The 288,358-nt window shown below is 39.3% G+C and overlaps 2 long non-coding RNA genes and 1 pseudogene across 3 annotated transcripts, besides 5 other annotated features; 2 read left to right on the forward strand and 1 right to left on the reverse strand.

Moving 5' to 3' along the window:
- Nucleotides 494-1,267, forward strand: LOC100422241 (transforming acidic coiled-coil containing protein 3 pseudogene; annotated as a pseudogene).
- Nucleotides 7,102-169,113, forward strand: LOC107984326 (uncharacterized). Of its 2 annotated transcripts, none has more exons than XR_001748187.1 (4): nt 7,102-7,465; nt 13,691-13,802; nt 14,885-14,984; nt 169,015-169,113. It is a non-coding gene; the product is annotated as an uncharacterized LOC107984326 (long non-coding RNA). The 2 variants fall into 2 exon arrangements; XR_001748188.1 differs by lacking the exon at nt 169,015-169,113 and adding an exon at nt 27,017-27,681.
- LOC105376631 (uncharacterized) lies at nt 13,226-15,167 on the reverse strand. The gene is made up of 3 exons (XR_931199.3): nt 15,116-15,167; nt 14,866-14,969; nt 13,226-13,285 (listed from the first exon to the last, which is right to left on the reverse strand). It is a non-coding gene; the product is annotated as an uncharacterized LOC105376631 (long non-coding RNA).
- Nucleotides 29,142-29,241: an enhancer, noted in NCBI's record as "active region_4635". NCBI's record gives its function as "activates an Ori minimal core promoter by ATAC-STARR-seq in GM12878 lymphoblastoid cells {active_cell/tissue: GM12878}" and the evidence as "EXISTENCE:reporter gene assay evidence [ECO:0000049][PMID:35858748]".
- Nucleotides 29,252-29,391: an enhancer, noted in NCBI's record as "active region_4636". NCBI's record gives its function as "activates an Ori minimal core promoter by ATAC-STARR-seq in GM12878 lymphoblastoid cells {active_cell/tissue: GM12878}" and the evidence as "EXISTENCE:reporter gene assay evidence [ECO:0000049][PMID:35858748]".
- Nucleotides 29,412-29,461: an enhancer, noted in NCBI's record as "active region_4637". NCBI's record gives its function as "activates an Ori minimal core promoter by ATAC-STARR-seq in GM12878 lymphoblastoid cells {active_cell/tissue: GM12878}" and the evidence as "EXISTENCE:reporter gene assay evidence [ECO:0000049][PMID:35858748]".
- Nucleotides 47,302-47,481: an enhancer, noted in NCBI's record as "active region_4638". NCBI's record gives its function as "activates an Ori minimal core promoter by ATAC-STARR-seq in GM12878 lymphoblastoid cells {active_cell/tissue: GM12878}" and the evidence as "EXISTENCE:reporter gene assay evidence [ECO:0000049][PMID:35858748]".
- Nucleotides 54,501-55,071: an enhancer, noted in NCBI's record as "OCT4-NANOG hESC enhancer chr11:36771874-36772444 (GRCh37/hg19 assembly coordinates)". NCBI's record gives its function as "activates a minimal SCP1, AML or CMV promoter by ChIP-STARR-seq in primed H9 embryonic stem cells {active_cell/tissue: H9 hESC(primed)}" and the evidence as "EXISTENCE:reporter gene assay evidence [ECO:0000049][PMID:30033119]".
- Nucleotides 169,114-288,358: the final 119,245 nt, after the last annotated feature.

Consider the following 288,358-nt stretch of genomic DNA (forward strand, 5'->3'; position numbering starts at 1 on the left):
CATTTGTTATAGGCAGTTCGTTCTAAAATCACCTGGAATTTCGGGGTGATCATCCGCATTTGATAATAGCCTTTATCCAAGGGAAAAACGAAATTCCCACCTCTTTATGATAGGAGGGAGACTTGCAATTTGGATCCAGGCATCAATTGAAGTTAGGTTCCTACCCTGCCCAGGAAACTGAGAGATAGGAGCCTTAACTTCCTTAATGATTATATTTCAAAGAGATGGTTCCCAGGTTCTTGTGGAAACATTCCTGGGTTGTAAAATTGGTAAGAGCCTTCTTTAGCTTTTAAAAATATTTATATACATTTCAAAGTAGCAGAGTAAGAGCTTACACTTACTAGTTTTCTAAGGTAAATGCCCAAAGAAGAGGGCAAGGGGGAAGGTCTCTTTCCTTTTTCTTTGCAACAAAAAGAATTGGCTTTTTTTTTTTTTTTTTTTTTTTTTTTTTGTCTGATTTGTATTTGCCCTTCCATGCATAGTGTCAGCATCTCCGTGATCCCAGCAGGGCCCAGAGCCTGCCACGGGCCTCAAAGAGGAGAGCTGCAGAGATTGAGCAGATATTCTAGGCACAGGGAATGAGGTAAATTATTTGTAGTACTTTGTAACTTTTCTGTTGAAGAAGTCTGTCCTGAGAAAAGAGTTTTTCTCCCTTAAATTTGACCCTTTCTTAGAAGACAGCCCTAAGAAACTGAGTCCTATGGCTAATGAGACTAACAGCATTTGTGATGCACACAGCCTTGCTCTGGAAGTCTGTCTAAAGCAAAGCCAGTGGAATTTGATGTCTTAGCCCTAATTGTTCCTGTGGGGGACCATTCCTGACCTGTTGAGGGCCATGAGCTCATCTCTGCTCATTGTGATGCCCCGACAAGGACAAGTCTGCAGGACACCCAGGAGGACCCGATGCTGTGGTTAAAGCCTCGTAAAGGGAGAGCCTGGAATAGAAAAGCAAGTAGGAGGGGCTCCCAGTGAAAAGTCTGGAGATGGGGAAAATCACGGTTGGGTTTGAAGGGATCATAATCCAGATGACTGGGGAGGCTCAGGAACAGAAGGAGCTCGATAGAGCTGAGGCCGGCAATACCTGGAGGGCCTTTTGAAAGAAAAATATCAACTTGGTACAGACTTGCACTCCATGGACAAATCCGTCTCTGATCTTTTCAAGAAATTTGAGAAACAGAAGGTGACTAAAGGCCGTGGAGAGCTTGAAGAATCACTGAGGCTGTGTGTTGAGGATTACAGAGCGAGAATCAGAAAGGCAGGCTGGAGATGCTGTTGGAAACCAGACTATGCCGCCCCCAGATACACTTCTTTGGCATATTTTGAGCCGGTTATTCAGAAAAACTGCAGACACAGAAATAGCACTGAAAAGCTATCATCTTATAGAGGAAATTTGCATCTATCCACATTGGTAAAGCAAACAGGGGATGCTGGCAGAGGTTTTCTCTGAGGTCCCCTATTCTAGGTCTAGGAAAGATGATCTCACAGGCAAAGGAGACTGAAGGTCAGTCACTTTTGAAGGTCTGGCAGAGGAACTTAATCACAAGCTCCCATCTCTTCTTTCTGAGGGCTGCTCCCTGAGATAATTCAGCATAATAAGACAGGTTGTGCTTATCCATGGCTTCCTCCCCTTATCCCCCCAGAATCTGTCACCACCTTCCCCCAGGAGCCCTAGCCTCTAGTTTTTTGTACAGTTATAAAAATTTCAGTCGTCAGTCCTTCTTCGGGTCTTCTATTTCATGTGGCTTCCATGTGCATGCACACATAATAAATTTGCATACCTTTTCTCCTGTTAATCTACTATCATTTTGTTTTATAGCCTCGAATGATCCAACCTTCAAGGAGAAAGAGAATTATCTTTGTCTCTATGCTATTAAGTACTGAAGGTTTGTACAAGAGAGAAATACGATTTAGCATGTGAGTTAATCGTGCAGGTCTAGAGGGAAGGCCCACATGGAGGCCATGGCTTTTCAGGCCAGTCTGATGGAGCAGATGTAGATCCATTCACTGAGGAAGGCCGTGGAGCAGGAGACTAAAGAAAACAATGAGAATCTGTGATCTGATTTCAGAGGCGGAAAAACGTGTCAGTGACAGGTGACTTTCTCTCTTTCCTCCTGTCTGTCCATCTGTCTGCCTGACCCTGTCCACAAGCAGTTCTCCTGGACTCTCTTCTTGTGTTTTCCTTTTGGCAGAAATCTGAGTGATTCTCAAATGAGATACCTACAGAAAACTAAGTATAGGAAATTTTGACTTCTGGATGTTACACTTCGTGCTCTATTTGGCTTATTAAATGTTGATGCTAATCTTTTTTTAAAAGCAAAGAAAAACACACAATCCAGAATAACATTGGAAACATTTAGTTCTGCATCCTCTAAGTCTCTATGTAAGTGGACTCTTTCTTTTTTTAAATTATTTTTTAATTTTTTTATTTTACTTTAAGTTCTGGGATACATGTGTAGAACATGCAGGTTTGTTACATGTGTATACATGTGCCATGGTGGTTTGCTGCACCCATCAACCCACCTAGGTTTTAAGCATCGCATGCATTAGGTATTTGTCCTAATGCTCTCCCTCCCCTTGCCCCCCACCCCCCGACAGGCCCCGGTGTGTGATGTTCCCCTCCGTGTGTCCATGTGTTCTCATTGTTCAACTCCCACTTATGAGTGAGAACATGCGGTGTTTGGTTTTCTGCTCCTGTTTTAGTTTGCTGAGAATGATGGCTTCCAGCTTCATCCATGCCCCTGCAAAGGACATGAACTCATTCTTTTTTATGGCTACAAAGACTTGGAACCAACCCAATGCCCATCAGTGATAGACTGGATAAAGAAAATGTGGCACACATACAAAATGGACTTTCTTTTCTTTTCTTTTTTTTTTTTTTTGAGATGGAGTCTCGCTCTTTCACCCAGTCCGGACTGCAGTGGTGCTATCTGGGTTCACTGCAAGCTGCACCTCCTGGGTTCATGCCATTCTCCTGCCTCAGCCTCCCGAGTAGCTGGGACTACAGGCACCTGCCACCGCGCCCAGCTAATTTTTTTGTATTTTTAGTAGAGACGAGGTTTCACCGTGTTAGCCAGGATGGTCTCGATCTCCTGACCTCGTGATCTGCCCACTTCGGCCTCAAAATAGACTTTCTTAAATTACATCTACCACTCTCTTAAAGGGTCTTAATGAAACCAGTGCAGACATGTTTGATTTGATATAAGATTTTTTGGTAGCATGTACTTCACATATAGAAGCCTGCACAGAACAAGACATTTTGCATAATAATATTTAATTAGTGGATGTTTGCTTCGAAAAGCCTTATGTGACCCGTGAAGCAATCAAAATAATTATGGGCACAAATTGCATATGCAAAATTGAGACCCTGTAGGTGTCCTCATCCACTCTGCTTATACCTCAGGGAATTGTTGGATCCTGGAAAAAGGGCTGTCTGCAGCCATGGGCGTGCAGTGGTGGCTTGCTTTCTCTTTGCTTCAGTGCTTTCCCTTTAAGCAGCAGGGAGATTAAAAAATAAAAATAAAGAACTTCACAATAGCAGAGGAGGAAGAGGAATGAGAAGTCTGCAGAGTGCCTTTTGAACTACCAGCTCTAGCATTTATTGCCTTCGCCGCTCATTTGTGCAAGTCTGATCTTGCCCTTTATTATCCAAGAGTAGAGTCCTTCTTCCTGTTAGATTGAGGTTCCTCGAAGCCACAAACCATGTCGTATCCTCTGTGCTGCCTGTAGTACTCTAATGGTGAAGATGTAGTGGATACTCAGTAAGGATCTGGAGAATTGAACTGACGAGCCGTGATAGAGTACAATAGGATGGTATTTTTGAGATTTCTTTTTCTTTTGCACTTACCTACACATAATCTCTGTAGTTTACTGGAGCATCCTCCTACCTCTTAGAATGGTTACAAGAGGGATACAAAAAGTTAGTATTCCAATTTTGATATTTAAAGTAGTATTTTTTGGTTCTGCAGTAAAACAAAATTTTAGATGCTTTAAACTCCTTTTACTCCTTCCCCTGGCTTTTTGTTTGTTTGTTTTTACCAGATCAAGAAGTAGGCCGCAGGTGATTAAAGCGTTAAGATTTTCCAAGTGTAGAGGCTACTCCCCTTGCCTGACAGCAGGCAGGGCACAGGATTTAATGCCCCAAAGGAGAACAATTGTCAGAAGAAGCAAAAACTCAAGTCTACCTATTCTTACATGGCATTGTCAAAAGAGGGGGCGCAGGGAATGAGGAAGGGGTGAACACACAGGTTTTGATTTTTTTTTTCCTGGGCCTGAACCCAGAAGATGGGAAGTGCATGCATGTGTGTGTGTGTACCACCAGCGTGCTTGTTATTCTAGGAGTGGATTTGTTTCACAGGTTGCCCCTGTAGCATTCTGTGGGCAGCTTCATTAAAGGACGCTTGTCAGCATAGCCTGGTTAGGCTGAGGAGAACCTGGGTTTGGCTTTCCTGAATCTCTCTTAACTTTCAAATGACTGAATGTTCCTCATGCCCTAGGGCTAGCTGCTGAATTCTGTAGACCCTGACTGGGGAATATGGCAGGAAGGGGTTGCTTTCATGGACAAAGGAGCCACATTGCTGAGGACAGCAGGGCAGGGCTTCCTGGCCAGGCCTTGGGTGTGTCCACCCTGCAAGCAAGAGCTGAGTCTGGCATCCTGAGGTATAACAGCCATAGACTTTACAGAGAGGCCCCAGCAGAATGCCCAGGGCACAAGGTCATGCCTCAGTAGTCTCCAGGGGCCAGCCCAGCCTAGGCCCTCTGCAGCAGATACCAACCTACCTCTCTAGGACTCCAGCCGGCTCCCTCCCTTCTGCCTCCTCAAGGTTGCATGAGCCACATCCTTTCTCCCATATCCAAGATGCATCGTAGGAGGAGCAAGGGAAGGGAGCTCAGTCTCTAAAACCCTGAGCATTTACCCAGGTCATTCAAGCAGAGATGTGATGATGCCCAGGAAGTCTAAATTACTAGGTCAGACAAATATCTATTTCTGTTGCCATCAACTGGGTGAAAGCCTGTGAAGAAGACCAGATCAATTACAGAAGAATAAAAAGGCTATTTATTTTTGTACTTCGGAGTGCAGTATAAGTGAATATTGATCCTGCTACAGTGTGTGGGTTTTTTCATGTTTCTTAAAATTCTTTTAGAAATGAACATTTCCTAGCCTTCTCTGTAAACTCCAAAGTTAGACTCCAGTTTATAAAGGCATCAGCAGGAAGCAGTGCCTCCCAAGGTGGAGGAAATATGGAAAAAAAGATCTTTCCTGGCCGATTCAGAAGAGCTGAGAGTGAGCATGAGAGAATTAGCATGAGTTTGACCAGAGCTGCTAGCAAGCAGATTCAAGCAAACAGATATACATATTCTTTTAAATCTCCTACTGTGCCTTCAAATGGTCATCCCAAATGTTTCATTTTACATTAAGTGCCAGCTTGCCTCTAGGGATGAGGATAAAAGACATTTTGAATTTAACTTCTTAATTAGGAAACACCAAAGCTGTCATTCATACTAGGAGAAAGAAGGAGACTTCATCTCCCACTGCAGATAATGAGACTTTCCAGATATTAATTGTATGTGTGTTTAGCTTTGAAATGTAGTATTTAAAGTTTCGAGAATTAGAAATAGCATAGATATAGAGGACCTGGCCAGGCCCTGTCATGCAGTAGGGTCATTAATAAATGGGGATAACCCTTAAAAAATAGAGTAATCAGATTTTTTGGGGGGGGGATAATAAATTCACTCTTCAGTCTTTAAGTACCACACACCAGCTCTAAGGTGAAGTTGTGAAGAAGTTACTAAGTGACTTATCAGAAGCATCCTGGTTGAAATGAGAGGGAAAGTTGCTACCATTTATTCTGTGCCAGGAACTTGAACATCTTTTCATGCAATACCACATTTAATCCTCTTGCTATTCTCATAAAGTAGAGAAATATGTATTGATTCTGGTTATAAGAAAACTGAGGCTCCAAGAGTTAAACTGACCTGTCCACATTACCAGCTGATGAGTGTGAGGGTTGGAATACAAACCTAGATCTGAGACCCATGCTCTTTGTGTAATACCACCCTGCTGCCTCATGGGAAAGGTGAGAAGATCTCACAAAGGGATTCCACAATTGTACTTTGTACTTCTCCTCCTTGGTAAAAACTGATATCCATGATAGATTTTTAAAAATGAAATATGTCCTCCCTCTTAGATGGCCAGCAACATGTTTGCTGGGGCCAGGTCTGTTTTATTACTTATCCAAAACACATGGCCCAATGCTTGGTACATTGTACGTGGTCAAGTTTTTCACTGACTGATTATAAGTGAGCATATGCTATTGGAATCTAGAAAGTAAACTAATGCAAATTTGGGGGAGATTGTTTTTTGCAGATACATAAGTTTACTGATATGTCTTTGATTCATTTCGAAAATTCTTTCCCTAAAGGTATCGATGGATTGTCAGACTCCTTGATATTTACACTAATCATAACTCCTACATGATTAATAAACAAGTAAAAAATGTTGAAGATCAGGCAGGTGAACTGCTGGAGTGATCACTGTTAGAGTTTCTGAGTTTCTGTTCTTTTCCAGGATAAGATTTGGTTCCTAATGGTTGGGCGTGGGCTCTGAAACTTGGAGAATCAGAAAGGGAATAGAACCTGTGATTTAGATTGCTGAGCCACACTTAAATGGCTGTCAGCTGAGATTCAGGAATGGCAGAGGCTGATTCAGCTGGAGTCATACAGCAGCTACTATTAATAACAAGACGAGCAGAGTGGGGAGAGAACTCAATGAATCGAACAAGAGGGGACAATGGGAGCTCAGGAGGGTAAACCCGATTACCCAGTTACTACTGTGTCTTGTGTCCATCTGGAAATAGGCCTTGTCTCTTCCCTACCAGCTGAATTCTCAGCTGAAAATGCAAAGGTCAAACACTTAGAGAAGCCTGTTTTAATGGGGGTGGATATTATTTCTGCCTCAGCCATTTTCAGCTGGAAACCACAAGATGGCAATGTTGCATCATTCCTTGCAAGACCTTTACCCATGGCTGTCCTGACTCCAGGTGAATTCAATCGCTAAGCAATAAATTGGGAGATGCAGGATCTTGTTGGTTTAACCAGCTAACATTATACTTGTATTTGGTACTACTGATTGTGTTTTCCTTGATAAAATGTAGCATACTCCAGGAAAAGTAATACATTTTCACCCCTTGTTAGAACACTCATGTAATTCAAGCAAATAACACAAACACAGTCTGAATTTCAGTCTTCTAGACCCGGTTTTCCCCAACATCAGACTAATTAGTTTTATTCCATCTAGCCAACACCTGCTTGAGAAGAACATTTAGTGTCATAAAACAAACCACCCACCAAGAAATAAGGAAACTGAGAAAAGCCCACACACCAACGTCATGTTGCCAAGCTCAGCTCTAAAACAAAGCCTTACAACACACCCTGGTGGATTCTCTTGGAGGAAACTCCATTTTCTAATGTAAGTTTCTGCATGAAAAAACTCTGTTCAGAGTCGTGAAATGCTCTTATGCAAATGATATTGTTGGAATCTTTTTCGTTTCTTTAGAAGTCAATTTCTGAGGACATGTTCAGGTTTAATTCTTTCAGCAGACCCTTGAGTCCTCTGTTTTTTAATTGTGTTTGAGAAAGAGACTAAAATGAAATTTTGGTGGTGTGATCAAACACCAAGGGATTTGGTGCCTTCCCGAGTATTACGGGCATAGATCAAATACTGAGTACCTTTCGATGGTTATTAAGGTGAGGTTACAAGTGTTATAATTGTTTGCCCTAGAAAAGGTTCAGGTGTGAATGAGTTGCTTTCATGGAGGAGATTAAGGGAAAGGATGCTGCTAGATCAGTGGTTCTCAAATTTTAGCAGGCATCAGGATCACTTGGATGACATATCAAACTACAGATTACTGGACTTCACCTCTAGAGTTTCTGATTCTATAGGTCTAGGGTAGGGCCCGGGGATTTGTGTTTCTGACAAGTTCACAGGTAATGGGGATGCAGCTGGTCTAGAAGTCATGCTTTTAGAACCCTGATGCTGGACCTGTTTTCTCTAAAGGACAGGTAACTGGGTGATTTTCATTTAGGTGCTTTGCAGAGAATGTTGAGAAATACTGACTCAATAGAATGAATGCTTGCTTTAGGATCTAGAGATGTGAATTCAAATATAGGCCCTATAACTTAGTTGCTAGATATGTGAGGCCAATGACTTAACTTCCCATAATCTCCATCTGTTGTCTAGAAAATAGGATTGTACTCAGATATCAGGATTTGAGTCCTGGCTTTGCTAATTACTATATGACTTTGTTCAAATTACTTAGCCACTCTGAGTCTGATTCCTTATGGGTAAGAATAGTACTTCTGAGTTGTTTTAGAAGTGAAATATTTGATATAAGGGCACCACACAAAGGATTTGTTGCTTCTTTCCTTTTCTTTGCTAGATTGATATATGCATGCATCTGAAATCACTTCATAAAATACAGAACACCATAGAAATGTTGGTTAATGTTTCACAGAGAAATTGCTTTACGAAAAAACCTTCCTAGATCCTTTAGATTGTCTGTTTTCCTTAACCAGCTTAGCCTGTTTGCATAAATTGGCTATTTTTAGCCAATTGTGAGTTTCTTCTTATAATTGTTTGAAATCACTGGACAAACCTGAAGTTTGCCTAATATATTCCAGGCTGCAGGAGGAAGCACTGATAACGCCTGGAATTTTTTCCAGATTGGGTTGGTCAATTTTGCTTTCCCACTTTTAAAGACAAAAATAAAGAGCCAAGAGTTGAATGGCAAAATGCAGTTTGGCTTAGAGAATGGGGGTCAGCTGTGTGATGAGATCCTTCTGGATCCCTTTTCATGTCCCAGGGGAAGCTGGTACCCAAGCAGAATTGACCAGCTGGCTTTCACATTATGGGAAGTGTCTACTTGATGTCAGTATGATTTGTTATATAGTGAAAAAGTGATTGGTCATATAACTTGGTTTGGAGATGTTAAAGGCCTAATTCTCTTTCTGCCATTGAAAGGTATTTGATATTTCACCTAAACCCATTGTTCTTGGGAAGGCATTAAACCCGAGTTGTGCAACCTTGGGTTAGTCATTTCGCTTTACTGAGCCTCAGTTTCCCTATTACAACATGAGGGATTTGCATAAGATCAGACTTCTTATATAGCAGTCTGTAGATGGGATCCATGGACCGTTCAAAATGCCAAATCTTTTGATTGTGCAGTTTTATGTCGAGTGGATCTATAGCTTTCATCAGATTCTGAAAGGGGTCTGTTGCACTAAAAATATTTAACCTCAGGTGTTATTAAAGATCGTAGTCAAGTCTAAGCTTGCATCTCTGCCAGTGATGCTAAATAATTTCAACTGAGTTTTCACTGACCAGGTAAAATAGATCCTGTAGCTCATTTGGTATCTTATAGATACTGCTTTTTAAGTAATACCATTAAAGGAAATCAAATTTTAAACAGTGGTGAAAAGTTTGGGGAAAGATCAATGTCCAAGGAAAGGATAAAGCCATAGAACAGCTTACACGTATCACACAGCAGCAGTTTTGTGAATGTACCACTGTTCATGTGGTACAGATATTGGGCCTTATCAGCATACTCACAATTGATCAGGTTTAAGGTGATGGATACTCACTAAAGCAGTCCACATGAGACTGATGAATAAACTGGAATGCCAATGTGATTATTTACAGTGAGGGATGACTTCTCTCTGTGCCTGGATGGCTCCTTTTGCAGGACTTGAGCTACATTATTAATCAGTAGATTGTTAAGGATTTAGAGCAAAAGGATGCAAATAGTTTTGAAAAATGTTCCTTTTGGGTCAGGGTGAGGTCCCCAAATCACTGATTATGTTTCAGTAAAGAATCCAGTAGGCTTTCTGTTTCCTCCTGTTCAGTGTTGACTTATCTGTCAGTGGGGCTCCTTGTTTCCAAGTTCTTTGGGGATATGATTCACTTGGTCCCCAGACACCACCTAAAAAAGCCATGTTTTTTTTTTTTTTTTTTTCAGAGAAAATATTCTTAACCATTATTTTGTGCAAGCCAAGTTAAGTTGATGAGATACAAGACATAGTTTTCTAGTCACAACACCCATTAGATTGTTAATCCATGTTGAAAGCAACTTGAGTGGCTAACTTCATATAACACAATGATCATACCGTCATTATTCTTAACTTTCTTTTAACAATATTGGTGAAACTGAGGCTTTTGTTCAAATATATTTTTATCAGTTGTTCTCACTCTAAAAGCCAACTCTCTTTTCTAGTTCCTGGGGTCTCTTCTATTTTCCATGAAAGGAGATTGATTTCTTGTTCCTCTACTAACTTATCAGACAAACAAATCTCTTACCAGTTTGGGGATGATAATGTTTACCCTGTGTATCTCATGTAGGCTTAATGATATCATCAGGATGTTCCTGCAGAATCTTGCTCACCTGAGCAGGCATTTTCTAAATTAAATCAGTAGTGTTATAGAGTTCTAAACGTTCAGAGAAAGAGAGAGAGAGAGAGAAAGAAACAGAGAACATACAATGTAGGTGTGCCTCTTGGCAAGCAAGCCTGATTTATAATTGCATGCATTTATACAAAAGAGTCAAGACATTTTTACTATTCAAGAGGATCTCCTCACCAATTCTCACTTGGCAAACCTATGTTATGATTTGATTTATAAAAATTATTTACCCCTAACTTGTCAGAAATATGCACACTGTATAAAGTGAAACGCTGAGTTGGAATTCATGCTGCTTCATTCTTGGGATGCTAGTGATGCAGAGGAAGAAAATTTCAGTAACTCAATCCTGCAAAATAGGATGCTAGATAAAGACTCCTTGACCTCTTAGATCCATGCAATTTTCCGCAATTTTATCAAAGTCAAGCAGGAAGTACAGATATAAAACAGGTGAGGTTTCCTTTCTCAGACCCTCATTCCTCTTTTGCCCCTTTTATTTCTACCCTTGACAGTGCACGTGCCTCAACCACTCAGGTTATTGCCTCCAGTAGTCTTTCAATTCCCTGTAAACATCAGGGCCCTGGAAAAATGGCTAAATTTGCCAAATGTAAGGCATACGCGTTAACCATGGTTTAATATATGATCCATCCTATATGTTATTTGCATTTTAACAGAAAAAAAGATCAAAGGAGTACATTTCTGGTTCTAGAATTTCAGACCATGGTAAAATGGTAGGTCAAATTTTGAGGGAGAGGTATTGGGGGTGGATGGAAGGATATGCTATTTCTGTCCTATTAAATCAGATGTTATCTCACATTAAGGGGCCTGAAATCTCTGCATTTGATTCTAACTATGCAATTGATATAAATAACAAAATGGTTACTGCCACTACTTCGAGATTAAAGCATGCATTAACCTGTGGGGTTATTTTATAGTAATTAAGTGACAAAATCTCTCTGACTTTGGTGTGTATATTGAAGGCTTTTGTAGTTGATTAGCAGAGGAGTGATGCTGAGGAGCTTAATCAACCACTCAAGTTGTTAGTTTCAACTTTATTCCATCACCATGTTTGCTTTGCTGTATTAGAGGAAGGCAGGAAGGAAAACTTCATCCATTGACATGTTGCACATGTGCTCTCAGTCTCGCTGAAGGTTGAAGAAGATTGCTCTTACATTTCTCAGTCCCAAGCTACGCCAAGCTATGCTGCACGCTGACCTTATGGTAAGGCCAAGGATCAGCTGGGGAGTGAGTGATACTGATGAGGAGGTCAAGGTCAGGATTTCCATTTGGGTACAGCCAGTTGGTTTTGTCCCTGCACAGAGTCTGTTTAATGCCTTCAGCCATGCTGGAATCATTGATCCCAGGGTAAAAAGGATGATGGAATGGCAATGTATCCATGTAAACCCTCCCAATGTTGGAAAACATATACAAAGGTATAATCTATTGATGGGATAGTAGTGGTATCACCTTTGTATATAAAGAATAGCACCTTCTCCCTCCCTCCCTCCCTCCCTCACTCATCAGATATTTATTATAGCTCATACTCTATTCTGGATACCGGGTTTCATGCTGAAGAAATGCTAAGATTCATAAGAAATGTTCCCTGACCTCAAGGATATTACAGTAAAGTGAGAAATAGACTGGCAAATATTTAGAGTACTTTGTCATGTATATTGTGTTAAGTGAATAGAGAAGGTGTAATTGATCATTTCAGAAGGGAATCATAGAAGGTTTCTGAAGGAATTGTCTTTTGAGTTGGGTCTTGAAAAATGGGTAGAAGTTAACCAGGTTAACTGGTTAAGGGGTGGATGATGGAGATGTTTCACTTACAAGAAATGACTCACTGCACAGAAACCCTGGACCAGTATACCAATGGCCTGTGGTTTTCCGTGGCTAGAGTGCAGGCTGATGGGTAAGTGGAGTGGTAGGAGATGAGACTGTAAAGGAGGTAGAGGCCAAAGGGGGCTCCTGGGACATGTGAGAATTTAAAAAATATACCTGTTGGGCAATAGGGATCCTTCGAATATTTTTTCTGGAAGAGAGTGTGGTTTGTGATCTAATTAAATTTTTAGAGCCGGCCGTGGTGGCTCACGCCTGTAATCCCAGCACTTTGAGAGGCTGAGGCGGGTAGATCACAGGGTCAGGAATTGGAGACCAGCCTGGCCAACATGGTGAAACCCCGTCTCTACTAAAAATACAAAAATTAGCTGGGCGTGGTAGCGGGCGCCTGTAATCCCAGCTACTCCGGAGGCTAAGGCAAGATAATCACTTAAGCCTGGGAGGTGGAGGTTGCAGTGAGCCAACATCACGCCACTGTGCTCCAGCCTGGGTGACAGAGCAAGACTCTGTCTTGGAAAAAAAAAATTTTTATTTTAGAAAGAGTTGGGTGAGTGGATTGGAGAAAGAATTTGTCATGTGACCAAAAAGGGAGGCTGATGTCAATGTCCAGGTGAGAGTAAGGGGACCCAAACTGAGATAATTGTAGTGAGTCTAGAAGGTAAAGGACAGCTTTAGGAGATACTTAGTATAATTGGCATGACCAATTGTATAGATGGCTGTAGACAGGGATGGGTGGGAGTTATGGCACAAAAAGTAGAAAAAACTTGTAAGACAGTGAACAGAAGATATTGAGGGTATTTTTCTCAGAGAGAAATGCATGTAAATAAAGGACTTGTATTAAGTGTTCTAGATTGTTTTCTCACCTCTGAACTCCTATGATATTTTGATAATTTGATTTGGAACCATGCCACTTACCATTGAACTATAATTTCTATTCTCCTGGATAGTGGGAATACAAAGATGAATAGACAGAATCCTTCATCTCCAGAAGCTCATAATCTATTGGGGGGGGGGATGGCAATGATAAGTAAATAAATAAGTGCAAATGAGTATGATGGGTTTTCACCCAGGTATGTGTGAAGGACAGGGATGGCAGTATGCATTTAGGACATTGCATTAAGGGTCTGGTGTAGAAGAGTGACATGATTAGATTTTGAGTTTTAGAAAGATTATGGAAGTGTCAAAGGTGGATTAAAGTGAGGCCAATCAAGAGCTGGAAGACCAATGAGGAGGCAGATGCTCAGTTGAAAAAGCAGCTACAAGCAACTTTGAGCTACAAGGCTGGCCCTGTGGCACTGTGGAAAGGAACTGTGCCTTCTGAGTTCTGGAGCTCTCGATAAGTTCTAGCATTGCCTCAGGGATCAATCTCATTATTTAACCTTGGTTTTGCCTTTGGTCATTTAGGGATCCTGAGGAGTTCTGTCTTCTTTTTTACTCCTACTGGTGATGACAGTGTGCATTGGTGATAAGGACTGGACATTGACCTTGTGATGAGAAAACAGAATGGGGAATGAAGGTAAGGGAAGGGTAAAAGACAAGATCTAGAGAGTGCTGTTACCATAGGAGTGAGATCTGGGTGTGTGCTGCTGGTAGGGGAAATTTGCATGAGGCTCCCAAATGCTTGAATGGTAGGAGAATGCAATAAAAGGAGGCAGGATGGCCCTGAATAGTAAGAGGAGAGGAACTTCCCTACATTTTGCCATAGTCCAACCCTTAGTGGTTCTTCAGGTAAGATTTTATATTATAGCTGTAGCAATAAAAATAACAATAAATTGGGCGCAGTGGCTCAATGCCTGTAATCCCAGCACTTTGGGAGGCTGAGGCGGGCAGATCACTTGAGGTCAGGGGTTTGAGATTGGCCTGGCCAACATGGCGAAACCCTGTCTCTACTAAAAATACCAAAATTGGCCGAGGGTAGTGGTGCACACCTGTAATGCCAGTTACTCAGGAGGCTGAGACATGAGAATTGCTTGAACCTGGGAGGCAGAGGTTGCAGTGAGCTGGGATCATGCTGCTGCACTCCAGCTTGGGCAACAGGGTGAGACTCTGTCTCAAAAATAAAATGAAGTTAAAAAAATACCCAAATAACAATAAATTACATAGTTCTAAGCATTTTACGTATATTATCTCATTTAATCATTTTAGCCACTCTGAGAAAACTGAAGAAGCACAGAGAGGTTAATCACATGCTGAAGGTAGAGCTAGAAAGTGACAGAGCTGGACTTTCAGCCTAGGTAGCCTCGCTCCTGGATCCATGTGCTTAATCACTGAGCTGTCTCCCAAACTCTTTTGTCAAGGGAAGACATGAGCCCATAAGTCCCTGGATGATGTCTGTTTCTTTATCTTAGCCATTCTAAAGTAAGTCACTCCAATGCTATGTTTGGTTTAAAATAGGGGATGAGAGGAAAGGATATTTTCCTTGTGTCTGTGAATTCCAGGTGACAGTGAATAGACAAGGAGGAAATCAACAGGAACTGAAGGATTCCAGGATGCCTATGATGCTGGCTGGACCTTTGAGGATGAGCTAACTGCATTTGAGGGAATACTGTCTTATTAGATCTAAAGGTGATGTTACTGACCTGTGTCTTTCCTCATTAGCCTGTCCCTGGAAATGCTGGACAGCTGAAGCCACGATGACAAAGGAGAAGATTAGAGGCAACTGAGACCTAACCAAGTCACGGACCTGGAAGATGAAAAGGTGAGTCTTGTTTGAAATTGCACCTCCTGGGCCCACTTCAATGCCCGAGCTTTCAGGCAGAATTGTGGTGCACACACTTTTCTTTATTTTTAAAGGTAAAACATTGATTGTTCTGGAGACAAGAAACTCACCTTAGCTGTGAACTAATGCCTCAGTCGAATGTAGGGTTCAGTGTCTCCATGGCTTTCTAACCCCTGGGCAATGTTTTATAGCAATTACCTGTACAACCAGTTGCTATAGTTACCTATTGTCTATGCTTCAAGAAGAGAAATATCTAGCTAAGCTAGTTAGCAGAAGAAATAGGTGCTGAAGTCTAACAAGAAAGAATGGGACATGCAGAAAAAAAATATTTTTACCCACATAGTGACAAGTTTAGAGCATCTAGCCTACTTACAGGCCAGTGATCATAGATCTGTATCTCCTTTTCCAAGTGAATCATCCCAATTCACAAAGATGAGCCCAAAGCAGCCATGTTTAAAATAGGTGGCCACAGTGCCACCTAGTTGTAACTGATTGGATCAGGGTGAACACCTAACCCAGGCTGGGGCAATCCGATTCTGTTGCCTGGAAATCAGGACTGAAGTCTTTCCAGTCTGTCTGGATAAATGGCAGGGCCTGTTCTATGCAAGCTCGAAAGAGTGGGGACCATTTTCTATCTTATGGAATGAGGAAAAAAAGAAAGCATACCTGTGGAGGGAGAATAAGCCTATTTGCAGAGGAAGCAGTGAGAGGAAATGTAGCTTAGGAGTTTTTTTTAGTTCCTGTCCCTTTCTGAAGCAGGGTTGCATTTCTGCCTTAGAGCATTTTCTTTCTTTCTTGTATTCATTATTATTATTACTCATTTTTCGTTCTTACTGGCATGAATTAGTTTCCATCACTTCTCACTAAAACTTACATGGTGCTCCAGTGTAAGTTATGCTCAAGGCACCTGTGATGGGTTGAATTGTGTCCTCTTATAATTATATGTTGAAGTCCTAACTCCTAGTGCCCCAGAATGTTACTGTATCTAAGGCCAGGGTCTTTAAAGGGGTAACTAAAGTGAGGTTATTAGGGTGGGCCTTAATCTACAATGACTGTTGAATTTATAAGAAGAGATTAGGACACAGGCATGCATGGAGGAAGACCTTGTGAACATACTCATCTACAAGCCAAGGACAGAGGCCTCGGAAGAAATCAACCCAGCCCACACCTTAATCTCAGACTTCTAGCCTCCAGCATTGTGAGAAAATAAGCTTCTGTTATTCAAGCTATCCAGTCTGTGGGACTTTGTTAGGTCAGCCCAAGCAAACGAATGCAACTGCTATGTACGACATGAGACTATAATTCCTCCTCCCTCTGCCCGCACCAAAGGAAACTTGATAATCAACTAACTGCTATTCTTTTCTTAATAGTGATCCATAAAAACAATAGCAGAAAGATTTTTTACTTTGGCTAAAAAGCCAATAACTGGCATTCAAGGCCCCTGATGGAGTATAGCTCTAAAGGAATACATCTTCTTAATGCTCTTGTTTGGCTTAAATTAAAAGTGTTCAGCTTCATGCCTTCGCAAGGAAAGGTGCCTGCTAAAGCTTTAATTTTACATGGGAAAATGATTGCTTTTTCACTAATTGGAATGAATGGGAACCCTTTCTTCAATTCATTTAAACTCAGGTGAAAACAAAGTGAGTCACTTTGCAGAAAGAAGTACAGGAACTTGCAGATTCCTCCCTACCACCCTTGAGTTCTGAGATCAGTGTACAAAAAGTCACTTCCATCAGTTATCCTCACATTAGAGAATTAGGCAGAGAAAAGCATCCAGGTTTCTCTCACTTTTAATCAGGACAAGGTATAGGAAAATGCTGTTGACATTTCAAAAAAAGTTGAGAGAAGTGAAGGTCAAGAGTGAATAGAAAAAGATGTTGATTTAACTGAACTACGGTGGCACTTAAGAGGTCGCTGAGCAGAGACAAGGTGCAAAGGAAATAGGAATAGCTTATAGACTGGTAACACAATATGTGCCAATAGAAGCAGCCACCGAAAGGATTCTGTCATTTGTGTGTGTGCCCCAAGGCAGTTTTGGTTTTTTTGAAAGGAGGAAAGGAGGATTTTATTTGGAACATGTGGTGTTCACATGTTCCTGCAAAGGAGAATAGACATGGCAAATAAGTTTCAACTCATGTGCAGCTCTGAATATGTGGATTATTATCTCCCTGGAGAATTGTGTTGGGATGCATTCTGAGGAAGGAGCATCAGTTAAGGAGAATTAATGAATTAATATGAATGTGAATGTTGTGCACGTGCATTGGTGGGACCAAAAGTCAATCACTGATGGCCCTGGGTCCAAGCGGGCTCTGTGAGAGGTTTTTAAAAATTTTTGGCCGGGCGCGGTGGCTCACGCCTGTAATCCCCAGTGCTTTGGGAGGCTGAGGCAGGCGGATCACAAGGTCAGGAGATTGAGACCATCCTGACTAACATGGTGAAACCCTGTCTCTACTAAAAATACAAAAAATTAGCTGGGCATGGTGGCGGGCACCTGTAGTCCCAGCTACTTGGGAGGCTGAGGCAGGAGAATGGCGTGAACCTGGGAGGTGGAGCTTGCAGTGAGCCGAGATCATGCCACTGCATTTCAGCCTGGGAGACAGCGAGACTCCGTCTAAAAAAAAAAAAAATTATTTCAATAGTTTTTGGGGAACAGGCGGTTTTTGGTTACATGGATCAGTTATTTAGTGATGATTTGAAATTTTGGTGCATCTGTCACCTGAGCAGTGTACATTGTACCCAATATATAGTTTTGTTTGGCCCAGCTGGTCTTTTAAAAAGATTTGAACTAAACATTTAAGAGTAGAGATATTTCATTTTTTTTTTTTTTGCCCCCTACCCCTACCCTTCCACATTTTCAGTTTCTTTTATAAACTCCAGCAATACTGGGTATTTCTGCATGACAATGGCAGGATGGAGCTAGGTAGTAGCTCAGTTTAAGCATGGCCCCTGTGGACACTGGGCTGTGTGATCCCAGGCCCTAGGCTAATTATACCTTCTGGGCTCAGGGTTCATGTGGCTGTGGATTGAGGATGTGGCTAGCAGATGGCCTCAAAAGTCAGGAAGTGCTGAAATTTTAAGACTATTCCGGCCTAAAAAGCAGAATAAAGGGTTGGCAAGTATGGCCAAAGCAGATGTCTTTTAGTAGTGTGAACAAGACCAAGACCACAGACCGTAGTGTTCCCAAAATACATGCTGACTGCAGTCTTTTCTGGAGGGGATGGGCAGTCCAAAGTTCTGTGAGGAGAAAGCTGTGACCTATACAGTCTAGATTCTGGAGAAGTCCTCTTTGCTCTATTTATGTTACTTCTGGGCATCATCTTTAATGGGTGCAAAAGTGACACATCCCATCAATCTACCATTTTTATTCTTCGATAAAAAAATGGAATTAGTAGTATAGATTAAGCCACTTCTTCGAACTCTAGATCCACATGTCCAACTGTCTATTTCCTATCCTTGCTGTTTTTGTCATATAATTCAAGCATTAAGTGTCCAAAATGAAACTCATTCTTCCCTTCCTTCCCCACGAGATCTGGTTCTTTCTGGTGTTTTTATCTCAAGGAATAGGACTTCCTCCATTCAGCTATAAAAACCAGGAAGCTCTTGCTCTTTATCTGCTATCCCCTCACCCTTTATCCAAACATGAATCCCAGTCAATTTTGCCCTAAGTACCTGTTGAATCTTCCCACTCCTCTCTGGCTTTCCTGCCATCAGTCCTCTGGCCTCCCTCCAAAAGTTTTTTCACATGGCAGTCATGGGCACCTTTATGAAACCCCAAACTGGTCATGTCTTTTTCCTGCCTCAACACGGTTCAATAGCTTTCTATTGCTCTCAAGATCCAAGCCCCACATTCTTTGCCCACACTTACATCCTCACAAAGGCTTGGCATTTGCCCTTTACACACCTTGCAAAGTTTGCCACCTTCCCTCGTATCTTAATAAATCCATTTTTATAGGAAAGCAAATCACTCCAGTTCCCAGCCCAAAGCATGATTAAATGAGATGTTTCTGTAAGAGAAAAAAAGAGACAAATTATTTTGCTTTTCTTTGGGTGATACTTGATTTTTAATTTATTCTTTCAGTACTTGCTGTGATTGCAGCAGTTAATTCCAATTTTTTTTTTCCTGCTGCTTAAATGTCAGCAGCCCATCTTTACTTAGAACTGATAGAAGTAATTGTTTCAGGTACTTGAACTGAATAGTGATTAAGTGGCCTAGGACCAATTTGAGGGTTAGCCTTCCAGTCCTTTCAGAAGCAAATTTTAGAAACATCTGGTTTGGGACTAAAGTTCTATAGATCATCTTGCCTTCAGAGGGCCAGCATCCTTTGAGTTTACTTTCTTTTTTTTTTTTTTTTTTTTTTGAGACTGCGTCTCGCTCTGTCGCCAGGCTGGAGTGCAGTGGCATGATCCCAGCTCACTGCAACCTCCGCCTCCTGGGTTCAAGCGGTTCTCTTGCCAGCCTTCTGAGTAGCTGGGACTACAAGTGCGCACCACCACACCTGGCTAATTTTTTGTATTTTTAGTAGAGACGGGGTTTCACCATATTGGCCAGGCTGGTCTTGGACTCCTGACCTTGAGATCCACCCGCCTCGGGCTCCCAAAGTCCTGGGATTACAGGCATGAGCCACCGTGCCCGGCCGAGTTTACTTTCTTGGTTGTTTTGGGAGGTCAAGTCTTAAACTCTGAGTGACCATTTTGTGCCAATTATTAATAAAAGAAGGAGATGATAGTCTATAGAGTTGTGCTGTCCAATAAGGTAGTCAGTAGCTATATATGGCTATTTAAATTTGTTAAAGTTAAATAAAATTAAAAACGTAGTTTCTCAGTTTGAGTAAGTATATTTCAAAAGCGCAATATGCACATGGCTAGTGGCTACCATATTGGACAGTAAAGATGTAGAATACCATCACAGAAAGTTCTGTTGGATGGCTTCCCTCAGCAGAGATCTTTGCTTGACATATAATATATCTATAGTAACACATATTCATTAAGTTAGTAATCAATCTCTTATTTTCCATAATAGTTGCTGTTATTTGTTTTTAGTAAAATCATAAGAAAGGTAAATCCATGTGGTTTGGAGGGAAGGAAATAGGCCAAATGATAAAACGTGGAAGGTAGTGGAATCTGAAGAGGGAGTCCCTTCTAAGGGTCCTTGGGGTATAGAGTGGAGTAGGCTGGGTTTGGGTGGTTTTGTCCTGTACCATGCTGGCTCCCATGTGGACACAGACAGGATTATCATGTGATTTATGTCTATAGAAAATCCCAATCTAGGGCCCTTTTCACTTTTCCATAGGATTGGGTCAATTATTAATGTGAAAAATGAGCCACCCTCACATGGGGAGTTGGACAACTACATGCAAGTGATGTGCACCTTCCAAAAAATTCCTGCCTTCTGCCACAACACTGCTGCCCATTATCTGAAGCATCTGCTACTTGTAAAGTGCCTGCATAGCTACACTCTCAGTTTGCTGCCACTTGATTTTCTCTTTGTTTGCTTTCTGAGGCTGTAGAAAAGTGGACAATTCTACTTTGGTACCTGGTGTAGGTAGGTGATTTGATTTTATTATAGTTCAGCTGAGTGATTGCCATTGTTCTCCTATATAATAATAATGATAATAATAACAACCAGTGTTTATTAAAGACTGACTCTGTTTCAGCCTTTGTGCTGAAGACTGCATGTTCTTGATCTCATTTAATACTTATAAAAATCTCTGAGGTGGTTTATATAGTGGTTAGGAGTACAGGTCCCCATCCTGGCCCTACCATTTGCTAGTTGTGCCTCTGTCTCCTCGTTAAAGGCAGTTCATGGTACTTTCTTTACTTTTTGTTAGGATTAAATGAATTACATGGAAACTACTTAGAATAGTATTCGCATGTAGGAAACTTTCAATAATTATTCTTACTATTGTTATTCCTTTTTTTTTTTTTTTTCGAGACTGAGTTTCACTCTTGTTGCACAGGCTGGAGTGCAATGGCATGATCTCGGCTCACCGCAACCTCTGCCTCCTAGGTTCAAGCGATTCTCCTGCCTCAGCCTCCCTAGTAGCTGGGATTACAGGCATGCATTACCACGCCCGGGTAATTTTTGTATTTTTTTAATAGAGACGGGGTTTCTCCATGTTTGTCAGGCTGGTCTCAAACTCTCAACCTCAGGTGATCCTCCTGCCTTGGCCTCCCAAAGTGCTGGGATTACAGGTGTGAGCCACTGCACCCAGCCTGTTATTCCTATTTTTACTAGTGTGAAAACGTGGGTTTAAGGAGGCTTAAGGAGGTTGAGTAATGTTTCCAAGGCCATATTTTCATACATGGAGGAGCTAGGGCAGGAACCCTCACCATTCTGATGCCAGTCAGATCCTTAACTCCAACCGACTCCTTCTAAGACATGACTATATCCAGCTATGTCGATGTGTTAACAAGTAAGATAATGTATATGGGAGTGGTTTAGAAATTATGTCAAGGTAGGATTATCATTGTCACCAATAAGAAGGACTATGTTAATTGAATTTTTCTCTGATTTATAACACCAGCAGTTTTTTTTTCCCCCAAAGAAGTAAATTTGCTTTCTCTAGTTCCTTAAAAAGGGAGGTTTTCATGCCTATGACTTTGATCAGAGCTGCTGGAGAGTTTCCAAATTAGACTAAAATAACATATGCAGGGATTAGTCCTGAGGAACAGAAACCTAACCTTCATGGAAGTGAAGGTGCCAATTAGCATTTCAGAATACTAAACATCCTAGGTACTGGTTGGCAATTATTCTCAACAAAGATTTATGGATGTTGATATGTCAGAAACTGAATTGGGTAACAGGTGTATAAAAATAATTTAGACATGGTTCCTACCTTAAGGGGCACAGAATTTGGTGGAGGAGGAGAATATATAAGCAATGTTTTCTAAGTTGTCTGGGGAATTTGTGTTCATAGAAGCAATGACATTTAATCTAGATCTTGATGGATGGTCTGAGAAAAGCAGAAAATTTCTAAATGGAAAGAGAAAGAACAAATCACAGGGACCTACTGAGTTAAGTTATTTCTTGATTAAATAAAGTTGTTTGAGAGGGTTAGAGCTTAGAACACACAGGGACAGGTTTAAAGATAAACTTGGGCAGTTGGAGAAAAACTTGGGCAGTTAGGCTGTGCTGAGAATCATACTAAGAAATTTGGACCCTATTCCAGACACTAGGGAGCTATGGAAGGTTTTAGACGAAAGGGTAACTGTTTAGAAAGATAACTTGGCACCTTTATGGAGGATTAATATGCAGGAGGGTTGAGTCTGGAGGCTGAACAGTTGATTGAATATTCCAGATAGTCCAAGTGAGGTCGGAATGTTGAGGGAGAGGATGGGTTCAAGAGACATTTTAGATAAAAAATTGGCAGTGCTTGGTGACTCAAAATAAAGAGGTAGGATAAAGGAAGAAGTTCAAATCCTGTTATTTAGTGCTTACAATGTGCCCGTGCTGTGCTAAGCACTAGAAATACAAAAATAATTAAGGAATGGCTCCTGTGTTTAAGTAGCTGGAAAGAAATAAAAGTATAATAAATACATACAATATAATATTATGCTTGCAAAGATAGATAATGTGTAAAGAATCAACACACAGGAGGCTGCCAAGAATGATTCTACATTTTCTAGCTCCAGGGACTGGTTGGTTGTTGGTGTCTTTGAATAAGATAGAGAGAGAGAGAGAAAAAAAAAAAAAGGAATAGGAGTAGGTTTCTGGAGGTTTCTAAAGCATTGGTTTTGGTGTACACAAGGCAGTTGGAACTTAAAGATATTCTTGCCGTAGCCAGACACAATCCAGCTCATTCTGGATTTGCAAGAGTTACAGACAAAGGAAAACAGTAATTATCTTTTTAAAAAAACCCTGCTGGCATAATGTTTTTCCTTTTAAATGGCTTTGTTATGAATATAAAGAGAGAGAAAGACTATTAAATGCCTCTTTACCTCCCACAGTCCTGGTTTGGGTTCTAAAAATTCTTCCTACACTAATTATGAGGGTTCTGCCTATTCACCCTGAAAACTTCTGGTTCAGTTATTATTATTATTTTTGTAGAATTAGCACTTAATTCTAAGCTTGTTTTTATTTTGCAGGCAAGAGATATCCTAAGATATTTAGAGGGTCTCATAATCGGCATTGCTTTCTAAAGTTCAGGTAACCTGTACCTTTTCAGCGACCTGTACTTTGTATGGATTAGACAGTAATTTATGGGTAAGTGAAGATTTTTGCAAACGATTTCATAGTCCGCAAAGATTAATAAAAGAGCCATGTACAAATATGTGAACTTAAACAACTATCTGGAAAGCAAGTTTAACAAAAGCCAAAAATGAGTACAGTATCAAAATCAGCTAAGAAATTATTCTGAACTCTGTAAAATTTTTCTTTTGTAAATAGAAAATTTCTTCTAGGGAGGTCAAGGAACTTGGATAATACTGCCCCACTTTCAGCGCTCATTTGGAGCCTCAAATATGTGAGTTCACTAGAGAATAATTATAACCCTGATGTTAGGAATCATGGATGACATATGATTATAGGTTTTCCATATAATAATGAGAGGGAAGCTTTATGCCTCACTGTGTTCAGAAGAAAAGAGATTATAACTTGGAAATGAGCATAAACAGATCTGGGCCATCACTTATATGAGCACAAAGAAGGCATCTGAGGCCAGCTGTATTAGGATGGAATGTTCTCAGCCTTTTGGTTTTCATGGACCCACTGGGAGGTGAGGTTTCGGTGGGGGAAAGTAACCTTTTATTCTGCCAACACAAAACCTCACCATCTACTATCACTGTGCTTTAGGAATGGACAGTTTACCACCCAAGTACAGGAAGGACATTGTGTGGCAGTGATTGCTGCACGTTCAACAGAAGCCACAGCCAGACTACAGTTCCCAGCCTCCCTCGTAGTGAGATGAGCCATCGGGATGTGGCACAAACGAGGTTCATCACTTGCCGTCCCAGCCTATAAAAACCTCCCACACAATTCTCCTCTCTTTAGCTTCCCATCTATAGGACAGACACTAAGCATCCTGCATAGGACCCAAGGGCCTAGTGGTGACCGAATCACAGGGAGCCCAAGTACCCAAACGACCCTTCCACCAAATGGGTGGAAGGCCACCTGTTGACCCAGAATATTCTTACTGGATTACAAGTGAGTAATGCAGAGTTGACTCACACCTCTGAGGAGGGGACATTGAACAGCAGTGCTGATATCTCTGGGAGCTCCATGATGCTTATTCTGGGATTAGGGAAAAAACTGGAAACTGGAACCAACTGCTTTTAGAACCAGGGACTGTCACCAGGTAAAGAAGTAGTGCCCAAGTGACATTTACAGGTATAGCAAAACAAAACAACCTCCCCCGGAACCATTAACAAGCAACAAACCAAAACTAAAAACCAGCCCAGGAAGCAGCATGTCCCTTATCTCTCCTCCATTCTTGCAGTCTCCTTCCAGAACCTGCTACTGGCAGAACCTTCAGGAAGAAGTTGGCAAAGTCGAATATGCTTTGCAGAATTCCAGACCCACTGTCACAAAACTGAATATAGAAAAATGGCTTTCCAGTAAAGAGGCAATAACTTAATTACCAGCATAAGAAGACATATACTTTCATTGTGTTAAACCACTAAGATATTTGGTATTCGTTACAGCAGCTAATAAAAACAGATATTTAAATGGGATACATTTAGTTTTATGAAAACTCACTATAGTTTCCTTGTTCTTTTTTCTTATTTCATTAAGGAATTGGTGAAAATTCACCTCCTGGCACTGTTCATGGGGAGGGGTGTGGAAACTATTGGTGTAGATAGCTCCACTCTCTTTTCCAAGTGTGTGTGTGTATTCTCAGATGTTCATAGAATCCTGTGTGTGGGTGAGTGTATAAAAGGAAGAAAAAAATGTGTTTGGGGGCAGGAGCCAGGGGAGATTGGAAGATGAAGCAGATGAGAGAAACTTTGGATTCAAGAGCTGCTTTGGGGCCCAGGTGACACGATGTGGCATATAGATGGGAAAGAGTTTATATTCTCTATACATATTTTTTCCCTGTTTTTTAGAAATAGGGTCTTGCCATGTTTCCCAGGCTAGAGTGCAGTGGTTCAGTCACAGCTCACTGCAACCTCCAACTCCTCGGCTCAAACAATCCTGCCTCAGCCTCCTGAGTAGCTGGGACTACGGGAGTGCCCCACCACACCTGGCTAATTTTGTATTTGTCTCACTATGTTTCCCAGGCTAGTCTCAAACTCCTGGGCTTAAGTGATCCTCTCACCTCAGTCTCCCAAAGTGTTGGGATTACAGGCATGAGCCACCATGCCCAGCCTCTATACTTCTTTTTCTTCTTTTTAAAAATTAATTTTGTTGCTCAAGGTATTCCAGAAACAGCCATTGTATTTGGCTCCATGCCCCTTTGACACAATGCCTCCATCATTGTGGGTCTTCTTCTTCTTCTTTTTTCTTTTTTAGTACTTTTTAAATTTCTGACATTCTAACATGTTCCAGGCTCACTTGTGTATTTTCTGCCCTGTTCCTAGCATTTCTACATTTCTTTATGGGCCTTGATAATTCTGGCCGCCCAAGAACTGAGGGCTTTGAATGCATTCCAAGAAGGCACGTGAGCTGGCCTTCCTGGCCTCAGCTCTTCCCCTTATCCCCCTTCTCTCACTGCTCTCACTGTACTGGTATCCTAGCTATTCCTGGACAGGCTTACTCCTACCCCAGGACCTTTGCACTTGCTACTCCCTCAGCCTAGGATGCTCTGTTCTCAGATTCCACTAGCTCATTGCTCACTTCCTTTGGGTCTCTGTTCAAATGTCACTTTATTAGCAAGGCCTTCTTTTGTCACTCTGCATCATCCCCCATCCCCTGCCTACCCACGCTCATTCTGGACTCGAATTACCATCTGAACACATGATATACAATATTTTTTTTCTTGATTATGATCTGTATCCCAATGATAGAAGATACGTTTTATGAGAATAGGTTTTTTTTTGTCTGTTTTGTTTACTTCTATATTCCTGGTACCTAGGAGAGCTCCTGGTCCACAATAGACACTTATTACATATTTGTTGAATTATTATAATATTGTTTTTGCTGATTCCTGACATAGACATGCCACTCATATCCTATGACCTTTCTTTATAACGTATCTCCTATTTTGTCAGTCCCGTGTTTAAAACTCTTCAGATGTTTTCTCTTTGCTGTCAAAATAAATTCCAGACTCCTTCATATGGCCTGCAAGGCCTTCTCAATCTGTCCCTGTCAAGACTCCAGCCACACCTCTTGTCACTCATCTCTTTCCACTCTACTCTCCTGCCACATTGAAATACTTGCAGTATCCAGTGGATGCATGGTCCCTTTTACTCTCTGGGTTTTGTGCATGGCCTCTCCTCCTTTGAAGATACTTTCCACCCCTTTTATCCTTTATGGTTCAACTTTAGACATCATCTCTTCTGGGAAGACATTTTGCCCTCAAGACAGGGTTAGTCCAATAGTACTAGATATTTACCTCCATCATAGCACCTACCATGGTATATTTTGATGGCCTAGTTTATTGCAATTTAGAACAAGTCTGCCTTAGTCTGCCCAGGCTGTCATAATAAAATACCCTAGACTGAGTGGCTTTAACAAGAGAAATTTATTTTCTCACAGTTCTGGAGGCTGGAAGTCTGAAATAAGGGGCCAGCATGGTCAGGTGCTGGTGAGGGCTCTCTTCCTGGCTTGTGACCTCATATGACCATTCCTCAGTATACATGTGTGGAGAAAGAAAGACTGCAAGCTCTTCTTCTTCTTACAAGGCCACCAATCCTATCAGATAAGGACCCTATCCTTATGACCCCACCCTTATGACCTCAACCTTATTTCCTTCCTAAAAGCCCTATTTCTCAACGCAGTCGCATTGCAGTTTAGGGCTTCAATATATGACATTCAGGGACAGAATTCAGTCCATAGCAGAAATCCTACTGTGAATTTTATTAGTTAAAACATTACACACCCATCAAACTAAGACTCACATAACTATTTCCAACAGAAGACGTGTAAGAATGAAATGGGAAAGAAAGAAGGACGAAGCTGAGCTATGAGAAACCCAGCAGGGAATGAGGACGTTGTGGCTGGCGTATCTGCTACTGAAATGCTGGAATCTTACAGGAACTTTCTACCAAGGTCACACTGAGTGAGGATAATGCTCCGTGTGTGAAGACTGTGTCCCTCTTTGGCATGTTTCAGACAGTGTCTGATGTTGGAAAGATGAATCTAGGAAAATGGTGTTGTAGGATGCCTTCAATTAAAAAACAAATGAACAAGACCAGGGTCAGTCAGCACTGGAGATCTGTAAGGAGGGGCAAGCTCCCTCTTGCAGAAACTGGAGCCAGGTGGGGTTCAGGACTGTGTAACAAACCTTGTACTAAGGATGTTTGGCAGAGTAACAGGGAATAATTTGGGGTTCTCATACTAAGTCCTTTGTTTCAGGGGTACTGGAATGGTAATGGGAAATCTGAGGAGCAGCTCAGTCAGGAAGGGCCCAGGGAATACTGCATGTCTGGGTGATGGGCACACCCCGAGAATTCAGCAGTGCAGAGCCTCCCATGGCTTCATAGGAGCCTTGCTAGGAGTGGATCACTGGATCCCAGGATTGGAAACTTTCTTAACCCCTGTGATTATTCCTCTAGTCCCACGAGCCTTTTTCCTCACAGTTATGCCCTCCTGGAGTTTCCAGAGTAACCTACAAAATACAAAGAAAAAGCCATTTCATTGTAACTGGTAACTTTATGTTATTATCAGGATGTCAAGGGCCTCCAGGGGAGAGAGGAGTATAAAGTTTTAAGCTTTGGACCCAGGTTTATAGAGATCACAGAAGTCTCTTCTCCCCAGGAGGAACCCTCTCCTCTATTAGGAGGGGAGACTTCTGATGTTAAAACTTATGACAGCCAAGGCAAGTAGTGCCTCCAGACTCCTACTGCCCCAGGCTTTTTACAGTCAAGACCTTCATCAGGCTTCTGAATATCCAAATTGCCTACCTTTTACATACCAGAGGGGAACAGGGAGGATTACCAGGATGTCTTAACAGAGTTATCTGTATGAACAGAAAGAATAGAGCATTTATTTGCAGATTTATAGAGCAATGAAATAATTCTGCTTTATAACTACCAAATCCCAGGCCATGGGAAGGATGTGGATAAGATTTCAGAATGGTTTCAAAATCACTTTATGATTTAAATGGTTCCTACTCTGTGGTTTCTACTTCTCTGATGTACTTTTCAGCCCTCACATCCAAGGTGCCGATACACCATGAACAACTTGCACTATTTTGCAGACAGTGGGATGACAGAGAGAGGAGTCCAAGGTGACATTTGGGCTCATATTCTTTAAGCTCAATTTTTTACCTGGAAAATGAGTATAATAAGATGCTGCTTTCTGTAGGGTTGTTAGTGAAACAATGCATGTAAACTGCTATGTAGTAAGCATCTAATAAACAGGAGTTGTTATTATCACATTCACATCTCCCATACTAGAGTATCCATGCCACAGGAGGACAAGAGATGACCTTATTCACCTCCAGATGATCACATAGTCTGTAGCACATAACAATTGGTTGGTGATTGCTCAATGAATAAGGAAATGGACTGAACTACTCTTTTCAATGCTATCAAAAGTTTTTAAATCCTAGTAATAATATAATTGTTTTAACTTGTATGTGCACCAGTCACCTGACATGCCAGTTAAAATGCAGAATCCTGGGTCCCATCCCTAGAGATTTTGATTCAGTAGGTCTGAAGTAGAGCTCAGCAATATGAATGCAAGAGAAGTTCCTCAGATATTTCTGATAGAGGAGGGTCTTGGTCTAAACTTTGAGAAATACTTTTAGGTTCACTGGTTTACAAGTTGAATTGTGCATGGGAAAAGTGATTTCTGTATATCAGTTGGGGTTCAGGGAGGACAAAAGAGCCACAGTAAGTATTGTGGGAATAAGGGATTGACCATAGAAATTTGAACTTACGCAACATGGTTGGGAAGAACTGGGGAAGGGAAAGTCTGGAAAGGACAGTAGGAGAGCCAAACAGTCACTAAACATGATTAATAGGAGACCTGGTACAGGTGGGTAGGTCACAGTGTGCAGGAAACCCCCATATCCTGTGTGTGTGTCTGACTGCTGGTGTGGAACTGCAAAGAAGGTTGACAGAGAAGTCTGGAGAGCCTGTGCCCCTGAAGTTTGCCTTGGGGCTGCTTTTGTTTAGTGGGGCCACTTTTGTTTGGTGGGGCCAGCGTTAGAAAGAAGAGATGGAAACTGGACCCCAGTAGCTGCATTCGTATCTGTCTGTCACCACGTCTGCCCACTGTGACTTTCTGAGAATAATGACTTCTTCATTTCTTCTGCAAGTTCCTCTTTTGGGTAACTCCAACTCAGATCCACATAGGACAGAAGCTTCTGGACCATGTAATTTCCAGCTTTCATCAAGTGGACATAGCACACTCTGACACATCTTAATGCACTAAAAATTACACGTTTGACACCCTCTCCATCCTGCTGCTTTTGGTCTCTGAGTGCTGGGTGTTCACTCTTCTTGAGTTTTTGTGTATTTCAAGAGCACTTTTGAGAGAATTCCAATGTTTTTATGAGTAAGAAGTTTGTAACTTTTTGCAAACCCAAGTTTATTTGGCATGTTGGGAAAACACGCACAGTGAGCTGCATCCTTGAGCCAGCCTGTCATCAGTAAATAAAAGACAATAGATATATATGTGACATGAGTGGAATAAGTTTAGAATCATATTATTAGGGAAATTGGCATTTTAGTATTCAGCCTATTACAAACAGAGAGATACAGGCATATCCTTAAGATGGGCATCCCTGGGCAGCTTCAAAGATGATCTTTGTGAATGAACAGCTCTGGAGATGGTGGGATCCTGTCTGCCAAGTAAAAGTGGAAGATGACTGTAGTAGGTTGACTAATGGCCTGTGTATTAATTCATTTTCATACTGTTATGAAGAAATACCAGAGACTGTATTTTATAAGTAAAAAGAGGTTTTAATGGACTCACAGTTCCACATGTCTGGGGAGGCCTCACAATCATGGTGGAAGGCAAAGTAGGAGCAAAGGCGCGTCTTACATGGTGGCAGACAAGACAGCATGTGCAGGGGAACTGCCCTTTATAAAACCATCAGATCTTATGAGTCTTATTCACTATCATGAGACTTATTCATTATTATGAGAATTATTGTCCATCATGAGAACAGCATGGGAAAGACCCACCGGGTCCCTCCCATGACACATGGGAATTGTGGGAACTATAGTTCAAGATGAGATTTGAGTGGGGACATAGCCAAACCATATCAGCCCCCTAAGTATCAGGTCCTAATCCTTGGAACCTATAAATGTTGCAAATGAAATGTGTTATAAAATTTTATAATTTTTAATAATTGTAAAATATGTTACAAATGGTAAAAGAGTCTTTGCAGATAGGATAAAGTTAAGGAGGCTGATGTGGGGATATTATTGTGGATTACTGGGTGGGCTAAATGCCAACATAAGTGTCATTATAAAAGAGACAGAAGATTAGGCACAGAGACAGAGGGAGGGAGGAGGTGACCACAGAGGCAGAGGTTGGAATGATTTGCTGGGGCCAGCCTCTATAAGGGGCATTGCCTTGCTGACACCCTGATTTCAGCCCAGTGGTACTGATTTTGTACTTCCAGCCTCCAGAACTGTGTGAGAGTAAATTTCTGTTGTTTTAAGCCACGAAGTATTTGGTAATTTGTTACAGCAGCCACCGAAAACTAATGTAATATACTTTTTATTTATTTATTTATTTATTTATTTATTTATTTATTTGGTCATCTGCTTCCCCACCTCCCCTTTGGAGTAGAACTCTCTGCTTGCTGCAACAGAAGGGCTGGTAGTGGTTGGGGCAGAGGGAGACTCCCTGAGCTGTAGCAGGGGGCAGCTGGCTTTCTGGCACTTTCCAGTCCTGGGGGAACTTTGAACATCTTTCCTTTGTAGAAGCAAGTGTTACTGGCAGAGCTCCACCTATATTGAAAATACCTTTTTTGTTCCAGATTGAGCCCAGTGTCTTCAAGCCCTCCAATCCTGGGATCACTGTTTCTTTTGCAGACGTATAAAATAATTTGAGTCCTAGTCATCCGTAATTATGGGACTTGATGCCCTCTGACATTCTGAGGAGTGGTTCCTTATCTTGGTTGTTTCTTATCTACTCTAGAAGTTAGTCTAGATGTCTCTGTTAGTCTCCTTGGGCATCTAGTATCAGGTTCTGTGGCTGCTGTCTTCTCCTGTGCTTCTAGGTAAGAACCATAGCCCTCTCTTCATCCCCAAGGCATGTGATGGAGAATTAGGCGGGGTTCTGTGCTGCTTGAGGATTTGTTCTCTGTCTCCTGGGACGTTGTGTTAGTTAGCTAGGGCTGCCATCACGAAGTCCCACAAACTGGGTGGCTTAAACAATAGATATTTATTTTCTCACAACTCCTGAGGCTAGCACTTTGAGATCGAGGTGTCTGCAGGGTTGGTTTCTTCTTGAGGCCTCTTTCTTTGGCTTGTAGGTGGCTGTCTTCTCCTTGTGTCTTAACATGGTCTTCCCTCTGTGTCTGTCTGTGTCCTAACTTTCTCTTATAAGGACACTAGTCATATTGGATTCGGGCCTGTGCTAACGGCTTCACTTTAACTTAATACTCTGTCTCCAAATATAATCACATTCTGATCTACTGGAGCTTAGGGCTACAACATATGAATTTTTTTTGAGGAGTTGAGGAGCACAATTCATCCCATAAGAGATCTGAATTTCTTGTACTGAGGCAATTCTCATGATGGGCTTACATGGTAAGCACTACATAAGTAATGAGTTATTCAATTGTAGCATTATTATTTCTGTTCTCTCATATAGCTATAAAACTACCACATTTGTGTATATATAATGTATCATTTATAAATGTATACATATATACACATTTCTATGGCACCTCTCTTAGTAACTCATTTTAGTGATTTAATTTAGGTAATATATCTGGGTGACTTGTTTCCGTTTCCCAGAAGCCTTGGGGGTTTATAAAATATAAGGCAAACCTTCTTAATTTTCATTCATTTACCCATTGAATAAATACTCATCAATCATGCTGTGCTGGCTCTGGAGGTCACAATATTGACTAAGACTGCGCAGTTTACAATTCAGTTTAAATGTCACGAGGAGGCAAGTACAGTGTGCCAGTGGAGGCTTTTGGAAGGGCCCCGTGATGGAATAAGCTTGTCCACAATTTCTTTGACATTCCTCTCCAGTGAGAGGAGGTATATGTATTCCCTTTCTTTGAAACTGGGCTGATCGTGACCGTGTTGACCAGTAGAATATGGCAGAATTGGTGCTTTTCTGAGGCTTTAAAGAAGCAGCAGCATCCTCACGTAGAATGCTTGTTTTAGGGGAAGCCAGTGCCGTGTCACACGTCTGACTATCCTGAGAGCCATCTCTAAGCATTCAAGCCATCTCATAACCATCTCAGCTCTGGTGTGATGTCCTAACGTGCCAAATTATGAGCTCCATAAAATGGTAGTTTTTTTAATACTACTAAGTTTTGGAGTTATTTGTTACTTAGCAATAGGTAAATGAAGCAAGACCCTAATGCAGACATGGAAGATAATTAAGAAATCCTATATATCACGTATCCAACATTAAAGCACTGAGTGCATGTAGACACAGAATTCTTGGACGATGCCTGTCTGCAAAATCCACTCCCTGCTTTCACATGTGAAGGCAAAAGGCAAGTGCCTCTTCAGACATTAGTTCTTACGGTTCTTGCTCTGTTGATGAACTCCATGGAAAGTGCTGATTTTGAACATTATATAAATTACTATCTGTGGAGCCCATCGGTCTCCTGGGGGCTGGTGCTGCAATTTGCTACAGTGGCCCCTCTCCAATGGCTCTACGGGTCATTACTACAGGCTGCTTATTCAGCCTTTCCTCTACCCATGGTTGCATGCCACAGAATCTACCTAATTCTGCTACTTAATGTGCTTTGCCAAGGGTCCCGCCCTTTCTCTTCTTGCTAATTATTTTTCTCTGTCCAAAGTGGCTTTTTTCATATCACTGGGTCCAAACATCCCTGGAAACATTATCCCTGCAGCTTTCATGATACATTGCAGAAAAGCAGCATCAGACAGAGTTTCAGGGTGTGGACCCTAGAGGTAGACTGCCTGAGTTTGAAGCCTGATTCTGCCCCTTACACCCAGCATGACTTTGGGGCCTCTGGGCTTCAGTTTCCACAACGACAAAGTGAGAAAAATGGTAGGGCCTGCAGTGTAGGGTCTATGTGTTGATAAAAAGGCGATCATTCATGTAAAATGCGCAGAATAATTCAAGTATCCAATAAATATCAATTTTTATAATTCAAAACATGCATCGTCTAGTATTATTTGTAGGAATTATCTGCTTATTTATGTGTCTAAATTCCTTGAGGATAGTGTCTTGAGCATTATCACCTCCCTAACGCTCTGCACAATGTGCAACATACATTAGGCACTCAATAACTACTTTCGGAATGAGTGAAGGCTACAAAAACCACTTAAAAACTGTGTCTGTCAGTGGAAGGTCAATAATATCTTCACAAAAGAAAGGTAGCAAAATTGTATAGAAGCTTGATTTTGTAGAATACACTCTCTATCATTCCAAGAATCAAAAACAAATTTAATTAAGGGGTTAAGTAAAACAACTGCATTCATAAATATGGTTCTTACACATGATTTTTTGTTATTAATGTGTGCTTAAGGTGCTCGATAATGTAAAGCTGTAATGATCAGGTTCCTAAAGAAGTTGGGGTGTAGGAATCCAGAACCCGAAACCCCTTGATTATCCATGGAGGGGCTGCATAAATAAAGAACTATTTATTTATACATAGGATCCACCTGTTTAAGAAAGAATTTAAAGTGGCATACAGCTACTCATATAATAATTTATTATGAGAAGATACATTAAAATGAAGTAATGTAGTTGAGTCCTAAGAAAAAGATAAGTTAAAAAGTTAGATGAAGCTGGAAATGAAATTTGTTCCCAAAATGCTTGCTATGCAATCCTATACATTTTCCAGAGGCAGGTCACAAATTTGAACTTTCTACTAGTTTTTATGTGAAAATCATAAAAAAACCAATTACATGAGTCACGCTTCGGAATAATAACGCTAACAGCTAGCATTTATCACATGTTTACCCAGTGCCAGCTGAGGCTCTTAGTGCTTTGCTTGCATTAACTCTTAATCCTTATAGTGATCATAGGAGATAGGTACTTGGCCCAGGCCTTGCAGCTGATACACAGTTTTTAAACCAGGCAGACCAACATTTGAAACCACTCACCTTGGCTCCATGCCTACCACTGTTTAAAACAAGAACAGCTAGATTTCATGTTAAGAACTTGGAAGAAATTTTCTTTTGTTGGTTCTTGAATTTTTCTGGGAACCTTTTTGTAAAATATAGGAGACCCTCCAGTCAGAAACAGAAATTGGGTGCATGCTCATCTAAGGCAGTTCTCAAAGTGGACCCCAGACTAGCAGCATCAGCCTTACCCGGGCATTTGTTAGAAATGCAAATTCTTGATCTTCTTCCCAGGTCTACTGCATCAGAAGCTTTGGGGCTGTGGTCCAACAGTAAGCACTTTAACAAGTCCTCCAGGTGATTCTAATGTGGGCTCAGGTTTGAGAACTGTTCTAAAGGGAAAGGAGCTTCTGGGGCAGAAGATGTCTGGCTTCTCATGACTTTGGTAGGAACTTCAGAAGGTAGAACAACTCATGAAATTATGGTGCCAGTATCAGAGACCAGAGGGACGGGGCTCATATACTTAATACCCTAGAAAACCAGGAGATGCTATAAAAAACAGTGACTATGTTCCTGACCAATTTGTCAAGTAACAGGTGAATGCAATAATAGAACTTGCAGCTCCCACTTGGATGGACAGAGCAGCATGTGGAGACCCACATCATGAATTTTACTCCAAGAACTACCACAGGAACATACCAGGAAAGCTGAGAAAATCCATCTGAAGGAGGTGGACTGCCACCGCAGGCTCCCTAGGACAGCTGAGGAATTGTGAGTCTGCTTGCTTTCTCAGGTGGGAGGCTTGTAGCCTGGGGCAAGTTCTCAGCCCTGCTCACTGGCTGCCTGGAAATAAACTTGGTGCTGTTGTGGGGCCATGGTGGGAGTGAGACCAGGCTGCAGGCTGCTTGGGAGCTGGGTGAGGCCTGTGACTGCCAGCTTCCCACCACTTCCCTGGTGACTTGTGTGATGCAGCAGAAACAGCCATAATCCACCTGAGAACATAACTTTTTGGCCTGGGAACCACCCCGCCACCCACCACAGATCTGCTGCAAAGCCCGCCCAAGGAGAGACTGAGCTCAGACATGCCTAACCCTGCCTCCACCTGATGGTCTTTCTCTACCCACCCTGGTAGCCAAAGACAAATGATGTAATCTCTTGGGAGCTCTATGGCCCTGTCCACCACCTGATCCTCCCAATACAACCACAGCTGATGGGCTCTTGAAAGTGCCATCTCCTGGCTGGAGGCCATCCAACATAAAACCAGCACATTTAACAAAAATGCAACCAAGGACCCTCACGGAGTCCACTTCACTCCCTACTACCTCCACTGGAATAGGTGCTGGTATCCATGACTGAAAGACCCGAAGACAGATCACATCATAGTACTCTTTGCAGACACTCCCCGCTACCAGCCTGGAGCCTGGCAGCTCCACTGGGTGGTTAGATCCAGAAGAGAAGTAACAATCACTGCAGTTTGGCTCTCAGGAAGCCCCATCCCTAGGGGTAAGGGGAGAGCACCACATCAAGGGATCACCCTGTGGGACAAAAGAATCTGAACAACATCCCTTGGGTCCCAGATCTTCCCTCTGACATAGTCTACTCAAATGAGAAGAAACCAGCAAAACAACTCTGTTAATATGATGAAACAAGCTCCTTTATCACCTGCAAAAGATCACACTAGCTTGCCAGTAATGGATCCAACCAAGACAAAAATCTCTGAATTGCCAGAAAAAGAATTCAGGAGGTTGATTATTAATCCAATTAAGGAGACACCAGAAACGGTGGAGTCCAACTGAAAGAAATTTAAAAAAATTGATATAGGATATAAATGGAAAAATCTTCAGTGAAATAGATAGCATAAATAAAAAAACAATCACAACTTCTGTAAATCAAGGGCACACTTAAATAAATGCAAATTGCACTGGAGAGTCTCAGCAATAGAATCGAACAAGTAGAAGAAAGAACTTCAGAGTTCTAAGATAAGACTTTCAAATTAACCCAAATCTGAAAAAGATGAAGAAAAAAGAATTAGAAAATGAACAAAGCCTCAATAAGTTTGGGATTATGTTAAATGACCAAACCTAAGAATAATGGTTTTCCCCAGGAAGAAGATAAATCTAAAAGTTTGGAAAACATATTTGAGGGAATAATCAAGGAAAACCTCCCCAGCCTTGTTAGAGATCTAGACATTCAGATACAAGAAGCTCAGAGAACACCTGGGAAATTCATCATTGCCCAGGCACATAGTTATCAGGTTATCGAAAGTCAAGATGAAGGAAAAAATCTGAAGAGATGTGAGGCAAAAGCATCAGATAACCTATAAAGGAAAACCTATCAGATTAACAGAGCATATTTCTCAGCAGAAACTCTACAAGCTAGAAAGGATTGGGGTCCTATCTTTAGCCTCCTTAAACAACACAATTATCAGCCAAGAATCTTGTATCCAGTGAAACTAAGCTTCATAAATGAAGGAAAGATAAAGTCTTTTTCAGACAAATGCCAAGAGAATATGCCACTACGAAGCCAGCACTATAAGAACTGCTAAAAGGAGCTTTAAATCTTGAAACAAATCCTGGAAATACACCAAAATAGAATCTCCTTAAAGCATAACTCTCTCAAGTCCTGTAAAACAATAACAGTAAAAAACCACAAGGTATTCAGGCAACAAACAGCATGATATATAGGATAGTACCTTACATCTCAATACTAACGTTGAATGTAAATGGCGTAAGTGTTCCACTTAAAAGATACAGAATGGCAGAATGGATAGGAATACACCAACCAAGTATCTGCTGTCTTTGAGGGACTCACCTGACACAGAAGGACTCATATAAACTTAAAGGGGTGGAAAAAGATATTCCATGCAAATGGACACCAAAAGCGAGCAGGAGTAGCTATTCTTATATCAGACAAAACAAACTTTAAAGCAATGGCAGTTAAAACAGACAAAGACGGACACTATATAATGATTGAAGGACTGGTCCTCCAGGAAAATATCACAATCCTAAATATATATGCACCTAACACTGGTGATCCCAAATTTACAAAAGAATTACTACTTGACCTAAGAAATGAGATAGCTAGCGACACAATAATAGTGGGGGACTATACTCCACTGACAGCACTAGACAGGTCATCAAGACAGGAAGTCAATAAAGAAACAGTGGACTTAGGCCAGGTGTTGTGGCTCACACCTGTAATCCCAGCACTTTGGGAGGCCGAGGCAGGTGGATCACTTGAGGTCAGGAGTTTGAGACCAGCCTGGTCAACATGGTGAAACCCCATCTCTACTAAAAATACCAAAAATTAGCTGGGAGTGGTGGTGGGTGCCTGTAATCCCAGGTACTTGGGAGGCTGAGGTAGGAGAATCTCTTGACTCTGGGAGGCAGATGTTGCAGTGAGCCAAGATCGTACTCCAGCCTGGGTAACAGAGTGAGGCTCCAACTAAAAAAAAAAAAAAGAGAGAAAAAAAAAGAAACAATGAGCTTAAACTATACCCTAGAATAGATGGAATTAACGGATATTTACAGAACATTCTACCCAGCAACTGCAGAATATACATTCTGTTCATCAGCACATGGAACATTCTCCAAGATAGACCATGTGATAGGGCACAAAACAAGTCTCGGTAAATTTAAGAAAATTGAAATTATATCAAGTACTCCCTCAGACCGCAGTGGAATAAAATTGGAAATCAAAAGGAACCCTCAAGACCAGGTGCAGTGGCTCATGCCTATAATCCCAGCACTTTGGGAGGCTGAGGCAGGTGGATCACCTGAGGTCGGGAGTTCAAGACCAACCTGGCCGGCTGGGTGCGGTGGCTCATGCCTGTAACCCCAGCACTTTGGTAGGCCAAGGCAGGCGGATCGCCTGAGCTCAGGAATTTGATACCAGCCTGGGCAACATGGCGAAACCCCATTTCTAAAAAAATTAGCCTGGCATGATGGCGGGTGCCTATAATCTCAGTTACTCGGGAGGCTGAGGTGGGAGAATCCCTTGAATCCAGAAGGCAGAGGTTGCAGTGAGCTGAGATCGTGCCATTGCACTCCAGCATGGGTGACAGAGCGAGACTCCGTCTAAGAAAGAAAAAAAAAAGGAACCCTCAAAACCAGCAAATACAGGGAAATTAATTAACCTGCTCCTGAATTATCATTGGGTCAACAATGAAATCAAGATGGAAATTAAAAAATTCTTTGTACTAAACGGTAACAGTGACACAACCTATCCAAACCTCTGGGATACAGCAAAGGCTGTGCTAAGAAGAAAGTTCATAGCATTAAATGCCTACATCAAAAAGCCTGAAAGAGTACAAATAGACAATTTAAGGTCATACCTCATGGAACTGGAGGAACAAGAACAATTCAAACCCAAACCCAGTGGAAGAAAATAAATAACAAAGATCAGAACAGAAATATTAATAAATGAAATTGAAGCAAACAAAAATACAAAAGATAAATGAACCCAAACCTGGTTCTTTAAAAAGATAAATAAAATTGATAGACCATTAACAAGATTAACCAAGAAAAGAGAGATGATCCAAAGAAATTCAATTAGAAATGAAACAGAAGATATTACAACCAATGCCACAGAAATACAAAAGCTCATTCAAGGCTATTATGAACACCTTTATGCATACAAACTAGAAAACCTAGAGGAGACGGATACATTTCTGGAAATAAACAACCCTCCTAAATTAAGCCAGGACAGACCAATAAAAAGCAGTGAGATTGAAATAGTAATTAAAAAGTTACCAACCAAAAAATGTCCAGGACCAGATGGATTCACAAATGAATTCTATCAGACATTCAAAGAAGAATTGGTGGAAATCATATTGACACTATTCTTAAAGATAAAGAGGGAATCCTCCCTAAATCATTCTATGAAGCCAGTGTAACCCTAATACCAAAACCAGGAAGGGACATAACAAAAAAAGAAAACTACAGACCAATATCCCTGATGAACATAGAAGCAAAAATCCTCAACAAAATGCTAGCTAACAGAATCCAACAGTATATTAAAAAGATAAGCCACCATGTTCAAGTGGGTTTCATACTAGGGATACAGGGATGGTTTAACATCCACAAGTCAACAAATGTGATACGCTACATAAACAGAATTTAAAAAAACCCACATGATTATCTCAATAGATGAAGATAAAGCATTTGACAAAATCCAGCATTCCTTTATGATTAAAACCCTCAGCAAAATCGACATAGAAGGGACATGCCTTAAGGTAATAAGAGCCATCTATGACAAACCAACAGACAACATTACAGTGAATGCAGAAAAGTTGAAAGCATTCCCCCTGTGAACTGGAACAAGAAAGACAAGGATGCCCACTTTCACCACTTCTATTCAACATAGTGCTGGAAGTCATAGCCAGAGCAATCAGACAAGAGAAAGAAATAAAGGGCATCCGAACCAGTAAGGAGGAAATCAAACTGTTGCTGTTTGCTGATAACATGATTGTTTACCTAGAAAACTCTAAAGACTCCTCCAAAAAGCTCCTAGAACTAGTAAATGAATTCAACAAAGTTTCGGGATACAAAATTAATGTACACAAATCAGTAGCTCTGCTATACACCAACAGCGACCAAGCTGAGAATCAAATCAAGAACTCAACCCCTTTTATAATAGCTGCCAAAAAATAGAGTATTTAACAAAGCTACAGAGCTGGCATCACAAAACTGGCATAGCTGCAACAGGGATCCTCTTATGATTTTAATATAGATCATACTGCTTTTATATTCAAAATGGTTAAGAGCTTTCCATTGTAATTAGGACAAAATTTACATGCCTTAGCATGGCTGACAAGGCCTTGCCTGATCTGGTCCCTGTTTTTCTCACCAACCTAATTTTTGCCTCGCCCCCTTACTCTACATGCTCCAGCCATATTAGTTGACTCTCACCTCCTTGATAGTGGTGAATTCTCTCAGCTTTTGTTTGTTTGGGAACGACTTTCTTTCTCCTTCTTATGGAAGGATAATTTTTCTGGGTACAGTATTCTCATATGGCAGTTTTTTTTTTCTTTGAGCACTTTGAAAATGTTGTTCTACTCTCTCCTAGCCTGCGTGGTTTCTGTTGAGCAACCTGCTGCCAGATGATTTAGAGCTCCATTATATGCCAATTTACTTCCTTTCTTTTGCTGCTTTTAGGATCCTTTCTTTGTCTGTAACCATTGAGAGTCTGATTCTTATATGCCTTGGGAAAGTCTTATTTGGGTTCAATCTGTTTCATGTTTTCCGACCTTCTTATACTCGGATATTTATATCTTTTTCAAGTTTTGGAAACTTTTCTATTATTCTTTGAATAAGCTTTCTACCCATTGCTCTTGCTCAGCTTTCTTTTGAACACCAATAATTCTTAGATTTGGTCTTTTCAGGTAATTTTCTATTTTTTGTGGGAGGCCTTCATCCCTTTTCATTATTTCTTCTTTTGTCTCCTCTGTGTATTTTCAAATAGCCGGTCTTCAAGCTCACTGATTTTTTTTCCCTCTGCTTTGTCCATTCTGCTGTTAGGAGCTTCCAATGAGTTTTTCAGTTCAGAAAACGTATTTCTCAGTTCCAAGATTTCCATTTGATTTTTTAAAAATTTCAATCTCTTTGTTAAATTTTCTCAATACATTTCTGAATTGCTTTTCTGTGTTATCTTGGAGATCACCAAGTTTCCTCAAGACTGCTATTATGAATTCTTGATCAGAGAGCTCACGAATCACTGTCTTGTTAGGGTCAGTGACTGAACTTTTGTTTTGTCCTTTTAGGGGAGGTCATAGTTCCCAGTTTGCTTTGTTTCTTGTGGATGTATGACAATGTCTTTGCAATAAAGGATTAATTATTTATTCTAGTTTTCTCTGGTTTGTTTTGTTTCTTTGGATATATTTGCTCAGCAAATACTGTTAGATCACTGCTCCCTTTTTGGTTCTAAGCCTTGTGCCTTAAGCCCAGGTTTGCTTTGACTCTAGTTAATGAGTGGAGCACTGCCTGTCCTGGATGGGGTTAAATTTCAAAGGAATTATCCCAGCAGTGTGGGAAGGCTGGCTAGGGGTTCATGCCCAATGGACCTATGAAATGTACCTCCTACAGGGTACTGCTGCTTAACAGCTACCTGATTTGGCATCTCCTTTGGCCAAGTTACAGAGCAGACTTTCCAGGGCTCAGGATGCTAGTCCCTCCTCCTCCCTTTGTCTCTGCCTGTCCTTAGGGATATTTCTTCCTTCAGGCAATCACTTCCCATGGGTTAAGGCAAGGACAGGTCTCCTGCCAGGCAACCTAAGATAGTGGGAAAGCTGGATGATCACCTCAATCTCACTTTTTCCAGTGTAGGAACTGTGAATTGGGTAAAATTACCTGCACACTTGTTGCCGGGAAGAATGTGGGTTGTGGGGAAGGGCATCCTCAGAGCCTAGATGGTAGGTAAATTCTCCCATCCTTTGCTCAGAGGTTTTTCACTTCTCCATGACCTCAAGATCTATCTCATCTTCACATTTGAGTCCTGGGTTGTTGCTGGCAAAAACTTTGGTACTGTATATATATTTTTGGTTTTCTGTGGGGGTTGATGATAATGTAGCCAGCTCACCTCTATACCACCATTTTAAAACCTACTCTCAGCTCCTTGAACACTCCAGGAGCTTCGCCAACTCTGGATCTTTGTATAATCCCACTCCGCTGCCTGGAATAATCCTCCACTTGGTCCTTGTATATCAAAATCATTCTCATCCTTTGGGTCTCAGACTAAATGCTATCCATGGAGGACTTTCAATCCAACATAAAATATCCAAGATAGCTGTTTTACTCAGATGTTGGCACCTGGCTGGAATGACTGGAATAGCTAAAGCTTGCTTGGCCTCTCTTTCCCCATATCCTTTTCTAAGCTAGCTTGAGGTTCCTCACAACATGGTACTCTCAGGATGTATCTATTCACATGGGAGCTAGCTTCCCCTAGAACAAGTATTCTAAGAAAGAATATTGCTACTTCTTTACAGTCTGGGTGAAGCATCACTTCCGTCATATTTTACTGGTAAGCACAGTGTCAGAACCAGCCTAGATTCAAGGGGAGGGGACATAGACATTTCCCCTCAATGGAGAGGAGTATCAGATAATTTGTGGACAAGTTATGCTATCACAGGGCCCTTCCTACAGCCTCCACTGGCACACAGTACTTGCCTTCCCATGACATTTAAACTGAATTGTAACTGCCTTGTCTTAGTGAACATTGTGACTTCCAGAGGCCAGCACAGCACCATTGATAAATATGTGTTCAATGAGTAAATGAATGAATGAAAATTAAGAAGGTTTGCTTTACATTTTAGATATCCTTAAGGTTCTGACAAACAGGAAACCCTTGAAGCCACGAAGCTTCATGAGGAATCAAATCTTTCTTGTTGACTGTTACTTCCTCTGTATTGGCACAGTACCTGGCAGGTATATTACATCCTCAATAGCTGTTTGTTGAATGAATAAGTGAAAGAATGCATGTCTATCAAAGCTAGTTCCACTTCCCTTTCAAAGGCACCAATGTCGATTGTTTGTAAGTAAACCTCAAGCCATTTTTGCTGTACTAGCTGCAGAGCCAGCTCCATTTCTGTACTTCCTATTCTTCTTATATCTCTAGCCCCAGATAACTCTGGGGAGCCACATCCCCAAGGACTTGACATTATACTTCACACGTGTATTCTCAGACACTTGAAGCAGGGGTAGAAGTGGAACACTGTTTTGAAATTCATTGAGCTCAGAAAAAAATGCCTTCAGAGCTAAGAGGTCTGTCAGTTATAATGTACAGACTTCTGGAGCTTATTTAGCCTTTTCTTTTAGGGGCACATTGGAAAATAGGAAATTGGAGGACTTGTAGAAGGATGTGGTAAATGTGATAAGCATATGAAGCTCTTTTCTGTGTGCTCAAAGAGGATGCAAACAAGGACTATATGAACATTGCTAGGGGTCCTGAGGGGCTCAGAATTATAGTCAATTCTTGCAGTGGTATTTTCAGCTCTATATGATGGTTTCTTCTTGGGGCTTTTTACTCTAGTGAGTTTACTTTTGAGTACTTTGGATTCAGAGTTTGCTCACAAGGGACCAGGACAATTGCTTGTAAAGGAAGGGATTCCTCTGAATCTTGAGCTTTGGTTTAAACTTCCCTTTTGAGCTTTAGACCCTTATATCAGACTGCATACCACAGATCTCACCTGGATATCCCACAGCTATTTCAAACTGCACTTGCCCAAAATAGAATTCATTCTGTGTTCCCACAATTGAGTTCTTATTTCTATAGTTTATATTGAGATCAAAGGCAGCAGCACCTTCCACACAGTCATCTGAGCAGAAGCACAGATATCATCCTTCAAGCTTCCCTAAATGTTGGTGGTAATAGATAATATTTATTGATAGCATCCTATGTGCCAGGTCCTGTGCTACGTACTTTATGTACATCAACCCCCTTAGTCATCACTGCAGCCTGTGACTAAGATTGTGTTATTATCTGCATTTTAAAGCTGAAGAAACAGGTGACTGCGAAAGTATCCCAACAGACCTTTTTGCCTGAAGCTCTTCTCAGATTTATCTACTGCATGGCAAGCTGATTTCTCTTTTAAATAAGCAGACCTGCATGTACCATGCCCTTCCTTACAAGCTTCACTGGCTCCCCGTTGTCCTCAGAATGTAGCCCAAACTCTTAGCCAGGAGTACAGCACCCTTTATTACTTGGTCACTGAGCACCCATCCAACCTCATTTCCAGTGGCTCTTACCTTGGCCCCCTATCCCCTCACTCCCATGTTGTAGCCATGTTGGATACTTGCCAGCACTTGAAATATGCATATTTTCCAGCCTCATTTAATTCTTCATCCTAAAAATACTTTGGGGGAGCCCACCATATGCTAGGTACTGTCTTAGGCACTAGTGCTATAGCTGTGAACAAAACAGATCAAGGCCTGCCCTCATGGCACTTGCATTCTAGTGGAGAAGTCAGACAATGCACAGGCAAATAGCTACATAGACCATGTACTGTCCGAGTCCTGAGTGCTGTGCAGGGAGATAAAGCAGAGAAAAGGGGCAGAAAGTGACAGCAGGGTTCTATTTTATTTGAGATGGCCAGAGAAGGCACTTTGCAATGGCCCTGAGATGAGAACTTGCCTGGAATGTTTGAAGAACATCAAGGAGGCCAGTGTGGCTGGGAGGACGTGGAACCAAGGGAGGTCTCTAATATACCAAGGAGCCCATCACGTAAGGCCTTGAAGGCATGACCAAGACTTTGGATTTTATTGCAGGTGGGAGAGGAAATTATTGCAAGTTTGAGATGAGGGAGTGATGGAATCTGATTGGTATTTCACAAGGATCATGCTGATAGCTGTGTGACTGTTGAACAGACTGTAGTGGGGTAAGAGTGGAAGGAGGGAGACCAGGTAGGAGGCACCTGTGCAGCTCTTGTTCCCATTTCAGGAATATTCATTCCCCATGCCCTTCCTCACCTTTGCCTGGTGACTGCTACCCAGCTTTCTACACCCATCTCAGGAGTATCTCCATTCAAAAATCTTCCTCAGTTCTCTTCCTCTCTATCCTCCTGATGCAGAATTTTATGTATTTTTAATAGTATGTAATCTCACTATTTTGTGGTTATGTATATATCTGACTTTCATAATTAACTGTGAGGTCAATGAATCCTAAAGGGTGGGATCTATTTCTGTTTCTTGCTTTTCTTTGTGTTTCTAGCTCCCTGGCATGGCACCTGATAGTGTTGATAGGAATCAATGAGGATTTGAGAAATACATGAGTGAATGAACAAAGGAACAGCTCATCTGGCTGATACTAAACATTCAAATGCTTATTTGATTGAACAAATGAGGGTTCAAATAATTCCATTCAGTCAAAATTGTCTATGTATTTATAGGCCAACTTTAAAATGTAACTTGCATATATAAAGGCATCAAATTTCAGAAATTGTTGTGGAAACTAGATTTGTGGAGTCGTGGAGAAGTCCTTTTGAATACAGTGCTATCTGTTGAAAAGAGCTCCAGGCTGTCAGCTTATTGACTAACGTGTTTTGTTGTTGTCATTTTTTTTTGTTGATACATAAGGATTGTACATATTTCTGGAGTACATGTGATATTTTGATATGTGCATACCATGTGTAGTGGTCAATAGAATATTATTGAGCCATAAAAAGAAAGAAATCTTGTCATTTGCAGCAATGTGAATGGAACCAGAAGATACTATGTTAAGTGAAATAAGCCAAACTTTGGTCATGATTTCCATCACTCACAGCAGCCCTGGAGTACCAGCACACTTAAACAGTGCAACCAGGATCAGTCAAACAGAACCAGAACCATTTAGGTTTATGTTGTTATGGATTTTTGCAAAACTCCCTTTAGATTCCCATGGGTGGAGTGTGACTTATGGCTTCTCAGATTATTCATTTGTTGAATGGACTTCAGTGGGTTTTCTGTAAGCCCCTGCCTTGCTTAAAATAAATCTGATATAAGCAAATCTTTTTTTCTTTTTGAAATAACAAAACAAAACAAATGACTGAAAGGTGATTTATTTGATGAATGAGTTAAGAGATTATAGGATTCCTTTAACAAGCCTCTTGAATGCATTTAAAATGATGTAATTTGTTAAAGAAAAACATTTACATGGAACTTCTAAGGGCCCAGAAGTTAGCAATTAGATTTGAGCAATTCTAACTTGGACAGTTTCCATCAGCTATACTCTGTGGGTGTCTGTACTAGACAGTGCTCTGCTGATATTGAGGGGAGTCTCAAAGGAGTAGAAGAGGCCAGATTCTGGGTCTCCATCTAGACCTGCTGTGTCCAAAATGTAGCCCCTAGTCGTATGTGGCTATTGTGCCCCTGAAATGTGGCTAAGGCTACCAAGGAACTAAATTTTTAACTTAATTATAATTCATTTTCATTTAAAACGGATATTTTATTCCATTATTAGAAAACTTTTAAGTATGTTTAGAACAACTTTGGGTCTGTGGGTCTTTTTTAGTTATAAATTTTGTATACTTTAAATATAGATCAACTATTTCTGATTTTTCTGATGAACATTTAGTGTACCAATTAAGATGTCCTGTAAGTATAAAATGCACACTGACTTTGAAGACTTTAGCACAAAAGGTTGTAAAATATCTCACCAATGCTTTTTATACTGATTACACATTGAGTTAACATTTTGGATATGTTGGGTTAAAACATTTTAACAGAATTAATTTCATTTGTTTATTTTTACATTTTAAATGTGATTATTAAAATTTTAAAATTACATACATGCTTATTACATTTCTACTAAAAAGTGCTGGGAGTCTGTGCTAGGTATGCCTATTACCTCTGCACTATCCATATCCTGTTCTAGGTGAAACCACACAGCACAATGCACTGAGAACCCTGGCTTGGTGATCCCATCTAATTAGACCAGCACTGGGCAACCAGGATTGAGAACCAGTGTTATGATATTTGCTTACTCACTTGGTCCCTGATGCAGGCTTTTTCTCTATGGGTATAAATAAGACATCAGAAGAGCTCTACCATCCCTCCCAAGAACTTCTTAAGTAGAGCCAACCAAATTTTCTCACCTAAGGTTTTGGAATCAAGACACAAGTCTTGCTGGTAAGAAGCTGTTGGACATGGGACTCCAAGGCAATGAGTTAGAGATAGCTTCCTGGGAACCCAAAGCCTTGCTTGGGGAGTAAGAGCCTTAGAGGATGCCAGTATGCAGTGTGGAGAGGGGGCCCACATGCAGAGTCCTGAAGCTTAGGGAGAAACACAGTGGAGACTTGGCTACACCTCCCACTTGGGGTTTTGTGAGATTCTCTTGTATCTTTCCCATAAATCCCCCTTTGTTTAACCTAGCTTGAGTGGATTTCTGTTTCTTAATGCTAATGATTTTCACACAGACAAACATGATTAGGGAAACAAGTCAACTATCAGGAACAATAAAAAAGCATCAAAATTTATAAACACTGAAGTTAGAGGAATGAGTATGTAAGTGCTGGCAAAGATAATGTGGTATGAGGAATAGTCTGAAACAGTGGTCCTCCAAGTGTGGTCTGGAGGACCCTGAAACCCTTTCAGTGGGATCTCCATAAAGTCAAAATTGTTTTCTAATTATACCAAGCCTTTATTTGCATGTCTTGCTCTCATTCTCTCATGAGTGAATAGGGGAATTCTCCAGAAACAACATGATGAGTGATATAGCGAAAGCTTAGATGCAAAAGTATCTACGAGAACCCAGCTGTCTTCTATTAAACCATACATTAGAGAGATTTATAAAAATCAAATACAATGCCATTCTTCTATTTTTTTGATTCTTGAAAATAGTTAATTTTATAAAACTATGTTAACATGTAAATGGTTTATTAAATATGTTAAAGTTTCTCCATTTTAATCACTAATGTTGTAAGCATTGATGGATAGAACCCACATATACAACAGCTCTTTGGGGTTCTCTATAATTTTTAAGAATGTAAATGGTCCTGAGTAGAGAATAGTAAGATAAATCAGTGAAGAGTTAATGGAGGGAGAACTGGTTTAGAGTTGCCCTGAGGTCTTATTTTCTGTTTATAATGCCTGTGTCTAAATAGGGGCCAAGCAAGGGTATGATTACAGTGGTTCTCAACCCTGACATCAAAATCACCGTGGAGGACTAGAAAAATACAGATCTTCAGGCTTCTGTCCCCAGATATTCATATCATAAGGTCTGAGAGGAGATCTAGGAATCTGTATTCTTAAAAAGTGCCTCAGCAGTTTCTTTGCACAACACGCAAAAAGGAACAAAGAAAAGACATCATTTAATTTCAGAGAGATGGGCTGTGGATGATGAAAAGCAAATGAGGGTGCCTGCTCCCACCTGGCTGCTGGCCTTTTTCTGGCAGCTCTGTGGGTGAACTGGGAGGCATGAGGCTGGCTGTTGAGGTCAGAGGGGACTGCATGCACCAGGTGGCCCAGCCTCACCTAGCTGCCTCTCTGATGGCCTCCCTGAACTGATGCTGTGGATTCATTCGCAGGTGCTCAAGGGCACACCCTGAAATCCATGAACCCACCAGAGTTGAGAATGGGAAAAGATGAGATACTGCAAACACAAGGTAGTTCCTGTGCCTTGTTTCTAAGCTTTAGCTCTTTAAAAAATGTTCTTGAGACTGGAAGTGGATTCTGAAGCAGAGGCTAGCTATAGTTCAGGAGGCAGGCTGGAATTTGTCATTTGTACAGTAAGGTAGCAGAAAGTTTTCTTGCGAGAGATTGAGAGAGAGAGAGAAGTTCTTGCTTCCTTAAAAGAAAGGAGACCCCCCCACCCCTTCCCTACCTCAATATCTTGCAGACACGTACTGATTTCTTCTGAGGGCTTAAAAGGTGCTGTGTTTACCTCCCCTCTGCTCTTACGTCCATTCACAGGAAGTCAACGGGAGGGTTGGTGTGGAATTTTCTTCTCACTGTGCAGTGATACATTGAGATGGATTATGGGCTTATTTTTGGCTCCCTGGAATGTTTTCCTTTCATTTTGTTTCTTCTGGAAGCAAATCCTGCTTTCCTGGGCACAGGGATACTATATGATTCAGGACTGTCCATTCATAACATCCTATCCTTGGGAACAGGGGCACCACGTGGCACAACTCTAGTAACTCCAAATGATTTCACTGACATGCACGTCAATGTGAATGGCGCCCCCTGGTGTGGCATGATAGGACAGCCCTGCCTTGGAAATGGAGCGGTGGGAGTACGTCGCAGGAAAAGAAGCAGAACAACCAGACTCTATTTCTAGAATTAACTTAGGAAGGTTGGGAGACAAAAATCTCTTTCCACTAGGGTTGCTAAACAGGGATGCAGAGAAATGAGTTTGGTTGTCACCTTCCTATCCCACAAGATTGTTGTGGGAGAGAATTATGCCATCATACCCAGCAGGAAACAGACACTGAAGACCGTGAGAGAAAAAGCTCTGATGACATAGGTTGAGCCCCTGGATCCACTGAGCCTGAAGTGAGAGCCATTTTTGGATTTTTAAATTCTATGAGTCTATTAAGCTTACGATTTTCCTTAAGCAAGTTCAAGTTAAAGTACTGACTAATGTCTTTTGTTTTTTTTTGTTTTTTTTTTGAGACGGAGTCTTGTTCTTGTCGCCCAGGCTGGAGTGCAGTGGCGCGATCTCAACTCACTGCAGCCTCCGCCTCCCGGGTTCCAGCGATTCTCCTGCCTCAGCCTAGCTGGGATTACAGGCGTGCGCAACCACGCCTGGCTAATTTTTTGTATTTTTTTAGTAGAGACGGGGTTTCACCATGTTGGCCAGGCTGGTCTCAAACTCCTGACCTCAGGTGATCCACCCGCCTCGGCCTCCCAAAGTGCTGGGATTACAGGCGTGAGCCACCGCGCCCGCCCAGCCTAATAGACAAGTGGATATTTGTATGCAACTTGGTGGGATGCAGACATTCAGGGAATTTAAAAAACCTCAACAACTCAACAGCACATCCATACATGCCAACTATCCCACAGATAAGACACTTCTCATTTTATCATTTTGAGCAGACTGTTCATTTAGATTTTGTTGGCTGCAGAGAAGAGGTTTAATATAGGCATGATATTCATCATAAACAGAGTAAAGTGAAATGCTAGCACTATTTGAAAGTATGATGTCAATTAATAATAACAATATAAGAAAATCTGTATAATATTTTACGTCTTTGTTTTCAGAAAAAGATTTCCATTTCTAAATTTATCTCACATTTTACATGCATGATCATGTATAAATATGTATTATTTGGTGAAAATGTCATTACCTGATTAAACAGGTTCTGTAATTTTCTGGCTCCATTTAATTTATCTCATGGCTTTTATTTTCTTTTTTTAAATGATTGATGTGTTGAGAATCACTTCAAGCATTTTGTTGTCATTTTAATTTCTTTTCCTTGAATTATCTGTCATGCTTTGTCCACCACTCTTAGATTAACTTATAAAGCATATTAACAATTTTCCCCTAATCTATTTTGTAAATATTTTCTTCTAAAATTTCACTTACCTTCATGTAAACTTCTTTGTTTTGCTATCAAGAATGCCATTCTTATTTTCCACTGATTCTTCTAATTGCAACATGGTATACCTCATTATAAAGCAATCGAATGATGTAGTGGCACATTCTCCATTTCCGATGGTCTAGACCAGTGCTACAATAGAACATGGAAGTGTCCCATATCTGTGCTGTTCTTTTTTTTGTTTTGTTTCGAGATGGAGTCTTGCTCTGTCACCCAGGCTGGAGTGCAGTGGCGTGATCTCGGCTCACTGCTACCTCTGCCTCCCTGGTTCAAGCGATTCTCCTGCCTCAGCCTCCTGAGTAGCTGGGATTACAGGTGCATGCAACCATGCCTGGCTAATATTTTGTATTTTTATAGAGACAGGGTTTCACCATGTTGGTCAGGCTGGTCTTGAACTCCTGACCTCGTGATCTGCCTGCCTCGGCCTTTCAAAGTGCTGGGATTACAGGTGTGAGCCACCATGCCCGGCCTCTGTTCTGTTCAATAATTAACTACAGGTCACTATTGAGCTAGTGTAACTGAGAAAGTAAATGTTTAATTTTATTTGATTTAAATTAGATTTGAGTAGCTTCTTGGGGTTAGTGGCCACTGCATTTTTCTGTTACTCTATTTTGCCCTCAGCTTAACGCTGGAAAACAGTTTCATATTAAGCTTGAGAGAGAGAGGAGATAAGACAGAGGAAAAAAGTCGAATGGCTGATCTGCTTGTCTGGACGTGGAATGAGAGTCAGGAAACTCTGATCTCAGGACCAGACTCCTTACTGACTATGGGATTTGGTAAATCATCATACCCTTCATCCTGGAAACAGAACTGACATCCTAACGCAGAGGCTGGGGTATGCATTTGGTGTTAGAAGGGCTGAGCTTGAGATATGGTTTCACTGCCAAGTGACACCATGAGGTCACAAATTTCCCTTCTATGGCTCCACTGTCCAGTGACTTTTACTTGTTGCTCTTTTACTTTTCTGTGGTTTAATATTCTACTTCCCAATTCAGATATTGAGAGAAAGTGTTAAATGGCTTTTGCTTGGTCTAGTCCTTTCCCTTTGATGCTATAATGCAAACAGCTTTATGGGCTCTCTGCTGGGTGCTGGGGAATGTTCTGGGCTGCCATCTGGAGGGCAACTGTTGAGGTGCACCTGGTCCCTCTGACTTGGGTGAAGAGGTGGAAGGTGACATACTGCCACCTAGTGTCCAAGTGTCCATAATGCCTAGGGACATTACAAGTCTTGATTAGTAACATACTATCCTGTAGTCTCCGAATAACTACGTGAGCTAGGCAGTGGTTACTGTGATATGAGTTTTGTGATTCTTATTTTACAGATGAGCGAATGGGTCCTAAAAGCCACATAGTCAGTGGAAGAGCTGATCCTGGAAACTGGCCCCACTGACTTCATCGTATCATGGTTTAGGTCCTGCAGTATGTGGCTGCCTGCTGTGCAAATGCATCAGATGCATACCCAGCTACGTACCTAATTGTTGAGGTGCCTCAAGTTGTGTGTGTGTGTGGAGGAGGGGGATAATGGGAAACAGTGGATGACTGAAGGCTGAATCTGCAGTTATAAAATGAAAGAAAATAATGAATATAATAAACGAAATTGGGATTATGGTATTTAAACATCTCATCAATCAGTCATCAAATGTTCAGCCTAGATCAGTAGAATTCCTGGATGCTTCAGTGAGATAGGTATTCAAGACCACTTCAGTGTGAATAGTCTAAACAATAATGCCAATGGCTTCCAAACGTCTACAGTGGTAGTTGCTGCTTTTGGGGTCTCATTTCCCCATTAGCACTGGACTGTGAAACAATGGCTTACATCTGTAAAGGGATCAATGCCTCTATTCAGAAATCACAGGAGCTCAACGCAGGAATAAAAAGTGATCTTTATTCCCAAGTGTCAACTCTAATTGATTGGCAGTGGCTTTTTGGAGAACTGGACTGCACTGAAAAGGACTTGAAGGGGTTTGGAGTAGGGAAATATGCCATTAACTGGTTAGTGATGTTTGCCAGAAGGACTAGGTTATGGAGTTTATTAGGGCAGGACTGGCTTATGCCTGTTGTATTTCCTGGTCTGTTCCAATACCTAGAATGGTGCCCAGCACATGGCACATAAATATTTGTGAAAGGAATGAGCATTGGAGGAGAGGAAATGATGCTATGAAAGCTAAGCGTTTGCCATCCCTGGTAGAGATCAGGGAAGAATGAGAAATCCTAGGAAGCCCTGCAGAATAGTCTTTTTAGGTGTTGGGTCTACTTCTTATCTCCAGCAAGTTGCTCCTAGATCCCTACCTTGTCCTTCCAAGCCAAGGGAGGAGCAGCAGCTGGAGGTGATATTACAAAGTGCCTTAAGGTACTCCTCACGTAAATCTGGTGCTTTGAATATTGATGCTGCAATTGTTTTGCTACTCCTTGCTTGCAAGCTCCCTGGTTCCTTGTTCTCTCTTTGCATTTTGGATTCCTCCAATCTCTCTGGCTCTTTAATATGACACTCCCTTTACTCTTACCTGATTACCCTGTTCCAGCCCACAGTGAGGCCTGACCACACTACTAGAAATAATAACAGCCATTTATTTAACAAATGTTTACTATGATCCAGGCGTTATACTTTATATATCATATGTCATTTAATCCTCACAAGTGCCTAACGGGATAATGACTTATTATTTGCTGATGAAGAAGCTGAAGCACTCAGACACCAACTTGCTTAAGGCCACACAGTGAGTAAATGGCAAAATTCAGGGCTTTCTGACTTCAGAGCCCATATGCTTGACCATTATATGATACTGTTTATGAGCTCACACTGAGCTGTTTGGTCTTGATCCATGGCTAGACTCTGATCTCTGAGAAAGTTATGAATGACCCTCCAAACCATGATACAGTCCCCCTTGTGCTGGTAAGTAATGCATCTACTCAGAGCTGACACATCTCCTTTTGTCGGCATGCGGAAGCCACTCTGGACAGCTCACAAACTGTAACCCCCCCTAGATTCTGTGCCTGTGCTAGAAATGCATCTGCTCAAACAACAGGCATCCCTGGCTTCCCAGCCCTCCTAAGCAGAAATTCAGTACTTAACAGCCTCTTCTAATCATACAGTGTGTCCAAGGACATCCTAAGTCATTATTATTGTGCTTTCCAGCAAATCTAATTAAATTCTTGTCTAATTGTTGCCTGTCAGTGCTTCAGTGTTCTCCTTCAGGAAGCCAATCAAGGGACTTTTGCACAATCACCTTTGGAAGTGAATTTCAGTTCTTACCAACTTTGGTAGCAAATTCCTCCTTATATCTAGTTCAGATTACTCTGGACTTTTAGGGCCAATTTTTCCTCATGTTACTTTGCTACAAAAAGGAATGCTACTGATCTTCACCTCCTTTTCATCCTTTATGGAGATAAAGATCTCAGCTTGCTTTCCTTTGCCAAATTTTTAAAATAAGAAATCTTTTTTTTTTTGCTTAATCTTTTATTTTAGAGTTGTGTATTGATTTTCTATGACTGCCATAACAAATTATTACAAACTCAGTGGCTCAAAATTTAGGTCAGGCATGGTTTCTTATGCCTGTAATACTAGTACTTTGGGAGGCTAAGGTGGGAGGATGGCTTGAGCCCAGGAGTTCGAGGCCAGTTTGGGTATTAAAGTGAGACCCTATCTCTTAAAAAAAAAATAGCCAGGCACAGGGGTATAGCTTCAGCTACTTGGTAGGCTGAGGTGGGAGGATCGCTTGAGCCCAAGAGTTTGAGGTTGCAGAGAGCTATGATCGCATCACTGCACTCCAGCCTAGGTGACAAAGCGAGACCATTTCAATTGGGGTTTGAGGTGATGATTCGAAATCTACTCCTGAAATAATGAAAGGTTGCATTTTATAAAATGTTCTCATTTTCAAGGTATTTCCAGTTTTCCCTACCTATGGTAGCAAAATATAGTGCTTAAGAAGCTTGGGTTTTTAACCCAGTTGGACCTGGTTTCAAATGGTGTTTCCACTACAAACTTACTGTGTAACTTAGGGCAAGTGGATTAGCTCCACTGAGACTCAGTTTCCTAATCTATAAAATGGTATTGATAATAACACTTGCCTACATTGATAAGGCATGTTTTGGTTTTGCACAAAACCAAAAAATTGAAATCAAATTATTTGAGCAATAAAGTCCAGGAGCCATAGTAGCGTAAGGCAGTGCTTGGTCTGGGATCTTGAGCCCGTTTTCTCATTCTTTACTTCTGTGCTCTGTGTCCTCATTAATGGCTCTCAACTTGGAAGGATATCTTCTGATGTGCCCAAAGTGTCTGCTGGCACATAATGGGGCCATGTGCTCCATGTTCAAGCTCTGCAGGAATGAAAGAGATGATCTCAACATTCATGGTGAATTACTGAGGTTTCTTCTGACTGTACTGCTGAGGTCTTGTCGGCCCAATCAGAGAACCAACCAGTCACTGTGGTGAGGAACAGAGGGTGTGTAAACTGATTAAGCCAATCAAGATCCACCCCTGGAACTGGGGTTGAGGTCATTGCCACAAAACCACATGAGGGCAAATGGCAATGAGGGGTTGCTTTTCATAGGGAAATTTAGAGCATTATCAGGAGAGAGGGGGAATGGATGCTGGGTAGCAAATAGCAGCAGGTGTGTCCAGTTGGCTCCTTCTCATGAGATAATGAATATAAAGTATTTATTACAATCCTTGGCATGTAAGAAATGCCCAGTAAATATTAGCTTATTTACTTATTATTTTTCTACCTCTTAAGTGCGTGTGTACTCTTAGAGTTGTGTTTTGGTTTTCTATGACTTCCATAACAAATGACTACAAACACACACTATATATGTGTGTGTGTGTGTGTGTGTATACACATACACTTAAGAGGTAGAAAAATAATAAGTAAATAAGCTAATTTTCTTCTACCTAAGTGTGTGTAGAAATAAATACAATAAATAAATTATTAAATAAAATAAGCTAATATTAGTGTTTTACCTCTTAAGTGTGTGTGCACACACACACACACACACATATATACATATACACACACCTAAGAAGTAGAAAATACACATTCCCACAAATGATATGTGTACATGTAGAAAAAGTAGAAAGTACAGATAAATAGAGCAAGCACCTTTTATTGCTTTTATTGACAGCATTCCTCTTGTGGGAAGAGGGCTCAGGACAGCCTTTTTGCTGATAGGAAACTGAGACCCTTAGTGGAAAGAAGACTTGCCAAAGTTCACTTAGTGGAAGGATGGAAGCCAGACCCTAGGCCCCTTGGCCCCCAGCCCAGCTGTCTTTTTCTCTTGATTGCCTTGCTTTCATTAGCTGTGCTGCCTTTTCCAGGTGCCTTTCTGGAGCTGGACTTGGCAGCTAAACTGACAATGATGTATGTCCCTAGGAGTCCCCAGGAAGGGGACTTTGGAGCCACTATAAACACGCGGGGTAAGGACAGCAGCTACATCTGGAAGCCTGCAGAAGCTTCCATTCCAGGAAGTGCTGTCTGCTACGCTGTCCCTGTGTGTACCCCTTTTGCTGTCATAGTCTGCTTCAAACCTGTCAAAACATGAAAAACTGCCTATTAGGAGGCCGCTTCCAGCTGTTCTGTTCTATGCTCACTTTATAGCAATTTCCTCCCACTTTCTCCAAATGTTTCCATTAGGGAGGGAAGGGTCCCCAATGTAAGATTGCTCCCTGATGTTAGCAGGACACAAAATAGCCAAATGTATGTCAGAAAGCTGAAATCAGTTATTGCTGACAACAGTAATAGTGGTGTCTGGAATATGACCTAGTTTATTGCTCAGCACCTGGTCTTAGTTGATAAATTTTTTTTGAGAGACCAACTGGTCATGTAGGCATCCAAAGCAAAAAACAGCAGTGTGGTTATGGTAGGTACAAGTTGAGAGAGAGATAGAGAGAGAGAGAGAGAGGGAGAAGGTGACAGGAGAGAGCACAGATATGCTGATTTATTACCGGTAACAATTGCTACCATTCATTAAGTGTCAGGCACTGGGATATGTGTTTTAAACACATGTTCTTGAACCTTTACAACAACCATACAAAATAAATATCTTTATCCCCGTTCCAGTGATTAGAAAACTAGGGCCCAGAGAGGCTAAGCAACTCACCCAAGGTCACACAGCTACTAAATGAAGAAGCCCAATTCGGACCCAATTCTGTCTGATTCTAGAGCTCTTTATACATTATGCTACTTCTTGTTTATCATATTCAGCTGGTGTCTTCTGGGTCACTTTCCCATGAAAGTACTACTAAAATGATTTCACACACACACTAACCAGTCATAGGCCTTGCTTCTCATTGGGATTAGTTTTGAGTAATGGAGGGTTCCTGTAATGGGAGTCTGGAGATGCTGAGGGGAAGGGCACGCATGCATGCTTGTGTGTGAATATTAATTGTGTCTTTCGTAGTTGCAGCCTAGATCTGTAAAAATGTTTTATTAACTGTGGTCCTATGTCTCTGCTGGCAACCCACCGTAATCCCGAGGCAACAGGCTAGAAAGTGACGAATGAGAATAATTTCTTGATCGATGGGGCTGTTCTTTGTGGATTTAAAAGGACCTTGTTAAAATGACAGAGGCTCATTTTCACACTGTATCTTCAATGTCTAGATAGAAAAACCCTAAAAAAATGAAACGTTCAAGATCCTTGGAGGATGGCCTCTAGAGCCAGTTTCTTTTCTGCCCCAGCACTCTAAGCCAGGCTGAGCCAGCAAAGCTCAAATCCTCAGCTGCTCACAAAATCCACTGGTGCCCGATGTAGTTCTGGACAGTTGTTCTGAAATGCCTCACCTGCCCTTTCCTTTTGCTGTCACGCATTGCTTGCAAATGTCTCCATCTCTGCTAAATAACCGTTTAGTGTTTAAACTCCTGGCATGTGCCTAGCATTGTCTCTCTCTCCTTTTGCTAATAGCTGCACTCAGTGTTGGGCCCTCTAGGGAAGTGGACAATGTAGCAATGTGCATGGAAGTTAAGACCCATCTTTGAAATTAATTTGAGGCACTGATCAAGACTTTATGCCTTAACATTTGTTTTTCTTTTCATCAGGCATCATGCCCAAATTTTTATTCTTAGCCATTTATTTATTTTAACTTTGAACAGCTTTAATATTTGGAGAAACTTACAATATTTACATAATCCTGAGAGGGCTGACACCTAAGAGACTCAGCCATGATGCTTTTGAGAACTCCCTAAGCACACAGCTTCTTGGGAATTGGATTTATTTTATCTTATTTTTTTATTTATTTTATTTTATTATTATTATACTTTAAGTTTTAGGGTACATGGGCACAATGTGCAGGTTAGTTACATACGTATACATGTGCCATGCTGGTGTGCTGCACCCATTAACTCATCACTTACATTAGGTATATCTCCTAATGCTATCCCTCCCCCCTCCCCCCACCCCACACCAGACCCCAGAGTGTGATGTTCCCCTTCCTGTGTCCATGTGTTCTCATTGTTCAATTCCCACCTATGAGTGAGAACATGCGGTGTTTGGTTTTTTGTCCTTGCAATAGTTTACTGAGAATGATGATCAGGTGTCTGGGACTGGGAAAAGGCACAAACAGGCATCAGGAGAGGAAGTAGAGGAAAAAGACAACAAAAGAGACAAATATCCATTTCTCAATTTTGCAGCGAGGTAACCCTTTCCCCAGCCAACAGTTAGAGGAAAGTTCCTGACCTAAGGATCCTGTGACACAGACCCTGAGCGACTATATGGCAAATGCTGCTTTTGACAGGCAAGGCCAATGCTTCTTCACAAAGAGGTTGCACAGTTCCATCCCTGTCAGAGTAGCATCTGGAAAATGCCAACGACAGCATCCTATATATCCTCTTCCTTCTAGCTGGATGGATCCCAGAGCTAGGTGCTCACACAGGCTGGACTAGCAACTTGGTGCAACGGGAAGGAAATAATCTTTTTGACGGAGTATGAGAGGATCAAATGAAGTGAAGGATGAGACACGTTGCTGAGTCCAGGTAGAGTGGGCTCCTTTGTGAGTAACTAAGGCTCCTTGCTGCCACAAGAAGTCAGACTCTGGGCAGCCCTCCAAACCCTGGTAAGGACTTTGATCTTTATCCTAAGGAAAACAGGAAGCCATGTAAGTGTTTGGATTAGAAGATTTTGGGGAGAGTGACATACATTCAAATCCACTCAGAATATCTTACAGGGATGGTGAGGCCTCAGTGCTGCCCGCGTTTTCTATACCCCATTGGTTAGTTTTGGTTGATGCGGGTATTTGTTCTGATAGAAAAGAAGAACAGATGCAGTTTTTAGGAGGCAGGAATCAGAGACAGAGAAGTAATGCTTTATATCAGTGCTTCCCAACACTTTTAACATCATTTAACATAGCACACATAATGATGATTACAATCCTATAGCATATTGGGGAAATGAAGAAGATTGCTCAGAGCCTAAGTAAGGGGCTCAACATCTGGGACACCTGGAAGCCCTTTGTAGCACAAAAGATGCCCTGATACTCTGGTTTAGAGGGCAGCAGGTAGATTTTAACCCTTTCACTGCTGCTCCCTTCTTTGGACTGCACCTCTCTTACCTGCCTTCATGGTCTCAATCCATCTCTCCACAGTCTCCTTGCTGCCTCCACGAGTGTGTCCATTCTAAACACAACGTGCTGCTTTTGATTTGCCAAGTGTCTGATGGGCTGTTGACGGAAGAGACAGGCTGAAGCCAGCCTTTCATCAATGTTGGTTGTAGAAGCTGAATTATGTCTCTGCCACATCTTTGACACCTCTCTGTTCTGCAACTCCTATTGGTGGGGAATTCCCTGTTTATGAGAGACCCATGGTTCAGCCATCTTTCAATTAAACTTATTAAGAAAACAGGCCTTTGCGTTCCACTTGAGGGAAAGGGCATCTGAATCTGGAGAGGCATTCGAGGCACGAGGAAACAGTTGGTTTGAATAAGGTCACAGATTAATTAGAATTGGGCTTCATTAAAGCTGCATGAGCACCTGGACAACTTTGCCAAGACAGGGGATCATCTGGGTATCTTTGAACAGTCCCTTTCTCTTCTGGGCACTTGTTCTCTGGTTTGGGCCTTGATTCCAGCTGCTGTGAGAGACTCCTGTGCCTGAACGTGTTTCCAAGTCAATTATGCAGGCTTCTCTGAGGCTGCTTAGTTTGGTTAGAGCGCTATTCTAATGAAGTCAAGGTCTGAAGTTTGCTCTCTGCATGGGCTTTAGTTTCAGTCTGCTCTGCAACCCTGATTACCTGTTTCCTAATATGAGGAGAGAACACACTGCTTAGGGAAGGAGTGGGTATAGGAATTGGGAGCATCTTGTTCCAGCCTTCTCACATTTCTTCCTGTTGAGGCAGGCATGGATCCAGGTACCACTTAAATTACAGAGGTGTTCAGCTAGTGCATCCCTGCAGGGTCCTGGGGGCTAGAACCTTGTGAATGAATTTGACTCTGATGAGAGCGCCAACAAGGCATGCCATGAAGTGGCCAAGCTCTTCTTTCTCTTCATCAAATCCCCTTTTCCACCTGCCTCCACTTGGAAAGTTAGTTGATAAACTAATTTATACTAATCTGCAATAACCAATAGTAACTAAACATGTGCCCTGTATTGATGAGTCAATGCATTGTTTCTAAATCAGTGATTTTCAAACCATTATGGAAGTGTGTTTAGGGTTGTGTGGGAGACTGACCATCCCAGTGTACGTGGAACTGGTGTTTTCCAGAGTATAGAACACACAGTGCTAAATCCTGGAAAGCCCTGGGCAAACCAGCATGAGGTGGTTAATCTAGGGATTTTAGGAGGGATGACTCTGCGTGTGTGTGTGTGTGTGTGTGTGTGTGTGTGTGTGGCAGGGTGAATAAGGTGAGGATGGCAGTACCCAGTGGTGGCTGAGAATGGGGTGCCTGCCTCTACTTCAGCCACAGAGGCAACATGTTTTATATATTTTATATTTTAAAGTTGGATGAAATTTTCATTGAAAAGCATTGGCAAAGCTGTTCTCTCAAAGAATTAAAGTCAAAAGGAATCTATCAGGAACCAGAGCAAGGGAGATGTCCAGGTGTAGAGAATTCCTGAAGTCCGCTTTTCACCAAGAAGACACCTGCTACTCTGCCAACATGAAAAGCAGGGTTTAGCTGTTGTCACAGCAGAGAAAGGAGGGCTTATCCTTGTATGGAGACTAAGAGGGAAGGGACTGTTTTGAGAGCACAATAATATTTGACATTATAATTTGTGCTTTTCCCTGTATTTTCTTCTTTCATTTCCTCATTGAAGCAAGAGTCCAGGCACTAAGTTTCCTTCCCTCAGGAGAGTTTGCATCAAGGTGCAAGGTGGAAGCAGAGGTTGCCTACAAAACACTTTTCTTCCTGGCTTAGGGAAGTGTCATCTAATCAGAGCTCAATGGTAGGAAGTAGAGGGAAGGAAGTAGGGGATGAAAGACTGAAGTTGTTATAACAGCAAGAGCCTAAAGAGATGGCAGGACCTCAGAAGACTAAGAGGGAAGGGACTGTTTTGAGAGCACAATAATATTTGACATTATAATTTGTGCTTTTCCCTGTATTTTCTTCTTTCATTTCCTCATTGAAGCAAGAGTCCAGGCACTAAGTTTCCTTCCCTCAGGAGAGTTTGCATCAAGGTGGAAGCAGAGGTTGCCTACAAAACACTTTTCTTCCTGGCTTAGGGAAGTGTCATCTAATCAGAGCTCAATGGTAGGAAGTAGAGGGAAGGAAGTAGGGGATGAAAGACTGAAGTTGTTATAACAGCAAGAGCCTAAAGAGATGGCAGGACCTCAGAAGACAATAGTATTTGTGCACATGGGAATTTGTCCAAATCACATTTCTATTATCTATCTATCTGTCTGTCTGTCTGTCTATCTATCTATCTATCATCTGTTGGTCTGTCTGTCTTCTATCTATCTAATCATATATCTAATCTATTGCTATCTCAAATGTAGTATGAAAGAATGAACTTGCCTTCCTCTGGAGGCTACTGGGACATCTGGCTGTTTTACTCATTCACTACAAAAGCCCAGTCTCCCAGGTCACCCATTGTTTTCATGGCCCTTAATGACTATGTAGTTCTGAGCTAGCCTGCATACTTCCATGCCTTTTCAAACCTTTCCTTCTATTATGCTTTTGAAACTCTCAGGTTACCATGAGCTAATGCTCCTATAATCCTCAACATTTTTGAGTGTTGTATTTTTACTCTAAAGGAAACAAGCTGTCCCCTGATGATATCACTGGCTCTGCAGACTTCTTATGTGATGCTTACATCTCCCATAAATCAGAGCCTGGAAGTAGAGAAAGAATGTGTCTTTCATATTTCCATTTGCAGTTTCCAAACTATTTCTTCTCTATTCTTAAAAAAACCCAAACCCTCCTTCCAGTCTTAAAATAGTAGAATAAGGAAGTGTTTCTGCTATTTACTTTAAGATTTAAGTAAAAAGAAGAAAAAAATAGAAAATGCAAGTTCCATCTTAAAAGAACATTAGGAGACATATGTAACTTGGAACCATAATATTTGAGGAAGGGATGTCAAAAACAATAAAAGTCAAATCATGGTTCTGCTATCAAGAGAATGTGTCAATGGCTGCTGATCTCAGACAAGACTTACAGAACACTTCTTCAAAGTTCGGAACATACCCTTAGGGGTGAAGCTTTGTTGTTTTAGCTGGAATTAAGTTCAAATGCATCTAACAGAACATCTAAAATAACAGAAGTTTGTCAGAAGACTAGAGATCTGTAGTCCATAGATGATTAGTGGCTCCACTGTTATCAAGAGATCAAGTTTTTTGCTTTTTGGCCTCATTGTTTCTTCTCTTTGGCTCCACCAAGAGATCAGATTTTCTGCTTTTTGGCCTCACCATTCTGGTGTGTGGCTTCCATCTTTAGAGTAACCTCCTCATCTAAGGGTTTGCTGGAGCATCAACCATCAAATCCATATTCTAGGCAGTAGAATGGGAAACAAGATCTTTCTCTGGCTTTCTGTCCTCTTTTAATAGAGATGTTCCAGAATTCCCCCACAATGTTATCCACAAAGAACCTTACTACATGGTCACAAAGAGCTGCAAAATAGTACAAGAAAAGCAATTTTTGAAGCTATTTGTATTGCTACATCCAATAATATAACAGTTCTGATAGAAGAAGAAAAGATAATGAATGTTAGTGGCAATTAGTGATCTTGGTCTTCTTCTTGTTTGGAACAGGGGGAATATGTGAGGACTAGTTACAGAAACTTTGTTAGGCCTCACTGGTAAAGAGGATGGCAGGCAGGCTTGAATGAGAAATTACACATATTGTCAGGAAGCAAACTGCAGATGAGGCAGGGTGGAAGAGAGAATCTATATTGTGAAAAGACCAGATGGCTACTGGTTACTGTTGACTGTCAGGAAGAAAAGTATAAAAAATTTAATTCGACTTACAGTTTTATGCAAAAAAGAGAACTCTTTCTAGTTTGACACGTGGTTCTTGATGCACACCCTAGGTATTTCCTACAAATATTTAGTTTAAAGACTCACCTCACTCAAGAATAACAGTGAAAATGGAATGACCACAGGATTTGTACAAAGATGCTAGAAGAAAAAATGGAAAAACGGGAATTAAAAAAAAATCCAGTGGCAGCTAAAGAATACTCATCAGAAAGATGTTGCCATGGAGAAATAAAAATTATGATTAAACGTATTACCTGTAGTGAAAAATAACATAATAAAGTAATTGCCACTGGAAAACAAAAATCAAAAGGTGAAATATCAGAAGGAGGAACTGCAGGAGCAGTCAGAGCTCAGAGCACACTTGGGGAAGAAAAATTAGTTCAACAAAGGAATGAACGCAAAACTGAAAATGATAGACATGGTTGAAAATAAGATAAGGGCAAGCAAAATGTAAATTCACTTGAGCATTTTTAAAAAGACCAGAACAAAAATAACATACCAAAGACAGACACAGGAAGTCCAAAATACCCATAATTGGTGTTAATGACGAAGGTAACCTAAATAAGAAAACGGAATCAATATATACAGATATGATTTAAGAAAGTTTTCAGAAATAAAAGAAAATTGCATCTATAGATAGAAAGGTCATATTATATCCCAGGAAAAATTGCCTTGTTAAGTAAAAAGAAAGCAAGGCATGGATTAGTATGAATGATAGATAGGCTATAATAAATACAAAATATTTATTTTTGCATGTATTAAATATCTCTGAAATAATCTCCAAAAACTGGCTACAGTGCTTGCCTCTAGGGAGGAGTATTTTTTTTCTTAATTGAGACTGCTACTTGCTTACCAAATATCCATTCTCTTGAACATCAAAATACAGAATTCTCACTTTGCTGTGTGATATCACCATCCTGATATTTACCACGTCTCTTCTAGCTTAAGTCAGTGGTTCCCAACTAGCAGATATCCCTCCCTTACCCTTTGGCACATCTGGCAATGTCTGGACATAGTTTAAGGTGTCACAACTAGTGGTGGGGTGTTTTGTTCTACTGGCGTTGGAAGGGATGCTAGCAGGGATTATGCTAAACATCCTATGGTTCAAAGGCCAGCTCATCACAGCATAGAATTATCCCATCTAAAATGTCCATAATGCTAACATTGAGAAACCCTGGCTTATGTTTGGATGTAAACAGATATAATGTGTGGAACTTTTGGGAATCTCTTTAGAAAAAAGAGGGCATGCCTTCTTCCTACTTCTTCAATCCTGCTGCTTAGGAAGTGGGTGTAATGTCTAGGTTTGAGCAGCCATTTTGGACCCTGAGGACAAGGGTCTTACCTGAAGGATGGTGCAGTAGGGAGCTGGAAGAGCCTAGGTCTTTGATGTATTACTTTCTTCTTTGCTTTATTCACTAATTTACCAAATATTTATTGCATATGACATATGGCATAGGCCTTTGCAGGCAATTGTAGGACTTTGGCTTTTACTCTTTGTGAGATGGGAAACCAGTGGAAAATTTTAAGCAGAAGAGAGACACAATCTGACTTAGCATTTTATAGGATCTCTCTGGCTGCTGGCAGGAACTAAATTGGGGGCTGAGGAAAAAAGGAAAAAGGAAGCACATGGACAGAATTACTGCAAAAAGTCTTACAATCAATGATGGTGGCTTAGACTGAGGTAATAACATGAAGGTGGTGAGAAGTTGTCTTATTCTGGATATATTTAGCAGGTTGGCCAGACAGGATTGATTTGTTAATGGATTAGATGTATAATCTAAAAGAGAAAGGAGTCAATGATTACTCTAAGGTTTTTTGTCTAGAGTGAAGGAAGGATGGGATTGCCAGGTATTGAGATGCGAAGACACAATAGAACCAATTTGGTTTTGGATAAGTTATATTAGAGATGCTCATTAGAAATATCAACTAGGCAATTGACTTATGAGTTGAACTATATGAAGTCACTCACTTTTGACCTATGAAAATAGCAATTTTGGATAGTTCAACCTATATAAGTCTGAAGTGTAGGAGAGAGTTCTGAGCTGGGTTTATAAATTTTGGAGTCATTGGCATTTAGATGTCCCTTGAAACCAGGACACTGGATGATGTCATCAAGGGCAGGCATGTAGATAGGCCTTGCTAAACCAAAGCAGCATGTTAATAGAATTGGCATCTCTACCAGACTGGGAAAACATTTTCCTGTGTTTCCTCAAACCCTGAGAGAGAATGATGAAACAACCCGGAGAGAATGAAACCCTGAGAGAGAATGATGACCAACATTGAACTTGTTTCAATTCATTTGTTTTCTGAGCATTTGCAAACATTTCTCTCTTTTTGTTTGATATGGTTTGGACCTGTGTCCCCACCCAAATCTCATGTTCAATAGTAATCCCCAGTGTTGGAGGTGGGGCATTGTGGGAGATGTTTGGATCATGGGAGCACATTTCTCATGAATGGTTTAGCACCATCCTCATTTGTACTGTCCTCACAATAGTGAGTGAGTTCTCATGAGATCTGGTCATTTAAAAGTGTGTAGCTCCTCCTCTCTCTCTCTCTCTCTCTCTCTCTCGATCCTGCTCTGGCCATGTGACATGCCTGTTCACCCTTCACCTTCCACTGTGATTGTAAGTTTCCTGAGGACTCCTCGGAAGCTGAGTGGATGCCAGCATCATGCTTCCTGTACAGCCTGCAGAACCATCATCCAATTAAACCAGTCTCAGGTATTTATTTACAGCAGTGTGAGAATGGACTAATACAGGGATCCCCACCTCAGGGCCATGGACAGGTACTAGCCTGTGGCATGTTAGGAACCAGGTCACACAGCATGAGGTGAGTGGCAGGTGAGTGAGTAAAGCTGAGCTCCGTCTCCATCAGATTAGCAGTGGCATTAGCTTCTCATAGGAGACTGAATGCTCTTGTGAACTGTGCATGCAAAGGATCTAAGTCGCATGCTTTTTTTGAGAATCTAATAATAAATGTAATGAGCTTGAATAATCCGGAAACCCGTCCTTTAACCTGTCCATGGAAAAATTGTCTTCCATGAAACCAGTCTCTGGTGCCAAAAAGGTTGGGGATCACTGGACTAATACAGTGTTCCTTCCCTCTTTTATCTACAGCATCACAACCTCTTTAAGGTTTTGATATCTTTCCATGTATATGTATAAGCATAACATATACATGGAAAAGTGTAAAGATCTTAAATGAATTTATGGTGAATTTTCACCAAAGTGAACATATGTGTCCGTAGCATTCATATCAAAAGCACATTTTTTCACTAGCATTTCGAAAACTTCCGTTATGCACCCCCTCATTCATCACTGTCCCTGCAAACATAATTGCCATCCTAACAATTAACACCATAATAGTTTTCCTTTGTATAAATTCTGCTATTTATGGATATTTCAGGGCATTTCTAGTTTTGGCAGTTATGAATAATGCTTTTATAATTATTCTTGTCAATGTCTTTGGATGAATATATTCATTTTTGTTGGCTATCTACCTAGGGGTGGAATTTCTACATCAGAGGATATGCATGTGTTCGGATTTGGTAGACAAAGTCAGTTTTCTCAAGGTAGTTGTATCAACGTATCTTTTAGCTAGCCATGTATGAGAGTTCTGAATACTCAACAACCTCACCAACACTTGGCGTATTCTGTGTTTTCCATTTTGGTTTTGGTATGCTTTTTTAATGACTTATAAAATTGAGCATTCCTTCATATGTATATTGGCCATTTTGATATCCTCTTTTGGGAAGTGCCTGTTCAATTATTTTGCCCATTTTTCTATTGGACTATCTGTCTCTTTCCTTATATATTCTGGATATGAGTCTTTTGTAAGATATATACATCTCGAATTTTTTCCCTACTCTGTCTTTTTATGAGAAAACTTCTTAATAGCATCCAGTTTATTAATTGTTTTTTATATTTAGTGTGTTTTTGTCCTATTTAAGACACATTTTCTTACCTCAAGTTTGTGAGATATTGTCTTTTGTTTTATTTTGAAAAACATATAATTTTACCTTTCATGTCATCACCTGCAACCTATCTGCAATTAACTTTTATGTACGGTGTGAGCTATAATTCAAGCTTCATGATTTTTTCTTTATGGATACTCGATTGATCCAGCATCATTTATTGAAAATACCACTCTTTCCCTATGGCACTGTGATGTCATCTTTGCCAAAAATTGTGTGAGTGTAGATATGGAATCTATTTCTATATTGTTTCATTGTTCTATTTTTTCTATCCTTGCACATGTATTACACTGTTAATGATTATAGTCTTAGAATGTCTTGGTATGATGTCTCAATGTCTTGTAGTATAAAGTCTTCCAGTTTTGTTCTTCTTTTTCATCATTCTAATGGCAATTCTTGGCCCTTTTTCAAGTAAATTAAAAAAATTAGATTGTACTTAAAAAAAGCTTCTGGGATTTAGATTTTGATATACATTGTATTGAATCTACAGATTGATTTGTGGATAAATTGCCATATTTACATTTTTGAGTCATGCAATTCATGAGACTGGTATATTCTTCAGTTTATTTAGGTTTTATTATTTTTTTTCAATATTTGGTAGTTTTCTTTGTAAAAGTCTTACATATATTTTGTTACATATTGTTTTTGGCATTTGATTCCTTTTATACTATTATAAAGTGTCTATTTGAGAATTTTAAACTCCTTGGCTTAATCTCTAGTACAGATTCTAAAATCTCAGACGGTAGGGATCTATTCATTCTTTTTTTTTTGATAGTGGCAGGAAGAAAAGGTGAGGGAGGGGGGAGAGAGAGAGAGAGAGAGGAGAAACAGAAAGCAATTTACCCAGCAGGATAAAATCTACAGTCATTTGGAAAATGGACTGAAATAATGCAGGCTCATGTGAAGGCACTTGAAACATCTCCATGGTGACCAGGCTGCAAAGTTCCACCCAATGGGTGTCTGTGATATTGCCATTGTGTCATTTAATATGGAGCTAGTTAGTTCTGCTAAGAGGGACAATGCAACTTCTCAGAACAACCTTCTAAGTGATAACCAGCTTTGAATGGTTTTTTTGGTTGTTGTTTGAGTTTTACTGCTTTTGGTTTCCCTTTCTGTTTGAGTTTTCCCACAAAACTCCCCATGATCAGGCTTTCTCCCTGTTGGTAAAATCATTCCAGCTTCAGAGGCAAATGCTTTTAACCCTCAGCAGAAGCCAGGGCCCTTCTCTGCTTCACACTGAAAACCTTTAAGAAGCAGTAAGGTTTCATAGTTTCTTCTCATTGTCTTCTTCACCCAGTTAATTATTCTTAATCTGTCAGGTAAAAATGGCAATATATATACTAGTCTGATTCTTTGAATACAAACATAACCTCAAACTTTAGAATTTGTGCCTTATTGTTCCTTGGCCAGATTCCCTGTGCAATGTTGCACAACAGGGAAAAATCAAGATGGATAATACAGTTTCCTAAAGGACCGGAGAAAAGAAGATGCTATTAATATTTAGGTGGTGATACAATAGATAGTTTCTCATGATGCTGAATAAGTTCTTGCTTTTGCTCATGAGTGTGGTAGATATATTAATTTTTGACTCCCAGCATCTAATCACCCTTTTCCTTAAACATCCTTCTCTGTTTCTCTTCTAGGAAACCACTTGACCCTCACTCTTAATCTATTTGCTTTGAATGCAGTTCACTGCAACCCTGGCTCCATAGGTAGGCATTTAACTGGCTTGGCTGACCAGAGATCTATATTCTCTTCACAGTGATTCCTTGAGGGATGGGTGTCAGTCCATTTTTCGCTGCTATAACAAAATACCTGAGACTAAGTAATTTACAGTGAACAGAAATTTATTTGGTGCATAGTTCTGGAGGCTGGAAAGTCCAATATCAAGGTGCTGACATCTTTCGAGGGCCTTCTTACTGCATCATCCCATGGAGGAAGGTGAGAAAGTGAGAGAAGGTGCGAGAATGCAGGAGAGACTGAACTCATCCTTTCATAAGGAATCCATTCCTTCAATAAAAATCTCACTTCTGTAATAACAAACCCACTCCTGCAATAATGACATTAATTCATTGATGAGGACAAAGCCCTCATGGCCCAACCACCTCTAACTAGGTCCCACTTCCTAACACTGTTGCCCCAGGGATTCAGTTTCCAACACATAACTTTGGAGGGCCCATTCAAACTGTAGTATTGGGCATGTTGCCCTGTCAGAGACTGTGGGACACAGTGAGGCATTTCTGGGAGTAGTGGTAGAGAAGCACATTCTCCTTTGTGTTAAACTTAAGACTCAGAAGTTTTATTCTGGAAATGAAGGCAGCTGCCATGTCATCAAGTAGAACCTTAGAATGAAGCCCATGTGTAGGAGGGCAGATGAAGAAATACCAGTAACTGATGTCCTTCTTTGAGCCCTTGAAGTTGAGATACCTCTAGACTTTTACACTTTGTGAACAAATGCATTTTTTTAGCTTAAATCAGTTCAGGGTTTATTTTGTGTCTGTTTATGTATGTTTATGTGTGACTATATTTACAATAAAAATGATTCTAACCTGTATAATGGCAGTGGATGAAAAGAGACTTAGTTGTAAAACAACTTTGTGTAGGATTCCTTTGCATGAGAAAAGGAGCTAAATTAATTATTGACCATATCATTTGGGGATGTTAAGGTTGCTAAAAATGTAACACAATGATTTTCAATTCAAATGTACCTGCAGTTTTAAAAAACAATGCCCAACCCCATTGCCCATTGCCATGTTAAGGCCCGAAGTTACATATAGGCCAGAAGTTACATATAGGCCCTTGTGCTGGTAGAAAAATATGCATAAAAATTTTCCACTCCATGCAGCAAGAAGGTGTGACAAAAGGAAATAGATTCTTGTTCTATTTTCCAATGTAATTGAATGTGATCTTGGACAGTTCTCTTTATCAAGGTAGGTCTCAATTTCCTTGTCAGAAAAATGAGGCTAATAATACCTGCCCTTTCTTTAGGTTATTGTGAAACACAAATGAGATGAATATAAAAATGTTTCAAGTAAGAATGTATTCAAATTTAATGTGTCATCATCATTATTATTTTTCATAAAAGAAAGATTCAAGAATGACTTTAAACATGTTGATGTTTCAAAGTCTCAGAAAAAAAAAGTAAAACCCGTGTATATAAAACTATTGAAGTGTTTACCTATATTTCTAATCCAGGTGTATGTTACCAAAGGAGATGTAAGTCATCAGGTTATGCAAACAAAATACAGTGGTTTTACAATCTTTTAGACACATTAAGGGCAGATTTCTCATCAAATTAATGGCCCACTTGAATAAGAAATTAAGTAACCAATAATATATTTTAGTAGGTCTTGTTGCCTACCTAAAATTCATCAACTCTTTTCAAATCTCATTTTTGTTTAGATTTCCATCCCATCCTTAGCTCCAGGAGGAACCCTGATTTCTAAACAGATAAGCACATGCCATTCTCATAACGAGAGTTACTAGTCCACGGATGCAGTCACGCTTTGAGCTGGCTCAATCAGACTGGAGGGAGAAGCTTATGTTCTCTCCTACTGAATGTGGTCAGGGAAGTGTGCAGCTCTGGTTGTCACTTGGAGCCATGCTTGCTGTGACAAAGGGAAGCAGCTCTCAGAGGAAGCTGCCACTGAGGAGTGCAGAAGGGAGTAGTAGAGACAACCTAGGATTTCATGGCATCATTATCTTTCTGGGCTTCCAGTTACAGGTGTTCCTGCATTTCCTTATTATTTAAGCCAGTTTGAATCTACATTTTCTGTTACTTGCAGCCAAAGTTATTCTCAATGACCCTATATATTTTTGGAGGCTTCCTAGAAATCCCTGAGATGAAATTACTGTAAAAACTATGTATTGCAGTACTGTTTTCTCATCTTCGTTAATCTGGTTTCCATCCTCCTTTTCTTTCTTAGGAAGACTAGAAAGAAGATGTTATTGATTATTTGAACTCAACTGAGCAGAGGTCAATCCTCAGCATATTACTATGCAAATCTATTACTGCCATTTAAAAACATAATGCATGGCCGGTTGTGGTGGCTCACGCCTGTAATCCCAGCACTTTGAGAGGCTGAGGTGGGTGGATCACCTGAGGTCAGGAGTTCAAGACCAGCCTGGCCAACATGGTGAAACCCCTCTCTACTGAAAATACAAAAATTAGCCAGGCATGGTGGCAGGCGCCTGTAATCCCAGCTACTCAGGAGGCTGAGGCAGGAGAATCACTTGAATCTGGGAGCCGGAGGTTGCAGTGAGCCGAGATCGCGCCATTACACTCGAGCCTGGGGGACAAGAGTGAGACTTCGTCTCAAAAACCAAACCAAACCAAACCATAATGCGTTTTAGAAGATGTTCATTTTATCTGAGAGCTGCTTATGGGTAGTCAGGCTGGAAGCTCCAGCAAATAAAGTTGCCAGATCAAGCAATCAAGATACAGAATGCCCAGCTAAATTTGAATTTTAGATTAACAATATATATTTTAGTATAAGTATGTCCCATGCAATATTTGAGACATACTTAAACTAAAAGTTATTTATTGTTTATCTAAAATTCATAATTCTGCAGCTAAATCAATAACTGAAGTACTTTCAAATTTATGTATGCCAATTGTGAAAACAAAATTATAGATTAAAAGTGGTACAACTTGTTCTTCTCGACCTTGCACTTGAATGTTTTTCTGGCTAAATACACATCATGATTACCCATTTTAAAACAAGGTGATGCTTCAGGTCAGGAGTTCAAGACCAACCTGGCCAACACGGTGAAACCCTGTCTCTACTAAAAATACAAAAATTAACTGGGAGTGGTGGTGTGTGCCTGTAATCTCAGCTACTAGGGAGGCTGAGGCAGGAGATTCACTTGAGCCCAGGAGGTGGAGGTTGCAGTGAGCCAAGATCACATCACTGCGCTCCAGCCTGGGTGACAGAGTGAGACTCCGTCTCAAAAAAAAAAAAAGAAAAAAAAGGTGATGCTTAAGACAAATTTATAAAACTATTTTTTCATATAAGCCTTTTAGCTACTGGGTGAAAGTAATACTTTCACAGGGTCTCAGAAATCACATTACATAAACAACCTCTTACTGTTTCTTTGGGTAAAGTTGGCCCAGAACTGGGAGCAATTATTCTATTATTTCCAGACAAATGTGAGTCTGAACTAAATTGCTTGTTGCATACTGAAAGGATAACTCAGGGAATTCAAGATCAGTCAACAAGTGCAAAGGAGTGACAGAATCAAGAGTCAGGACATAGAAAGTTGGACAGAAATATTTAGGGGGTTAAGAAGGAAGGTCCTGGGTCATTGCTGAAAATCTGGCCATGCATCCAGGTATCTGCATCACCCTTTGGGTTATTCACGTAGAATGTGGATTATTCAGGTTGCCGCTCAGGGTGTGGTATCAGAAAGAAGAGAATTATACTCAGAATTCCCAATACTTGGCCCTAGTCTTTCTTAAAATAAGAGATCTTTATGTGCATCTCTTCCTCTTGTCTCAGAGTTTTGGCAGAGGCCCTAAGAGGTGAAAAAGACACACTTAGATTCCAAGTGAAATGCCATCCTAAAATGAAGTGTAAGGCCATTGATGCAGGGCATGCCAGTAAGACTGTGAATGGGTTTTGCAGCCATCTGCCTCTAGTTCACATAAGAGGCTGAGAGAGAATTATCAATAACTGTGCATTTTTCTTCCCCTCAGTTGGTGTATTAATCTGTTTTCATACTGCTGTAAAGAAGTATGAGAGTGGGTAATTTATAAAGAAAAAGAGGTTTAATGGACTCACAGTTCCACATGGCTGTGGAGGCCTCACCATCATGACAGAAGGTGAAGAAGGAGCAGAGGCACATCTTTCATGGTGGCCAGCAAGAGAGTGTGTGCAGGGGAACTGCCGTTTATAAAACCATCAGATTTTGTGAGACTTTTTCACTATCACAAGAACAGCATGGGAAAAAGCTGCCCCCATGATTCAATTACCTCCCACTGAGTCCCTTCCACAACACATGGGGATTATGGGGACTACAATTCAAGATGAGATATGGGTGGGGACACAGCCAAACCATATCACTTGCAGAGGCCAGTAGTGTTGCTTCCCATCACCTTACTCCCAATGAGAGGGGCATCAGGGGAACGTTCAGAAAGTTTGACATGTGGTTCTTGAAATGTAGGAAATGTGAGACTCCTGTTGGATACTCCCCTGGAGGAAGATCAGAGGAAAAATTCTCTGGCTACAGCTGCTGGCTTGGCTGTATTGGGGGTGATCTGCATGGGGCAAAAGTGCCTGTTTTCTGGGGGTCGGCCCGTATGTCTTTATCTCTTTGTATTTTTTAAATCTCTCTTTTTTTTTCTCTCTCTCTATTAGGCTATTCTTGCATTGCTATAAATAAATACCTGAGACTGGGTAATTTATGAAGACAAAAGGTTTAATTGGCTCAAAGTTCTGCAGGCTTTATAGGAAGCATGGTGCTGGCATCTGCTCTGCTTATAGGGAGGCCTCAGGTAGCTTAAAATCATGCCCGAAGGTGAAGGGGTAGAAGGGATGTCACCTGGCAAAACCAGGAGCAAGAGGAGAGAGTGTGTGTGGGGGGGGTGCCACATGCCTTTAAATCACCAGATGTCACGAGAACTTACTGTCATGAAGACAGCACCAAGCCATGATCCAAACACCAGGACCTACCTCCAGCACTGATGATTACAATTCAGCATGAGGTTTTATGAGGAACAAATATCCAAACTGTCTCTCTCTCTCTCTCTCTCTCTCTGTGTGTGTGTGTGTGTGTGTGTGTGTGTGTGTGTGTGTAATGAAGGCTTCCTTTCAAAAGGACGGCTTGGACAGGCAGAAAGACTGTATTGGTAGAAGTCTATGTAGAGAAGAGGCATCCTCCTCCTCAAAGCAGTGCAGAGGTTTCCAGCAGAGGGATTTCTGAAGAACCTGTCAAACTGCCCCCATGAAAGAACCAGCTCCACACCCTGAAGGAACCAACACCAAATTACAATGGTCACTGCCACAGAGACTGTGCCAACTCTACCTTTTTACCCTCATCCTTTATTCCTCTGAGCCCAAGGATGAAGAGCTTTGAGGCCATTTCTAGAATCATGCTGTGTGGGGAGGAGTAGATGGTGTGGGACACAGCTGATGGACACATCCCTGTCCCTACTGCAGGCTCCAAGACTGAGGAATGCCTCGGGAGCAGGGGAGGGAGAAATCTTACATTGCATGGGTTTTGAGTTTTGATTATTACATTGGATGAGGTATTTTGATTACTGAAGTGAGACTATTCTTGACCTGAAGGGACCAGGAAGTCATGGGCCTGCCTGACAGTCAACTGGGCTGAGGATAAAGGGATTCACAGAGTGTGCTTAACTGGGGATATGAGAAAGACTAAAGATGCATTATAATTGCACCCTATCCCATACAGCCCATTCTGCACCGTGAGTTCGTTAGTAAATGAACTAATATCCCTCTTTATAGCAATGCTCTGGGGGCTAAACATTTGCTGGAATTCCTAAGAAAAGATTTCGGTCAATCTCATCACAGTGTGTGGGTCTCTATGGGACCTTGTAATTCTTCCTATTCACTCTCTATTAATGACAAAATGTGCAATATTTATAACCCTGACTACTAGAGCTCTGAAAAGACAGAATGCTTTTTGTTTCTGAACTTGACTGTTGTAAAAAAAGCAACAATTTATGATATTCCTTATAAAGGTTTGATCAACCAGGACATATAAAGAGTGTGATCTGGGTTCAATACAGATACAATCCAATAACCCAAAATTTCTAGATTGCATTATAAATAGTAAGAATTGATGTTTACAGTAACATCCATAGGGTACCCAGGATCCTGAATCTTAGACATGAATATTTTTCAAATGTCTTTCATCTCTACCAGTATTACTCTAGTCTAGTCTAAACCACCATGAGTTTGTACTTTGATTCTAGGGTAGCCTCCTGATTGGTTTTCCTTCTAATTTTGTCTTCCTCTAAACCATTCTTGACATGGCAGCAGAGTGGTTATACACTTATTCATGTTAGATTGTGAGTGTTAACTAAGAAATTGCTTATCATAGAGTCTGGCTTATTATAGATGCTCAATAGTAAATACTCATATTACTGCAGACTCCTCTACCACTAGCTCTTTTCCCCATAATAACAAATGGCTACCCCACAGCCTATTATTTTTTCATCATTATCTTCATCATTTCCTTCTACATCATCCAAGTCTTTTTAGGACCAAATCTAAATGTGCTAATGGCTTCATGATCTTCCTCTGCTTACCTTTCAGGACTCATCTCTTGCCATTTGTCTCCTTGTATCTAACACTCCAAACAAATTGAATATTTTAGTTCTTCAGAAATTCCTTGTTCTCTTTCAATTCCATGTCTCTGCACATGCTATTTCTTCTGCATTGAGCACTCTTGGTCCATGTTCGGCTATCACTTCTCAGAAACTTTCCCTGCTCCCTAAACCCTGGGTTGAGTGACATTCCTATGTGTTCCCATGAACCCTCTACTTCTCTTGTCATAATGTATGTCCTGCTATACTGTGATTGCTCCTTTACTTGTCCATATTCCCTTTCTACCATAAACTTTGTGAATGCAAGGACTGTAAAAAAAATCTGTGTAGGTCAGTTTCACAGCTCCACAGTGGCTTATAGTGGATCCTCAATGAATGAATGAGTAAATGAATGCAAGAATGAATTTACAATATAACAAAGTAAGAGTTATTATTTATTGTGATTCAATATAGAGAAAAATCTTAACTATATTTCTGCTAGTTGAAAAAGAAAAAAAAATTGGAGAGAAAAAAACATTGAAATAAAAAGTAATTCTCTTTGGCAATCAGCTGACCAGAAGGTTCAAATATATTGAACTCCCCATGCCATCCTTGAGCATGTCTGCTAATCAGCGTTTATTGTTTTTTTTTCTCTACATGGATATGATTGAACCTCTGTTGTTACCCATCAATCCTGAGAGATTTTACCACTGAATTTGAATCTTTGCATGCCTTTTCTCCTGCCTGTCTAATACAGCTTTCTCAGTTTTCACAAGATGGATGGCATGGTAGAAGCCCTTGATATAGAATCAGGGGATTTCACATTGCATGAGACTTTCAAAAATACTTGGAAAAGTCGTTCTGCACCACAGATTCAGAGCTTGAAGGGAAATCTCTGAGCTGAGCACTTTATGTGCATTTTCACATTTCATCATAACCAATGGCTGCCTTCGGTGAAAGTCTGATATCACACTGATAAACACCTGCTGGTGTCTTGTTATGTGTCTGTAGCCTCTGTTAAAATCATCAGCTAGTTGGAGACAGCACTAGGTCTTACTCATTTTTGTATCTCCAGACTTCAGTGTGATTTTTATTTCCTGGAGCTAAATTCTCCCATAATCAAAATAAAGAAGCAGGACTGGAGAACTTCTAAGAAAAACATCTAGCTTCAGACATTTTATCTCATTTTTAGGTCAGGCATGTGATAACTGCCATATTATCTTTTAGGTAATATTGGGAATTTATACTAATGGCAATCACTATCGTGGATATTACAAAACAATAACATCAGTGAGCCTTTCTCTTTTTTTTTATTGCTGTTTCAGCAACCCCTAGAATATTGTCTAGAATATAGTAGGCACCTGACCAGTATGTATTGATTGCAATAATGAACTATTCATTTCTGAGCATCTTTGGTGTCATCCTGTGTAAGGGTTTTACATAAGTTATTTCATTTTATGCTCAAAAAAATTCTAAAAGACAGACATTATTCTAACCACTTTAGAGATCACGAAACTGAGACTAGGCGAGGTTTAGAAAACTGGCCATGTTTTCCCAGCTAATAACTAACAGAACCAGGACCAGGGTTTGGATTCAATTTGGACTAACTCTGAAGCTTGTGCTTTTTCCAGAGTGTCATACCACTCATTTGTAGCATTCTAACTCCCTGATAATCTTAGCAGGCTTCCTCCTGAGAGTTCAAATCTGGTGCATTTTTGTACAGGAAATGATAATGGGGAGAAGCCTTGGGAGAAGAAACTAGGAAAGAATAATAATCCTCATTGTAAAGATCGCCATCACAATGTAAAAAGATCTGCTTCTTCAAAAAAAAAGGTGGACCCTAAAAAAGATAATAAAGATTTAATCCAGCTATGCAACTATAAAACCTCCCCAAGGTTATTAACTTGCAAGGAATAACTCAGATTCTTCCTGAAAAAACAATGAATCCCATATTTCTTCTTCATAGAAGAGGCCAAGCAGGCAGTTGTTGATGTTCTTTATTAGCAAGCTTACAGCATTGATAGCCTTCCTTTCCCCTTTTTATCTTCTCTCCTCTTATCGGCTAGTCTGATCAGAACCAGAGCACTGGGGATATTCTTTTATTTCTTTTCATTTTATGATACTGTTGTTATCACATAGTTTATGGTTCCCCTTGTCTGTGTCATGCAAGCTGCCATAATTCAGCCGCTACATCACGTTCATTAATCTAAAGAATTTTGAATTTTGCTGTGAGTTCTCTAATGATTTGTCCACAGTGGAATGTTTTTGAAAGAAAAGAAATTAATTTAAAAAGTTTTATTTTTTTAATGTGGCAACTGGAAAATTTAAAATTGTACATGTTGGCTGGCTCGGTGGCTCATATCTGTAATCCCAGCACTTTGGGAGGCTGAGGTGGGTGGATTGCTTGAGCCTAGGAGTTCAAGACCAGTCTGAAGTACATGGCAAAACCCTGTCTCTACAAAAAATACTGAGGTGGGAGGATCGCTTGAGCCTGGGAGGCAGAGGTTGTAGTGAGCAGAGATTGTGCCACCACACTCCAGCCTGGGTGACAAAGCAAGACACTGTCTCAAAATAATAAAAAAATTATTCATGTGGATCACATTGTATTTCTACCGGACATCATTGGACTGGACCCTGGGTCACCATCATCTCTTGAACCCACCACCCACAATAGTCCATGATTTATTTCTTAAAGTTGCAAAAGCCCCAATTTCTCTGCCTCTGTGCTTTTATTTATGCTATTCAATTTCAGCTGTCAGGTTGCCCCTCTAATCCACACACTGAAATTTTGTCCCTCTTTCAGGCCTAGCTAAAAATACAGTTACCTTTGAAAATATTTTTTAATGCCCCTCCTCAGGTTTTCCATGCTACTTTATTGATATTTCCAGTTTGGAACGTGTATTTTAGGGCTAACAAACCCCTGGCATCCATGCGGATACTGTCCTCTACTTTGTCCATAGCAGACATTGCTAATCTATCACAGCGCTGTCATAGTGAACCTGATCTTTTTATGAGAATCCCCAGTACAGCACTCCAGGCAGCTACTTTCAAAGGATCAGAGGAGAGGCATGGTTTGAAACGTTGAAGTGCATGAATAGACTGGATGCCCTAGAGGTCTAATATTAACTGTGTGAAAATTTCCTGTTCAAGTAGAACTCTCAGGGAGGGATCCAACATCATTGCTTTCAAGAGAGAATGGGTGTGAGGGGCCATATTTTTTGCATAGTATCTTTCTTTTCTTTTCTTCTGATATACCAATTAATTGTTTTACAATCGCTTTGCCATTTTCTGCATCTTTCTTTCTCTCTCTATATGTATATATATAGAATCTATATATATCAATATCTGTATCTATCTATCTATATATAACTTAGGCAATGTGACTCTTTCAAAGCCGATTGGTTGCTGAGGATTCTAGCTAAGGACTATTTTGGGATGTTGTAAGCAATGGAATACCTCCATGCTGAGACAAAGCTCTTCAGTGGTACAAACATAGGAAGCCTCTCTTTTTATCCCTTTTGTTATAAAGGTTGTCTTGGTGATGGGAAAGGTTAGAGTTGGAAGAAAACTGGAGAAGAGAAAACAGTTTTATAAAAGTTTCTTTTTCTCAACCAGGAAGGAAGAAGTATTACTTCTTTCTTCCTGTGGAGTGGGTATTATGTGATTAACATAATTCCCCAACTTTCTTGAGCTAATCATTCATTGCTGATCTTGAACTCCTGGCTTTAAGCAATCCTCCTGCCTTGGTCTCCCAAAGCACTGAGATTACAGGCATGAGCCACCACACCTGGCCTTGTTTTATTTTTCTTTTGTATTTGTGTGACTGATACAGGAGAGGAAGAAATGCCAGGCGCTCTGGCTAAACATCACCACCAAAACCTTTAATACAGATAAAAAGACAACAGCATTACATGATTTGCTTTCAAGGAATGTGAAATCTAGTTGATGAAGTGAGATAAGCAGAAGACAAATTACAGAAGAGTGAAATAACAGGGTGACAGAGCAATAGAATGGATGGATTAGGAAATAATGTTGCCCAACACGTGATGCAGAAACTAAGTGCTATGGCTCATCAGAGAGGAATATCCCTGTTGGGAGGAGTACAGATTTTAACATGAGTGTGCCCTTCTTCAGGAACTCATGCCAAAAGACACATCATAGGTGACACAGTATTGTGGTAATAAAGCCCAGCTCTTGGCCAGTATTAAAGTCAGACCCACTGGATTCCCAGTGTATTGATGCCTTAAAATCCAGTGAGAGGATGCTGGCTCTGGACTTACAGGGCTGTTGGAGAATAATAGAAAGAGAGAATGTTTCTTCTGTTCAGTGAAGAAAAGTGTTTTTTGGCAGATGGAGAAGAGAGGGAAAACCATGTTGGCTACAGGAATCAGATACAGGATTTTTTCTCCTTCAGCTTTCTGGCTTAGCTCTGGCCTCATCAGAACACAGGCCCTTTTCCCTGCTTACTTCCCAAACAATTCTGGCCAAAGGGAAGAGTCTCTGTTAGATTATATCTGGGATGAAGCAGAGCAGAGACACTTATTCCTGAGTGGAATAAGATTCATGATGCCAGGGGTGGGAAGGAACCTGATGTCTTTGGAGATATGACATAGCCTCATAGGAATGTTTCTGTAACCACTGTAGCTGAACTGACAGGGACAATGCCAAGACACGCATAAGAAAACCCAGTAATTAATCTATGGAGACACCTTTGCAACAGATCAAATTCAAGATAAGGTATCTCATGGCATTTCAATTCTGTTTAAAACTGGTATAAAATTGGCATCAGAAAATGACCTCTTTGATGCCAGGGAAGGTCCATAATGCTACTGTGAGCTGCCCCCCTCTCATCAATCTGCCTTAGTCTGTTTTTTCTTTTTAAAAATTTTACTGAATTTTAATTTTTTTCAGCACTGGACTTGAACTGGGGCACAGAAGTTATGAACACTCCCAATGATAAGTGGGGATATCTAGAAACTCAGCCAATGTTATTCTATGTTTTCTAAATCATATGGAAAACATGAAATTCTACATGGACTCCTAAAGAAAGAATTAGATCTGAGTTCAGTTTTTTTTCTTTTTGTATAAACCACTTCTTTTCTCTGCACATCATAAAACAATTAGCCCCATGAAACAATGATATCTATCATTTATTGAGCATTTTAAAAGCACTAACGACAGCATTTAAGTACTTTATACTCATTACCTTGGTCCATCTCCAAAATAACCCCATGAGGTATGTGCAATCATCATTGCAATTTTAAAGGCAAAGAGTGGAGATTTAAGTAAGATTAGGTAATTTGCTCAAGGCAGTTAGTAGCAGAGCCAGATTCAAACTTACGTAGTCTTACTACAAAATCCACACTCTCCACATCTATGTTATACTGTTTCAACTAAAGACTTCCCCAGCTCCCTTTCAACAATAAATGTCAACGATCCTGTGAGTATTTATTTCATTGGGTATTGATAGCAACTACTTTCAGAGCCATGAGGTCTGGGGGATGGTTTTTTCTGACTTGGTTCTCACATTTTATATTTTTTTGAGTTATTCTAATTTGGTGTAGCATAACAAGACATGCAGTCTACTAATATTCACTAATATTTACTTTGTGTTTCAAAGTTAAGAAAAAAAAAAACCTCTTGTCCATGGAATTTGTCCATAGAATTTTTCATTTCATCTTTACAGCAGGCTGTTGGATTAGGAAGTAGGCAAGGTAAATGTTACTATCCTTATTTTGTAAGGGCTTAGAGAGTTAAAACATTTAGCTAAGGTTGCTCAGCTAGTCAATATTGGAGCCAGGAGTGGAATCCTGGTTTTCCTAGCATATTGTGTTACGTTGTTTTGGGATTCTAGGAAAATCCATCTTGTCCTCCTAGATGATGTCCTGGAACACAAGGTAAGAACTTGGAGAAAACCCCTGCCATTATTTCTTCTGAATACTGCGAAAATTCCTTTTCTGCAGTGTCTCAAATGTATTTGAGAGCTTCTGTGTACTCTTGTAGGACAGAATTCCATGAAGCTTAACTGGTATTTGCCAGGTGGCTGAGCCCTGGATGAGAAGCATACAGCACAGGGAAAATGAACTAGAGTAAAACAGCTACATCACAAAGGAGTCCTGATGCAGATTTTTCCTAGGCAGACGCTCCATTGTTCTGTAATGTCCCTTGTTTGTGGGGTGGGCATTGGCCATTTAGCCAGACAGCTTAAGCATGGCAGTGGGGTGGGGGGGTGGGGTGGGGCGCGGGCATCTAAACACAGCCTAGTTACCTTTCTTTGATCACAAGGAGAAACAAGGGTATCAAATACCAGAATACCTGATCGCTGGACAGCATCTCACTGATGGGTTTGCTGACCCAGGCAGCCTCATTGTCATTTTTGAGACACACTTTGTGCTTTCCTCCCACAGATGTGGCTGGAGGCTAAGCATGCATTTCCACCAGACCCTCACTCTGTGGTTTTGGAGATGGGCAAATATTCCTCCTGGATCACCTGCAAACACTCCAGGGCAGCTGGTGTTCATCCCAGATGTCTCATTCCCTGGAAAGTGGTCATTTCATCCATCAAAAATAGCAGAGACAGCAGTGCAACCTGAGGATTTGCCCCAACGATGTCTGTGCTAAGGATTTGCCAGGACTCACACTGCAGTTTGACTGAGCAGATTAGTGAGGATGATTCAAACCCAAATCTGATAGTACCCAAGAGGATAGTGATGGATCTTTCCTAAATCATGAGGTCATTCCTACCACTGGCCCCACCCTGCAAGTCCTGGAAGCCTCGGAGTCAGAGTGTCTGATTTATTCTTGGCAGCAACCAGGTGGGTCCTTGTGTAGATGCAGCTGGTGAATATAATTTGGCCTTGAGCTCTGACAGCTCTGGTCTCCATCATTATTCTTCTCTACTCTGGACCCAGGAGGCAACTTCTCATAGACTAAATTCAGGCCAGAGGCAGGGACCAGGTGACATTTCCCTTTCAGGGTAGAAAAACCTTGTCTTATCTTTGACAAAGTACTTGTGTTGGCCAAAGCCTTAGACATTAAAATTAGCGCTAATTTACTCTCACAGGCCTCAAAGTGAAGGACAGCCTCTCTTATCCAGGAAGGTGCCATGATGCTGGCATTTCCACCCACATTTTTCCTTAAATACAATCATTAGTGGCATCTTATAGAATGATCATGACTACTAATGAGTCCCTTATTTATACATAATACTTTATACTTTCCAAAGCATTGTCACATATATCATCGCACTTGATTCTCAAATGTTTTTAAAAATATAGAGTTGTTAAATATTCTATTCTCACCCCCAAAGCCAAAACACTTTCACACACATAGCATATCAATGTCTCAAAATTTTAAAGTTTTCATCACTTGCTTTTCACGTTTTCCATTTTCCTCTCATCTACAATGTACTCGACCTTTTTGCTGGCTGTTTCCTTATGAATTATACATTACCTAGTACCCCAAGTGATTTAAGTATCCTAACATTTTAATGCGTGTAAAACAAGGCAAAAATAAACGCCAAAAAGTCCCCTGCCTCAGCCAGCTGGAAAGAACTAGGTAGGGCTATAGTACCTTGGGTGAGTGATTGTCCCACACTCAATAGAGAAGGAAAGGGAGCCACCTGAGAGACAAGATAAGCTGTTAAAAATGCAGCTGCATCTTCTTAAAGCAATAGGGAAATAAAAGAGGCAAGTAGAACACCAGAGGCATATCTCATGGCTGCGAGAAAAGAAAAGATGTCTGTGCTAAGGATTTGCCAGGGCTCACGCTATAGTTTGAGCAGATCAGTGAGGATGATTCAAACCCAAATCTGATAGTACCCAGAGGACGTGATGGATCTGAATATATGAAAATATTGATGGATCCGAAAATATAGAAATATTTTTGTGGCCACTGAAAATATTTCTCTTGCCGCTGAAGTGGTCATTAAGGTATTTTCATTCAGAAAATGCCAAGCAAAGACAAGGAGTTTGAAAGGTGTGATGGCAGAGATTTGGTTCTCACTGGGCTCTTAGGGGCACAGGCTTCTAGAACTATCTATAGCAGCTTTAGTTCAGGAGTCTGTTGAATGTAATTCACCAGCAGAAAAATAAAGTGGGTATGAGGAGGCAAGTTTCACAGGTGTAAACAAATCCATAGCCTTTGTCACAGGACTAAAAACCTTTGCTCTTTAGGTCAACTCAGGTGATTGTACTCACTACGATTTCAGCACTGAGGTGCCAGGAGACAGGGCCCCAATAGGACATAGAAACCAAGAGGATGTAAATCAATTGAATAGAATAAAAAAGCACCTCTAATAAAATAACCTAGTGATTGGGGCTGACATAGTTGCAAATTCTTAAACTTTTCAAGAAGACATGAACATCTCTGAAATGCTATTTTGTGAGAACCCCATCCCTCATGTGTCATGACCATAGGATTATGATCTACATTTTATGATTAACATCTTAATGAGAAGTTTCTCACACTTGAGTGTAGGATCAAATGTAATGAAATCTAAACAACTGGGATAGATGATCTGGCATCCTGATGAGGTTGAATCCAGGAGAATCCTTTCTGTTTTCCCTTTCTCTTTAGATTCCTCTGAAGACTCTATTCTGGTCTTTGTCAACAGTTAATATGAGGCTAGATTTCTCCAAGTACTGGCTTTGGGAATATTATTTTGCAACCTCACAAGGAGCTGGGATTGACTTGTTTTCTATATAATGTGGGAGTGTAATTTGGATTTATGAGAATTTGAGATTGAATGAATCCAACTTCAGAACTTCTTATAGAGGTGTATATTTCAGTGGAAGATGGTTTAGGCTGCATTTGATGAAGGAGTTTCAAATATATTGACATACTTCATGATGACATTGAGCAGATTACTTGGAGAGTAAGGATTTTGGACTGTAAAGCATGTGGACTTTGGAGTTGCTATGGGCTTTAATTTATAGGAAATCAAGAATTTGAGGTTTGAATTTCAGTTTCTTTCTGCATATTGGATAATGAGCAGAGGTCATATTTGACCTTGTGTGTTTGATATTGGAGGGTCTTTATGTTGCTTTTTTATTTCTATGAGATATTTGGGGAGCTGTATTGACTAAAGTAGGTATGCATAATTTGGGATGGGAATTAGAGTCACGGAAAAATTTAGCTTAGGATACAAGGTGGCCTTCGATTTAATTATTAATCAGCTATTGCTGCAATAATGCTGTCTAACAGATGACTTCAAAACTTAGTGAACTATGACAGCAAGCATTTATTTTCCTCATTTATTTAGCCTGCAGGTCAGCTAGAGAATTTCTAGCTGCTGGTTGGCTAGGCTCGGCTGCAGGTTGGGTTTAGGTGTGCTTCCTATGTCTCTGTATTCTTCCTGAATGAACCAGCTGCCATATTCTTTTCATGATCAACAGCAGGTGCTCAAGAGGGCAAAAACACATGACCTCTTATGAAATTGGCTCAGAACTGGACACTGTCATTTCATTCACATTCTATTGGCCAAACCCAACATCATTTGACCAGGAAAATACACTGTGCCCACTCTTGTGCACTGCAAGATCTTACAATAGGACATGAATGATTGAAAACAATGTCTAATCAATGACAAGTAATATGCTTCTTGTCTTGTTGCATCTGTTATTTCATCTTTTATTCATTTAGAAGTGTGGTCAAATATCATCCTTTAAGTCTTCTATAGTTCCTACAAATTTAGGCTTATTGACTGCTTTCTTTAGGGGCTTACCCCAAAATTATAGAATTAGAATCTTCCTGGATGGGCTTCAGGAATTTACGTGTTTAACAATCTTGGTAGATGATTTCAATGAACTGTTAGATTTCAGTAGTGGTCTGTTTAGCTCAGGAACTCAGCTTCTATTCAACAGTGAGTTAATTATCACCTAGTTGTTAATTGGTTGAAAAATTATGTATGTGTCTAACTAGTTCAAGCTACATTAGACTTTTCACAATCTTTTGGACCCATCTTGCAATTTTCAGCCTTGTCCATATTACCCTTTATATCCAGAATGCCTTTGACTCAAGTGTTCCTATGTAAATTCTACTGTACCCCAAATAAGTGATATTTTAAGGTCCACTTCAAGGGCTATTTTTAGCTATTATTATTAATTCAGCTAATTAATTCAGCTAATATTTTTTCAATTTATCTTTTCTTATTTTGTGTTTCTGTATTACTTATCAGGTCCTGCATTTTATTAAAGGTAATTGAATATATACCTCCATCCCCCAATTAAAAGTATCTTGATGACAACAACATGCCCAATTCATCTTTGTGCCCTCCTCAGCTCCTTGTAACTGTAACTTTTCTCATTTTCAAAACTTAACTATGGTTCCCCTTGGATGCAGTTTCCACCTATGTCTTTGTTCCAGGTCCCCATCTACCCTTTCTCCCTTCAATCTTGCTGATTTTAAGACACCATAGGCAGTGTCTTTAGGTTTTTGAGCCTTCCTTCTTCTGATATCACCGTATCTATACAAACCTCTCACTTTGTCTTTGATTTTCCCTATTCCAGCTTCAATTTTGCCATTTTTGTCTCTTCTAGTTCTTCACTTCAGTAAGTATATTGCAGCAGGGGATATAGATTTTTTCTTTTAAGCCTCTGGCTTTACTCTTCCCTTGAGAGCTTTCTCTATATTATTTTGAAAAATATCCCACTGATGCCTACCCCTTGAAAGAGGAGGAGGCTTTCTTGTTCCAGTTTTGATCATAGATTTTAATCATGTTTCAAAATTTTTTCCTAATCAAACTGGAGCATTTTCTCATTGTACGTATATTTTATGCCAAATCCTCCAGCTCTTCAACAATTAATTCTTGCTATTTCCTTAGTGTGACTGGACAGGGGATTCTTTTTTACTTTACTACTACTTTCTTGTGCATAAATCTTAATGATTCTAAAGGGCCACATTCTTCTTTTGGTAAGTACACTCAGGACTTTTAGGAATGTGTCACTGACTCTATGGTGCTATCAATGCATTCTACATATTTGGCTTTCCAAGGTTACTCTAATATCCTCCTTGCCTTGTCATTTTGTGTGGTTAAAATCTCTTCCTACCACCACAATTCTTGCTGTCAAAGGGGAAAGTACTATTCCCTTAAATATATTTCTTTTACTTTCCCGTTTTGCAGAAAAAAGTTATGAAGGAGGGTATAGGCTTTCCCAATTTTTATGTAACTGCTGTTTTGAACTATACAAATGACAATGCAACATAATTACAGTTTTCTTTTTCTTTTTTTTTTTTTGCATCCCATAGTCCTTTTAAAATTCATTCAGAGCTAGGCATGGTGGCTCACACCTGTAATCCTAGCACTTTGGGAGGCTCAAGTGGGAGGATCACTTGAGGCCAGGAGTCCAAGACCAGCCTGGACAACATAGAAAGCCCCTGTATCTAAAAAAATACAAAAATTAGCTGGGTGTGGTGCTATGTTCCTGTATTCCCAGCTATTCAGGAGGCTGAGATGGGAGGATTGCTTCAGCCCAGGAGTTTTAGGCTGCAGTGAGCTGTGATCACACCATTGTACTCCAGCCTGGGTGACAATGGGGTCCTGTCTCTTAAAAAAAATAAATAAAATTTATTCAGTGGCGGAAATCTCCTGTCCCCACTTCCTTAGGCTTATGGTTTTTCTGACTCCTCTTAGATAATATAATAGAAAGTTCTCAGATGGCTTAAGTTGCAAACAAGACTTGAACACAGAAATTAGAATGTCAAGGCCAAGATATTGAACAATGAAGATTTAACATCAAATTCTCTGTTTCCTTTTTAGCTGGGGCTTGCAGCTCAAGGCTGGCAGCTGGCAGGAGGGCCGGGGCATGGTTGACTGCTTTCTGTGTTTCTGTCTTCCACCTTCCTTCCCTTCTTCCCAGCTTGCTAGCTAATTGCTGACTCTTCCAAGTTCAGAGAGGTGAGACAGAAGAGGGGGAAGATGATAGGAAAAGTCTACCTTGAACTAGCACTAGATGAAACTGGTCTCTAACTCTTTGGCACAACAGCTATTTACAGGTGATTCTTTCTCTCCAGGGCAATATTGAAGTCTATTTTAGAGATTCACATTCTGGAGACCTTGCTCCATAGTTCTTTTGAGTGAGGAAAATGCATTTCCTACCCCCAATTTTGGGTCCTTCTATAGTCTCTAGACATCTAACATTTACTTCCAACTGTCTTGTGGGTATCTCTGCCCTGTTAGACAGCCCCAGGGAACAAGACCTGTGCACCCTGTAAGCTGGTGCCCTTTCATATATGGCCCCCATCTGCTAATGTCAGCCAGTCCTGTCAGCTACCCCTATCACTGCAGGCTGATTAGCTTTGTCAGGCCTGTCTCAGGAACCAGTCCTCTGCTCCCAGCTGCAGTGAGTACATTTCAAGCCACTAGCTTTTTATTCATTGGTCAATTTAAGTAGGTGATAAAATTGCTCTTCCTTCGAGGGTTATCTTGGACAAAAGACCAATACAGGGTTCTGTTAAAAAGGAGGGATAGGCAAACAAACAAAATCAAGGCTCAGGAAATCCAAGCTTCTATGACTCTGCTTTTGTTGTTGCTGTTGTTTTTACTCACTGAAGGTTTTCTTGCTCTCCCAGGTTGGGGTGAGGCTGGTCACCTCCTTACTTACCATTGGTGCAGAAGCACCTGGAGCAGTATCTCCCAAAGCTTCCTGCTTCTCTTTGCCTTCCCTAGTGGCCAAGCCAGGTTAATCCTAGTAGGCATCTCATTTCTAAGTGAGATTCACTTGACTTCCCGCAACTGCCCTGTGAAATCGTAGACATGGGAAAAGTGACTCAAAAATGTTCACTGACATGTTTTCTATCTGAGAACATGTCTCACTTTCTCTTTGATTTTCCCTATTCCAAACCTTAACACATGGTTCTAAGCTCTTTATATCAAGCTGCCATCTGATACTGAGCAGGTTCCCACAGACACTGGCCTGCATCTCTGGCTCTCAGAATCTCTGTGTCTCCTGTGAACAGATTTATGGAGAACCTGGGAATTATCAAAGCCATACATACAGTATTTGGCATTTTCTTCCCGGCATGGGAAGGAACAGGAGCCACTTCCTTTCTGGCTAGGAGATGACTTAGTTTTATATTTCATATCTTCTATTCAAAGGACATCCTTGTTACTTCTGGCCAGTCTCCTTCTGGACCTTTAAAATCTTACCATTATAAACAAAACTTCTCTGGCTGCATGGACACGTTTTCTCTTTACATGAGTTATGCTGCAGATATACCCAGGGCACACCTAGAGGCAGCCTTATGCATCTTGGGTGTGTGCTTGTCTGGCTTTGCTTACAACATGCATATGTAATCCTAAGTTTTCATCTTTCTGGAACTGCCTTCTCCTCTGCTATCTAGGTAGAAACACCCTCTTCCATGTCACTGCAGAAAGTCTAGGCCCTTTCACAGCTGTTTCTGAGGATACTTGGGAGGTACTTACCTCTCCTTGCTATTTACAGTCTCCATTTCTGGACCCTTTCCTTGAGCTGCTCTCTGATCACCCTGTTTATTTCCCAATACTTTGGGGTTGCTCTCTTCTTCCCAGGCTGCTGGTGTGGCCATGCAGTTTGTATACTGCACAGCTCCAAGGGATTGCTTTTCATTCCAACACGAATTTGAAGGACCTCCTTTAGAGTTGACAAACATGGCACACCCTCTGATCCCTGTCTTTATCACAAGGGTAGTGGATCTGTCTCTTTGGTACCCAAACAGTCCCAACACAAAGCTGGTTTGTGCAAAAACAGAACAAGAAAACTTAAAGTTAGTTGTCAGATGTCATTTCACAGGCTGGTTCCTAGTTTCTGTTATTTGATGATATGTCTCCAACCAGTCACGTTTCTCCTCAAGCCACCTGTCTACCCCTATATTGCTAAAGACAGTTTCTTTATTAGGTCAGAATCCCCTTTTCCTCCAACATCCAGAAGAAGCAATAAATCAATTAACAATGTAATATCTTCCCAAGGATGCTAGCTATACAAAATGAAGACAGCCTGTTCCTCCCTCCCTTCCTTCCCCATTTCCTTCATTCCTCCTCCTTTACTCCCTTCTTTCTCTTTTCCTTTTCCTTCCCTCCCTCTGTCTCTTTCTCCCTTCCATCCTTCCTTGCTCCCTCCCTCCATTATTTTCTCCCTCTCTTCCTCCCTTCTTTCCTCCTCTATTCCCCCATCCCTCTCCCCTCCTTCCCTGCCTTCCTTCCCCTCTTTTTCTCTCACTTCTTCTTTCCCTCCTTTTCTTCCTCCTTCCCTTCTTCCCCCACCTTCCTTCCTTCCTTCTCTCTTCTTTCTTCCTTCTCTCCCCTTCCTCCCTCTGTTCCTTTCTTCCTCAAATACTTATATATTTACTCCTATGTGTCAGGCATGATTCTAGGTTCATGGGATTCAGTGTTGAACAATCAGACAATGCCCCTGTCCCCATGCAACCTACATTCTACTAGTAAGGGAGTAATACCTAAATATATCATTTCAGATAGTGGTGCTTATTAGGAAGACAGAACAAGCTGGGGAAGGGGATAGAACAGGGACTCTCAATCTTGGCTTCATGTTAGAATCACCTAAGGGCTTTAAACATCCCCATATCTACTACCACCCACAGAGCTTCTCATATGATTGCCCTAGAGTGAGGCATTGCTAGACTTTAAAGCTCCCCAGGTGATTTTAATGTGCACTAGGCCATTAGAAACCACTGGGATGAGAAGAACGGCATATATACCACTTTAGACAGGGTAACAAAGGAAGGTTTCCTGAGATGACACCTGGATAAAGCAGGGATGTGGCCAAAGGAAGATTTCTGGCATAACAAAGGTGTTTTGGCTAATGTTTGAGCACTGATTTGTAGGGGTTACAGATTTCCATGCCATAAATAGTCTCACCAGAACTGATTTCAAACCACCAGTGTGATAGCACTGAACGTGGAGCTGGGAATATATGGTAACAGTTGGCTCCTGTAAGCCTCTATGAGCTGGCTTCAGCATACCACTAGCTAAGCAGTCTAGGCAAAAAGAACAGGCTGTGCAAAGGCCCTGCCACTTCCATTGTTTTGCAGGGTAGTTCAGCACCTACTAGGCTCAACCTTTCCTTTTGGGACCAGGCTTTGAACATTTCCTTTATATAATCAAAGCATCCATGGAAATATTTCTCCTTCCCCTACAAAGCCCCACAAACAAAGAGAATAAACTAGTCCTTTTGTACAAATGGTTTCTGTGTCCCCTCCAGAGTTTTAGCAATGGCTTTATATTTCAAAGTGGCACTCTTTTGTTTCTCCTTTCCCTTTTTGATTCTGTCACACAGCATTCTGCATATTTTATCTTCCACTTACCGAGACCAGGCTTGCTTTTCATTTTTGCTTCTCCAGTTCCTACAAATTCCTTACACTTTGAATAATGACTTTGCGTTAGTTCTCCCTGAGTCTACTTTGTGATGCTAACAAACAAATAAACAAACAACAGAACAATCACAAAGTCCAAAAGAGAGGAGAGACTTGAAGCCCTCCTTAAAAAATATCTTCAGGAAAGAAGTAAACGAAAACCCTTTATTTCCTGCACTAAACAAAATTTCTCTTCTTTTTGGACATCTTATTGAAATAATATTAAATCAAACAAGCAGGCTGAACAATAAATGGAGAGTCATGAACACTATGAGACCTAATCAGAAGCAAAGGGAATTATGGTGAGTGGTTCTTCAATTGCATAATAATGACAATTTTTACCTCAGCAAAGTATGCTTTTTTCCCTAAAAGCAGACAGAATGTCAAACAGAAGTTGTAATTGGATGATGTGATTTACATACAGATTAATCCATTATTAGTCTAAGTGATAATCTTGATTCAGCAAGATACTTATCATCCAATTGCTTTGCTCACATAAATCCAAATGACTCTGTAACTTTAATTGTATTGCATGTTCCAGAAATATTGTCCATGATTACACCCTGTTTGCAATAATTAGGTGGTAATTAGCATTACAAGTGTCTTTTAAAAAATACTATCATTAGAGAGATTGCTAAATGAATTACCTGGCGCAGGGGACTTGATTTTCTTGGCGTAGGTACCTTTCTCCACAGAAGGGGCAGTGATGTTCAAAGGCATTCTCAGAGAAAGCATGTATTAGTCTGAAATCACTGCTGTAACAAATCACTGCAAACTTAGTGGCTTAAAACAACACAAATTTATTATCTTGCAGTTTCTGTAGGACAGAAGTCTGGTACACTTTGGTCTGTTTGGACACCCAAAAGGCCAAAAGCAAGGTGTCAGCAGGCTGTATTCCTTTCTGGAGGCTCTAGGAGAGAATCTGTTTTCTTGCTCATTCAAGTTGTTGGCAGAATTCAGTTCCTTCCTGCTATAGGACTGAGCTCCCTGTCTCCTTGCTGGCTGTTGGCTGAGGTCCATTCCCAGCTTTTCACGGCTGTCTGCATGTCTTGGCTTATGGCCCCCTCCATCTCCAAAGTCAGCACTGGCAGGCTGAGTCGCATGCTTTGAATTGCTCCTGCTTTTTCTTCATAGCATCTCTCTGACTTCAGCTGACATTAGTTCTGTTTAAAGGGCTCATGTTATTATATTGGACTCTCCTGGATAATCCAGGCTACCCTCCCCATTTAAAGTTTCTTAACCATAATGACATCTTCAAAGTCCCTTTTGCCATGTGAGGAGACATATGCGTGGGTTCCAGGGTTTAGGGCCTGGACATCTAAGGGAATGGGGAGGGGTGCATTATCAGCCTATTACAGAGCCTGAGCCACATATGTGTTTCATTAGGCATGCTGTGTCTTCTCACAGATAATAGCAGGATATACTAGTAATTTCTGTCCTTCTTGGAGTAGTGACTGACTCAATTCGAGAAAGACAAAAGGACAACGGAATGCTTTGATGCTTAGACTACATCGAGATGCAACAATAGGCAGAGAAAAGAATTTCTGTTAAGTAACTGGTTGATATTTTTGAGAGTGTCTCATAAAGAACTATTGATTTTGAAAATATTGGCTTGGAAGATGCTAAACATTTATTTATTTATTTATTTGAGACAGAGTCTTGCTCTTTTCACCTAGGCTGGAGTGCAATGGTGCGATCTCGGCTCACTGCAACCTCCGCCTCCCAGGTTCAAACGACTCTCCTGCCTCAGCCTCCCCAGTAGGTGGGATTACAGGCGCCTGCCACCATGCCTGGCTAATTTTTTTGTATTTTTGGTAGAGATGGGGTTTCACCATGTTGGCCAGGCTGGTCTCGAACTCCTTACCTTAGGCAATGCGCCCACCTCGGCCTCCCAAATTGCTGGGATTACAGGCGTGAGCCACCGCGCCCAGCCTAAACATTTATTTATTAAAGAAGGGTTTATTTAGTTGTGTATTTTTTATTTTTTGTCCATCACATATGAGTCCATGAAGACAGAAGTAATGTCTGTCTTGTTCACTACTGTGTCCATAGAGCCAGGAAGAGGACCTGGCATGGAGTTGCTCAATAACTATTTTCAATAATACACATTTATTGAACGGATTATTTAGCAACAACTATGACAGCAGTTCCAGGAAATCTAGCAGTGAAAAAGGCAGACATGGTCCCTGCCCACCTGCTCTTAAACAGACATTAAACACATGATGACATGACTAATTATAATGAGGATTGATATGGTTTAGATCTGGGTCCCTGCCTAAATCTCATGTCAAACTGTAATCCCTGATATTGGAGGTGGGGCCTGGTAGGAGGTGATTGGATCATGGAGGTGGTTTCTGATGGTTTAGTACCATCTATCTAGTGCTATCTTGTCATAGAGCTCTTAGGAAATCTGGATGTTTAAATGTCTGTAGCACCTCCCCCACCTCTCTCTTCCTCCTGCTTCAGCCACGTAAGATGTGCCTGCTTCCCCTTCACCTTCTGCCATGATTGAAAGTTTCCTGAGGCCTCCCCAGAAGTTGTCATGCTTCCTGCATGGCCTGCAGAACCGTGAGCCAATTAAACCTCTTTTCTTTACATATTACCCAGTCTCCGATATTTCTTTATAGCATTGTGAAAACGAACTAGTAAAAAGATAAAACTGAAAATCTTAAAAGTGGTAGAAATGTACTTTACTATTTGAACTTAAAATGTACAATTGTCCACCAATATTTTGATGTAGCATCAAGATATTCTGTCTGAATAGGTTTTGGTTGCACAAAGTTCTACATTTTCCTACTTACATAAATCAAACCCCAAATTCGTATCTATGATTGTCAGTTTCTGCTTCTCTTCAGTGGTGTGAGGACTCAAGATCAGGGTTTGGCAAACTATGGCTCACCATCTGTTTCTGTATGGCCCAGAGCTAAGAATGGGTGGTTTTACATTTTTAAATGGTTGAAAAAAATTAAAAGAAGAATAATATTTTGTGACATGTAAAAATTATATGAAATTCAAATTTCAGTGTTCGTAAATAGAATTCATTGGATCATAGTCATACCCAATCATTTACATACGATCTATGGCTGCTTTTATGTTACAGCAGTAGAGTTTAGTTGCCACTATACAGCCCACAAAGACTCATTATGGCCCCGCAAAGCCTAAAATATTTACTATGTGACCCTTTAGAGTAACTGTTTGCTGACCACTGTTCAAGATACTTGAATAGTAAATTGAGGGCATAAACTTTGTAGATTCCTACCCCAATAATTTTGTTGGTAGTATGTGTGTATTGAAAAGGGGCTTCAAGGCAAGGCCAGTAGGCTACTTTCTAAGGCATTACATCTTATATCAATAATTGTTGGTGACTCCACTCTATTCAATATTTCCAAAACATTGAAATGTTAATCAACTAAGAAGGGAAACAGCTCTCCTTCTCAGTTGATTCACATTTTATCAATTTACACTATCCTCAATTAAATTATACAATGATGCCAACAGGTATGTATTACCATAAATTAGTTTCGAGATGAACACAGCTGACTCCTGGTAAGCAGACATCTCCAAGAGTGAGGCAGAAGTATATACTGTTCCAGAGAGGAACCCACTAGCTGTAGACATAGTGAGGTCATCTGTCCCTGTATTTTATGGAGGAATGGAAAGGTCTGGTTAATGCTGCAAGTTGGTCAAGTGAGAACTTCTGCAGCAGATAAGAAAATTTAGTACAAATTAAACATAAATTTGTATAGAGTAATTAGAACCATGCTTTTCTAGATGTCATTTATCTATCATGCAAGGAAACTTGCATCTAGAATTTTGAATTTTTAGTGTTATTAATGTGGGGAACTATTTTATGTTACAGAACTTTAAACCTCTAATGTAGGAGACTTTCTTGCCAGGGCTCTCAAAACTCTGATTTTACTTTTATAGAAACCTTATCTTCCATCCAAATATCAAAGTGAAATCCCTTATCCCACTCTGTTTAGAATTCAGTCAATAATTGCAGTCATTTTCCATGCTTTCCTCCAAGATAATTTTCTCCTGCAATCTCTTAATTCAGGAGAGAGTTATCCATAAAGTCTGCTTTAAATTTTTTTTAAAAAAATGCCCAGTCATGTGATTCTGTGCCTCATTAAATGAATATTTTATCTTCTGAATAGTAATTTCAATTTATTCAAATGAGGGTAATCATTGCAAAGTGTAATATATAATTAAAAAGTAACCTCTTAGCCAGATGCAGGTGTTAAAAATAGAGTTGATGCAGATTTGGTATCATTTTCAGTTTAGAAACTTTGTCTTTTCCTATTTCAGTGGTTCCTTTAGCCCTGGAATGTCACCTCCTCAATGAGCAACTGGCTTGTTTTTATGTTATAAGGATTTGGGATTGAAAAGTCAAAAGGAACCTCTATCTATCTTTCCTAATTTGCCTTAGTAGATGCAATATGAAAACAGCATAGCATTAAGGAAGAATCTTTTCTTTCTTTTTAGTTTCTCTCTCTGGAGCTGAGTTAAAATGGAATACAGTCATTAAAAGGTTATCTAGAGTAACAAGCTCTCTGCCAAAAGCAGAGCAGAAGGCTCTATTCCTCTGTGAGTTGTTTTATGAAGTAACTCATGGCTGACAATCAGTGAACTAAATCCTCTGACAAGGAGAGATTTACAAGGACTTGTCTATAGAGACGAAGTGTTTCTACAGACTTGAGAAGAGCTGGGACCAGGGATTAGCAGCCCTGCACATAAATACAACTTGTGGCTTCAGGATTCCACAGCTGGGAGCTTTCAATAGCCACTCTGTGTAAATATGCCTATGGAATTGAATTCTAAATATCGATCGTCCTGCATACAGGATTCATATGGCTTCCAGGGTTTATAGATGGGCTAACCAGGTGTTCTCCAGACACATATCTCAACCATGGAGCTCTTTTTCCTGATTTCTTGGGAAGCTATAGTGCTTAAACTCTCTCCTCTTGCTCCGCATCCCAGCACTAAAGAAAGGGCTAACCAAGTTAAGTTTTCACCCCAATCTCCTTTCTTCTGGCTCACAACTGTCTATTGTCCATTGTTATTGGTATTTCCTGGCAAGTATGTTAGGTATTGGGAGTGGTGAGGTTATTGCAGTATGAATTAATTGGACATTTAATTCATGACTTTGGATGTGACTCCTAATATTCAAGGGTTAATTTTGTTAGGCCCAGATGAAAGAATTAATCATCAGAGATAAATTGCATAGGGACTTACATGCGTAGAATAACACAGCTGGAAGATACATTAAAGATTATCCAGGACGTCTCTATCATTTTTTTTTAATATGAGAAAATTAAGGCCTACAGAGGTAAGAGACTTATATATGGCCACAAAGATGGCCTAGTTCAATGATGATTACACCCTGCAGGATTATAATAAGCTACATTGCTTGTGCACTATCAAGATATTGTAATTACAAGTATCTGCTGTGAAGCCAGATTTCCCGGGTTTGAATCCTATCTCTGTAATTTACTAGCTATACAACCATGGAAAATGTGTTTTACTTTCTGTGTCTCAGAGTATTCATTGACAAATGGAGATAATAAGGGCACTACCTCATGGGGTTGTTTGTTTATCAAATTAGTAAATACACATGAACCACTCAGAACAATACCTATGAAGAGTAAATGCTCATGTCGGCACTGGTGCTATCACTACTATCCTATTACTGCTACTCCCTACTACTACTACTAGTTCTTGACTGATTTCTCCCAACTCAATGTGATCTGTGAACCAATAAAAAAAATTAAAAAGAAGAAATATACCATGTTTTGCATTTTCATCGGAACAATACATATGAGCGTGTTTGTGTATGTATGTGTACTATGTAGGTGTTTAAATCTATTGTATGTGTGTATTCTTTGTGTAAAACTATTAAATAAGATCAGCCAATTTTCCCCTGAACTAAATAGGAACTGACTCAACATTTCATCACTCTCAAGTTGCTGATTTGTAAGTATTAACACTCCATTTTGAATTTACGTGTGTCCTTGTGGGACGTATATCATGATATATATTACTGGGGTGTGCCTGGGGTTGGTACTTCCTCATTTTTTTCAATAAGTTGAGTCATAAAGCAACTTTGTTGCTTTATTTTGTCTCAGTGCTCAAAAGGTAGCCCATGTGTAGGAGGTAGGAAACATGAATTTACATATTCTAGTTACTCTTGGAATGCTTTTTCTTGGGAGGAGTATAAAATTGGTGGAGTAAATCCTCTACCAAAATAAAGAGAAGGCCTGATGGCTTATACTATTCTCACTTTGTTCTGAAGAGCCTTCACTCATGGTCTTGCAGAAGGTACTTATTTGAAGACTGTTTATAGTAGCTCTGTAATTACAAAAAAGTGGAAGCAACTTAATGACCATTGAGAAGAAAATGGAAAACCAAATTGCAATTTATTTATATAAGATATTACATAGCAGTAAAAATGAATAATCTATGGCAATATAAAATAACTTAAATGAGTGTTGATAACATAATGATGAATAAAATCACAAATTCCAGAAGATAGTCTATAACGTGGCATGGTTCTTATAATAACTAAAAACAAACTACAAAATAATATGTTATTTAAGAACACATATGTATGTGGCAAAACTCTCACATATTAATTTCTAAGTAATAAATAAGTGAATCAATAAAAATGCATGCATTGCCCAATGACAACATTGTATTATGAATAATCCAAGTCTATGCACCCGAGGTCCATAGGAAGAAAAAATAATTTCAAAAAGAATAATCTCATAAGCCATTGTTTTGCAAGAAATAAAACTTCAGCATGTAGTGTGTACAGAATAAAAACCACAGAGTGTGACTTGGGAATAAGAAACTGTTATTTAAAAGTCCTAAAATTTTTTTAAAATCTTATGTGATAACATCTGTCCTCTGTAGGCTTTTCACTCTGTGATTGCTGGCCAAGACATTGCTATTTGTATTTGAGTCCATGGGGTAAGGTTATGAGATAGCCTTTATAGGACTTTGTTTAAAAGAAATAAAATCTGGGCACATTTCCATTCCCTCCAGTCCTGCTGAAGCCCAGAGTAGAAAAAAGGCAACAGATTCCGAGGACTCATCGTTCAAATACATGGAAAAAAGCCAGACGAGTCCTTTTTTCTACTACTGGCTTCGCTTTCATCTCTGCTGTTTGTTTCCTTACTCTGGTGTGTAAAGAGGGGGTGAGTCCCAAAGCAAGAACAGGCCAAGAGAAGATGCATGGCTCAGCTGCTGAGCCAGTGAGCCACCTGAGAGCAGCACGACATGTTTGAAACATGTGTCTGGGTTTCTCTTCTCCCTAAACGCCCGACCTTTGTTGACTTTCAAGTAGCACGGCTGCTGCTGAATAATAACAAAGAACAAACTTGCAAATCATAAAGTGCAAGGATGGGCTTACAGGAGAGGGCTGGGATTCACAGGCTGTTTTCCTGATTTTCTTTTTATCTCTTGTGATGCCAATAAAGAGGTACTTGTGAGAACAGCTTAGAGTTTTGAGCCTTTTCTGACAATACTTTGACTTGTAACTTTCCAACTTGGAAAACTTTCTTCCTCAGGTTGCATGTGGAGAAAATCGGGATGAATTTCCCCTATTTCACTGCAATGCTAGGAGAAAACTACCGCCCTCCGATGGGCACAGAGAAAATTAAACCAGTGCAACCCCTTAGAAGTAAAGGACAGTGAACAGACCAAAGTGGGCTGCTGCTAGTCCCATAGTTTTTGGAAGCATTATGTTTTATATTAACTAATGCAAAGTCTGCTTTCCATTTAGCAATATGCCTGAGCTTGTTTTAATAGAAAAGAAATATATATATATATATATATATATATATATTTTTTTTTTTTTTTTTTTTTTTTGCTTGCCAAATTGTCTAAGCAAAACAATGTTTCTGGAATATGTTTATGCTATGACTTCTGGTATCCCTGGGGTACATCTGTATTCATTTATTTGGAGACTACAATTTAAGCTTTGTTGTTCATTATTGTATTAATATCTCTAGCACTTGGCTCAGTGAATATCAAGCATTTCCGAATGCCTGGACAACCTTTCCTTAACCTCATTTGAGTCTCATAACAACCCTCTGGGTGGGCACTGTTATCACCTCTTCTAGCGGCTGGCATCTTAATTTTTGGTGTTTTGGGGTTTTTTTGGTAAGTCCATAATGCATATTTCTAGAAAAAATGCATAGTTCTCATTTCACAGGTGAAGAAATCTCTGGGTTCAGAGAAGCCAAGTTACTTTCCCCAATGTTATACATTATGTAAATGGCACAGTTGCATCTAAAATATATGTCTTAAAAATTAATTTATTAATTAACTTTCCCCAGTTTATTGAGGTATAAATGGCAAATATAAATTATATGTATTCAAGTTGTACAACATGATGTTGTGATATATGTCATTGTGAAGTGATTTAATCCTGGCTCCTAGCTATTTGCTCTTTCCCTGCTAACTTGTTACTTTCCTAATGGCAATTTCCCTAGTGAGAAACTCTGGAAGAAAAATATTGGATGGTAAAGAGTACATTTAGTTAGGTGCTCAGGAATTGAATCAATTTTTTTTTAACATGTAATCAGTGTATTCTTCAATGAACTTCTTTACTTTTTTGTTGTTCAGACAATTCTAGTATGGGCTCTGTTCATGTCCTAGTGGAAAATGTTGGCATAATAAGGTTGGAAATGTCACTTTGAAACCCTTACTATTGTTTTTTCCTGCTATTCTCTTCCTTGGTTCTCTCTACCTAGCCAAATCCTGCTTATCCTGCACTCAGTAAGTAGCAAGCTTTTTGAGTGCAAGACCTTGTCTTGGAGGTGATATTGAAGAGTGTTATAAAGTTAGTCTTTGGCTTAATATTTTTCAAGCTCAAATGTAAGCTGTTGCTTGCTAATTTTGTGAGCCTGGAAAAGTCTGTTTTCTCATCTGCTAAAGGTACATAATAATAATACATACTTCCTAGCATTATTAGAAGAATTAAACAATAATAACTTGTTAATCCATTATTATACTCAGTGTTGAGTACATACTGAGTATTCAAAAATAGTTAACTATTATTTTCCATCTTTGTACTTCTAATACCTAAGCACAGAAGCTAGTATATGGTAAACATTTAACAATGTTAATTAAATGAATCCAGGGGCCATGTTATCATCTGGATCTTTGACAAACTTTAGTAGGCTTATCCCTCTCATCAATTTCCTTAAAGTTAAACAGGAATTGAGAATTGTACCTATTGTTTCCCTCTAACATTTGTTATACCTTACCTAACCAAACCCACTTCCTACCCTAGGGTTATTTGACAGATTTTTCAAATATATAGGTTCTTTCAGCATAAATTATTGTTAATAAGAAAATGTGTTTTGTTGAGACAGCCTCTGCTTTCTTCTTAGATTTTAAATTGCCGAATTCTAATTTATAGAATTTGATGACATTCCTCCTAAAAGCTGGTCTTTTGTCTTCAGGCCAAATTATCCACCATTAGTCTCTCTCCAGAGCACCTATCTCTTAATTCTGGCATGCTCTGTTATCTTGTTTCCCTTGTTGATGGAAACATCATTTTTCAATATTGCCTTTAAGCTGAGAAATTCAAAGGTACACATGGGTTTTAGGAACCAGGAGAATACGTGCCACGTGCTGCCTCCTTCTGAGTTTGTTGCTACTGAAGGTGAAGCCCAGCATGTTTTCTGTTTGCTGATTATGTATACCCAGTCACCAAAACTTCAAACCAGATATTGTTTGGGAACAAGGGAAGTGACTGGGGAGCCTTTCACAAGGAATGAACTTACCATTTCACAGACCTATGCTGTTCATATAGATAGAGACACTGCATTTTTCAAGTTATCAGTTTTAGTGTTGTGCTTGAGTAAAACGGAGATACTGATATGTACCTAATTGTGTCACAGTAAAGTTTGACTTTGCTATCTAAGATGTTCATCTAAAAAAAGACAAAAAGAACAGGAAACTTAAATGAATCAACAGGGAATACTTTGTAATACAAATCCCATTTTTTAAAAAACTCCTGTTCTGTTTATCAGTCAATGTTGGGTCAATATTATGTGTAGATTTATTTTTCTTTATATTCATAGACCATGTGGAAAGATAGCTTCTCTTTTCAGTTGACTGATACAAAGAGAGTTGCATCAAACATCAGAATAATTATATTGGATAATCAAGTTTTTAAGATGTGAACAGTGACATCAGGTAAACAAGAAAACACCCACCCGATCTTTCCAGAATCACAACTCAGAATAATGAACGCATCTATCAAAATAAATTCATCAGAAGCTCTCTTAACTGATCTATGCTTATCCTACTTAGCACATCAACTCAATCCTTTCTCTCTAAAACATAGATGACCATGTGCTGCTCACTACTAGGTTCTGGGCCATTACCTGGTCCTCTCTCACACCTCTCCTCTCAGAAATTGAGTGATGTGCTTACCAAGACACAGTTGTGCTTAATTCCAAACCTTTCTATGTCATTGTATTCATTATACTATACTCTGTAATTTAAAATAATGATTTTTTTTGGAAAGGGAATATCATTTCTTTAAAAAATAAGTTGAATGATTTAAAATCATTGATAAAGATGAGATAGAAAAATAAAATTGCTTTTGAATTAGAGGTAAGACCACTTTAGAGGATTAGAAAAAAAATTGGAAGGATGCTTGCTTTACTTCCTTTGCAAGTATCTTCAAAGTATCTTCAACTTCTTACTTTACTTTAAATAGGCCAAAATTGTAAATATTACATGATGTGTTATAGTTATGTTTTGTTGTAGAAAGAAGACAGAGTACTCCACCTGTGTGTCTACTGTGTATCTATCTATTCAAAGGAACGCCTTGAATCTGCATAGAAAGATTGGAGAGCGAATGTACCCCTATACATTTTAAGTTAAAATATCAAGGTGTATGTGTATATTTTGGAGGGTCTACTTGATCATTTTCAAATAATTGACTGTCTGAAGGTATCAACTAAGCCAGACAAGAGGGCTTTTACTCTGATCACAAACCTCATGAAACTGATGGTTGAACATGATGAAAAGAGAGATAAGTTGTTCAGGACCAAGTGACTTCTCTTCCCAAGGTCTCAGTTTCCTTTTCTCTGAAATGAAAGGGTTGGACCTAATCAACCAGAAAGTTCTTTCTAATTCTAATATTTTGTATTTCTTGATACCAATTCGGCCAAAGTAAAGACCTTTCCTATTATGTTACCTGTTAGATGGCTTTTCAGTCCCCTGTACTTCTCTCAGGTATACTTTTTTGAAAATTGTATTGGCCCTGGAATATTTATTTGAGTTCATCCCGGTCTGTTGTTAATCATTCAAGAGACACTTGTCTGGAAGAGAGATCCAGGTTGAGTTGCATTTGGTTTAGATCCATATTAGAGCATGTTACTCCCTTGCTTAAGGTCTTTCAAGAGCTCACCCTTCGGTACAGGGCATCATGCACCTTCCTTAGTATGCATCTAAGTTTTTGAATAATCCAGCCTCTACAGAGTATTTTAGCCTTACTCTATAAATTTCTATCACTGAACTGACTTGATTTTCCTTATTCCAAGGTGCTGTTTATACTTCTGAGACTTCATGCATGCTGCGTCCTCTGTCTAGAATGTTATTCTTCATTTGTTTTTTGCTGGTTAACATATATATATATATATATTTTAATTTAATTTAATTTAATTTAATTTAGTTTATTTTTTTTTTTTTGAGACGGAGTCTCGCTCTGTCACTCAGGCTGGAGTTCAGTGGCATGATCTCGGCTCACCACAAGCTCCGCCTCCCAGGTTCACGCCATTCTCTTGCCTCAGCCTCCTGAGTAGCTGGGACTATAGGCGCCCACAACCATGCCTGGCTAATTTTTTCTATTTTTAGTAGAGACGGGGTTTCACCGTGTTAGCCAGGATGGTCTCGATCTCCTGACCTCGTGATCCGTCTGCCTCAGCCTCCCAAAGTGCTAGGATTACAGGAGTGAGCCACCATTCCTGGCCAACTTCTATATGTTTTTAAATACTTAGTTTTGTTGCTCCTTTCTTTAGGGAGCTTTACCTGATTACCCCAGGCCAACCCAGTTACTTCTTCTATGTCTTTCTTAGAAATCTAAGTTTACTACCAACATTTTAATATTCCACAACATATCTCTTCCACTAACCTGTAACCTCCTAGAAGAAAAAGACTGAATCTATGTTTGTTCCAGAACCTGTACATTTTGCAGCGTGGGGAAGTAGTTCAAAAATGTTTGGTCAAATGCACTGTTGTAAACATGGGAGTTTGCAACCGGATGTGAAAAAAATATCTAGACTGCCTGGCTAAAACCTTCATTTTATTCATGAAGAAACTGAGTCCTAGATGATTTTATGACTTTGCCCAATGTTTTTACTAACGCTGTAAGCTACAATTCACCCCACTGTGTCTTGTCCTTAGCTTCCCTCCCTGGGATACCCAAATTCAAGAGCAACTGACTCACAAGTTCATAGGAGAATATAGCTATGGAACAAGAGATAAAAATTAACATAATGAAAATGGGTACTGGAATATTTCCACCCCAGCTCATATTCCAAAAATGAACATAGGCTAAGGCCTAGTGAATAAGCCTTCTTGTAACTTATCAAGTAAGCCTCCTTCTGTCTATACCCCACAATAGCCATCACAGGTCTTAACTGAGGCTATGTCTTGATGTTTTTCTTTAAAGTCTCATCCATTGTTCATCTTCTCTTGTTATGGGGGCTTGAATCCTTGTGATATATAGCCAATTAGCACTAAATGTTTTGATCTGGATAAAAATTCTGCTGATATTAACTACTAGGTAACCTTGAGGTTACTTCAAGTTCAAATATTCTAACTCTGACTATCCAACCACACCCCAATCCTAAATGGAAAGTTGTAAAATGTTTTAGTAGAAAAGAATGAAAGATGTTATTGAGTATAGAATTAATCATTAAAAAGGGACCACTCAAAAGGAAATTAAAGGGCAAAAATGATGAGCAAGGCAAGTTTAAAAAAACCCAATCCTTAAAGGTGTATGTTGCTTAAGCTTGTTATTCAGAAAAGTTAGAGATAATTTATTTTTCCAAACTGAGACATTTTTGAGAATGGAAAAGAGGACTACTAATAAAAGCACAAGCACAAACCAGGACTGCCTTCGCAAAATCAGAACAAACGGTTACCCAAAAAAGCTCACCTCTGATCAGTTGTAGTTTCATTGCTTCAAGAATGTTCTCCTAGATAAGCCATGTGCCCAACAGTTGGGCTGAGAGTGTCAGATGTGCTTCTGATCTGGTTTTCTATCTCTTCCCATCCATTCTGATCCTGATGCTTCATTTCACCAAACTCCACTCTTGCAGCTTCCCATTTGCCTTGCCTTTCCCATTGGAAAGACATATTTGACTTTCTTAGATCTCTCTTCTTGGCTGCATGTGACTTAACTCTTCCATTTGTTATATGATTTCTGACTCCAGTGTTTTTCACACTATTTTTGGTGGCATTCTAGGTTTCAGGGGTTCAATAAATGTGTGATTTTCCTTTAAGTTTTTAAAGATATATTGCCTACCCGTAATTATTTTGGCTGACACAGGGGATGAGAAAGGCTGTGTGGGAAGATAGCTTGCTCCCATCTTCCATTAGAGCAGCTCTCCCTTCTTCCTCTGGCTGTGATTCATATCAGGCCATTGTGGGCACCCATTTCCAATGCTTCCAGCCTGTGCCCAAGCTCCTGGGTGTCAGGAGGCAAGGAACCCAGGCTTGGGCCTATGTTGCAACTGCATTATGATGAGTATCCATCACGCCCTGAGCCTTACTCAATGCTTTAGGGAGGATAACCCTGCTTTTACCTGTTTTAAATATTTTGCTTGAAAAGACTTTAACCATTAAATTTGCTTAAAAACCATGACTCTAGCTTATACAACAGTAACTGACTTTCCTTTGTTTTAGCTCCCAGGTTGCTGTGTCTATGCCTGTGGTGGGCAGCTTCTGAAATAGCTTCCAGTGATCCCTGCTTCTGGTATTTACAATCTTGTGTATTCCCTCTCTGTTAGTGTGGGATGGACCTAGTTGTTTGCTTTTAACAGATAGAATACTATAGCAAAGGTAATACGGTGTTACTTCCAAGATTAAGGTGCAAAAGCTTGAGTTACTTGAGTCTTGCTAGCACTCTCTTTTCCTCTCCCTTGCTCTGATGAAGCCAGTTCCTATATTGTGAGCTTCCCTACAAAGGAAACCTCATGGAAAGGAACAAAGAGAAGCCTCAGACCAACAACTCATGAGGAATTGAGACCCTAAGTCCAACAGCCTATGAAGAACTGAATCCTGCCAACAAGATGAGTGAGCTTAGAAGTGAACCTGTCCCCAGGTAAGCCTTGAGATGACTTCAGCCTTGTAAGAAGCCTAGAACCAGAGGATCCCCCTATGCTGTTCCCACAGTCTTGATCCAAAGAGGCTATGAGATAATAAATGTTTGAAGCCACTAAGTTTTGGAGAAATTTGTTATACAGCAACAGATAACTAATACAGTGTCTCGTCCGAAAGGTCAATTTCAGCCTCAGCCTTGCCCCATTTTCCTTTGGCCTCAGGGGAATGAACAAGTCACAAACATCACACAGACTTCAGAGAACGAAGACTGTAACTTGTTCTTTTAAATCCTAGATCCAGGCCTGGTTCTGTATCCTGTTATTTACATGCAGAACTCCAGTAGTTCCATCAAACCCTTGCTCAAGTATTCAAATGAATTCAAAACTACTGCTTGGGAAGACAACAACAACAACAACACTCTCTCCTTTTGCAGTGTACTGCCTGTATACAAGTCAGACAACAACTTACAATTTTTAATTTCCTTAGTAAAATAATAGTGATGTTGTCTTCATTTAAGAACTTAAGCTTCTCCTTGCAATCAGCAGCACAGGGAACTTGCATGGAAGGACTTCAGTCTGAATTTGACTGTTATACATTGTTCATTAAAAGTCCTGCTGAGAAAATTGGTGTGTCAGTATTAGAGAAGTTGAACCCTATTTTTATCAGATTTTTAAGGCTTTATCATGATATTGAAGCACACCATGAGCTAGCCACCTACTGGAATGTATTACTCTGATTCTCTATATAAGTGCCTTGACCAAATTGCAATTTATATTTACTCCTTAAACTGTGAAATAAAGAATGGCCATAAATAGAGCTATAGTGATAAGCTTTTGTAAAATCATTTTCAAAGACACCATCAGTTTGTTGTTCACTGTACGTGCATCATGATAAATTTTTTTCAGTTCAAAACTATGAAATAGACATATTTCCCCGGTAAACTGGTATATGTGCTTTTTACTAAACAATAAGAATGATGTAACATACTAACTTTCTCGTTTTGCTTTGGCTGCTGCGAAATATGGTTATTTTCTGAGAAGTTATGGTAGCTACCCTTAGCCTAAGTTTGTTACTGTATCTCTTTTCGGCTCCACATTTTAGTATTTGTTTAATTAATTTTCTTTTTATTTGTTTGGGTTTTATATTGTTTTGGTGCCTTTATATTTCAAACTATCACATTTTAGGAAGTTAGGTGGTGAAATGCTGCCCCTTTAACATTTGAAAAAAGGTCTAAGTTAAACAATAAATCTTTCTTTTTTTTTACTTTAATAGTAAAAACCTTTTCACAGAGGATTGAAAACTTTTTTAGAATTTTGTAACTTAATAGGTAGATATATCTTATTTTTTATTTATTTATTTATTTATTTATTTATTTTTTTGAGGCGGACTCTCTCTCCGTTGCCCAGGCTGGAGTGCAGTGGCGCGATCTCGGCTCACTGCAAGCTCCGCCTCCCGGGTTCACGCCATTCTCCTGCCTCAGCCTCCCGAGTAGCTGGGACTACAGGCGACCGCCATGACGCCCGGCTAAATTTTTGTGTTTTTAGTAGAGACGGGGTTTCACCGTGTTAGCCAGGATGGTCTCGATTTCCTGACCTCGGGATCCACCCGCCTCGGCCTCCCAAAGTGCTGGGATTACAGGTGTGAGCCACCGCGCCCGGCAGATATATCTTATTTTTAAAATCCACATTATTGAGTAAAATCTCACAGTGGAAGGCATGAGATCCTGGCTTTGCCAGGCAAAATTGGACCTGGAAGTAAGCCAAGTGAGGCTGCAGCAGCGGAGGGTCAACCTTCTGCACAGAGCAGCAGTGGAAGTGGTCATCTTTGGAGGAAAACATGGAGGCTGCTGTGTCCAGTTCTGAATCTGTGGTCAGTATTGTTCTTGTTTGGGTAACTCCTTAGTTTGTACCTCTGGCCCTCTCAGGGTTTCTGTGAGCCACCTAGTATCCTGTAACAAAAGCTTTTTATCTGCTTATTGTGTGCAACTAAGAAACCTGAGAAACACAGGCTTACAAACACACCTTCAGGGGCTAGTCAAATAACAAAAAAGACTGATGTGGGTCAGTATAAGAGCCAGGGAACAGTGAGTCAGAGGGGAGAAGGGATGTATATGCCCCTCCTAATGGGATTCAAATTCAACTTTTCTAAAACATTCTTTTCATCAAAACTAACTTGGTAACATCTGCGCTCTAAATTTAGCTTATGGGGCTCCCAGTTTGTGATCTTTGACACTGAAATTTATTTAATGGAGTTTTTTTTTTTTTAATTTGAATTTAGGGAATTTCTTGCTTGCCTTTTTAAAAAATGAAGTTTACATTTTCCACCTAAATATTTTGCCATCTTAGCAACATGGTTGTGACTCTGTGGATGCCCTGGGGTTCCTAAGAAATTCTCTTATACTGATTTACCTTATGGTGAGGACAATCATGATCCAAAGTAAAGAGAAAGGAATAATCCTGGATTATGGATGCTGGATGCTGCTGGCCGATAGCAGCAACACTCTTTTTCAGCAAGTCCTCATTCCTTTATCACAGAGAATAGACTTCCAGGAAAACCCTGTGTTCTGTGTCTTTTAATGGCCCAAACAGTTCCTGACTTGTAACAGCTTTTAAAGCAGCCACAAAACTGGAAGCCTAGCTAACATTTTCAATCCTGGGATATAGCAGAAACGAAAGTTCTGTGGCAAGTGACGTGTCTGAAAATTGCACTGGAAAGAGTGATCATTAGAAGGACTGTTGGCCCGTTTCCAGAGTGGCAGGTGTCTGGGATAATGTTCAGGGGAAACTCATCTATTTCATCCTTCCCCTCAAGAGCTGGTTAGCTTTAGTCCTTGAAGCAGTGAGATTCAGCACCTAATTCTCGGTGTTTCATGCAGAGAGATGCAGTGCTTTAAGCCAACATTTCATTTGTGGTTTGAAAACTGTATTTGGATTGCATTCTGTTTTGTGATTCAAGTATACGTTGCCTCATTCCTTTTCACTGGAACGTCACATCTACGGGCCTCATTATCTCTAATAGACCTTTTAGCTCTCTCAGGGTTATGTGGTTTCAAAGTACTACAAACTCATTCATGTCATTCTAATTTAAACACGATGTTGTTATTCCTGCATCTATTTTATGAACTACCCTTCTGCTTCCTTTTCTACTTACTGGGTGTTATGGGAAGTGGAAGATAGCATTCCAATCAACTGTGGAGCTAAAAAGTCTGGGTAATTGCATTTGACAAATGTTGAAACCCTATCCTCCAAATACTTGCAACACTTTCCTTCCTGACACCGGCAATAATGAAAATGTCATGATGCTAATGAAGGATTTCTACTGTGGTCCCTTGAACATGGTCCAAATAATCATCGTCAGGCATACACCATTCAGATTTCTTGGTATAGTCTTATCCATCAACTGAAGTTAGGCCTCCATTTATTTCAGGATGACAAAGATATATTTTCTTCTAGACACTTATCCTGGAAGCTTTGAGAAAAGGCAAAAAAGAGGTTGACTGTGAAAATAAAATGATAATGGTTGTGTGTATAAGAAAGTCATCTTAATCTTATGTGTTTGCTTCTTAAAGCTCCCACAGACACAAGAAGAGAATGACAATTTGGGTTATTGTTTTTCAACAGAGAACGTGTCACAGCAGAATTGTAGATTAGCAGAGTTGGGAGAAAGGTTTAGAAATGATCTTGTCCCATGCCCTTTATTTGCAGGCAAGGCAATGTGGTTTAGAAAGTGGTAGCGAGTTGCCTCAGTAGGATATGAGGGTGAGGAAGGAGGAAGTTGATGGACAAGCAGATTCTCAGTTAGAACATAGCTTCCACCTTCCTGGAAGGGAGTGACAAACAGGTGAGATTAAGTGACCTTAGTGGAAAATATGAATCACCAGTGGCAGAATATTTTTTGAAATACATCTTGATTTATTTTCCTTCTTCATTTCTTCTCTCTCTACCTCTCTTCCTTCTTTCCTTACTTTCTTTTCTTATTCTTGTATTTACCCCTTGAACTTTTCTTCTATTAATTCTACCTTGTAATTTTAAACCAGAAGTAATTTTTGTCCTCTAGGGCACATTTAGAAATATCTGGAGACATTTTCAGTTGTTACAACTGGAAAGTTTGCAACTGGCATCTAGTGAATAGAGACCAGTGATGCTGCCAAATATACCACATGCATGAGATACCCCTGCCTGTGCCCACAACAAAGAATTTTCTGGTCCAGAATGTCAATAGTGCTAAGTGTGAAAATCCTGTCTGGGCTGATTCTTTTCAGCAAAGAGAAGAGACCAGAGAATCCTTGGAAGGGAAAAGGAGATATGATAAGGTACTTCTCAATTATAGAGAAGGACAATGGGAAACTACTTCAGTACTGAGAAGAGAAATCTGGGGAAAGAGTCTGAGAAAGGTGAGAGGTGAGAGTTGACGTTACCCTGTGAGCCTTCCACCTCCACTGGACCATACCTTGGAAGGAACAGAAATGCAACAGATAGCGAACTACCCACATCAGTTTGGAGTGTGGTAAAATCTTAGAGCAGGATTCCCATTTTTTGACCTCTTGGCCTTTGGCCTAGTTTAGAAGACTTCATACTCCTCAGAGAGAATCCAAATTCAGCTGGTGTCTTAGCTACTATGGACCTAAACCCAAGTTGTTAGTAGAAGTGGCGGAGGAAGATGCTCAGGCCAGGAAGACTGAGATAGTGCCCTTGGCTCTCCAGAGTCCACACTAGCATGGAGGAGGTCAGGAGATTACTGTGTGCCGCAGAGGGCTGCTATAGGTACTGGTTGAAGAGTTCCTCAGGGGTGTCTCTGAGTCAAGGAGTTAGAAGACTCTGAAGTGGAGAGCTGCGGGCAGACCACCATTGCTGAGCGTTCAGATCCAGACACAAGCCATCCCCGCACGCAGACCAATGGACCTTGACCACATAGAAGTGACACCAACCCACACATTCTGCGCAGCTGTGATGAGCCCTGAAGCCCATTGCAAGAAGTAGAGCACCACAACCCCCTGTTCCATCTCACCCCACCCCATGATATAACACGAGCATCACCTTCTATCTAATGTCTGGAGAAGAGAATGAGAACTGAAGGAGAAAGGAACCCAGAAAGGCCAATTACCTGAAAGAGATTATGTGTTAAACTAGAAGAGACCAGAAGCTTATAATTAGCAAGTACTTTTTACTGTCAGCAGTAATGAATGCTTAAGGGAAAATGAGAAATATAAAGTTAACTTCCCCCCATTTACATTCAACCTCACTACATTCTTATTCTGTGGCCATATGACCCCAGTATCTAGCACTAGTTTCTTTTTCAACACTCTTATCCACATCCATCATTTCCTCAGCCACATTCTGTCTATGATGGAGCATCTCACCTTTGAACAAACACCAGTTGCTAGGTTGGCTGCTCACCTGCCTTTGGTCTGTTTTTTCTTCTCCCATCTCTGTGGATATCCTCAGTGACAAAGGAGCTGTCTGTGTATTAAGATCACCTTGTCTTAGTGGAGAAATTTATCAGTGTCTTTTACATCCATGAGACCCGTGTCCTCTCTAAACACTGCATAGGAGATCCAGCTACATTCCTCAATACACCAGGGCCCCAGAAGGAAACATATGACACTCTTAAATGGGGAAATTGAGGCATGCTTAATAAAGGGTCTATTTGAAAAACTGTGGATAGGGTTAAAGGACATGAACAATAGGTGAAGACGTGTCTCAAAACCAGTAATGGTAGTCTGAAGGGGAAAGAGGAGGTGGTGTTATTGGAACCCAGAGACATATCTAGCTATAGAAATAACCTTTGGTAGAGGAAAAGAGTCACGGCCAATCTGTGGCCCAGCAGGGAAAAAAAAAATCAGTCAGGAAATACCTCGATCTCAGTCTCTTTATACGCTTTGATCTCTTGCTGGTAACTCTTTTTGGTCAACTGAACTGGAAACTAGGAGACAAGGGAGCTCCGTGGATGGAATTCATAGAAATCAGTGTCTGGGATGCAGGAGAAGGCTGCAGAGGGTGTCTTTAGGGACGAAATGAGAATATCCAAAACAACAATGTTTTTAGATGTTCTTTGGGTCTAACTTAGAGTTTGGGCTCTGCTGTGCATTAGAGCTTGAACAGTTTTTAATTTTTCTGTAAATTAGTTTCCTCTTCTGAATTATGGCAATATAAAAAACAGTACCTACCTCATTTAGTTGCTTTGGGGATTATGGGTAATCATACATGTAGCACACTCATAGCAGTACCAGGTGCACAGTAAGTGTTCAGAAAATGTTAGTGGCTTTTATTTTCCTGGTTCTTTGGTCTTTAGCAGGACAGGTAGCAGGGGTTCTGATTTCAGGATGCTGTACAGTCATTTGCTCCTCATGCGCAGGATGATGCCCTGCCAGGGAAATCCTGAATTTGAAGCAGAGAATTAGGTAGACTCTACCTTATAGTACTGCTGATTTCACACTTAGTTTATTTTGCTTAGATTATGAGTCTGCTTCTTCTTTCTTTAGAGGATGATTTTGAGAAACTGTTCTCCAGGAAAAAAAAAAATTGGTCACAATTACAGCAAAACTTTTATTGTTCTGTTGTAAATTAGGCGGCTTATTTTAGGTTCTCATAGCTCCTGTAGTGTTAGATTGGGTGACAGAATAATCACTAGACCCTTCACTTAATTCAGAAACAAAAGCTGGCCTGCACTCTCATTTGATGTAGTTCATGCTGTGGTGTGGCACCCAGATCATCCTGCCTGCTTCCAAGATGGACATGTCTATTTCCCAGTTATTGGAAATATTGGTAATTGACAGATTCCAATGACTTTCAAATTTTCCCCTGGCTGAAGAGAGTCACCTTGTCCATACCCAGTGGCTGGTCAATATGATTTATAAAGACCTGGCTGCCTTGCCTCAATTTGAGAAACTTTAAGGGGGTCAAACCTTCTCCTTTGCCCTCTGTGGGATCATCTGAAGCCTTTGTTGTGACTACATTGCAGTTTAACTTTCCCCCCCTGTACTGTCTTGCTTTCCTCACTCCCTCATGTGTATCAATCCCAGTTTTTATACTTTAACAAACTTCCTGCATGCAAATCTCCATCTTGTAGTCTGTTTCCAGAGAAATCTCACCTGCAACATTTGGGGTTAAGAGTTATTTTTTATAAACCTTTCTACAGACTGTTGTATTATCTGGAATGCTCCATAAGTGTTTATTGAGATGAACAATTGCACTTGAAAAGCTGACTCAATGGGACCCTAGATTTAGGGTGATGTGATTCTCACAAAGGTCACTATTTTAATCTTTAGGATTGATTTGGATAACTAGATTGGTTACGGATAGTCTTCTTTCCTCCCTCACTGTTCCATGTATGTTCTACAAATGCCACATTTTCCACCAGGAGGACCCCTTCTTCAGAGAGAGGAGAGCTGTACTTTAGTTTCATAACAGTTGGGTTTCCACAAAAGAATTGCCATTCCGAAGACCAATTTGACTTGGCATTTTTATTATGGAATTATATATTCCACTTAATCGGCCCATAGACAGTAAAGCTCCATTTTGTACCCTTCACAGTGAATCTTTGAGTCTGTGCCAGATTTTATAGTGTTAATGTATGCTCAGAGCTCCTTAGGCAGAAATGTGCACCAGAATGATACCCAAGACAGTAGTGCTGTTGCCTCATGGCCTGATGTGACTCGTTAAGACTCTTATTCTAGCACTGCTATGGGAGAGTCGTGTTTGAAATATGCTATTATGATTATGAGAAAATGTAGATCCATTAGCAAAATCTTCCTTCACAAATATCAATGTTTTGGTAGCTTTCAGCTGTCTGGGGGCATTGGGTTGACTTTGCTGAGTCAAAAGACACACTTCAGTTTTGCCAGCTGGTTGGAGCAGGTGTACCAGTAATGGCATTACCCACAGTGCATGCTTTGGAGTGCAAGCCATGGGCTCTGCTTTTAATGCTGCTAACTTGATTGCACTCCTGGCTTTTATGAAGATTTGCCAGGCTTTCAGGGCAGATTCTGTCCATGCATAAGTAGCTCAATAATGTTTTCTCATATTGCTAAAAGTTAGTTGCACTCTGATATTTCCATCATGGCCCCTGTGCCTGAATTCAAGTTCCTGCATCATAATCAAATTATATCATCCAGACTTTTAATTTAAGATCCACAGCTGTAACTAAGTTAGGAAGCAGTGTAGGGTTTACTGTGACAAAATTTTATTTACAGTGGGATTTGCTTGGAAGTCCAGACCTCAAAAGAGAATTATTCTATGGACCCCTACCAGAATGAAATTAATGAAGGTATTGAAAGCACTGATTAATCTGTAAAACATCAAGAATAGTGTTAAAAGCCAGATGGAAATAACTTCATCTGGTGAATGATGAGCTCCTGTGTGGTAGGCTGAAGTATGTGATGGAAGAAGCAAATGTATAACTACAATTCTAGATTAAGTCATCCTTAACAAAAAGGAGGGATTGGTGTAATATCTCAAAAACACTTAAGGCTTTCTTTCCTTTCCAATTTTGCTTTAAATTGAATTGTTGCCTACTTTAAGTTTTTGGTGAAACAGATGCACAGAGACACACAAATGGTTACATTTTAGAGAGGATATAGAAAATGGTTATTTTGAAATAGTTAACTTTGGACCTAATTGGGATCAGGTTTGAGAGAAATATTTACAAGAGAGGTTTGTGAAGAGAAAAAAATACAGTCAACTTCTAAGTGTAGAAGACCTGAGCAAACTTGAATTGTCCCCACATCTCTCAAAGGGAGAAATGCTTGATATCCATGGAGAGTTTGAGAAGTCCATTCAAATCTATACACTGTGACTAATATGGCCTATTAGGCAGGAGCACAGATAGATATTTCAGTTGTAGGAAAGACACATTCTCATGTAGAGTGAAAAGACTCACAGGAGAACTGTATATTATTTAAAAAGTTATATGTTCATCTAGAAACTGAACATGATACAATTTGCAAAAAAAGATGAAGAAATACATCATAGGCATACCTAAAATGAAATGCAAATATTCAGTTGTAAAACCCCTAAGAGTCATATTTAAGGAATCTGTGGTCATGGTTGACCAAAGGAGACAGGGAAGGGTGTGGACTGTCACTGGAACTGAGTCTCAGGCAGAATCAGGACTTGAGGACCTGACCTGGTTGCAGCTGCTAACTGCAGAGGTTCCAGCTGGGGACAAAGTGACATGTCCAAAGGGAGCACAATAACTAAAGTTTACAGTCTAGGCAACTAGTAAACACTGGCATGAAGAGATTACAGGGAGTCTAAGGAAAATTAATGAGGCATTAAATTGAGAGTGGGCCTCAGAGATGGTCAATTTAAGGTTAGGTGTTACTAGAAAGGCAGTTGTATCATAGAAAGCTATTCAGGGCCCCTGTCACAAGACTAGGCCTCATAGACAGACTCTAGTATGTCAGAGAGGACAAGCAAGAGCAACACAGAGCTCCAATTTTAGTACATATCTGGGAGAACCATGCAAGATTTAAATATAAGGACACTACTCTAGAATACAAGGCTGAATTCAGTTAGGAAGCTGTGGTTGAATGGTGGAGATATAATCACTTCCAAGATCAATGGGAGTCCACTTCTTCCATACTCAGGCACTCTTTGAACTAAATTTCTGTAGGTATGCTGGCTATTAATGGATGATTGCAGGAAGTCCTAACAATCAGCTAGTTCCAGTGGAATGGTTCATCTAATGGTTATCAAGTCACCAACTCAGTAATATAAGCAGATATAATCTGATTCTCACTATACCACTGACTCTTTCATCTTTTCCGTTGGTCCTTGGAATGTCTGGAGACTAATTTAGTTTGCTTCTGTTTTCATTATTCTTGCCAGTAGTGAATCACTTTGCTCCATCAGCAGCAGATTCTCTTTTAAAAGCAAATCAATGTATCTAATGGGTTTTCAGAATGGGTACTTATGATCAATGTGCATTATTTATCACAGAATTGCCTGTGTGCATATTTTTTTTCTTTAAACACTTTTAAGAAGGCAACACTCTAGGTATGCATATGGATAATATGCATAATAATCAGAAAATCAATAATTTATAAATAAAATACTAAATTAGCCTTGAAATTAAAAGAAACTCTCATCTTTCTCATCACTTGGGATGCTCTCTTATTGTTCTGGATGATTTCTAATAGATCAGTGATAAGATAAATGAAGACATCTATATATGCATCTATAGCATTATTTAATGATAGCTAATAATTGCAGCACAAATATAAACACACACACATGGAAAAGATTATAGAAATAAAAAATAAGTTAGAAACCATGTCAAAGCAAGCCAGAGTTAATGACACCGTGCAATAAATTTGTGCATGAGCTTCCTGGCTGTCAAGTCAAAAAAGGAGGTTATCTTTCTCTGATAAAAGCATGCAGGCAAACTTTTCCTGGCACTGAAATCAAGGTTGTATAGTGTGGTAGTTAAAACTGTGAGCTTAGAACTCAGTAGAAGTGGCTTTGAGTTCTAGCTCCCCCACTTATAAGTGTGGATCCTTGGGTTAATGATTTCAACTCTTTGAGTCTCAGTGTGTACACCAGAAAAATGCAAACAGCAATACCTCAGCCTAAAGGTAGCTGAGAAGTTTAAATTAGAAAACACATTTAAAGTACCTAAGGCAGTGCGTGCTACATAGTACCTGCTCAATAACTACTAGTCAAAACCCCACAATACACAGGGGCCATCCAAACCAGAAAATTCCCCTGCAGGTGAGACACCAATTTAGGGGAACATAGGAAAAGCCAAAGTATTTATTTAAAACAATAGTGAAAAGTTTATACACACAAAAAGTTTAATTCTTTTCCTCTTTCAATTTTTATAAAGGTAAGATGAATCCAAAGTGAGTATTCAAGGCTCATAATAATTAATATCTGTTGCTAGCTTTGCTTTGTACTCATTTCAGCACTGTACAGGAATAAAAATATTTGCTTGATCCGAACTACTGCTGAAGTGTCATAGTCTGAGAATAACACTTGGGCTTATTCATTACTTCAGAGGGTTAACTGAGAGATGTTTATAGTTAAGTGGCTTAAGTATTTTTAAATGTGTATCAGCTCCAAGTTAGAAGTTAGAAGCATGCTTAATGTTTGAGAAGCTATAAGACATCTTTTGTCTACTCTGCATAGACTGGAGCCTTGAATGGTGTGCTCGTTGTACATGTGGATATAAATACTGTGCTGGGTTGCTTGATGCCAACTCAGCATCTCTGCTACCTCCTTCTACAATCTGCTGCAGTTTGGAGAATCCAAGAGTGACATTTCCAGGCACCTTTTCCCATATGGCTCTGCCAATAGAACCAGTGTACTAGCTAGTGAGTGGCACACCATGTCAGATCTGGAAGGCACAACAAAGAAGGCTAGTATTCTCCTGGGGCAGTTGCAGCCACGACAGATGGTCACATGTGAGGTTTGAAGCAGCTTTCACCACACTGGTGCCCAAGCTGAGCGCATCAGTGGTACTGCTTGACCCTCACACTCCAAGCTCTTTCAGCAACTGGCTAAGCCTCTGAATCCCATATGTAAAACCTCTCATTGAATAAGAGCTTCAGTTTTCCTGACATGATCTTGATTATTTACACATACTCACACTCATTTATTGAGCACCTACTATATAACTTATTGTAATCATTTTACAACAATTATTTCATTTAAGCCTTCAACAGCCCTACTAATGCTTCCATTTTACAACTGAGGAAACAGAAACTCAGATAATTACAACCTCATTTAACCCCAGCAGCATTTTCCCATATATTCTGCCTTCATACTATTACTATTGATTATCTATGTTTCTTTCTAAAACAAATTATTTTATGTGTATAATAATGTCCTATTCTCTTTAGCCCACTCAAGGACACCACTATAGCAATTCCCGTTTCTCTCGTACATTATTTAATATCTCTTCTTTACTGGGTTATTCCTATGGGTACAAAAACATACTTTATTTCTTCCATCTTAATCCCACTGTTCTTTCCAGCTGTTACCCAGTTTCTCAGTTTCCTTGAATGTCAAATCAAAATTTTTCTTTGTCTCCAATACCTCTTCTCTAATTCTCTCTTAAACTCAATTTAACTTCTTGTCAAAGTTATCAATGACTTCCATTTTAAACCCAAAGATCAATTTGCAGCCCTCATCTCACTGACTTATCAGCAGCATTAGATTCAGTTGATTTCCCCCTCCTTGGCACACTTTTCTTCACCTGTCTCCCAGAGGCTGGCTAGATTATCTCCTGCTTCACAGATTGCTCCAACTCAGTCTCCTTTGCTGGTCTTGCCTCTTCTCTCAGGCCTATAAAGATTGGAATGTCTTAAGGATTGGTCCTCTTTTGTTTTCTTTCTTTCTGTACTCTCACTCCATTGGTAGCCTTATCCAGCCTCATCATCCATAATACGAGGTGTATGTCAGTGTTTAATAAATGTTTATCTCCAGTGCAGACTTCTCTCTTGAGCTTCAGCTGCTGGCCTCTAGTAGACGTACCAAGCTCAGTCTGTGCAAAATTACACTGCTATCTTCCCTTTCAAGCTTGCTTTTCTCAGCCTTCCTCATCTCAGTGGAAGGCAACTTTGTTTTTCCTGCTGTTCCATCAAAAGACATTGGAGTGATCTTGAACTCCACTCTTTTTCTCTCACCCATTATTTAATCTGTCAGAAAATCTAGTTATAATACCCTCAAAGTATACTAAGGATCGGGTTGTTTTTCAACATGCCTTCTACTACCTTCACTATGATCTTAGCCACCATCCTGTGTCACTGACTGATACAATGGAGTTTAACTGGTTTCCCTGTTTCCATTTTTTTTCGTGTGGTTGATTCTCATAGTCAGATTAACCTGTTTGACATAAGTCATATCATGCCATTTCTCCACACAAGACCTTAGAAGTGTTCTTTATTGTCCCCACAATGGCCTACAAGGCCCTACACGATATGGCCTCTTTTCCTTATTTAACTTATTTTCATCTTTTTCCTTTCACTCCACTTTAGCTACGTCAGCCTCCTTGCTGCTAGAAATGCACCTTAGGGTTTTGCGCTGGCTGTTCCTTCTGCATATAATGCCATCTCTGGATAACTGCATGGCTCACTTCTTTATCTCCTTCAGGTCTTAGCTTAAATGTCACCTCCTCAATAAGGCCCACTCTGACTACTATATTTTTATTTCCGTGTTGTTATTTTTTTCTATTTTTTATTTCAATAGTTTTTGGGGGAACAGGTGGTTTTTGGTTAAAGGGGTAAGTTCTTTAGTGGTGATTTCTGAGATTTTGGTGCACCCATCACCCGAGCAGTGTACACTGTTCCCAATGTGTAGTCTTTTATCCCTCACGCTCCTCCCACCCTCCCCAAGTCCCCAAAGTCCACTATATTATTCTTTTGCCTTTGCGTCCTCATAGCTTCGCTCCCACTTATAAGTGAGAATATACGATATTTGGTTTCCATTCCTGAATTACTTCATTTAGAATAATGGTCTCTAACTCCATCCAGGTTGTTGTAAATGAAATTATTTTATTCCTTTTTATGGCTGAGTAGTTTCTCATAGTATGTATATACCACATTTTCTTTATCCACTTGTTGGTTGATGGGCATTTAGGCTGTTCCATATTTTTGCAATTGCAAATTGCACTGCAAGTGTCTTTTTTCATATAAAGGCTTCTTTTCCTTTGGGTAGATACTTAGGAGTGGGATTGCTGTATCAAATGGTAGTTCTACTTTTAGTTCTGTAAGGAATCTCCATACTTTTTTTCATAGTGGTTGTACTAGTTTACATTCCCACTAGCAGTGTAAAAGTGTTCCCTTTTCACTACATCCATGCCAACATCTATTATTATTATTATTTAATTATGGCCATTCTTGCAGGAGTAAGGTGGTATCTCATTGTGGTTTTAATTTTAATATAAAATGATATATAATTTATTATTTATTCCTTCATTCCCCTTCCCTCCTTCCAAATGTAAGCTGCATGAGAGTAGGAATTTTTTTTTCCTTGCCGGTTTCATTCACAAGTATCCCAAGCTCTCCTAAAAGAGTACCTCGTGTATAGTGAATCATTAATAATTTTTTGTTGGATGAGTGATGGAAGTTAAGTTATTTGCCTAAGGTCAAAGGATGCAACCTCCCGTAGAGCTGACTTCAAAGACTGGGCTCTTTTCTGTATGTCAAATTACCTCTCGATGATCTATGTCTTTATAGTGTGTTTCGTGATCTCCTCACTCAATCTTTAAAAGTGATTTTGCTGTTAGGGAGTTTCACATCTGGTCCATATGGAACTCTTGGTTGCCTCTTCCCAAAGTTACTTAGAATTTTGGATGTCAGAAAGGAACTGACTAATTTTTTTTTCTCTTGTTGGAGTATCTACCCTGTGTAAGTAAACCAATAACACTCTAATCATGGCCCAAGCAGGCAGAACTGGAGAAGATGACCCCACTCTCATGAAGGTAGACCTGGACAAGACAATCCCAATCACTAGCTAAAGGAGAGGTCACTTCTATTTTAATTATTCTCAATTACGTTTTTATCCATGTTGACAAAGTTATTAGGTATAATTTGAGAAAATATCAAAATGGATGTGTGTTTCTGGGCACAGATGATTTCTTCTGTGAAGACTCTCCCATGTTAAGTGTGTCTGAGCTTTGTAGTATGATGACATTATGTGGGGTATATTCGTTTACAGTTTGTTTCCCCCACTAGACCAAAGCAAGTACTTGAAGGCCAGGACTACTTCTCATCTGCCGTTTAATTTAATTCTCACTTTATAACTCTGCAAGGTGTTTGCAAAATAACAGTCAATCCATGATATGTATGAGTGTTATGGAGATGGAAGAGGCAGCTCCCTTATGGGCTAGATAACAGGGAGAATTCAGACAGAAGTGGCACAGAGCTAATGGTCCAGAGTGTGAACTTTGGACTCAGGAGGGCCTAGTCCCAAGACTGCCTCAGATATTTACCAGCCTGATCTTCAGCCTCAGTTTATGCATCTGAATGCTGACTATATATATATATATATATATATATATATATATTTAAAGTGAGGACTAAATACAAAGTTTTACCATAAACCCTGAGTTATGTGCCTTATAAAATTAATTCATTATTCTTATATTTCTACAAGACAAATCTGATTGCCTCTCTCCCTTGCTAATAGCCCTCCTGTGGTGGGTTGGATTGTCCCCACCACCAAAAAAAGTTATCCAACTTCAAATGCCTGATACCTGTGAATGTGACATTATTTGAAAATAGGGTCCTTGCAGAGTAATTAAGGATCTTGAGATTAAATCATCCTGGATTTAGGGTGGTCTCTAAATCCAATGTCCAGTGTCCTTATAAGAAGACAGAGAAGGGAGATAAGGCTCAGAGACACAGATCACATGAAGGTGAACAGCAATTGGAATGATGCTGCCAGAGGTCAAGGAACACTGGGAGCCACCAGAAGCTGGAAAAAGCAAGGAAGGAATCTCCCCTGGAGACTTCAGAGGGAACATGGCCTTGCCAACTATTGGATTTTTGACTTCTGGCCTCCAGAACTGTGAGAGAATAAATTTCTATTGTTTTAAGCCATCAAGTTTGTGGTGATTTGTTATGGCAGACCTAGAAAACTAATACCTCTCCCCATAACCACCACAGAATCAATTCTAACTCCTTAACTCAGCATACAAAGCACTGTTTAGCTCATCTTATCCGTGCCTGTATCTCCAGCCTCTTCTTTTACCGCATTCATTTTTCTATTAACTCTTAATCTTTGTCTCCCCCTACACTGATCCTTCTGCTTGGAATGCCATTCCCACCCTTCATTGCATTGATAACTCTTGGTCCTTCTTAGAAACCCAACTCAAGTGTCATTTCCTCTAGATCCACCCTGTCTATATGGTAGCCACTAGTCACATGTGACTGTTGAGTACTTGAAATGTGGCTTGTACATGAAGGAGCTGATTTTAAAATTGCATTCACTTTTAGTTTAAATTTAAAAGCTGAAGCACTATTAATTTTTAAAAATCTTTTCATGTAGAAATGATACTATGTTAGATATTAATTTAAAAAATAATATTGAAATTAATTTCGTTTGTTTCTTTTTCTCTTTCTTAACAAGGCTAGTAGAATATTTATAATTCCATATGTGGCTGATACCTATAGGTTTGCATTGAGCTTATTGAGCCTATTCTCTGTTACTAAGCACCAGCACACATATACCTCATTATATGGAAATAGTACTTTATGTATCAGCCTCCTCCATTAGGAAAGTGTTTTTTTTTTTTTTTTTTTTTTTTTTGAGATGGAGTCTCACTCTGTTGCCCAGGCTGGAGTGCAGTGGTGCAATTTTGGCTCACGCTCACTGCACCCTCTGCCTCCTGGGTTCAAGCAATTCTCTGTGCCTCAGCCTTCCGAGTAGCTGGGATTACAGGCACCCACCACCACGTCTCGCTAATTTTTATATTTTTAGTAGAGACGGAGTTTCTCCATGTTGGCCAGGCTGGTCTCGAACTCCTGACCTCAGGTGATCTGCCGGCCTCGGCCTCCCAAAGTGCTGGGATTACAGGAGTGAGCCACCTCACCTGGCTAGGAAGTTTTAGATGGTGGGAATGTAACTCATTTTCTTTTTGTACCCCTGTGCCTAGCTCAGTACTTGGTATAGAGGAAGTGCTCAGTAAAGCTTGGCAGAAAATAGCTTTAGATGAGCTGCCCATTCTTGGAACCCCTGTAGCATGCCTTTAGTAAATCAGCCATCCCCTGAATCATAGTTGTTGGTTTGGTGGTCTGCCTGATGAGACTGGGCCACAGGAGTACAGAGGGCATGTCTTCTCTGCCTTTGCATCCTTGTTGTCTGGTGCGTAGAACTGCTGAATACCAATCTGGATGGTATGAGTTTCCATTGGGTGAGTATTGTGACAAAAATATCTTTCCTCTGACTTCAACCTACTCGCTACAGTTTAAGCAGTCTGTCTTTGAGGCTGGCCTCTGGCGATGAAGAGCAGCTCTTCAATCATGACCATCTCCCCACTGATTCCCTTGAGTTCCCTCTTTCCCTTCTCATCTTCTTGGTTGCTCCCTTGTGGATTCAGCAGCGGCACACAGTGCTCTGGGATGAGTCCTGCTAGTGCTGATGCACCCTATTGTCTGCCACTTGTGTAAAATCCCTATTTCCTGACTCATTTCCAGTCTCGGATTGATTAGGTGGCAAGAGTAGAGTCTGTGTGGCGATAAAGAAGCTTTTGTGGGTGAGTTGGTCCAAACCAGCCATCCAGCCTTTAGTTTCACATGCCTCCTGCTTGGATGTTATGACTTAAACATAAAGATTCTCTTGATCTATCAGCTCAACCAACACTTGAGAGTAAAGACTTTCATTCATTCAGTAAACATTTATGAATGAGGCAATGGGTTGTGAAAGCTGCTAGGCACTAGGGTTGAGATGGGAGGCACAGGGTGAATGAGTCATATTTGCTGACCTCAGTTCGTCTGAATTCTAGGGGAGGTGATAGGTCTGCAGTCAGTGCAATGGGTGCTGTGATAGAGGGAAACACAGAGGGTCAGAGAGGCCCACAGGCAGGGCAGCTCATCCATTCTCCACTAAGCATCAGAATCAGAGAGACCTGAGTTTGAAATCTGATTCTGTCCCTTACTAATGGTGTGATCTTTTAAAAAAAAATTTTGAACTTTAGTTTTCTTATCCGCAGTAACAGGAGATGTTATCTTTATCTGTAAGATTGTATTGAGGATTATGTGGAATGATTTGCACAGTATGTTTATAATCATGACCACTTCCAGTATTCAACAAATGGCTATTATTATTATTTCCTTATATTTGTCATGCCTGTGATGTCTGGCTTCTGAGACAATGGCCCTCTCTTTCCTTCTTGGCATATATTAACAACTATGGGTTTTGCAATCAAAAGAACAGTGTCCAAGACCCAATGATACCCAGGACACCAAACCCTTTTTGCAGCCACATTGGTTGACTTGCTTTTCCCAGTATGTTCGATAAAATCATACCAAGAACTGTATCTCACACATTCCTTTGCTTGGAATTCCCGTCCCTGTCTTCTCCATCTACTGTATTAAAATCTTATGTGGCCATGAGGCTGTCTCAGGAAGCCTGTCCCTCCCACCACTGTCCACAGCAGCTTGTCCCTTCCGGGAGTTTCTGCAGCAGTCCTGGTGCTTCAGGGGGTGCCCCCTTGTGGCAGCCTCCTTATCACAACTTCTCATTTTCCTCCAATCCTGTGAAGGAATTTTGCTTTATACATATTCTGTATTCTTACCACCATTTTCAATGAATAGATCATTAATAAACAGTTGTTCCTTAAGGGAGAATCTAACACACATTCTGCAATGTTTTACCCTGTGTCTGTTGGGAATAATTTTGGCTGCAAGTAAAAGAAAAAGTGACTTAACCCAAACGGTTAAAAAACTAAACCCCCCACCCCCTCAAAATGGTTAAAAAACCAAAGGGTTCTTGTTTAAACAAGAAGAAGCCTGGAGGGAGGCAGTGTTAGTGTTCATTTCTTAGCTCTGTGATGTTAAGGTGTTTCGTTGGGTTGGCATCTCTATAATTCTCCTGGCTTGTCATATTTCTCATGCTTACCAGATTTCTTCTGCAGCCCCAAAACCCTCTTCTTTATGCAATTATGTCCAGAGGATAAGGTAGGAAAATATAGAAAAGAGAGAGAGAGAAAGAGAAAGAGACAGAGGTCTTACTGAGGGTCATTTTCCTCTCTTTATCAGGGAGGGAAAAGCTATCTCAGAAATCTCCTTATGTCTATTGGCAGGCACTGAGCTCCATGGAACCCTTAACTGTAAGGAAGGTTGAAAATGCAAGTAAGTGCCTGCCTTTTAAAATTTCTACAGTAAGAGAAGGTCCAGGGTCAAGGGTGCTGGCAGTGGGTGTTAGGGGCTAAGCGAGAGTTCTTCCATGTGTCCTCAGTATAGAGTTGACATAAATTAGGATCATAGACATCATTACACATTGAGGGAGAGCTTATAGAAAGAAACACCAGGCAGTGGAAACTAGCAAGCTTCTGGGAGTAGAATATGGAGGCCAACTGCATCCGTTCAGAGGAAGGCTTAGACTTTTTTTTTTTTTTTTGAGACGGAGTCTCACTCTGTCGCCCAGGCTGGAGTGCAGTGGTGCGATCTCAGCTCACTGCAACCTCTGCCCTCCAGGTTCAAGCAATTCTCCTGCCTCAGCCTCCTGAGTAGCTGGGATTACAGGCGCCTGCCACCACGCCTGGCTAATTTTTGTAGTTTTAGTAGAGTCGCGGTTTCACCATCTTGGCCAGGCTGGTCTTGAACTCCTGACCTCGTGATCCACCTGTCTTGGCCTCCCAAAGTGCTGAGACTATAGGCATGAGCCACCGCATTTGGCCGACTTCGACATTTTAAGACTACGTGAGAATGGATGCCACTCGGATAACCCAAGTTAGGGAATGCACGGTTTGGGGAGAGGGAATGGTTCTGGGAGAATGATGAAGAGATAGGTTTGGTATGAGTTTTGGAGCTTGGATCAAAGCAAGATGTAGGAGCAAGAGTAGTTGCTGCTGGAGTAGAGGTGGGTTGGTGAAGCAGATTGGGGGATATTGGATGAAATGTTCCCTTGAGTATTACCTTTGGTTTGTTTTCATAAAAGCTAACCCAGAGACAAGGATTTGGGTGTAAATACTTTCTTTGGGAGATGTTTGGGAGCCTGTGGCAGAAGTGAAGAAAGGCAATAAGGAAGGGAAAAAGCTAATAAAGGATGAATTAATGAACATATCACCACCATGGGCAGTTGAAACTTTATCACACTGTGGATCCCTGAAAAATTATTGTAAAATATACTCCAGAATTGTCCTTCCAATGAGATGAAGAAATTGAAATATCTATGTACCATTTTCCATCTTTCATTGGTGGGGTCAATTCTGTCAGCATTACCTCCCTGAAACTTTTGACCTATATTACCATGTGGGGTTGAGCATGGCTCCACAACCAGAAGATGATATAGGGTGCCATTGGAAAGTATGCGAATTGTGTGCAATTGAAAGGGGCTGAGATGCCATTGGGAGGGCACCCACCATTTCTGATACTGGTAGCATCTCTTGGTGATCTAAAAGGGAATAAGAAAGGAGGTACAACAGCTCATCTACTGCAGGCACAGAGAAGATAGTTCAGCACCCACCATGAGGATGGAAGGCAGTATAACCAGCTACTATCTTTTCAGTGACACTCTGAATAAATGGTTCTCTATGCAGACACCTATAGGCACATCTTGAATAGCTATGTGTACTTGGAATGAAATAAGAGCTGCAAAATTCTCCTTGAAGTTTAAGTATCTATAAGTTTCCCTTAGGAACAATGCTAGATACTTTTACAGTCCCCTCTTAGTAAAATCAGTCAGCCTAGAGTCCTGCTCAAGACATGATTTCCAAGACCAGGGGTGGGTGAGAACACATAGTTGGGCCAGCCACCTGTGGTATGAGCTGGTGTGAAAAAACAAGAGGGGAGATCAGATAACTCTCCTGAGAATTTAAGTTTGAAACTTGGAAAATCTGTTAGTTTAAGTCAGTTTCTGCCATCATTGAAGCTGAAGTGGAAAAAGAGTCCTAATAATCCATATATATTTATCTTCCAATAAATAAACACCCTCCATTTTTAAGTTAACTTGAGAGGGTCTCTGATGCTTGTTAACTAAAAGAACCTAAAAGGAAACATGAATGTGGATTCATTTCCATTTAGATAGTTGATCATGGGGATATATTGATTTCTTTACCTTGAGATATTCCCTTTCTCTCTCTCTCACACACACACAGACACAGACACACACACACACACACACACACACACACAGACACACAGACACCCCCCCCCCCACCGGAGAGATAAAATGAATCAATTGAGTTGGGTTAAGAGTATTGTAAAGAAATTCTTTTTTTTCTATCTTTCATTTTGTACTTAAAGACATTCAAGATTCAAATATTTATTGGCTGTCTCCTTGAACATTTTGAACCTGCTCTATCTACCCACCTGCCCTCTGTTTTTAGCCTTCACAGGTCTTAAGACTTTGTCTTTTGTGCAAGTTCTTCTGGATTGATATTTCTTGGTTTTCTAGGACAGTCTTGATTTCAACTATTCTGTCCCGTTGTCTCCATATACTATCAATGTCCCAGAACTGCCAATATTTTGGCATTTAAACTATATCTCTCAGACAGCCTAATTTCCAGAAGTGGAAAAAAGTTCTTTGTTAGATTTTGTGTCCTGATATTTGGTCTGGAAGATAAGGTCATCATTGCCTTATTCTACTATTCTTTCAGGTCTTAAAATTTGTGAGTTGTCACTTGCTTCTCCTTGAGGAGGTATAACTTATGCAGCCTTCATCATTGAAGCCTTGCATTATATGAAATGAGACATGTATCAGACTTTATTATTTTCATGCTTCCTTGGAAAACCTATTACTGGGGATCAGCACATCCTGTGGAATATTCAGTGGAGGAGAAGATAAAATGTGGACATCAGTCCTCTGGAGCTGAGTGAGCTCCCTGCCCCACACCAGTGAGGATTGGATGGGAGGATGAAGCTGAGTTAAGAGTGCTATACCATTCTAAAGACATGCAAATCTAATTCTTCTTCTCTCAAAAACATTTTGTATTTGCTTTCTATGGCCCTTAGAGATAGAGCAATTATTCTTACTAACTGAATGGTCAGAAAAAAAGATGTATTTCAGTATGACTGCTATGCCCCTATGGTACTCATTGCCCTTGTTGAGCTATCTTGTCCTAATTGACTTTATCCATGACTAGACTCTGAGGTTCATGAGGGTGACGGATTGTGGTCTTCCTGCATGCTTAGCTTGGTCCTGATTTGTAGTGGGTGATAAATATAAATGTAAAATACATGCAGGAGTGTGTTCTCAGAGGCAGCACTCTCAGGAGTGCGCTGGATTAGTGTAATTGTTATTGAATTTTATGTCATAGATTCTTAAATTTTTTTCGTCTCTGCTATTTCTGAAGAGTTGCAGACATATGATGCTTGATTAATTTAAGCAAAATTAATGATCAGGACCATCTTGTTGTCATAATTATTCTCTTTTTAAATGTTTACGCTGATAATGAGGATGAAAGTTTATTTACTTATGGGTTGAAGTTGGCAGTTGAAAAAACAGGAAGTAAATTAGTTTATTAATTTATTAATTAGACTTCTATAGTCATTTTAAACAATTGCTCATTTGGCTCTTTTCTTATTAATTAGTTTCCTGATTGTTTGTTAAATAATAATGTATATGTAAGTTCAACATTTCTTTCATTTTACCCTTGTTTCTAAAATCCAGTCTTAAAAATGGGAATGGTAATAACTCAACTTTTGCTTAGATAGCTAATAGAATATTGAAATAATAAATGAGAAACTAATCATCCAAGGAGATTCAGCATAGTGAAGATGATGATAATAACTGCAAAAATGATAGCTATTTTATTGAGAGATAAATATGTCAAATATTATCATAAACTGTTTGCACGTAAAACTAATATAGCTCTTGCACAACTGATGTTACAGATGAGGAGAAGGCACAGAGTGATTAACTTGCCCAAGGTCCTACACAGAGGTAGTAGACTGAGGAGTAGAGATTGAGATGCTACAATTGTGAATCATAAGGAGAATCACTTGGGTTTCAGTTCTAAGAAAGGGAACCAGTGGTTTGGAGATGGAGAAATTTTATTTAAAAAGTTTCACTTCTTATAAGATGCAAGATCCTATAAGTTGTCTGAACTTCAAGATGGCAATCTACTTGGCTATGGATTTTTCAAGACTTGTCTTTGAAATTAGATTGATAGTGAGAGGCTTCGTGCCTAAAAGGGACAGGTACATTTGTTCACGAGGTTGAAACTCCTGATTAGTGCAACCTTAGTATTTATGTGAGTCACACCTCCAGCAGTGAGTCCACATTGTTATCTATCTTAGCTTTTCCAAATTATGCTTGTGAACATTACTTACAAGGTATACGAGTGGGTGTTAGGTTCAAAATAAGGTTCCTTTGATCAAAGAAATTTGGAAGATTGTATCTAACAAAATGAAATTAGTTTCATGACACAGTATTCAGGGTTCTAAACTACATTGTGAGTGTCCAACGGGGACATAAAGTAGGTAGCATTTCTCAAACTTATTGATGGCCTTTCTCAATTTTTTTTTTTCTAGAGAAGCTTATGACACTCAATGGCTCACAGAGCAAACACGTTTTTGGAAATGCTCTTATTTCTACATTGTGGAAATGAGCATTTGTACCTATTTATATAAAGAAATACCATCTAGACACGTGTTATGTATAAGGAGGAAGAGAACTCAAAGAGTGTGTAAGGTAGTGTGCTCCAGTGGAAAGAGATAGAAGCTTATAAATTTCACCGTTTTCTTCTAGTTCTCCTTAATTTGCTGTGCAGTGCTGGATAGAAACATGACCATTGTGTATCTCTGTTTCCCTATTTAAAAATTAATGATGAAACAGGATGATAATGATGGGGAGAATGGGGAACAGGGGCGGGAAGAAAAGAAGAAAAGGTACTTGATGATTAGAAAAGGAAACATAGTATCAAGTAGTTAGGCAAAAGCAATACATTCAGATCTGTTGCACAGCATGGTAACTATAGTTAATGACAATGTATTGTATGTATGCTAAGAGTAGATTTTAAAGGTTTTTACCACAAAATAACGATGAGAAGTAATGGACATTTTAATTAGCTTGATTTTGCCATTCCACAGTGTATGCATATATCAAAACATCATGTTGTACATTGTAAATTTATACAATTTTTGTCAATAAAGATAAAAAAATTGACAGAACAAAAGTAGCTAATTGTCATCATATGTCCAGTATGTTCATTCACTTGTCATTCATTCATTCCTTCAACAGCTATTTTTTTTCTGTTTACTGTGTGCTAAGAATAGGAGGATGAATAAAACACATTTTCTGCCCTTTTCGACCTCTTAATCTGAGGGTGAGGGGAAATAAACAATAAAGAAGGCAACAAATAAACAAAAATGACACAACTAGCTGTGAAATTGAAAAGAAATAAACTTGAGTGAAGTGATGGGGCATAATAGAATTAATTTCAGCTTCATAAGATATAAGGACATGTTCTCTAAAGACCCAGAGGGGAGCAGGCCTCCCAATGGCCTCTTTGACAGGGGAGGATGATTGATTTCTCCCACCCCCACATAAACCTTCATGGGGCTTCCCTTGATAGCTTTAAAATAATCTATCATTTCATTGGTGAGTCATAAATGTAAGTGAAAAACTATGTTTATATTTGTGATAACTTCCTGCCCAGATGTGCCTTGAAATGTTTCCAATTCTAGCAAATGTCCTGATGTTCCATTATGATTTTCGTGTAGGTGGAGCAGAGGAGAGACCCAGTGCTGGATGCCAAAAAATTTGTGTCTCAGCTCTGCCACAAGTGGACTGAGCCATCTGGGCAATTCACTTGAACTTTCTCAGCTTTATTATTTTCCCTTTTGAAAAACGAGGGCATAGCATGCATTGTCCCCAGTGTTTTCTAGCTCTTAAATATCCATTCCAGGTTCCTTAGGCCCTTGGTCTTGTTCCACTCTTGTCTTCATCATTTCAGTTCTGATGTTGATGCTGCATCCTACTCTCTTCAACTGTCACTTGTGATTTAGCTCATTCTAGCAAGTTTATGAGCTTAAAGGAACCAGCAGGTCTCAGACTTCTATATCACACAAATAGAAATGTTAAGAAGTCATCCCCCATGCTAGCCATTTGACGCTTGTGAAAGGCTAATTTAATACAGGAAAGTTTAGGTAACTTCAGATGGAGGTGCCCATTTACTCACTGCCATGGGTCAGTGAGCTCAAGTTAATATCTACACTAATTGAATACATGAATCAGAGAAAATGATAATTTGTCACGAGTATGTGTGTGCTTAAAAAATGGGAATAATGAAAAACTAACAGAAGACAAATTGAGCTGTAAGAATTTTGTAAATGGAAATTTCTGCCCGAAAAAAAAGAGTACAAAATATATCGAGGAGCCTTGGAGACTCCTAGCCGAGCTTCTCATTTTTTCCTGGCTGGGCCGTTTTTCTTTTTAGGTATCGTTCGGTATCATAAATAAAATTGTCTCTGCTGGAAAGGCTCTGAAGACCTAGGGAGAAAGGGGAAACTGCTGGCTATGCCTAATCAGAATAAACGGATGGGGCTTACTCCTAGGAATTCTTCATTTTTAGACACTGGCGTGTGTGTGTGTGTGTGCGCGCGTGCGTGCACGTGTGCATGTGTGTGTGTGTTTGTGTGTGGTGTATGCACTCAAGTGCATGTTGCATTACCTGGCTGTACACTCCTGGCATGGCACCTGAAGACTCCAGCTCAGTTTTCTGGCAGGTTATTGTCATTCTTTGTCATTAATAGGAAAAATGTAGTGGACCTGGAGATGTTCTGCCAAGATTCCTCCTTTGATGAAGGACTTATTGTCCCAGCTGTTGGGACTGCCTCAGCTACAGAGGACCACCTCCCTCAGTGTCAATCCCTTTACTCAGGGTGGCCCACATCCGATGAATGATTGATGAAGGGGACAGTGTTCTGGCCTTCTTACCCCAGCTTAAGATAATGCTGAAGGGCTCCTGATGACTCCTCAGTTGGCAATACATTGTAGGGATGGCATTGCCGCCAACTTCTCCCTTGCCCAATTCTGCTTCTTTCCTCCCTCTCTCCCAGAGGTTGGTCCCACGGGCACTCCTTAATAAACATCCTGCAAAGCCAGTCTCCAACTTAGAGTTGCTTCTGGGAAACCTGTGACAGAAGACAATAATATGTTTGTGAAATGCAGATCGGATCCTGTTATTTTGTTGCTTAAAGTGTCTCTAGGTGGAAGTCCAAACTCCTTAGCAGGGTTTAAAGGTCCTTCAGGAACTGAGCCTTCCTCATCTTTTCACCTCCATCTCTCATTGCTGACAACTTGCACCCTGAGCTCCAGTTTGGCATCCTTCAAATGTCTCAAGCATTCCTATACTCCGAGACTTTATATATAAATAATATCTTTTTTTTTTTTGCCTTGCTCTTGCCTTCCTTGTTTTCTTGACAAACTTCTATCATTCTGTCAAGACACATCTTACATCACAATGACAGTTCACATTTATTGGGCCCTTCTGATGTGCTAGGGACTGTGACTGTGCAATGTGCATTTTTAATCCCTAGGCATTTATGAGGTAGATATTATCATCATTTCCATTTTGCTCATGAGAAAATAGGGTACAGAGAGTTTAAAAAACTTGCTTAAAGTCACAAAATTGGTACACAGTGGAGCCCAGACTCATGGAGGTAAATTTACCCTTATTCATTATACGAAACCACCCTCTATGTTTCTTGAGAGAAAGCACATTTTACATTTCTTTTTAAAAGGTCTTTTAAAAAGACTTTTTTATATTTAATTTCAACCATTTATAGAGACCTTACTTTCTTTTCAGCTTTATTGAAGTATAATTGATAAATAAAAATTATATATATTTAAGGTAACTTGGTGTTTTGGTATATGTATACCTGTGAAAGAATCACCACAATCAAGCTAATTTATATCCAGCACCTCACTTAGTTACCATTTTATTTTTCTGTTTTTCTTTTTACTGGTGAGAGCACTTAAGGTTTACCTGCTTAGCAAATTTCTAGTTTACAATGTAGTATTGTTAACTATAGTTACATTGGTGTACATGAAATCATCAGAACATATTCGTCTTGTAAAACGGAAAGTTTATACCCTTTACCAACATCTCCCCATTTTCCCTCCCTTCAGTCTCTGATAGCCACTGTTCTACTCCAGCTTCTGTGAGTTTGACTATTTTAGATTCCATATAGAAGTGAGATCATGCGGTATTTGTCTTTCTGTGTCTAGCTTATTTCAGTTAGCATAATGTCCTCCAGGTTAATAATGTTTTTGCAAATGGCAAAAATTTTTTCCTTTTTTGAGTCTGAATGATATCTCATTTTACATACATATACATGTATATCAATCTATATACCTATTTATGTCTGTACTGATCTATATATCACTATATAGAATATATCAGTACATCACTATGTAGAATATATCAATATATTTATATATTAGTAAATATATCAGTATATTTATATAGATATATAAATATGGTATATATAATATATATTATATGGATCTAGAGCTATATTAAATATGGTTATATCTATATATTGAATATATCATAAATATATACATATGTATAATATGTATATTGATATACAAATATACATGTATATCAATATACATGTGGATACGGATATAGATATAGACATATATGTAGAAATAGGTATATCTGTATATTGATATATAAATATATAGATATATTAATGTATGTAGACATAAATATATCTATATATAATATTGATATTATATAATGTAAATATATAGATGTACCTCTATGGATGTACCTATGCCTACATATACATGTATCAATCTACATATATTTATCAATTTGTATATCGATACAATAATATATCTATATATCATATATTGATCTATATACGTTTATATATCAATATCTGTGTCTCATATATTGATATATATCTACATATAAATATCTAATATATCTATATATCTCTCTATATAGGTATATCAAAGTATAGATATACCTATGTCTATATATATATATGTCTGTATCAGTATCTGTATGTGTATCACATTTTCTTTTTTTTTGTGATACTTTAAGTTCTGGGATCCATGTGCAGAACGTGTAGGTTTGTTACATAGGTATACATGTGCCATGGTGGTTTGCTGCACCCATCAACCCGTTATCTACATTAGGTATTTCTCCTAATGCTATCCCTTCTCTTGCCCCCCACCCGCCAACAAGCCCCAGTGTGTGATGTTCCCCTCCCTGTGTCCAAGTGTTCTCATTGTTCAACTCCCACTTATGAGTGAGAACATGCAGTGTTTGGTTTTCGGTTCCTGTGTTAGTTTGCTGAGAATGATGGTTTCCAGCTTCATCCATGTCCCTGCAAAGGACACGAACTCATTCTTTTTTATGGCTGTATAGTATTTCATGGTGTATATGTGCCACATTTTCTTTATCCAGTCTAACACTGATGGGCATTTGGGTTTTTCCAAGTCTTTGCTGTTGTGAATAGTGCTGCAATAAACATATGTGTGCAAGTGTCTTTATAGTGGAATGAGTTATAATCCTATGGATATATGCCCAGTAATGGGATTGCTGGGTCAAATGGCATTTCTTGTTCTAGATCCTTGAGGAATCACCACACTGTCTTCCACAATAGTTGAACTAATTTACACTCTTACCAACACTGTAAAAGCGTTCCTATTTCTCCACATCCTCTCCAGCATCTGTTGTTTCCTGACCTTTTAATGATCAACATTCTAATGGGTGTGAGATGGTATCTCATTGTTGTTTTGATTTGCATTTCTCTTATGACCAGTGATGATAAGCTTTTTTTTTTTCATTCATCCATTGACAGACATTTAGGTTGTTTCCATATCTCGGCCATTGTGAATAATACTGCAATGAACATGGAAGTAGAGATATCTTTTTTAGATACTGATATCATATTCTTTATATATATATCCAGAAATGGTATCAATGAATTTTTATTTTTTTGAGGAACCTCCTCCATACTGTTTTCCATATGGCTATACCAATTTTCATTCCCAGCAGCAGTGTACAAGTGTTCCCTTTTCTTTAATCATAGGCTAGGGCTGGAACATAGTAGAATTTTGAGGAACGTTTGCTGAATAAGTGAACAAACGCAATAATGGCTTCCCTCAGTCCCAGCCCCATCATGCTGAGTGAAGGAGGATGGACCCTTCTTGTCTTAAAATGATGTCTCTTGCTGAGTAGGCAGTGGTCTTCTCTGAAGTTTCTACTCCTGTCCATAGCTCCCAGCTGCCCATAGTTGGAGCTTTCTGTTAGTCTGTTTTGGTTAAGGATTCAGCAGTGACTTTTTCCTTCTCTGATGGTAGTTTCCCTGCACTGCATCTGGGATCAGAACCAGAACCTTCCAGAGCCATCTCTATACAGCAGCTTATAAGCATCTTCTTTGCTGAGTTTCCTAGTGGGATTCTAGAGCTGGGAGCATGAGTTTACATTCTGCTTTGCCATATTCTGATTTGATGCTTTCAAACTCAGTTTTTTTAATTGCAAGACAGGTGCAATCATAATTCACAGACTTTTGGTGAGGATTAAATTAGATAGTGTAGGTATCAAAGTTCTAAATACCAACAAATATTATTTATTGTTAAAATGTTTGTTCTAGTTGTCTTTCAGTTCAAAAGTTGTCACAGTCAAAACCCTCAGTCCCATCCCATGCCCCACTCCTCCTCCCTACTCCCAAGTCCCTCCTCATATTGTTCCAGTTTTCTTCTCTCATCAACTACCAAAGTAATTCATCCTCAACACATATGTTTCCTATGGTAAGAATCAATCCTCTCATCTAATTTGTATTCTGGACTTTGACTAACTGGATTCTTATGTCTTCCAGAAATGATAAAATATCAGCATCTGAAATCACAAACAAGATAAAGAAATTGAAACTCTGAGAAGCAGAGTGACTTGCCTAGAGGTCACACAGTAAGCTGAGGGTCCAAAATCCACTTCCAGGACTAGGACCCTGTTCCTTTGGGGTCTTACCTTCAGACTTACTTTTGCATTTTATGCATTGAAAGGGTTACAGAAGAGCTTCAGTGCTTTTTTGGGTGGCTTTCTTTGATTCTATAGGAAGCTTAGGTGGTCTTTTGACATGCCCCTAGGGCACTCTACACATGCGTGTAATGGCACTTCCACAATTGCAAGGAACTTCTGGATGGCTGTTTTCCCTAATAGACTTTAAGCTCCAAGAGTGCAGGGTCTGGGTCTGTCCCATTTACTATCCTATGTGCTTGATAGGGTGCTTGTCATATAGAAACTGGTCACTAATGTCTATGGGAATATGGTAAGTGGCCAATAAATACCTGAGACTGACGATCAACTGCAGAGTACATACTGCATTGTGAATCCTCCTCATTCTTCTCTAGTTGGACCCATCAGGAAAACAAAGACACGAGGCTGAGTGTTTACATTCTCAGGCCCCATCTGTTGCCCTCTCCCCTTCCTCCTGGGCATGAAGATCCAAATTTTCTCAGGTAATTTCCCAGTTAGATTCCTGAATTATTTCCTCTGTCACCCACCTTGTCTATTACCATTATCAGAGCCAGTAAGTGAAAGAAAAGAGATTGTGTCATCGGGTGACTTGGTAGTTTCCTTTCAGTCTTGAGATTCTATTATTCTCATCATTCATTCACTCTCATCATTCACACATGCAACAAATGTTTATTGAGCACCTACCATGTTCCAGTATGTTCCAGGCACTTAGGCACTAGGAGTACATTGGTGAACAAAACAAATACAAACCCCTGCCCCATTGAGCTTACATTCTAGTGGAGGGACATGGACACTACATATTCACATAAATTAAATAATAGTATTGCTGTGGAAGTAAATAAAAGTGTAGTAGCGAATAGGAATTCTGGGAGAATTGGGTGTTTTAATTTAAATATAATTATTTGTAATTTCAACTTTTACTATAGTTTAAGGGATACACATGCAGGTTTGTTACATGTTACATATTGCATGATGTTGAGGCTTATGGTACAACTGGTCTCATTACACAGGTGGTGAGCATAGTACCCAATATATGGTTTTTTAGCCCATGCCTGCCTCCCTCCTTCCCTCTCCTGTCTAGTAGTCGCCAGTGTTCCCCATCTTTATGTCTATGTGTATTCAATGTTTAGCTCCCACTTATATGTGAGAATATGTGGCATTTGTTTTTCTGTTTTTGCATTAATTTGCTTAGGATAATGGCCTCCAGCTCCATCCACGTTGCTGCAAAGTATATAATTTTATTCTTTTTGATTATTGCACAGTATTCTATGGTATATATGTAACACATTTTCTTTATCCAAGCCGCTGTTGAAGGGTACCTACCTATGTTGATTCCATGTCTTTGCTATTATAGCTAGCACTGCAATGAACACACAGGTGCATGTTTCTTTTTGATATAATAAATTATTTTCCTTTGGGTATATACCCAGTGGTGGGATTGCTAAGTTGAATGGTAGTTCTGTTTTCCGTTCTTTGAGAAATCTCCAAACTGCTTTCCACAGTGGCTGACCTAGTTTGCATTCCTACCAGCAATGAGTAAGTGTTCCCTTTTCTCTGCAACCTTGCCAGCAGCATCTGTTATTTTTTGACTTTTTAATAATCGCCACTCTGACTAGTGTGAGATGGTATCTCATTGCTGTTTGGTTTTCATTTCTCTGATGATTAATGATGTCAATCATTTTTTCATGTTTGTTGGCCACTTGTATGTCTTCTTTTGAGAAGTGTCTGTTCATTTCCTTTGCCTACTTTTTAATTAGTTAGTTTGTTTTTTGCTTGTTGATTTAAATTCCTTCTAGATTCTGGATATTAGACTTGTCAGATGTATAATTTGTGAATATTTTCTCCCATTCTGTAGTCTGTTTACTTTGTTGGTAATTTCTTTTGCTGTGCAGAAGCTCTTTAGTTTAATTAGGTCCTTTTTGTTTTTGTTGTAATTGCTTTTAGAGACATAGCCTTAAATTATTTGCCAAAGCCCATGTCGAGAAGGGAAATTCCTAGGTTATCTTCTAGGATTTTTATAGTTTAAGGTTTTACATTTAAGTCTTTAATCTATCTTGAGTTAATTTTTGTACATGTTGAGAGGTAGGAGTTCCAGTTTCATTCTTCTGCATATGGCTAGCTAGTCATCCCAGTATCATTTATTGAATAGGTAGTCCTTTCCCATTGCTTATTTTGGTCAGTTTTGTCAAAGATCGAATGGTTACAGGTATGTGACTTTATTTCTGTGCTCTTTATTCTGTTCCATTTTTCTATGTGTCTGTTTTTGTACCAGTACCATGCTGGCTTGGCTTCTTAGCCTTATAGTATAGTTTAATATCTGGCCATATGATGCTTGTGGCTTGTTCTTTTTGTTTAGGATTGCTTTGACTATTTGGATGCTTTTTTGATTCCATATTAATTTCAGAGTAGATTTTTCTAATTCTGTGAAAAATGACATTGGTATTTTGATAGGGATAGCATTGAATCTGTAAGTTGCTTTGGGCAGTATGACCATTTTAACAATATTGATTTTTCAAATCAGTGAGCATAGGATATTTTTCCATATATTTGTGTCATCTCTGATTTCTTTCAGCAGTGTTTTGTCATTCTCCTTGTAGAGATCTTTCACATCCTTGGTTACATAAATTCCTAGATACTTCATTTTTTCTGGCTATTGTAAATGGGATTGTGTTCTTAAGTTGGTTCTCAGCTAGAATGTCACTGATGTATAGAAATGCTACTAATTTTTGTACATTAATTTTATATCCTGAAACTTTACTGAATGTTTATCAGTTCCAGGAGCCTTTTGGGAGAATCTTTAGGGTTTTCTATATATAGAATTATATCATCAGCAAAGAGAGATAGTTTGACTTTTTATTTTCCTATTTGGATGACTTTTATTTCTTTCTCTGCCTGATTGCTCTGGCTAGGACTTCCTCTACTATGTTGAACAGGAGTGGTGAGAGTAGGCATCCTTGTCTTGTTCCAGTTCTCCAGGGAAATGGTACCAGCTTTTGCCTGTTCAGTATAATGTTGGTTGTGGATTTGTCATAGATGGCTCTTCGTATTTTGAAGTATGTTCCTTTGCTGCCTAGTCTGTTGAGGATTTTTATCATGATGGAATGTTGGATTTTATTGAAATATTTTTCTGCCTCTATGAGGTAATCATATGATTTTTATTTTTGATTCTGCTTGTGTGGTGAATCACATTTATTGATTTGTGTGTGTTGAATTAACCTTGCATCCTTGGAATAAAGCCTACTTGATCATGGTGAATTAACTTTTTGATGTGCTACAGGATTTTGTATGCTAGTATTTTTGGAGGATTTTTGTGTTTATCTTCATCATGGATATAGGCCTAAAGGTTTCTTTTTTTGTTGTGTCTCTGACAGATTTTGATATCAAGATGATGCTGGCTTCATAGATTGAATTAGGGAGAAGCCTCCTTTCCTAAATGTTTTGAGATAGTTTCAGTAGGATTCGTATCAATTATTTGCATGACTGGTAGAATTTGGCTGTGAATCTGTATTAGTTTGTTCTCATGCTGCTATAAATAAATTCCTGAGATTGGCTAATTAATACAGAAAAAGGGTTTAATTGCAGTTCCATGTGGCTGGGGAGGCCTCAGGAATGTTACAATCACGGCAGAACGGGAAGCAACAGATCTTCACATGGCGACAGGAGAGAGAAGAATGGGTGAAGGGGGAAAGCCCCTTATAAAATCTTCAGATCTCGTGAGAACTCACTCTCTATCATGAGAACAGCATAGGGGGACCATCACAATAATCTAATCACCTCCCACGAGTTCCGTCCCCCAACACGTGGGGATTACAATTCAGATTACAATTCAAGATGAGATTTGGGTGGGCACACAGAGCCAGACCATGTCAGAATCCATCTATTCCTGGGCTCTTTTAGGTTGGTAGGTTTTTAAAATTACTGATTCAATTTTGGAATATGTTATTTGTCTGTTCAGGTTTTCACTTTCTTCCTGGTTAAATCTTGGGAGGTTGTGTGTTTCCAGAAATTTATTAATTTCTTCTAGATTTTCTAATTTGTGTGCATAGAGGTGTTCATGGTAGTCTCTGAGGATGTCTTGTATTTCTGTGGGATCATTTGTAATGTCATCTTTGTTATTTCTGATTGAGCTTATTTGGATCCTTTTTCTTTTCTTTATTAATCTAGCTAGCGATCTATCAATCTTGTTTATTCCTTTGAAGAAACAATTCTTGGTTTCATTAATCTTTTGTGTGGACTTTTTGGTCTCCATTTCATTCAGTTCTTCTCTGATTTTATTTATTTCTTTTCTTCTACTATCTTTGGGGTTGGATCATTCTTGTTTTCCTAGATCTTCTCGGTGCAATGTTACGTCATTAATTTGAGATCTTTCTAACCTCTTCATGAAGGCATTTAGCACTATAAAGTTTCCTCTTAACACTGTTTTAGCTGCTTTCCAAAGATTTTGGTAAGTTGTCTCTCTATTTTCATTAATTTCAAGGACCTTTTTAATTTCTGCCCTAATTGTGTTGTTCACCCAATAGTTATTTATTACTATTTAATAAATAGTTATTTAGAAGCAAATTGTTTGTTTTCCATGTTCTTATACAGTTTTGAGAGATATTCTTGTTTTTTTTTGTTATTTGTTTTTTGTTTTTTTGTTTTTTCACTGTGGTCCAAGAGTGTGCTTAGTATGATTTAAATTTTTTTTTGAATTTATTGAGACTTGCCTTATGACCAAGCATATGGTCGATTTTAGACTATGTTCCATGTGTAGATGAAAAGAATGTATATTCTGTGGTTGTTGGATGGAATATTCTGTAGATGTCTATTAGGCCCAATTGGGCAAGTGTCAAGTTTAAGTTCAGAATATCTTTGTTAGTTTTCTTCCTCAATGATCTATTTGGCACTGTCAATTGGGTGCTGAAGTCCCCTATGTTATTGTGTGGCTGTCTGAATCTTTTTGCAGGTCAAAAACTTGTTATATATGTCTGGGTGCTCCAGTGTCAGGTGCATATATATTAGGATAGTAAACTCTTTTTGTCGAAATAAACCCTTTATCATTATGTAATGCCCTTCTTTGTTTTTCCTGATTGTCGTTGGTTTAAAGTCTGTTTTATCTGATATTAGAATCGTGACTCTTGCTTTTTTTTTGTTTTTTTTTTGTTTGCATGTTAGATCTTTCTCCATTCCCTTACTTCTAGCCCGTGGGTGTCATTACATGTGAGATGTGTCTCTTGAAGACAGCAGACAGTTGGGTCTTGTCTTTTTATACAGCTTGCCACTCTATGTCTTTTAAGATGGGTGTTTAGATCATTTACATTCAGGGTTAGTGTTAATATACAAGATTTTGATTTTGTTGTCATATTGCTGTTGTTTGTTTTGTAGACTTGCTTGTAAAATTGCTTCATATTGCCTGTGAGTGATGTGTATGAGTATTTTTTTTTGGTGTGTGTGGTAGCAGGTTTCAATGTTTTGTGTCCATGTTTACCTTCCTTTTAGGGCCTTTTGTATGGCTTGTTTGGTGGTAACAAATTCCCTTAGTGCTTGCTTGTTTGAGAAGGATTTTATATCTCCTTTGCTCAAGAAAGTTAGTTTAGTGGGATATGAGATTCTTGGGTGGAATTTCTTTTCTCTAAGAATGCTTAAACATGCCCCCAGTCTCTCCTAGTTTGTAAGGTTTCTGTTGAGAGGTCTGCTGCTTGCCTGATGAGGTTCCCTTTTTAGGTGACCTGACCTTTTCCTCTGGCTGCCTTCAATATTTTTTCTTTTGAATTCACCATGGCGAATTTGATAACTATATTCTTTGGGAGTGGTTGGCTTGTATAATATTTTGCAGTGGTTCTCTGTATTTCGTGATATGCCCTTCTCTCTAGCTAGATTAGGGAAATTTTCATGGACTATATTCTCAATTATGTTTTCCAGGTTTCTCTCTTTTTCTTTCAGAAATATTCATGAGTCATAGATTTGGTCTCTTTACATAATCTCATATTTCTCAGACATTTTGTTCATTTTTTAACATTATTTTTTCTTTGTTTTTGTCTGACTGAGTTGCTTCAAAGAACCAATCTTCAAGCTCTGAGATTCTTTCCTCAGCTTGGTCGATTCTGCTGTTTATGCTTCTGATTATATTATAAATGTTTTGAAGTAAATTCTTCAGTTCTAGAAGTTTATTCTGTTTTTTTTTCTTAAAATGATTATTTCATCTTTCAGCTCCCAGGTTGTTTAACTGTATTCCTTTTATTCCTTGGATTGGGTTTCAACTTTCTCCTTGATCTTGATGAACTTCCTTGCCATCCATATTCTGAATTCTGTGGCTGACATTTCAGTTATCTCAATCTGGTTAAGAACCATTTCTGGGGAACTAGTGTGTTCATTTGTAAGTAAGGGCACACAGTGGCGTTTTGAGTTGCTAGAGCTCTTGCACTGATTCTTTCTCATGTGCAAGGGCTAGTGTTTCTTTAACTGTGACGTAAGTTGAGTATAGTCAGTTGGCTTTGTTTCTGGATGCTTTCAGATGGCCAAGACTCTGTGCAGATCTTTTTTTTTTGTGGCTGATTTTTTTCCTTTAGTTTTCACAGGTGCTGTATATTGGCAAAATATTTTAGTGTTGTGATTTGGGCTGTTATTCAGTAGGTGGAAGTTAAGAGTTGTGGCCAGCAGATAGACTCTTAGCCCATGGATCTTTTACATTTTGGTGCATTTTGGCTATAGTGCTGTATGGGTATGAGGGAGAGAGATGACTCCCTCACCTGTTCTGCTCCTGGGTCTTGGAGGAGCCCCCTCCAATAACTGTTTTCATGCCAGCATTTTCTTTGTTAGGTGTTCTGGGCCACAAGGCTCCCTCAGGAAGGGGATATGGTTGGCAGACAGGCCATACCCTTCCCAGGCCTACCTGGTGCAGGGAGGCTTGTCCTACTCCCCTGCTGGCCTGTGAGAACTCAGGCATCTCAGCCCTCACAGTATTCTAAGAGTGAAGGCTCCCCACCTGCTTGGGCGCCAACCAAGCTAGCAAGTCCCACTCAGCTAGGAGTAGCAGGAGTGGGTGGTGTCATCTGATCCACCGTTTGAGTGCTTCCTAGGGGAACATGGGGCTGTGCCCACCCACAGAATTTTGCTAGAGGCAAGACTGTGTGCCGGAAACCCCAGCTGGTGTGTCCCACCAAGCAAGAAGCAATGAGGGTGGGTGAGGTCTCCTGTTCCACCATTCAGGTGCTTCCTGGGGGAACATGGAGCTGTGTCCCCTGGCAGAGTTCAGCCAGAAGCTGAGCTGCTGTGCTGGAAGCTAGCACCGAGCCTTGTCTGTCAGGGGGAATGGTCTAAACTTACTGCTTCCAGACACCATGACTATGGCCTCTATCATGGCTATGGCAGCTAGCACTGGGCTGGTCCAGGGTCCAAGGCCTGTGGGAGGTCCCCATGGACTTGAGTGTCACCTTTATAAAAACTCTAGGTGGCTCTTTGTATCAATCTAGAGGCCCAGGGGGCCAAGGTGATTCTCTCGTTTCCAGGATTGTACAGGTCCCTGTGGGAAGTGTGAATCCCCCAGGGTCTCTCACTCGTTCACCTTTTCTCCATGTTGGGGAGCTCCTTTTGGCTTCTTGTTGATCCCAGATGTGCTGCTGCCAAGCTTCACTGTTCTCTGTTCTCAGTGTCCCCTCACTTCCTTGATGGATCCCTAGGAGGTTTTTCAGACAATTGGCTTGTGGTGTCTGTGTTTACTCACCACTCTCTCTGTGAGAGCGGCACATACCAGTTACTTCTAGTCTGCCATCTTGACCCTCTCTTGCTTTAATTTTATATTATTAGGTATCTGCAAGTATTAGGTAGGAAATCTCAAGGGGGTGACCCAGATTCTGCCTTGGGCACATCCAAGACAAGGAAAGGAAGAAAATCCTGCTATGACACATTCCTCCCATCCCTATGTGACCTTTGCTGCTCCCTTGAAAGGTGTTCAGTTCCACTTAGGCTGATCTAGCCTTGCTGGGGCTGAGGCTCCGCAGCTGAAGATAACTGAGAATGAGGTATTAGTTTCTAAGGAAAAAATCCCCATAGGCTAATCTGGCATCAAGATGATTAATGCTTTTTACTAACAAATAAAAGTTCAGGAGTCCCAGGGAGTTCAGTCACCTTAATGCCATTAAAGCTATAAATATTCTTTGAAGACATAGACTGTGGTATTGAAATATCAGCCAAATGATCTGTAGTGGCTGTGGAAATTTACTACTTCCCTTGAGAAGTGACTATGCTCATAGCCTGTAGAGCCTTCTGAGTCTGCTTATCCTATTCAAATTGTACATTATCTTTCAGGGTTCTTAGCAGTACCATTGGTCATCTTTGAGGGGAGGCTAGACCCTACTAAAACCATCATTTAGGAGGAGGTGGAGGGCTTTGCCTAGGGTGCCTTCATTAACTTCTATTTTTTACTCCTGAATTCATTTTCTTCTACAAAAAAGCTATTAATGTGGTGTCCAGATCAATTTGTTTCAGCCATTTTCCTTATTGTATTCATTCTGCATACTATTAGGATCAATTTCTTTCTATGGGATCCCTGGATCTTATGACAGGACATGAACTCTTGTTCCGGGGAAAACTTACAAAAGCACCCACATTGATCAGGGTAGCACAACATCCCAGATCCTGGGCTTATTGTACTTTCATAGGACCCATACAGCCCTTTGGAGACACAAATCTCAGATGATGAAAAATTCAATCCAAGGAAATGCAGTAATGTCTCATGTCTTTTATTTTTGAATCCTCAGAGTCTAGAACTGTGCTCCAGCTTTGAAATGAATCACTTAAAAATAATATGTAAGTATGAAAATGCAGTGGAACTTATGCTCTGCACATTATTGGATTTGGGTATGCCTGGAGATCTGGGATCTTGGGTGGGTGAGGTAGGGGTGAGTGAATGGAACATGAAGGCAGTTTGTAGAGGTCTATTTGTGTGGGGAGCCACTTTGGGTAGGAAAGTATCTTAAAGGGAGAAATATATGTGCATGAAGGGCTTGGACTATTTACATGGTTTTGGTGATGGAGGTGGGGCAAGAGTAGGTATGATTCTGCATGTAATGTGGTACCAGTCCCTCTGGTCTATGCCCCGCTCAATTCCATGGAATTGTAGCTGAGCTGCGGGGGAAGAGAGGACGTCCTGCAATGTATTTCATTACTACTCTCTCCACTTTATATTACACTCAATTGGAGGGGTCTGGCAGTGCTGTGCTGGTTATCCCACCCCTTGGTGCCACAGACCACTTTCCAGTTTTGGTTGTTCCAGAGAGCAGGTAATGGCATCAGGTAGGAAACTATAGTAACCTGAGAGAAGACAGCAGAGGCAGTGTGGTAGTAGTGTGCCCACAAAAGACTCATAGTTCCTGACTAGATTTGCCTGTGTACATATAAATAAACTCCCATAAATGCTTGTGGGGGTTGGGGGTCTTTGTCAGAGGCTGAAGTTTTACATGATCAGATGGTGTCAAGGATACAGATATTTTTATGGTTGTTGTTAATGTCACCTGGACCTTTAGGCTGTGGAAGTGTGTGTGTATGTGCATGTGAATGTGGATGTGTGTGTGTGTTCCTCAAATTCAGGGATACTCAATTGAATCTCTAGGGATCCTTAGAGATTGGAGGCTCTTTCACAGCTTCTCTGGTGCTAATTTGAAATATGGCTGGGTCAGCATGTCTGGATGACTTTCCAGTTGGTTTCCCAGGAGAAAGAAAACAGCTCAGAGCACTTGTTAGTCCAAAGGTTTAAATTCACTAGAGTCAAGATAATTAAGGATCTCCAGGAGAGCACAGAGAACAGTAATTGAGAGAAGCCAAGTGAAAAATAATATGGAGAGAAAGGGAGATGAAGGGCATTAATACACAAGAAGTTGGCAGGTCCTTGTTTAGATGATAGAAGGGCTGAGATGATAACAAGAAAGGTTGGGACAAGTTGTAGCCAAAGGAAATTTCATTTGAACATTTGTCAGGATGTCTAAAATGAGGGATCTATTGAACGAAGGGCACAGAAAAGGAATTATCTGACTCGTTAAGAATGAGCATTCCCCTAGCTGAACAAAGATCAGCAGGCTGAGGGGGTGGCTAAGAAAATACCATTACAACCTCTGCTGCTTCTAACCCTGACAGAGTTGGAACAAAGCTGAGTTTTGAAGGCAGAATTGACACCATGATGATGGAACTTGTGTCTTGCTGTGCCAATGCCATCCAGAGATGTGAGCAGTTAAAGGACTAAAATGAAATGGAGCCAGAAAATCAATATTATTTGGCTGGGAAAGCAGTTGGGAGCCTGCAGTTCACAGGGGGCTCCGTGCTAAGCGCTTGATTTCTTTTCTGCTTTTCAAGAGAGACTAGTAGTTCAGCGAGTCCAATGCTCTTGCTCCTTCCTTCAACTTGGAGACATTGGTAGGCAGAACTGAAGTGCAGTTTGCTAGAAAAGCAGCACTGTTCTGGATGAATGATGGTTTTATACAAGATAATGCCTTTCTGAGGCTGGAGCACTGGCTTTGAGACTTCCCCATTCAGTGCAAGCTGGACCAAGCAGGCCTGTGTCAGACAAGGACAATGAATCCAAGGCAAGTCATACGATGACTCCCTGTTGTTAAAAGAGCATTCATGTACTACCCAGCACTGTCTATGCTCCAGTGAACATGATACTTCACTGTTATCCTTCCTGTGGGGTTATGCCCACCATCCCAGTTTCCCAGGATGTAGGACTCTGACTACTAAAACCAAGAGAGCCCCTGGCAAACTGGGATGGTAGTCACACTAGCATAGGAGAGCCTTATTAGGTATGCCCTATGCTTAGTGCTTTACCTGATTTATCTCATGCATTTCCTCTATCACTTCTGAGGAAGACTGTTATTTGTTCCCATTTTTGGATGAAGATAGCCAGGCAAAAACACGTTAGTTAACTTGCCTAACAAAATGTTAATGTCCGTTCTCTTTGAGTTGTGAGAGTCCAAGTGAACTTTACTGTTTTTCCATGTTCTATATATTTTTAAAATTTATTAAATGAACGTGTATTATGCCATAATATAAAAAAACCCAATTAACCTATTTTCCTTGTGGGAAAGTAAGTAATTTACCAACATCATGTATTTAATGAGTTGAGTCTAGAACCCTGCATTGATGAATTCCCAACCACCATAGCAGCAGGACTGGCTTAAAGAAGAAATTCCCTCATTTTAAGGTCTTTCTGGTTCTTTAGGCAGTTTCCATCCTCACCTCTGACTGCCTTAGAACCAACCTATGCTGAATTCTCTAAAATAAGAATGTTAGAATGAGTTTTCTTTGTGTAAAAGCTTCTCAACTAGGCAGAGTACTCTCTTTGGCGGTGAGAAAATTTCTTTTTAGCTACAAGATGCCAGATACGAGAATCTTACTCTTAGCATATTTAATTAGCACCCTGGGGCAAATGCTGATAAAGTCCTATTTCTCATTATTATGGGAGAGTATGTGGAAACCCAGTGGAGGGCTCCAAAATTTCTCTATTTTATCACTAGGGCTGTTCATCCCCTGCTGTCTTGCACATCTGTGCAGTTCCAGTTGCTGCCTCAGAGAGAAAGGGCAGCAAGGAAGGTCGCCCAAGTGACCCTACCAATGGAGGAGGGGCAGAGGAAGCTTTGAGCTTAGCTGGGCTGAAGTCCTCAAACTTACTTGGGAAACAACTCTTTTCTATACCTTCCAGGTTTGCCTTGAATGTTCCAAATTTATGGGACTCATGCTCATCCTAAAGCAAATTCCTCTGTTTTGTGTTTCCCCTTAATAAGCCTGAAACATTTAAGTGGATTGGAAGTCTCCTTGCAATGATTCTCCCACTCTGACTTGTACACACTTATGGCACTAGTTTGTTGGGAAGCACTTTGGTATAGTGATTGAGGCTCTGGAATCAGACTGCCTGAGTTTGAATGCCAACACTGACCTCTTTTAGCTATGTGACTTTGTGTAATTAAGTTCATCCCTCTAAATGTAAATGTTCTTATATATAAAATGGGATAATAATCATACCTAACTCATAAGACTGATGTCAGGATTAAACAATGTAATGTACATATATTACCTGCTTCAGAGTAAATGCTCAATATCTGTGTTTTCACCTGGATTTAACAGGGGCAGGCAGGGATCATGAGGAAGCTTGAACTCACAGGCATGAGCTGAAGCTATTGTCCATGAGTTTTCTGGATGGGAAGGTCACAAGCAGGCTGGAACTACATGGTTATGTTCATGATGTTTGGGAAAGCCTCATTCCTGCTTTTAAAGTCTTCCACTTGATAAAGTTAGAATCACCCAGGATCGTCTCTCTTACTTAAAGTCAACTGATTAGGGACTTTAATTACATCTACTAAATCCCTTTACCCCACTACCTAGATAGTGTGTTTTGCTGAATAACCAGACCCTGTAACTAGCCAAGGTGATGCCCCCAAAAGCCATCCCCAACTTTTAGCTGTGATCATTTATTTTAGTTTCCTGTGTCTGCTGTGACAAATTACCACAACCTTAGTAGCTTAACAGAAATATATTCTTTCACAGTTCTGGATGCCAGAAGTCTGAAACTAGAATCACTGGGCTGAAATCAGTGTGTCAGGAGAGTGGCATCCCCTCTGGAAGCTCTAGGGGAGAATCAGTTTCTTGCCTCTTCCAGATTTTGGTGACAGCCAGCATTCCTTGGCTTGTGGCTACATTGTTCCAATGTCTGCCTCTCTGGTCACATTGCTTTCTCCTTCTCTATGTATGTCAAATCTCCCTCTGCCTCTTTCTTATAAGGATACTTGTGATTACATTTAGGACCTATCCAAATAATCTTGCATCTCAGGACCTTTAATGTAATCATGTTGGAAAAGACATTTTCCATATAAAGTAACATTTACAATTTCCAAGGATGAAAACCTAATATCTTTGGGGACCATTATTCAGACTGCTACATCACCTCCTCATGTATTTTTGGAAGCTTGCTTTGTGCCAGGGACTTTGCCAAGCTGTTGGGAATACTAAGATGGAATAGTCACAGTCTCTTTCTTCAAGGAGCTGACTGGTAACAGAGAGTCTTCAGGTACATGAGGAGCCTAGCAGTAATACCAAGAGGTGAGCCAAAGTGCCTCTGGATGGTTATTTGTGATATGGTGCAGGATTTTAGAGAAGAAAAGAGATCACTTTCAACTGTGAAGATCTGAGAAGGTTTCACGGAGAAGAGAGGATATGATTGTCCAGAGCAATCCATTTCAAATTTGAGCATGTATAACATCACCTATGAAACTTCTAAAAACACAGATTGCTGGGCCTTACCCCCAGAGTTTCAGATTTAACAGGTCTAAAGTAGGGCCTAAGAATGTGCATTTTAAGCAAATTCAGGGGTGGTGAGGATGCTGCTGGTCTGGAGACCACACTTTGAGAAACACTGTTCTATACACATAAAGATGATGGTGGGAGGGGAGGTAGCTCTTTCCTCTCTTGAATTAATTTAGGTCACTATTTAGAGGTCACTTTCTCAGAGAGCACTCCTCCTTCCTCCTTTAAGACAGAAAAAAACTTGTCACATGAATTTACCCTGCTACATTTCTTCATATTATTTATCATCACTATTGAGGGGGTGGTGTCTCTCTCTCCTGCCAGGAGGTAAGCTTCATGAGGATGCAAACTCTGGCTCTTTTGTTCACAGCACTTAGAAAAGTGGTTAGCACATGGTAGGTGCTCCATAAATATTTGTTAAGTGAAAGAGTGAATGATCTTAGGTCTCATGTAGCTTAAAGTTCGTTAACTCCTCTGACCTTGTTCCTTCAACACTAAACCAGTCACTTCATCCTGAGAACAATTATTTAAATAGAATTAAATCAGTCAAGTTGGCTGTTTGAGAGGATTTTTTCATTTTTTTCAGTATGTTCTAGTTGACACAGTCTATGCAGAGCTGAAGATAATTTGGAATTTCCTTAAGCAGTGAAGAAATGCCCATAAAGTAATTAGGTTGGTTTAAACTCATTTAATTCTTAATATTTCCATTTTTGAATAAATATTTCATGCATTGCCCTTCTGGGAGGCAAACAGCCAGGAAATTTCAGCAATAATGTGTGTATAGAATTTCTTTTTTCCCCACAGTAGCACATTTTGAAAGATATCTCAACAGATTATGACAAGTAGAACAGGAAAATATTATTTTAATTTCCCTGGGTCAATTATTAGAATTACTGAAAAATATACTTAAATCACACTTTATCAGTGTGATCCACTCTGAGGAGGAGGGTAAGTAAAAAAGAACTGGACTGGTTTATCATAATTAAGTTTGTGCCCAAAATGCCAAAACAAATCAAACCCATTGGACGCATCTGTCTTCCAGCTATTGAATATAACTGTGAAAAGGGGGATTGAGCCTGTCTAAATGCGGCATGCTGCTATAAAGCAGGTGGTAAAATCTAAATAAAATTTAAAACAAAGTACATCTTATGAGCTATGTTCCTAAATTTTCCCTTCAGAAACAGATGTCACATAATAAACCGTAATAAAAACTTTGAACATGTAGAAGGACATTTTGAATAATTAGAAATTTATTTTAGTCATCGAGTGTGATGATAACTACAGGGCTCTTCTCTAATTCATCTCCTTGAAGCAGAACAAGAGAGGTAGAAATGAGGTCAGGTTAGGGGCAACATGCTCTATGTGGAAAGGTGGGGTGATCAACTCATCCCAGTTTGTCTGGGACTTTCCCAGTTTTAGCACTTACTATCTGGTATCCCAGAAAACCTCTATGTTCTGGGAAAACTTGGATAACTGGTCGCCCTAGGCACAAGCTGGCTCTCTTATTAGGTAATGACTTCCTACTACTAAGGATAGTACCTAGAGGTTGAATGGCCATTTCCCTGCCTGAGGTGGTTCAATCTCTAATGAATTTTAGAGGCTGGCTGGCTGCAGTTCTCTCATTCTCCAAACAAGTAAATCCTCATCTCAAGAAGCTAAATACCTAATTATACTCATATAAAACAGCATGTACTTGTGCAGATTCCTATTTTGTCTTAACTTTAAAACAAAGGTGGATGAATTTATGAATTCTTAACAGTTGATCTTTGCTTTTAAAGGTCTGTTTGACAAGTAATTCACTCCCCTTCCAATGATATACAGTTATATGATGTTTAAATGCCCTAATCTTGTACCAATACTTTTTTTTGCTTTTGTTGGTAAAAGGACTATTTTAAATGTGTGTCTGTGTGTGTGTGTGTGTGTGTGTGAGAGAGAGAGAGAGAGACAGAGAGAGAGAGAAAGAGAAAGAAAGAAAGAAAAGGGGGCAAGGAGAACAAATACTGTGTGGTAGGATTTTCTTTTCTTTCAAATTTTATCATTTAGTAGCTCTTCTAGTGATACTTTTCACTTGAAACAAAAGCTACACACCGTTTGTTTTGGAGGACATCTTCTTAAACTGTCATTCCCTTGTGTATTCTCCCTGTGGGATATGGGTGATGTGTGGGCATCAAGGAATCTCAGACTGAAACCTTGAACCCATAGCCTCAGAGTGATAGGAATGGGTGGGTTTGAGTGGGTAAGTGGGAGGCAGCACAGCCTAACTAGAAGAGTGAGATTTACTTCCTCATTTCCCTGCCATCGCAGGTCATCACAAATAAACAACTGGCTTTTTAGATTAAATTGTGTGTCTGCTCTAGAAAGGATGAAACAGTTCCTTGGAAAATCAGTATGCGTGAAAGATTGTAAAATGGCCACCCAGTATTAATTCTCTTCTTTCTTGCTGACAGATTCCTTATTTTGTTTGAGGCAGCAATGTGAGCCATTTAAAACACTCAATTTCCCAGCTTCATTTGCAGGTTGGGTGGCCATGTAGTATAGTTCTGACTAATGAAGTACAGGCATAAATGCCCTTTGCTTTTCCTTTACTGGAGAAGCAGTGACCATATTGTGACCACAAGGCAACAATCATGAAGAAAAGGGCAAGGAAATCTCAAAACATCAGTTATGACATTTTTGAGTCGGTGAATGAACACCTACCTCTGGAATTTTTGTTAAATGAGATAACTTGGTTAAACTTCTGTTAATAGCTACAGTTGTAGGATTTTCTGTTTCCTGCAAGTAATTGCTTTCTAACTGATCCAGGATAGTATGATACAGTGGAGAGTGTGCCACAGGACGAAGCCAGAAAACTGTTCTTGGCTTCCTTTTTTCTGCTTTTATAGATGATCTTTTGAGGTCCATTTTAGGTCTGAGAGGTAGAATTCCAATTCCAAGTCATTTTTGAAATAGAATTTGTTATGTCTTCTAGTGTGTGTGTGTGTGTGTGTGTGTGTGTGTGTGTGTAGGAGTATCTATGATAGTTAATAGTAATAATGAAGATTATTTAGTCTAAACCAGAGCCTATTTTCTTGCTGCTCCCTACTAAGTTTCTCTGGCAAAGATGTTTGTCTTCTCTGGGTTACGTTTGGTTCAGCTACGGCAATTCTGTTATGTATCCTGACCTTCTACCCAAAGCTTGTGTTGAAATTGATTAATGTTGATGAATTGCCTTGAGCTTCATGAAGATCTGAAATTATTACAACCTGAGGAAGGAAGGGCCATGCTTACGTGACTAAGACAGACAAATCTATAACCGAATCTGCAATTTCTGTTTTTCTTAAGCTGCACTTGTGAATGGACCCCTGTTCCTCCTTCTTCGCTCTCTGTAGCACCATGGAGTTAAAATGTAGTAAGTTGAAATGGCTGTGCTCTGAGTCTATCTGATGTCACTGTTGTTAACTCGACACAGAGGCAGGCAAGGTTTCATGACTTGTTGGAGGTCATGAAATCCACCCACTTCAGGGATGACCTTGATGTCTTCCACGAATTCAGGCTCTGATAAGTATAATTAACTCTAACCAGTGGGAAATCTCAAAAGGAACAGCTTCTTCCTCAATATTGAACTAACGAAGAAAGCGAGCTGCCATTTAAGATAAATATTAACATGCTGCCAATAACTGAGTGAAGGTTTGGAGATATTTATCGGTGTAGTTTTTTCACAGAAGAAGGAAAACAAAATGTTGATTGCCATGGTTCCTCAAACTGAGAAACAAAATGACAGGGATTATTTCAATCTTGTACTCCTACTAAGCTTCCTTTTTTACCAGTGCCTACCTTTCTAACTCTCTCATGCCCATTTAATGTTAATAATTTTCTGGGGCAGCTGACTACTTTCCTCCTGTGCTCCCCTTCATGAGCTGGCTACAAAGCTTCTTCCTTAGTCACCTCTGATACCTTCTTTAGAGGTCCATGTGAATTTTTTCTCTTGCAGCCTGTATCTGAAGGTAAGGTAATGGGAACAGTTACGACAGTTACTTGAGGAGCAATTTTGCCCTTTTGGTGAGATGAGAGGGAAGAAAATATGAGCAAAGACGAATCTGCAAAATATTTCCTTATATTATTGTACTTCTAGTTGGGGACATAGAAGGGAACCTACAATTCAAGTCATTGTGCCCGTGTCGTTAGTGACATGTGGCTATTGACTATTTGAAATGTGATTAGAGTGACTGAGGAACTGGATTTTTAATCTTTGAAAACTTAACATCATTTAGATTTAAATGTGAATAAGCATATCGGCTCATTCTTGCCATATTGGACAGTGAAGGTATATAGTACATAGGAAAGTTCTCAGAGTTCATATGTGGGTTCAAGGGTTATTTTAAGGAATCCTAGATTCAGGAAGTAAATTGATCTCATTATCCCAAGCCACTATTGAGAAATCATGGGTGTATAAGAACTCAAGCTTTATCAAACTTTTTCTTTATTTTTAATTTTTTTTTTATATTTTATGTAATTCTACTAAGCATATTTGAAGAATGCCGGGCCTGGGCCTTTGTGAATCAAATATGTTATATTAGACAGGAAGGGGATATTGGCTACAAGATAAAAGCACAGGCTTAAAAATGTGGCACATGTATACCATGGAATACTATGTAGCCATAAAAAGGATGAGTTCGTGTCCTTTGCAGGGACATGGATGAAGCTGGAAACTAACACAGGAACAGAAAACCAAACACCACATATTCTCACTCATAAGTGGGAGTTTAACAATGAGAACATATGGACACAGGGAGGGGAACGTCACACACCAGGGTCTGTTGGGGGGTGAGGGGCTAGGGGAGGGATAGCATTAGGAGAAATACCTAATGTAGATGACGGGTTGATGGGTGGAGCAAACCACCATGGCACATATATACCTATGTAGCAAACCTGCACGTTCTGCAAATGGATCCCAGAACTTGAAGTATAATAAAAAAATCATAAATGTGTGACTTCCATGTCTGATTCTACCTTTTCCTGGTTGTCTGTTTTTGGGTAAGATAAACAACCTATGTGGGCCATAATTTTCTAATTTTAAAATGAGAAAAGTAGCTCCTATACTCTGAGGTACTTGCTAAGTATTAAAATGAGATAAAATAGCAATAGTAACACAGGCCTTGACATAGAGGAAGTGCTTAATCAGTTTGTCTGTGTATGTGTGTGTGTTTGTATGTATGTTCATGTGTGTGTGGAAGTCTGGGTTACATACCCATACACCCATATAGCTTCACTAGCATTTTATAGTTATATTTATTTTCTGATAATCTATACATATGTTTATATGTGTATTTATAGAAGTGTGAATATGTGTATAGGAACATTACTTCTATTTGGCATCTGGTAGTAAGTTGCCATGTGGTATAAATGTCCAACATTAAAAAAAATTGTCCTATGTGTATTTGATCATTTTTATTTTGTCAACAAACACTTCCTTTTTTTCAAAGCATAAGTGTGCAATATGACAAAACCTTCATCAATTCCCTAGCCCCTGCAGAGTAAGCCCTACCCCCATAGGATGGCATGCTTTCAGCTTGGCTCCCACTCATGATTCTAATTTTAGCTCCTTCCATCTATCCTTCCCCCAGTAATTTCATGCCATGATTTAGTTTCGTTTAGTCCCCAGACACATCTTACTCTTTAATATCTCTATACATTCACACGAACTGTCTTTTTCATCTGGAACACCCTCCATTCTGTCCTTTCTGGTTTTGGGAAGCACTAATTCTGCTTGAGACCTAGTTATAATGTCGCTCTTTCTCATGAACTCCCATGCCCTAGGGGTTCTTATTTCTGTACCTATTTCATTGGATTATAATTATTTGTTCCTGGACTTTCCCCTCCACTAGTTCCTTAGTTACCTCTGATGTCGTCTTTAGAGGTCTATGTGAATTTTTTCTCTTGCAGCCTGTATCTGAAGGTAAGGTAATGAGAACAGTTACGACAGTTGCTTGAGGAGCAGTTTTGCCCTTTTGATAAGATGGGAGGGAAGGAAATATGAGCAAAGACGAATCTGCAAAATATTTTCTTGTATTATTGTACTTCTAGTTAGGGCCTTAGAAGGTTACTTACAATTCAGGTCGTTATGCCCACGTCATTAAGCATATGTGGCTATTGACTATTTGAAATGTGACTAGAGTAACTGAGGAACTGGATTTGTAATCTTTTAAAATTTTACTTCATTTAGATTTAAATTTGAATAAGCATATTGGCTTATTCTTGCCATATTGGACAGTGAAGGTATTTTGTACTTAGGAAAGTTTTCAGAGTTCATGCGTGGGTTCAAGGGTTATTTTAAGGAATCCTAGATTCAGGAAGTAAGTTGATCTCATTATCCTAAGGCACCTGAAACACAAAAACAAAATCCATTTGAGTTTACCAGTTAATATTTTAATTTACATGAAATGTTAACTCACTTTTAGAAAATAATCTATTATGCTTGGTTTCACTAAATATTATACAGTAAGGACAAAACTAGGGAGGAAATATATGTTCATTCTAATAGAATTAATGTCTCTTTCTTTTCTCCTTCAGGATTGGTTAAAAATTGTTTGTTTTCTAAGCTCATGCTAATAGATAATTACTTTAGCTCCACGGAGAGTAACAACAAACAGGTAAATTCCAGTACCTGAAGGGTGCTACCCAATAGTATAGGACTCCTATACTACAGGACTCCAAGGTGCAATTTAATAAAGCATAGACTTAGTTGTAATCTTTAATTCCATTGGGGTACTACTGTATTTGAGCCTATGAAGCAATAATTTTCTAAATTGCACCCTAGTGGCCTAAATGTTAATTCAGCTTCCTGAGATTTCTAGTTTAAAGTCAAGGAGTTTGTTCTACACTGTTAAATCTTGGTCTACAAATTTTATTTCCTTTAAACCTCTAGATTAAGAAATCACAGCTTTCAAAATGAAACTGCAAATTAATAGATGGAGGAGGAATCATCCATGAATTGACTGACTTAACTGCATACTTTTTTTTCAGATGCTAAGAATTCATTTTGATTCAGTTTCTAGCAAGCTCGAAGCAAAGTTTTGTGATCAGTTTTGGTAATTAACTATCTCAGGAGTCTAGTTATATGTACTTTTTATTCATTTTAATGTCATTGGTCTATTTTAACTTTTATTGCCCTGTTTTATAATGTGTTTGGTTTTGTAAGCTATATCTGGTAGTTGCAAATTTCCTCTCTCCACACTCAGATATACCAAGAAAATGTATTTCTTTTCTGTCTTTATTGACAAATAATATCCCATAGGAGTCCTACATTTTGGGTGGGCTAAAGCAAATTTATTTAGCTCAATCCAGAAAATAGAATACTTCCTGGTAAAAGTAGATTCTGAGGTTCTCCTATTTCTAATTTTCATATCTCCCCCATTTTCATCTTTTCCCAGAGGCTACTGGGTATATAGTGAGTGTGGTTTATATGGCCCCAAGGGGAGGTGATAGTTGTGAAGTCATGGGATCCAGCTATATCTGCCCCTTTTGTAGGATAATAGCTGTGGAGGGACTAATAGAGTTGCTCTCTGGGTTGCAAATGTGCTGAGGTGTGAGAGGTCACATCTGGTAGAGGAGGATGCCCTTCTCTCCTCTTGATTTTTATGAAGAGTAATTTTTCCCAAATCATACTCCCGTGACCTCTTGCCTTACTCCTCAGTCTCCTCCTGACAGAGAGGGAGTGTGTACCTGGTTAGAAGGCAACAGGTTTCTTGATTGTTTGTGGAAAATCTATCCAAGGTCCTGAGTGTGGTTCCTATTCTTCTCAGTGAGACGCAATGGCTGGTCAGCCTTAAGGACTGACACTCCTCTTGGGTGTGCCGTCTCAAGTGTGGCCATGGGTTTGGATAGGGAATGACCTGGCACATTTGTCTCTCACACAAGCTGCCTCCTTTGATCCATATACACCACTAATGAATGAAATTTTGACCTTCATCTTTACTCTTGTATTGTATTTCTAAAATTCTAGGTCCTTGGGTGGTGAAGGGTTTATGTCTTCCTAACGTATCTAGGTGCCCCTCAGATACTCATAACATACCAGTGTCTTTAAGAACATAACAAAATAAAAAACTGGAAGTTTACATTCTTGGAAAGACTTTTGGGGAGTCAGAAAGATTATTCTTTCATTTTAATACTTTCTTCCCTTCTTTTTTCCATTTTTCAGTTTTGGTTAAGACCTAGTTTAGATTATTTGCCCAAACTTTGGCCAATTAAAAGACGGCATCACCTCTGTTGCATTTCTTCACGGTAACTTTCAGTAATTGGACAAAGTTACTGAAGTTACTTTACTGAAGCTAAAGTAAGTAGGGGATGAAAAGCATCGATCTTTGTCAGGGGCCCGATCTGGAACTGTGGGACTTGTTCCCTTGGCATTCTTCCATATACCTCTCTGCCACTCTCTTGCCACCACCACAGGCCACTTTTGTTTGTGAATCTTAGAGAATCAGATGGCAGCTTTATAGAAATAGAGTGAATTTTGTTAATGAACAAAATAAAATGAAGCCCCACCGTGATGCACTCAATCTCAGTGTGGGTAGAGGAGAAAAAAGCCTGATAAATTATTACAGATCCAAAGGCCAACAAAAGACAATATTATTAAACAAAGCTTGTGTCTGAGATGCTTTACTCTAGGGAATTAGACTGGCACTGAAACAGAGCAGGGAGCCTCAGGAATGCTCAAATTTATGAAGGCCAATAAAGCATAAACTTTGCATGTTTTCCTTGAAAGTCTGTAAATGGGGATGGTATAATACCTACCTGACAGAGTTGTTTCTGACATTGAATGAAATCAGGTGGTAAATAAGAATCACTTCAGCATGTATGACTCAGATGTGTATCTCAACAACATGACAAATTACTGCACATTATTTGTATTTGATTGTTAATGCAGTGATTGAAACAATGATTATTATATCCAAAATGCCAAGAATTTGATGTATTTATAAAATCCTGCAGCACATTCTTTTGTAAAGCAAGTGATCCTTCCATAATTTTAATAGACAATCCCCAACTTTTAATTTTTTTGTGGTTTAAGTAGTTTACTGCATTTCAGTTTTCTTTAAAAAATGGCATCTATTTTCTTTTTTCTCTTTCCTGGGTGCAATGAGTGTGGATGTGATACATTCTTCAGGGTGTGAAGAAGCATAGGTGTTTTTAGAGAAATTTTACTACTACCAGGCTTTTTTCACTGAGAAGCAAACTCAGCTTAGCAAATCCTTGTTTGTTTTGCAATAGATGAAGAGAATGGTAGTGAAAAATGGACTGTCAGATTTGTACTGATTTGATGTGTCTTCCCAGCTAGCTGTGCTGAGCATTAATGAGCAGGGTGCAAAAATAGTTACTTTGAGGTGCGATGTATGGTTACTTTAGAATAATATAATCATTTACATTCAGTCTCAGGCAAACTAAATCCTTGAGCTAAAACCGCATCCTGATTTTCTGAATAACCGTATGTAATACCAAGAGTCACTATAATTAGAATTCTGCAATGTAACACAGTGGAAGAAATGATGAATTACCCATTTCAAATCTGCTATCCCATTGCCATTTCATCAAATACATAGATGAATAATTAGTCATCATAAATTCACTTCAGAGTATTTATTGAGCACCTATTTGGTGCTTGGGTCTGTGAAGGATATGAAAGCTTTCAACAAGGATTTGCCAGATGCAGTGTAATTGATAGGAAAGGATACTCGCAAGAAGAGTTAAGGAATTATATGAAAGTTTAAAGTGCCTAAGAAATTGGTAGACACAATAATTTCATTAGGAGTTTAAAGGAAGTGGAGATTCCTGTGGGCCTGGGCAGTTAAAGAACACTGATTGCTAAGGATGGGTAAGGGAGCAGGGGTCAGGAGATGAGGCTTAACTTCAGAGCAGGGCCACATCACAAAAGATAGGCAGCAGCCATGGGGGGCTACTGCTCCATGAACTAATTAGCTTGGCTGGTGAAGACAGTCTATGAGGCAGAGTTCTGATTGTGAGTTAATACTGAGCTGGAGAGTGGGTGACAACTTCACCAAGGTCTTGAAAGCCATATGGAGGGATTTGGCTTCCTTCTGTAGGCAAGTGTGAACCACTGGAGAAAGCCAATAGCTATCCAGATAGTGACTGTGGTTTTGGAACACATCTGATTATGGGTGTTTGTGGGCAGTGCTGTTCCAGGTCTTCACTAGGGACAAGGGGTGGAATGCTTCATTGTAGAGAACAGTTCTGGAAAAAATTCCTAGGAAATGCTCCTTCAGACCTGGGAGTGAGGATGCTAGTGTGTGGCAAAAGAGAGCCAGTAAAGTGGTTACCCACTATGGAGGGACTGCCTAAGGTAAAGGGATTCCTCCCTAGATGACATTGTTTCTTTGCCAAGGAACAGGATATGCAGGCTTAGTGGTGTGAGGAGTATTTTTGTCGTTGAAACCTAACTTCTGTGGCCAGTTTCTCCACTGGCTCTTTCCCCTGAATTGCAATCATTTTGAGATTGCCTATCCTTAGCCCAAGTGAGAAAAAAGACACAGGATAAAAAGGGAGCCCTTCTTGGAAATCCGTCTTGCAAATGGTTGCCAAGCCAATATGTTTTTAAAATACTCCTTTTATTATGTCACTTTTTGTTTATAAACTAAAAATAGCTCATTGATTCCAACTTATGCTTTGTAAGTCTCTTTTAAGGTCAGAACCCACTTTGTCTGTCTATGTATCTATGTATCTATTTGTCTATCTATCTATCTATCTATCTATCATCTATCATCTATCTACCTACATACCTATCTGTCTATCATCATCTATCTTCCTCCACCTCATCATCTCCTTAGGTTCCAATCATTATAGATTTCTAGTCTTCATTTTAGTTAGGCTAGTTCCACACTAACCATAACTATGTCCATTCCCATAGACTTAATTATTTCCCTAGCTTGGAAAGTGCCAAATCTATGGCCTTGATCCAAATCCTACCCATTCTTTAAAATCTATCTTAAACCCTTCCTGTTTCATAGATTTTCCTATCTCAACTTGAACCCTGAATGATCTCTGTATTCCCTGGACCATTAAAAGACTTGAAAAACATAGAGCATAGAGTTTTAGAGGACCAACATATTATAGTATTGAAGACTCTAGAACAAATTGAGTTATAGTCTTTATAATTGTATGTCTACTTCAATTTTTAAAAGATCAAGAACATTAACCTGCAGAGGTTCAGCCTCCTTTTGATGTATTTCTAGTGGCAGGAAGATGCCAGCCCATTCCCTTTTGTTTCAGCAAGGATTTTCTTGTCTTCCTGTTTGACTGTAGAGGTGGGGCAGAGAACAGGCTAGGTGCATTTATATTTAGTGATGCATCACAAATTTATTGAGCAGCAATTATTTTTCAGGTATGGTACTGAACACTAGAAATGCTAAGATTTAGAAAATGTCTTTTATTTCAAGGTGCTTATAATGTATTGTGAATGTGAGATTGATCCAGAATAGTTGATCAATAGATGTTTGTGGATGAAAGAAACAGAGGCAAGAAAACCAACTATTACACGGATTTTTAAGAATATCATCTCTTAGATTAGATTGCCTGACTTTGAATCTTGGTTCTGATACTAGGTATTTACTGAACATTACAACATAGGTTATTAGATTTGAATGAGAAAATGCATATAAAATGCTTAGCATAGTGTTTGACACGTAGGTTCTCCGTACATGTGATGATAATGACAAAAATAAGTCTGATTCATTGGACAGAGGCATGGGCAGAATGCTGTGGGAACACAGAAGAAGGTCATTCTACTCAGACCTATGTGCAGGGAGGGTGGGAGGGACTGGCCAGTGAAGTAGCATGTGAGGGACGGCTCAGAGCAGCTGGAGCTGTGTGCTCTTATAGGAAGATGTGAATAGTGATTGAGCAAAACCAGAGTTGACCTTTAAAAAACTGGAAGATGGCACAAGTGTTCTTAAGCTTCGTTAGACATGTCATCAGGAAAGTGGCATTATTCTATGAATTCCAAGGCAAGTACTACCTTCCGAGACAATAATTGATTGAAATAGTTTACCATGTACTAGCTCTGTGTTCAGTGTTTTTTGCGAAGAATGTCTGAAAATATCTATAAATAAGAAGGATACAGAACCAAAGAAAACACTGGGCAACATATCAATTGCTCACCAGCACCTGTATTTCTAAGAGAGCATTAGATGCAGAGTCTGGTGGCTTTTGTCTATAGTGAGATCCTAAGCTTATTGGTAAAAAATATACTCACAAGACTAATGATAGAGGGCCAGATGGACAGTGTTCTGTTTTTTTATAATCACATGTAGAGTTTTGCTGTTGCTTTTCCTTTCAGTCACTGGGATAGAAGTTGTTATTTCTACATATTTCTGGGTAGTGTTTAATACTCTTTTTTCTGTATATCTCATTTGCCAAGTTTCAAGCAAGGTGCTTTTTTAAAAAGACTGAAGAGCTTTATAGGTTTATTGCATGGCTTTTGTTAGCCCCAAATATATAATTATTATTTAGTCAAGGCATAGAGTGCTAGCTAGTCACATTAACGTATATCGTATAAAATTTATACTTGAACTCTTTAAAAGTATCTCAGAATAATATCTATAAGGTGATCTCAATTTTGTAATTATGTATGTATTCATACAAATGCAGAAAAACTTAGAGGAGTACACAATGGTGTTAGAAGTCAATCACTCCAAGGACTATAATTAGGTAAAGACATGGGCTTTCATTTTCATTATTTATATGCATTTGAATTATATTAGTAGGGTAACAAGTATACCCAAATAGAGCTGATGGCTGTAACAAGTATACCCAAATAGAGCTGATGGCTCAAAGAACATAGAGGTTTAGTTTTTCTTTGTGTAACAAACCCAAAGCAGTTCCTGGACACTGAGGAAGGGTACAAAAAAGCGCTACCTCACACACAGTCATTCAGAGATCAGTCTTCAACATGCAGCTTACAAGGTTGCCCTGGGTACTGATGTCACATTCAGTCCCTGGGCATTGACACCAAGGTGGCAGAAGAAAAATGAGCATAGAAGATTATTCATTGGGGGTATGTAGTATGGTGTATGTGGTACATGGTGTGGGTGTGTGTGTCCATATGTGTGTGTCTACAGGGCAGGCTTGAAAATGTCACTTCTGCTCATATTCAGTTTGCTAGAACTCAGTTATGTGACCACATCTAATTGCAAGAGAGGCTGGGAAATGGAATCTGGCTGTATTTCCAGGAAGAAGGGGGAACAAAGGTTTTGGTGAACAGCTAGAAGTTTCTACCAGAGTCAGGTTTTGTGGTTACCAAATATCCAGTGCTCCCTTCTATCTACATAGAGAGCACACTTGCCTTCTTTCTTGAGGAAGATAACACAAAGTTTCATCTAAACTCCATAGAAAATTCAAAGGCAAGGGTCCCTGGGTGATGCACAGTGTTCTCAATCATATCCAGATGTGATTCCTAGTGGTTTGGTGACCTGCATATTAAAAAGATGCATTCTCTCCCCCACTTTCCACCATCCACTGGCAACACACCCACCCCCCCCCCCCGCACACACACACACCCACACACACACTATGATGGTGGACCTGCAACAAGATAACTGCAGTAAAAACTCCCATTCAGGAATGAGAAGAGTCATTGGTTCATGGCAATGATGGAACCCTGCTGGGCAAACTTTGTGACGTCCCCCTTTCCTGGCAGTAGGGAAAGTTCCTGAAATAAATCCTGATTCTGCCATCTTGGAGGAACTCCCTCATCTACTGAATGACCCTGGTTCCCTGCTCTAGGTGCATCTTCCTTGTCCATTATCCTCCATGACCCTGCATGAATTGAGAACCAGGAATGTACCCTCCTCAGGGGTTGCACAGTACTCTCATCTTGCTTTCTGCTGTACCAATAACAGGGCCTGCCTAAGAATTCTTTAAAGGCTTGAATAGTTAAAGCTTTTTTAGTTTAGGCACAGGATTCTTTGGCGATATCAGTTCCTCAAATATTTAGTTGCCTTGTAATCTGTTTGCTTTCAGTGGGTTCCATGTGAGTGTAACCAAACCTAAATTCTTTCCTAAGACAAAACACTTAAACCTTGTCTCTTTCCTCATTTCCCAACCCAGTGCCTCTCTCCCTCAACTTACTGGTGGCTCTTTGGCAGCCATTTGAAACTACAGCCTTAGGTGGAAAGGAGACATATTTAATATGATACTTGCCATACTGTTAAATACCTCTGTTTAACTAACAGCAATTGATGGAGGCTTCAAGGCATATTTTCAGTCTCACTTCATATGATTGTTGTTCAGTAGTGGTTAAATTCTTCAGTTCTGCAAAGCCTGATTTTCTGGACGTTCTCCATTATCTTTCATTTCTGCTTGCAAATCAACCAATTCTTTCTTGAACTCATTTATCTCTTGTAAATCTTTCCTAGATGCAACAAGTAATAGTCAACACACTCTCCTAATACCTCTTTTCTGATCACTTACCCCATAGCTACAAGCAAGGGAGGAACGTGGCCTGCCTTCCAAGACAGGGTTTACCAAATTCTTTGTCACCATATATCACGGGTCTCCAACTGTTGAGCCTCTGTTAAGAGTTTCCCTACCCCATGCTACTTGGCCACCAACCCATTGCCCCATATGTTAGAATTTTGTTATGGAGGTATGCCACTTGAAGGCATATATTGCTGTATAATTAAAGAGGGTGAATTTCTATGACAAAAATACCCTAAGTCCATCAACAAATATTGGATAAAGAAAATGGGGGTACATATATACACAATGGAATATTATTCAGCCATAAAAAGGAATTGTTACGGGAGTTATTAAGAAATTATTTTAGGCAGAGAGCAAAAGGGGTCCTTGGGAAGTTTTTGTTTCTTTTAAAGCAGCTCCAGAAACATTTCTTGTCTAGCAGGAAAGCCCCAGCTCTTAGAGCTGGGCAGGCAAGCTTTGATATGCAAATGCTGGCCCTTAGAAACTGGGTCCACCCAAATGTGGCAATTCCCATTGTCTTCTTGCCCTTGCCCCTACTTGTGCCTGGCAACATGGCTGTCCCCCACATATCCCCACGTGCGTAGAACGTCATGGCACCCTGTATTTGCATATAAAAAGGTCACAATGGGAGGGCCCATTTTCTCGTGGGCTGCATGAATGACACACCTGGTCAAACCAATCCTCTGGGCCCTATGGAAACCAGACACCACCTCCTCCAGCATCCCAATATAAGCAGCCACTTTTCCACCACACATGGGGTTTTCTCTTTGTTCAAATCCCCCCTCCCTCTGTCTCTGTACAGGGGACCTGTTTTCTTCTTCCTTCCTTCTTTCTTGCCTATTAAACTTTTCGCTCCTTAAAACCACTCCACGTGTGTCCGTGTCATTAATCCTATGGGCGAGACCCTGGTGTTCCTCCAGTCATCGGAGCCATATCAGAATGAAGTCGTGTCTTTTGAAGCAACATGCATGGAACTGAAGGTCGTTATCTTAAGTGAAGCAAGCCATACAGAGCCAAATACTGCATGTTCTCATAAGTGGGTACTAAAAAATGTGTACACATGGATGTAGAGAGTGGAGCTATAGACAATGGAGACTCAGAAGGGTGAGATGGGGATGGATGATGAGAAATTACCTAATGGGTACAATGTAATTATTTGGGTGATAAATACCCTAAAATCCCTGACCTGAACGCTATCCAATCTATGCATGTAACAAAATTGCATTTGTACTCCATAAATATTTATAAATAAAAAACTCTTAAGTTATCTACTGTGTTATATACAAACACAATAGAATCTTCTTTCTTGCTTAGGTAAATAATCTAGGCTTGCTCCAGTTTAGCATGGGATGGGCTATGCTTGTCATGGTCATTCAGGAATCCAGGCTGATGGAGTCTCTGCCGTCTTCAACATATAGCTTTCAAAATGATCCTTGGCATTGTCATCCAACAACCAAGGAGGTCAGTGAGATAAAAAAGAATTGCCTGAGAGGTGGAACAGGCTGACACACGGCTTCCATCACTTTTGCTCACATCCCATTGGCTAAAACTTAGTCCCATGGCCTCAACCAACCTCAAGAGAGGCTGGAGAATTTGTTTAGGCCCTATGCCCAGGTAGAGGAGAACATATAATTTTTATATATGTATATATATATATAATATTCATATTTTTATATAAAAAGTTTAAAATTTTTAAATTTTTTAAGTATAAAATTTTTTAAAAATTTAATTTTTAAATTTAAATTTTTTAATTTTTAAAATTTATTAAAAAATCTTATATTTATATATATAAAATATATATATATTTTCAAGACAGAATCTTGCTTTGTTGCTGAGGCTGGAGTGCATTGGCATGATCTTGGCTCACTGCAACCTCTGCATCCTAGCTTCAAGTGATTCTCATGCCTCAGCCTCCAGAGCAGCTGGAAATACAAGCATGCACCACCACACCTGGCTAATTTTTTGTATTTTTACTAGAGACGGGGTTTTGCCATTTTGCTCAGGCTGGTCTTGAACTCCTGGGTTCAAGTGATCCACCCAGCTCGGCCTCGCAAAGTGCTGGGATTATAGGCGTGAGCCACTGCACCCAGCCATGAGAATGTGGATTTTAATCTGCAGGTGGCAGATATTGTTTGAATTTTTAAAAACCCTGTATTTCTGTAATAAAACCAAATAATTGTATTTGTTTTTCTTATCTTCTGTTTGAGCAACTTTGCTACTTGGAATTTATTCTAGAAAAACAGTTGGACAAGTGAACATTGATACGTGTGCAAGGATGTACTGCAGAATTGTTTGTAAGAGAGGGAAAATTGGAAATAGCCTAAGTGGTAAATCCTCAGGAATTGGCTACTAATGTACCCATTAGGACAATGATGTGAAGAACTGTATTCATTGATATTCAAATATGTTTATATTATATCAAGTGAGCAAAGGAGATCATAGAACAATATGTCTAGTGTGACTTTTATCTTACATATTTGTATTATGCATTAAAGTTTTGGAAAATATCAATAATGGTGATTCATAGATGGTTATATTATGAGTAATTTTAATTTCTATTTTTCTTTACTGTGTTATTTATGTTTTGTATAGTAAATGTAGATAGTTTGGTAATTAAAAAGTAGATATTGTTGATACCACAAGTATTGACAACTTATTTGCACGGTTCTGCATCCTATGTCCCAGTGTGGAGACTCTTTCCCTGTGTAGTCATAGCTGTTAGTTAGGAAAATAGCTATTTAATTGGAATTTCCTGGGTTGCTCTATGTTTTGTTTATTCAAGTGTTCTCCAAAATTTTCCTCTGCAACCAATAGTAATATAGCTCTTTATAAAACACTTTCACATAACTTCATTTAATTCCTATAATAACTGAAATAAATAAGCAGTTATTCCTATTCAGAAAAATGAAGTGACTTTGCTATTGGCATATCTAGCGAGAGCTGGGGCCCAGCCTTGGTTGAGCCCAGTTTTTCTCTGTGTGGACTTGGCTTACTCCACCCTGGTTGTTCTCAACCCTGGCAACATCTTCATATCACTTGGGACATTTACCAATTCTTTGGTCTCTCCCCTGAATAAGTAAAGAAAAAATTTCTGTCTCTCTCTCACTCTATCTATCTATCTATCTATCTATCTATCTATCTATCTATCTATCATATATCTATCTATCATCTATCTATCATCTATCTATAGTTTATATATTGTCATTGTTGTTACTATTTTATTACTAGTTGTCTTTTTGATAGTTTTAAATGGTTTTCATATATTATCTCATTTGATCCTTATTAGAAACACATAAGGTGGATATCACTTTTCTTATCACAAATGAGGAAATTTAGGCACAGAGAGGAAAACTCACTTGCCCAAGAAGATCCAGTTAGGAAGTGGATCAAGGAATATTTGAGCCTACATCTATTCGCCCCCCAAGACTGGGCAGTTAATCATTTTTATAAATGGTAAAATTTGGTCTTGTGTGCAGGTCAAGACATCAGAAGATTAGAGTTGTAGTTCATATAAATAGCCAAACTAGGAACTCAATGAGTTTAAGCTCAATATAATCCTGTGAACAAAGCAACAGGATAATTTGAAATGTCAATGTGACATTCTGTTCCACAGTAAATTAATAAGATGTGACTGGAGGCCTTTCTTGTCAAGGCTGTAACAATCGCAAGCCATACTTTCTCTCCCCTTTAATCTCATGTTATGATAATAGGCAATCAGTAGAAACATCCTTCAAATATCAGCTGAGTCCTTTTCATACACAAAGGTGACAAATTGGCAGCATCCACTTTTGTTCATTTCTGTTGGAAGAGATGTAGCTTCAAACACTACGATGTGATGAAATGAGCAATGTAAAAACAGAGGCAGTTTTCTGTAATTAATTTGGTATTGATAGAAAACACTTTGATCCTCTTCTCATTCTTTTTGTTGCTGAAGTGATGGTCATTTGGATGGTCTGAGTGACTTTGAGGCATGGGCAAAAAGCTGGGAGGTCCCAGCAAGTATTACTCCTCATGTTTCAGAATCCTTTAATTTTGGACATGTCTTTAGCTACATATTCTTGGTTTCCAGTCTTGAACGTGGCTTTGGGCACTTCTCCACTTGATCGTGTGCTACCTCCTGGATCCCATCTAGACCAGCCCAGCATCCCTGTTCTGCGGATTATGTTCAGAACCATCTCCATACTAGCAACTTTCTGGTACCCATCTAGCAACTGGCACTTTAAAAAATCAAAATTCTATTTCCCTGAGGTGGCTAAGGAGAGAGAACATCCCCAGGGGTGAGATTTGTTGCAACTTGTTGCCATAATTCTTCTATTAAGAGAGATGAGAGGCCTCTCAGCTAAAACTACAAGGAAACCGAAACTGCCATTTCCACCTGCAAGTGTCTTTATGATTTTGACAGTATGGACCTTTCTACACTCAGGGTGAAGTTTCCGCCTTTTCTTTTCCTGAAAGGTGGGGTTGAGAGGGGCACCATTAGCCCAGGCATGTGTGCAGACAAGTCCTCAGAGCACATGAACACATGAAAGACCAGAACTCATTGAAATGTGGCATGGAAAATACTCACTGTTCAAACTGGAAACCTGGATCCATCTATCTGTAATTCTCTATTTGCCTTTTTATTCACATCCAAATCATCGGTGGCTATCACCACCTCTAACTCTAAAAATATGTCTATTATCTGCCCACTTTTCTCCATCTCTTCTGCCTGCTACCCTAGTCTATATCTCCATTATCTCTTATCTGCTGTCCTGTGATAACCTCCTAGGTGGAGTTTCTACTTCCACTTGTGTGTTCCCACAGATTATTTTCCTCAGGGCAGTTAAAGTAAACTTGCAAATCATAGACCAGATCGTCTGACTCCCCTGCTTTAAAACCACTGGCTTCCCAAAAGATCCTATATGATCTGGTGCCAGCCTATTCCACTGACATCACCTAGTCCCACTCTCCCCTCAGTCACCAGGCTGAACACAGGACTTTGTTCATGGAATAGGACAAGCTTGTTTTAACCTCAAGGTGTTCGTATCTCCTATTTTTTTCTGCCAACAAGTTCTTTGCTGGGGTCTTCCTAGCTTGGAAGAACCTTCTTAGTTGAAACATTTCTTAGTTGGACGTTACTGCCTATTTATTCTATCTAAAGTAGTCCTTTTCTGCTCCTCCATCATGTCTGTTTATAGGACAAGTATTTATTGGATGCCTGCTATGTTTCAGATACTGGGAATAACTCAGCAAACAAGACCAACAGAAATTCCTGCCTTCGTGTGCTTTACGTTCTAGTGTCCCATCAGGATGTTTAAATTTCTCTGTAGCACTGATTTCTATTTGAGTTATTTATTGGTTTGCTTGTTTTAATCTTTCTCTCTATAGCCCACCCTTGGACAGACTGGGAAGAATAAATCAGTTTTGGTTTTGCAGCATGTCCATGGCAATCTGTCTCAGGAGGCAGACATTAGAAGAATCTGTAGACACAAAGAATCAGAGTGGGAAAAGTTTGTTGTCCTTTTTTGTTACTCCCTCCTTTGCTTAGAAGAACATTTTGAGCATGAGCACGCTTACACATAGTCTAAGAATACTTGTCAAAGACAGTTCATAGATGGCATCATTAATACAATTTAGAAACAATAGTGCCCCTACCCCAGTATCTACAGACTGTTGAGGTTTGCTTCACAGGTTAGAATTTTCAGATGCTGTCTTTCTCTGTATTGTGGTTTGTGTATAACAATTACCTGGTAATTCAGATTTTGAAGCCTGGCCTCTAAAGAGTCTGATTATTAGGTCTAAGGTAGAACCCAGGAGCCTGCATTTTTAAGAAGTACCCCAGGTGACTCCGTAGTAGGTTTGTGGACTGCAATCTGTAAAATACTTTGTAGAGCATAGCCTGATATTGTAAACAAGGACTTTCTATGGTCCTGTGTGCCAGAGAATGTGCACTTGTAGGATCTCCTAAATTTAGGTGACTGTGTGTCGAGGTTTGCCTGGGATGGTCCTGGTGTATGTCTGCTTTCCCAGCATAATTATTAATAATGACCATTCTAACTATCAAAAGTGTCACAAATTGAATGGTACATTTGATAGTAACTCTGTATGTATGGAACTCTTACCCAAGAGGCTATTGTAAGAAGCTTCCTTTTTGGGGATAAAAAGGTAGACTTATCTGAAAGAGATAAAGTGGACATCTGTCCACCTGGTCTGGTCTTCTATCATGGAATTTTTGAACTATATCCACACTATGAAAGAGGAATTCCTTACATTCTAGGGATTCCAGTTCCTGCTTCCTCCTTATCTGATATTCCTCCTTATATGATATTCCTCTGACAGACTTACCATGGAAAGTCACATTTTTGCCTATGCCTGTGCTGTCCAGTACCATAGCCAACAGGAGTATATGTCTATTTAAATGAAAATTTACACTAATTAACATAAAATGAAATTTAAAATTCAGTTGTTTAGTTTTGGCACATTTCAAATGCTCACTAATCACAGGTGGCTAATGGCCACTGCCGTGGACAGTGAATTATAGAAAATCTCATCATCATAGGAAGTTTCTGTTGGACAGCACTAGCCTAATTTGTGTTTCTGTGGTTTTTACCCGCTCAGATTTGTATCCAGTATTTTTTGTAGTTATGACTTGGGAGAAATCAGAAAAATAATGCTTTTAGAAGTTACATTACAGATTATCTAATACAATCTCTTAATATAATTTATACTTAAATGTATTAAGTTATCCTAGCTAATTGCTTGGTATCAAATTATCCACCTGCAAAATGGGATCACAACAGCTCTTCCTCAGAGTGACATTGAGGCAGCCTTCCAGCACATGCAGATGCCAGCTACTGAGTAAATAGCATCTCATGTCATTAAATGGTACACTGACTTTGATATGTTGCTATAAACTCCTTATCATAATTCATTATGAATGTGTTAGGGAAATTGACTTAAAGCAGCTATATCAAAATAGCCATGAGACTGATTGAGTCCAAAGATGAATTACACATTCTATTTCGTCATCTCGTTAACAGTAGGTTCCCTTAATGAGATACTTTCTATTTCAGATGGTGGTGTAACATGGCTAGTACTTCGAAAACTTTGAAGAGCCCTTAGTGATGCTGTTTGCAGCCCTTCAGTCCTATTCAACACCTCCAAAGGAAATGGTAAACCCTGTTTCTGTCTGTCCATTTGGTTTGTTATGACTGATGCTCTGGCCTTCTTCCAAAGAAAGATTTTTTAGTTCAATACCTCTTCCCTCCATGGAGCACACTGTCTGTAGGATGGTGGGTCCATTGCTCTGGAAGAATGCTTTGAGATATGTATGTTGTGCTTGAAAGACAATGCATGAAATACTTGTTTGATCACTGGTTTGGACTTCACGTTCATTTTGGTGGATGTGTGAAGAGAAGGGCTAGGGCAAATGCCTATAGGCAGGAGAAGAATCCTAAATGTGTTCTGATTATGAACTCATGTATTATGTACCTACTATACCGCAGAGGCACATTTGCTTTCAAGAATCCTCTGGGAAAATTATAATTTTCCCCTTGTATGAGTGAAGAAACAGGTTCAGAGAGAGAGAGAAAGTAAATATCTCTGGTTGTACAAGAGGGATTCAGGATTCTTAGCTGAGTTGTTTGGCTTCAGAGCCCCCATTCTATCTACTATATTATTCTGCTTTACTTGTACAGTAAAATGCATTTAGATCTATTTTCTCATTTGATACTACATTCTATTAGGTGGAATGGCAGGTATCACTATTCCTGGATTGGGATATCTGTCTATCTATTGCTTAGATAGATCCTCCACCCAAGTGGAGCAGTGAATTGCCCGAGGTCAAAAGGCAAGTATGAATGTCTGAGGCTCATATATACACTTAGCCGGATAGATAGGGAAACTGTCAAAACACCAAAATAAATAGGAAATATTGCTGGAAGCTGGTAGCATTCTGTCCCTAAAGCATGATTTGGAATGCAGCAGAAACTCTTGTCAAGCCAGCGCACTTTGTGTAATGAAACATTTGTCCTGTATGTTTCAATGGGATCTCAGGAGCTCTTCTGCTGTGTCACAGAATGGCATTTCATAGGACTTTCTGGAAAAATAGAAGAGTGTTTAAACACCAAATAGCATCTGAGAGGGATCCAGAGACCAGTGATTAAAGGCACATGCTGAGGGCCCTGGGAATGCTGATTTCAGGAACTCTGGGATGCAAAATGAGTGTCAAAATTGAGGCACAAATCTTTGCTGGCTTGCTGAGAGGAAGTTACTTCTACTCAGCTGTGTAAACAACAACCATATTGGAAATGTCAGAAGGAATGAAATCCTTTTTTGGAGAGGGGCTATTACAAAGACAGCACTAATAGTAAAATTAGAAACGCATTAGCTTTGTTGTATGAGGTCTGTGACAGCATCAATTTTTGGCACCAGAGCAGTCTCTTATGCACATAGGGATAGAACAGTTGACAGGTTTATGATCTTCCCCCATAAAATGGTTATTGCCTCTTGATTCCTCTACCTATATGTCACACAGTTCATAAATTGATTTACAAATCTCATAATAACAAATGCCTATTCTGATCAGCCTGTCAGCCTTTTTAATATTTATATAATTTTCTTTGAAAGAGCTTAGTGAAGTTATTTCCTGGTGTTGGAGGCTGGGGCAGTGATGGTGTAGGGTAACTCAGAGAAGCCTGTGGAGACTGACGGACAGATTTAGTGGCCACTGAGAAAAACAATTGGGTTATACTTGAGAGATGCACTGTGATGAAATGTAACACTGTCACTTCTTTGATCTTGACAGTTTTTGGGAAAGCTATTGAATGCTATGCCAAAAGTATGACTGTGGTGATATTTGGATTGCAGGGGCCTATGGAGTAGGAACTTGTACTCATCAAGGGCAAAACAATTTAAAAAGGGTATTAGCCATGTCAAGTCTCATGTAACCAGCTTGCTGTGTATTTCACATCATGGTGCAAAAAATTATACAGGGCATATGTAGGAAGTCAGGCCAGAGGAAGTACTCAGGGATGTTTAATTTAGAACATTTTGAAGCCAAAGATTTGGAATTCTGTTTCAGACATGTTTCTTGTACTGTTCATGTGTTCCATCATTCATAACTTTGTAATGGGAGGGGCTGCATTATTAGGTGTTTTTTTTTCTTTCTTTTTTTTTTTTTTTAAATGGAGTCTTGCTCTGTCACCCAGGCTGGAGTGCAATGGCACAATCCTTGGCTCACTGCAACCTCTGCCTCCCAGGTTCAAGCAATTCTCCTGCCTCAGTCTCTCAAGTAGCTGGGATTACAAGCACCCACCACCATGCCCAGCTTATTTTTGTATTTTTAGTAGAGATGGGGTTTCATCACGTAGATCAGGCTGGTCTCTAACTCCTGAGCTCAGGTGATCCACCTGCCTCAGCCTCCCAAAGTGCTGAAATTACAGGTGTGAGCCACTGTGCCTGGACTGCATTATTAGTTTTTTAGGGCAGATAAACGTCATTTGACAGGGATGCATCAATATGCAATATTCATTATCCTATCTGCTTATAGTAGCAGGAAATGCAGTTTTTCCTCTGAGAATTCTCTTCTCATAATAAATACAAGAACCTCAGGATGCTAACTTAATCCAGATTGTCAGTCCAAGTTCAGTCTTTCTGACCACAGGCCTGTTCTCTACTGTGCATGCAACTGCTGCCTAGTGCTTCATAGAAAGGCAGACTACCGCGAGGGCCACTCCACAGGGTTTGAGGGAAGACTGACGTGTGGCAGAATGTGAAAAGGATTGGAAGAAAAATCTGTCCTGAGTAATACTCAGGGACAGGTGCCTAATGAGAGCCTTGACTCAGGAGAACAGTTTCTCTAGCCAGACTTTTCAATTAGCTCAACACATTGCCTGAGAGTTATAAGTACATATGTTGTTCAAATATATGGTTTGGCAATGGTCTGAGGTTAGCTTTTTGGCAAATCCAAAAACAATGTCTTGGCACAGATTTATTGTGATTTTATCTCAAGAGACTTGTTAGATAATTTCTGCTAATAGGCCTCAATTGGGGCACCCTAGGTCTTCCCCCACATATTTTGATGTTTGGATACCTTTGAACCTTAGAGGGAAGAGATTAATCTTGATACGACCTCTCAGAGACCCTTTCTGCTCTTATGCACATTTTCATCCCTTCTTGCAAACTTCAGGCTTCACATTTCAGTTAGTAGAGAGGAAAGGTGAAATGCCATCCATCAACAGAGCTGGATTCTACCCTCCCTTCAAAATAAAGGGCAGAGGAGTCCTGCTTTGCTAGTCATTCACCTACATCTGCTGTGTGCCCAAGGTTCTGTTAGGGCACAGTTGTTGGCAAACTAAATAATGTTTTATTGGAACATAGCCAAGCCTATTCCCTTACTATTGTATATAGCTGCTTTTACGCCACAGTGGCAGAGGTAAGTAGTTGTTACGAAGCCCACGTGTGACCTGCAAAGCCTAAAATATTTACTATTTGGCTTTTTGCAGAAAAAAGCTTGGACTCTTGTGTTAGGGACTGGGCATTCAGAAATGAAAACACATTACTGTCCTCACAGGGGAGCCAGCATCCTGAGAGTTATAATGGAATGAAGAACCCAGAGTGCTTGTAAGATAGAACATAGAGTGTTACCTCTGCCTCGGGCCTGGGAAAGGTTCCCCAAGGAGGCCACATTTAACCTGAGTCTTGAATTTAGACTCAGCTTTCAACATGTGGAAAAACGTGAGGCATGCAAGAGAGCATCCAGGCGGTAAGAATACTTTGTGCAATGGCAGGAATGATCGTATCATTCTGGGGAAACTCAGGTGGCTGGAATGTAGGTGTGGAGGGTGATGAAGCTGGAGGTGAGCTGCAGGTTGATCAGCACACTTGGCTAGTACTAGCAGAGAGCTTTGGAAGCTGCACGTGGGCTTTTGATGGGTTCAGGCAAGTGGAGGAGGAATTTTAGCAGTGACATTGGATCTGTCCTTTGGAAAGATTGCAACTTCTGCTAGATTGCAAAGGAGCAAGACTAGAGCCAGGGAAACATTAAAAGACCTGCTTAGGCTGGGCATGGTGGCTCACGCCTGTAATCCCAGCACTTTGGGAGGCCAAGATGGGTGGATCACTTGATGTCAGGAGTTCAAGACCAGCCTGGCCAACATGGTGAAACCCCATCTCTACTAAAAATACAAAAATGAACTGGGCGTGGTGGAGGGCACCTGTAATCCCAGCTACTTGGGAGGCTGAGGCAGGAGAATTGCTTGAACCTGGGAGGCGGAGTATGCAGTGACCAAGATTGCATCATTATACTCCAACCTGTGAGACAGGAGTGAAACTCAGTCTCAAAAAAAAAAAAAAAAGATCTACTTAAAATATATGCATTCTCTGTTGTTCAAAGGCATCTCAGTTGCCTCCTTCAAATAAGTTATCTGTTACACTGATACTGTGTCCTGGTTGTAAGTACTTTAGTGCCAGGTATGATGGTTAATTTTACATGTCAACTTGATGGGACATGAGGTGCCCAGATTAAATATTATTTCTTGGTATGTCTGTGAGAGTGTTTTCAGGTGAGATCAGCATTTGAAACAGTGGGCTGAGGAAAGCAAATGGTCCTCCCCAGTGTAGGTGGGCATGATCCAATCCATTGAGGGCCTGAATAGAGCAAAATTTGGAGGAAGGGGGAATTTACTCTCTCTGCCTGACTACTTGAGCTGGAACATCAGCCTTCTTTAACTGGAACTTACATCATAAGCTCTCTGGTTCTCAGAACTATACCACTGGCTTCCTGGGTCTTCTGATAATGGGACTTCTCAGGCTTCATAATCATGTGAGCCAATTCCTTATAATAAATTACATATCTATTTATCTCATTAGTTCTGTTTCTCTGTAGAGCCACAACTAATACACCAGGTTTGTTTGCATTCAAAGCAAGGGCCCTCAAAAGCACTATTCTAATGGGTCTTTCTATTGAATTAAGTCTCAGCAAAGAGACCTTCTCCATGAAGCTATCTCCTTCCTTGCCAAGGCATATTGCGTACATTCCTATTTTATATTTATTTTATTTTGCTCTAATTATGATTACTCACACCTTACTTACCACAATGCCAAGTGCATAGGAGGTACTCAGGTTTATATTTGATGATTGGAAGAATGACAGAGTGTGGCTAAGCACTGTCTTGGTGGTCTGTGGAGCCAAACTGGGTAATAGGAGAGTTCAGAGACACTGTCAAATGTGCCCCAAGGGGTAGGAGCTCTCCTACCCACGGGGTAGGACAAAGGTTAAGTGAAGTACAGAAATTATGTCATTCTTAGTTCTCTCCTTTGAGTCCCCTTACCCTGTCCCCCAACCACCACCACCACAAAAAGGTACTGAAGAAAATCTGCTTGACTATGTAGGACTCATTAAAAGTCATTTGCAATTTGATTGACATACTCTGGTTGGATCCCATTTCTTTCTCTTTTTATTTTGGAAGATCTGCATCTTATTTTTGTGCTACCAGCAAGTTTCTCATGTTCACTTGCATGGACATCTGTGTGGTAGGCATCTGTTCTGAAGTTATGGTTGGAGAGATGCAATTGGAAAGTTGTGTGGATGGAGGGCATGGGTTTCAAGAATTATGCTTAGCTTCAGCTGGTACACACAAAAGTAGTCCTATGGTAGGGTAGGTAGAACACGAAGCATCTTCATCTTAGTTGGCAAATAACTGCTGCCTCCCTCAAGTGTTTCTGCCATTCAGACTGCCTTTTCCACTCATCCCCGGAATTTCCTGGATATGCCTGCATTCTGTCATCTAAATGGTTAATGATTAACAGGTTTGTCTGAAGGGTATCCCTGAACAAACTCTGCTCCAGTGATCTATTTGATTGGTTGGTACCTGAGCCACTCTGCGTATCCCAAGTCCTGACTTTGGGACTGGGTTAGTCAGGGATCTTCAGAGAGACAGAATCTATAGGATAGATATAGTGTTGGCCCTCCATATTCATATATTCATGGACTTTTTATTTGTGGATTCAAACAACCACAGATAAAACATATTTGGGAAAACAATAAAAAATGCTGCAGATAAAAAGAATACATTATAACAACTATTTCCATAGCATTTACATTGTACTAGGTATTATAAGTAATCTAAAGATGACACAAAGTATAGGAAAGAATCTGCATTTGCGCAAATACTACCCCATTTTATATAAGGGACTTGAGCTTGGTATCTGCGTGTGGGGAGGTTATCCTGGAAAAAAACCTTTATGGATACCCAGAGATGACTGTATAGATAAATGAGAGGACATTTATTAGGGGAATTGGCTCACGTGAATATGGAGGTTGAGAAGTCCATGGAAGGCTTTCTATAAGCTGGAGACTCTGGGATGCCAGTAGGTAGCATGGCTCAGTGCAAATCTCAAGGCCTGAGAACCTGGGGGCTGCTGGTATAAGCCTTGAAGTTCAAAGGCTGGAGAGCTTATATCCGAGCGTAGGAGAAGAGAGATGTATCTCAGCCTCAGGAGAGGGAGAGATGGAGGGGGTGGGAGGGGAGAGAGATAGAGAGAGAGAGAGAGAGAGAGAGAGAGAGAGAGAGAGATAAATTCATCTTTCCTGTTTGTTCTATCAAGGCCTTCTGCTAATGAGTTGGTGCCTGCCCCCATTGGGGGTGGATGTTTCCCCAACTTAGTCTACCCATACTCAATTGCCAATCTCCTCAGGAAACACCCTCACAGATGCACCCAAACATAATACTTTACCAAATTTCTAGGTATTTCTAATCCAGTCAAGTTGACATTTAAAATTAACCATCAAAGGGCATTTCCATAAATGCCTTCCAGGACCACAGAATTCGATACCTTGTTTTCAGCCACTACTCAGCTTTAGGCTCAGTTCTGGGGTAGGATGGTACCACTGGGGAACTGCCTTTGTGCCTGCCAGTCAGGCTGCCTGGCTCCTGTCCACTGGCTTCTATTCCTGAATTTCATCTACATCAGAAGGAGCTCAGACCTTAGGGGAACTAGAGCCCCTAGCAAAGGTGCTGACACTCTGACAAGCAAATGCCACCTGTGCCTGATCCCAGGAACAGTCGTGATTCATGTAGCAGAGGGTGCTCAATTCTGGAGTCACCCTTGTGTTTTTGCTCATAGGAACTGTAGCATCTATGGGCTTTTAAATCTGAGAGGCTTGGAGAGACAGGGAGAATGGGGATGAGGTGGGTAGCAGAAATGGTGGATATTGCAACAACAGCTAGATGCTGCAGGCTTCTTTGCACATTGAGTACTTCTGAAATTTGAGGGAGGCTGTGTGGATGGATGGAGCTATGAAGAATGGGCAGATTTGTCTGTTTAATGAGACACATCTTTGAAAATTCGCACAACCCCCATTCATCATGGGCATCAACAATATTCATTTTTATAAAAGTGAGAGCTAAAGTTTACATGTGGCTTCTATGCCAGGCACCATGTATAGTGAATTATTTAAATACTGTTGTAATCATCATAATCTCCATTTTACAGATGAGGACACTGAAGTTATTTAAAACAAGAATAACATAGGATTCCAAAGCAGATAGCCCTGAGTCTCCAGTGTTGGAAGGCTTATATTTGATCTAATTATCTTTGACATGTCAACAAATGATTTCTGTGACTTAGTTGATTATAGAGCCATTGAATGTAAAAATATTTAGACATTATTATGTAATTGCTGTTACATCAACAGGAGCTGAGGAGAGCATTTAGCACCATAAAACAACATTGCTAATGGCAAGAGAAGCTCACATTTTAAGACTACAAATGATCATCAATTTAGAAGAGTTTGACTGTGATTGTCTGTCAAATTATGACTCAGACAAGGGCTAAATGTCAGTTACTGGCAGTTTCACAAACAGAAGATAAAACCCATAGTTTATAGTATTAGTGGAAATTATCTTATTAAATAAGCAATATTTTTTGTTACGACTTATATTACCTGGTAACCAGTTTAAAATACATACATATATGTATAGATATATTGTTTGGTTTATCTAGAGACAAAATAGGAACAGAGGTCTAAATTTTTTCTTTATATATTAATTTATTTTTCTACACAAGTTATTGAACATTATAAATATAATTTCTGATGACATTAGAGTTACATAGTGAATAAATCAAACAGGGAGACTAGTAGATATGAAAAAATGCATCGTAAACTGTAACATGCTCATTAATTGTAATGGAAATAATTAATATATTAATTTACACATGCACATACTTTTTTTAAAAAGCAAGGATAGCCGAGCATGGTGGCTCACACCTGTAATCTAGCACTTTAGGAGTCCGAGGTGGGTGGATCACCTGAGATCACGAGTTTGAGACCAGCCTGGCCAATGTGGTGAAACCCCATCTCTACTAAAAATACAAAAATTAGCTGGGCATGGTGGTGGGTGACTGTAATCTCAGCTACTCAGGAGGCTGAGGCAGGAGAATCGCTGGAACCTGGGAGACAGAGGTTGCAGTGAGCCGAGATTGTGCCACTGCACTCCAGCCTGGGAGACAGAACAAGCTTCTATTTCTAAATCAATAAATAAATAAAATAAAAAAGTAAGGATAAAAATAATTTAGAAATATGCTTTTGATTTATTAATATCATTGGGGCTGGGAGTCATTACTTCTCTATTAAAAAATTGAATAAATGTGGTAGTTCAACTGTGTATAGAAATGCACTTCAATTAAGGCAGTATAGCACCGTGACAATGACAAACATTTTGAAGTCACAGGGATCTAGGATTTATCTTCCTTGATCCTGATGATCTATACAAACTTAGACAACTTATGTATTTTCCTGAGCCTTGGCTTTCATTCTTGTAACATGTGGATAACACTATATACTTTGAGAGTTAGGAACATAATGCTCCTATCAATGCCCTTAATATATAGATAAATATTATTTTTTTCTTAAAAAAATTTTGGGGGTACATAGTAGGTATATATATTTATGGGGTACATAAAGTGTTTAGATACAGGCATGCAATGTGAAATAAGCACATCATGGAGAATGGGGTATCCATCCCCTCAAGGATTTATAATATTACTATTAATTTTCAACATCTCTCATATCTTGTCTACATTCTCAAGAATATGATCTCTGGTTATTTACTTAGTTTCATTTATTACCTAAATGTAAGAAATTTATATTCTAAATAAGTTATTTTTATAATTACAAAAGCAATGTATAGTCATGTGGAAAACTTAGCAGAGAGAAGCAAAGAAGAATAAGAATAAACATTTCTATCATCCTCAGAGAAAACCATTATTCATTTTCTCAGTCTTTTTATGCATACATATACCTTTTAAAAATTAATTATGCTATACTCACTGTTTTGTAACCTGCTTTTTTTTCACTGAATATATATGAATATTTTTTCCATGTCATTAAATGTTCTACATCATTTTAAATGGCTATATGCTGTCTGAATATAAAAAGCTGGGGACTTTTTGACTTGCAAAACAAATCCTCATTTTCTTTTGGCTTTGTTTTTTTGGTAGGTGAGTGGAAGCAGATAGAAATTGTTTTTAAGGTATGTTTCACGTATTTGTTTTCCCTAATGATGGTTCAGTAGTTTGAAAGATGTGACTCAATCTGTACCTTATGCATGACAATGACAGGATTTAGTACGATAACCCTCTCAGGGAATTCGTTGCCTGCCAAGACCTAGAGCTGGAAGATTTACTGATGCTAGAGGGTTGGCTATCAACAGGAGTCACATGAAAGGCATAGAGTTACTGTCTATATTTCAGTTACTCTCTGCAGGAATGCCTGCCTTCCACTCTGCATCAGCCACCTCTGGTTGTCTGAAATATGCAAACCAGCAAGTGACAAATGCTTTTTAGAAAAAGTACAATTGCATTCAAATTGAAAATGGAGGAAGTCGATCAAAGAAGAAAGGAAGAAAGGCATTAAAAATTAATCATCGCAGGGCCATAAAGTCAGCTGTGAACCTTTAGCAATAAAAAATTAAATGAAGAAGAAGTTAATGTTTTAAACAGAGATTTAAATTTTCCAGGGGAGAACTTGATAGCTGCACTGGATTGGGGAGCTGGCAAAATTTACAGGGGAAGCCCTAGTGTCTGGTCCCACTAGAGGCTGCAGAAAGCATAAAGCAGTCATCAAATAAAACATCATTTATATTATTTAGTATCATTGTGCAAAACCTTGGTTGTAAAAGGAAATGGCACTTTTGACCGACTGAGAATATTTTTCTATTCAGAACAGATTATAGTGGCAAAAAGTGGAGGAATGCTAACAAAATACATCACTGCCAAGAGAAGCCCAGAGGAAATATTATAGAAATATTTAATATTAGAGAGTTGTAGGGCTCAAGTAATAATGTTTATCTATCTTTCTTGTTCAAGTCACAAGCCCTAAATCCGTATCTGGGATTATGTGTTCATTGATAGGTTGTCTCTGGGTAGGCTTAATAAATGATCAGGTTTTTGGACCCAAAAGGGAAGTTGAATCACATTTATTATAGTTTCTGAGCAAAGTTAGCAAGTATTTTTGGGTGTTTCTGACACATTCTTAAAAATTGGGATTGAGGCCGGGCGCGGTGGCTCACGCCTGTAATCCCAGCACTTTGGGAGGCCGAGGCGGGTGGATCATGAGGTCAGGAGATCGAGACCATCCTGGCTAACAAGGTGAAACCCCGTCTCTACTAAAAATACAAAAAAAATTAGCCGGGCGCGGTGGCGGGCGCCTGTAGTCCCAGCTACTCGGGAGGCTGAGGCAGGAGAATGGCGTGAACCCGGGAAGCAGAGCTTGCAGTGAGCCGAGATTGCGCCACTGCAGTCCGCAGTCCCGCCTGGGCGACAGAGCGAGACTCCGTCTCAAAAAAAAAAAAAAAAAAAAAAAAAAAAAAAAAAATTGGGATTGAAATGATAAAGGTATTAAGACATTGCGGTGTGGTGGTAGAACTGGTTTTGGCTGCAAAGATATTTCTGCTTGAATCTTGGCTTTGCCACTTACTATCAAACTCTGAAGAAATCACTCCTATTTTTTGAGCTTTGGTTTCTTGATCTGTTGAAGGGGAATAGAAATAATAGTATTCCCTTCACGGGGTGGTGATTATGGTGACTGAAATATTAGATGCAGCAAATGTAACATCGATCTGTGTATACAGTAAGTCTTCAGTAAATGGCACCTTCTTACCCCATTCTTTTGCTAAAGTAACCACATAGAGGTCAGATAAAAGTGTGGAAAATGTTTGGAGGATATAGCCTCGATGATTTGTCATACCACAGCCTTGGAATTCCAGCTTAGTACTACCTTATGGCATGTAGGTATTTTGATCACTTTCTGGAGATCCCCCCAAATTTTTAGGGGTCTTTTCATTGGCATTCTAGAGACATTGGCTGTGAGTACCTTGGATGTGTAGGATATGACAGCAATATCGTCTGACTTTTCTCTTTAGATCCTGGTCAGTTGGCGGGGGCAGGGGGGCAGAAATACTCAGCAGGATAATCTGAGCAAGGTCTCCTACCAGTTCAACTTCCCTGGATTTACTTACAGAAATATATTATTAATACTTAGCAACCCCAGGAAGAAATGTTCCAGCTGTTGAGAGAAATTAACACTTATTTAGCTATTTTTTTAAAGCTCATTAAAGTTTATGGCACTCTCGTTTGTGTACTGATGCTGTTTCAGGGCTGAACTGTCAATCTTCAGTTAAAGGAAGCAGCTGGAATGTTGAAGGATGTTGACTTTCAGATTATTAGTGTGTCAGATAAGAATAACACAAATAACTATTTGCAATTGTTATAGTCCTTTTATTCCCAGCATTCTTTCAAATGAGTTATGTCCAATTCCTTCCTTTTCCTCTAGGAAGCTGGCCTTTTGCACATTTGTGAGACTTGCCCTCTGAGTACATTCCCTCTTCCATCTTTCTGAGTTTAATGCCACTATGATCCACTAAATCACCCAAACCAGTAACCTCAGTGTCATTCTATATGCCTCCTGAAAACAAGTGGTCAACAAATCCTATCAAATCTAGTTCCTGAAATAAGTCTATCTTCCATTACCATGAACACTGCCTTAGTTCAGATCGTCAGCATCTCTTGATATATACTTCAACAGCCTTTATACTGGGCTCCTTTTCTTTAATCTTTACCTTTTCTAATCAATAATATCCAAGAATATTATTTTTAGAAGGAATATATGACTATGTCACCTTTTTGCTTACAAACCATTCAGTGAGTCCAATTTTGCCCCTCTCTATTTGGCCTACTACCTTTCCCCTTCTTGCTTCTTAATTGTCAATGCCTGAATCATACAGAATTACCTGTAGGTCTCCAATCAGTCATGCTTTTTCATGCCTTCATTCCCTCAGCCTGAAATATGCCCCTTTCAGTTTATCCTCTATTGAGAACTGACAGAGATAGCTCACAGGACACTTTGTTTCCAGGACCCATTCAGTGACTTTATCCTTATCTTTCTACCTTTCCCTCATCATGTTCTGTGATTCCAAAACAATGGATATACTCAGAGGTTATAGCACTTATGTATGCACTGTACTGATTCCAAGCTTATTTACTCCCACTGTCCTGCAGACTCCTTGAATATAGGAGTGGTGTCTCTTTATGTTAATTGCTAGGCATTTAGACATTGTGCATAGTAGATGCTACATAATACATGATTGAATGATTGGATAGATGGATGATGAATGAGCATGAACTACTGTTGTTTTCTTTTGGTGTCTCTCTTTCCCTCACCAACAAATCATCATGACTCTTCCTTTCCTCATCTAAATCCTCCTTTTCTCTGTACTAATTTTAATAGCTGTTAGGAACCAAACATTTGAATTTAAACCACTTCATTCTAAGTTGTGAATGACTCACCACCCCCACACTTTCTATTTTTAAAAAAGTAATTTCTACTTCTAGTTTTAAAAAGAAGGCATAAATTCCTAGGTGAGATTTCAACAAAGATATTAGGCTGGAGGACATGTAGCTTTGAGCTTTCAGTTTACTCCCTATATGTACCCTTATTTTGAGTACACATAAGACAGCCTGATATCACCAAAGAAGAGCTTCCCTTTCATAAGATCAAGAGATAATATTGCAAGCCGGGCGCAGTCGCTCGTGCCTGTAATCCCAGCACTTTGAGATGCTGAGGTGGGTGGATCACCTGAGGTCAGGAGTTCGAGATCAGCTTGACCAACATGGAGAAACCCTGTCTCTACTAAAAATACAAAATTACCCAGGCATGGTGGCGCATGCCTGTAATCCCAGCTACTTGGGAGGCTGAGGCAGGAGAATCGCCTGAACCCGGGAGGTGGACATTGCGGTGAGCCAAGGTCATGCTGTTGCACTCCAGCCTAGGCAACAAGAGCGAAACTCCGTCAAAACAAACAAACAAACAAAAAACCACCATATTATTGTTATAATAACAACAGCAACAACTGCTCATTCATGAGTGCTTGTGGTATATCAGTTACTATGCTAAGCCCTTATATACATGATTTCAGTTAGTTCTCACTATAGCCCTGAAAGATAGGTCTCAATTTTTCCATTTTGTGGGTGAGAAAGGAGATATGTGGACAAGTCAAAGGACTTGCCCTAAGTCACACAATTAAGTGGAGGAACTGGGATTTAAACCTATGCCTTTAGATGCCACTCAACTTATATCCACATTCAGCTACCATGCTAGGCAAGTACCGTGACTTTACAGAGAAATAAATTCAGAGAGCAAATGCAACAACAGGAACTCAAGGAGGATATGGGAACATTTTATCAACTGTAAATGGAGTGATCATAATAATGATCAATAATAATTATGGCTTCTGGTACATCAGGCACTCTGCTCAGCACTTTCTATCATTTATCCATGCATAGTCAATCTTCAAAAAAACTTTAAGTAGAATATGAAGAGGAGAAAATGAACTTAGAAAACTGAACTCAGAAAGTGACTTGCTCAAATTACTCAGTTAATAAACAAGGAATTTAATAAATGTTCCAGTGATGACCACTCCTATTTTATCAATGTTATTGAAAAAAAAATACCCCACAAAAACCCTGAGGCTCAGTGTAGACTTATTTTAATAAAGCCTTCCTATGTATATATTTTGTTTCTATTATTGGAGCCATCATACTTGGAAGTCTGCAATTTCAAGGGCTTTTCTACTTTGGGTTGTGCAATCCACATTGCTATTCCCCTGAACTTTCAGGTAATGTTTGTATTTCTTTTCAGAAGAGAAAACCTAAGTGCTATTCAAGAAATTGCCTGTAAGTAAAAGGCACTGAGACCTGTTGATGTGCATTTGTTCCAGTTCTCTAAATATCCCCTTTATTGGTCTTGATAGACGGCTAATTCCTTACAGGCTCCATTACTTCTAACTTGTACAGATGTCTTTTCTTTCTTTTCAGGGTTGTGATAGCTTTAAGGAATGAGGTCAGTATTTCAAAGGCATAATTAATTTAGCATGCCTCCTCCTTCATTAGGAGGCTCATTTTCTCTTGAGCCTCTCTCTCTCAGTATGTTTGCAAAGCGCTTCTTCATTCTCCTTAATTCCTTTTGTGAGCACAAACTCACTTTTCTTTTTTCTTTTTTTTAGGTTTCTGACCCTGTTTTCATTCTTTAAGATCCTCAACCTCACAGAGAGCATAAATTCTTCTTAAATTTTTTCTTCTATCTTCAGTTGCAATTTTTCTATTTATTTATTTATTTATTTATTTAATTTATTTGTTTATTTATTTTTGAGGTGGAGTCTTGCTCTGGTTGCCCAGGCTGTAGTGCAGTGTCATGATCTTGGCTCACTGCAAACTCTGCCTCCTGGGTTCAAGTGATTCTCCCATTCAGCCTTCTGAGTAGCTTGGACTACAGGCGTGAGCCACCATGCCCAGCCAAATTTTGTATTTTAGTAGAGGTGGGATTTCACCATGTTGGCCAGGCTGGTCTCGAGCTCCTGACCTCAGGTGATGTGCCCATCTCGGCCTCCCAAAGTGCTGGGATTACAGGCATGAGCCCCTGCGCCCAACCCAGTTTCAGATTAGGTATTGAAAAACTGGGTTCAATTAAAATAAGTTAGTTTGGTAGGAGCCTTGAGTTTCTCAAGCCAAGAAGAGCTTTTCCCCTGATGTGAAAAGGTGGCTTGCTTGAGCTTGTTCCGTTTATGAAAAGCAAAATTCAGTGCTTCCCTCTTCTCTAGGTGTCACTGACCTACAGATGTGTGGGAAAAGTGGAGCAATGGAAATTTGTTCAGAAAAAGCATATTCCAATTAGAAAAGATAGGCCAAGAGAAGACATTGATATGATGACAGAAAAAAGATCACCCTGGATCACTGAATAGCCAACTCCTTGCTGTGTCTTTCTGAAATGTGTGATTTGGGGTTACCCATGATTTTCTTACTTTTGAGGAGGACTTGACCGGAGAAAATTATAATGTGGTGACATAATTTTTCCTGATGGACATGATGTGTAGATAAAGGATCTTGTTACCCTCTCCTTTTGGCACAGTTAGCTCTCCAAAGAGGCAAAATACAAATAAATCCCAATTTTAGACCAGCCAGGCATTTCTAGGTAATTTACGTGTTAGGTCCCTTAATTTAATCCTCCCAGCTGTACCAGGGTCATCTTATTCCTATTTTATAGATAAGGAGTAAGGGGTTCAGAAAATTTCAAAAAATTTATCAAGAATTCACCAGTAATAAGTGGTGAGACCAGGATCTGGTCCAAGGGTTATCTGATGCCAAAGCCAGGCTCCTTTTCAGCAAACCATCACTCTTAAGCCAAGCTGCTTAGCATTGCATGGCAGATGCATCTGATAGCAATAGCTTAACTTAAGCGTAACTTGAGGATGACCTTTTGTGGCAGATGGACCCGAATGTGTGTTTGGAGTTCTGAGCTAAGGAAGCTGGGTGTGGCTATCCTGTAGATTATTCCTTAGCTATGAAGAACTTCTGTATTTTGAGTCTTGTCTGATGGAATGTGAGATGTACAGGGGATTGAGGATCAAAGTCCCTTTCTGGGTTAAATGAAATGAAGGTTGCCGGGGGAGGCTGTTAGGGGCAGGGTGCTAAAAGAAAATGCTATATAGACTGCATGCTTTTCGCAAGTGGTTGTGGTTCTCCTGCCCAGCTCCCTGCCACTGCATCATATGATTCTCTTGCCCAGCCCATGGTCACTGAGCTGTACAGTTCTCCCGATCAGCCTGCTGCCACTCAACTGCCCCTGTGTGTAAGTTTCCTGTTAATGAAACTCTTTGTCTCCTTTGCTTAGCTGCTTGGCCCCAGGTCTTCTTTGGCCTCTTGAACCTGGTGATGTCTCTATTAAAGTTAATAAGGGTCTAGCATGTCAATTGGCGAGCCAGCCAGGAGGGTGGAGAAAATCCTGTGAGCATTGAGACAATGGAGTCGGGGAAGGGAAATCTTCAGGGGACATCCTGAGCTGGCTGTCCATGTCTATGTGGGGCGCTATAACCGCTCTCTTTGATGAATGGGGCCCACTGAGTATGTGAATCCCTCCAAAATGCTGAAGGGTCTGGAAGAGTTGTTGCAGGGGACAGATCTGACTGAAGGAGGGTCAGTTGCCCGAGCTGTGGCAGCTGCAGTTGGCTGCTGCTTGTGACTGAGCACTGAGCAGCCATGGAGGCTGATTTTGCAGCACAGATGAGGGTTTATCAGTTACAGGACAAACTGCAGTTAGAAAGGGATGCTAGATTAGTTAGGGCTGAAACATCCAAGACCTTACTGTCCCGGGACCTGTGGGCACGGAATGACAAAGTGGAGACCCTGGCTTGTCAGGTAGCTCGTTTGAAGGGTTGCCAGCATAAGGACTAAGCAATCCTGGGACTGTAAGTCCTGGGACCTAATGGAGGGCTGTAGTGGGGAGGAGGGTGAAGATTGGGACAAGCTCATAGAGGTTCCCATCTTCATCTTCTCTGTGCATCTAATGGTCATCACCAAAATAAAAGTAGACCAACTGCTCCCACAGGGTGTAGCCCCACAAGACTTGTCCCTAACTAAAAGATGGCAGCACGCTGCAATGCAGGACTACACCACTGTACAATTGGTGGAGCTGGAAAATAGGCTCAGACAGAAGGGGAGAGAGTCGATCAAGGGTGGCTCCTCCATCTATGGGACATAGGGATGGAGGGTATGAGAGTTTCTGTACTCCCAATGAATAAAATGGCATCCATCACAAACCAGCTAGCCCTGAGGCAGCACCTTTTTGGTGCCAGTAATGGGGATCAGGCTATCACCCTCTGCTGGGTGGTTGACAGCTTTAAGGCAGCCTGGCCAAATGAGGGGGAAGTCCCCACATCTCCTTTGCGATGGCAGAGTATGGAGGAATTGTGAGACATCCTCTGGGAATTAGGAATGGGGCATGCAATCTACATTGAGCATTACAAAGGTCCCAATCATGAGCTTTTCACTGCTGGCACAAAAGAAGCCATCTCCCATTCGGCACACAACCCAACCAATTGATACTGTGTGTTAATGTCTATCCTGGACCTCTTGGTAGGACAGCTAGTGTTTTGGGTGACCACTGACTTAGGGGAGACAGGCAAACTGTGTAGACAAGGGGTGTGTGCTGCTGGAATGAAAGACAGAGGAGCCAAAGGAAAGGAGACAATGGTCTCATCAGGATGGTCTGCCCACAGATGTGCCCACAGATGTGGTGTGGTCTGGTAGTGGCAGGAATGCTTACTGCAAGAGCGGATGGACTATGGCAGAAGCTTAAGCCAGAATAGCACTTCCCTAAGGAGCCTCACGCCCGGCCCACTGCCCCTCCTGCAAAGGGAGGCAGGCACCAGCCCCTTTAGACTAGGGGGAAGATGGCCCTGGAGTCCTGATAGAAGCAGTGGTGGCTGGGGTGTCCAGGGACTGGAGACCACTTGTAGAACTAACCATATATTGGTCACCAAAGAATAAACAGACTATTCTTGCCCTAGTAGATACTGGAGCTGAATGTACTCGTATATGGTAAAATTCATTGGTTCCAAAAGATCTTTAACAGCATAGATGGTTATGGACGGGGCCATGGAAGTCAGACAGGTTGAATTAGTATTACAAGTTAGGAGACTAACATCAAAACCCTATTTAGTATACATAGCTCCCATCCCGGGGTACATCTTGGGAATTGATAACCTGTCATGCTTGACCCTCTAAACAACTGTTGGGGCATTTGGATTGAGAGTTAGGATGGTGAAGAGTGTGATCAGGGGAAACGCGAAGTAGACACTGGTACTGTTGAAATACTGCCTGCTGGAGTGTGGGTCGGGATGTGCGTGATGAAATGATGGGGAATGTTAGGGAGTTAGCCTGGGTAAGCAGTATAAGGCCAGTGCACAGCCCGTACAACAGCCCTGTGTGGCCCATGTGGAAGCCTGATGGGACATGGAGAATGATAGTAGATTGCCAGGAATTAAGTTGGTCCCCTCAGTGTATGCCACTGTTCCCAATGTTGCCTGTCTTCTGACAAGGGTAGGAGAGGTGCTGGGCAAATGTTATTTTGCTATAGATTTAGCCAACCCTTTTTCAGCATCCTCATTGCCCCAGAGAGTCAAGACCAATTTGCATTCACCTGGGAAGAACAGTGGACCTTTACCGTCTTACCCCAAGGATACCACCCTGGCGAGTTTTTCCATTAACTTCTGAGTCTTTTTCGAGCTTATAAATTGCAGTCCCCACCTTGCTGTCCCACTTGGCAAGCAGAGGATGGGTGATCAACACAATGTCCAGGGTCTAGGCTTGTCAGTCAAATATTTGGGTGTCATCTGGTCAGGCAAGACCATAGTCATTCAGTCCGCTGTTATGGATCAGGTGCATGCCCACCAACGTCCTACCACATCAAAGTAGTTGCAAACCTTCTTAGGCCCTCTAGGATATAGGCATCCTTTTATTCACCATTTGGCCCAACTCCTTAGGCCTATATACCACTGGGACTGGGTCCACAGAGGAAGATGAGGTCTCTGAAAACTTGTGGTGGAATAAACATAAGCCTTGGGAGTTCTAGTGCAGGGACAGCCATGTGAACTGGATGTAGCCAGTTACCCTGAGGAGTTTAGGTGGGGCCTGTGGCAAAGGCAAGGACATAAACATATGCCTTTGAGATTCTGGTCTTAACTATGTAAGGGGGCTGAATTTAGATGTAGTGCCATGGAACAGCAACTCTGCACTACATACCATGCCTTACAACAAATGCAGGGCATTGCAAAGGGGGTGCTAGTATGCACTCAGCACCTTATAGCAGGTTGGCTGAAGGATACCTTCCAGAAACCAAAGTCTGGGAATGCCAGACACAAACTGTGGCCAAATGACATACATATTTGCAACAGAGGAGCACATTAACCAATTACACCTTGAGCACAGAGCTCCAATTGTGCTTGGTCCTGTCACCTGTATGAGAACTGAAGGACAGTCTTTGATGGAGGCCACTGAACCTCACAGATTCCCTCCTTCATATGGAGGGACAAAGTCCAATTCATAACTAGGGCTGGTACATACATGGCTCATGGTAAGGCAATTCTTGCGCTTGGACATCTGTAGCCATCCAGCCATCCACTGATAGTTCCTGGCTTGATACAGGCAAAGGACACAGTAGCCAATGGGGTGAGCTATGAGCCACCTGGATGGTCTTCCCCCATGAGCTGGACCCAAGAGTCCTGTGCACTGGTAGCTGGGCCATCTTCAAGGGACTCATCATATGGCTGCTACAATGAGAAGCACAGGAACGCTCCAGGCCCTTGCCATATGATACTGGACCCCTCAGCTGGGGTTAGAGCCCATGATAGCAGGTAACTACATAGGACTTTTTTCCTCTATCCGATAGCTGCAGCTTTGCCTTGACTTGTGCAGACACCTGCACAGGGCTGCTGCAGATGTATCCCAGCAAAAGTGCCATCCAGAAAACCATCATAAAAGAACTAGAGCAGCCATGTGTAGCCTATGGCATCCCCGCTGATATCAACAGTGACCAGGGCTCGCACTTTACTGGACATAAAGTGCAGGGATGGGTGGAGGCCCTGGATATCCACTGGCATTTCCACCTGCCAAACAACTCTACAGCAGCAGGGCTGACTGAACAGATGAATGAGCTGTTGAAGCAACAACTCTGGCAGGAGATGCTGCTTACCATCAGCCACCTGCACCCTGAATGATCATGTGCGTTCTCATCACTTCTGTGCATACACTTTCCTGATGCAAGGACCTGACACCACCATCAGGATTCAGGTGGACAGTGCAGTGGACAGTACATCTTTGCCTCAACTGGGGATTCAAGGCAAACTGCTATTGTTCTTGACACAGGACCTACCCACAAGGGAACACATCATAATGTGGCCCCGGAAATGGCAAACCAGCCCCCAATAGTTCAGTTGTTCCCCTCCATGGGGGAAGGACCTAGAACAGGATATACAGGTCACACCTATTTTACACACTGCTCCCCCTTGTAATTCTAAAATAATGAATCTTGGTTTTCCCTGTGCAATGGGACTATCATCCTCTCATTATGGACAATTACGTTACCCCCATTGTCTTACTCTGGCCTCCCACAAAACACCACTGTGGGTGGCCAGTACATTCAGTATTGTAAACCAGGCAGCAGACCATTGCCAGAGTGGTGCTCTCTCAGAATGACACAACTTCCTGTGTCTTGTTAAATCCCCATGACTTGTCCTTTCTTGTACCTACTAAGTATCTCACCTTCTGCCCATAGATGGTGCGCAGCAAACCACTTTGCCGACTGGGAGCAGATGGTGGCCTCTCTGTCAAATGAAACAGGCTGTTGGGACTCTCAAGAGCTGCCCCTCTCCTCCTCTGCTACCATGGCCCTTCTGTGGTGCATCCACGCAGCTAACTTGAGTACCTGGAGCCATTTCAGTCTTACAAATTACCCTTATTATTTTTTTGATGTTGTGATTAGTATGTCCACAGTGCTCTTCCATATACCTGGCCCCAGGGAAATCATGGAAGAATGGCATGATAAGAATGTGGGGGCCATTCAAAGGTGTGCTGGGGTGGAGTGTATGGCAGATGTACCTGACAGCAATAGCTTAACTAAGCACACCCTGAGAATGACCCTGTATGGCAGACACACTCCAGTGTGTGTTTGGAGTTCCAAGCTAAGGAATCCAGGAGTAGCCAACCTGGAAATTTGTTCCTTGTCTATGAGGAACATCTGAGCAGCCTTGTCCATTCTTGTTGAATGCGGGCTGTACAGGGGATTGAGGCCCTGTGTTTGGGGTTAAATGAAAGTTGCCAGGTAGAAGTTGTCAGGGGGAGTGTGCTAAGTGAAAATGCTATATAAACTGCACGCTTTTTGCAAGCAGTTACAGTTCTCCTGCCCAGCCTGCTGCCACTGGACTCTCCCTGTGTGTGTTTCCTCCAAATAAAACTCTGTTTCATTTGCTACCTTCAGATCTTTTTCTTTTTCTTTTTTTTTTTTTTGCTTCTTGAACCTGGTACCATCCCTGTTGACATTAATAGGAGTTTGGCACGACAAGCGTATGCAGTGTGCATGCACTGTGGGTCACATATCTCTTCTTCAGTATGACCTTGGCCTTTCGCACTCTAACATGCCTGGTTACTGTCTGCAACTCTCTTGTCCTTGCTTCTATGCAGCATTTTAATAGAATGACTGTCACTCATATCATAGAAACAGCCTCTGAGTTATTCACATATTGATTATTGACTCTCTGCCCACATTCCCAGTCTTTGGAGAAATAGACTTATTAAGATGAACCTGAGGAATACTAACTTCTTATTCTGACTATAAGATGGGCATTGCCCTATTGTTTTACTTATTGTTACCCGTTTTAATCCTCCTAACAATCTCCAGGGTCAGGCACTCTAATGGGTCAGGCCCCATTTTATAGATAAGGCAGTAGACACAGAGGTTAAGAAATTTGCAGAAGGTTGCTCCACCAGGTGTAACTCCACCATGTGTAACCTGATTCCAGGTGGTAGAATCAGGAAGCAAGGATGCCATTCAGGGCCAAATGTTCTAAGCCTCACATCTCTATCTCTGCTTCATCACATTTGTAAGTTGAATGACTGCTTGAGTAGGTTTTTATTCAGCAATCCCTTTACTTAATCCCCATTTTATAAATTAAGCAATTAAAGATAAGAGGAGTCAAATAGGAAATGGAAGGTTGGAGTTGGAAGTTGAATTTAGGTTTAATTGTCTGCAAAATCCTTCAGGCTGCACCAGTCAGGGAACCTTGGATCTAAAGGATATTCATTCAATAGCTTTAAAAAGACATAAATTACTTAATTCTTCCATTTAATATGGGAAGACTGGACAGGTTCTAAATGATGGTCTTTGGCCTAGACACCCTTCCCTTTTTCCTCTGTGAAAGCTCTTGGTTACAGAGGAAACAAATGAAATTGGGACAGGAATGATTATATGAGGGAAGTATTGATTTTTTTTTTCATATCGTTACTGGTGGCAGTGTTTAGTGGATATGAGAGATTTTTCACTCAGATCTGGGTTTGAATCCAGCTTTTTAACTTCTTCAACCTCTTTGATCCTAAGTTTTCTTATCTATTAAATTATCACATAGGATTGCTGTGGGAATTGGATAAGGTAATGCATGCAGAATAATTAGCACAGAATTTGCAATGAAGAGAGGGCTCAACACACCATAGCTATAATGAGAACTAGGCTTTACCTGATTTGGGCTGAGAGGTGTGATTTTCCTGCAATAGGAGAGGCTGCACAGCAGGATTAGATTCTGTTTGATTCATTGCCACGAAGCTGGTATTCTTTGGCCCTAACTGTTCATTAATCCAAAAGGGGGCCATGAGTACTCATGGGCTTATCTAAAATATATTGTTATTGACTCCTCCTAAATGTGTTTGTTTCCTTTGACTTTGTTTTCTTCCCCTTCTTATCTTTCCCTCTCTCTCAGGTAAAATACGCAGACAATTTTAACTCGGCTCAGACCAGACATGCGGAAAATGGGAGGGGGGAGAAAAGCATATAGCTGGAATGACAAATAAGTGGAAAAGAACAACAAAGAGACATGATTATTTCTTTTTTGATTTTTTTGAACCATAGTTTCAGAAACATCTCAATAAAAATTCAAAATCTGCAAGCTGCAAATTAGGGGAAAGAAACTATGTATCACAATCCCACTATTCTAATGTATTGTAGCCAATTACCTTCCCATATTTTCCCCTATGCACTTTTAAAAAATGTAGATGTAAGACGGAGGAGACACGTTTTTGTATTTCTTCTTTTAACATGTTGCTAGAATAAAAATAGATATACTAAAGCTACAAAAAGATATGAAGGAAACTTAAATACATATTGCTAAGTGAAAGAAGCCAGTCTGAAAAGGCTATATACTGTATGATTCCAACTATATGACATTCTGGGAAAAGCAAAAATGTTGGAGACAATAAAACGATCAGTGATTGCCTGGGGCTCAGGGGTAGGAAAAGAGGGACAAATAGTTGGAGCACAGAGAATTTTCAGGGCAGTGAAAGTATCCTGTGTGATCCTTTAATGATGGATACATGACATTATGCAACTGTCAAAACCCATATAACTGTATAACCCAAAGAGTGAACCGTAATGTAAATTGTGGACTTTGGTTAGTAATAATGTGTCAGTATTGGTTCATATACTGTATACACATACTACACTAAAGCAGATGTTAATGGGGAAACTGCATTGGGGAAAGGTTGTATATGAGAATTTTCTGTACCGTCTGCTCAATATTTCTGTAAACCTAAAACTACTCTAAAAGTAAAAACTATAAAAAATAGATATATTAGAATTTAAAATTTTGAACATCTGTTGTGCCCTTCAAAATAGTCTCTTCAGAATGTTATGTGCTTGTTTTAGAGATACTGTCTTTGCTAAAAACATGTTGTAAGTCCTCTTTAAAAAATGTCTACAGAGATTACATGGAGGAACAAGATGGAGATAACATTTAAAATTACATTTGTATGATCGTGGAAAGCCTGGGAGGAAATAAGACACATTTTCTCAGGTGACTTGTAAATTGGATTTGAAGTTTTTCTTTAAAGAAGCAAGTATTGAACAAGCACTTCCTGGTGGGAATATTTATACAGACTCCCAAGAGACCTTTTTGCAAGAGAACAGTGCTCCTGGAGATGCAAGAGGTCTTGTAGAAGAGGAAAAAAATGAAAGCACCATATTCATGTCTACTATTTTTTTTCTTCACAGAGCCATGGACATTGGCAACAAGTGACTACCAGGTCACGGTGAAGCACAGACTTTTGGTCAAATTCTAGTTTTACCATTTACCACCTGTAAAATCTTGGGCAAGTCTGAACCCTAGTTTGTTTCTCCCTAAAATGGGGAGAATACAATATTATCTTGGAGAATTTACATGGGAATTAATACAGGGAATGTAGATTTATCTGTCTAGAACATACCACCCAATACAGCTGAAACATAGTAAAAATTACTACTAATTATATTGTTACAATTAGAAGAGCACGTAATTTTAGTATTATCTTTTGAGGTTAGTATTAAAAAACTATGGTTAAGCTTGTAAAGAGAGCAACGCTTTGTAGCAAAAAAATGTGCATATCCATAAGGTATCACCTCATTGGCATATATAGACATTGGCCTATACATGTTATCCCTATTATTTTTTAACCTGTTTTCTTTTTCATAACAGTTAAGGTACAAAATTTATAACCTACTTTAAAAAATTCAAGCTTACATAAGATTATCTCTATAATAATGTCACTTTCACTTAACTAGCATTTTGATAGACTTTCTCCAGTGGGAGAAAAACTTGTACATTTTAGCCAGTGCATTGGGAATTGCCCACAGCCTGCAGCCTGTCTTAGGAATGCTGAAATCTGTAACCTGGTACAGCCATGGATGTGCTATGTGAATGTGATTTGTCAACTGTTTTGAGGTGAAGAAAAAGACTGAGAATTTCTGTCTTGGCTTAATCTGCATTCCAGCTTGTTACTCTTATTACCCTTCCAAGGAAGACTCTGCTGCTACTGTAATTCCTAGGGGCAGCAGTTGGACTCCAATTTGTTTTCCCAGAGAGTATAATTTTGCCTTAATATACATCTTTAAGCAAATGTTAATACATCAAAGAGTACTGATGAAATATTCTGCTAATCGTTGAAACTCTTGGTTGGTATTTTAGAAATAATAGAAAAAAATACCCAAATAAAACTTAGGAGAAGATATAATTAATTTTAGTAACAATATAATGCCAATGCTGGGCCTGGCTCTTACAACCAACCATCAAGTTAATTTAATTCCTCAAACCCCATTGCTCCAACAAAATGTTGTTTAAATCAATTCATTCTTTCATTAGCTGCCTAAGAGCGCCATGGAGTGATGAGAAATTACAGAGATGGCATTCATGTTTCAAAAGCCCCTCAGTTTCACTTCATTTTCTGTCCTGACATGGGGGTAATGTTCTGCATTTGCATGCTAAAATAGTATTTTTAATTGTAAAAGTGTGTTGCTAAATTACCTTCAAATGAGTTTATTTTAAACGGTTCATTAAAGTTTTTGAAATCATTCCCTGCATGATTGCATCTCTTCTCCACTTTGATGTATTACATCTCTCACCAAAAATGCTGGCACTGAGAGAAAAATCTTTTCTTGCAAGACTCACATCTCCCAATCTGGCCAGTTTTGAAGTAAAAGCAGCAAAAGCCTCATGCTATTGCAGAATGACTGAGGGCATCTTCTCTGGCACCTCAGCTGAGAGACTAGGGTGAGGGGTGAAGGCAGGTGACTGTGTTGGGCAATAATGAAAGGTCAAAGCCACAGAGGTTTCAAAAGGCTATGTCAATTCGGAAGATGAAAAGCAGCCTCCCCTAGATAGCTAGTTTGGTTCTGAGATTTAAATACATCTCACAGACTGTATGTGTTTGCTTTCATTTTAACTTTTCTTCCCTGATACCACCTTTCCTCTTCATTATTTCTCTTCTTTTGGTATCATCCAAACAATTCACCTCCACATTAATTCTCCTGCTGGTACTCAAACTTTTTTTTTTACATCTTAAGCCTTATCAGTCCCTTTAAGATTTTTTTTGAAGCAAATAGCCTGGTTTTTCATAGATTGTCATATGTATGTTTATGAGAGTTTTAAAATCTTACTATTTATTTACAGCAGGTTTAGGGGAATATGAAGTTGTAATATACTGATGGAGTAAATTTGATTGTGATTCCTTAGTTATTGTCATGAAAACCTAATTTCCCATCCAGACCCACTACTTTCTCGAGTAGTAAAATCCTCCATCAAAAACTACTGAGCAAGAAGGCTTTACCCTATGGGGAAGACAATGAGGAGAGGAAGTGAAGAAAACCAGCTGTATTATATGCCGTAGTATATAATGTTGACATTTTGCAGCTTATTGATCAGTGGATGGTTCTGAAAGTATCTGTTGCCATCTTTGCTTGTCAAATAAAATCCAAACTTTACTTAATGACCCTAACCATACTAACCTTGAGTAAAAGCAGAACTTCCATTTCTGTTTGGGCAGAAATCCAGCTTTTCACCCTTAACATCTGCTATTGAAAGTGCTAGCTATCTTTCTGGTGATCTGTAAGGCACCATAATACTATTTGTGTTAACAATTTGATTTGAAACTTTTTGCACGATGGTAATAACACAATATGCATTTACCGGAGCCAATGTGAAAAACAGAGCTCCTGTTTCTTCAAGTTAACCACCGATTCCTAGACCTTGATTTTTAGTCTTTGGTCTACATTAACTTTTTTTTCTCAAACTTTCAGCACTCCCAATGCATCATCAGGCATTTATTGAGTACCTGTTATGTGCAAGGCATTGTAATAGGAACTACGAGGAATACGAAATAATAAAAGTGGAGAGGAAATGAAAGCTAATGACCATTTTCTTTATTTCAATTACTGTACTATATGACTTTACATGCATTATCTTGTGATAGCCTTGCAGGATATAATCATCTTTATTTTACAGATAAGGAAGAGATATGATCATCTTTATTTTAAAAATAAAAAGCCTACAGCTTCCAATTGTAATACTAAAGGAATTTATAATCCAATGGAGAAATAAGATACATAAAATAAAAATATGAAGTGCTACATAATGAATATCAGATGAGTATTTCCATCATAACTACTATAGTTGTTGAGAAGAGAAGGTCATTAATTTGGGTTGAGCTAATTAGGAAAGCTTGACACTATGATGAGGTAGCGGTCAAGAATCCACTCATTCTAGAATCATTTTTGAAGTGCCTGCCATAGTATTTTTCTAGGAAAGCATAGTCTGGGGATAAGAACTGACATGTGAATAAGCAAGTACAGTTACTTTAAAATTTGCTTTAATGTAGGCATAGACAAAGAAGTCTGGGAGTACCAAAGAGAGAATAACTATATAACTTGGTTTGAGTTTTAAATGGAAACAGAAATTTTATAAACATAAAGTATTGACATAGCTCTTTGAGGTTCACAACGTATTTGGGTAGTTTTTACATTTTACTTATGTTAGTAATTTTATTTACCTTATAGAATTGACAAAGAAATAGAACAACTTACTTTTTTAATGATTCTCCTCCTATAGGTCTTGCTTTCACTCTCACATTGGGTAGAAACAATCTATTTCATTTCCTGAGACTCAGGGCAGTTGATTTTACAAATTTCTGGCTAATAAGATCATTATACTCAAGATTTCAAATTCACATCCACATTAATTCTCCTATTGGTTTTTTTATGTAGATGTTTTTAACACACACACACACACACACACACACACCCCCACACAAATAAAGGCTGAAATTGACTGATATTTGAGTTTTGATTTAGAAGCTGAATTTCTTGGCTGTTGGGTGGTGAAAACTTGGGGTGCTTAATTAAAAGTATGGTACAAAGGGTTCCACTGCTAAGTCTTCTACTGAAATTATTCATTGAATGACATAGTAAATCACACCAATAAATAATCTGTTCTGGACAGTTCAGTATTTTGTTACTGACCAGGGACTTTATTGAGGAAAGTATTATGTTTTCTATGAAATTAAGGGTTAAGAATTTTCTTTGAATGTTTCTAATTTTCTGAAAAACTTGTTGATAGCAATACCAAATAGAAGTTTGGCCACATCCTTTAGGCATCTATACATCTTCACTTGTATATTTTGGAATGACACTATAGCACTGATTTATAAACTAGAAAATCTAGACATTTGCTTGGGACTTGCAAGTCTCTTACTCTGTGATCTTGGGCAATCACAGAAGACTTAAGGCCTCAGTTTCTTCATTGGCAAAGTGGAGTAATACTGTTAACCCTGCTTGCCTCTTAGGGTATCTCTGAGGCTCAAATGAATTCCTATGTACTTGAAAATTCGAATGCATTTTGCAAACATAAAATATTTTTTGTTGTATACTCATTATCATGGACTTGTCTTGTTCCTTGATTTATTCATCTTTAGGGGTATTTCCTAATATGTAAAAAGAAAAATCCCTTTCTAATAAAAGGAATCAGAACTCCATGGAGAAGTGCTCCAAGCGTTGATTCTACGACTGTGCAAGAAACATACGAGATCAACCTAGAGTATCTTGCGGGGCCAGAAGATAAAACAAAAACAAAAAACAAACAAACAAACAAAAGAACTCAAACAAAGAAACAATAAACCGAAAATCAACAGCCACCCCACAATGATGGCAGTATGTCAAAGAGACATGGGAGCCAATTGAATATTGCATTATAAATCAAAGAATAAAATAAATATCCATCAGTCTACACTGACATAAATAAATGATAAAATAAATTGGGTAGAGAATAGACAAACTTCTCATGTAGAAGAATTTAAAATAACTTATGCAGCTATTTTGCCTTTAAGGAGGTGGACAATAATTCCCCTATCCTTTTTTTTTTTAATGTTTTTTTTTTTTATTATACTTCAAGTTTTAGGGTACATGTGCACATTGTGCAGGTTAGTTACATATGTATACATGTGCCATGCTGGTGTGCTGCACCCACTAACGTGTCATCTAGCATTAGGTATATCTCCCAATGCTATCCCTCCCCCCTCCCCCGACCCCACCACAGTCCCCAGAGTGTGATATTCCCCTTCCTGTGTCCATGTGATCTCATTGTTCAATTCCCACCTATGAGTGAGAATATGCGGTGTTTGGTTTTTTGTTCTTGCGATAGTTTACTGAGAATGATGGTTTCCAATTTCATCCATGTCCCTACAAAGGACATGAACTCATCATTTTTTATGGCTGGATCCCTTCCTTACACCTTATACAAAAATCAATTCAAGATGGATTAAAGATTTAAACGTTAGACCTAAAACCATAAAAACCCTAGAAGAAAACCTAGGCATTACCATTCAGGACATAGGCGTGGGCAAGGACTTCATGTCCAAAACACCAAAAGCAATGGCAACAAAAGCCAAAATTGACAAATGGGATCTAATTAAACTAAAGAGCTTCTGCACAGCAAAAGAAACTACCATCAGAGTGAACAGGCAACCTACAAAATGGGAGAAAATTTTCACAACCTACTCATCTGACAAAGGGCTAATATCCAGAATCTACAATGAACTCAAACAAATTTACAAGAAAAAAACAAACAACCCCATCAAAAAGTGGGCCAAGGACATGAACAGACACTTCTCAAAAGAAGACATTTATGCAGCCAAAAAACACATGAAAAAATGCTCATCATCACTGGCCATCAGAGAAATGCAAATCAAAACCACTATGAGATATCATCTCACACCAGTTAGAATGGCAATCATTAAAAAGTCAGGAAACAACAGGTGCTGGAGAGGATGTGGAGAAATAGGAACACTTTTACACTGTTGGTGGGACTGTAAACTAGTTCAACCATTGTGGAAGTCAGTGTGGCGATTCCTCAGGGATCTAGAACTAGAAATACCATTTGACCCAGCCATCCCATTACTGGGTATATATCCAAATGACTATAAATCATGCTGCTATAAAGACACATGCACACGTATGTTTATTGTGGCATTATTCACAATAGCAAAGTCTTGGAACCAACCCAAATGTCCAACAATGATAGACTGGATTAAGAAAATGTGGCACATATACACCATGGAATTCCCCTATCCTTAAGCGTGGGCTGCCTGCAATAACTTTCTTCTGAAGAGTGTAGTGTGTAAAGGGGGAAAAAGGAGTAACCTTTCAGTGGAGGAACCTGACAAACACTACCTCAAGCCAGGTAATCCAGGATAACATCTTATTGGTAATATGTGGTCTTAATATGATGTGACAGAGAATGATACTTCATCTCTGTGGTCTTCCTCCCAAAACACATTAACTGACTCTGATTATGAGAAAAAAAAATAGACAAATCCCAGCTGAGGAACAGCCTATAAAATACTTAACTAGTACTCCTTAAAACTCTCAAGGTCATAAAAAAGTCTGAGGAATTGTCACAGTGAGGAGGAGTCTTGGGAGACATGACAACTTAATGTAATATGATTTCTTATGTGAGATCCTAGAAGAGAAAAATGACATTGGGGAAAAGCTGAAGAAATCTGAAAAACATATGGACTTCATTTAATAATAATATATCAATATTGGTTCATTGTTTATGAAAGTGTACAATACTAATGTAAGATGTTAATAATATGGAGAACTGAGTATAGGGTATATGGCAACCCTCTCACTATATTTGCAATAATTCTGTAAATCTAAAACATTTCTCAAATAAAAAAGTAAATTCCGAGGACTCTTTGGAAAGTGTTTAAAATATTTGGATGGAGAAACTTGTATAATAATTAAAAGGGAGATTTCTTCCACTTTCAATAAGTTTGTTTTCTTTCAAGCCCACTGAATTATTTCTTATTGCTGAAATACACATTTTAAGTAGTGAATTATTACTAATAAAATGTTCAATGGAACAACATTTAAATATAAGATGAGACATTGATTTTCATCAGGAATTATATCTATTTTAGAAGAGAATGAAGAAAAAATTAATCATTACAAGATACATATTCTTTTTAGTTATGCATAGTGTTGCTATTATTCTTGGATTTAACACTTATAAATAGATAAGTTTTGCCACATTAACAAAAGAATAGAAAAACCATGTATCCCTATATTTTATTTTTCTGGCTTTGCTGGTTCTCACTCTCATCCGAGATTTCCAAGATTTTTGAACATTCCAAAAACCTTTCTCTCTAGCATTCATGTTTTGTACAACAAAGAATCCTAGCCTTTTCAGTTATCTCCTTTGTAGAAGCTCCATCATCTCCTTATTCATTGTGCAAATTAAAGCCTGCAGTAAAAACAATGTTCAGTAACTTCAAAGCAATGAGCATGTACTGGATTTCTCGTTCTTTTTCCCTTATGCAATCTGATTGCTTTGCCTGAAATTTAGCTAACAATGATTCAGAGATGCATTTTGAATCCAGAATCCATTCCCTGCACCAAATCTGCGACACTGGAGAGGGAACCAGCAGAGAAAGTTGCTGAGAGGAGTTGGTTACATGACCTAGATCTCATGCCAACTTCCACAGAATTGCTGCTGTGAACTCAAGTATCCAACATGAATTGATAAAACAGTCCCAGGAGATCAAGAGCCTCTCAGTCCTATCAGAATTCAATGGTACTTAGTTATATATCTAATTCACCATAGAAACTCACTAATTACCTTGATGGTTTGAGAAGAAGGTGAATTTTACATTTTTGTTATCAGTGAACTCTTGGGAGAAGTGAGAATGCCATGAAAACATGAGTAGATACGTGATTGATGTACTCATACAACTGAGATTGGCCAGAGTAAGATGGGTTACAAAATCCTTTGAAATATAATTTCTTGTCTTGGATTTTGGCTCTGGCAGGGCCAAAAAATGGAAGTGGCTCAGTGTAGAGCTACCTTGCAAAATACTGAACCTTTCTTGAGAGGCTGTTTTCTTACCTGACTCTAGCTATTAAGTGTACAAAAATAGTGGTGTACAATAAAGTACTTAATCTTAGTGAAGTGACATGCTTGGGTTTGAATGGAGAGCTTCCTTCTAATTTGTCTGAAGAGAAATATTCAAATCCGCTTTCATTCAACCAGGTTAATCCCTGGATGAATTTATACAGTGACAATTCATGTCTGTGCTGTTTTAAAGCCAGTCTTCTACAGGGTGGCGTGCATTTTAACACAGAAAGAATCGATGCCTGCAATTGATATTTGGGTTCCCAGGTCACTGCGAGAACAATCATGCATTGGTCTGAGCCAAGAAAATCCTCCACTGGGTCATATTATTGCAGGCACACCAGATGCAGGCTAACTTCTCATTCTTTTGATTACTCTAACAAGAAAACTATTTTACAGGTGGTTGTTTCTGGGGTGGCCAATAATTATTCCTGGTTTGCATTGGCTATTTTATCTAAGCCTAGCTGCTTAGATAAATTATTCTGAAGTTTCCCGAATATTCCTACCTTCTGACCTGCCTGCTGGGATTGTTCCTGGTAATTTGGATTGGTTTGAAGTATCTTTGGAGAAAAAGATCCCACGTCTTTTTGTTAACATTTTTGACTATTTTTTACCAAATGAGGAAAGGGTTGGCATCTGTTAGGAGAGGCCTCAAGGACATGCCCAATGTGGGTCAACTATGATCAGGGTCTGTTTTTAATTGAGAGTCTGGAGCCTGTAAAGCAGTTGGTTGGGGGTAGAGTCAGAGTATGTTGAATCGTGAGTCACTGGGAACAGGATCATAAGAACATGGACAATGAGAGGAACATAGTCTATGGAACAGAAAGCAAAACAATAATTTAACAACAGAAAGCAAGACTAGGCAGGGGTCCAGCCAAGTTCTAATCAGAGAACAGAACGGGGACATGTAGGTGATTCTGCCAAACCAGTGGCAACCAGGGTTAGATTTGCAAGCTCTGAACCAGGGCTCTTGACTCTACCACTTTTAATTAGTTCTGTGTCTCTTTGTTGAAATATTAATATCTGTTTGATGTTTTCCTAAATTCTTACATTTAACCTTCAAAACAACCCTTTGCATTTGTGCTATAATTGTCCTCATTTTACATAATAGAAATACTTAGGCTCAGATAATTTAAGTAAGCTGCCCAAAGTCACACAGCTAAAAATAGGCTGGGCTAATTTTATGGTTCAAGGGAGAGAGTGGGAAGGAGGAAAGAAATTGCAATTATGAGATTGCAACTTAAATGGGCAAAACTTTGCTCTCCCTGTACCCTTTCCTTGGGAAACAGCAGTAGAAATCTTGTAGTTGAAGGGTGTATCAGAGTTTTCATTAAGGAGCATTATAAATACACTATATGGCAGGCAGAATTTTTCTGCCCTCTGGTATTATCTCTGTGAATGTTTTGCTACATAGCCCAAGGAACTCTACAGATGCAGTTAAGATTACTAATCAATTGACCTTAAAATAGGAGTGTAGTTGGGGCTATCCAGGTGAGCCAAATGTAATCACAAGCTCTTAAAAGCAGAGATCTTTCTCAGGATTGTAGCAAAAGGGGAAGTTAGAGAATTGAAATATGATACAAATTTGACCTAGTATTCTTGAAAGTGAAGAGAGTCATGTGGCAAGGAAAGGTGGTATTCCATTTTACAAAGGCAAATAACTGAATTCTGTCAAAAATCAGAATGAACGTGGAAGCAGAATCTTCCTAAGAGCTTCCAGATGAAAGCCCAGTCTAGCGGGCACCTTGATATCAAGCTGGCGAGGTCTTGAACAGTGGACCCAGCTGAACCAGGCTGCACCCAGACTTCCGATCCAAAGAACTCTGAGATCATAAACAGGTATTGTTTAAAACCATTAAGTTTTGGTAATTTGTTAACGCAGTAACTCACAGATGAACTCAACAAGTAGCAGTAACACAGATGAACTCAACAAGGCCCCAGGAGCTTGTGCAATCTGGCTCTTGCCTGTCTCTTCACCTCTATTCACAACCACCTTTCTCACTGCCAAACTCATTATTTTCCAGCAACATTGACTGTAGTGTGTTGAACTGTGGTCTCCAAAAAGATATGACCCTGTACTAGCCACTGGTACTTGAAAATATGATCTTATTTGGGAAAATGGTCTTTCTAAATGTAATTAAGGATCTCGAGATGAGATTATTTTGGAATAACCAGAAAGGCCCTAAATCTAATGACAAATATCCTTGTAAGAGGCAGAAGAAGATACAGAGAGAAAAGGGGAAGGCATAGAGAAAAGAGAGCCTCATGTGAAGATGGTGGTAAAGATTAGAGTTACACAGCCCCTAGCAGAGAAATACTTGGAACCCATAGAAGCAGGAATAGGTAAAGAGGTATTCCTCCCTCTAGCCTCCCAAGGGAGTACGGCCCTGCTGCCAGCTTGATTTAGGACTTCTAGCTTTCAGAATGTGAGAGAATAAATTCAGTTGTTGTAAGCTGTGAAGATTGTGGTGATTCGTTATGGCATTACTGGAAAACGAATATACTGACTTTTCACGTTCTTAAAAATGTCATGGCCCTTCCTTTCTTTGGGTCCTCTCAATGCTTTGGAATTTGGGGGTCTCACTTGATAGTTCTCTCCTCTCTGCTTTCCATTCATTTGCCTAATTTGTTTTCATTCTTAAGGTCTCAGCATAGTTGAAATTTTCTTAGAAATGTTATTCCTATCTTCTTTATCACCTTGCTAATAATACAGGCTTCTCTGTTATAGGTCTTCATAGCAAAATGTAGTTTTCTGTACTTACTTGCATAGTTATTTTATTCATTTTTTTCTTTCCACTAGACACTATACTCCAGGAGGGCAGTCCTCATTTCTGTATTGGTCACTCCAGGACAATACCTGACACGGAGTGTATTGACAATAGATATTTGTTGAATGGATAATTGAATATTCCTTTTGGCTCATTCTCTGTTTGGGACTGTCAAAAGGATCAATCCCATGCAAGAGTCAATGGAAAAGATTTTTAAATGTTCCTGTTCCTGACACACAACTTTAATACCGTTTCTCAAAATGCCAACCTTCTATTAATATTCAAACTAACGAGAGGAGTGACGATGGAAACCTAAAATGAAAAATGTTGAAGATAAAAAGAGAATAGCTAGGACTCGGAGCTCCTGTGTCTAACCATCTCTTTAAATGCTTTTCAGATTTGTTTTCAAAGAGCAGCAGCTGAGAGGAAGAATGTGATGCCTATCTGATGCTCACATAATTGTTCACTTCTGAGCAGAAAGCCTATGCTGTAAACATTAAGTTTTTTTCTTTTTATTTGTTTTCCCCTTTTGTTTAACTAAAAGTAATTATGTTTACATTAGATTAAGCACTGGTTTGTTCTTGTGCAGAACAATAGAGCTTTTTTTTTCCTCCCCATCTCTTGTTCACTATGTCATCCTGTCAGTAGCACTCAGGAGCAAAGCCATAGTCGTATTGCAGCTGTGTCCTGAGAGACATTGGCTTATCCTTTGTAGAAAGAAAATGGGGCTGTGAGAACAGAAATTGAAAGGTTAGACTAGGTAACTTAGACTAGCAAAATAAAAACTACAGCAAGAAGGCTTATGGTTTTGCATTCCTGGGAGGCTTCATGAAGAGTTAAATTCTTTCATTAGTCAATGCAGCAGAAAAGCAATTAAACTGTGATTCATTTCTGCTCACTGTGTGTTTTGTGACCAGTGGGCCTCCAGTGTTTTCCCCAGATGCAAAAGTTCTCTACCTTCTCAAATATTCCTTGGATAGGCTCTTGGACAAGATTTTTTTCACTTCCATGAGATACTCTACAAAAATTAGAGAAGCCTGGGGAGCTTCTGCAACTGGACCTCAGAGAGGTAAAGTCTGGGGAGACAGTAGGATTCTGAATCTCCTTGTTTCCCTGAAGCCTTTGAAGAGAAAGAGGAATGACTTTCTGAATCAGCAATGACCAAGAGGCAGCCAGTTAGTTTCACAGTCAGAATTCCACTGATAATTGGAACATTCAAATATAATCCCTCCCTTTCCCTATGGATGGCACACATCATATCTTTCTCACAGGGCTCATAGATATTTCCTGAGCCATTGATCCTTGTCAGAGTGACTAGGTTTGTTAGTACAGGAAGATTTTTTTTTTTTTTTCTGGAGGCTGTGGGGTCAAGACTTTCTCTGAAACTCTGCAAAAATGTCACTGCCTCTATCTAATTCCTTGTCCTCTCTGTTTCTGGGAGGCTGTGCGTGGGCTTGCAGAGGCACTAGAACCTCAGAGAAGCTTGAGTTAGAATTCATGCTCTGCCACTTACCAGTGTGGAAACATCAGCACATCATTTACTCTCATCAGGGCTCACTTCTTTTGCTATTAAGTGGATGGTAAGTGTTCCCTTCTGGGGATGACTGTGGAGAAAATTAGTGAGCTAATGTAGGTGGGAGATCAACACAGTTTCTGGGAGGTAATAATCTTTCAAAAAAGAGTGATCAGAAAATCCCTAAAAACATGTTAATATATTTGGCAGATTATGCCAGTAGCTGGAATAGCACAACTATTTCCATTTATATAGAACTTTACAGTTTGTTCCATGCAGACTTGTCATGTAAGGTAGGATCATATACATGATTTTTTTTCTTTTTTGATTATCTCAGAGTGTTATTTCTCAAAATGTCTACTTCAGGAAGATCTGCCTTGCAGAAGAACTGAGAACTAATATTTTTTGAATACCTATAGCTGGCCACCTAGAAATGAAGTAATAACTTTTTTTTGAGATGGAGTCTCGCTCTGTCGCCCAGGCTGGAGTACAGTGGCAGGATCTCAGCTCATTGCAACCTCCAACTCCCAGGTTCGGGTTCAAGATTACAGGCATGTGCCATTATGCCCAGCTAATTTCTGTATTTTTAATAGGGACAGGGTTTCACCATGTTGGCCAAGCTGGTCTTGAACTCCTGACCTCAAGTGATCCACCTGCCTCAGCCTCCTGAAAGTTTTGGGATTACAGGCATGAGCCACAGCATCCAGCTAGATACAGGTCTTTCTTGATCTTCACAATGACTCTATGGAGAAGGCTATACTAATCTCCCCACATTACAGCCATAAAAATGGAGGCTGGGAAAGTTCAACAATTTACTTAATGCTTGGCAAGAAAGAATCAGGACTGCAGTTAAAGCTAAGGTGTCTAACACAAAAGTATTTGCTCTTTCCGTAAAATCAGCTCTCTCCCTCTGTTTTGAGAAATAAAAAGGTGAATTCTGAAAGTGGAACAGAGGAGAATCTATGCATTGTTAATGCCTGTGATCACTAGAAAGTTATCCCTTTCCATTCAGAAAAGAAACTCCTGGAATGTGCAAAGAACTCACCTTCTCTCCCTGAAATGATTTATCGGTAAAACTTGAAGGGATTGGAAAGGGTCTTACAGAGGAAAGAGTAAGTGAAGGCTCTTGTGTTGAGTGGCACATCCCCACTGGTGTTGGATTCTTTATGACAAGGCACAGCACTGTGAGTTGTGGATATTGCTCCTTGATCACTGAAAAAACCCTCCAGTTTTCATTCTTATATAACCTCAGAATGCCCTTTGCTTATTAAGTTATTGTGTCCTTAGCCACATGTTACAGTCAGAAACAAGGGGTTGGTGTGGTGTGCAGAGTTGGAGTAATGAACTGAAATGAGACAATTTCTCTTTGCTGACAATATCCCATTAACCACTCAAACCCATACTCAGCCATTGTTCAGGGCATATTCACACTCCTTCTTACAATTACAGGGAGTAATTGCAAGACGTTGAGTTATGAAAAGAATCTGGGTTCACAAAAACTATAGCAAATTGACATACTTGACAAGTTGGTTCTAAAATTACCTTTTGTTCAGTGTAATTTGAGATAAGTTAGTTAGGCTTTGTATTGGGTATGTTTTTTGGTCTCCTTTCACGGCATAAAACTAAACTCAATGTTGCTTCATAACATCCTGCTATTATCCTAATAATTTTTTGGATTACTTAGAAAAATCTTTCACTAATTGTGGCATAAATTCTTCTTTTTTCACAAGTTCATTTATTGTAAAGTTGGTTGGGTGTATGTAAATAAGAACAGAAGTTGCAGGTCTTGGAGGACCTGTGATATTATGGAATGGGGGAGTGAGACGATAGAGAATTGTATGCAATAGTGTGTCTCCTAAGGGGACTTCCCTGTAAAAGAAACCTAACATGGGCCCGGTGTGGTGGCTCACACCTGTAATCCCAGCACTTTCGGAGGCCAAGGTGGGTGGATCATGAGGTCAAGAGATCGAGACCATCCTGGCCAACATGATGAAACCCCATCTCTACTAAAAATACAAAAATTAGCTGGGCATAGTAGAGTGCACCTGTAGTCCCAACTACTTGGGAGGCTGAGGCAGGATAATCGCTTGAATCCGGGAGGTGAAAGTTGCAGTGAGCCGAGATTGTGCCACTGTACTCCAGCCTGGGTGACAGAGCGAGACTCTGTTTCAAAAACAAAACAAAACAAAAAAACAAAAACCAAACAAACAAAAAAGAAACCTAATGTGATAGGATGGAGTCTGTATGCTCCATGAGGGGTGGTGCTTTGAATGATTTATTCATAGCTGTATCCCCATTCTGGCACATAGTGTATGGGCAAGAAACACACATTCAATGAATTAATAAGTGAATGGTACAATAAACAAATGAGAGGCATAGCTTGGTAGAAAAGAAAGATTACAGGCTGTAGAGCAAAGGGGGAGAATTCTGGCTACATTATTTATTGCATGATTTGGGGCTAGTCACCAATTCTGTTTTCTCATATATAAAATGGATATAATAGACATTTTCTTTTTGGCTTCTGATAATTTAATGATAAAATGTTTGAAAAAATCCAAAATGAATAAATGTTTATGTGTGTATATACACATATATGTACATGTATATATTTATTTATTTCTTGTTCTAAAAAGGATTTGAAGTGACATAAAAAAAATCCAAGGATTACTGGATTATATATAAAAGTAGAGGAGAAAATATTAGTGAAGGGAAAGCAAGCAAGGGAAAAACTTAGATATAATCAAGAGTGAAGGTAGTGTATAAATTGCAGGGAATATATATCCCTGGATTGCCTAGAAAAGAACCACAAATTTGACTCTGAGCTTTCTATCAAATAAAATGAAGAGGTTAACATGATGCAATACATAATTGAAATTGTTAGTCAAATAAAAACAAAACAGCTCTTCAAAAGACCAGTCCTCAGAAAAAAGAGAGTTTTTGTTGTGAGCTACATTCTCGGTAACAGACTTTACTGAGCTATTTTTTTCAGAGCATGTCAACATGGAATCTAGTAAAATTATGCCTTAATATGGGAAAGAGAGCATAACAACCTGTAATATAAAACAGATTTCTGATGGTCATGCTTATTCCCAGGATAAATTTATCTACATTTATTGCATTTTAGAAAAGCTATAAAGAAAAGCAAGTCAAAGATAAATGACTACCAAATTGATGGTCTATCAGAAAAGCATTGGTACAGAATTTATAAATAGGGATATTTTTGAGTAAGACTTTCAGAGAATGAAATGTGTTTACTTGATCTGAATTATAATTATGATTTCAAGTTATTTCAAATAACTCACTTTTTATTTGCTATTTTGTCATATATTTTACTTCTATATAAGCTATAAACTTCACAAAAATGTTGTCGTTGTCTTAAACAGTCAACATCTTTTATATTCCTGTATATTTACCTTTTCTGGTGCTGTTCATTATTTCCTGGGCTTTCTTGCTGTCATCTGGAATTATTTTGCTTTACCCAGAGGGGATTCCTTTAGTATTTCCTACAGTAAAGGTCTGTTTTGAATGAATTTTATTACTTTGTGTCTGTCTGAGATTATTTTTCTTTTGCCTTCATTATTGAAGGATATTGTCACTGGGTATAGAATTCTAGTGTTAGCGGCTGTTTTTTTTTTAAACAGGTTAAAAATGTAATGTATATATATTTTGAAACATCATGTTATACATAATACATATCATTTTATCTGTCAATTAAAAAATAAAACCCAAAAAACCAAAAGTGATAATATAATCACATAAACAATTACATTTTTTTAATGGCATACATAGTTTCTATTGAGAAATCAGCTGTCATTTTAGTTGTTTTCTCCTTAAAGAAAATGTTTCTTTGACCCCTCTGGCTGATTTAAAAACAATTTCTCTTCAATTTTGGGGATTTGTTTTTAGCAGTTAGATTCTTATATGCCCAGGTGTGGTTTTCTTTTCTTTTTTTTTTAAATATAAATGTCTTTTAATTTGTCTTTACCATGTTTTAACTGAACTATGTCAACACTGAAAATTAAATCTACTCTTACACGAGTGTCCTACTTAGTTTTTTTTTCTTTTCTTTCTTTCTTTCTTTATTATACTTTAAGTTCTGGGATACATGAGCAGAATGTGCAGGTTCGTTACATAGGTATACACGTGCCATGGTGGTTTGCTGCACCCATCAACCCATCATCTACATTTGGTATTTCTCCTAATGTTATCCCTCCACTAGCCCCCTACCCGCTGACAGGCACCAGTTTATGATGTTCCCCTCCCTGTGTCCATGTGTTCTCATTGTTCAGCTCCCAAGTATGAGTGAGAACATGTGGTATTTGGTTTTCTGTTCTTGCGTTAGTTTACTGAGAATGATGCTTTCCAGCTTCATCCATGTCCCTGCACAGGACACAAACTTATCCTTTTTTATGGCTGCATAGTATTCTATGGTGTATATGTGCCACATTTTCTTTATCCGGTCTATCATTGATGGACATTTGGGTTGGTTCCAAGTCTTTGCTATTGTGAACAGTGCCACAATAAACATATGTGTGCATGTGTCTTTATAGTAGCATGATTTATAGTCCTTTGGGTATATACCCAGTAATGGAATTGCTGGGTCAAATGGTATTTCTGGTTCTAGGTCATTGAGGAATCGCCACATTGTCTTCCACAATGGTTGAACTAATTTACACTCCCACCAACAGTGTAAAAGCATTCCTGTTTCCCCACATTCTCTCCAGCATCTGTTGTTTCCTGACTTTTTAACGATCGCCATTCTAACTGGCGTGAGATGATACCTCATTGTGGTTTTGATTTGCATTTCTCTAATGACCAGTGATGATGAGCTTTTTAAAATGTTTGTTGGCTGCATAAATATCTTTTGAGAAGTGTCTCTTCATATCCTTCACCTACTTTATGATGGGGTTGTTTTTTTCTTGTAAATTTGTTTAAGTTCTTTGTAGATTCTGGATATTAGCCTTTTGTCAGATAGATAGATTGCAAAAATTTTCTCCCATTCTGTAGGTTACCTGTTCACTCTGATAATAGTTTCTTTTGCTATGCAGAAGTCAAGACAAGAACTAGCAAAAGCTAGTTCTCTTGCACCAGATAGCCAAGTTGTGAATACAAAGGAAAGCTTCTTGAAGGAAATTAACAGTGCTACTCCAGTGAACACACAAATGCAAAGAAAGTGAAATAGTCTTATTGTTGATAAAGAGAACATTTCAGTGGTATGGACAGAGATCAATTCAGTCACAACATTCCCTTAAACCAAAGCCTAATCCAGAGCAAGGGCCTAACACTCTTCAATTCTGTGAAGGCCAAGAGAGGTGAGGAAGCTGCAAAAGAAACTGTGGAAGCTAGAAAAGGTGAGTTTATGCAGGTTTAAGGAAAGAAGCTATCCCTGTAACATAAAAGTGCAATGTGAAGAAACAAGTGCTGATGTAGAAGCTGCAGCAAGTTATCCAGCTTGACGGATCCAGAAAATCTAGCTTAAATAATTGATAAAGATGATTATACTAAACAACAGATTTTCAATGCAGACAGAACAGTCTTCTGTTGGAAGAAGATGCCATCTAGGACCTTCATAGCTAGGAAGGAGAAGCCAGTGCCTGGCTTTGAAGCTTCAAAGGACAAGATGACTCTCTTGTTAGGCCCCAGTGCAGCTGGTGACTTTCAGTTGAAGCCCATGCTCCTTTATCATATTGAAAGTCCTAGGTCCCTTGAGTATTATGCTAAATCTATTCTACCTGTGCTCTATAAATGGAACAACAGAGCCTGGACAAGAGCAAATTTGTTTACAGCATAGTTTACCTACTAAATATTTTAATCTCCCTGTTGAAACTTACTACTCAGAAAGAAAAATTTCTTTCAAAATATTACCGCTCACTGACAACACATCTAGTTGTCCAAGAGCTGGAGATGTACAAGGAGATTAATACTGTTTTCATGCCTGCTAACACAACATCTATTCTGCAGCCCATGGATCAAGGAGTCATTTTGGCTTTTATGTCTTTTTATTTCAGAATTACATTTTGAAAGGCTATAGCTGCCATTGATAGTGATTTCTTTGGTGGATCTGAGCAAAGTAAACAGAAAACCTTCTGGAAAGGATTCACCATTTTAGAAGCCATTAGGAACATTCATCATTTATTGGAGGAAATCAAAATATCAACTTTACAGGAGTTTGGAAGAAGTTAATTCCAACCTTCATGGATGAGTTTGAGGGCTTCAAGACTTCAGTGGAGAAAGTCACTGTAGTTGTGGTGAAAATAGGTAGAGAACTATAATTAGAAGTGGTACCCTAAGATGTGACTGAATTGTTGCAATCTCCTGATAAGACTTGAACAGATGAGGAGTTGCTTCTTACGGATGAGCAAAGAAAGTGGTTTCTTGAGATGGACTCTTCATCCTGGTGAAGATGTTGTACATTGTTGAAATGACAAAAAGTATTTAGAATATTGCAGAAATTTACTTGATTAAGCAACAGCAAGTTTGGAGAGGATTGACTCAAAATTTGAAAGAAGTTTTACTGGGGGTAAAATGCTATCCAACAGCATCACATGGTACACAGTAATCTTTCTTGAAAGGAAGAGTCAATTGATTGGCAAACTTCACTGTCATCTTATTTCAAGAAATTGCCATAGCCATCCCAGCCTTCAGCAACCACCACCCTGACCAGTCTGGAGCCATCAACATTGAGTCAAGACCCTCCGCCAGCAAAAAGGATTATGAGTAACTGAAGACTCAGATGATGATCAGCATTTTTTTTACCTACATAGTATTTTCTAATTAAAGTCTGCACATTGGTTTTTTAGGCATAATACTATTGCACACTTAATCACATACTGTTATATGGTAAACATAAATTGTGTATGCACTGGCAAACCAAAATAATTTTGTGTGACTTACTTTATTGCAAGTGAGAAGGAGAGGAGAAGAGAGAAAGTATTGGTTGGTGTGTGTGTGTGTGTGTGTGTGTGTGTGTTTGTGTGGGTGAGAGAGAGAGGCTGTTGGACTGTTTGAGCTTTTGAGAGTCCAACTGGGAGTGTAACTCTGAATTTTAACCAATGGTAGTAAAACAGGATGCAAAGGAAAAAATCCAGATTGAAGAGTAAAAGACTTAAATTCTGGCACAATAAGGATATATTGATAAAATTAAGTATCAGAGAGGACTCTGAAATGAGGAGAGGGGATTTGTCTTAGATAAGGTTTGCATCATTATTTTCTCTGATGCTGAAGAAAGGAGAAAAGGATAATAAATATGCAGAGGCATGTTAACATGGAAAGAGGCAGAGTTGAAGAAGTTGGTATTTAATGGCTAAGATTACCTTCAGACACTAGGAAGAAAGGTTAGCAATCATTTGACACATAATCAACATGTTTCATTGACTTTTTTCATAAACTGTATATGAGATGTTGCTTTCATATGGATGCTGTATGCTATATTCTACAGTTTATTCATTATAAATAGTAGAGAGAGATATGGAAAGTAGTAGAAGATATGGAAAACCCTTGAAATATATTACACACACACACACAAGATACACACACACACACACACACACACACACACACACACACAGGCCTTATGGGCATAGGTGCGTTGTCTGCTGCAGACTGCTATTGGTGAATGCAGCAATAAGTAAACCAAAGCACTAGAATTAAATTCATGCCTTGATATCGTTAGCCAGCCAACTCATGATAGTGCTCAAAATGAACATGGTCATTCTTAGTCTGTATGTTTTTCTCCTTTTTTCCTTATTCCTTCCTTGTGAATATTTACAATGTGGTAGGCACAGGGATTACAAGTTTGAACAGGATTGATACCTCTGCCCTCAAAGTGGTGAACAAAATAACAGAGGGATTAAGAAGGGACCAAATATTTCAGGCGTCTGAAGTCTTGTATCTATTTTGCCAACTGTAGAAGTTTTTATAAGAACATTATTTATTGATAAATTGTCAAGACAGAATCAGCTGTGCTTATTTTTACTGAAACTGGAAAGTTGATTATGTCCAACAAGCTTGACAATTTATGTGGATAAACATTTGGAGAGAAATCAGTCTTTTAAAATAGTGTACTCAGCTAGACTGCCTCCAGTTTTCCTTTATTTAAGTAAAGATCAATAATTATATTTCAGCTTATATCTTTTTCCTTGCTACGCTCTCTCCACTTGGTAAGGGTTCATTAATCAAAAACCTTATTTGCTTTGCATGTGTGTATGTGTGTGTGTGTGTGTCTGTGTGTGTATGTTTGTATGTTTGTGTTTGTGACAGTTAAAGGGCATTAAATTATTTGCAATGATTTATCTTCCTGAAAGGTTTTAGCACAGGGGAACTGTTCACTGTGTGAGGTGAGTTGGAAGGGATATTAGTCCCTGTAGAGGTTACACAAACTATTGCACCAAACTACAAACTAGTGGTGGGAATGTAACATAATTCCAAAGGAAAATATTTCATGTACATTACCCTGTCATGTACTGCTCTCTGTAGGGTTTAAATTTCAATAGTGGCTGGCGTGACAGGATACACAAGCATTGCCCAATATTTAATTCAGATTTTGCTTATATAACATCTAAAACTGGTCTGCTCAGAACTTTAATACTGTTGAAGGAAAGCTGCCACTGTCCCCTTATTACCTTTGAATACAAATTGTTGATTGGCTGTGTTGTCGATTCGTTTCCCACATGATATTGGAAGTCATAGTCATACCCAAGGCCTTTGCTTATTACCTCCATTTGTTTACTATTAAATCTGCTCTAGTTTTACTAGTTGGAAAAAAACCACAGTTGACGTGAAGTTACCCTCTCCCTTATTTGCCATTTTATTTATATTTCAGTCGTGAATATAGAAAACAAAGATAGGAAAAAAAAAGAACCAGTTAAAATATTTTGTACATCATATCAAAACCTTTTCTAAACTCAGCAACTGATGTTCATACCCACAGGTTGATGCCTTCTCCAAATAATCCACTGGCTTTAGTCTGTTAATATAATAGAAAACCAACATTGCTCAATTGAAAGAACACTTGAGCTGGGGACCAGAAATTTGGCTTTAGTTTCACCTCTTGCAATCATAATATGCACTGCCTTGAGTGTTCACTTAACTTTTCTGAACCTTGTAATTTTATAAAACAGGAACAATAATGTGAACATATTTCCTATAGATCATTAGAATCAAATAAGATAAAATTATGTGAAAGTGTTTTGTACATTTGTATAGTACTGTACAAATGAAAATTATGACCATGGAGGTGAATTGCCATATTATTGATTTTGTTTACTTGTTGTTTTAGATCTCAGGGGAAATATCTCTAGAGTCATATTGCCCAGCATAAGTAAGCATCTGTATTATTAGAAAGAAAAGTTCCATCATGTCTTTCTCACAAGTATAGATTTTGATTTTGTTCATCAGTGAAATGATTCTTTTAAGACACATAGTGTTGTCATGCATTGTACATATTCATGTATACTTTCATTGTTAACCAGAGGAAGTCCTAAAATTCAAATAGATTCACAGTGAACAATTCAGAAGAACAGAAGCTTTTATAAAACTTTCAGTTCTTTTCATTATTGTCTCAACCAGAGAGCTGGTACTTAATGCAAAAACGTTCTAATTGGCTCCATGCTTATTTAATAGTACTTTTAAAATACCTTTTTTTCAGCAAATTTAATTATAATTCTTTTGCCACTCCTTGAATTATTTGGTCAAGAGTATTGTATTACCCTTTGATAGTAATTAAGTTTTAATTTTCTGACATGTAAAATTTAAGTAACAGATCTTCAAAAATATATTTTCTATATATAAATTATATGAGCATTGAGAAATAAAGAATAGTTAGAAACTTCTAAAATTTTGTCTTTAAACAGTGGCAAGTCTAAAAGAACCTAAGTTCCAGGAAAGTTAACATCAGAATACTCCTCTAAAGCTGTTCATGATAGGATATGGGTTGACTTGCTGATAGTCAATCTTGGGAGACCATATAGTTTACCTCTATGAGGTTCCACTGGGCATCACATGGCCACAACAACTTATTAGGTTCCTCTGAGTTTCACCAGTTTCTAGTTTTGCTCTGTATTATTACAATACTTTGAAATGAGGTATTGGGGATGAATGAGGAATGGAAAAGTAGAGGGGATTTAAAAATGCATTAAAATTCCACTTTTAGGATATAACCCTCACATTTTTATGGTTTTACTAAAATGAATGTGTTGTTATATACAAACAAGCAAAAATCTTATGTGTTGGATTCAGTTAAAGAAATCTCATTTAAAAAGCTAAATTTAAAAATATTAGTTATACTACCTGTAGGCAATGAAGTAAAACACCACGTACTCTTATATATTACCGGTGAGAATGTAAGTTGCTGCAAACACTTTTAAAACTGTTTGCCAGTATCTAATAAATGTTAACATTCAAATACTCTATAATCAAATTTTTCTACTTTTAGAGACATACCTAACAGAAACACATACATATGTATACCAAAAGGCATGTATAAGAATATTCATATTATTAATAGTACCAAACTAGAGACCCAAATGTCTGAATGACAAAACTATTTGTCTACAGTGATAGAAGTCAGAAAGCGATTACTTTGGGGGAAGAGGGAAGGGTTAGTGATGACGAGGAGGCATCAGGGAGCTTCTGGGATCCTGGTAATATTTTACCTCTTGGTCTAGGTAATAGTTACACAGGCATGTTAATTTTGTGATAATTCACTGAACTATACATTTGTAACTTGGGAACACTTCTGAATGTATATTATGCTTCAAAAGTTTTAAAATAAAAATGATATTTATCCAAGAATCAACCAAAGCATCAATCAAATGTGAAAGTAGAATAAAGGCCTTTTGCAAAAGTCCCAAACAGCCTTTATAAAGAAAACTACTTACTGATATATCCTAGCAAATAGAGGGATAAACAAAGAGTCATGAAGATTTAGGATCCAGAAAGAGAGAATCTAGTTTGGGAGATAACAAAGGGAAATTCAATGTTATAACCATGAATAAGCCTAGGGAATGAGGGTCCTATGTAGACAAAAGGACAGAAAACTCCAGATGCTCAAGAGATTTAATGTTATCCCAGAGAAATGCAAGAATTTATGGATTCAATAAAAGCAAATCATTCAAGAAAATAAAGGTCAATAGAAAAATAACGATGAATAAAATGCAGAAAGATAAACAAAAGAAAGAAAATAAAACCAGAGAATGTTTGTTGGCTCTACCATGTACAGTATTTATACAGTTATAATAATATAATATAAATCCTGTTTATTATTATCCAAATACCAAGGTTTAAATTTGGTTTCAAAACAGATTTCAAATGTTGGTAACAACTTTGAAATGTGAAAATCAAATTGTGGATGACAGAAAGTTGGAGGCAGGAGTTGTATGAGAGTGAAAGACTGGTGGAGACATGGACACTTCCTTTTAAAAAGTGAGTGCAATGACGAAGGTGTTGGCTATGGTTGATTGGCCAAGGCTGAAATGTTGGAATGTGTTATTTAAAGTCGGAAAATATAATGAACAGGAAGACTAAAATCAGCCATCTCTATTGGGAGGGGAATGGGGAAGTGGGCTATAAGCGAGTTAAATCCTCATCTATCCTATCAGGAATCAAATCATAATGTCAGACAAAATCAAGAAATAATAGAGTGAGAAAATCATTAAAAGATACAACAGTCTCACTGAGAACTTAAAAAAGCAATTAAGATTAAAAGTTGTTACTTCTGGAAAGTAGGACTGGGGAGGAGGTGCAGGTATCAGATAGGGGACTATTTATTTTCCTCATAAGCCCTTCTGTACTATATTTGATTTTTTGAAATGAAGGGCAGATATTACTCAGAAAAACTCAATTAGTAAGTTTTAATGGTTTGTTGATTCCAATGTTTCCATTTATGAAAATTTTTAAATAATTTGCATCTATATAAAAGTATGTTTTTGATTATTGGTGTAACTAATTACCACAAATTTCTTGGTTGAAAAAACCACAACTTTATTATCTTGCAGTTTTGTGTGTCAGAAGCCCTTTAACAAAAGTCTCAGTGGGTTCAAATCAAGTTGGTGCTCCTTTCTGGAGGCTCTAGGGGAGAACCCATTTCTCTGCCTTTTTCAGCTTTGTGAGGCTTCCCACATTCCTTGCTTCATGACTCCCTTAATCAGTCTTCAAAACCATCAGTGTCCAATCTCTCTAACCCTTCTTCCATCATCACATCTTTCTATCTTACTGATCACAGACAGAAAAATTCTCTGATTCCAGGAACTTGTGTGATTAGACCTGGCCTACCCAGATAATCCAGGATAATCTCTCTATCTCAAGATCAGTAATCTTAATAACATCTACAAAATACTTCTTGCCATGTAAATTAACATATTCACAATTTCTGAGAATTATAGCCTGAACATCTTTGAGGCCAGTTTTTTTTTTTCCCACAAAAAAGTTAAAACTCAACTGTACCAAAAGTTATCTACAACCCTACCATACTGGTATATCCAGAAACAAAATATGTAAACTCCTAATTATAACACTAAAATCATGAAAATAAAGCCAAACTTGTGATGAAAACTCTTCCCATGCTCCCCCACCCCCGAGAAAAGGGAGGTTTGTATGTGTTTCTCAGGAGTCTTTGGTTTGTGCACACTGAGCATATTTTAGCTGGGTGGCTCCTGAGGGAATGGGATGAACACACACATTTGGTGTAAGGAAGCAAAAAGTCGTGAGATCTTATGGAGAGACTAAGAGAGGAGTAGGGTTTGTGGAAGGGTTTGTACCTGTGGAATTAACTTGACCCCGCTAGAATGCAGCACCTCCGATGCTATGGGGTACCTTGGGCTCTGTACACATTATGCACCATATACGGTACCTTGGAAAGCACTGGAAATGATCCTGATGGACCTCCAAAGGACTCTGAGTTTGAACCACTGTGAGTATCCCCAATCCCCAACAAAAGTGAGTGACCAATCAGTCATAGGGCTAGCACCCAGCAGCAGCTACAGACTACAAAGGCTGGACAGTTATGTCCTTGGGCAAAGAGTGCCCTGTTGTACTTCACTGTGTGCACTTAGGACTCTTAGATGATCTCATAGAGTGGGAAAGAGAGACACCACAATATTCCAGCCCAATTTCTCACCAGTTAGGTGGAGAGGGAACAAGAAACAGATTAAATATGATATGAAAAAATAAAGGAAGGTGGCCGGGTGTGGTGGCTCACGCCTGTAATCCCAGCACTTTGGGAGGCCGAGGCGGGCGGATCGTGAGGTCAGGAGATCGAGACCATCCTGGCTAACATGCTGAAACCCCGTCTCTACTAAAAATACAAAAAAATTAGCCGGGCATGGTGGCGGGCGCCTGTAGTCCCAGCTACTTGGGAGGCTGAAGCAGGAGAATGGTGTGAACCCGGGAGGCGGAGCTTGCAGTGACTAGCCGAGATCGAGCCACTGCACTCCAGCTTGGGTGACAGAGTGAGACTCCATTTCAAAAAAAAAAAAAAAAAAAAAGAAAAAAATAAAGGAATGTGATAATTTGTACACCTTCCTATCATGCACTAATATTTATATCACATCCATCAGGTTTTTGTTGGTTCAACATAAGTAGGTGCTACTCGCTTCTAATTCTTGGGCAAAACAAATATTTTTATACCTCTGTACCTTTGTTTATGCTGTTCTTCCTTCCCAGAATGTCCCTTCTCTCTCCCAGTCAGTCTTCAAATCCCAGCTCAGTAAAGACTTCCCGACCTAACTGGACTTCTTATTACGCTTTACTCTGAGTTCCTGTAGCATTCCTAACTATGACTCTAGACTCTGTTACAGCACTTGCCACATTGCACGAGACATTGTTCCCTGTCTTAGTTTCCTGATTGCTAGTGATAAATTAAGGTCTCAAAGGGGACAGGTACGTAAATATTTAACTTAGTTACTTTGAATCCTTATGTAAAACCAGGACCATCAAATGTGTTCCCCCAAAAGCAGATTATCCCTTTATATTGATATCATATTCAGGTCATGGGACCCTTCCAAACCTCTGGGTATAGTACTTTATACTGAATTATTGACTGTCTTCCTCCACAAGTTTGGCTAGCACAGTGCCAAGTAGGAGCCCTTGTGGGAGAAACTGCCTTTCTTACTGGATAAAATCCAGAGCTTTCACATTGTGGAGGCCTCAAAAAGCGTATGGATCTGGAATCTATAAGCAGTTCAGGAAACAAAACAAACATAAATGGCTGCACCAGTCTTGTGGACATCTATAGAAATGCTTCCTTCACCTTGTTAGAGCATAGAAACCCCAAATAAATGAGTGGAGGACAGGGAGGTGGGCTTTGGATGTAGTTTTACATTACTTCTCCAGAATGTACTAGATATGCAATGTTGGACAATTTATTTCATCTATGATTCTCAAACTTCTCTGTAAAATGAGAATTGAAAATGGTATCTCCAAGGCTATTGTGATGTTTAATGAGATAGCATCTGAGTTTCCTGTTCTATTGCTTTGCTCATGACAACATGTAAAAATGCGATTTGACCTATCCTGGCTAAACCATGACTCATATCTAACACAAAGAGCACACATGTCCCTTTGTGCATGAAGGAAACTAATATTTTATTGAGAAGCTATTACATCTTAGGTACTGTGTGATTTATGGATGGAATACAAAATAAACAAGATTCATCACCTTTTTTTTTTTCTCAAGATGCTTGAATCTTAGTTGAAAATACAGGGTATAGATAAGGCAAATAGTCCAATATTTAAACATCAATGTGGGACACACTATGAAACAGCCACATGTGATCTAGTGAGGCATGCATTCTGTAGACTCCCTGCTGTTGTCAGTAGCATTACTTAATAATGTTGTTGGGACACAGGGGAGAAGAAGATGGTCTCAAAATCGACTTTTTGATGATAAATAAAGACAATTCTTATTTAATGTGTTTGGATGACTAAATCTTCCAAACGGTTATCTAAGCCAAAAAAATAGCTTTTATTTTAAACTACTGATCCTTGAACAATAACAGCTTGATTAATCCTAAATGTTGAATCAATGAGGTGCTAAAATGATGATCTGGGCCACTGATGGTTAAATAAAATCCTTTTCACTTCAGCCCTTGCTGAAGTTCCTTAAAAATTTTTCACATTCATTTTCCTGCCATAAGCAATAGAATGTTGTTAAAAATAATGTACTCTGATGATAAGTTATGGAACATCATGGAATTATAAAAAGGGTGAATATTGAGATGGACAATCAATGACCCTAAAACATTAAAAAAATTTTTTTGGGGGGGATTCCTAACCTCTCACATAAGATTTCTGGTTTTTGTCTTATCATGTCGGGGATATTTTTGTGATGAGTCTTTCTATAAAATTAGAGTAAGCAAAATATTCCAATGCACTGAAAGCCATGGTTACCTGAGTTCCTGTAAACCAGGATTTTTCTCCATCTGTTAGGTAAGATATTGATAGAAAAGTCTTCTGCTATATTTGATGCCAAATTGCTAGCTTGGATTTAGAGATGAAGGTTTTTAAAAATGCAATGTACCAGCTACAGGTTTTAGTGCCAACTGCAGAGATCAATATCATTTATACACCACAGTGGGAGCATTTATTAAGCAATCACTCTGTCTTTGATTCCCAGGGAGAAAATCAAACTTCACACTTTGTGTTTATGTGGCAGTTGTCTTCACAGATCACAGTGAGCCCTTGTGAAGTCCAAGTGAGCTGTGTTCTACGTAACGTGTCCTGTGCTTGTAACTTGAAAGTGTGAGGCTGGTTTCTTCCCATTCCCCTAAGCCCCTTCTTCTAGAATTCACTAATATTAGACTGATTCATTTTGGAGCTAAGAAGCCTTATTGGAAAGTAATTCAAAAAAGGGTTGACACCTGGAATACTGACCTACAATGGCATGACTGGCTGACTGAATGGCACCTGCAGGAAGCCAGATTGCTGTGGTGGACTGTGGGACCAGTGGGAAACTATCAACCCTGAGTGAAGATAAGCTAAACTCAGCCACAGGGCCTGAGGGTTGGAGAAATACAGTGGTGCTAGGTAAAATATGGTGACTGTAACTGAATCATGTGGAAACTTTGGATGAAAGTTGTATATGTTGAATAGAAATATATATTTTATAAGAAGATAAATATTAACATGCATGTGTTACTAGTCTTATACCCCTTATCATTTCCCAAGATTGATATACAGTCTTTGCTTATTCAACTTCTTTTCCTCCTCTGTATTCTAAAAAGATTTCTCCTTTCACCAAAGTTGTTCCTGAGATTTGTGATTTATAATCTTTTGAGTAGTTAGAAATGCATGGTTGGCTAGTATATCAGGGAAAGTGATATGTTGAGTTGAGGATTGTGTTGAAGATGGGGAACTTTAGATGAGAACCGGGACTGGATGATTTAGGGATAAGGGAAAGTGATGTTGGGGCCAGGAAATGATCCAGATTTTGTGGGGCTGGAAACTTATACAATAATTGAGATCTCCTCTGAGAGACAGAATGCAAAATTACAAAAAATTAGGTGTGAAATTGAGTATTTATTTAGCAAAAGAAAATAAATCACACTAAGTCCCAATGTTAAAGGGCAGATAAATATCACAAAAGTCACTGAATGCATAATACATTAATTAATTATTATTGCACACTTTTGTTATGGACTGAATGCTTGTATCCCCTCTAAATTTATGTGTCTAAGCCCTAATCCCCCAATGTAATAGTTTTTGGAGATGGGGCCTTTGGGAGGTAATTAGGGTTAGATGAGCTCAAGAAGGTGTAACTTCATGATGGGATTCGTGTCTTTATAACAGACATGAGAGAATAATCTCTCTCCTGCACACATGTAAAGAAGATAGCCTGTGAACACATGGTAAGATGGTGGTAGTCTGCAAGCCAAAAGAAGAAGCCTCAGAATGAAAATTATCTTGTTATCACCTTGATTTTGAACTTTCCAGCCTTCAGAACTGCGAGAAATAAATTTCTGTTGTTGAAGCCACTCAATCTATGATATTTTGCTATGGTAGTTCAAGAAGACTGGAATATCTTTATACATATATTTTCACATATATATTATGGATATCATATTTTTCATACATATTTTTGGTTGTATAGCTTGAGCACTTCTCTATACAAAAACGTGTTCTTCTAAATATTTTCAGTCTTTATATAATTGGTTGAAGTGTGTATTATTAAAATTGTGATGTGACAATATATCAATTATCTCACAGATATAGTAATCATTTATAGAGTTGTGCCTTAAAACCAAAGAAATTCTGATAAATTCTATTTCCCATCAAAAGACATGGTTGTTTTAAAATCGCAAATGCTGCATTATTATTTTCCTTAAGAGAATTTCTCTGTCTCCTCTACAATTTTACTTTTTGATAATTTGAAGTATTTTCCACATACTAGCTTCTGGTTCTCCAATTTCGAACCTGGTTTCTTCCTGACTACAAATAGTTCTGGTGCCTGGTGCTGTAGGACAGATTCACTTTGCAAGCACCACCTCTGCTTCTGTGCCTTTGTGTTTACGATAGTGGGTGGGTTGGCATGGCGGGCAGGAGGAGTATTCCTGAAAACCATTCCAACCTGGAAAAGCTAGAGATGACTATAAACCACATAAATATATTCTATTCAAACTACATGTATCTTAGATTTAACCATGCCTTAGATTTCCAAGATGCCCATAGTCCACTGTCACCCAACACAGGAGCAAGTGTGACAGAGGGGAAGTCAGAGTGGGAAAAAACAACAATCTTGACTACAGTATTTTCACTTAAAATATTTTTCCAGATTTTACAAAAACATGATCACGTGAATACATTGCTAGGGTCTTCCTTTTCCCTGTTGGTCTTCTGACTCATTGTCTTATCCATTTTTGAAAGTGGAATATTAAACTCTTTTTGTTGAATTTTCTATTTGTCTCTTGAATTCTCTCAGTTTTTGCTTGATGTATTTTGGGTCTCTGCTGTTAGGCGCATATATGAGGTTATGTTTTCCTGATGGTATTGTACTTTTATCATTATATAATTTTTCTCTTTATCTCTAATAAATTTTTTGTTTTAAAATCTATTCTGTCTGATTTACTACAGCCACTTCTGCTCAGATACTTTCGAGGGAAATTGACAATTGTTGGTTTGATATTGTATAAAAGGCAATATCATTTTTATCTCTATATCAAAAACTCACTATGATGGGAGAAAGGAGAAAGTTTTCATTAGAGAAATAAATATTGTATCATTTGGAATAAGTAACCTTTATTATAGCTCGATTCTTATTTGAATTTTTGTCAGTGAGGGTAGGGTATTTTGATAGCTGTGTGAGGTGTCAGTTGCACAGATTGAATATAAAAAATACACTTCAAAGTTGTACTTTGGAATTCTTCTAGTTTGGGGTGAGGGAGGAAACAATATGGGCTTGGGTTTTTCTTTTTCTGGAGTTCAACTCCAGTGAAATCATGAGAGCTTGCTTGTTGATGAGGATAATTTGTCTAAAGTTCCACACCATCCAGCAAGATACCCAAGCTTGACATCTTGGAATGATCCACAACTCCTCCTGGTTTCCCATGTCCCACACCAGTACAGATGTGTGTTCAGCTCTGAAGTCTTGCCTGATTTATCACTGTTTCCCACCTCTACCTTCCCTTCCTACAGAAACTATTAGACTCTGTATCCCCCAAACAGTTTTTATACCTCTGTTATGGCACTTCTCACATTGTATTTTAATTATCTTTTTTAATATCTAGATCTCTCAAGTACATTAGATAGTGAGCTTTTTGAGAGGAAAAACTATATATTATTTAATCTTTGTATCTTTTATGTTCATGCTACATGCTTAATAGATGCTTAAACCTTTAAAAAATTTGAACATGACCATCCAATATATTTAGTTAGTTAATGCTATAGTTTATTTGGAGAGTAAAAAAAGAAGAAAAAAAGGGTACTTGTCACTACTTGTGTTTGTTATTATGAATGTCACCCTAGAACTTAGGAGAAATAGGGTTATATAATTATATATTTAAATATTTATATATTTACTCATTGAGATAATCTATACTCATTAAAATAGTAATTGGCATATGTTCTTTTTTGGCTTTTATGTTCTGCTTGGTGAAATTATAGATATTTGACATATAGCCAGATTTTATTTTAAATGGCTGTACACCAACCAAATATAGTTTACAAAACAAGGACATTCATGGAAACAGCAGTGTAAGAGCCCATTAGTAACTACAGGCTCCTAACAGATTGTTTGGTTGAAAATAGCTTACACTTAGTCTAGTAGAAGAAAGAATTTCTTCAAACTAGGATTTTCCTCTATCTCCATAGTTATTATGTTTGCCAGGTATCCAGGAATGTTGATAGGTCAAAATAATTGATTAAAAAAACAGCTTGGATTATTTCTACCAAATAGTTGAGATTATTTTCAGGCCCAAGATAGAGAACCATAGAATCTTGAATTTAAAGGGATCTTTCAATCAACATAGCCTGACTTCCATATTTTACAGATAAAGAAAATGAAGTCATAAGAATAGAAAGTGATTTTTTCAAAGGGCGAGAACCCACATTTTAAAAGTTCTAGCCTAGTAGTCTTTCCCCCACATCATTCAGCTTCTTACAAAGTATTTAACAAATACATTCAATACAATCTTTATCAAAATCCCAGATCTCTGTTGTGTAGTCAGTGACAACCTGAACTTAAAATGATCTAAGGGACCTAGAATAACCAAAACAGTCTTGAAAAAGAATACAGTTGGAGGACTCACACTTCCTGGTCTCAAGTCTTAGCATAAAGCTATAGTAATTAAGACACTGTGGTACTGGCATAAGGATAAATATAAATATCAACAGAATAGCATTATAAATCCAGGAATCAGCTCTTACTTTTATTCAATTGATTCAACAACAGTACCAAGACCATTCAATGAATTGAGAAATAATAGTCTTTCTAACAATTTGTGCTGGGACAACTGGATATTCACACAAAAAAGCATAAATTTGGACTCCTTACCTCACATCTTATCCAAAATGAACTCAAAGTGAATAATAGATCTAAATAGAAGAGCTAAATCTGTAAAATCTTAGAAGAAAACATAAATACAGGTATAAACCTTTGTGACCTTGGTTTAGACAATAGCTTCTCAGGTAGGACACAAAAAACACCAAAAACAAAAGAAAAACTTAGATAAATGGACATTATCACAAAGAAAACCTTTGTACTTCAAAGTTTACCATCAGAAAAGTGAAATGACAATGTTGCAGGACTTTTCCTTAGTTCAACTAAAGATGGCCTCCTTGTCTGTCCCACTGCCACGAAAAATTAGGCTCACAGACAGTTTGAAGGGTGACTGAAGCAGGGTTTTATTTGGTGAAAAGGGAAAAAAGTGGGGAAAACAGGGACTCTCACAAGGCCATAGTCCCTGCTAGAGCACTTCCCACCTGGCAGTTTGAATCCTAGTTTCCACACAGGAAGAGGAGGGGACAGACTCCTTCCTGCTGCAAAGGGCGTGAACTTCCCGAGGCTCCATCTCAGTGGGCAGGCTGGTTGGAGTTTCTCCAGGGACCCCCCTCTCTCCGGGGGTGTCTCATTCCCCCCTCTAAACAAGTACATCTGATTGCTGTTAGATTAAGGATAAGGACAAAGACCCATCTTAACTGCTTCCTGCTGTCAGGGGGCACTGTTTTGGGGAAATGACAGTCAGAGCTCCCTCAGAGGTCTATCTAAGCATTCCCTGCAGAAGGGGACATTGTCAGACGCTCCAGTTGCATGACTGTTTGGAGTTTGATGGCCTGAAGGCAAGAACAGACAAACCAGGTTATTAGAAAACATGTATCAAAATGAAACAAGGGGAGGGGTAAGGACAGCTCAAAAATTCTGAGGCCTTTTGCCAGTTTGCACAGGGAGGCCAAAAAGCTCGACTGGTAGACAAAAGGTTACCCTTTTGCCAGCATGTTGGGCTTCTGGTTTCCCTTCCTTGGAGCCCAATCCTAAGCCAGCCAGTTTAAGGTTTGGGAAATTAACTCTTTCCAGTTTGAAGTATGCATCTGAGGGGAGTGTCTCATAGTATGGAGACAAAATTACCTATTAGTGAAGACAGGACAGAGGAGAAGAAAGGAAAAAAGGCGCCTTTTAAAGGAGTCCAAGGGGTTTAGGATGCATTTGAAAGGGATACAGACTGAAGATGAATGGCTACCCATCTACAGAGAGGGGAGCAGGCATCCCTGATTCCCTTCCCTTCCTAGCAGATACCTGGGGTAAGTAAGGGAGAGAGGGAAGAGCATTCTCTTTCCCTCTTCCCTCCTTGCATACCTGAGTTCCAGTGACCTTGGCAGGCACCACCATTAGTGTCAAAGCGACTTGCACCCATGAAGCAGGGGGATCTAGGGAGTGAGAATCATCTGCTCTTACCCACATATGCTGTATCTCCCATGCTATCAGTAGGCTTGACTTCCCAAGACCTCATTTATGCCATGGATACTAACGTGGCCTTTATCCGTGAAACAGGAAGCTTGGGCTTGGCTTAATCTGGAGGAATCAGCCACGCTCACCCGCGCTGTGCCTTTTAACCACTGTTGTCATTTGCCTCTGGATCCCTCAGATCCAGTTTCTTTCTTAGGGCTTTGACCCTAAGCTTGGAATTGAGTCTGGGACAAAAATGTGTCTCTGGGGGGTTGCATGGACTGTTTATCCTAAGCCCAATGCTAAGGTGAAGCTGTGGAACTGAGTTTTCCTCCAACAAGGTTGAGGAAAGGATGTCTTGTGACACACCCAGATAACTGGTAGCTATATAGTTTTGCTTACTAGGATTTGGGAGCATGGTGCTTGGCTTTGGTAAGCTCCCTTGATCTTACTTTACCAAAAGAAAAACCTTCAAATGATGGGCATCCTATTTATTCCCATCACCTGGCAGAATTTGCAGGATAATTGCTCAGAACTAGAACATTGATCCAGATTTCTACAACAACACATAGAGTAGGAAAATATATTTGCACATTATATATCTGACATAGGATTTGCATCCAGAAAAATATATATATATAATCTTACAACTTAACAATTAAAAGGTGAATCACCCAGTTAAAAACAGGCAAAGGATTTGAATCAACATTTCTGAAAAAATATATATGAATAGCTAATAAGCACATGAAAAGATATTCAATACTATCAGTCATTAGGGAAATACAAATGAAAACTCTATGCCTCAGAAATTCTACTCATAGATGAGTACTTAAGAAAAATGAAAAATCTATGTCTACCCAAAAATTATACTAAAATATTCATTGTAGCATCATTCATGATAACAAAAAGGTAGAAACAACCCAAATGTCCATCAACTGATAAATGAATGAAGAGAATGTAATCATATAATGTAATATTAATTATTTGGCAATGAAAAGGAATAACATGCTGAATGATACCACAACACAGATGAGCCTTGAAAAAATTATGCCAAATGGAAGAAACCAGTCACAAAAGACATTCTAGATGTTTACATAAAATATCTAGAATAGGCAAAGTCCTATAGACAACATCTAGTTTATTGGTTACCAGTGGCATAGTAAAGGGGGAAAGCAAAGGGGTGGAGTTTTGCTTGGAGTGATGAAAATGCCCTAACGTTAGATAATGTTGACCGTTGTATGACTAAAAATGTGCCAAAATCCACTGAATTTGACATTTTAAAAAGGCTGAGTTTTATGGTAGGTAAATTATCTCAATAAAGATTTTATATATATATATATATATATATAAAACTTCTATGTGTCGAGAACTATTAGGAACTCCATTTTGTGAATCAGAAAATTTAGGCACTGGCCTAATTTTGGCATTTACCTAAAAATCATATTGATAATGAACAGCGACTCCAGGATTTGAGTCCAGCTGATCCTTTATCCTACTCCAGGCCTTCATCTTAAACTCAGCTTAACTGTTGATTTATGGGTTATTGGGGGCTATATTATTGCTATGATGGAATCATGTGGTGGTGTACCCCTAAGATATATATAGTAAGTGAGGAGGCAGTATAATAAACAACCTGGAATCAGTGGCTGAATATCCTTGCTTATATAGAATCAACAGTGGCTTTCCATGAAACTAGGTTAAAAAAGCATAAATCTTTCTTCTTATATAATTATCCCATTTGGAAAATAAAATGTACAAATGAAACTCTGTGGCTTGCTAATGTGTCAAAGCAGAAAGTGCCTTCTGCATAGAAAACCATGTCAAAAAACCCCCAAGCCTCACTCTCATTATGGACCAAATGAGATTTTTCCAAGGTAGAGGTGATAATGTATTCTCAGGTTTCTGAATATCAAACATATGAGGGTACTCAGGGACCTCCCAAACATATATTTCAAAGATAAAAATCTTTTCATCTTCAAAGAATCAACTTACTATTCAACAAAGATGATTACAAAATAAGACAAACGGAATTATTCTGCCTCACAGTTGCATATAAAAATACATGTATATATACCAAAGTAGTTGAGAAAGATTAGAAGTTTGTGTAACTGAAAGAAAATACATTACAAAAGTTACAAGTGAGTCTTTGGAGACGGTGTCTGCTACTGTTTCTCATTAACAAGAGGAATGAGGAAGGGGGTGGGAATCAAAGGGATGTGTCTACAAAAGAGAGAGCAATGTTTAAAAGCAAAGATTCTAGAATTCAGAGTTCAATCTTCTAGATTCTGAATCTGTCCCTTACTCTCTGTGTGCCTTGGTTTCCTAATGGATAAAATCAAGATAATGACAGTGCCTATATCAAGTGGCTGTAGGAAGGATAAAAACGACAGAAGGAAAGGGTTTCCTGTTAATAGTTGGTACATTGTACGTTATTGATATGTATTAGCTATTATCCTTATAAATATTCATAAATAATACACTAGAACTGTGTTTTTCAATAAAGTATCCCATAGTCATGTGTGGCTATTTAAAGTTAAATGTAGATTGATAAAAACAAAATGAAATTATAAACTCAGTTCCTTAGCTGCACTAGCCATGTTGCAAGTGCTCAGTAGTCACATATGGCTAGTGGCCACCATATTGCAGAAGAATTATATCCATCATCACAGATATCAAAGTCTCAGTGACAAATAGCAAGCTCTGTAGCCTCTCTAATTTGATTGAAGGTGAAAAAGAGATCTTTCTCCTTCTTCCACCACTGGGTCTGGAAATGCACAAGGCAGTGACAACTCTGTCCCAAGAAATCCTCTCTCTCAAAGCCATTCCCCCTCAACTCTTAAATGCTCTCCAAGAGAATGCTGGGCTTCTGCCAGCTGAATTTGTTTTACAATTACCTAGCCAGTACTCTTAGTTGGTCCTGTACCAGACTTAGAATATAAGACCACTTAGCAACTATTACATTATTGCCAAGATTTGGAGCCTCTGCCAGAATTTTCATTTTATCAGCTGTCCCCACTGCATCAATGTGTGTCCTTCTTCTAGTCTCCCTTAAACTTCTAACTTCTGAGTTCTGGATTTATGTGATCTAAAAAACCGAGTAACCAAACTTATTATAATATATAAGGCTCTAGAAAGGGCTGTTAGTCCTTTGCAAGAATGTCAATGCATAAACACTTGAAGACTTTTTTAAAAAAATAAATTTCTTCTTGGCCCCTGCCTGGAGACCTAAGACTGCCACAATTCCTAGCCTGTGGAAAAGGCTTTATTTGCAATATCAGAGATCAATGAAGATGTATGAAGTGATTCTTTGAAAAAGAGTATAAGAAATAGAAGAATAATAGAAGTGAGATTAAAAAATACCTCCACCTAGCAAATCTGCGAAGTATGCAAATTTAGACAAATGGCCAGTTCCATTCAGTCATGGGCAAATTATGCCAAATCATTCATAAGTTGGCAAAAATCCATCCTTCAACTATAAACCACAAAGAATTCACTTTACATAACCCAGTTCAGTATGCTTAATCATGTATTCATTATAATGTATAACCAAATACATTTTAGGCTGTCTATGCACATATGCCAGCTTGAGGAAAAGAGATGAAATCATCTAAATGAACATTTCTTGTTTGAATGTAAATGATGTATTTCTTGCAAATCTGATTTATTGAGAGGTGTGCATGAGAAATCAACTAAGTTAGGCTACATAGGATGGAACTCTGCTATCTTAGTAGACTTATTAGGAAGATCCTAATCCTTCTCATGGTAGACCTGCTGCACTACCGTTTTGATGTTAATGCTCTAATACTTTCTGTGTGTAGAGACATCTATAAGGATCCTGCTTCTGGGAAGTGAGACACAACTACTCTCTAGTCCCTGAAGCCTCTCTGGAGTTTTTCCAAGACTCAGGCTGAAGATTGCAGGGGGTAACAACACTACCCTGCTATTAGAGCTATCACTTCTCCTCCCTGGTTTTTCTCCTTTCTCAGTCATTCAATTCATCTTAGTTTGGATGGGAAAACTTGCTTTTATGTCATTATGAAATTATCCTGAAACTATGTTTATGAAATAAAGTTTATATATCTTCTGGGTCTTAGTTCTTAATAGCTAAAGGCAAGCTTTTAGAATGCAACAAACCCTTTCTCTTGCAAAAAGCTAGGGTCTCACAAATCAAAAGCACCTTTCTTTTAAGAGTCCTTTTATTTCTAAGTTTCAGAATTCAATTTTGAACCTTGAAGTCAATAATTGCTGTTTTGCCATCCCTCTAAAGCAATGGAAGTCATTGAATAATAAATGGGAAAAGAGTCTCTGGGCAACTAGAATACGATACAGCATTTCAATCTTAGGACATAGCTAACAATCAAAATGCCACACTGGTGATACAGATAACACAGGCTGTAGACATTTAGAAGATGAAGAGGTTTGCAGGGGATGAAAGGGTCAGAGGAAACTTCATGGTACTGGAAAAACTGAGCTAGGCCAGGGTGGACGGTTTGGGTTTTGGTAGGAAAAAAAGAAGAAGGGGTCGTATCTAGCACAGGCAGGAATGCACAAAGGAAAAAGATCCATTCAGTATGCCAGAGAGGAGCATTCATATGGGAAAGTCCCAGAGATGTGTAGTAGCTAAATGCTTTGAATGGCAGCCTGAAAAGTTAGGGCCACCTTTTCAGTTGCAGACAGGTGCTCTGTGACTTGCTGTGAACTGTTAGACACCTGAGTGAGGGATGTGGTTGCAACTTATCCTCCTGAGCCCAAACCTCGTCTGAGATCTCTAAGCTGCAGAATAGCACGTTTGTAGAGCACCTTTGTGTCACCAAACCTTTGCCCGTATATCACATATAATTCTCAAGTCAACCCTGTTGGTATGGTTTGGCTGTGTCCCCACCCAAATCTCATCTGGAATTGTAGCTCCCATAATTACCACATGTCATGGGAGGAACCTGGTGGGAGGTAATTGAATCATGGGGGCGAGTTTTCCCATTCTGTTCTTGTGATAGTGAATAAGTCTTATGAGATCTGATTATTTTATAAAGGGCAGTTCCCCTGCACATGCTCTCTTGCCTGCCACCATGTAAGAAGTGCCTTTGTTTTTCCTTTGCCTTCTGCCATGATTATGAGGCCCACCCAGCCATGTGGAACTGTGAGTCCATGAAACCTCTCTTTCTTTATAAATTACCCAGTCTTGGGTATTTCTTCATAGCAGTATGAAAATGGGCTAATACACCTGTGAAGGATGTAGTCTCCCACCTCCACCTTACAGAAGGAATGGACTTAGCATATCTTGAAATTTTTTCATAAGTAGTTCACCTTTTGTGTTTACTACTTAGTAATTGGCTCAATTTGAGGATGGATAGGGAATGTATGGATGAGTGTTTGGTTGAGTGTGTGGTGTGTGCATGTGTACATTTGTGTGGTATTTATGTGATATGTGGTATGTGGCAGGTTTGCGGTATATATATATGTCCTATATATACACAGATCACACACATACACACACACACACACGTATATATATATGATACATGTCTGTGGTGTGGTCCGTTCCTTGTATGAGTGATGTGTGATGTGTGATGTGTGTGTGGTATGGTCTGTTCCTTGTATGAGTGATGTGTGATGTGTGTGTGTGTGTAAGCTTGTGCTGCAGTATTTAAGAGTAACAGCTCTGGAGGCAAATTGTGGGAACTGATGACTGTCTTCACTCATGGGCAAATAACTTCTGTGTGCCTTAGTTTCCTTTTCTCTAAAAATAGGGTAATAATAGTGCCTACCCCAAAGATATGTTATAAATTACTATACATAAGGCATTTGGAACTATGCCTAGTACATAGGTGACGCTCAGTAAATATTAGCTGTTTGGTTACATCACTTGTACTTGGGTTTTTGGTGACGTTTAAAGGTCTGTCTGCCCTTTCTGTTAGTTGACAGCATCTTTGAAGCAGCAGACAGTGACAGTTTATTATAGAACTGTCAGATCCAGGCTAACAGAGAAGATTTTTCTTCATGTCCTTGCTGATCTCCAGCATTACTCTGTTCATCCTTGAATTCACTGCAGATTCTGACAACACACAAAATCCAGAGCAGCTTGGTTTTTCAGATACCTGATTGGGCAGATGAAGAAGAGTCAGCACTCCAGTTTGCACCACTAGTAATAAAAGAAAACAAATATTTCACAAGGACAGTTAGGTGGATGGCTATCAAATATTAATCACAACCACCACTGCAACTCATTAATAGTAGTAGGCGTTTGGGTAAGAGACAGTATGTTAGCTGCTTATGTAATCTTTTATTTGGAAAAGAGAAATGCCTGTGAAAACACTCTGGGTTTCCACTTAGAATGAGTGGGGACACATCTGGCTGATGATTGAAAGACTGACATTTCAGTAGGCAGCAAGGAGCCAGAGGTTGAGGAAAACTCATTTCCTCTTATTGCAACCTGATCCAGAGAGGTTTTTAGGGCATGGACAATGACAGCTCACCTGGAAGACATTGTATACTTGTCAGGATTATTTTGTCCAGATTATCAACTACAGAGTAGAAAAATTAGTCATAATTTAATAATAAAAAAGACCTTCCAATTTCAGTAGCTGGACAAATGCACGAAGAAGCATATATAAAATATATTTATCTCCTGACTATCAAACATAGTCATCTGTCTTCTGTCTTTGTCTCTTTATTTTGTTACTGTCTTCCCCTCCAGATGGTAAGGTTGATGAGGAGAGAAATTTTGCCTCTCTTTCTCATGGCTGTATTTTCTCATCCTGAAATAATTCCAGACACATTGCAGGTAGTCTATACTTAGCTGTTGAGTAATTAAATGAATCCGTGAAAAAAAAAAGAAAACCACTTAAATGTCCAGAGAGAAAATTTGGTAAAATATAACACAGCACTTCCATACACAGGAAAAAAATGAAGGCATTAAAAGTGATAATGCACTTTTAAACCCCTATGTTGATATGGAAAGACACAATTATATATTTAGTGAAAAAATCATCTTGCAAAGCAGTTTATAGTTATATATATGTATCTCTATACATTTGCTTATAAAAATCTGTAGACTATCAGTAGTGATCTTTGGGTGGGGAGGCAATGGGAGACTTATTTCTTACTTATACCTTTCTGTATTGTCTGAAAAATTTAAATGTAAGCATGGATTTCTTTAAAATTCAGAAAAGTAATTTTTTAAAAATAGATCTTTTTTTGAGCTTACAAACCCTTCCTTGAAAGCCTTTCTGCTCTAATTTGCTGCAGCTGCTGAGGGCAACAGAAACTTGGCACTTGAGATTTTTGAGAAGTATCCAGATAATTTCTTCTGCTTAATTAGCATGGGGTTGAACTTGTTGGAATTTCAGAAGAAAAAAACAAAAAAACACCAGCTCCTGGCATGAAGTAGCCCCTCAATACATGCTTGTTAAGTGAAATGAATAAAGTTGGAGACTTACACATGGCTTGTTCTTTATTGAAGTAGTTCCCGTTGGCTCCAGGTTGAAAGACTTGATCAGTGGCATTCTGGAGAACCATGACAGTTACCCCAAGTTCAAGGTCTTGCCTATATCCCTCAAATGTATTTTTTTCAAAATCTCACCCTTGTAGATTAGGTAGGAATGAATGAATTTGGCCTGGTTAGTAATATTAATTTTTTTAATGTGGGAATCAGCTTATGTATTTTATAATAGAATTAGACTGAGTTCCAGATCACACAGTTTTTGAGTGTTGAACTGGTACTAAAACCATTGCTACCATCCTTGCCTTCTGAGATTTTACAAAGTCTGAGAGTTTCAAAATTTAATAAGGACCACAGTCATTTCAGGCCTAGGTCAGTGGGAGACATAGCCTATCAATGAAGTATTAAAATAACCACTGAAGTTACGTTGTCTCTTACTATATACCAGTCACTGGGCTAAATTTATTACTTGCATTTTCTCACTTAATCCTCCTGGCCACCCTCTAGGGTGGATGCCATTATTATTCCTGTTTTAGAGATGTTGTAGCTATCATTAAGGGGACATTAATACCCTGCTTGAGGTCATACATGTGGACTTAATATGACACATCTGGGACACGCAGCCAGCTCTTACCCACTATAGAGTCTGTCCTCTTAAACCATTCTATACTGTCTTTCTGCCTGTTACATTTTTTAATTCATCTGTAAGGGAACAACGTACTTTATGCACATTCCTGATCTCTTCTGGTTCCCAAATGGTCCCATTTGAGATCATTCCAGAAAGATGTGGAGACCTTGCCAACAGCAGGGCTATTTCACAATAAGAGTATATTAAACCTGCTTTGCTTTGTTGTCAATGTTGCTTTGAGTCTCGAATTTAGGCTGTTCAAGTTAAAACTCATAGATCTTTTTAGATAATATCTGGAAATATAGAGCTACATTTAAGGATTGTGTGACATGCTGGTTTAATTAGCCAATAGAGAAGCAAAAACTATATTCTTTTGGAAGGATGCCTTCTTTATTGACCTTACATAAATGGAAAGAAATCTGGTTCATCTGATTTCACTTAATTGATTTCCTATTTAAAGGGAAAATAGGATGTTTGTAGTTATAAACATATATCTCATTAGCTAGAACCTTGCACAGTTTCTTCATTAAGTCATTATTATTTAGGACAGCAAGAGGTAAGTTTGTTTGCAATAGCCTATGCATATAATGATGCAGAAATAGAACAATTAATTTTTCAACATAAAATATCACAGAGTGAACACAGGCACCCCAATATAAGAGAGAAGTAATTTAAGTATTGAAAAAGGGACATGGAGACCAGTTAATTGCCAGGATCTGAAAGTCAGCGGTCTAATCCGATTAAATATGTAAATGCTGCAGTGGTGTTCATTTTCAGTGTCCTTTAGGGCTAATAATTAAATGATGGATTTAGAAATTAATTGCTAGGTAGTGGAGTGCGTGTGCAGAAAGCATGGAGTCCTTTCACCAGCTGTGCCCACTTGCAAGTTCTATGGCCTTGGTCGTTTCTGACTTGGCCATAAAGGAAGTGAAAAGAAATTTACACCAAGAACAAATAACCTCCTTCCTCTGCCTTCTCTCTGACATGACAGTCAAAATGAGAGAATATTCTCCCTTGAGGACAGTGCTGTATTGCTGCTTGACTTGTAATAAGTGTCAGGAGAGTAGCACTAGGGAAAGATGAAAACCGAATCTTAGCGGTCTTGCTCTTCCTGTTAGAGAAGAAAATGCCTGTGTAAACCTGGGTGTCTGGTTCATAATGGAAAAAGTCTCTGCCTGCCTGCATCAGCCTACAGCCATCTCCACCTCCTTCAGTTCCCAGAGGGAACATTGTCTTAACAGTGCACCCAGAGCATCTCTTCCATTGTCATCTTGACTTACTTAGTTTACTGCATACCTAAGCCTGTTTCTTCTAGATAACTGTATAAGGAGAGCCAGGGATGTTGGGTGATATGTGATTTCTTGCTAGTATTTTGGCTCCATATACTGTAGTCATGTGCTGGCATGCTCTGGGTGGGGTCGCTCAGGTACCAGTCTGCCTCTCGGCTCCATCCTAGACAGGTAGGCTGGAAGAGTAGCCCGATTGCATTCTAACTAGATATGAGCCTTCCTTCTATTGGGTAAACTCATAGCACATTGTTTGTAAATCTGTTATATTATTTATTTGAATTATCCTTGAATGGTACTATGTGCCTCATATAAGGCCTTACATGTTCCATAAAGATCTCATACAGAGTTAGAGAATATGGAATTAAATGAATAAATGCATGATGAGGAGAAAATACAAAGTTCTGTCTTCTTGGTAGGTATTGGTCAAAGTAAAAGAAAATTAGAAACATTTTGTATTGAAATCAGCATATCAACTGAGAGACATTCAGATTCAATTCAGATTTAGTTCCAATTAACTTTTTTTTTCTTTTTACTCTTAATGTTTTAAAAATAGAGCATGCATGTGGCAACAAGTTCAAATAATAAAAACTAACATGTATGTATCACATTTGTAGGGAGTCCTGATATGTGGGGGATATCAGGACTTTTCTTAAGCACTTGTCAATACTAGCTTTTTTGGGGTATAATTTACTTGAAAGTACTTTGTACATTTAGACATCGTAAGTGCCAGCTTCCTTCTCTCAATAGCTGACAGCTCTGTATTGTAAGGGACCACAGAAGAGTGTCTTATGATTCTTTACATTCCTGGCAAGTTTAATGCCGTCCCTTGTATATAATAGGTGTTTAGTGTTTGTTAGTTGAACAGAACAGACAAACACATTGGACTTCACCTATCTGGGGTTTCATTTATTATTTCTCGATGAAGAAAGTTAAAAGAGATGTTAGAAATGGCCAAAGCTCAACGTAATGAGTGAATTTGTGATAGGAATTTTAGACATGAGTAATGGGAGATATTTTGAGCTGAGTCGATTGTTTTATCATGTCAGGTGAGCAGCCTTCTCTATGCCTACAGTAAAGGCTGCCTATGGCTTCTGTTAAAACCTATTTGTGTGTGCTCCTTCTTTTTTATGGAAAGGCAAAATTGATAGGAGTAGAGAACATAGGGTTTGAATTCAAACCAACCTGGGCTTGAATCCCTACCCTACTGCTGACTAGCTGCTTGTCACTACTGGACAGCTTTCTAAAGCATCTGGACTCAAAAACTCACAAGAATGAAACACATAGGCATGGTGGAAATCAGAGATAATATGACTTACATGGTATATTGTAGGCACTCAGTGATGATTACTGTTTTGATAATTGTTTTTATTTCAGAAAGCCATATATTCATGGAATATTTCCTAGTGTTTATAAGGTACCTGTGGAGTTCTAATGAAACAAACACATTTCATTCTTTTTAACAACTTATTTAGATCGGTAAATAATAATTATATGTATTGATAGGGTACAATGTGATATTTTGCCCAGTTGTACACTGTAGAAAGACTAAGTCAAGCCAATTAACATATCTATCACCTCACCAACTTTTTTGTGGTGAGAACATTAAAAATCTAGTATTTAGCAATTTTTAAATATATAATACATTATTATTACTGTGACCATACAGTGCAATAGATCACTAAAATTTATAAGTAAAGTAAGCCAGGCACAGGAAGACAAATACTATATGATTTCAGTATAAAAAAGAAAGTATAAAAATATGCTTTTTATATAAAAGTATTAAAAGGTCTATTTCATATAAATAGAGAGTAGAAATGTGGTTACCAGAGGCTGATGTGGAGGAGGGATGGCAAAAAGGGAGATTCTGATTAAAGAGTTACAAAGTTTCAGTTAGACTGGAGTGGTACATTTTAGTGACATATTTCAGCCATCTTTCCGCATCCCAAATGTCGAGTCTGCTCTGGCTGCCGTAACAAAATACCATAGACTATGATGTGGCTTGAAGAACAGAAATGTATTTTCTCACAGTTCTGAAGGCTGGATGGCTGAGATCAGGGTGTGAGCATGGTTGGGTTCTGGTGAAGGCTCTTCTTCTTGACTTGCAGATGGCCGACTTCTCACTTTTGTTGTCACAGAGAGAGAGAAAGGGAGAGAGAGAAAGAGTGTGCGTGTGAGCATGAGCATGCTAGCACTTGGGCTGTTATAACAAAATACTATAAACTTGGTTGCTTATAAGCAACAGAAACTTACTTTTCACAGTTGTGGGGGCTGGGAAGTCCAAGATCAAGGCACCAGCAGATTTAGTGTCTGACGACGGACTGCTTTCTCACAGATGGCACCTTCTTGCTGTGTCCTCACATGGTTGAAGGGGCAAGGCAGCTTTCTGAAGCCTCTTTTATCACTAATCCTATTCATGAGGGCTTTACCTTCATGACCTAATCATCTCCTAGAAGACCTCATGTCCTAATACCATCATCTTGGGGGGTAGGATTTCAATATATGAGTTTTGGGGGGAAACTGACATTCAGACCCTAGCAGGAGCAGTGGGTTTATACAGAGGGTTTCGAAGCTCAATGGGTCATGGTCTTGTTTGATTGCTATGTCTAAGTAGATTAACAGGTTTGTCATTTGAATTTTAAAATTCCTTAAATTAAAGTGAGAAGGCAGCGAGAGTGGCTAATGGCCGGGTACACAAGTGTCATTAAATTCTTGGACTGCCATTAGTGTCAAGGCAGCACTATTCCCTTGCTCTAAGATATTTGACCAGAAGTGTGCAAAATGGAGGTTGGAGGTTAAGTGGTTGTATTTAAATGGAAGATGTCCGCATATATTATGGTAGAACATGAGGGCTCATCACTAGACAGAGATTTAGTGAAGGCAGAACACAGAAATCCACATGCCCCCACTTCTGGCATTTCTGGGTATTGTGAACATTATCTAATTTTGGGCCCATCTCCTTAATGATCTTGAAAATTATCTTTAGGTGACCTAGCTTTGAAGTCAAGTTATGTTTGTTACCAGCTGCATGATCCTGGACTAATCACAAAACCTCACTGAGCCTCAATTTCTTATTCTTAATGATGTAGTTTGAGGATACCTTACTCAGACAAGGACTACAAATCAGATTAGGTAATGAATATAAGAACACAGAGCAAAGGTACTTACACATAGTAGGCACTCAATTAAGGTTTATTGATTCTGACAATGAATTTGTTTGCCTATTCATCACTGAAGAGTAAGTGCCAGATAATATTCATGACTGTATGAGCAGTCAAATGGATATGCTTGATTTCCAATTCTGAAAATATGATTACTTTATAAAATGAAAATTAAAAGTTATTTCAATAACCCAGGTCCCGAGTCTCTTCTCTGAAACTCTTGGAGAAAGGTGTATTTAGCAATTTAAAAACATTCAGCTGTTATAAAGGTAATATAATACATATGCTGGGTGTGATACCATTAGTGGGTCTAAAGAAACATCTCATAATCAAACACATTAATAGTTCTTTAGTGAAATGTGTAAATATTTACACTGAGTGGTTTATACAAAGACCATGAATAGCCTCACACCAGTCCAGGTCAGGTTTTGCCACAAAAGAATTTCAGTTGAGGTCAGGTTTTACTGCCAAATGAATTATGAAGAAAAGTTTGATTTTTGAAACTTCTTGAAGAAGTTTTGGACTTGCAGGAGGGATTGAGCATCTGTATTATTAAATAACTTTTGATATTACTTTTATAAAGCAATACTGACTTTTCAGAGTTGAGTTCATTGCTATATAACTTGTCTATAGGTGTTAGATTATAAAAATAAAATTTAAATGCTGGCGTCCCAGTAAGAAATGCAAATCCCAGGACATTCAAATACCCAGGTAATTAGAGTTTTATGGATTCATGACTATCAAATGATGAGTATCCAGGCTCACAGCCTTACCAATGTACATCTATGCTGTGGCCTGTGATCTTCTCATGTGTAATTTGCTGCTATTGAGGTAATAGAAGATCTTACGATATAGCTTTCATTGGATAATGCTCACAGCAGGGAATAACAGTTTGAAAAGTAATCACTTAGCTTTTATTTACTCTTTGAGGAATCACACTCAGGCTATCATAAAGGAGTACAGTTGACATAGATTCCTGTGCAAATGGGGAAACATTCTGTTCAACTACTCTTTCCAAGCTCAAAAATTTGATAATTGACTTCAAATAAAAGGCAGACCAAACAGTGCCTGTCTGTGATATTCACAGCACAGAAGAGAAACCTTTGTTTTTTTCCTCTGAGCTCTTTCCTGCATCACAACATTTCCTGGGATGATCTTTACCTGCAGTTATTAAATTTACCTGCTCATCAAAATCAACAGGAAAAAAAAGTCAGATTTTCAGTATACTATTCTAAGAAATTCAGTAAGGGTGGGGACCTAAAAATCCCCTCGTTTGTTTAATTTTTGTGATGTACAGTCAAGTTTGACAATGAGAATTCAACCTTCGGCTTGTACCTGGCCTTTCAGGTTACAGCACTAAAAATCCTGTTTGGGAAGAGAAAGTCAAAGTACACAATAGTCAACTGCAGATTCTATAGGAGCCCTGCATTTTGAAATTTCCAAGAGAATTTTGAGAATCGAACAATAAAGATTTATTGGATCTAAAGGCTCCCTTGTATCCATGTTATAAAATAACCTTCCCAATCATGTAAGTTGGGAGCCCAGCCAGTGGGAGGAAGATGTCCTCATAGAGGAGTCGCTTTTGAACTTCATTCTTGTCTTTTTCTCTGGCCTCACAGTGTTCGTCTATGAGGTTCTTTGGGGAAAATATGCTAGAGGGGGGCTTTAGCACAACACTCCACATATACCTGGCTTGGTTTACTGCAAAGGCTATAGCTCAGATGCTGACAGGTGCTGAAGAGGCAACTTAAATTTATGAATTGTTGCACTACATAGAGAATCTGGCAAATTCTTCTAAAATTGGGAAAGTCCACTTAATATCCAGTCAATTATTGCCAGGTGGAACTGTGAACCTAGTATCCCAGATTTTTTTTTTAATTTTAAAGATAAAAATCTGGGTCTTTATGTGAAATCTTCCAGTTTGTAAATGAAGACAATTCTACAACTCTATTAGGTACTATTATTATCTCCATTTTGCAGGTAAGGAGACATATTCAGGGAATGTGATAATTTGAATTATTCAGCAAATATTCAGCCTGCAAATTCCTTCTCCCCTAACTAGAGACAGTATACATTTCCCTGATCCACTGGTGTTGGACTTGGCCATTTGACTTGTTATGACTCACAGAATATGAGCAGAAGTGACAGCATGCCAGTTACCAGCTAAGGGCAAAAGAAGATCTGGTGGATCTGTATTTCTGACATTCTGACTAGCCTGCTGGTCCAAGGAGGATATGAGACACACGGAGATAACATGATCTCCACCTGCTTGCAGCTTGAAGCTGAGCCTAGCCCAACCTGGCCTAGACCAGTCAACCCCTGGGTGACCCTCAGATGCATGAGCAAGAATAAATGACAGTTGTTCACATATCTAATTTTAGATAAGATAACAGATAATAGGGAGTTTATAACTTGCCTAAGGTTACATACAAGTCATTAGTTTGTTTGGTCAGGATTTGAACCTGGATGTGCTAAAGCTAAAGCCCATAACTATTAGTGTGCTAGGTTAGAACACTGACAATGTACTATTTGATAATTCTTATTCAGAGTCATGATCTTAAGATACTAGCCTGCCTTGAAATCACTTAAGAAAGAAAAATGGAAATTGCACTTGGGAAAATTTCATTGTTCTTTTATTTAACACTGAATTCTTTGAAACTAATTGTTTCGATGAAGTTATATAAGCAATTTGATGGATAGAAAAAGACTTTGGACTTGCTGTGATTTGCTTTAGCCTCCTTTCCTAAAAAAATAGAATTTATGTTACATACATAACTATGATAATTATTTCCATCCTCCTAATGTAGAGTGAGCATACACCATTCTTTCAGCTAGACATTCCCATCCTAACCCTTTTCCTTGGCCCAGGCTATTTAGGCTCACCTTACCTTATCCTATTAGTTTGCCAGGGCTGCCATAATGAAGTGTCATTAACTGGGTGGCTTAAAACAATAGACATTTATTGTTTCACTAACCTGCAGGCTAGAAAGGAGGTCGAAATTAATGTGTTCTCAGGGCCATGCTCCATCTGAAACTTACAGGGAAATCCTGCCTTGCCTCCTCCTACATTCTGGTGGTTCATTGGCAATCTGCGGAATTCCTTGGTATACAGACACATAACTCTCATCTCCACCTTTGTCATCACGTGGCATCCTTTTTGTGTGTCTCTGTGTCTTCCCAAGGCCATCTCCTTATAAGGGCACCAGTCATAGTGAATTAGGGGCCCACTTTACTCAAGCGTAACCTCATAGTAACTAATAACATCTGCAATGATCCTATTTCCAAGTAAGGTCACGTTCTGGAGCGTGGAGCTTTGGAATCTTAACATGCCCTTTTTTGGGGGGTAGGGGTACAATTCAACCCATACCACCCAGTCTCAGCTTGGTTGTAGGAAGAGCCCTCACAGGCTTGGGAATTCTGCTCACATAACTTAAATGACTGTGCCTATGTCTCTTTCACAGGGCCCCCGGCCCACAGCTTCTCTGGGGCTTTATCTTCTGGGTTTAGTGTCGTTCTAGAAACAAAATTGTCTTCAGTAGTAGGTCCTTTCTCATGGAGCTCTCAATTCATTTTTCTCTGAGCAATATTTTTTTCTGCTCACTGAATGAATATCTTTGTCCCAGGAGGCCAGGCTTTCTCATTACTTGGAAAAATCCTTCAAACTCCAAATAAAAAAGAACCACAAGTTAACCATATTTCTATCTATTTTCACCATATAAGCACAAAAAAAGGCATTAGGGAATAAAACTAAAATGTCATGCAGGCCTGACAGTTTTCCACACTGATTGCTTTTAATGCTAGTTGATGCAGGAAAGATTGCCAGACAGACTGGAGCTCTGGATACCAGAGGCCTGGTATCTTCTTGTCGGGTCTTCCCCACTGGGCTGTTAAAGTTGGTTCCCCTGCCCTATTTGGCTGATTCAAGCTTCATGTGTCTTTCTGTGAGTCTAAAAGGAAGGTCCTGCGAGCTGCGGCTGTTTGGCAAGGGAATTGTGCTGTTGGTTTCCTGGTCCACATCACAATTAATTCTAGAAACAGCAAAGGTGGAGAGCTGTATACAACGTTGGATAGAACATTAACCATTTTAAAAGGTGTTCCTAGATATTATCACATATTCTGTCACTTTTTGTGCACCGGCCTCTGCTGTGTTTATGCTTCCTTTTGTTAACTTGATTCTGGATTTCTCTTCTTCAAAGAACCAGCTTGTTCAACTCCCTCATCCCAGGCTGTCCACTTTGCTTGACACAGTGGTTTATCTCAACTCTTTATGCCGATCCCTTTCCCTGGGCTGAAACTATTTTTCTTTTTTTTTTTTGTTTGAGACGGAGTCTTGCTGTCGCCCAGGCTGGAGTCCAGTGGCGCAATCTCGGCTCACTGCAGGCTCCACTCCCCGGGGTTCACGCCATTCTCCTGCCTCAGCCTACCGCGTAGCTGGGACTACAGGCGCCCACCACCTTGCCCGGCTAATTTTTTGTATTTTTAGTAGAGACGGGGTTTCACCGTGTTAGCCAGGATGGTCTCGATCTCCTGACCTCGTGATCCACCCGCCTCGGCCTCCCAAAGTGCTGGGGTTACTGGCGTGAGCCACCGCGCCCGGCCGGCTGAAACTATTTTACCTCACTCTGGTCTCCCTAGTTCAGAGTGATAGGGGAAAAAAATGTTGAATTTTAATGGAAAGCAGTGGTTATCAACTTGTTCCATATATAATGAACACTTTTGATTTTTAATAAATTTGGCTACCCTCACAGAAGGGGCCTTATGCACTCATTTATTTACAGATGCTGTTGCACATTATGGTTCCAGTATTTGCGTCTTGACTCCTCAGGGTCCTCAACCTAAGGACTGGGAATCACAGATCCAAAGACGTTAGTGTGGCTTTCTCCAGGCTGTCAGCTCCTGTTTGGTCTTTCTCTGAATCAGAGTATGTCACCTGAAAAGTGGGAATGAAAAGGGTTCACTCCTTCATTCATTTATGCATTAATCTTTTTTTTTTTTTTTTTTTTTTTTTTTTTTTAAAACGGAGTCTCGCTCTGTCGCCCAGGCTGGAGTGCTGTGGCGCGATCTGAGCTCACTGCAAGCTCCGCCTTCCAGGTTCACGCCATTCTCAGCCTCCCAAGTAGCTGGGACTACAGGCGCCCGCCACCACTCCCGGCTAATTTTTTTGTATTTTTAGTAGAGACAGGGTTTCACCGTGTTAGCCAGGATGGTCCCCATCTCCTGACCTCTTGATCCCACTGTCTCGGCCTCTCCAAGTGCTGGGATTACAGGCGTGAGCCACCACGCCTGGCCTATGCATTAATCTTTTGATCAAACTTTTAATGAGCATTTTACTGTGCTTTATTGAAGTAATTGTTAGGTATACAAATAAGGATACATTGTGCCCCAAAGAGCTCAGATTCTGATCAGGTAAACAGGTATGTGAACCCTTCAAAGTCATTCAAACATACGTCAGTCATTTCAGTGGAGTCAAGTTTTGTGGTAGTTCAAAAAACGATGTAACATAATGGATCCAAACTTCCTCAGTTTAAATCTTGGCTCCACTTTCAGCTCTGCTACCTTGGACTACTTTCCTAACCTCTCCATACCTCAGTTTCTTAATGCGACATGTGGACATGGTGGATTCAGGTTTCACAAGGTCTGAAACTTAAGCAATTTTGAAAATTATCTTTAAGAAAAAATAATACAAAATTATGACTATAAAATTACTCACAAAATTGATATTTATTTAGAATGGGAAAAGAAATGATAACTTATAAATTAAAAAATTTTAAAGAGCTGACAAATGCCATCAGCATTATGAAATCCAAAAATATACAATCTCATTACTATTAAGTATATGCATCTGTCTGACACATCTCTCTAATATGGTTTTTTTGGTTTTATTTTTTGGTTATATTTAATCACTTTTGTTTGACAACAATTTTATAATATTTTCTGTTGTGAGGATGGGAAAATATCACATCTTTCTCACAGAATGGTTTGTCAATTTAAAAAAATATTGATAGCTTAGAAAAGTATTTTTTTTTAAGTTTCACAGTTCATTCTTGCTAACATTGAGTGTCTGCACTCTCTCAGATGGTGCTTCTTGTCCTATGGCAACCTTGGTAAATTGTACCCTTAGGATTTTCTAGGAATGGCCTTGAAGGCTATGCCCAGCAGCTGTGAAAGATGCATCAGAAGCATGTCTACCTTGCCACCCGTGGTTCATGCTGCTATAACAAAGCACCAAAGACTGCATATAAAAGCAGATTTTTTTACCCACAGTTCTGGAGGATGGAAGTCTGAGATCAGGATTCCAGTACAGTTGGGTTCTGGTGAGGGTCCCCTTCTGGGCTGCAGACTGCTAACTTCTCATTGTATCCTCATGAGGTGGGAAGAGATCAAGCTAGTACTCTGGCATAGGATTAGGGTCTCAATGTATGAATTGTGGGGCAACACAAACATCCAGTCCATTGCACTCCCTTGATCCATTGTTCTTGGGACAGGGCACAACTTAGGCATGGATCCTGGGTCCTACTGCCTCCCAGCAGAAGCAAAGAAACATTTATTTTCAAAAAACAAAATGAATATACACAACCTCAAAACAAGAGGTTTGTAGCACAATTTTTCTGAAATGATCCTTCTTCCAGTTTTTAAATTTTTGGTATGGAAGTCAGCGATTTATTTGATGTAGAGAAACAGAAACCCATTCAGATGATTAAATTTAAAAATAGGTTTTTTTTGAAAGCCAACAGTAAAATGTCCCAGATAAATAAAATTAGGGAATGCAGAAATGAGATTTGGGAACCAGAAGCAGCAAGGACAAATGGAGACTAACGTGGAAAGCGAAGATCCTCTCTTCTCTCAGGCACCTGTTTTTCTCAGGTCTGCTTTCTCTGTAGGCACTGCCTTTATTTCCTATTTCTGTCAGTAGGCTGGCTTTTCCCACTATTCTACATGCTATGTAACTGTTTTTGAGGTGGCTTTGAATTTTCATGGCACAGAGTTGACCCTGATCTTCTATGATTTTTCAGAGCCATGTACCCAGCCATATCTATTTTCTTAAGAGAGTAGATCTGATTGATTGCTTCTGTGTCAGAGGTCCATACCTTGACCAATGAGCTGTGGCTAGAGGGAGCAAGGTTTTGTGGTATGAAACACAACCATTCAAGCATGTGTTTTCATCAAGGGCTGGGCATGAGCTGGAATTTTCAAAAAGAGAATATGGGCAGGGCACCTACTATGTATTGGGAACTGATTCAGAGAAAAATGAGTTAAATTCCTTGAAAAGGAGGTGTGAGCATGTACAATTCATGCTCATCTCTGCTTCTCAAGCTGGAATTTACTGCAGTGCAGTGTGCAAGAGAGATCTCTAAGCCACAATATGGCTGTGCTCCCTCTTTCTGGATCAGCAGTTTTACACATGGATAATTGAAAACATCATTTGTAGAATTATTATGAAAAGCACAATATCTAGCTGTTTATAAGCATGAACTCTTGGGTGTGTATATTTACACCCACTCTGGGTTCTTCAGTTGAAACATTTAAGAAGCACTAGGTTCATATTTACGTACTGTCTCTTTCTAAAAGATGGAAACAAACTTTGTTTTCAGCAAATCAGCAAATTTGTGAAATTGATTTCGTTTCTCTTTGAATTACTCTTTTCAATCATCCAGCATTCATTCATTTATTCATTTACTCAATAAATATGTATTCAGTAAGTACTGTCTGCCAGCTATAACAAGACTGTATTGCCCTGCCATCATGTAGCTTACAGAGAGGAGAGGGAGACTGAAAATAAACATGCTAACAAAGAAATATATGATGCTTGGCTGAGGGGGATAAGTTCTATGAAGAAATCATATTGCTAGGAGTGAGAATAGTAGTGGCTGGAGCAGCAACATCAGAGAGGATGGCCTAGAAAAACCCCTGAGATGTTGGCCTGTGAGTTAGACCTGGAGGGAGTGATGTAAGTCGCCCTGCAAAACCCCAGGGAGGAGTTCTCCAGGCAGGCTGAACAGCATGTGCAGAGGCCCAATGCAAAGAACGTGGTGTGTCTGAGGAACTGAAAGGCAGGTAGAGTAATGGGAGCTGAGTAAGAGAGTGGTGGAGTATGAGGATGAAGAGGTAGAAGGGATGTAGAAGTAATGAGTTTGGATTTTATCCCAAGTATAATGGAGAGTCATCAATGAAGTATTTTAAATAAGAGGATGATTTTATTTGGTTTATAATTTTAAAACATCACTCTAGTGAAATGTGAGAAAAGATTGGAATAAAAGCAAGAAAAGAAGCTGGGATTTCAGCTGGAAGGCAGAGTGATGAAGGTGAGAAAAAGTGGTCATGTCACAGAATGGGAAAGGGAACTTACTTGAGAAACAGAATCCATTTTTTATGTGGTGTAACCTGTCAGTCCAGATGTGTGCTCTCAGAAGCAGTCAGAGAGGTTGTGAGCCTTTCTGTTCACATCCCAACCGCTCTGACTGCTTCTGAGAGCTGACCTGTGAAAGGGTAGAAGAGTCCTTGCAATTAATAATTTTAATGATAAAGCCTGTATTTAAAGTTGGATAAGAAAGGAAATGGAAACAGAAAGAGGCTGATTGATTTTGAGAATGCACCAGGATCAATCAGATTGCAGAATTGTGCACTGTGGGCATTTGAGCAAGTGAACTGAAAAAAATAGGAAGTTAAGGCCGATAAGAGGTATGCCTGAAATTGAGATGTATGATGTTGTGCAGTTTCTGATGATGAAATGTCAGATATGGCAGTGGGATGGGGTCCTGCAAGAATATAAGAAAGACCCACTGCTGACAAGGAAGGGAAGGATTGAGAGACGAATGCTGGATGGACCCTCCACACACCTGTTGAAGTTATTAGGGTTGTTTATGGAGAGAGTGAGCGTAAGCAGGAAAATATCTCAATAACAGAGGGATGTCAGCAGATAACTTCAGGAAGGTTGGAGTAGAAGAGTGTCAAATAGCTGAATGAGATTCTTGAACGGAGCAAAGAAACTTGTAAGATGAAGGGGAAGCCAGGAGAAATCATCTGTTAGAAGCTGTGGGAAAAAGGACACATCCCTTTCTTCTAACCCCAGAAAAGAGGGAAGGATGAGAAAAAAATAACAAAAGGATGAAAGACAAGCAAATTTTGTAGGCGACAGTGAAATCAAGCAAGGAGATGAAGGGAGAAAGGCAGTGGAAGAGTTCGTAGGTGTAAGGATATTTGCTGATCATAAATGGGCTATTCCAGAGGCCACAGTGTGTGTGAAAGGAAGGAGAGGGGTGGAAGGTTGAACCACGTTAGGGGAAGTACAGAAGAGGAAAGAAGAAGAGAGCCTGGTGATATATAATAAGGTATCCTAGCAGTTTATGCTTTTGGGAGGGATTGAGGTAAACAGGGTGCAAGACCAGATGGATTGGTCCTGATGCTCTTCTGACTCTGATCTGGCATTCTCTGTCTGTTAGGATGGTAGATTCCAGAGTGCTGCTTGTGAGGACGTCGGCTGCAGGGAAGGGACCTTCCCATAGGCTGCTCAGAACACAGGCAAATGAGGGCAGTGAAGGCCAGTGAGCTTATTCCAGAAGTCTGCCAGCTGCTTCTTTATTATGACTAATCCTCAGGACAATGCCACTAAATAGCTTTTAATATTCCCATTTTACAGAAGCTGAAACTACAGCTCAGACAAGTTGAGAGACTTGGCCAAGATGAAGAGGTAAGGATGGAGAGAAGGTTTTAAACCCAGGCCTTTCCAAAACCTGAGCCTGAGTTCTTTCCCACAGGAAACTTTAACCAGGCTAAAGAACCAGGGTGAGACACAGGAACTTAGACTCTGGCTGGGAAAAATTCTCTCCTTGCTAGGCTGTCTTTCTTACGAGATTTTGAGCTTCTTGAAATTAGAGACTGTCTCCTTGTATCTAGGATGGTGCCTGGCACATAGTAGGTGCTCAATAATATTTGATAAGCGAAGGCAGGAATAAATTACTTTATATCATTCCTTTCCTTTCACTTTTCTTCCTTCTCTTCTTTTCTTTTTCTTTGTTTCTGTTTTTAGAATATCTCCTTGCCTGCTAGCCTCTTTAGGATATGTTAAATTCTGTGGAATGGAGCACCTAATTCTTCATGTCTTTGACCCTCCCACCTTTCCAGCTTCCTCTCCCTTCTCTTCCATCAAACTTTGGCTCAGATTATGACTGTATTTTTCAAGTTCCAGGGTCCCATCTTGCCTTCTTTGAGTTATTTTCAGCTACTCTCTGATACAACCCATGAAGTCCTACATCAGGAGAATAGCAGACCAATTAGTTCATGGGCATCACCATGAACCCATGGCCATAATTTCCTAGATTTTGTCTCAAAGTTTCTGATTGAGCTGCCTAATGTACCTGAGACGACCCTTAGTTGTACAAGAAAAGCTGTGCTTTTATTCTTTGCGTTCTTGTGTGGAATACTTAGAATTATTAGAACACTCACACTCATGACTGACCCTGGTGTAAAGGGTGCAGTGTGTGTGTGTGTGCATGTGTGTGTGTGTGTGTGTGTGTGTGTGTGTGTGTGAGAGAGAGAGAGAGAGAGAGAGCAGGTTCATTTGTGGAAGTTATGAATGCGTGGTCTATTTTTATTACCTATCCTGAGGCTTTAGAATGAATGAATTCTGCATTAGCAGATGGTTTTCTTTCAAAGTTTTTAGTATAAATGTCAGCCAGTCTTGTGTGCTTCTGTTATACTCCAACACCTTTCCCTGTACATTTTCTTTGGGGCAATATTGAATATTTTTTCTACATTTGTGTGCAGAACCTCTTACATCCTTAAGGTGGCAGCAACAATCAAAACGGTATTTAAAGAAAATTATCTGAACGGGAAGGGAAGTGGGGAAAAGAAAAAAAAATTTTTTCTGAAATGTTCTATAATCCTCCATTTTCTGCTCAGCAGAATTATATCTGTGGCTAGATTATTCATTATGAAGAGCTTATTTCAGCCCAGAGTCTGTGCATCAGTAGATTAGGATGTGGAGGAAGATTAGCTTCTCATAGCGGGTGGCTAGAAATAGTTTCTTATCTGATCATTAAAATTGGTTGTTCATGGTTTCTTGATTATAATTATTAATTCTGTCAAGGACTTTTGCATGTCAATTAAATTTTGGTTCTTGATATGTAATATTAGGATTCAGCTCTATGGTACCAGTGTTACATTAGCAAGGCAGAAATGACTGTGTGTGTGTGTGTGTGTGTGTGTGTGTGTGTGTATGTGTGTGTCTTCAATAGTTCTCAAGTGCCTCCAGTCCTCAAAACATATTTTTGAAAGTATTTAATAATTTTGAGACTTCAGTAATGACAGTACTATTAATAAATAAAACACTAGCAGCGACTTTTTATTGTTTACTATGCATCCTGTACCTCTGTTGTCTATTTTTATCATTTCCACAAACCTAGGCAACTGATGTCATGTTTACTTTCATATTAAACACAAAGAAAGCAAAGAGTCAAAGGATGAAATAACTCCTCCAAATTTACAGAGCTGGTAAATAGTGGAACTGGGTGGTAACCCAGGTATTTCTCACTCCAAATTCCTGCTCCACTACCTGTCAATAAAATGGCTTTTTGTGAGCTTGGTCCGGGAATAGGATTCTTAAATTAATATGTTGTCACAGTTTAAGAAAATGAGCACAGTGATCTTAAGACACAGAGATTTATTGTTTCTGGCAAAGTCAAACCTAAAGAGAAGAAACAACAACCACTTTTTTTTTTTTGAAAACGTGTTAGGTGATTTTCTTTAGCTATACAACTACACATCAAACAAGGATTTGAGTGTGAGGCAATGTGTTAGAACATTGAGTAAGACACAATCCCAGTTGCTGCAGGAAATTTAAATAGTGATAAATGTGTAAGAAAAGTACTGTGGAGACTATGGAAGAAGTGATTTATTTTGCTTCACAGAGGAGGGCCTTTTGCAATAAGCTATAGAAGTGTCCAAAATGGCTCTTTCAAGAAAAAAATGACATCTTTCCTCAGTTACCACCACTCCATCCTAATGTAACAGCATTAACAATAGCTTTTTTGGCAATATGAGAAAAGTTGGTAAGATAGAGTAGGAAGTCTTGTCCTGCTGGCCTCACTTTGCAGAGGAATGCTTGTGAATGAATTCTGAAAGGCAGGAACCAACAAAACCCACAATGGGAGTTGGGGTGGGAGATGATGATGGGAGGTGGTGAGGGGATGGTAGGTTGTCATGCAGTGGTGTAAGGGGGGCATTTTGATTCCAGATAAAGCAGAATCCCAGTCATGATACTTGGGTTTTAAGATCAGAGCACATGCTGGGCGTGGTGGCTCACTCCTGTAATCCCAGCACTTTGGGAGGCCGAGGCAGGTGGATCGCCTGAGATCAGGAGTCCAAGACCAGCCTGGCCAGCATGGTGAAACCCCGTTTCTACTAAAAATACAAAAATTATCCGGGCGTGGTGGTGCATGCCTGTAATCCCAGCTACTAGGGAGGCTGGGGCAGGAGAATTCGCTTGAACCTGGGAGACAGTGGTGGAAGTGAGCCGAGATCGTGCCACTGCACACCACCCTGGGCAACAGAGTGAGACTACATCTCAGAAAAAAAAAAAAAAAAATCACAGCACATGTTCACCCACTCATTCACGATTTACAGATTACCAATCTGGTGTCAGTTTGCAGTTTACTTTGAAATTAGGGCTGTCTATATGCCTATTAAGGAAATACTTGTTTCCAGAAACTCTAGGTTTGATTCTGTAGGGTGGAATCATGTGGACCTAACCTAAAGTAAAAGACAGGTATGTGGGGGAATAGAGCGTCTGGCAGATCACTACATACTGAAGTCATGAGTATAATAGGCTATTCATGCTATCACTACATACTCAAGTCATGACACAGAAATGCTATCCAAAGATGTTTTTTAGGTAAATTGAAGTGTCCTAATTAGGATAGGAGCTAATAAGCTGGAGAGTGAGAAGAATTGAGGGGTTATAGTGAAGATAGAAATATCTATTTTCTCTAGCTGGAATAAAGAAGAGACACAGTGAATTCTGTATTTATTCACTCACTCATTCATTCATTATATTGAACCCTTAGATGACACTTTCTATATGAAAGCCCTACATAAATAATAACTCACTGATTTTAATAATCTGACAAAGTACAAATTATTATCACACACATGTTATAGAGAACTGAGTTACACAGGTATTGAGTAACTTGTACAAGGTAACTGTATTAGTCTGTTCTCACACTGCTAATAAATACATAGATGAGACTGGGTAATTTACAAAGGAAAGAAGTTCAGCATGGCTGAGGAGGCCTCAGGAAACTTACAATCATGGCAGAAGTGGAAGCAAACATGTCCTTCTTCACGTGGCGGCAGCAAGGAGAGGTGCAGAGCAAAAGGGGGAAATGCCTCTTATGAAACCATCAGATCTCATGAAAACTCACTCACTATCAGGAGAACAGCATGGGGGTAACCGCCTCCATGATTCAATTACTTTCCCCCCGGGTTCCTCTCACAACACATGGGTATTATGGGAACTACAATTCAAGGTAAGATTTGGGTGGGGATACAGTCAAAGATAGCTTCTTTCACCATATTTATTTATTTATTGACAAACAAAGTTATCCTGAAATGGAGTAGTGACCTTTTTCTAGTTTCATGCAGACAATTAATTTTTAGATGATCACTCTCAGGAGAGGAAAGACTTCACAGACCTAAGCATCTGTATCCCCAGCCCAACATCAGCACAGATTAATTGCATGATTTTTTTTCTTTTTTCCTTTATGACATCAGAAAATGTCCCAAGAACACATACAGCTTATGCGTCTGAGTTCCTGAAGCTGGAGTGGAATACTGCCAAATCCAAACTGATAACAACTTCTGTCTGCTGTCTCTCATGTCACTAGATGCCTTTCACAGTTAAAAATCACACCATGCACCCCATACGGCCCCGAGCTCACTAAGCCTGCAGACCTTGCATCAGTGCATGTACTCCATACAAACGTGATCTCATAGCCAGGGTCCAAACACGAATATGGAAAATGGCCAATAAGGTTAATAAGAAGGAATGGCTTAGAGAAAGTACAGCTAATCACCATCCTGCTGGGTGAGAGTGAGAGGCCAGCAGGGGCTGAGACTTTTCTTCTATTTTTAAATCAGGAGTCTGAGTGGTAAACCCATGTCTCCCTCAATTCACAGTGCTGGCCTACAGAGGATACACGTGCTGTGGACCACATTGGCAGCTGAATGAATTGTTTGGGCTGATTGTCTTTCCTCTGTCTGTCTCTGCTGCCCGGGTAGAAATGTTTAAAAATACACTGTTATTAAGGGCATTTCAGCTGCAGGGCTGGAGTGGCTGGCATAATTGTGAGCTTCCTGAGTCTCTGGGGCTTCCTGAGTCTTTGGCTGGTTCTTTCCTGCTCCTCCACACTCATGGTCCCCGCTAGTTTTGAATGAAATGTCATGTTTCAGTTGTTGATAACTGTTAGCCAGTTCTAGGAGGTAATTGAAATGATCCTGTATTTGCACTGGAGATTTTGTATTTGTGCAAACGACTGCTGAATTGCCTTTCACTGAGGATACAGATTTTGAAAAGGGTTTTTCCAGCTGCCTTTGTGACACTTATGTTGTGACTCTAGTAAAGTATGAATGTACATCTGGAATAAACACATTTGAAAGGGGTTTACTACATGGTTACCTAAATTTTTTGCACTGGCTATTTATAATTTTTCAACTTGATCTTTCTGTCCTTTGGTATTTGGATTTTTGTGTACAGTGAGGGGTTTACCACTGTAAAGGGGCAGGGAAGCTCATATAACAGTCCTCTGCAGCTTTTTGAGGTTTTTGCACACTGTAAGTTTAGAGACCAATAAATAGTTGAGAAAGTATCTAACACATTAACTGTGACCAAAGATTTATGCTATTTGTAGAAGACCCAGTCTATTTTTCTCCCCAGATCTGCTCAGCCCTGTGTGTGACTGTTAGACAGAGATCCCTTGCCATTACTCCTGTTCTTTCCTCATCTCCTAGCACCACAGGCTATCTTATCTACTCCCACAGAGAGAACCAGGTTCCAGCACAGCCTCTTCCATGCAACTACCATGTAGGCTTTGGTGCCTCAGTTGAACTAATCAGGCCCATAGGAGATATGGTGCCTTTCACTACTTCTGGGCTCATGTAAAGAGAAACAAACTTTGAGGCAAGAGAAATGGCTTTCCTTGAGACTTCCTGTAGTAGTCAGTTTACACAATCTGAGAACACGGGGCAAACTGACCAATGAGAGAAAGGAGACAGACACCACTTAGCAGACGAATTTCACGTCCTCCCTTCAGTTTGCACACAGTGGCTCCGTAGAGCCTCTCTAGAGATATCTTACCTGACTAAGAAAATAGCTTTGATTTTTTTCGTGAAGGCCAGCTTAGCAACTTGGCACCTTGTAACTGATTTGCTACTTTTCTGCTTCACTTCCCGTTTTCTCAACCTTGCTGCTCTGAGATTGCTCCTCTCAATATAGTATTAGCATGTAGATATGTAGACCTTTTTTTTTCGTAGAGAACCTGGCCAAGACAACATGGGAGAAGGACTCTCCACTAAGATAATCAACTATACAGCTATAGTGAAGGTACAAGTTAAAGATAAAGGAAAATAAAGATAATACCTTAGGTTGAATAGAAGGTATACCAAGAAGTGAGTAGGGGAAGGTGGTTCCTTTTGAGAAAATGGGACAGGGTGAGTTCAGAGGAACAAAGCTTTCTCTTAGTTTTTCAGGGTCAAAGAGGAGAAGAAGGTTCATCCTAGCCAGTGGAATTAATAATTTCGGATGAAACAGAAACACACACAAATTTCATGGACCTAGCAATGTAGATTTATTTCTTAAAATCCTATATGGTTCTGCCATTCTCCATCTTGTAGGTATGCAATCTGGAATCCTTGGGCTCCAGGGTTTCAGGGGCTGGGGCTGGAGAAGATAGATAGATCTGGATCTGGAACTAAAAGAAGACCAAGAGCAAGAGGGAGAGAGCAAGAGAGGAAGAACATCAGCTCTTCATTACCTTACCCGGAAGTAACACATGCCCCTTCTCCTCAGTCATTGGCTGGAATTAATCCCACTGCCACAGTCTACCTGCTAGGGAGGCTGGGAAATGTAGGGGAACACACAGAGTTCTGTTGAGCACAGATGGCCTCCCAACAAAGCTCAGCAAGAGAAACTAAGGGGGGGAGGGGTGCAAGTGGGATAGCACAAGAGATTCATACCAGAAGAATGAAAAGAAGACCTTCAAGAATTGTAAAAGTGGGAAGAGGGAGAAGTGTGGGACCTGAGACAAATGTCTGTTCAGAAGTAGAGGACACAAAGGGGAAAGGAAAACACTTCTGAAGGAGTTTTGGAGGATTAGGCAAATTCTTAGATCAATGCTGAGAGAAAGTCCAGGGTGTTGGGAGAGGACCCCTGACAGGTACTAAAGGATGAAGCCATGGAGGAAGGATTTTCACAATGAGATAGGGCAGGACACCCTGGAAAAGACACCCAGTGACCTGGTCACAAAATAAGGCAGAACAAAGAGTAATATAATATTTCTTAACATAACTTATATTGAAACAACTCACAGACCCACTCCCTGTGTTGAGCCTAAGACAGTGAACAGATGATTATGTCCAGCTGCTCATATAGAACGAATCCACATTTCCATGAGGACTCTCCAGTTAAGTTCTGAAAGGTCATGAATGTGAAGAATCACTTATGAGTTTCAGGTGCAGATGTCCAACGTGATGTGAGTTGGGTGAGGCACGGGTGCACTTCACATCATAAGAAAGAAGAAGCTGGTTGCAGATTGCAAAGCAGTCATTCATGGACTATTTGATAGGCTGTGGTGAGGATTCAATTAAATGGCTGACACATCCCAAGTAGTCAATATAGGTTATTTTTTGGCTAACCTTCTGAGGCCTCTGTTTCAGAGATTAGGAAATTGAGGCAGGGGAATTGGAGAGACTCATCTGTGAAATCGTAGCTCACAAAGCACACAGTAGTGGATGCTATCGCTTAGTATAGGGGGTTGGGAGGGTGGTCATTACAGACCTCCTGGGTGACATTGTACTTAAGCAGAAATGTGAAGGATAAGGAGTTAGCCAGGCAAGGAAGGTACAGGTAACAGATGACAATTCTGGTAGAGGGAACAACAAATAAAAATGCCTGAATTCAGGAATGAGTTTCATGCAAACTGAGTGGAGCTTCATGCTGGCAAGGAAGAATGGCCTAAGACAAAACTGGAGAGGAAGACAGGCTTAGCAGGGTTTCTTAAGTCATGCTATAGCCAATGAATCTGTCCCAAGAGAATGCTAGACCACTAACAGGCTTTCAGCAACATAGTGGCATAAGGGACTTGTGTTTTATAAAGATTACTCCCAGTTTAATATGGAGAATGGATTGGGGAGGAGGGCAAGTGAGAATAGGAAGAACAAGAAGAAGACTAGTATAGTTCCAATGAGGTTATATTATGGGTACTTTTTCCCTTGATCTTTCTCTCTTGATTTGACAGATAGGTCTAGTATAATTTCTCGTGGTAAGACTGTAAATTCTAATGATTCACTTTATTATTGAGGCTGTCTGTAAGACAATCAAAAAACTATGCTATATGCTCTGAAAAAAAATGAGGTCTAGTTGCTGGTATTACTTCTACTCATGCCCCCCAAAGGTACCCAATGGGAGGAAGGAATGCTCTTGTTCTTTTTTTTTCCTTTCTAATTTTGCTGTCATGTTGCAGCATTAAGCTTAGCATTTGTACAATGGTTCACAGTTTTTCAACACCATTTATTAGCTGTACTTTCATGTCTTGTATTCCTTATAGGAATCTTATAAGTAGGTATCAAAACAGTTCTTAGATTTGAAGAAAAAAAAACTAGCAAAAATCACCCATCTTCCCAACTTTGTATGTTCTAAAACAGTGGTTTTCAGTGATATATGGGTAATCCACAAACATTTCTAAATCTTGTTTTTGGTTATTTTTTAAATAGTTTGCCTGTGGTTATAACTTTATATTTTATACTGTTAATGTTCCCAATTTTGCGACACAATTAAATCTATTTATTAGTATTCTGAGTTTTTCTAAGCCAATGCCTAAATATGATAATATAAATTTCACTGACTTAAGCCCATAACTGTTCATATTGGCATTTCCTGTCCAGGTCATGGTTTCCATCGTGCTCATATCATCTAGTAGCTATGGTCTCCAGGTGGCATAAAATACTTCTTTTCTTGTTCTGACCTCCAAATATGATATGCTCTCCCTGGGAAGTCACTTCAACATGACTAATGCTGCCATTACTAAAGGTACCAAATGTGAAAATACCAACATCTCTACAAAGAATTTCAAGTCTTAGTGCTCCACATGCCACCAAACCCCATCGTTTGTTTCCTGCCCCTAAGTGCGAGAATGTCTTCTTTTCTGTCTCTTCCTCTGTCTTCAAACTGAATCCTCTGGAAAATCTTCCTACAGTTTTTGTTATAGGGTCCTAATTCTTGAGTGGCAGCAGAACAAATACTTTTCCTCTTTTTTCCTCTTTTTTCACCTTCATCATTATACCAGCATCTCTTCCACATGAGTCCTTCCTTCCTTAATTTTTTTCCTCCCAAATGGAACAGGTATTACTTGTTAGTGGTTAAGGCTGTGGATGCTGATGCTGAACTCCTGTTTTCAAATTTCTATTCCACCACTTACTTGCATTGTAACTTTAGAAAACTTACTTCATCTCTCTATGCCTCAGTTTCCCCTGTTACATGGGAATAAGACTTCCTAGGTTTGTTAAGAGGATGCAGTGAGTTAATACATGCAAAGCACTTTGAGTTGTGCTTTGCATTATAAAGTCTTCAATAAATATTAATGGCTATTATAGGCCTAGACCTATCTGATGTCTCTGATGGCCAAGGTCAGGCATCATCTATGAATTTAAGGATCATCCTATACACTCTCCTTATTTATACATGTAAGATAAATATTATTTTCAGATTAAACATGTTATGGAACTAAGATAAATAGTTGTAATACTTTAGAAAAAGTTAGCAAAGAACTAAAATGTGGGTGTATTTTGATGCTTATCACAGATCACTTTTATCTCTTCAATTTCCAGGCCATAGACTCTGATATCAGAATTGTTTCACACAACTAAGGCACATGGCTATTTCTCACTGCCAGGTAGGCCAATAACTAGAAAAAGACACCAAGAAGGAAAAAGACACCAAGAAGGAAAAGGGATTTAAAACTTAAAGGACAGGGCATAAAACAAACATCTAACTGATAAGAACAGAAACAAAAGGGTGTTTAAACTAAAGATAAAATGAAATGTTAAGAGTTTTGGGCTTCAGCCACATGAAGTCATGGAGCTTTAATTCTTGATGGGCAGCCTGACAAGACATTAAATGAAATTCCAGAAATCTGGGCTTTCTGCCAAAAAGGATTTAGAACTGGAGATTTCTGATTCAGCACTGCCTTCCTAGGGAAGAAGAACACTGAGACCCATGTATTTACTTCAAGGGGCCATACAAGGTCCTTTGCCTCACTTTGAGGTGAGAAACAAGGGAAAACTAGATGCCACATGATGTAGAGGAAAGTGCTTCTGATCTTGGCCAGCCCTGGGTTTAATGCTTTTCCAAGGTCACATTGGTAAGAATTGCTAACTTGGCAAAGCCTCAGTTTCCTCATCAACAGAACAGAAAATTTAATTTTGCTGATAAAGATATGAGATGGAAAGAGGGCTGAATTATCCATTAGATACTATAGGCAGAGTGCCTACCGCCTATATTTTCAAGGGCCATTTAAGATGTTTGAGATATAAAATATTTTTTTCTCTTAAGTTCTAAATTGAAATGCTGGAAAATTAAAATTGAGAGTGATTTTGAGACCACAGTTATAAAAGTCCTTTCAATCTCTTAAGTGCCACAAATTATACAATGTCGAATGTGGGTCCATTTTAATAAGTATAAAATGATATCATGTGGAGTATCCAGAATTAACAGGCTTAGGTAGAGGTCTGGATAATAAATAGTAGGGTGTTTGGAATGTGTTAGGTACTGAATTAATGTTAATTCTTTTTCACTCTTTTTTCTCCCCTGAAAGTCTTTTGAAATCTGGAAGGAGGTACGAGGTCACATGACTGAAGTCAAATGTTATACAGGTAGTCAGTATGATATTGGGCATGATGTAATTAAAATTTTATTTTTACTATTTTTTTATTTTATTATATGCTTACCATGTGCCAAGCACTCTTCTAACTCACCTATACATTCAATTCTCACAATAACCCAGTGCAATAGATAAAGCTGTTATCCCAATTTTATGATAGAGGAGATTCTAGGCAATTTGCAAAAGTGACACAGCAGTGGAGCCAGGATTTGAACACAAAGATTTTTACTGTGGAGCCCAACTTCATCTACTAAATGGTAGTGCATTTTGGACACAGGATATCTGGATAGATTACAAGATTATTCAGTAGATATGCACTACCACAATGCTTTGCTTATGTGTATCCTTCAGTTTTGGATTCAAGGAGAAAGCAAATATCTGAAATTAAAAACATTCTCTCTCATTGCCACAGCATTCAGGATGTTGGGTATAGGTAGAATTTGAAATCTTACAAACACAGGACACAGGGCTGGGATTAGAACAGTAGTTTCTTATGTTTGCCAATATGGGGATGCTCATGTAAACTTCCCAAACTTCATATACCTTCCTGTCATAGTGATACTTTTATTAAGTATAATCTGAAAAAAATACATAAGAGAATGGATCCAAGTAGCAAATGTGTTTCATTTATGCAGTTTATCATGGACAGTGCTGAGAGCAAGTGTAAATTCTTGGAACCTTGTAATAATTCTGTGCCCTCTAAGAAGTTATGGTGAAATAATGAACTGCGATATCATACAGATAGTCCCATTAGCCAGGTAGGGGAGCATGTAGAATTTTGCTGATTATTTAAAAGCAATAAAATTTCTTTGTTATTGTTTTCTGAACGAATTACAAAAAGGCTCAAAGTTATTAGTGAAATGAGCACATAAGCAAAAACTACGCACTTAAAAGAAGATGATTGCTAAAGTGAGAAAAAGTATTCCTGTATAAATGGGATATGCTTTATCTGGAAAATGAAGAAAATCCACTGAACATATTGGAGGCTCTTATGAACATTACAATTTGTTGCTTGTTTCTTAAATGAGTCAGGAGCTAGAGGAGAGGTTTGTCTCAGAACTGACTATATATTCTACATAGTTTCTAAATTTTAACACGTTTAACTATAAAAGATTCCTATTTCAAATTGTATATTCAGTAATTCCCAACTAATTTATTTGCTTACTTATGAAGTCTGGAGTTAAAGAACTTCAATGTAATTTGCTAAAATGTTTCTTCTTCCTTAAAAAGGTTCATGCCATTTTTTAGAAATTCAACACTATGATTTATCCTAAGAAAATAATAGGGGATATGCATAAATATTTTAGTGTAAAGATAGTTATAACAGCATTAGTTGTAATAAGCAGTATTTGAAAACACCTGAATGTTTATCAATGGGATATTAATTATTGAGCTATAATATCTTAATGATACAATATTATGCAAGTGCCTAGCCTGTAGTCCATAGAAAAGAGATCCTGGCTGGGCACGGTGGCCCATGCTTGTAATACCATCACTTTGGGAGGCCGAGGCAAGTAGATCACTTAAGTCCATGAATTCGAAACCAGCCTGGGCAACATGGTGAAATCCCATCTCTACAAAAAATACAAAAACCTGTAGTCCCTGCTTCATGGGATGCTGAAGGTGGGAGGATCATTTGAGTCCAGGGGGTGGAGGTTGCAGTAAACCGAGATTGTGCCAATCCTTATTGGAAGGTAAAATTCCCAGGAAGCAAGCGTGAGGCAAAAGGAGTGAGTCAAAGGATGAGAAGCAAGTGCAAAGTGGTATGTTGCTGTACTAACCACTGTTTTCCTTCAGGCACGTTGTAGTGGGAAACTGCCTTAGAACAGGTCATCTGAAAAAAGACTTGAGAAAGAATTTACTTCTTGGCTCCAATCTGTCTCCTGTTTACCCCAATCAAAGTTCATCCTTCAGGGAGTTAACTCCCTCACACTTCTGGGTGTTATCCCTGGCTCTTTATTCAACCAATAGGGAAGCCAGATTCCATGTACTGGTTGTGCTTCATTCAAGTTTGGAAATGGTGAGAGGAGCCAGAGACTCTGGGTTTTTAGCTGGTTGGTTCCTGTAAAATCATTTACCAATGCAGTGGCTGAAGATGAGCAGAGAAGTGAGTGTCAGGAGACATTTGTGGCTGAGGGTATTTGGTGAGGCATGTAAGACATGCCCACTAAAAGATGTAAAACCAAATTAAAAATAAAACATTGACACATTCTTAATATAATGGTAAAAAAAGAGGCTTAAATGTATATGCAATTTGATACTGTTTTTTATAACTCTACACACACACTTATGTGGAGAGAAAGACTGAAGAGAATATTAAGAAGTCATACAACAAAACTTAATATCCAATTATCTTTAGAAGATAGATTCAAAACTGAACGTTGGGAGGTTTATTTCAGTGGGATTTTTCTGTGATTTTCAAGTCTGTGTTGAACATAAATCACTTTTTGCTATAAAAATATAGTTGTAAGGAGAGACTTATCTATAAAGTAATTCAATGTGTAATGTTACTTATAATAATAACAAAATCGAATGCACAACATGGATGGAACTGGGGGACATTATGTTAAGTGAAATAAGCCTGCCACAGAAAGACAAACTTCACGTTTTCATTTATTTATGGGAGCTAAATATTGAAACAATTGAATGTATGGAGATAAGGAGTAGAATGATGGTTACCAGAGCCTGGGAAGGGAAGTGTGTTGGGAGGGAAGTGGGGATGGTTAATAAATATATAACATAGTTAGATAAAATGAATAAAATCTAGTATTTGATAGCACAACAGGGTGACTACAGTCAACAATAATCTATTATGAATTTAAAAATAACTGATAAAGTATAATTGGAATGTTTGCAACACAAAGAAATGATAAGTGCTTGAGGTGATATATTTTTTAAAAAGAAAACAGCATGGTAGCCACAATAATAAAGATGAAAACCTACTGATTCAATAAAAACATTTAGGGTGAAGAGGAGAAAGATGGAATAATAGCATTATCCAGCCCTCATACCCCCTGCAGAATCAGTAATTAAAACAACTATCCACATGTGAAAATACCTTCACAGGAGCTGAAGACACCAGGTGAGAGCACCTGGATATAGCACAGAAAAAAGAAAAGATGCATTGAAGAGGGTAGGAAGGCAGTTTTACATTGTTGCCCCTTCCCCAACCCCAGAAAACACAGCATGGAGAGAAAGACCCTCCATGTGGGGGAAGGAGAGGAAAGTGGGCATTAGACTTTACCTCAGACACTAAAACCAGGCCCACCCCAGTGGGCCAGGTAGAACCCAGTGCCAGGTAGACCCCCATAAAACCCAGTGCCAGGTAGACCCCCATAGCCCTAAACTCCAGGCCAATACCTATGGACTGAACCTCTGTGCTCACCTCATGCCAGGCTAGGTTCTGTAGCCTCAGGCTCCAGGTCTTTGTGGTGGACTCAGTCTCCAGACCATCCCACTGCTAGGTCAATCTCAATGGCTTCATGCTTCAACTTGTCCTTAGGTCTTGACTGGCTCCAGTGGACTCATATCTAGGCTGCCACCACCAGCAGACCAACCCCAGTGGCTCTAGGCTCTGGAACACCTCCAACACCAGGCTGTCCCAGGTTCCAGGTTTCAGCCTTGTCCCAGCACCAGGCCAATCCTAGTCATCCTAGTCATGAGGCTAACACCCATGGACCCAGCTTGCCGGGAGCTCCTGTGGATACAGACTCCAGGCCCACCCACTACTGGGACAGCCCCTGCAGGCCCAGCTTTCAAGCTCATCTGAGGACCAGGTCAGCCCTCCTTGCCTCAAGGACTAGGCATGTACCCATGCATATAGCTTTTAGGATTGCCCAGTGCCAGGCTGGGCTCTGTGGCAGGGTCCAGGCCAATCCCAGGGTCCATGTCTGTTACAGTAGGACCTATTGTTAGATCCAGGGTCCAGGCTTGTCACAATAGGATGGATTGTTAGACTGGTAGTCACCACATACACTGCACCAGGTGCCAGGCCTGCCTATCTGCCGACCCAGGCACCAGGCCAGCCTGCCTGAGGACTTCAGAAGCAAGCCCACCTAAGGACCAGGCCAAGTAGCCTGCTCAGAATCTGTGGACAGGCTGACTGGTGAAGGAATTTCCCAGAAAAAGCTAGTCTGCAAAGACTCTTATAAGTCTCTACTTGTTCAAATGTGCAAACACCAACTAAAGGCAATAAGAAACATAAAAAATGAAAAAGACATAACAGTACCAAAAGAACACGATAGTCTCCCAGTAATGAACTCCAAAGAAATAGAGATATATAAACTGCCTGACAAAGAATTCACAATAATTGTATTAAGGAAGGTCAGCAAACTCCAAGAAAATACAAAGAAACAATATAGTGAAATTAGGAAAACAATAAATGACCAAAAGTGGCAATTTATCAGAGAGATTAAAATAATTAGAAAATGAAACAAAAATACTAGAGCTAAAGTATACAATGAATGAAATAAAAAATTGTAGTAGACAGCATCAACAACAGAATTGACCAGGCAGAAGAAAGAATATGTGGACTCGAAGACAAGTTATTAAAAAATATATAGTGAGTAGGAAAAAGATGAAAAGAAGTAAAGAGTGTTTGCAGAATTTATAGGACAGCGTGGAAAGGGCAAATATTTGAATCATGGGAGTTCAAGAAGAAGAAGGAAAAGACAGAGTAGAAAGCTTATTTTAAAAAATAATAGCATAAACTTTTCAAGTCTGTGGAGTAAAAGAGTAAAGGTTTTTTAATGCAATTAAAATTTAGTTGTTGTAGACTTAAAATAGCCTGTTATAACTATAAGATTTGTTTTTGTAAGCCTCATGGTAACCACAAAGCAAAAATTTATGGTAGATACACAAAAGATAAAGAGTAAGAAATCCATACATACCACTAGGAAAAAGTCTTCTAAACACAAAGGAAGACAGGAAGGGAGGAAGAAGGTAACAAAGAACCTATAAAACCACCCAAAAACAATCAGAAAAAAATTAACAAAATGATAGTAGTAAGTTCATACCTATTGACAACTACCATGAGTGTAAATGTATTAAATTCTCCAATTAAAAGACATAGATTGACTGAATGGATAGAAAAATAGACCCAACTCTATGCTGCCTACGAAAGATTCACTTCATCTGTAAGGATATACTTACACTGAAAGTGAAGAGATGGAAAAAAGTATTCCATGAAAATGAAACCAAAAGAGAGCAGGAATAGCCACATTTATACCAGATAAAATAGACAAGTCAAAAACTGTAAACTGAGACATACAAGTTTATCATATAATGACAAAGGGGTTAGATCGTCAAGAGACTGTAACTATTATAAATGTATGTGCACCCAACATAGAAACACCTAAAGTAAGTATTAATAGAACTTAAGGTAAAAAGACTGGAATATAATAATAGTAGGAGACTGAAATGCCACACTTGCAGCAATGGAAAGATCATACAGATAGATAATCAGTAAGAAAACATTGAAATTAAACTACCAATAGACAAAATGGACCTAACAAATACAGAGCATTCTATCTAACAGCAGCAAAATACACATTCTTCTCAAGTGCACATGAAACATTCTCCAGGGTAGATTATATATCAGGCCACAATACAAGTTGTAAATTTAAGAAGATTGAAATTATACCAAGTGTCTTTCAGTCACAATGTTCTAAAACTAGAAATTAGTGAAGGAGAAGTTGTGAAAAATTTTCAAAGATGTGGGAATTTAACATGTTCCTGAACAACCAATGGGTCGATGAAGAAATTAAAAGGGAAATTTAAAAAATTGAGACAAACAAAAATTTAAACACAACATATCATGAGTAGTTCTAAGAGAAAAGCTTATGGTAATAAATGCCTACATCATAAACAAGAAAGAATTCAAATAAACAACCTAACATTATACCTCAAGGAGCTAGCAAAAGAAGAAGGTTAGCAAATAAAAGGGAATAACAAAGATTAGAGCAGAAATAAATGAAATATACTAGAAAAACAACAGAAATGATTAACAAGATAAAGAGTTGGTTTTTTGAAAAGATGAATAAAATTGACAAAATTGACAAACCTTAGCTGAATTGAGAAAAAAAGACTCAAGGAATTGAAATCAGAAATGAAAAAGAAGACATTAAACGGATACTGCAGAGATGCAAAGGATAATAAGAGACTACTTTAAAAATTTTATGCCAACAAATTGGATATCCTAGAAGAAATGAGTAAATTTCTAGACACATACAACTTACCAAGAGTAAATCATAAAGAAATAGAAAATCATAGCAGATCAATATGAAGTAAGGAGACTGAATCCCTAATAAAAAGTCTGTCATCAAAGAAAAGCCAAAGACCTTATGGCTTCACTGTTGAATTTTACCAAACATTTAAAGAATAACTAATACCACTTTTTTCTCAAATTCTTCCAAAACACTGAAGAAGAGAAAACACCTTTGAACCCATTTTATAAAGCCAGCATTATCCTGACACCAAAGCCAGACAAAGGCATTATGAGAAAAGAAAATTATAGGCCATTATCTCTGATGAACATAAATGCAAAAATTCTTAACAAAATGCTAGCAAAACTAACTCAACAGCGCATTAAAAGGATCATTCACTATGAGCAAGTGGAATTTATTTTAGGGACTCAAGTATGGTTCAACTTATGCAAAACTATAATACAACATTAACGGAATGAAGGAAAACCAGTAGCATTTCTATACACCAATAGCAAATTATATGAAAAAGAAATTTAAAAAAAATCCCACTTACAATAGGCACGAAACATAAAACACTTAAGAATAAATTTAAGGAGGTAAAAGATGTTTACATTAAAAAGTATAAAACACTGATGAAAAATGGAGGGAAATGCAAATAAATAGATATCCCATGTTTATCAATTAGAAAAATTAATATTGTTAAAATGTTCATATTACTCAAAGCAATCTACAGTTTCAATGTGCTCCTTATCAAAATACCAATAGCATTCTCCACATAAATAGAAAAAACAATCCTAAAATTCATATGGAACCACAAAAGACTCTGATTAACACAGCAATCTTGAGCAAAAAGAACAAAGCTAGAGGTATCACATTACCTGATTTTAAATATCCTACAAAACTATCATAACCAAAACTGCATAGCACTGGCATAAAAATAGTCAGATAGATTAGTGGAGCAAAATAAGGAGCCCAGAAATTAATACATGCATTTGCAATCAACTAATTTTTAACAAAGATACAAAGAACACTCAATGGAGGAAGGGCAGCCTTTTAAATAAATGGTGTTTGGAAAAATGGATAGGCACGTGTAGAAGAATGAAATTAGATCCTTATCGCATGCCCTAAACAAAAATCAACTTAAAATGGATTAAGACTTCAATGTAAGACCCCCAAACTATGAAACTACTAGAAGAAGGAAAGCTGAGATTCGTCTGGCTAATAATTTTTTAGGTATGACCTCAGAAGCACAAAGAACAAAAACAAAACTAAACAATTGAGATTACATTAAACTAGAATGTTTCTGCATGCCAAAGCAAGCAATCATAGAGTGAAGAAAGAACCTACAGAATGGGAGAAAATATTTGCAAACCAAACATTTGATAAGTGGTTAATATCCAAAATATAAGGAATTGAAACAACTCAATAAGTAGATAATTTATTATAAGAAAGAAACGTAAGAAGTAATTATAAGAATTAATTATAAAATTATAGGAAATAATTATAAGAAAGAAGAAAATAAATAACCCAATTAAAAATGGTCAAAAGATGTGAGTAAACATTTCTCAATAGAAGACATACAAATGGCCAACAGGTATATTAAATCGTGCTCAACATCACCAACATAGAAATGCAAATTAAAACCGCAATGAAATATCACCTCATTCTTGTTAGTATGGCTATTATCAAAAAGACGAAACAGTATTGGCAAGGATGTAGACTAAATGGAACTCTTCTTTGCACATTGTTGGTGTAAATGTAAATTAATACAGCCATTATATAAGATATAATGGAGGTTCTTCAAAAAATTAGAAATGGAGCTACCATATGATCCAGCAATCCCTATGCTGTGCATATATTCAAAGGAAATGAAATCAGTATGTCAAATGTATTTGTGATATGTGACATTGCAAGAGGAGTTTAATTAGAGTGTTCACAGAAACTTAGGTGATAACGAGATTATTGAGCTAAACTTTGTAGGAGGCAAAAGAGTTCTCTAGGTAAAGAAGAAGCTGGACTGGTACAATTGTGCCTGGACTGAAGGATTATTAATATTGTGACCAGAATGGGAAGGAATTACAAAGAATGAGAAAACAAAAATACCTACCATTAAATATCATCAAGGGCTGTAACTATAATAGAAAAGAGATTACAAATCTATGCCTGATTTATACACACACTTTCTTTCTCTCTCTCTCTCTCTCTGTTAATAAATTTGAAAGTCTGTATATATTTCATGACTTTCTAGGCTAATAAAGTGTCTCACACTTGATTCAATAATTCAAAAAGGGGTAAAAATATGAATAGATTAATAACCTCAAAAGTAATTGAAAGGGATTTTTAAAGCTCCTAAAAGAGATAACAGTCCCAACAAATTTCATAGACAAATTCATTGTCATTAAAGGATAAATATTTAAACTGCTCTAAATTAGAAATATTTTAGAATGTGCTCTGTGAAAGATGCCTAATACATCAGGTGAAACCTAACAAAAACAGCAAAACAAATAATAATCTCACTTATGATGGTGCAGCAAAAAAAAATTTCTTGAAGACGTAAATTACATTCGGTTATATTTTAAAATAATACATTTGTTTAAAGAACAATCCACTACAATGAAGCAGGTCATATTCTGGGAATATAAGAAAGGTTAAATATCATGGAATTTATTAATATAATTAATTTTCTTGCAAGGATGAAAAATAATATTATTTCTTTGATCCCTAAATCATATTGCATTTCACTCTCTTCTCATTCTCTTAGCCTTCCAGGAATATCTCTTACACCTTTTGTTTCAAAGATACAGAATTTGCTCTTTTCACCTCAGGCTTACTATAATATATCCTTCAGTCTATTTCTTGTCACTTATTCACTTCAGGATATACTATTTTCTTCTCTCCTTTTGCATTCCACGAGTTATATTTTAGCATAAAAATAAAACAGATATTGATATTAGGAGGCAATTAGTAGTTTCTGCCACAGTACTTGTGATGTGCTACGTGATGCCGAAATGAAGAAGACACAAAAGGAGAATGGGCCTTTGTAACCTGAGTGGCCAAATGTGTGGTAGGGAAGAGAAGACTTTGCAGGTGATGCTTTAACTGGAGCTTTGGCTGAGCACAGTGGCCACATCTGTAATGCCAGTGCTTCCAGACTTTGTTGAGGCAGGAACATCACTTGAGGCCAGGAGTTCAAGACCAGCCTGGGCAACATAGCAAGACTTCTATCTCTTAAAAAAAAAATAAAAAAAAAATTAGCTGGGTGTGGTGGCGCTCGCCTGTTAAGTCCAAGCTACTCCAGAGGTTGTGGTGGGAGAATTGCTTGATCTCAGGAGTTCAAGGCTACAGTGAGCTATGCCTGGGACACAGAGCAAGACTCTGTCTGTAAAACAAACAAACAAAAAAAGGGTGGACATTTACTGGGAAAAGCGTTAGTGGATCAGGGAAGCACGTGATTGGGCACCTAGGCATGAAACTGCACAACCATTTGGATTTAGAAACAAATCACTGAAGTGTGGCAATGAACGGGAATGAGAAGGAAAAGAGTAAAGTGTTTTAGTTAAGGGGCATGGTGAATACAAAATCCTATGTAGGTTGAGACGTAGGGATGAGCAGAGAAGGAGCTATTGATGCTGGAGAATGGTGACCCAGGACGGCTTGAGAGGCATTCTCAGCAGGTGGGTAAAGGACTGTCTCTTCTTCTGCAAGAGATTTTCATTAGATTGAGGTGAAGTGTGTGGAAATTGAGGTAATGCCCACCAGTTATTTTCATTTTCTTGTTAAACCTTGTAAAGTACTGGTTACCCTTTAAATTTTAAAAGACATTGGTATCTTGCAGTGACTTGGAGTTGAGAGCTGTGAGTATCCATGTTCATATCTGGTTATGAGATTGCTAGACAATAGACCATTTAAAATATCAATACTTTCCTTTTTCTAATGACAATGCTTTAATGAGAAAATTAGTTCTCATGTGTATTAGCTGTCTGATGAATCACTATGCAAATGTGCCTACTATTTAAAATACCCAATGTATTTGATTCATTAAAAAATGATAAGCAGCAGATATTCATTTTAATAGTTCCAAGAGCAGTGCAATACACAAATCTCTCCTTTAAAGGTAGAAAACATGATGCCAATGTTGTTTCTTCCTCTTCCCAGTAATTTTTGAACTTTTCTACCCTGAGGAGGAAGATAAGGCTCATTTTTTTTTTTCATGAAGACAACAGTGCTAGTGCAGTACTAGTGTAGGTAACCCAGTCATTTGAAGCTGGCAATTAAATTATCCTTGAATAAATCTCCTAACACGAATCGACCTGGAAGACAGCTTAATGCTTGAGGGGTAAACAGGAGTATTTGTATGTAACTACAGTACTTTAGTTGTGTTTGTACTTTATCTAGAATGAGTTCTTAGCAACTCCTATCTCCTTCCTCTGTCCCTTATCTGCAGGCTTTACTTATATTCAAAAAGCATCAGCAAGAGGTAAGCTATGTAAAGAGGCCTAAAACCACATTTGTACCACCTTGTGCCCCATGAATTGAGAAGGATTAACCTAAGTAAGAACACATTGCATACATGATAAGGATTTTTGTAAAAAGGAGCTGACAATCTGCTAATTCATTTTTAGTATCTACTATGTAATTCATGTGGCTTTTGTGTATTGTTAATTGAATTACAGGGTAAGGAATATCTATATATCAGATACACATAGACGCCAGGAAGGGGGTAAAAATGAGTTTTTCACTTCTTATTCCAAGACTAGCAGTTATATTTGAATTATGAATAGCAGATAAAATTCATTTTCCAAAAAGCTTAAAATAAATATAGCTGGAAATATAAAATCAGCAGAGATCTCAGTTTGGAGATAAACTGGGCAGCGATGTCAAGCATATGGAGGACAAATCATCCGGTATTTCTTTGAGATGGTACTATTTTCCAGTAACAAAATAGCTACAGTATTCAGCATTGACTAAGGACATTGCTGTTTTACGGTGGTAATGAATCATTCAAGCTAAGGAGAATTCAGGTATGTAAGTCACATCTGCTGTTACGTGGACCTCATCAACCTAGCTCAGATGCTTCCTGCTTTCCTGGAAAGGCCTCTTTGGCCAGGGATGGTTTTAGCTTCTTTTCACTTGTCTCTGGGTACACAATCACATAACAAGGAGTGGGAGAAGGTGTCCACCTACCAGTGTGATTTCTGGAAGGGAAGCTTAGAAATTCCCCTCTTCCATCGCAAAATAAAGATATGAATTTCTCTCTCATCCAATTGCTGAGGCTGAAGTTCAATCACTAGGCTTCATGCTGTGGCTTGGGCTCTGCTTATGAGTTAAAAGGAAATCTTTAAGGAGAAATCATCAGTCATGTAAACACTGTTGTGCAAATGCTGGTTAAATTATATCCCCAAATTAAATGTTAATAGGAGGAAATAATAGAAAGAAATGGAGGATTTGGGCAGGCTGAGGCAAAGGGGGCTTTAGAAAAAAAGGAAGATAGGATAAAGCAACCACAATAATAATGTCTGTTTATTATTCAGCAGGCATTGTTCCAGTTTCTTTATACATTTTATCTCATTTAATCCTTAATGAACCCTGACTATAAGCAATTCCTTATATCCATATTATATATGATGCAACCAGAGCTCATAAACGTTAAGTAACATGCCTAAATTTAGTCAACATATGAGTGGTGGAATTGAAATATGAACTAGCGTTTACCACTCCTGGACATGGACACTGAACCACTGTGCTGCCTGGAAACTTTGACGAGGTCCGTCTCTGTTGGGATCTGCCATACTTCTCAACCATCCTGTCTATATTGTCACCAGAAGCTCTGCCCAGGTCACCAAGAACAGCAACAAGGACAATACTTCCAGTTGCAGTTTTATCCCTAGCTATGTGTGCTCTTGAGCAGATCACTCCACTTCTTTTGTCCAATTTCTTCAACTATAAAATCACAGAGTGGGATGTGATGAGTGGTACTCCTTTTTGAGAGTCAAAACCCTCCAATCATGTACTGTCTCTCCTCACGTAAATGAACCATCAGATAAAATTTTGCCTATTTCGCATTCTTGTTGACTTCCTAAAATTTGGGTCAGCCTAGGCATCTCGTTAGATAAAATGTCAAACAATAGAAAAGTGTGAATTTTATGAGATTAAGGGATGCTAAGTGTCTATATTTTTGTAAGATAGTATTTTGTAAACTATTTTATGAAGGATAGTATTAATTATTTATCATTGAGGGATACTTATAAGTGGGTAAAAATAATTATTATGTAATGCTCAGTCTTCTCCAGTAACTATTCTTTAGTAATAATGATGATTAGTAGTAATAATAATAGTAATAATTAAGGCTATCTTACTGAACACTTTAAACACTGTGCTAAATGATTTGCATGTATCATCTTATTTAATCTTTGCAAAATTTATATTATAGAAGTACTGTTATTATCACCATTTTGCTCAGAGAAGCAAATAGGGGGTTCAGAGAAGTTAGAAACATAGACATATTTTCTTAAAAATAAGTCTCTTCAGTTCTATTGCAGTTTAGTTTTTATAATTGTGTTTCTAAATAAGCATATCATAGGATTAAAATGCATTGCTGTCAAGTGAAAAGGATATTATACATCACTTGGAATTATGTTTAACTTTAGTTATCAGCAAACTCAACTTAGAGTGGCTTAAGCAAATAGATATAAAATAAACCTAGTACTCCTAAATGTACCATAAAAACTTCATAGGAATGACAAATGCTATATTTAAGGGAAAAATAATCCGCGAAATCAAATCAAGTGTTTCCTCTACACCCAAAGTTTTTCATTTGGAAGCTTATCAGTTCTGGTTAAATTCTTTTAACTGTCCTTTCATGATATAGGAATTAATCATTTTGAGATTGTCCTTACTACTTTAATGGTGTCAAAATGACCGTTCCTTTTTAAGATGATGGCGACAATAATTTCACTTTTTAATGAATGTATGTCCTTACTTGGCAACATGGTTTGGTGACTTTTTGATCTCTTTCTCTGTCACATTCAAAATTCTGAGAACTTGTATAATTCTATGAGAATTTCTAAGATTCTGTGGTGGGGTGGGGGGAGGGGGGAGGGATAGCATTGGGAGATATACCTAATGCTAGATGACGAGTTAGTGGGTGCAGCGCACCAGCATATCACATGTATACATATGTAACTAACCTGCACAATGTGCACATGTACCCTAAAACTTAAAGTATAATAAAAAAAAATGTAGTAGAGTTGAGTTTGAATGGTAATATCTGTGGTAAGAGTTTATACAATTTTCCTCTAAGTCTGATGCAGGTCATTCTACTTGAATAGTGGAGTCTATAGTAATATCAGCTGATTAACCCTCTTAATCAGACTTGGAGCCTGCTATGTCTCATAAATGAGAGAGTAAACTTAGAAAAATGTTTAAATGCCCTTGTACTTTGGCAAGTTTCAAACTTAAAATATCTATTGGCACGGTTTTCTGAAAAACAACCAAATTATAACAGTGAGTTAGAATTCCATAAGTGTTTTAGTTGAGGACAAAATTGACCACTTTATTGCTACCCGTAAGATTATCCACACAAAATGTATCTATGTCTATGCATATGAAATATGTAAACAAAAAGCAATTATCTGGGTAGTTTAGTAGCTCCTTCTGTCTCACCTTTCTTGTTGAATTAATCTGAAAAATACACTACATTTCAGTATAGATATAAACAATCTCTGTTAATTACCATCAAATCAACCAAATGGGATTTTTCTGTTGAATAAAAAGTAAATAAAAAGATAATGATTAACTCCCAGATATGTATCAAACTTTTAAAACTGAACATTTACCTACATATCATACCAACTATGTTAATTATGACCTGATACAACTTAATCAGCTATGTAGCCCCAGATGTCCAAGTGCTAAAAATGTGTAGACCCTAATGACTTCTAACTTGTTGTGTCTATTCATAAAGTTAAACAAAAATAGAATATTTCAGTTTTCTGAAAATATATTAGAATTTTAAATCGTGGAAGAGAGGACCACTAAATTTATTTTTTCTTTTTCTTCTTTTTTTTCTTCTGCTCAGTTTTAATTTTTTAACAGAAGACCACAAAAAATAGGTGGAACCTTTTAACCCTGAAAATCCTTCCTTGTGAACTGCCGTATCATTAGGGGTATTGAGCATTTGTTCTAGGTAATGACTATTTTTTTTTCTTTTTTAATGAACCCGTGTGTGTGGATGCTCATTAGGATATGACAAAGGGAGCTGAAAACAAAAAGATAAAAATCTTAGCCTGTGGACATTCACAAGCCAGAATCTGTGGGAAATTAATGTCCCTAGGAGCAGCCTTCAATCCATGATGAAAGAAAGTTGGTGAATAAATACTCCAGCTTCTTTCCCTCTGTAAAGGAAATCACCCAGATATGTGTTCTCTGGGTTCATATAATATACTTATTTAATGGACACCTTTAACAGTAACTTATCTTGGAGTGTGACAGGCAAATTTTCTGGGAAAAAATCAATTTCCCTATTTCAGTATTTCTTTTAACAAGGTTTGAAATCGTATATCTTAACACACAATGTTCCCAAGTTCTGTGATTAACATGCAAAGCTGTTAATCTCCTAGGGGTCCCCAGTAAGACTGAGCCCCAGTTGCACAAAATGCTAACTTACTTACTTTCACTCTCCTTCCTAGAAAATTATTTTTGTCCAAATGCTTATACTAGAAATGACCTACTTAAATAACAGAATATTGAAAAACGGTATGGAAAAGTTTGTGGCTTTGCTTTTAAAAGGGTTTATTATATGGTCTTGTCTTGGTTTTCTTCCCTTCATCCTCTTACTTTGGCCGCTCCCTTGCTGTTGCTTTCTAGGAATTACTTTTGGGTCAGTTTCTGGGGAAACACACCTGAAACAGTTTACCTAGGCTCTGAGTTAGTTATTTTTTTCAAAGGAAATCTTATGATCATCTCCGTACAGAAAACACATAGAAGCAGAGCTGTTATAATTGATCGGGTGAGAGATTTGTGTAGAGCTGGAAAGGACACCCTTTCTCAGCCTTTCTTTCTCTTTCCCCATCCCCAAACATCTCAGTAGGAGAAAGACATTTTTGGAAACAGTTTGAGAACCTCTGGACTAAATGTTTTCTGTCACTTAAAAAAGTATCTCACTCTGTCACTGATTTTCTCTACCAAATATTGTATGCTAATGTAGCAGACATTTAGCATATGTAACAGTGGTACATTTATTTACTCTTTTCATGAATATATTATTTCCAAGAATCTGTGTCTGTTGTGACCAATACAATTTTCCAAAAGCAGCTATAACTTGTGCCTACTCCATATGCTATCTATTCCATAACTGGTTGAATTACACATGGAAGAGAATTGACTCAGTTAACCGTGATTCTTTGAATTAAGAGATTGTATAAATCCTAGATAAAGTCAATTCTGTCTGAACTTTTTTTTTTCTAGACTGTGACTTTTCATATAATATACTTATTTAATGGACACACATAACAGTAACTTATCTTGGAGTGTGACAGGCAAATTTTCTGGGAAAAAAAATCAATTTCCCTATTTCAATATTTCTTTTAACAAGGTTTGAAATCATATATCTTAACACAGAATGTTCCCAAGTTCTGTGATTAACATGCAAAGCTGTTTCTTAACAGCTCTCCCTCACTTTTAAAATGACATTGAGAGCTTAGAGGCGCTTGTTCTTAATTTTTAAACGTACTGATTTCATTGTGCCTGACACAAAGCAGAACATCTTTGCCATAATTACTATATAACAGTTATTTTTCACAAAGTTGTAATTTTCCTAAAATTAGCTGAACTGCCTCAATTATGTAAATTGAATTCCGAGACTTTAATGAGTGTATATGCAGGAGCACAATAGACTTTTATAGGGAAATATCAGGAAAAAAAATTCTCCATATAATTTTCGCCTCACTTTTCATGAGACCAGGAAAAAGACTTCTACTGTTAGTGAACACATCCTCTTGTGGACAGCTGGTTGGTTGGATCCTTTCTCTGCCTTGTGCAATAAAGGAGATCGACCCAAAGCATCTAAGATTAGAATCCCACAGTTAGAAGGAAGCTCAAAGAGAGTTATGGGCCCCGGATGACCTCCATGCTACCTTTAGGCAAGGTTAGGCTGTATCTTCATGTTGTATTTCCCCTCAGCAGAATATCCTCTTTCTCCTCACCACAAACAGATGCTTCTCAACTCGTGATGGAATTATGTCTTGATAAACCCACTGTAAGTTGAAAATGTCTTAAGTTAGTCACTTAATACAACTAACCTACTGAACTTTATAGCTTAGCCTAGCCTACCTTAACTCAGAACACTTATATTAACCCACAGTTGGGCAAAATTATCTAACACAAATTGAATACCGTACTGAAAGTGAAGAACAGAATGGTTGTATGGGCATTCAAAATAAGATTTCTACTGAATTGCTTATATGGCTTTCACACCATTGTCAAGTCAAAAAATTGTAAGTAAAACAATTGCAAGTCTCTGCTTTGCTCTGCTTATCTATTGCTGTGTAAGAAACTATGCTCTAAAATGTAGTGTTTTGAAGAATAATTTATTATCTTTCACGGTTCTGTGGTTAGATGGAGTAAGCTGGATGATTCTTGCTTATGATCTCTCATGGAATATGGTCAGAGAAGAGCTGGGGCTGGAATCATCTGTAAGCTTGACCGAGCTGGAAATCCATGATGGCCTTCTCACCCACATATCAGATGCCTTGGTGCTTCTCCTCATAGCCTCTGTCTCCATCAAAGTAGCTTGGACTTTTTTCCTGGCACATTGGAGCTCCAAGAGGAAGAAAGGAGAAACTGCCAGTTCTTTAAAAAAAAAAAAAAGGCCCAGAGCTGGCAAAGCACCACTGCCACCATATGCAGTTGTTCAAAGCACTTGCTGGCCAGCCTGGATTCAAAGGAAGGGGAATGGACCCCTCCTCCCTCATTGAGGGAGGAAGGTCAAAGAATTTGAAGCCCTCTTTAATCTGACACACCCCTCACTGAGCTGTTTGTTCTCTAGGTTTTGCTTGCTTGCTCTCTTTGTTTCTTTTGCTTATTCTTTCTTCCTCTTTGCTGGAAGATAAACTCACTTAAGTTGGCTTATTTCACTGCTTACCATTTTATATTATGTTGGTGCAAAAGTGTGCACCAACTTGTACACCAACCAATATATTTCAAACTCTCAGAGAAATTTTTCAGTTGGTTCCCTTCTGTAGAGGTGGTTACACACATCTCTTTTCTGACCATACCCACTTTTCATTGCTTGGCCTCTCCTCCATGGGAAAAGCTACTGCCTCATCTTCCTGCTTCCCTATCGCCCTGGGCCCTGCTTCTGTAGTCTCCAATACAACAACTTTCCTCCTTTCATTTAGGTGTGGTTACAGTTTCAGAAAGCTGTGCCTTTCACTCTAGCATCCATGATTTTAAGATTATACTACACTAAATAGATGCATGTCTATTCAATAATATTAATAACAGCACCAATTAACATTTATTGAGGGCTTATATGTATCATAAGAGTTATAACAATTCACATGTATATATCATTTAACTCTTTAAAACCACCCTGTGAAGTAAATATTATTAGCTCCTTTTTCAGATGAGGAAAACAAGGAATGGAGAACTCAAGGATTAGCATCTTTAAGTGTATAGACAAATTATTTGTGTTCTCACTAGGTATGTGTGAAAGCTTTTGTTGCCCCACATTCTTCACAACATTGGTGTTGGGGCTGATCAATTTTTGCTAATCTTGAGAGTATGAAATTGCATATTATTGTGCCTTTATTTTCTATTTTTCCAAGTGCTGATGAGGTTACATGTCTTTTCATACAATTGTTTGACCATGCTTGATTTCTCATCTAGAAAATGGCTGTTTATGTCTTTGTCCATTTTCCTATTAAAGTTGTTTTCTTATTGATTAATTGGAGTTCTTTATATATTCTTGATACTAATCCTTTTTAAAAAAATGTAGTTATTATATATGTTGCCAATATTTTCTTTCAAAGTGTGGCTTTTCTTTTCACTCTCTGTTTGGTGTTTTCTGATGAACAGATTCTTAGGATACATTTCTAATTGATTCCTACGTAATTATTGTGTTTTTTTCTTGCTGTTAAATTTAGTGTTTCTTTATTATTAGGTTGTCTACTTGTTTTGCAGATATGTGGAAATTCAATTGAATTTTAACTTTTAATCTTATGCCAAGAAATATTCCTAGTCTCTGTATACACATATGCATACACACACATTGAAGGTGCTTGATATATTTGTGTGAATATTTCACCTGGGAATAATGGAGATTTGCTTCTTTTAAAATCTTTACATCATTTATTTATCCATTTCCCCTAATTGCATTACAAGGCACACAAGAAGGGCATATAAGAGAGGTGATAGTGAGTATTCTTGTATTTTCACCATAGAAGAGAGTGTTTTATTACATTTCATCATTATATTGCTTTCTAAAGAATTAATTTTAAGTTCCTTCATAATTTTTCTTTCTATGAATGAATAGATTTTTTAGTTTTATTTAATGATTTTTCTACACATGTATTGAGAACATTACATGATTTTTCTCCCTAAATTTTCTATTGTGGTAAAGCATGTGAAAATATTCCCAGCATTGTATCCACCTTACATTTCTGGAATAAAATCAAGTTGGTCATGATGCCTTACTTTTTAATTTACATTGCTCGATTTGTCTTGCTAATATTTTCGTATTTATTGCATCTACATTTATGAGTGAGATTGGCTAAATTTTTCATTCTAATGTATTATCGAGTTTGGTGTCAAGACTATATGTAGTTTATAAAATGATTTGAGCATTGTTAATTTTATTTTCTGGAAGAGTTTATATAAAATTAGAATCATCCTTGAATATTTGGTAGAATTATCATGTAAAAATCTTTGAGCCTGGAGTTTCCTTTGTGAAAAGATTTTTTAATAGGAAACTAAATTTATTTAATGTATATGGGACTATTTAAACATTTTATTTATTCTTGAATCAATTTTAGTATGTAGTATTTTTTTCTAAGAATTTACCATTTTGTATATGTTTTCAGGGTTTTTGCATAAAGTTGTATGTAATATAATGTAATCTCAATATCTGCTGTATGTATAGTTAGGTTCCCTGTTAATTTTCACTATTGCTTAGTTTTCTTTTAGTCTTAATTAGTCTTGTCAGTTTGGTTTTTCTTTATAATGTATGATTTTTAAAATTTAAATTATTTTTGATTTTATTACTTTTTCTACTTCATTCTTTGGAGATTTTTTAACTTTTTAATATGGAAATTTAACTCATGAATGTTTAACTTTTTCTCTTCTCTGGAATAATTATTGAGGGTCATGCATTTCCCTTTAACTTTGTTGTACTAGTGGCATCTTAGAATTTTTTATATGAGCCCTTTTTTATCATTCAGTTCAAATTTAATTAGTAAATTTTAAAAAATTTGAGTTACTTATAATACACTTTAAAAATAGAACTGTTTAATTTTTCAATGATTTATTATCCCTTTTATTGTAAAATTACAATGATTTAAAAAGCCATGTTAAAAATATGTAACTTAATAAAATAAAAGGCCAACACACTTTAAATCACCAACCAGATCAAGAAATAGCACTCTGTCAGTCACCCAAGTCCCTCCATGTGCCTTTCCTCTTCCCCAAATGACCATTACCTTTTTATTAGTTATTTCCTTGTATTTTTTTTATAGTTTAAGCAACCCAGTTTGCAATACTAGACCATAATCTTGCCCATTTTATTAATTTACAGCTTCCTCTTCCTTCCCTTTCTTTTTGTTACATTTTGTCTGTTATAGACCATGACTCATTTATCACAGTTAGAGTTTTCTCAATACATATTCTTGGTTCAGTATGCTAACAGTACATTCATGATTCTCCATTTTCTGTGTTTCCTGAAAATATGCAGCTGGATAAAGCTGTAAATAAGCAAATACCATTCTTTCTGTATTTATCGCTGGAACACATGTACCATATTTTTTTGAAATGAGGAAAGTTTGGACTAGCTAGCTATTAGATAGCCTCATTATTCGATATATTGCTAATTCTGCTTTTTTTTTTTTTTTTTTTTTTTTTGGACAGAGTCTCACTCTGTTGCCAGCCTGGAGTGCATCTTGGCTCACTGCGACGTCTGCCTCCTGGGTTGAAGCAATTCCCTTGCTTTAGCCTCCTGAGTAGCTGGGACTACAGGCACGGGCCACCACACCCAGCTAATTTTTGTACTTTTAGTAGAGATGGGGTTTCAGCATGTTGGCCAGGATGGTCTCGATCTCTTGACCTCATGATCTGCCCATCTCGGCCTCCCAAAGTGCTGGGATTGCTGCTTTTTAAATAAAATAACCAGCAAAATGTTACAAGTTTTCCTCTCCTTGGCTGTTAGTTGGTGTAATTGCCAGTAGATACATTTTTAAATTCTTCCATATAAAAAAAATTACATCAATAATAAATGTAAAAAAAAGTCTATGACTTTTAACTCCTAACAATTTTAGGGAGTGAAGGACATGTGAAATGTCTCTTAGATGACTTTAGATCTCCTAGACAGGTCTTGTTGATTTCACCCTTGGAAAAATGCTTCCTTTCTTCCATTAAAAAGCTGTCACTGAACAGACTCTTCCTCTAGTAGCTGCGTAAGCTTCACATGGCAAAAAGTCTTGTGTTCCTTGACTTGGTAAAGTTAAAGAATAAGAAGCCATATTCTTTTCTTTCCTATATCAGAAGAGACCTTTAAGATAATGATCTCCCCTTTAATATCTCACATATGTATTAAGAGAAAACCCAATAGATCTTTGACTATTTGTAAACTTTATAAACCATATACAGTTAGTAACAAAACAGATAGATGGTATTAGCAGCCCAGGGTATCCACCTAACCCTGTTGTGAGGGCATAACATATTCCTTCTAATGCTGCTTTTATCTGGTGAAAATTTTTGGTAATTCTGAAGGAGTTAATTGGAATTGTAAGAAAACAAGAGTTCAGAGAATCTTTTGATTACCTGGTTCAGCCTCTTCAATTTAGGCAATTAAAATGGCATCTTCAATTTTGGGGCTTCATTTTTCTTTTAACTTTTCTCTAATATTTTGGAAAGAACTATAAATGAATAGAAAAATATTATGCAGATGAGAAGCAAAATCATTCTGGTTAAAGTTCTCCATGGGAACAATTTAGAAATTGGAAATCAGGCAATAAATATTTTGGTAATGGTAGAAAATCAGTTTTATAGTGATGTCTGATGAGACCCTGGAACTTTTAATTTTTCTTAGTTCTGGGTTCTTCCATGAATTCATCACTATTCTTCAGGTTGAAAATTATTTAGAAATAGAACTTAGGAATAGACTTGTATATTTTGATACTGTTCTTAAACTTTCCAGAAAAACAAGTAAGCTGGGATATGATTATGATTTCTGCTTTCCTCTGTGATTCATATTTTACTCTTTATATGGTTTTACTCTTTAGGACATTGGACCTTTAGAAGAAACTCAGTCAATACCATCTACAGTAGATTAACAAGGAGCACAGACTTTTTGCTTATCCTACTGTTGAAAGATGGTGATTCTCTTTCCCTTGAATCTAAGTTCACCTTAGAGATTTGCTTGATTATAAAATGCTGCCGTGGAATATTCTGGAACTTCTAAGGCTGGTTCATAAGAACTCTTACAGCCTCCATCTGGGTCTTTTGGAACACTGGGCTCTTGAAACCCAGCCATAATACTGTAAGGAAGCCCAACCAGCCCCAGGGAGTGGACCCTGGCCAACAGCCCCACGTGAACTCCCAGCTGACAACTCCCACCAGCTTGACAGCCATGTAAGTGAGCCATCTTGGAAATGTATTCACCAGACCAGCTGGGCTGCTGATGCCTCATGGGATTGAGATGAGCACACCCTGTTAAACTCTGCCCAGAGTATAAAGTTGTGAGACAAAAATGTGATTGTTTTTATTTTAAGCCACCAAATTCTGGGTGATTTGTTATATAGCAATAGGTTACAAAACAGCGTGCATATCCTGGCCTGATTTCTGAGTAAATATAACAATAAAACAAATAAGTCAGAGCAATAGAAACCCAAAATATTATTGTGATTTTCAGTAGTAGCTAAGTGGAGATTTGTCTTAGTTTGAGAGCCAGTGTTAGTTTGCTGAGACCATTGTGTTCTAAGAATTTGGTACTGTAGTATTTAGGGACAAGACCTCCTTATGAAAACCGGAGAGGCATGTTAAAAGCAGTGCCCTCTCATAATGAGTAGCAGTTATAAGCAGCTGTTGAGTTCAGACAAGATTTGTTCTGAAGCCTGGCTCTGCAACTTAATAGGAATGTGTACTTGATCAAGTAACGTAACCTCGCTAAGCTTCAGTTTCCTTATCTATAAAATGGGGATAATAATGGTACCTAATTTATTGGGTCTAACACATAGTTAGGACTCAAAAGAGTGTTTCTATTATTTGCTACTATAGGATGCTAGTAAAGATATTGTTTAACATATGCTTTATGTTAAAGTCATGTGAGATCTAAAGGAGATCTAAAGTTATCTGAGAGTCACATGTCCTTCACTCCCTAAAGCATTAAGACGTGCTTAACATATTAAGCATGTGGAATTCTGAAAGGAAAATTGAGAGTAAAGTACCATAGACCTAGCCTGGTTATTATTATTTATTGGATTCTTGTGAGCATACTTTCGATATAAAAGGTTGTGATCACAATAAAGTCAAGGCTGTCTTTCAGGAGATATGAGTGTGGTGAGGAAATGATGGATTTGTACAGATATTAGTCTACTATTGCCTTGTTATAAAGAAATACCTGAGACTAGGTAATTTATAAAGAAAAGAGGTTTAATTGGCTCATGATTTCACAGGCTGTACAGGAAGCATTATGGCTTCTAGGAAGGCCTTAGGAAACTTTCAATCATGGTAGAAGACTAAGGGGAATCAGGCACGTCTTACTTGGCCTAATCAGGAGGAGGAGAAGAGTTGCGGGAGGTGCTACACATTTTTAGACAATCAGATCTCATGAGAATTCTATCATGAGAAGAGCACCCAGAGGGAAATTTGCCCCCAAGATCTAATGACCTACTACCAGGCCCCACCTCCAACATTGGGGATTACAATTTGACATGAGATTTGGGCTGGGACACAGATCCAAACCATATAATTCTGCCCCAGGCCCTCTAAAATCTAATGCCCTTCTCACAATTGCAAAATTCAATCATGCCTTCCCAATAGTCCCCAAAAGACTTAACTCATTCCAGCATTAACTCAAAAGTCCACAGTCCAAAGTCTCATCTGAGACAAGGCTAGTCCTGCCTATAGCCTGTAAAATAAAAAGCAAGTTGGTTACTCCCAAGATACAATAAGTGTACAGGCGCGCTGGGTAAATATTTCCATTTCAAAAGAGAGCAATCAGCCAAAAGAAAGGGATTACAGGCCCCATGCAAGTCTAAAACCCAGCAAAGTAGTCATTAAACCTTAAAGCTCCAAAAATAATCTCCTTTGACTCCATGGTCCCACATCCAGGGCACAGTGATGCAGTGGGTGGGCTCCAAGGCCTTGGGCAGCTCCACCCCTGTGGTTCTGCAGGGCTTGGTCTCCAAGGCTGCTTTCAAAGGCTGGCATTGAGTGCTTGTGGCTTTTTGCAGGCACGTGGTGCAAGCTGTTGGTGGATCTACTGTTCTGGAGTCTGGAGGACAGTGTCCCTCTTCTCAAAGCTCCACTAGGAAGTGTCCCAGTGGGGACAGTCTATGGGGGTTCAAACCCCATGTTTCTCCTCTGTATTGCCCTAGTAGAGGTTCTCTGTGAGGGCTCCACTCCTGCAGCAGATTTCTGCCTAGATACCTAGGCTTTTTCATACATCCTCTAAAATCTAGGCAAAGGCTCCCAAGCCTTAACCCTTGCACTCTCCGCACCCTCGGGCTTAATACCAAGTGGAAGCCACCAAGACCTATGGCTTGCACCCTCTAAAGCAGCAGACTGAGCTGTGTCTGGAGCCCTTTTAGCCACTGCTGGAGCTGGAACAGCTAGGATGCAGGGAGCAGTGTACTAACTGAGGTGCAGGGCAGTGGGACCCTGAGCCTTGCCCAGGAAACCATTCTTTCCGCCTAGGCCCCGAGGCCTGTGATTGGAGGGGCTGTCTCAAAGATCTCTGACATACCTTCAAGGAATTTTTCCCATTGTCTTGGCTATTAGCAGTTGCCTTCCCTTCAGTTATGTGAACTTCTGCAGCCTGCTTGAATTCCTTCCCTGAGAATGAGTTTTTCTTTTTTTACCACATTGCTGGACTGCAAATTTTTCCAAACTTTTATGCTCTGTGCTCCTTTTAAATATAAGTTCCAGTTTCAGATTATTTCTTTCCTCACACGTATAAAGTAGGTTATTAGAAACAGCCAGGCTAGGCCGGGCATGGTGGCTCACACCTGTAATCCCAGCAGTTTGGGAGGCCAAGGCGGGTGGATCACCAGGTCAGGAGATTGAGACCATCCTGGCTAACATGGTGAAACCCCATCTCTACTAAAAATACAAAAAAAAAGTAGCTGGGCATGGTGGCGGGTGCCTATAGTCCCAGCTACTTGGGAGGCTGAGGTAGGAGAATGGCGTGAACCTGGGAGGCAGAGGTTGCAGTGAGCTGAGATTGTGCCACTGCACTCCCGCCTGGGTGACAGAGCGAGACTCCATCTCAAAAAATAAAAAGAAACAAAACAGGCAGACTAAATCTTTTTTTTTTTTGAGACTGAGTCTCGCTCTGTTGCCCAGGCTGGAGTGCAGTGGCACAATCTCCGCTCACTGCAAGCTCTGCCTCCTGGGTTCACTCCGTTCTCCTGCCTCAGCCTCCCGAGTAGCTGGGACTACAGGTACCTGCCACCACGCCTGGCTAATTTTTTTCTATTTTTAGTAGAGACGGGGTTCCACCATGTTAGCCAGGATGGTCTTGATCTCCCAACCTCGTGATCTGCCAAGCCTCAGCCTCCAAAGTCCTGGGGTTACAGGCGTGAGCCACCGTGCCCGGCCCAGCCGGGCTAAATCTTGAATGCTTTGCTGCTTAGATACTTCTTCTGCTAGATACTCTAAATCATCATTCTCAAGTTCAAAGTACTATAGACCTTTAGGGCAGGGGCACAGTGCTGCCAATTGCTTTGCTAAGGAACAAAAGTGACCTTTGCTCCAGTTCCCAATAAGTTTCTCATTTCCATCTGAGACCTCCTCTGTCTGGATTTCATTGTTCATATCACTATCAGCATTTTGGTCACAATAATTTATCAAGTCTCTGGGAAGTTCCAAATTTTTCTTCATCTTTCTCTCTTCTTCTGAGCCTCCGCACACTTCCAACCTCTGCCCATTACCCAGTTCCAAAGTCACTTCCACATTTTCAGGTATCTTTATAGCAATGTCCTACTTCTTTGTACCAGTTTTCTGTATTATTTCATTATTGTATTGCTATAAAGAAATACCTTAGACTGGGTAGTTTATAAAGAAAAGAGGTTTAATTGGCTCATGGCTCTGCAGGATATACAGGAAGCATGATGGCTTCTAGGAAGGCCTCAGGAAACTTTCAATCATGGTGGAAGGTGAAGTGGAAGCAGGGACATCTTACATGGCTAGAGCAGGAGAAAGAGAAGGGAGGAGGGAGGTGCTATACACTTTTCAACAGCCAGATCTCATGAGAGGAAATCGACCCCCATGATCGAGTCACCTTCTACCAGGCCCCACTTCCAACATTGAGGATTACAATTTGGCATGAGATTTGAGCAAGGGCACGGGTCCAAACCATATCAGTTATGCATCTCCATGCAAAAAAAAAGCAGTATAATAAATATACGTTTACTCTAATTCTCCCAGACCACCAGACTTATTAGGAACATTAAGATATCTTAATACATTGGATTACCAAAAGTCAGAAATGCAATTAAGGAAATATGATATAAGGTTTATTGAGATACAATTGTGTGTGTGTGTGCACGTGCGCATTGCTGGGGGGGCCTCAGGAAACTTACAATCATGGCAGAAGGCATAGCAGGCACCTTCTTCACAAGGCAGCAGGACGGAGTGAATGAGTGCAAGCAGGGGAAGTGCCAGATGCTTATAAAACCATCAGTCTTGTGAGACTCACTCATTATCACAAAAACAATATGGGAGAAACCACTGCCATGATCTAATTACTTCCCACTGGGTCCCTCCCATGACACATGGGGATTATGGGAACTACAATTCAAGATGAGATTTGGAAGGGGACACAGACAAACCATATCATTCTACCCCTGGCCCCTCCCAAATCTCATGTCCTCACATTTCAAATTCAATCATGCTTTCCCAACAGTCCCTGAAAGTCTTAACTCATTCCAGCATTAACCCTCAAGTTCACATCCAAAGTCTCATCTGAGACAAGGCAAGTCACTTCTGCCTATGAGCCTGTAAAATCAAAAGCAAATTAGTTACTTCCTGGATACAATGGGGGTACAAGCATTGGGTAAGTACACTAATTCCAAATTGGAGAAATTGGCCAAAACAAAGGGGCTACAGGCCGCATACAAGTCTGAAATCCAATATGGCGGTCAAATCTTAAAGCTTTGAAATGACCTCCTTTGACTCCATGTCACACTTCCAGGTCACACTGATGCAAGAGGTGGGCTCCCATGGCACTGGGAAGCTCCACCCCTGTGGGTTTGCAGGATACAGCTCCTTTCCTGGCTGCTTTCACTGGCTAACATTTAGTGTCTGTAGCTTTTCCAGGTGCACAGTGCAAGCTATTGATGGATCTACCATTCTGGGGTCTGGAGGATGGTGGCCCTCTTCTCACAGCTCCACTAGGCAGTGCCCCAGTGGGGACACTATGTGGGGACCCTCACCCCACATTTACCTTCTGCACTGCCTTAGCAGAGGTTTTTATTAGGGCTGTGCTCCTGCAGCAAACTTCTGCCTGGACATCCAGGCATGTCCATTCATCCTCTGAAATCTAGGCGGAGGTTCCTAAACCTCAGTTCTTGACTTCTGTCCACCTGCAGGCCCAACACCACAGGAAAGCTGCCAAGGCTTAAGGCTTGCACCCTCTGAAACAATGGCCTGAGCTGCATGTTGACCCCTTTTAGCCACAGCTAGAGCTGGAGTGGCAGTGGCTGGGACACAGGGCACCAAGTCTGGAGGCTGCACAGAGCAGCAGGGGGCCCCTGCGACTGGCCCACTAAACCATTTTTCCCTCCTAAGTCTCTGGGCCTGTAATGAGAGGGGCTGCTGTGAAGGTCTCTGACAATCCCTGGAGACATTTTCCCCATTGTCTTGGTGATTAACATTTGGCTCCTCATTACTTATGCAAGTTTCTGCAGCTGGCTTGAATTTCTCCCCAGAAAATGGGTTTTTCTTTTCTACTGCATCATCAGGCTGCAAGTTTTCCAAACTTTTATGCTCTGCTTCCTCTTGAACACTTTGCCACTTAGAAATTTCTTCTGCCAGATACCCTAAATCATCTCTCTCAGTTTAAAGTTCCATGGATCTCTAGGGCAGGGGCAAAATGCTGCCAGTCTCTTTGCTAAAGCATAGCAAGAGTCACCTTTATTCCAGTGCCCAACAAGTTCCTCATCTCCATCTGAGACCACCTCAGCCTGGACTTCATTGTCCATGTCACTATCAGCATCTTGGACAAAGCCATTCGACAAGTCTCTAGGAAATTCCAGACTGTTTTCATATCTTCCTGTCTTCATCTGGGCACTCCAAACTGTTCCAACCTCTGTCTGTTACCCAGTTCCAATGTTGCTTCCACATTTTTGGGTATCTTTACAGCAGTGCCCACTACTGCTGGTACCAATTTACTGTATTAGTCTGTTCTCACACTGCTGTAAAGAAATACCTGAGACTGGGTAATTTTTAAAGGAAAGTGGTTTAAATTGACTCATGGTTCTGCATTGCCAGGGAGGCCTCAGCAAACTTACAATCATGGCAGAAGGCAAAACAGGCACCTTTTTCACAGGGCAGCAGGATGAAGTGAGTGAGTGCAAGCAGGGGAAATGGCAGATGCTTATAAAACCATCAGATCTCATGAGACTCACTCATTATCATGAGAACAGCATGGGAGAAACCATTGCCATTATCCAATTACTTCCCTCAGGTCCCTCTCATGACATATGAGGATTATGGGAACTACAATTTAAGATGAAATTTAAGTGGGGACACAGCCAAACCATATCACAGACTTAGGTGTTTTCTTGTAGGCCTGAGTGGTGAAGATATAATATATGACTTGGAATACTAAAATCCACTCTTTTTTTTTTTTTTTTTTTGACTGGGTTTTGCTTTCGTTGCCCGGGCTGGAGTGCAATGGTGTGATCTCGGCTTACTGCAGCCTCCACCTCCCAGGTTCAAGTGATTCTCCTACCTCAGCCTCCCAAGTAGCTGCGATTACAGGCATGTGCCACCATGCCTGGCTAATTTTTGTATTTTTAGTAGAGACGGGGTTTCACCGTGTTGGTTAGGCTGGGGTCGAATTCCTGACCTCCAGGGATCCACCCGCCTTGGCCTCCCAAAATGCTGGGATTACAGGCATGAGCCACCTCACCCAGCCCTAAAATTCATTCTTTAAAATGGAAGGTAATTCAGAAACTTGCTAAATATTCTTATTGTCCACATAATTATCATTATTGTTTTACTATTTAATTTAAAAAAATTATTGTTAATTGACAATTTATAAGTGCCATTATTCTTGATTGTAGAGTTTCAAAAATAGCCAAATCATTCTGAAGGATAAACTATTGTATTTCTTGCTTCACCTTTCAAATAATAACCTCAAATTTGCTGTCTTGAGGCCTCATCAACTTGATTAGTAAGAGGTCAAATTATTTCTAGGAAATACATCCCTTATATATCCCTAAGGAGTCTAACGGGTCTTAAATATGTAACCTGAACATGCTACTAATGCCAATAGCAGTTTATGCCTTTAAACATAGTTCCACAATAGGTTGGAGAACATAGTGTTCCTATGTGTAAATTTGGAGTGATTGCTACAACTAACATCAAACATTTATTGAATGCTTGCAATGTACCTGGCA

This window comes from Homo sapiens, chromosome 11 (assembly GCF_000001405.40).
Source record: "Homo sapiens chromosome 11, GRCh38.p14 Primary Assembly".
NCBI lineage: Eukaryota > Metazoa > Chordata > Mammalia > Primates > Hominidae > Homo > Homo sapiens.